Genomic DNA, 281,828 nt, shown 5'->3' with positions numbered 1-281,828 from the left:
CCTGCTCTTAAATGAATTTCTGTTTCTCAATTTCCTTTACTTTCTTGGCTCTTAACTCTTCTCAAGATGAATTTTAGTCATTGTCTTCCAATTTTTTTTTTCACCAAAGATCCCTTAAACTAAATTTTCATAAATTAAGCAAGTTATTCCAACTTGTCTTTTACACAAACTTCTCCTTCCCTTCTGTCTCATTATTAAGGTCAGAAAAGTAGGGAATGGGCCTGTGCTTTGAGAACTCTGCAAAGTTTTAAATATCAAGATTTGAGAAATCTCCACAAGCTATGCCAAATTCCTGTGACACCTGACTAAAAGCTCTTCAGGAGCAAAAGCTCAGGTATTTTGAAGTAGCCCATGATGGCAAGAATGCCAGGGTAATTGCTTTGGCTTCCCCCTAAATCAGGGTTGCTACAGAAGAAATGGGGTCTTTCTGCCAGCTGCCACTCCCTAATTTTTAGCCTCTGTTAATTCAATGCAATGGATTAACCCATTGCAATTAATTTAACACAGTGATTTAAAACACAAAGTGAGTCATTTGAACAGTCAAGAGTAAATTTCCCAAACCTTCTCCTCTACACTCCCTGCAGAAATTGATCCTTCAAGTCATTCTTACCAGGCAACACTGAGGCTGATAGGAAGCCTGGTGTGGTGGGAATTTATCTTATCTATCCCTGGATGCAACACAGGTCTAGCAGAGATAGCTTCTCTGGAGTTAGAAGAACATGCCTCAATGGTAAAAAGAGACTGAGGCTTAAACAGGGCTTACAAATCCTAGAAAACATTCAATGGAAATTTTGATGATGAAACCTATTACTGTAGGACTGGTTCCCATAGTTTTCCAGTTAGAGTTTCTTTGGGCATATAACCCATTTTCTTAAATTATTAATAATTTTATTACAGAGAAAAAGGAAAAAAAGAGAGTCACCCAAAATCTCATTACTTTAATATAACCATTAACATTTTGGTATATTTCCTTCTATTTTGTGCTATGAATATAAATGCAAGTATTAATAGCATTGGCTTTGGCTTCCTAGGTGGCATGGTGGTAAAGAATTCACCTGCCAGTGCAGGAGATGTAAGAGAAGGGGGTTTGATCCCTAGGTCAGGAAGATACCTTGGAGTAGGAAATGGCAACCCACTCCAGTATCCTTACCTGGAAAATTCCATGGACAGAGGAGTCTGGCGGGCTATGGTCCATCATGTCTCAAAGAGTCAGACACGACTGAGCACACACGCATGCATATTTGTCATGTTGAAATCACATAAAAGATATATTTTGATTCTGCCCTCCTTTTTCTTTCCTTTTGCATAACATTCTTATAAGCCCTTCCCCTCAGCCTTCAAATGTTTGTCTAAGTGTACATTTTAATGGCTATATGATATTCCAAACTACAAGTGTGTCAGAGTTTACCTACTCATTCACCCTTGTTATAAATTTGTTATTTATAATTTTTCAATATAAGATAATGCATTGAAATATAATGCTTTTTACTGAAAACTTTGTATATATTTCAGTTATTTTCTTTGGATAATTCTTAAATATGAAATTACTGAGTCAAAGGATGTTAGGTAGTATTGACCCAAAGGAAAATATACCATATTGGAATATATTCAATTAATTAATAATTATACAAAATATATTTGACCAGAAGGCTTGAAAAGTTATAATAATATGGTTGTATATGTTCTTGGAAACATACTGTATGACATGCAATGTCCTAAATTAGTGTATTTGGAAAATCATGTCTTAGATAAGACATATGAAACATAAGTAATATAAATGGTTAAAGTGTCTACATTCCTAAGGCTACACATGAGCCAAAAACATGGCTGAAGTTCAAGTCATTAGTGTAAGGGTTGCACTAGAACTAAATTGTGCTGTTACCACATCTGTTGCCTTAACTGGGGGATGCTCAACCCTCACTTCTCATGTTAATGAAATCATAATTTTAAAATATATATTCCAAATGAAGTAATCAAGGCTAAATCAACACAGTGTGACTCTGGAAAAGAGATTGGGGTGGACTTTGAGAGGGTTATGGACAATGGACAATGGACAAAAAGGAGAGGGATAGATTTGGATTCAAATAAAAGGCAGTGTATTGAGCTAAGGATCAGTCAGTGTGTCTACTGATTCACCTGGTCCACAGAATTCTACCTGGAGTGACCTGGGAGATTATAGTGCTCATTCTAGTGTTGACTTCTGTGACCTGATTTAGGTCACAGTACAAGACCAGGAGCTGACTGTGGCTCAGATGGAGATCAGTCCTGGGTGTTCATTGGAAGGAGTGATGCTAAAGCTGAAACTCCAGTACTTTGGCCACCTCATGAGAAGAGTTGACTCATTGGAAAAGACTCTGATGCTGGGAGGGATTGGGGGCAGGAGGAGAAGGGGACGACAGAGGATGAGATGGCTGAATGGCATCACCGACTCGATGGACATGAGTTTGAGTGAACTCCAGGAGTTGGTGATGGACAGGGAGGCCTGGTGTGCTGCAGTTCATGGGGTCACAAAGAGTTGGACACGACAGAGCGACTGAACTGAACTAAACTGAACTGAACCATATTCTTAGCAAACAGGTTACATTCATCCAAAGAACAGGAAGCCAATTAGGGGTATGAACATTTTAACACTTTTACTGCATTTGAATTAAATTAGTCAAAAAATAATACTCCTTGTTTTAATCATTGTTTCTTTGAGCTTCAACCTTTTCTTCTATTTATTAGCCTTCTGCAATTCTGTTTTGGTAAATTGTTTGTCTTCTTCACCCATATTCTATCAGGGTTTCAGAATTTTCCTTTTTATTGATTCTATGAACTATTTATATATCATTAAAGCTCTGTAATAGTTTTGTAGGAAATTTTCCAGTTTTTGCTATTTATCTTTGAATTTATTGAAAATATTTTTACATTGGGAAAATTTTTAATTGGGATGTGATGTACTCACTAACCTTTCCCTTTGTGATTTTTTTCCAGTGGTTTTTTTCTCTTCAAAAGATATTTTCCAGTGTTTTTTTTCTTACAAAGACATCCAGAGACAAAATAAATATTCACTAATTCTATGGTTTCTACAAATATTTAATCCTTTAATTCACTTTTGAGCTAATTTTGATTAGAGTATGAAGCAAAGATCTTTTCTTTTTTTGCAAAGAACCAGACAGTTTTCCAAACACCATTTAGCACCAAACTAAAAAAACTACATCAGACCCTTTGGCTTAAAGCAATATACACATCCCACGATATCCATTCATTCATTCAACTTTTATTGAATATGTATTATATTCCAGGCACTATACTTTGTTCTGAGAGTATAACAAAGAGCAAAATGTACTAATCCCTGCCCTTGGAGCTTACATTCTAGAGAAGCAGACAGACAATTGAAAAATAATAAACAAGTTAATATTTACTCTAATTTTAGGTAGGGATTGGGAGATCTGTGGAGAAAATAAGGAGATAGAAAATGTCTGAAATGTCACATTTTCCTTCACCTTTCATATTTTGCTCTCCCTTTTAAGTATAGATTGTATCTATTCTAGTTAATCTTTCCCTGTATCCCTCCTTCCTAGTCCTCTTCTTTATTTCTCTGCCTTCATCTTCTTTTGGTTAAATGTTGCTTGGAGTAAACAGACTGGGACTTGGGAGACATTCTTTTAAAGCAAGGACGGGGTTATAATCACAGCATCACAGAGGTCGCGTGGAGCAAGCTCACTTCCGCTGCTTCATTTGTTCGTCCGTGAACAGATGTACTTGGATGTATACAGTAAGAGAACGAGGCCATCCCCACTGCAGCTATATTTAGCCAACATTCAGGGAGTGACCTACATAAAATCTGTAATAGACTTTAAGTCATACCTGAGTTTAAAGAGATAGTCACACTCATTCAAATGCCATACACAGGTCAGGCGTTAACAGAGGGGAGGTGGCAGGGAGGTCTTGGACAGACAAGTGAAACATCAGATCAGCACCAGAAGGAAGATTCACTTCCTGTTTCCAGACCATTGTTCAGGCTAGTCCCTCTGCCTAAAATTACCCTTCCCCACATCCACTTACCAAATGATTAACTTGTTCTTACAGGCCTGATCCAAATCCTTCAGTTAAAATTAATTCATCCCTTCTTCATTTTCCACAGAATTTTATCAATACCTCTGTTGAAATTCTTCCAAACAGCCTACCTGGTATTTATTGTATGTTTTTCAGGACACTTAAAACTCAGTAGGAATATCTGTTTCGTCTTCCATTAGGCCAAACAGACTTTGCACATAGTAACTGCTCGATAAATATGCATTAGGTTGAAATGAGGCTCTTTTCTTCAACCTCTCTCTTTGCTGGTCTGGTTCTAAGAGCAACATGATTACAATGTTTTCATACTCTTGTGCTGGTTTCCTAATTGGGTCCTCAGCAGTGATCTCTTACATGATATTTTTGGGAGCTAGTTGTTATTTTCATTTTATTGTTACTCAAAGTAAATAAATTTAAATTACATTTCCCCAAACTACCTGCTCCTCTGGATTCCTGTATCTCTATTTGGGGACCACTCTTTTTCATAGTTGTTGTTTCATCCCTCAGTCATGTCCGACTCTTTTTCGACCCCATGGACAATAGCCCACCAGACTCCTCTGTCCGTGGGATTTCCCATGCAAGAATACTGGAGTGGGTTGCCATTTCTTTCTCCAGGGGATCTTCCTGACCCAGAGATAGAACCTGCGTCCTCTGCATTGGCAGGCAGATTCTTTACCACTGAGCCACCATGGAAGCCCCGTTTTCCTAGGTGTTGTTGTTGAGTCGCTAAGTCATGTCTGATTCTTTGCGACCCCATGGACTGCAGCACACCAGGCTTGTCCATCCTTCATCATTTCCTGGAGTTTGCTCAAACTCATGACCATTGAGTCATGATGCCATCCCCCTTCTCCTCCTGCCCTCAATCTTTCCCAGCATCAGAATCTTTTCCAATGAGTCAGCTGTTTGTAGCAGGTGGCCAAAGTATTACAGCTTCAGCATCAGTCCTTCTAGTGAATATTTAGGGTTGATTTCCTTTATATCTCCTTGCTGTCCAAAGGACTCTCAACAGTCTTCTCCAGCACCACAATTTGAAAGTATTGATTCATTGGTGCTCAACTTTCTTTATGGTCTAACTATCACATGTGTGCATGACTACGGGAAAAATCATAACTTTGACTATACAGACCTTTGTTGGCAAAGCCACGTCTCTGCTTTTTAATATGCTAAGTTTGTCATAGCTTCTCTTCCAAGGGGCAAGCATCTTTTAATTTCATGTTTACAGTCACCATCCTCAGTGATTTTGGAGCCAAGAAAATAAAATCTGTCTCTGTTTCCACTTTTCCCCCATCTATTTGCCATGAAATGACGGGACCAGATGCCATGATCTTTGTTTTTTTAATGTTGTGTTTTAAACCAGCTTTTTCATTCTCCTCTTTCACCTGCACCAAGAGGCTCTTTAGTTCCTCTTCGCTTTCTACCATTAGAGTGGTATCATCCACATATCTGAGGTTGTTGATATTTCTCCTGGCAATCTTGATTCCATCTGTGAGTCATCCAGACTAGCATTTTGCATGATGTACTCTATATATAAGTTAAATAAGCAGGGTGACAATAAACAGCCTTGATGTACTCCTTCCCCAATTTTGAACCAGTCCATTGTTCCATGTCTGATTCTAAATGTTGCTTCTTGCCCTGCATACAGATTTCTCAGGAGACAGGTAAGGTGGTCTGGTATACCAGGGCTTAAAACCTTAAGAGCCAACTTTGAAATCACCGTTTCTCCCAACCCCCACCTAACCCTGTCAGTTCTTTCTTCCTTCTCAAGTATTCCAAATAACAATGCCTTAAGTCTAGAGAGTAGCATGGGTTTCCCTAGCCCAAGCTATTTTCATGTTACATATTATGTCAGAATGAACTCTGTGATTTTTAAGGGAAGAAATTTACTTTAAATTACAGTTGGTAGATAGAAACCAAAGAAATACTATGTAGAGAGCCAAAGTGACTGTCATTGTAAACATATTACATAAAAGTTAGCAGAACATTTGTCTCCCTCATAAATCAAATTATTCCCATTGTTTGAAAAGAGCTTAACTTTTTTTCTGTTATCATATATGAACATTTGCAGTGTTAACCCCCTTCTATTCTCAATTCTCCCCACTAAAATAGAAGACTAAAAAAAGCAGATCTTGCTCTCTCCTTCTGATGGAAATGTTATTACACAGGATAATAACCAGGGTAATGGCCAGAATGATGGTGACAACAAAAAGAAAAGCATCATTGATGTGGGAGCGGTGGTGCTGTATTTTATAAACTGGGTAAGCTGTCCTTCAGTCATCAGTTTTCACCAAAGTACAACGTGAATGGTACTCTTGACCCTGCTTATCTCACAGTCTTAAGTGAACAAACCCAGTGATACATGTAGAAGCTTTTGTGAGTGCTAAAAACAATGGGTACATAAAGGACAGTCATCATTGTGATACATAAAAGAGTTTAAAACAATCTGTGTTTTTACCTGGTAAATCTGTGCGGAAGGATTATTCATTGGCTTATGTTCATTATCTCCTGTAGGGAAAAGAGCTCAGTTTAATCAACATAATTCATTCTCTCCCTATTCTCTTCAGACATGCAGGGAACGAGGGGACTTACAGGATACTAAATCTGTACTTACGTGGTAAGCCAATGATTCAACAGAAACAGAAGATCAATTGGCATAGGTTATTTTATATTACATTCTAATGATCAAACTATATCTACCTGATATATCTCTTGTAGTAGAAAATCATCTGCTACCAAGGAGGGGAAGTTTCTCGATCAAATTGAATGATAAATGATTATTCATTAGCCAGAAGGGAATACCCATGAAGGGTCTCTTTCAGACTTCCCTGGCAGTCCAGTGGTTAAGACTCTGAGCTTCCATTTCAGGGGACACAAGTTTGATCCCTGGTCAAGGAACTAAGATCCCACAAGCCACATGGCAAGGCCAAAAAAAAAGGGTCTGTCTTATTCTTGGGGCTGAGTGAAGTTTATCTGAGGAGCTAGTTCCAGTCAGGAAGTCATTTATCCAGTGGTCACCCTATTGTTCTCAGGAGGCCTGTGTAAAATATTCTTTACTTCTCCTGCTTCTGATCCTTGCTAAACTTCAGAGCTCTGCCCTCTGTCATGCCCAGATCAGCTAAAGGAATTTTGTTGTCCTCCTGGGCAAGAAGGTTGATGGAAGGAAATTTCAATACAAAGGGTCTCAGAAGGATGCAGACAGAAAGAAAACAGTATTGTCAACAGTAGAGACAGGTCAAACATAAAGAAAGTAGTAGGTTATGAAAACCATTTGCACTAGGGAGGAAAAAGATTAGCCTAGAATGTACCTGTCAGAACCTCAGCCCTGAGGACGAGGTAAATTGCATAAAATGTACACCTCATAAGCACCCCTTTGCTTATCCATTTTAGCCACATCTCCTTTGTTTCACATTGTATGAATCAAGCAGTTTATACATAAAATCCCCAGCTGCAAATATTTGGATGTATAGATGTGTACATTGTTCTCCTAGGACATTCAGGTACCGGAAACCCTTCCTTAGAGGAACCAGCCTCTATGTTAAGTTTATAAATAATATATAACCTCAGCTCAAAGCTTCTACACACCAAGGGCAGTCTCTATAAAATCCAGATGGTTTGAGATCACCAAAATCCCCCTCGTGAGCTTGAGTGGATTTACTTAACCTATTTCATGCTATGTCCCAACAGCCTGGTATAATGGCAAGAACCAGAACCTAGGGACAGAGATCAGATTCCCAGATCAAACTCTTGACATTTTGTAGCTATAGCCTCACTTCTCTATGACTGTTTCTTTACCTATCAATGGAAGATGATAACAGACCCTACCTTTATATGGTTGATTCTGTGTGGTAAAGTTTAAAAGAGAAAGCCCTCATGTTTCTAGGTCGCGTTGGCTGTCTGTTAGTTCCATATATATCTTGACCCTTTTCAGGAGGTCATTCTGAGGCAGTCCTAAAATTATTGCTAAGAAAAGTAAGAAACTACTCAAATTATAGATATACATGTAGCATTTCCCGTTTCCCCAGTACCACATCTGTGCTCTTCCTGGTCATTCTGTTATGATAATGAAATAAGAATAGTCAAGTTAACATCTTATTCATGTTGCGAGATAAGGGCAAGACAAGCGTACAACCTATATTTCTTAAATCCTGAGCCTTAAGCAAGACATAGGAAAAATCTAACCTTGCTTGGTTTTGGTCTTTTCCATGGTGCCTGTTGCTTCTCTCCTCCAGCTTATTCAACATTGCATCTTCATCGTCCCTGGATCAGGCCATCCCCTCGTCCCCAGACCTGTCAGTTGAAATCAAGAGTAAGGGAACAGGTGAAGTGACTGGACTTACTTTATGTGCTAACTTTAAAAAATTGAAACAAACACAGAAGCAACAGGTGTTATGTGCAGCTTCAGAAGAGGGAAAATATTAAGTTGAGCACATATTTAGCTTAAAACTCAAAGGTAAATATTTTGTCAGCAAGTATGAATTTCATTACTTAAAATTATGGTAGTTTTTAATATACTGAATTCTGTTGGGGATCAAACCATTAACTTAAACCCATTAATTTTATTAGCAGGGTATAGTTTGGGGAAATTAACTTGAGTAAGCATGAAGGCTGATATATCTGTTTCTATTTCATTAAACAGTAAGTTCTGTGATGGCCTTGTCCCCACTTGCACCATCTGTAGACTTCTTTATACCAGGAGATGCTACTCAAATGTGGCCTGGCTGGTGTGATGTTTTGACATGAAGCTGCTGGTTCAGAATGCAATCTAACAAGTAAAAATAGTATTGTGGACACTGGCACTCTTTTTATCCCATCTAGAATTTTAATCCTTTTCAGTGATGGGGGAATTCCCCAACCTTATGCAGCTTGATCAGAGGCCTCCCCTTATGTGAAGGCTGAAAGTGCCAGGTTCTCCTAGCCTCCCTTGCAGCTAAGGCATGATGGACATGTGGTAACATTTTGATACACTCACCTCAATTGGTGCTGACAGTTGCAGAAGGATTTTCTAGGGCAGATATACTTGATACACTTTCTACTTTCTTAGAAATAGAAATGATTCTTAAGACAAGCAGCAGCAGCATCAACAAGGGTGGTAGTGGTGACCATGATCTGGTATAGACAGTTTAGGTAACTCCAGCTGCTGCTTTCCTCACCAGAACAGCTCTGCTACATGATTTGGGGCATTGCTGCTGGATGTATAATCCCAAACCTGGTTCTCCAGTCTCCCAGAGATTTTTTGAGCTGTGCATATCCTTTTAACAATGTCCTTTGCTGCGTAAATCAGCCAGTTATTTCCTATTGCTTTGCAATTAAGAAACGTAATTGAAATACTAAAAATATATTAACACTATTCAAGATTGAGAAAGCATAAGTTACAACTTTGTTCCTTGCTGTAGAAAAGACACATCTAATTTCTGGTGATAAAATGCAGATCAGTGTTTACCGAGGGCAGGAGGTGGGAGTTGAACTGGGAAGAAGCACAGGGAACCTTTTAGGTTGATAAAAATATTCTATTGCTTAATTGTGGTCGTGTTTATCCAGATGCATAAATTTGTCAAAATTCATCAAAATGTGTACTTTGACTAGGTGCCTTTTATCCTATATAATTTATACCTCAAACTAGAAATTACTGTTTCATGCATATATTGAGGTCTGTGAACCAAAATGATAAATTGACAGACTCTGGAAGGCACACATGGATGAAAAAGCATTGGTCAATAGCTGCACAATTATAAATGGGGGATCTAAAGAGAGGCCCAAAGTGAAGGCTGTATGCTATTTGGAATCTTGTACATTTTTCATGTGAGCATGGAAATTATGTCAAGGTAAGGCATCTTCCCTAGCTATCTGAATCTCTTTCATAGCTGATATAAACATTACTAAGATGAAAAGTTTCTGCTCCTTAGCAAATAATCATTTGATATTTAATGAATTCCATGATGAATATAATTAAATCACAGAAAGTTAGAGCCAAAAGACACTGAGAAAATTACTTGATTTAACTTCCTCATTTATTGGAGAAGCAACCGAGGCGTGGAGAGGGGAAGATAAATCATCTGCTCAAAACCACACAGCTTTGAAAGTAATTGTTAGAAGTGATTTCTGTTACTATTTGGGGGAAAAAGTATTAAAATATGTGAAGCCACATTTTAATGGGATTTTTTATGGATAATTAATTCCAGAAGATTTATTGATCTAATCTGCAGCTAATTAAAAGCAAACCCCCAAACTGCCATCTGACATAGGTAAAATGTAAATTTATGCATTTTCAGAGGTAAGACATCAAGTTCACAAATGTACAAATAGTTACTGATTTCAAGAAGTAAGATAAGGTATATGGTCACTAGAAAATAAATTAGAAATTTTATTTATTTAATTATGAAAGCAACCAAACCACATTATAAAAAATTTAGTAAATATTGAGGGGAAAAAAAACAACTCTGATGCCTCTACTTTTTGATCACTTGATTTTATTGCTAGTCAATCACTTTTCCCTTGAATATTTTACCTGATTGTTAATGGAGCCTATAATTTTATATCTACTTTTTTACCTATATTAAGTATTTTTCTTTCTTTTACAAATTGGACCTTTATTATTCAAGTTGTTTTTATTGTGGTTTTTTGTGTAGAGGTACAAGTGTTCCTCCTAAGACTCAGTCAGTGTTAACAATCTGCTGAAATTCTTCATTCCTTTCTCCATCCTCATAGAGCCACATTCAAATGTATATACAGAATATACAGATAAGGCGGGGGTTGTCATTGTAGGTTCATACTCTTCCTCTCTGCATCATCCCCTCTCACTTCATATATCATGGCAATCTTTCCAAGTTAACTGGTGTAAATCTAACAAATCACTGTTAGTGACTGAGTAACATCCATGGTAGGAATAATCTGTTTTAATTGTTCCTTTATTGATGGGCGTTCCCTTTATTTCCATTATTTTGTCACTGTAAACAATGCTACAACAAACATGAGCTGTATATATTGGTGCTTTTATATACTTGGGGGTTTAATAAGTAAGACTCATTTATTCTTAAGTATTGTATAGTTTTTACTGCTACTGTGAATGGCATTTTTCAATTTCCAATTCTCTCTAGCTGGTGTTTGTATTCTCTCTCTTTTTTAAATATTTATTTTGTTCTCAGCCATCTTACTAAATTCCTTTATTAATTATAGAAGATTTTAAAATAAATACTTCTAGATGATTTTTATTCTTGTTTTCAAATTTTATACTGGTTATTTCACAGTTGATTGTATTTGCTACAGCCTCTAGAATAATGTTTACTAATAACAGTGACAGTGGATATTATTATCCATCTTCTTATTTCAATGTAAATGACTTTAAAGTCATTTAGAATCATATTTTCTACCTTTGGTAAATAATATATATCATATTTAAGTAACTTTAGCCTTGTTTTACCAAAATTTCTTAAAAGGAATGGCTACTGTATCTTATCCATCTTTTAGCAGCTACTGATAGACTTGCCTTTTTCTCCTTTGTCATAATAAATTATACTGATTCTCTGATGTTGAATCATCCTCACATTCCTGGAATATTTGCTTGGTCATAGGAGTTAGTTTTATTGACACCCTGCTGGATTCTATTTGTTAATATTTAGACATTTTTGCATCTATATTCAGAGAAGGCAATGGCAACCCATTCCAGTACTCCTGCCTGGACAATCCATGGATGGAGGAGCCTGGTGGGCTGCAGTCCATGGGGTCGCTGAGAGTTGGACTCGACTGAGCGACTTCACTTTCACTTTTCACTTTCATGCATTGGAGAAGGAAATGGCAACCCACTCCAGTGTTCTTGCCTGGAGAATCCCAGGGATGGGGGAGCCTGGTGGGCTGCCGTCTCTGGGGTCGCACAGAGTTGGACACGACTGAAGCGACCTAGCAGCAGCATCTATATTCATGAGTGATTTTGATCTGTGGAAGATTTATTGCTTTTTTATTTTTTATTCTACGGCAAAGGGACATTCACATTATCCTAGCTTCTTAAAATGAATTAGAGAGGTTTTTTATCTTGTCCTATAATCTAGAAATGTTTCAATTAAATTGGAATTGTCTGCTCGTCAAAAGATAGTATAGCATAGCTATGAAAACATTTGGTCTTAATGCCTTTAAAAAAATAGACACATCCTTAAACCCAATTCAATTTCTTAAAAGGTAATTGGTCTAGTTAACTTTTAAGCTTAATTTTATAATTTATATTTTCTTAGGACGTCATGTATTTCCTTAAGTTTATTAACAAATCTGTTGATAGAGGATAAGTATCTACATTTTTTGAACAGCTGCTGTGGTCATAGCACCGTCTTCATTTTATATTGTCACATCTAATTGAATCCTCACATTGATCAAGTATCTACATTTTTTGAACAGCTGCTGTGATTGTAGCACCGTCTTCATGTTTTCTTTATATTGTCACATCTAATTGAATCCTCACATTGATCCTGTTCAGTGTGGATCATTATCTTCATTTTACAGATGAGCATATTGAGGCTTGGGAAAATGAGGTAATGATGTACTGAGAATCATGGATAAGATATGGCAGAGGGAGCCAGAATTGGAATAGGTCTCCATGACTTCAGAACTGATGGATTCAATTCCTAGATTTCTCCAAATAGTTTTGCAGTCATTATATTTAATTACTGAAAAATAGTTGTTTGAGGAATTATGTCACTGTTGTCTTTTCCTTTTCAAATTATTGAATATTAGGATCATTTTCTATTTGTCAGTATAGTTAATGGAAAATTATAGTTAATATAAAAAAGAATATAGATTTTTTTCCCTCTTATTTAAGGCATTTTTAGGCTAGGTTTACAGAAGAAAATTGCTAGTTTGAAGAGTATGATCATATTAGTGAGTAACATATTTTGAAAGATACATCTTAAAAGGGAAAATAACAGTATTATGTGGGAAAGTAGTATGACTTTTTCTGGGAAGAGCTATACAACATTATGAAATTCCTTTGAGATCTTACCTGTAGTCTGCTTCATTGTCTGTGGGCATCCCTCACTCCCTGAGCCCAGTAATTCTGTACTTTGTCCTTCATAATCCTTGAATCACTGCCTGTGCTGTGCTGTGCTTAGTCGTGTCCGACTCTTTGCGACCTCATGGACTGTAGCCTGCCAGGCTCCTCTGTCCATGGGGATTCTCCAGTCAAGAATACTGGAGTGTGTTGCCATGCCCTCCTCCAGGGGACCTTCCCAACTCAGGGATCGAACCCAGGTCTCCTGCATTGCAGGCAGATTCTTTACTGTCTGAGCCACCAGGGAAGCCCAAGAATACTGGAGTGGATTCTCTAGGCAAGAATCCTGGAGTGGGTCGCCATGCCCTTCTCCAGAGGAACTTCTCAACCCAGGAATCAAAGCAGGTCTCCTGCATTGCAGACAGATTCTTTACCAACTGAGCTATCAGGGAAGCCACCCACTCCAGTGTTCTTGCCTGGAGAATCCCAAGGATGGGGGAGCCTGGTGGGCTGCCGTCTATGGGGTCGCACAGAGTCGGACACGACTAAAGTGACTTAGCAGCAGCAGCAGCAGCAGCCTCTAATAACATCCATCTGGGCCTCGGCAGACCCTTGAGAAAATACTGATAAGTTTTTAGAAAATGCCTGTTTGTCTCTAAACCATGTCTGATCATTACATAGAACAATAGTTTTTAGTCTCTACTTTGAAGCCCTTGGGCTTTTCTAAGCCTGCCTTGGGAGCAAAGAGAAAGCCACCAAGCTGGTGGAGTCCTGGGCCCCCCCTTCCCTTCCCCTGAAGCAGAGTCTCTCTGTTCTCATCTAATTTACATACTATAACTTTGGAGGAAGAAATTTCCTTTAAAATGGGTTTCTGCTGCTTTAAAAAAGGTTCTAAAATGATCACAATAGAGATATAGGAACATTGAAACATTCATCTAAAAAGTTATAGCCAGATTTTTATGACATTAACTCAAGTAATAAGATTAGCAGCATTAATAAAGTTAATAGAAGCAGAAAGAATACCAGAAAATCTTCTGACCCTCCCCCAGACTGACCTAGAATGTATACCCCACACACCAGTGCAGGCGTAAGACCACAAAAGCCTAGGATTGTCTATTACTTTCCAATTACTGCTGTGACAGAAAAGGAAAGTTTTGCACTTTGGGGAATTGAAATTAATTGAAAGCAGACTTGAGTTAATTTCCATTCCGATGTCCTTTATTGAATGGGTCTTTAGTGCACATTTCTAATTTAGTAGAATGAGAACTCTTTATGTTGGGGGGAGGGTGATGAGGAAATATTTTCCCCTGAAACTAAAGTAATTCATCAGGACAAATCTTGCTAATGTTTTCAAAGAGGAAAGTCCATATGAACTTTGTGATATAAAAAAGTACTTTAAAGAAAATTATGAAAGGTGTTGTTTGTTTTTTCCATACAGCCTAAAAGCAACATAAGTTTCATGAAATGACATATTTCATGACCTTTTTTGTACCTGCGTCTTAGTCTCCAAAACACTCACACCTACATTATCTCACCCGATGATTGTAGCCATGCTGTGCAGTGGGCAGCACACTTTACTATCCATTTTATGCAAAAGGAAACTGTTCCTCTGAACGATTAGGGAAGCAGTTCCAATAGGACCATTATTTTTTCTATTGCTTTCTATCTTTACATAAACTGCTCATGTGACAGGATTCCAAACCACTATTGTATCAAAAACCACTTTTACTGTCATTAAAAGTATATCAGTTCTTACATGGGGTCTGATATCTATTTGGAAAAAAAAAGATTGAATACATTGTAAAATGAGAAAAGTTTTGATAAGTCTAATGAGAGATATGGAGATTGAGAGAAAGAGAAAGAATACAAAGTAGAACAAAAAAATAGGACGTAACCACTGATTCAGAGGCTATAAAATATTATTAATAAAATTCTATGTTCATTTTATTATCAATAACTTTTAAAGCTAAATGAAATGGATAATTTTTAAGGAAAACATAGATCATTGAAATTTGCTTTATAAAATCTATTACAGCAACTATTTACAGAAGATATTGAAAGGGGGAGGTTGAATATCAACCCCCAAATAAGAAATCACCCAGGAAAATATAACAGGAAATGTCTATAAATAACAGTGACTGTGCCATTTAATCCATACCCCAAAATAAGATATGTACAAGTCACTAAATCCATTCTGTGAGGTTCTGATACCAAATCTACTCTAGGATAGCCTAGATACACAAATATTCTAAATAAAATATTAGAAAACAAAAATACAACAGTTTGATTAGTGGTATTAGGTTATAAAAATATCTTGATGCTTAGAAATCTATTGATGTAATTCATTATTCAATATAATGCAAAAAAAAAAAAAAATCCAACCAAAAAAACAAAGAGCACAGTGTGACCCTAAGAAGCAAAATAAAGAGATAAGACAAATTTCACAATGCATAAGTATATACGCATGTGTTTAAAATGAGGATGTTTTAGTGATAATGTAACTTTTTATACCCACTTCCCTCAAATATATATAATCAAATCATCCTTGAAAACATAGTAATTTATGGAAAGGCAATAAATTAAAGTAAAATAGGAATCTGTCAGCAGACAACTCAAACAATAAGTAGTCTTATTTTCAAAAAGTTCTTGGTCCTCAAGTCAGCTTCTTACTTGACCTTTTCTCAAATATAGGTGTTGCTAGAAACTGGATGACCCCTGCCACTGAAAAAAGGTCACAAGGCCATTGTCACATCCTTGGTTAACTGCCTGAATGCTAGTTCCCTCACCAGACCATAAGCAGAGAGTGTATTTTATTCATTTTTGTATCCCCAGCTCCTTTCCCCATTCTGAGCTTGTGGTCACCAAATATTTTGTGGAAGTGAGTTGAATTCGCATCTAATAGACTACCAGAGAAACATACTCTTTACCACATGTGCTTCACATGAGCAAAAAATAATCAGTGAAAAATATGGAAAGAGTTTAGCCTGGAGGTGATTTTTGTTAGAAAAAAAATCCAATTTTATTTTATTGAGCCAAGTTTCACTGTATCCACCATTGGGCTTGAGAAATCAAAAGAGAGTAGACAGAATTTCCTAACAAATGACCCTGCAACAAAACTAGTTATAACTGATACTCCATTGTTGCCAGCAACCGCAGAGTGCTCAGAACCAGTGGGAAGAGGGACAAAGCACAGAGAGTGGGCACTTCTGTAGCTCGTAAAGCACACAGAGGTTCTTTTTCCCTGAGTGTGGAAACCAGAAGTCCTCCCACCTCCACTCCACAGACACATTAATTTGTTTTTGTTCTATCTACAAATATTAGTCAAGATAATTTGCTTGAGTTGCTATTTGTCAACTCAGTCAGAAAAAGAAATATTATCAGCATGTCATTACACACGAAAATATCCAATGGCCAGAGATAATTATTTTAAGACTGCTTCGTTTAAGAGATCAAAACTTATCAAAAGCCCGTAATACTTCCAGAAGCTCTTCTGACTCATTGATTGGCAAAAATAAAAAGGTGTTAAAATCTGATTTTGCAAACCTGGATGCTTCAGGGGCTCTGGGTCTGGCGTGGAAGATGTTTTCTTTTCCACACAGATGTTTTCTTTTCTTCCATCTCTTTTCTTATCCTGGTTTGACTCACTTTAATTTCAACCTTTTAAACAGGTTCTCTCCCTGGATTCATCTGAGTGGAAGTTAAGAGCCTCCCAGAGACACTCTGCAAGAGGCAGAGGGCACGGTGTTACCTGAATACGAGGTAAATACTTCCTTCAAAAGAAAATTGACTCTTGCTATGTTTTTAGTAGGTCAGTCCTGATTGGAAGAGGGGAAAGGCAGTGGAGGGCAGGAGAGGCTCCTGGGAGACTTGTACAGGGAAGGAGCCCTGAGCTCCAGCGAGAGCTCCCTCCAGCCCTAGGGATGGCCCTAAATTACAGAGGGTAAATCCTTAACTAGTCCTCAGAAGTATTCTTCCTTCCAAAGCAGAGGCAGTGGCAGAACTCACTAGACCTGAATCACAAGCTGAGTTAGCAGTGCTTTGTAAAATAGAGCATCAGTTACCACTAACAACCTATTTTAGGTGAGAGTAGAAACCAGGTTACTGCTGATATTCCTGGGAGTATTCTTTTTCATAGTTCAGATGAAATGACATCTAATTTGGATCTGCCTTTGGCGCTTTCTGAACTGCTAAAAATGAGACTAGAGTAAAATCCAATCTTCAGAAAGACTAACCTCTCACCACCTCCCAGGGAACCCCAAGACTTGGAAATCATAGACGAATCCTGCACATCTATGACCTCAGTAGAAGAGTCACCCATAGCCCGAGCACCGTTGACAGAGGTCACCCTGCAGAGGGCAGAGCATGACTCATACTCTTTATAAGCCTGACTTGGCCATTCTCCTCAACTGTCATCTATCCTGCCTAGGGCAAGGATCATCCAATAATCTGTTCTTATTAGGGTTCAACAGCATAGTAACCTAGATATAATTGATAACAAATGCAATGCCATCATTAGTTCGATAATTTCTTTTTAAATTTTTGAAATGAATTTCTATTTCATACATGTCCTCCTCAGAGCTAAGGCATACTGAACCCAATCAATTGTAATTTCTTACCACATCTGGTAAGTTTGGCACAAGGATAAAAGCCCTGGGGAATTCCCTGTTTAGGACTCTGTGCTTTTACTGCTGAGGGCACAGGTTCAATCCTTGGTCAGGGAGCTAAGATCCTGAAAGCCACTCAGTGGTGCAACCAAAAAAAAAAGAAAAGAAAAATTAGGCCTAAAAGCATTCCATAAAGGGACCAGAATACATGAGGCACATTGGGGCTGGTTTTGCTGAGATGCTGTATTTTGATTCCTAAACTTCATACTGCACTATTTCAGTTTCCTTTTTGGAAAAAGTTAGGACAGGAATAAGTAAATAAAATATAGAAATGCTCCTGCCTCCCAACTGAATTACATACTTCTCACATCCCAGGTAGTTGGATAGCAATCCAGTTCTTCAGAGCCTTTAAAAATAAGTATGGAAAGATACTAAACAACCTCATTAGAATCTATCTAGGGCTCCTTAAATGTACGATGGGAAAAATCATTCCATGTGTAGATTATGTAGATTCATCTTGTTCTGATATCATTTGAAAATAATTCCCTGAACTGAAGGTGAGTTGATCTAACAGGGCACATGCATGTCCTCTCCTCGCCCCATCACTTCCTGCCTTCACTGCTATGTATTTAGCACTCTTCTTAAGGCATCCATTTTGCTATTTTTTAATTTGGTTGCACTGCACAGCCTGTGGGTTCTTAGTTCCCCAACCAGGGATTGAACCTGCACCCCACCCTACAACCCCTGCCCCACATTGGAAGTGCAAAGTCTTAACTGCTGGACCACCAGGGAGGTCCCCATTTTGCTTTTTGATGATATAATCTGTGAACATCTTCATCAGGCTTCCTACCATGCTGCTGCTGCTGCTAAGTCGCTTCAGTCGTGTCCGACTCTGTGCGACCCCAGAGACGGCAGCCCACCAGGCTTCCCTGTCCCTGGGATTCTCCAGGCAAGAACACTAGAGTGGGTTGCCATTTCCTTCTCCAATGCATGACAGTGAAAAGTGAAAGTGAAGTTGCTCAGTCGTGTCCAACTCTCAGCGACCCCATGGACTGCAGCCCACCAGGCTCCTCTGTCCATGGATTTTCCAGGCAAGAGTACTGGAGTGGAGTGCCATTGCCTTCTCCGCTTCCTACCATAGATCTGTGTAAAAATGTTAAAAAAGAGTCGGGAAGGTACACGCATTGACCAGCAGTGTTGGCGGAAGGAAGGAACCCTGGACTGAGATCTGATCCTGACTTCTCGTTCACTGTGTGACCATGAAAAAGCCAGGAACCCTCTCCAGGCTTCCATTTCCTCACCTCTATTATTCAGAAGCTCTCAAAATCCTTGCCGCTCTAAAATGCGAGGCTAAAATCTAGCAGGGCATCTCCAAATATTACTCAGCCATGTGATGATATGGCAACCAGGGGCCTTCCTTCCCAGCACCCAGTCCAGAGCCTTTCATAACTGTCCTTTTGTTCAATTTAAAAATCAAAAACCAAAAGATGCATTGTACCCAAACTAAAGTGATGCGAAACAGTTCACAATCTCATTTCTAGTTCTTCCACTATGCAGTTTCAGCTGTCTTTTCAGTATTCAGGTCTATATTTCGAGAGAAGGAAACAAAACTGTCTTTTTGATCTTTTTTTCTGCTAAATGAATGTCCTTTTTATATATCTTGAACTTCTTTTCAATGAAAATTTGCACTTGGCTGTTCCAAGGTTACCTCAAATTCAAGCTGGTTAAATCACACTGGTCATCTTCAGCCTATCCAGGTACCCCCTTCAGATTTCATTCCCAGGCTCTGTCACAATTGCCACTATTGACCCAGACTTAAGCCCTTGGAATGATTTTCCTCTCATCCTATGATCCACTGCAGTGAAATCTTTGAGTCTTCTTTTACATGGTTTCTTACATTTTCTCCTTTCTTTCTATGTCACTTCTTTAATTCAACCTGACTGCTTTGTTCCCAAACATCTATAGTAACATCCTCATTAGTTTATCAACACTCTATACTTGTACTAGATTATTTTTCTTTAAATATCTCTCTGATCATCTCTTGATCATGCTCTTGAATCACTCTCTCCTTGTTGAAATAGACAGTGAACCTCAAGGTCTTCCAATGTCCCAGACCTTCCTCTCCAACATTTTTTCTGATTCGTAGGAGGTATTCCAGCCTCCTAACGCTTACTCATCACTTGCATTCCTATCTTGTCTCTTTTCTTCCCTGTAGCCTGGTCTGCCCTCCTCACCCTACTCCAATTGTCAAATCCTTACTCATTCCCCAAAATCTAACTCAGGTCCAGTACCTTGCTGGGCTGTCAACTTCAGTCCAATAGGATATTATCCCTTTCTTGGAAAATTTGTAGAACTCAATTGGAACCAAAACCATGATTTTCTGCTGTATATAACTTATGTATATAATCTCATCTTATAAACAAACTTCTTGAGTAAAGAGGCTAGTTTTTCCATCTCTGTATTCTTGGTGCGTGTTTTATATTCTTACATAGAATAGCAGCTCAATAAAAGTTCATTGAGACGAAGATGATAAACCTGCTAAACATTGTCAATAATAAGTATTTAGCACACAATCCTCCTATAACTAATTAGGTGTTATTAATTATTAATAATTACTTGTTAAGTGTTCTCTTACCTAACATCTGGTAATCAATGGTCATGGACATAAAGACTAAGAGAGAAAGAATGTGGTCACAGGAAACCCAGGCTGAGAGAGTAGAACAAGGGGATTTAATATTCTATCTTAGTTTTAATGGGCATTTTCAGTGTGATGGAGTTAAAACAAGATGATCTGTAATGGCTTAGCCTTTGTTACATATATCAGATTCAAATGTTTGGGATTTAGAGAGCAAATTAATCCTTTTCTTCCTCTACTCATTTTGAGATGTACCTTAGAAACCTCACTTTCTGGGGCTTGTCTACCTCATTCCTCTTAAAACTCAAGGACCTGCTGTTGGTCTATTATGTCTACCTCTCCTCTTCTTGGGGATCTATGCTCCAGGTCTCCAAAACAAATATGAGATGGACAGTGAATGAGCCAGTAGGTAGAAAATGAATCCAGAAAAAAAAAAAAAAAAAAACTACACCCATCCCTTTGAAAGCAGTATTTCTAGCCTACTCGTTGAATTTTTAATTCCTCATACACCCTTAAGCTTAGGTTCTTTCTCTAAGCCTGTGGTTTATGAAGCTGAGAAAAGAAATACTCTAAATCTAGATGCAAAGTTTACATGCAATTCAAAGTCCTATTTCTTAAAAATCTTGTAAATTCAGTTTTAACAGCCTTTTGAACTTACTGCTAATACCGTAACCCTCATTGGCAAAAATTATATATATAAGTAGATGCAGTACTTTCGAAAAGTCATTAAAATGTTAATATAGAATATTTAGAATCACAGAAGCAAGAGAAGCTTATTTGTGAAAATCCAGGGGCCCACAGGATGTGAGTGTAGAGGTGAGGTTGAAACTCAAACTCACATACCTCCACCCAGGGCCATTTTGTTCCTATCAGAATTTTGACAACTTCAAGGTCTGGTCAAATTTACAATATCCCACAATCATCCATTAAGAATAAAAAAGTTCTAAGGCTTCTGGTCTCTGTTTAAATGTCAACTCCCTGACCACACGTGTAAGAACAGGTCACATTTTCAAAGCCTGTATCCTTTCCATTGCTTCCGTTTTCTCCACAGCATTTACCATCAAACAACAATGCTGTCTGTTTATTTGTTTGCTCTTTGATCTTCTTGGCCCATCACCTCCACTTCATGAGGGCTTGGACATTTTTATTCACTCTGCATTCCCCAGGGTCTGAAAGAGTCTAGCATAGCATAGACCCCCAAATACATAGGTGTGAAGTAAATAAATGAAGCAGTATCATGGTTTAGAAAAATCAAACCAAACCATACCCAACCAGAACAACTTGCAATATAAATTAAGGGTTCAGCATGTGTGGTAAAGAAGGTCAGAACTAAAAGATGGCCCAGAGACCATCCAGCCAAACCCTGTCATTTCACAAATAAAGTGAGGTCATGATAAAGTGACATGACTAAGTCATAAGCTCTTGTTTTGACAGAAATAATAAAATGGTTCACTATGGAGTTCCAATTTCTTATGCAAATATGGTAATTATGTCATTTGATAATTTTTATCTCAGTGAAGTGGGCCTCATAAATAAGTGGAATAAAAAGACTGTCAGGTCAGGCCCTTCACCCAAATATACTTAACCTTACTATCACCAACATTGTAACTTTATTCCTTTGGATCCTGAGAGATTTTTTTAAAAACATGCTTGGGGCTGGTGCACTGGGACGACCCAGAGGGATGGTATGGGGAGGGAGGAGGGAGGAGGGTTCAGGATGGGGAACACATGTATACCTGTGGTGGATTCATTTCGATATTTGGCAAAACCAATACAATATTGTAAAGTTTAAAAATAAAATTTAAAAAAAAGAAATAAATTGCTATTTTCAAAAGATATTTTTAATATCTTCTACTACATTTGGAGAAGGAAAAAAATATATATATATATATATATATCAGCAGCACTATCTTCTGTAAGTAACTTACTTACTTTGCAATTTCTGTATTTAAGTCTTTATGCTGAACCAGCCAGTGAAATACATTATTCCACTGGTAGAAGTTCTCTAGCAGAAACAAAACTAGAAATAGCACGTATTACTGAGAAGTCAGACACATTAATGCTAATCCAAAAAAAGGAAACAAAAAACAAACCAAGACTCTCAAGTTAGAGGTTAATAACACAACTCAATCAAAACCAGTGACATTTTTTATCAAACATTTGTGAAATTGCAGTTTTGAACTCTGACCTGCTACAAATTAAATTAAAAGGTGCTGTTCTAATTCCGTCTCCTGGTACAATGCAGCACCGATACAGAAAACAGGGAGCCTACACTGAACACACCCGGTTTACAATGGAAAAAGGAGGGTGATGCTTCCATTCTCCATAAGGAAGTTTTTAACACATGGTTCCTGAGTGGATTTGTCAATTAAAGGGTTACAGTAGCTGTCAATGCTGGTTTAACATTTCAATAAAGCAAATCATCAATTTAAACGCAAAAATAAATAAATAAATAATAAAAAATAAAAATAAATAAAAACATGCTTTATTTACTTTGTTGTCAGTTACCACTTTCACTAGCTGAGAGCAATACTGAGAGCCAAGCTAGGTGCCAGTAGGGAATGGAGATGGGGAATCTGAGCTCTGAAATATGGTGCCTCTGGACTCAAATCCTAGCTTGATGATTTAAATAGCTGATTGACCTTGAGAAAATCAGTTACCCTCTCTAAGAGTCTGATTAGTTCATCCTCTGGTATGATTGTTTCTAGTAGTGATTATCACTATCCTTTTCAGTTCTGCCTAGGACAAAGCTGGAGGCTCTCACCTAAAATTGATAGAGATGAAAGAAGCAGCAAACTTGGATCCTCCCTAGAAGTCTAGATTCATCGGTCTTTAAAGGTAGGGACTGTATGTTAAGCTTCTTCTGCAGTCTGGAGCACCTAACTCACACAGGTAAGCACTGTGCAGGCTCCGGTGACCACTTCATGAGCCACAGTTAAGAGCTTGATCCACGGCAGCAACCTGAGCCCAGCCGTGGAGAAGGAGGGAGTCTCCAGTGACCAATTGCTTGGCAATATTGGGCCTGAAAATGGGGTTAAAAGCTTTTAGATTCAGGAGCTATGCATGCAGTTATCTCTCAGAAGTGCTGAAAGAGCCTGGAAGTGTGAAAGGGAGAAAACCATATCTATCAGGAATTCTCTCAGGTAAAATATCTTGTGTGAGTGAAAGAAATGCTTCTGTCAGCACCCTGAGAAAGTGTATGTATGTGTCTATGTTTGGGGTGGGGGCAATGGCTTGATTAGCAACAAGTGGTTGCTGAAAAGCCTTCTTAGAAGGGTGAGTCTGGTTTTCCTGTAGGATTTTGATTTTGCTAAGTGGTGTAGCCAATATGTGGAGAAGACAATGGCACCCCACTCCAGTACTCTTGCCTGGAAAATCCCATGGACGGAAGAGCCTGGTGCGCTGCAGTCCATGGGGTCACTAAGAGTCAGACATGACTGAGCGACTTCACTTTCACTTTTCACTTTCATATATTGGAGAAGGAAATGGCAACGCACTCCATGTTCTTGCCTGGAGAATCCCAGGGATGGCGGAGCCTGGTGGGCTGCTGTCTATGGGGGTCACACAGAGTCGGACACGACTGAAGCGACTTAGCAGCAGCAGCAGCAGTAGCCAATATGAGGCCAGAGCTGAACTGCTCTTCATCTTGGACAGGAGGCTGAGTACTGCCATTGTACTCTACCTCCAGGGAGGAATCAGACTCTTTTCTGAAGTTGAATAATGAAAGAAAACCCGTTTGACTGTCAGATTTTAAGCTGGCCACATGTCTCTGGATCCAACTTTGCCTATGGGACCTTAATTTTATGCCTGAGGGTTATTCCCAATGTGTCTCTGTAGCCAGTTAGACATTAGTTGGTGTGATTTTGCTACTTGCAACAGTTAATGACTGGACTAGCTGAACTTACTTGATTCATTTCTCTATTTCATAGTATTTCAAATAAAACTTTGTAGTAGTTAGTATATGATGCAGATGTACAGATGATCACAGTTCATGCATTTTATCAAACACTTGCCTGTGTGTCTTTGTTCGTTCCATCTTCTATGCCTCAAATATCTTTCCTTACCTAATGAAATGCTTCTCATCCTTCAAGGCTCAGTTCAAGCCCCTCCTTCTCTGTGAGCCTGCCCTGGTCCTCCAAGCCATCATTAGTTATTCCCTTGTCTTCCCTGATGGTTCAGATGGTAAAGCATCTGCCTACAGTGAAGGAGACCTGGGTTTGATCCCTGGGTTGGGAAGATGCCCTGGAGAAGGAAATGGCAACCCACTTGAGTACTCTTGCCTGGAACATCCCATGGACAGAGGACTGTGGTAGCTTACAGTCCTTGGGGTCGCAAAGAGTTGGACACGACTTCACTTTTTTACTTTCTTTCTTTCTTTCACTGCATTCTCATACTATGTTATTAGTGTCTCTTCCTGTTGGGATTTATAGGCAGTAGTCTGTTTCCACATGATACTATAAGCTCCGCCAGTGCAGGGACTGTTTTTTATTCATAGCCATTGCACCTGGTGAGTATCCGGTTCCTACCAAAGTAGAATGCTAGACTGCAAGCCTCAGATAACATAGACGATCTCTTTATAGGAGCAATTTTCTCAATGGTAAGCAATTTTTAAAATTATTATATATTTTTAAGTTTTCAGATGTTGCACAGAGAGGCATGCAAAATTAGCTTGAGTTTTAAAGATACAACATTTATGTCATTTGTTCATATTCCTCTGATATGAAAATGTGAGAAGTTTTTGCAGTGGACACTCAAGTCAAATTTGAGTTTAATTTAATTATTAATTCCAGAAGATTTTTAGATAGTGATTGACTTCTGGTTGGTAAAAGGGTACAAACTCTCAGTTACAAGTAAAATAAGGTCTGAGGATTTAATGCATAACATGGTGACTATAGTTGATAAGGGGATTCCCAGGTGGCATTAGTGGTAAAGAACCTGCCTGCCAATATAGGAGACATAGGAGACATGGGTTCAATCCTTGGGTTGGGAAATTCCCCTGGAAGAAAGCATGGCAATCCACTCCAGTATTCTTGCTTGGAGAATCCCACGGACAGTGGAACCTAGCAGGCTATAGTCCATAGGGTTGCACAGCGTTGGACACGAATGAGGCGACTTAGCATACAGGCACGCCAGTGTAGGAGATGCAAGAAATATGGGTTCAACCCCTGGGTCAGGAAAATCCCCTGGAGTAGGGAATGGCTACCCACTCCAGTATTCTTGCCTGTAAAATTTCTCGGACAGAGGAACCTGGCAGGCTACCGTCCATGGGGCTGTAAAGAGTTGGACACGACTGAGCAACTAAGCACTCACACTCATAGTTGATAAGACTGGACTGTATAACTGAAATTTACTAAAAGAATACAACTTAAATGTCCCCACCAATAAAGGAGAGGCATCCTTTCCCAATGCACAAATATATCAGATCATCATATTGCACACTTTAAGTATCTTACTATTTTATTTATCAATTATACCTCAACACAGCTGGGGAAAAGGAAAACAACACAGTAACTTATTTATCTTTATTAATAGCAAGGAGACATTAAAAATAATGAGCTAGAAAGGCAGACTGGGAAAATCAATTTTATATCTATATACAGTATATACCTAAATTGTAAATTTTGTTTTAACAAAAGTTCACTATCTATACATGTAGACTGAGAAATCTCTCAGAGCACTACCCTTTGGCAAAGACCAAATATTTCTTGTATTTTAAAAAGTTCTTATGATACATCATATACACAAAATAGCATATATAATACATGTACAAGTCTAGTCTTCAAAGCCTTTACAACATCTGATAAGTAATATTTTTAATGAATAATAAATATTTATCAGGTGAAATATCTTTGAGACTTTCGATGCTTACTTCAATTATGAAGCCACTGCCAAAAAGCAGGAGGTGAGACTAATATTGGGTATTGAGGTAGGTACATCAGGTGAAGTACAACCAAACAGAGACAAACAGGCTATAACACTGTTTGTAAGCCTGGCTTTCTACCACATTACTTTAAAACAAAATTACAGGGACTTCCTGCGTGGTTAAGAATCTGCCTTGCAATGCAGCGGACACTGGTTCAATCCCTGGTCTGGGAAGATCTCACATGCCTCAGAGTAACTAAGCCTGCCCACCAGGAACTAGAGAGTTCCTGCAACACAACGAAGACCTGTGCAGCTAAATAAATAAATAACAAAATTTAAAAAAAACAACTGTAAAAGTGATACATACTCAGTGTTAAAAAAAAAATGGAAAACCTGACCGATTGTACCCTCTTTCTCTTTCCTCCTCTTGGCAGTCAATAGAAAACCAAATGGTCCATCAGGAGTCACTGGAGGACAGTGGAGGACAGGAGGGTGTGACAGACCAGGAGTGGCACAGAACCCTGAGGGACTGACGCTTGGCTTGACTATATGGGATTCACTGCAGTGAGGGGGTAGCTGGACTGCCCAAATCTTGAGTTTTGTCTCACAAATACAGTCTCAGAGCTGCAGTCTCCCAATCTCCTTTGTAAAAACAGTGACCTTCTACTCAATTCCATTTGATTTTTACAATGTATCTTTTCAATAGCATATTATTTCATCAACGATCCCTCAAAAAATCTGAATCAAGTGGTCTTATCTCTTTCTTATAGCTTATTCTATCATCCACATGAGTATTCCCAGGATCATTTATTTAGTCGTGCATTAATTGTAGGCTTCTAACCTACAGTGATGAAATTCTTGTTCAGAATCCTCCATTGACTCCTAATATTCAAACATCCTAATACAATAGACAAACCCTTTCATGATCTGACCTCTATCTAGCTCTTCAAACTCATCTTTCATCCCCTTCATATACAAACTGGGCTCCTGACACAAAACACTCTTGTGGTTCCCTGTCCTTTCTAGCTTGTAGGGTCTGTAAGTGGTGTTTCCTCAGTCGACATCCTTCCCCTACTCTGGGCGAGCTGTCAAACTCCTTGTGTTCTTTAAGATTCTGTACAAGTATCACTCTTCCCTTTCTTCACATGTCTCAGGAAAGGCCTTGCTTTTCTGTGCTGCCTTAGTGTCTTGTCCACACTTCTACTATAGTATTTATCTATGTTAAATGACTAATTTAAGAATCTTGCTTCTACAAGATCAGGGGTCTGCATACTCTTAGAGTATCCATGAATCACCTGAATTATAAGCAAAATTTTATGCAGATCTATTTTCTTCTCGGGAGAAGGTTCAGAGCTCACGTCAGACTTTCAAAAGAGTCCATATTTATTCTCTCAAAATCAAATTGAGAACACTGCTCTAGATGATGAGTCCCTAGAAAAGAGTAAGTTCTGTTCTTTGGGTCTGTTAGCTGAATGAGATTTTCAGTTATTTAAAGATAGATGTTCATACTAGTGAAGATGTATGGTAAATTCAGCTTCCTCTATTCTTTGATGTTTTAAAGTAGACCAGAAGTGTGATACAATGAAAAGCACATAGAATAAAAAGAAAGAGATGGAAGGGTTTATACCAAACTACTAACAGTGGTTACTCTTGAAAAGAGGGATGGGTTAGGGGTCAGATGGACTTACGCCTTTTACTTATACTCTTCTATCTTGAGTTCCCTGGTGGCTCAGAGGGTAAAGCGTCTGCCTGCTATGCAGAAGACCCAGGTTCGATTTGTGGGCCAGGAAGATCCCCTGGAGAAGGAAATGGCAACCCACTCCGGTATTCTTGCCTGTAAAATCCCATGGATGGAGAAGCCTGGTAGGCTTATAGTCCATGGGGTTGCAAAGAGTTGGACACAACTGAGTGACTTCACTTTCTTCTATCTTGAACAAGTGTTTGTTTTGTAATGTGCACTTTTTAGATTTTAAATTAAAAAATAATACTTTGAACTATGGGACTTTAAGTGCATTAAACATCTTTAAGTGCATTAAACATTCAAATTCTAGCTGTTTCTTATTTAGCTTTGTGACCCTGGAACCTTACTAATCTTTATAAACCTATGTTTCTTCAACTGTAAAATCAGGATAAGACTTACTAATCCCACATAGTTTTGCATCACAAAGCCTAGTAGAAAGTAGACAGTAAATTTAGCTGAATGTAAAGTTAAGGTTTTTTCGCACTCTTCAAAAACATCTAAAATAGAACTCAAAACATAGCCATTATTATCTCAATACTGTGAGTAAACATTACAGTATGCTTAGTCACTCAGTCATGTCCAACCCCTGTGACCCCATGGACTGTAGCCCGCCAGGCTCCTCTGTCCATGGGGATTCTCCAAGCAAGAGTCCTAGAGTGGGTTGCCATGGCCTCCTCCAGGGAATCTTCCCAACCCAGGGATCAAACCCAGGTCTCCCACATTGCAGGCAGGTTCTTTACCATCTGAGCCACCAGGGAAGCCCATATTATTATCTCAATACCGTGAGTAAACATTCATAAATGCAGTAAAAGTTTGATGTCATATGGCTGGTTTATGATGTGGCTATTAGCTGTGATTGCTAATTAATAAAGGAATCCCATAATACATTCATTTGTTTTTTAATAAAGCAGGGTTACAAAAATTTTCAAAACAATTTGTAATATTTGTACTTCAAGAATGAAGTACAAGCACTGGTTTAAACTAAGTAAAGTATGTTTAAACTGGGTTCTCAGTTTATCCATGTTCTTTCTAATTACAAATTCTTTGCAGTTTCACTCACCTTGTGGCCTGTCTCCACCTGTAGACATTACACCATATTTTGTGCAGCCTTCTTGATTTCTTTATAGGTTCTACAAAAAATAAAATGTCATTGATAATGACAGGTACCTTGTAATTTCTATCATCTTTTATCCTATAATTTCATAACTAAAAGTCTTATTATATATGCAATTGACTAAAATTTCTAATAGTTAAAAATACATAAATTAAATGCAGAAGTCCTTGTTCCTCTTAGTCTTAATTTTTAAGTCACTTGCTGTTAAGTAGGCACAATGACCTTGGTATTTGTCTCTGGAGTGACTAATAAAAATTAATTCTTATGTATTTGGAAATGTAGTTGGAATACTTTAACATGGGTTAGGGAGCTTCACTGAATCAAAAGAATTCAAAGCAGCTCATCTGACCTGAAAATAATGAAAGCCAAAAATCTAGAGATTTTCATGAAGTATCCCACATTAAATGAAATCACCTACATCAAGTGACAAGTGAAGTAGGTTTGTAATAGGTTTTTCTGTAGGGGCTAAGCCAGGTGATCTACAGTCAAAAGTAGGTATAAATCCTTTTGGAGAACACTCTATGAATTTTGTGAGTAGGACAGCAGATTCCAAGCCAGCTGTGTTTTATTTATTTTTCATTAGCTGAAGCCTCTTGGGCAGTTTGGCCAAGTCTCTGAATCTTTGGACCTTCAGTTTCTTAATTGGTATAATTGGCACAGTAGTAATAATAGTCACCTCACAGTTCAGAAGTGAAGATCAAGGTGAGTGAGGGCTGAGGGGCAGGGCCAGGATATAGGAGTGGGCTTGCTGAACCACCTTTGTCATTTTGTCAAGGTCCCTGTCCTTTATCCAAAGTGAATCTATGTTTATTCCCAGCTTGGCTTGCTCTTTCTTTCCCTTTAACTTCACAGAAAATTTTTCTTAAAAGATTCTTTTTTTTTGTACAAATGCTGTTCTTTGTCCTAAAGGAATATGAGAGGCAATGGATGGCCTTACCGACCCTGTCAGTCACTGCTAATTGCCACCCAGTAACCATGTTCCCTGTTTTCTAAGAAACCTGTTAAAACAAAACAAAACTGTATTCCCCATTCTCCTTCACAGGTAGTTGTAGCCATGGGGATAGATTCTACTCAAGAGTTACAAATAGAAATAGTGTGAGTGACTTCTGGGAAGTCTCCTTAAAAGAGACAGCAGATCTTTTTCTTTCCATTCCTCGTTCCTGCTGGCTGAACACACAAATGAGACAGGTGGACTCCTAGCAACCTTCTGTACCAAGAGGTGAGACACTGAGGATGGCAGAAGAGCAAGACGGAAGGGATCTTGGTCTCTCACACCAAGGAATTGATTGAAGAGCTCTGGATTGCCTATCTATGGACCTTCTTTTTTGAACGTAAGAGGGAAGTGAGCTTCTAGCTTATGTAAGCCACTATTATTTAGGTTTGAGCCCAACCTTACTTATATGCTGGTCCTTTAGGAAGTTGTCTTGAACCAAGAACCATTTTTAAATCTTAAAAGTGTCATTACATTTCCTCTGATCCTACGTGTGCTTTCCTCATATCAACAAATTGTCTACTATTAACAAGCCTCTAGGGTATCCCTCCAGTTGTTTTTACCCTTTCTTTCTTGCATCACCCATATCTTGGATATTGTACATTGATTTGAGCTCTTCAGATAGGAACTTGGAAAATGGGGCCACTCTCGTAGGGAAGGAAAAAGGAATTTTGGCTAAAATTAAATTTTAGCTTTTTTGCGTATTATAGGAAAAGCAGAGTTCATTTCAACTCAGAAAACATTTATTTAGCCCATACTATGTAAAAGGCATTGTGCCAGATCTTGGGAGGGAATATAAAAATGATATTTTTATATCATTTTTCCTCCTTCAGGGAGTTTACAGACTAGTGGGAAAGATGAGACATACATATAGCTATAGCATATGATGGATTGGGAAAATGCAGTAAGAAAAGTATAAAGTACCTAAAACTTGCAGAGAAAAAAAAAAATGAGTTCTGGTCATGGGGATTAAAGAAAGTGTCATAAAGAAGATAGGTTATGAGCTTGACTGTGAACAGTATGTAGATATGGCACAAAGGGGATCAGTGAAGTGGACAGTGATCAGAGGTGGACAGTTGCAATGCATCAGAGGATTTAGGGGTTCCAGGAAGTATCATTGGTAGAGTAGAGGGTAAGCCTGGATAGGTGGATTAGAGACAGATAAAGGGCAGTCAATATCTTCTTGGGAGTCTCATCTGATGTGGACAGAATAAGGAGTTACTGAAAGCCTCTGAGCAGGGGAATAACCAGATCACATGTTCTCAGTAAGAAGATGACAATTTTGACTGCAGAGGAAAGACCAGCTGCAGAGTGGCTAAGATGGGCACCTTTAATAATCCAAGTAAAAGGCAATGATGGCCTGAATTAGGGAAGTGACTATTAGAATGGAAAGGAGGGCACAGACAGAGCAATATTTCAAAGGTTACTGCATGAGCTAAATGTATGCTTTGCCCAGAAAAAAAAAAAAAGAGTTGGAAAAAGAGTAATTCCCTGATACAGAAGTGGAAAGAACTTTTAAAATTACTCTACACTCTCTTAAACTAGGAAACTAAAAGGAGGCTGAATATGCTATAATAATGAATTTATTGGTTCTACAATTTTGACAGAGACTTAACCTTTCTTTTTGCCCAGATGTCAACTGGGGGTACTCTGATTGACCCTGGAGGAGGTAAGGAAAGAATATTGAAGAGCATCTCAGGAAAGAATGCAACCAACCCTTCTATCCCATTGTTCATCCTTTGCCCAAGTGTTATAGTAAATAGCAGATGGAAGGTATTTTACAAGATAAGGTTCTTCCACTTCTCCTCCGTTTATCCCTTTGCCCATCCTTATGCACCATCTCCACCCAGCCCACCCATGCACACATTCCATAAGAAATCCAGAGAAAATTTAAGAGGAGGAGGAGGTTTTCTAAATAGCATTAAGAATTTCCTACTATTTGCCTCTTCATTGCTCACTAAAACCATGCCAGCATAGCTCCCCCGAAATGGAAAAGGCTAGCATAGACCCATATAAGGACATTGTATTCTCCAATAGCTTTCAGATAAAACACTCCCCTCCCCCAAATCCTAAATAGCTACTTCTTCATTATCAGGAGATACATTTTAGAGATCTCCTCAAATGGACACATTTGAGCATTTAATCAGCTGCCATTTTCTCTTTATATTTTCCTGATTATTGAGGAAGATTGAAATGCTTATTAAAACTTTGTAATCTCTCTTTTCTTGATAAGGGCAGGGACAGACAACAAAATAACCATGAACCTACGAATCAGAAACGTGTCTTGTGTAATCTTTTGCAATTTATGGTTTAGTTCATCTTATATGGGGCATTGAGAGCTATAAATGAAATAAAATAATGAGGGTTTTTTTCTTCCGTGATTCCCAAGGTGATTCCTAGCACTCTCGAAAGCAGAAGTGATTAATCAAGTCAGTGGGGACAAGCAGCAGTAATGTGACTGTCAAAACTATAGATATCCGTTAAACTGTGTTTCACTCTCATGTAAGGTGTTTGTGTATTTGCATGTGTGTGTGTGTGTGTGTGTGCTGGGAGCTAGTCAGTGGGAGAATCCGCATCTTCAACATTGTCTCTGAGAGAAGATTAGCAGGAATTATTAATTTAAAAGATTCTTACATTTTATAAAAACCCAGAAGCTAAGAAAAATGTTGAGCAACTCATACTCTAGTCTTAAATTTCAAAATCGAAGGTCTTTAACCCAGGGTGTCCACAGATTGTATTTCAAGCCATCTATAAGTCTTCTGAAATTATATGCAAAATTTGGTGTGATTTTACATATCTTTGCAGAGAGGGTGGGCTGGTTTCTAATAATTCTTAGAGTGATCCTTGACCCTCAAAAAGGTGAACTCCCTTCATTAAAGAAAAGAGGACAGAGGAGGAGAGAAGGAAAGAGAGAGAGGAAAGAGGGGAAATAAAGAGAATTCAGGAGTCTCATCAATTCTATCCCAAACCAAATCAATCAAATGTATGTAAAATTTGTACAAGGCACTTATCTATTAACCTTTATATTTGTATGAAAAGTTAGCAATAGTATGATCATCTTCCTTTCAGAAGCCTCTGAGGTTTCAGGCTGGTTTTGATTGCATTTTGGAGCCCATGGTATTAGCAAAAATTTAGATGTTAATTCAATTCTTGGAAACTATTTAAAAGAAAGTGTGTCTAAAAAGTTCTTTCATATAAATTCTGATTGTTTATGCTAAATCCTTCAGAAGTGCCTTTAAATGGCTACACCATTTGCAGCCAATAATTTTGTATTAAAAGGAGATTAAAAAAGACAAAATTTACACAAAGACAAATTTCTATATTTTTCAGAATATTATTGTTTCAGCATATAAAAACTAATTATAGTGGATTCCCATTCTCACTTAAGAAAAGAAAGCTTTCAAGTGAAACCTAATTCTTCTTATCATATTCCCCAAGCCCCTGCAAAGGCTTTAGAATTTTCACTAATGTTCCTAATTAATTAATACATATTTTTCTGCACATAGAGGAGTAAACACTTAAGAATCCTCTATCCCTTTTCTATGTTACAAAAGGCATGAATTAACCTCCCTCCATTTCTAATCTTTTTCATTTTTCATTCTTAATCCTAAAGAGGCATACACATATTGGATTTATCTGCTTTGTAAAATAGGCAGTCAGTCATCCTTTCTTTAAGATTGCTCTCAAATTTTAAGTCAGCTTCAACTAAATATGTAAATAAGCAAACTCTTCAGTCCAAACATTTTTTAGTTGACAACCTGCAAAGGCAGATTATGCATCATATAAAAATTAAGCAAGAAGATGAATATTTTCTTTGAATAAATAGTAATTTCTTTAAATGACTTCCTTAAATAAAAGTTAGCATATTTTGAACCCACATTAGTAAAGATTTATGAGATTTCTTCTCTTATGAAAATATTTGCCCTCTCAATGCCTCACAAAGCATACAAAAGCACTACTTACCCCATGTTGCTGGCCGTGGTTATATCATCATCAGATCAAGGCGTATCTGGATTCTGAATTAACTTAAAGGTTATAAAAAGAAGCAGCAGAGGTTTGACTTCCCCGGAAACGAGACTGTCATATGCTAACTAGGCTTTTAAATGAGGAAAACTAGTGTCTCTTCTAATTATATAAGCTCCAGGTCAAATTCTAGCATTAACTAATCAAATAACTGAACTGCATTTAGTTTCAAGGAGTAAAAAAAAGAAAACTGTTTAAGATGAATGATTTTAGTATCTTTGAAAACTGGAGACTTGGGCATTGAAAGTTATTCTTATACCATTAAAAGTTAAATATTTTAAAAGCAATGTATATATCTTGCTACCTTAAATAATTTGAAGAAAAGTATTAGGGAAATTTTAGTTTGCAGTAAAACAGGTATTTTTCTGTATTTTCCAGAAGTTCTGAATTTGCATTGTATGTCCTGGTCCCTGAAAACATCCTCTCAGCTTATCTTAACTTGTCCAGTATTCATCTCCTTACAAATTTCAATAAATAAAAATATTTAACTCTAAAATCATACCAAGTTAATGCTAAGCAACATATCCAAAATTGTCTAATTTTTAAACGTATCTTTTGAACACTTAGAGTCTTTTAAATTAAATACAAAGTTATTGTGATTTATATAAAAATGCCATTTAATTTCAACATTTTAAAAGACATTTCAACCCAAATTTATCATAGTACAACTAAAAATAGAATTTGGCAATGATTTATTGAGGAAATACAAATTTTCACAAGAAGTTGAGAAAAGAAGTATATTACAGAAGTTATCTATTCCATACACCATTTTGGAGGAGTTAGTTTTACAGAAATAGTTTCAGCAAAAATGCTAATCTTTTAAAAAATTTTTAGTGGAGTGTAGTTGCTTTTCAATGTTATGTTATTTCTGCTGTACAGCAAAGTGAATTAGCTATACTTATACATATAGCCCCTCTTCTTCAGATATCCTTCCCATTTAGGTCACCACAGAACACTGAGTAGAGTTCCTTGTGCTATACAGTAGTAAAGTCTTTATTGTAATTTTTAATAGGTAGCTGTCATGTACTGCTTTGGCAGTTTTAAAATTACTTTATCTAAAAGTAAAGGCGCTTCCTGGAGAAGGCAATGGCGCCCCACTCCAGTACTTTGCCTGGAAAATCCCATGGACGGAGGAGCCTGGTAGGCTGCAGTCCATGGGGTCGCTAAGAGTCGGACACGACTCAACGACTTCACTTTCACTTTTCACTTTCATGCATTGGAGAAGGAAATGGCAACCCACTCCAGTGTTCTTGCATGGAGAATCCCAGGGACAGGGGAGCCTGGTGGGCTGCTGTCTGTGGGATCACACAGAGTCGGACACGACTGAAGTGACTTAGCAGCAGCAGCAGCAAAGGTGCTTCCTAGGCAGAGAATATGTGAGCCCACACTGATCTACTTTTTAAAAAATTGAGATATAATTCACCTATGTCAAGGAGAAATACATTTTCCTCTACCTTCTAGATTCTTCTGGCTGGTCTAAGAATTACAGGAAATTTGACATGAGATAGATTAACAAGAGAAAATCAAAAGTTTAATAACATGGAAGAGAATCAGGAAAGCAAAATAGCTCACTAAAATGGTCAAAGCCCTGACCTTAAAAACCACTTTCAGCTAAAGACAAAGGCGGATATTGAGAGTAATGGTTTGGGACTTCAAAGGAAGGCAATTCAAGTAAGTAGGAAAAGCAGATGTTTGGTAAACAACAGTTTGTTGGGCCAGGGACAGACAATGAGGCAGAGTGGACTCTAAATGTCTGGGCCTTGCTGAGTTTCCCCCACCACATCTAGCCTAAATTCTTTGCAAGCATCTCTGGTGATACCTCTATGCTGGCAATAGATGCTTTATCTAAATTCTTTAGGCAGTTAAGGGGCAGGTGAAAAGAAAGACTTTAGGACTTAAAAGAGACTTTTAAGACTGTTTCTTAAAAATAAATCTCCCTAAATTAATACTCATGCCAAAGAGACACATTTTGGGGTGGTACATTTGGGGTGGCTTCCTTATGTACAACATACATAAAATTTGCCCTTTTAATATGAATATGAACAATTCAAGGGTTTTTTGCATTTGCAAGTTGTACAGCTACTAACTCTAGAACATTTGCATCACTCTAAAGAGAAACAACCAGTCCATTCCAAAGGAGATCAGTCCTGGGTGTTCATTGGAAGGACTGATGCTAAGCTGAAACTCCAATACTTTGGCCACCTCATGCGAAGAGTTGACTCATTGGAAAAGACTCTGATGCTGGGAGGGATTGGGGACAGGAGGAGAAGGGGACGACAGAGGATGAGATGGCTGGATGGCATCACTGACTCGATGGACATGAGTCTGGGTGAACTCTGGGAGTTGGTGATGGACAGGGAGGCCTGGCGTGCTACAATTCATGGGGTCGCAAAGAGTCGGACACGACTGAGCGACTGAACTGAACTGAAAGAGAAACCCAATGCCTCCCAACTCCTCCCTCCTTTGCAACTGTTAATTTACTTCCTGTCTCTATGAATTTGCCTGTTCTGGATACTTCACATAAAACAGTATTATATGTGGCCTTTTGCAACTGGCTTCTTTCACTCGTTGGCTTCCCTGGTGGCTCAGATGGTAAAGTGTCTGCCTACAATGCGGGAGACCCAGGTTCGATCCCTGGGTCGGGAAGATCCTCTGGAGAAGGCAATGGCACCCCTCTCCAGTACTCTTGCCTGGAAAATCCCATGGACGGAGGAGCCTGGTAGGCTACAGTCTACGGGGTTGCAAAGAGTCGGACACAACTGAGCGACTTCACTTTCACTTTCTTTCACTTGGTACGATGTTTTCAAGGCTGGTTTATGCTATATCATATGTCAGTACTTCACTCCTTTCTGTGGCTGAAAAATATTCCACTGTAGAGATAAATCACATTTACCCATTAGCAGTTGAGGGACATCTGGGTTTTCAGTATTGGGCTGATATGAATGATGCTGTTATAAACATTTGTATATAAGTCAATTCTCTTAACGTGCATGCTTAGGAATTGCTGGAACATATGATAATTATATTTCAACTTTTTGAGAAACTGTTTTCCACAGTGCTGTACCATTTATCATTCCCACCAGACCAATCTTTGTTATTATGTGTTTTTTAACATAGCCATCCTAGCGATTGAAATGGCATCTTATTTTGGGTTTGCTTTGTATTTCCCTAAAGAATAACGATGTTGAATATCTTTTTGTTTGTTTATCAGACATTTGTATATCTTCTTAGAAAAAATATCCATTCAAATCCTTTGTCCATATTTAAATTGGGCTGTCTTTTTATTTCTGTATATTTATATATGAATTCTGTATATATTCTGAAAACTAAACCTTTATCAGATATATGATTTTGCAAGTATTTTCTCCTATTCTGTGAAAGGTTTTTTCATTTCCTTGATAGTTTCCTTTAAGACATAGCCTTGGAAGGAAAGTTATGACCAACCTAGATAGCATATTCAAAAGCAGAGACATTACTTTGCCAACAAAGGTTCGTCTAGTCAAGGCTATGGTTTTTCCTGTGGTCATGTATGGATGTGAGAGTTGGACTGTGAAGAAGGCTGAGTGCTGAAGAATTGATACTTTTGAACTATGGTGTTGGAGAAGACTCTTGAGAGTCCCTTGGACTGCAAGGAGATCCAACCAGTCCATTCTGAAGGAGATGAGCCCTGGGATTTCTTTGGAAGGAATGATGCTAAAGCTGAAACTCCAGTACTTTGACCATCTCATGCGAAGAGTTGACTCATTGGAAAAGACTCTGATGCTGGGAGGGACTGGGGGCAGGAGGAGAAGGGGACGACAGAGGATGAAATGGCTGGATGGCATCACTGACTCGATGGACGTGAGTCTCAGTGAACTCTGGGAGTTGGTGATGGACAGGGAGGCCTGGCGTGCTGCGATTCATGGGGTCGCAAAGAGTCGGACACGACTGAGCGACTGATCTGATCTGATACTTTTTAAAGATGACAAAATTCAGGTACAGGATTGGAAACTGACTTTGTCAAGATCTGCATAGTTTATATTAAAATGAACACACAAACTCTCAGTTGAATCATATAATTTCTTTCTTTCTTTTTTTCTTTTCTTTTTTTTGGCATGTGCTATCTTAGTTCCCTGACCAGGGATCAAACCTGCGCCCCCTACAGTACCAGTACGGAGTTTTAACCACTGGACTACCAGGGAAGTACCACATAATTTATTTTAAATTAATTATAAGATGATCAAAAGAAAGTTCAAAAAGGTGTAAATGAGTGATGGTTTTATTGGCAAAAGTAAATAGATAGTGTATGAGTTATTTCAGATGACAGATTTAGTTGTTTTCCTTACAAGTAAAAGCTGCAATTGCCACATTAAAACTTTAATGTAGGCTATCTACATATGGAGCTTTAGCCTCAGGCCTGGAGCAGCTGTGAAATGAAAGTTACCACACCATTCTAGTCCTTGGATATCAGTATATTGTCCTTCACCTTCCACCCTGCAACAGTAAAAAATAAATGTGTTCATTAACAAGACTAGAAATTTACAGTCCAGGTATAAGACTGTTTAGTATATTATATACTATGTCTGAAGAATTATATCATTCTGCTTTCAAACTTTGATTTAAAATCTGACATCCTGTTTTTATATCCTACAAAAAAAAATACTACTATTCCAACAAACATTGTCACTATACAAATTTTTACGTCTAAGATTTTAGGATTACATATGCTTAGTTTAGACAAAACCAGAACAGTCACAAAATGAAAAGTTTATATTGGTTATCTGACTTAGTTCATTTATTCAACAGATGTTTATTGATTTTCAACTATGTTTGAGATACTATGCTCTATGCTGGTGTTTTCTGGACTATTTGGAGTGGTGAAAATACACTTCACAGAACCAAACAGACCTTTATCCCATGGGTTAGAGTTTTCTCCCTTTATTAATATCAGTGGGAAAAGTTTATATGCTGTCATCACAGACTTGGCAACAGAAGAGGTGAACACTTTTCTACCCTCCTCAATATGTATCAACCACTTCATAACAATTAGGTTGCATTTTTAATTCTGGAAATAATAAGGGGGTAGTTATAAATTAACACGAAACCTCTGGATGACATATCTGGTGTGAGGATTAAATTTATAAAGATGTGTGAGGGTGGGGGTGGAGATTTGGATGAAGGTGGTCAAAAGGTGCAAATTTCCAGTTACAAGATAAATAAAGTATTAGGAATGTAATGTACAAGATGATAAATATAATTAACACTTTTGTATGTTATTTATAAAAGTTAAGAGAGTAAATCCTTAGTTCTCATCACAAGAAAAAAATATTTTTCTTTTTTTATTACTTTATATCAATGTGAGATGATGAATGTTCACGAAATTTATTGTGGTAATCACTTGATGATATATGTAAATCAAATCATTATGCTATATACCTTGAATTTATACAGTGCTGTATATGAATGACATCTCAAACTGGAAGAAAATATAAAATAAAATTTAAAACTATAAAAAAACCTTATCAAGATATTTCAAGCAAAAATAATTTTTGGCCTAAATTTTCTCAATAATTGCAACAAACTTTCCCTCTCTAATATGACTGCAAAAAGTTCCATAGGAATAAAGAAGTCAAGAGAAAATAAATGAAAAAATCTAATAGATTATCACTAGGAATGATATCGGAGAAGGCAATGGCACCCCACTTCAGTACTCTTGCCTGGAAAATCCCATGGACGGAGGAGCCTGGTAGGCTGCAGTCCATGGGGTCACTGAGGGTCGGACACAACTGAGCAACTTCACTTTCACTTTTCACTTTCATGCATTGGAGAAGGAAATGGCAACCTACTCCAGTGTTCTTGCCTGGAGAATCCCAGGGACAGGGGAGCCTGGTGGGCTGCCGTCTATGGGGTCACACAGAGTCGGACATGACTGAAGAGACTTAGCAGCAGCAGCAGCAGGAATGATATGTTTTGGAGGCTCATGATGGCCTTAGCCTCTCTCATAACATTTTCCCCCAAAATGATAACCCAACAATTCTTCTAAAATGTAAGTATATTTTAACTAAATACATTACAAAAGAAATTTAGCATTAAATTTTTAGGCAAATATGCCTGAAAAATAACTTTTAGACTACAGTGACTTTTTATTTTAAACTCACCTGTTTTCATTGAAATTTCCAGTGTACTTTGCCCCATTTGGGAATGTATAAGTTCCCAGTCCATGAAACATATTGTCCTTAAAGTGTCCTTCATATATTGCTCCTGAAAAATGCTCAAGTCTTCCAAAACCATTCATCTGTTTGTAACAAAGGAAATGACCTCAGTAACTAATCTTCAGTTTCATTAGTGTATTTCTAAGAAGTATACACATATGTCTGTCATCCACTTAGTTATTATTTAATCTACCATTGCATCACCCTTTATTTCCACAATGATAAGACAATATTTTTATCATTGTCCTTTTTATGTCTGTCTCTGTGAAGCTGACAAAGTCAGTGTTTCTGATCTGGGGCACTTGAACATCTTGCAGGTCCATAATGATAATAACAGGGCTCCTCAAGATACCTTGAATATATCGAAAATCTTAAAGGCCAACCAGTTTAGTTAGCCCAGAAATGGCACAAAGAAGTTGTGAAGAACAGAAATTTGTATTCAAGCAGACCCAAGAACATATTTTTCTTTCATCACTTACTAGCTAGGCAAGAAATCTGAGCCTATGCTATGCTGTCACTTCAGTCGTGTCCGACTCTGTGCGACCCCATAGACGGCAGCCCACCAGGCTCCCCCGTCCCTGGGATTCTCTAGGCAAGAACACTGGAGTGGGTTGCCATTTCCTTCTCCAATGCATGAAAGTGAAAAGTGAAAGTGAAGTCGCTCAGTCGTGTCCGACTCTTAGCGACCCCATGGATTGCAGCCTAATAGGCTCCTCCGTCCGTGGGATTTTCCAAGCAAGAGGTACTGGAGTGGGGTGCCATTGCCTTCTCCGAATCTGAGCCTAATTTCCCTCAATTGTAAAATAGCAATATCAAGGATATTGAACTCATTAGGCTGCTATAAGGATTAATTGAGAAAATTCTGTAATGAGTTTAGTTTGTTTAACGAATAGGAAATGAGAAAGATGATGACAGCTCTCTGAATGAGTTTCATACTATTCCTTATATTCATATATATTAAATATAATAATTTGTTATTTTTATTGCATGGCTTACTCATACGTGTTTTTTGAAATGGTGAAATGCCAGGAATCATTTAACCAACAGAGTTACTTATCCACTGTCAATATTCAAAACAATAATAATACCTTGTCATCTTTCCAGCTTCCTGTGTAGACAATCCCATTAGGAGTGGTATGAATACCTATTCCATTTCTCTCAATGACTCCAGAAGATGTTCTTATACAGTCCCCATCTAAGTAAGAGAGAAATACTGAAGATTATAAACGAGAACCCTGTTTGGCTAAATAATAAAGTATGTTCAGGCTTAATCAAAACTGCATCACAGTGGGTCTCTCTGCTTTCCTATAACTAAAACTAATGAGACCAGAGATGAGGTGCTCCATGGACCTTTAAATCATTGACTCAAGGGCCTGGAAGACTGACATATGGCTATGGCCTTCCCATAGGTTTCCAAGGCACACTGTCTATACTTTAGAGTTAAAGATTTAAAATCTCTTCCTCCATTAGTATCTTTTTTTCTCTCCATCAGTATTTCTGTGTGATTTTATTTAATGGAGTTAATATCTCAAAAGTACTTTTATCAAGTGTGACAGTCTCAGTTTTGCACTCTTAAGCTATTTAATTTTAATCTATATAGGAAAAAGTAATTGAAATGTATGCTTACCATACTTGTCTCCATTTGGAAATATAAAGTTTATCTTAAATACTTCTGGAGCTGTTTTAAAAGATTTAAGAAAAATCACATAAACATATTTTTTAAAGTTTTTTATTCTTTGATATGAACAATTTTTAAAGTCTTTATTGAATTTGTTACAATATTGTTTCTGTTCTATGTTTTGGTTTTTTGGCTACGAGGCATGTGGGATCTTAGCTTCCCAACCAGGGATCAAACCCACATCCCCTGCATTGGAAGGTGAAGTCTTAATCAGTGGACCACAGGGAAATCTCAAACTTAAACATTTTTATATTATAAGACCTATAACAAATTTGCTTTAAGAGCCAACCAGATACTCACTTTATATTCATGTTTACTTGGCATTTTCATAGTCGAGTGTAGGGTTCTGGGGAAATAATTTTGTCTAGATGATCTATTTTTATTTGTTTATTTTAACAGCTGTATTAATATATAATTCACATACCACAAAAATTACTCTTTAAAAGTATACAAAATTCATTTGTTTTTGCATACTCAAGTTGTATAACTGTCACAATCTAATTTTAGGATATTTTAATCACCCTCAAAAGAAATCCTGTACATATTATCAGTTGCTCTCTATTACCCTAAAACCTATCCAACCCCATCCCCAGACCCTAGCAAACAATAATCTATCATCTGTCTCTATGAACTGGCATAATCCAGACAGTTCATAGAAATGGAATCATACGATATGTGGTCCTTTGTGAGTAGCTTCTTTCACTCAGCTTCAAGTTTGATCCATGTTGCAGCATGTATTAGTATTTTATCACTTTTTATTGCTGAATAGTCCATGGTACAAAAATAACACATTTTGTTTATTTATCCATTCATCAGTTGATGGTCAGTTGAGTTGTTTCCAGTTTTGGCTGTTATGAATAATGCTACTATAAACATTCATGTATAATTTTTTGTATGAGCATATGTTTTTATTTCTCTTGGGTATATGATCTATTGATTATTTCACAGAGGTAAGGTAGAGTGAGCAATCTCAGAATTGGCAGTAGAAAGAAATAGAAAAAAAAGATAGTAAGCGAGAAGAGGCGGGGGAAGGAGTAGGGTCTAAACAGAATGAGATTGGAATGAAGACCAGGTTAAAAATGAAAAAAGAAAACCACAGGCCTGGGGGGCAGGGGTGGAGTGGAATCTATGCCTCAGAGCTCTGGGACATTCAGTGGATTAAAACTTTAGAAACTAATTTTTTCCAATACTGAAGAAAACATATATTGGAGATGATAAGTAAACTATAACTTCTAGAACAACAGCCTATTAGAATGTTACTCAAAGTGTGGCCCATGCACTAGAATCATTTAGGATGCTTTACAAGTTCCTAGGCCCTACTCCACAATGCTGCTGCTGCATCGCTTCAGTCATGTCCGACTCTGTGCGACCCCATAGAGGGCAGCCCACCAGGCTCCCCTATCCCTGGGATTCTCCAGGCAAGAACACTAGAGTGGGTTGCCATTTCCTTCTCCAATGCATGAAAGTGAAAAGTGAAAGGGAAGTCACTCAGTCGTGTCTGACTCTTAGCGACCCCATGGACTGCATCCTACCAGGCTCCTCCGTCCATGGGGTTTTCCAGGCAAGAGTACTGGAGTGGGTTGCCAATGCCTTCTCCGATACTCCACACTACTGAGTCAGAATCTCTATGAGTGGGACAAGAGAACTGATCTTTTCAACTGGAATACTAACCTGAGTGCCAGTTATGAAAGGCTGGAAGCTCATCTCCTCTGAGGAAACAGAGTTAATAAACAAAATAGGCAGAAGACTTAAACATCATCAAAAAGGGAGAGTCCAGCAGCCTCGAGACAGGAGTAGAAACTTATGAAAAATAATTAACAATTTAGGAAATGAATAATTTAATTGTGAAAAGAAGAGAAGCAAAAAGCAAAGGCGAAAAGGAAAGATATACCCATTTGAATGCAGAGTTCCAAAGAATAGCAAGGAGAGATAAGAAAGCCTTCCTCAGTGATCAGTGCAAAGAAATAGAGGAAAACAATAGAACGGGGAAGACTAGAGACCTCTTCAAGAAAATCAGAGATACCAAGAGAACATTTCATGCAAAGATGGGATCAATAAAGGACAGAAATGGTATGGACCTAACAGAAGCAGAAGATATTAATAAGAGGTGGCAAGAATACACAGAAGAACTGTACAAAAAGATCTTCATGACCCAGATAATCACAGTGGTGTGATCACTCACCTAGAGCCAGACATCCTGGAATGCAAAGTCAAGTGGGCCTTAGGAAGCATCACTATGAACAAAGCTAGTGGAGGTGATGGAATTCCAGTTGAGCTATTCCAAATCCTAAAAGATGATGCTGTGAAAGTGCCGCACTCAATATGCCAGCAAATTGGGAAAACTCAGCAGTGACCACAGGACTGGAAAAGGTCAGTTTTCATTCCAATCCCAAAGAAAGGCAATGCCAAAGAATGCTCAAACTACCGCACAATTGCTCTCATCTCACATGCTAGTAAACTAATGCCCAAAGTTCTCCAAGCCAGGCTTCAACAGTACATGAACTTTGAACTTCCAGATGTTCAAGCTGGTTTTAGAAAAGGCAGAGGAACCAGAGATCAAATTGCCAACATCCACTGGATCATTGAAAAAGTAAGAGAGTTCCAAAAAAACATTTATTTCTGCTTTATTGACTATGCCAAAGCCTTTGACTGTGTGGATCACAATACACTATGGAAAATTCTTCAAGAGATGGGCATACCAGACCACCTGACCTGCCTCCTGAGAAATCTGTATGCAGGTCAGGAAGCAACAGTTAGAACTGGACACGGAACAACAGATTGGTTCCAAATAGGAAAAGGAGTATGTCAACGCTGCTTATTTAACTTATATGCAGAGTACATTATGAGAAACACTGGGCTGGATGAAACACAAGCTGGAATCAAGATTGCAGGGAGAAATATCAAAAACCTCAGCTATGCAGATGATACCACCCTTATGGCAGAAAGTGAAGAACCAAAGAGCCTCCTGATGAAAGTGAAAGAAGAGAGTGAAAAAGTTGGTTTAAAGCTCAACATTCAGAAAACTAAGATCATGACATCAGGTCCCATCACTTCATGGCAAATAAATGGGGAAACAGTGGCAACAGTGAGAAACTTTATTTTTTTGGGCTCCAAAATCACTGCAGATGGTGACTGCAGCCATGATATTAAAAGACGCTTACTCCTTGGAAGGGAAGTTATGACCAACCTAGATAGCATATTAAAAAGCAGAGACATTACTTTGCCAATAAAGATACATCTAGTCAAGGCTATGGTTTTTCCAGTGGTCATGTATGGATGTGAGAGCTGGACTATAAAGAAAGCTGAGCGCCGAAGAATTGATGCTTTTGAACTGTGGTGTTGGAGAAGACTCTTGAGAGTTCCTTGGAGTGCGAGGAGATCCAACCAATCCATCCTAAAGGAGATCAGTCCTGAGTGTTCATTGAAAGGACTGATGTTGAAGCTGAAACTCCAATACTTTGGCCATCTGATGGGAAGAGCTGATTCATTTGAAAAGACCCTGATGCTGGGAAAAATTGAAGGCAGGAGGAGAAGGGGACAGAAGATGAGATGGCTGGATGGCATCACTGACTCAATGGACATGAGTTTGCGTAAACTCTGGGAGTTGGTGATGGACAGGGAGGCCTGGCGTGCTGCAGTCCATGGGGTCACAAAGAGTCAGACACAATTGAGTGACTGAAATAAACTGAACTGTTGAAATATACCACCTTAGAAGGGCTGAAGAGCAGAATGAAAACTGTTGAAAAGTAAATTAGTGAACTGGAATACAAGGCTGAATATTTTTCCCAGAAAGAGGCATAAAGGAAAACAGAGGTATCACCTGACAAACCTTTCATATTTCCCCTCATCCCCAGACTCTTCTAGGACCCCCCACACCACTCTCGGTCTATCCCTACTGTAGTGTGTGTGTGTGTGTGTGTGTGTGTGTGTGTGTCTGTGTTGGTCTATCCTTACCATAGATTGTGAAAGTGTGTGTGGGGGTGGGGGGGGATGTTGGTCTATCCCTACTGTAGTGTGTCTGTGTGTCTGTGTGTGTGTTGGTCTATCCTTACTGTAGATTGAAAGTGTGTGTGTGTGTGTGTGTGTGTGTGTGTGTGTGTCTGTGTTGGTCTATCCTTACCATAGATTGTGAAAGTGTGTGTGTGTGTGGGTGGGTGGGTGTGTTGGTCTATCCCTAGAGCCCCCACAACGCTCTTGGTCTATCCCTACTGTAGTGTGTCTGTGTCAATTGCCCTTAAATGGTTCCACACCCGAAACTTCGGAATGTTAGAGCTAGAAGAAGGGAACCTAAGAGGTGCAGACTGGCAGTACGCTGGCACTGGCCTAATGTGTCACAACAGCGAATCGACGGCCAAATGACAGCTAGAACCCAGGTCTCCAGATTCCCGCTCCTGGGGCTCTCTGCAAGTTCTGCTTAAGAGACGTTGAGAGGATGGGGCACTCACTTGACACAGGGCTGCGGGAGAGATTTTCTGGACTCTGCGATTCTCCCTGGGCCGCCAGCTCCGTGGCCTGGAGGAAAGGAAGCCGTACTTCAGCGCCGGGTGCGACACGGTTGCTAGGCGACCAGGCACCTCTCACCCGGAAGCGAATATGGGGTGGGGGGGGCCGAGGTTGAGCCAATCAGAAGGCGCCAGGGCTGTACCGCTGTAGCTGGGCCGCTGCGGAGCCGCTCCAGGTAAGGTCCGGGTGGGAGGCAGCGCCCAGACAGGGCCCTTGGCCGCTGGGCGCCACGTCCGAACAGGTGGCCCGGGAAGCAGCGCCACAAACCCGGGACGGTCGCCCCTTCCGAGGACGAGGGATGTGTGTCCGTGTGCGTGGTCCGCGCGTCTCCCTGGTGGTCAGTGTGCGGACCTTTCCACCGTCAGCCTCTCCCGCAGTGGGCAGGGTCTGAGGAGCCTCCCGGCCCGGTGGGATCCAGCCTGTCTGGCAGGGGCCGGTGAGTCTGGAGCAGCAGGATCCTAGGCCTGTGACCAGGCCTGGCCTGGGTCGACAGCTGAGGGTTGTACAGCTGAGGCCGGGGAGCTGAATTCTGCGAGATAAAGGGTTGAATTGGAGGGCCTCGGGCTCGTTTCCTGTATCTTAGCTCCGTCTCCAGTTGGTGGCTGTTTGGGGAGAGAATTGGCTACAGTGTATGCTGGAAGAAAGATACCAGGTCTGGGTATCTGCAAGGAGCTGGATATATGGGGTCAGTCAGAGATTTGCCTGGGAGGGGAATGGTTTGTGGTCAGTTTTCAGCGCCCAGCTTGGTGATTCTGTTTCTGGGAGCCAAACTTAGGTTCTCGTGTCCACGGTGAATAAAGATAGTTGAGATCTTCCCAGGCTAAATGGATTTCTGATGTTTTGGCGTCTTATGGGGCCTGCCCGACCAGGGAAAAACTGCCATTCCCCGGGCTAGCAAATTAACGATTAATCTGACAGCATGCCTTTCATATGCAAACCAACCAATCCTGCCTGCCTTAGCTCCAACAACCTCCTTTGTCTAACTACCAAGCCTGTAGTTCACCTGCCCTAAATCAGTCCAGGGCCAAGTACCAGGCAACTAGGGACAAGCCCTAGACCTTAGAGCCTGCGGGAGTTACTCAAAGTAGCCAGTGGTAAGCTGGTTTCCCTGCCTGGCCTCTTCTTTCCCATGGGAAAACCAAGAAAGGATGCGGGGTGGCCTTCTCCTTACTCCTTTCTGCCTGCTCCTGACACAGGTGCTTCCCTGGCGTGGCCCACGGTAACAGACAGACCTCTCCTTTTTAGGAGAGCTGTAAGTAACGTTAAACTTTTTCTTTTGATGGTATTAATCTCTCTGTGTCAGCACTCAGTCACCTTTATAAATTAAGGCCCAGGCACAAATCAAAGCAGGGCTGGCTTAACATTAAATTTTGAATTGAAGATACAAAGTACATGTTTGTGGGGTAAAAGGTAAGTATGGGGGAGAGAATTTCAGCTTTGGAGTCAAATGGATTATTTCAGACCCTAGCTCCAGGGTTTGCTTCTATAGTAGTGACATTGGACAAGTTGTGTAATTTATCTGTACTCTAGTTTCCTCCTCTGTAAAATACAGAAAATAATATTTACCTTCTAGGAATTTTACAGAATTAACTGAAATAATCTTTCCCCTCCATGCCCACTTATATTTCCAACTGTGTTCTACACATTTCTATTTGAATGTCTAGAAGGCATCTCCAGTGTAACATCCATCCTGAACTTGTGACACTCCCTATCATTTCCTGTCCATTCCCTGGTGGCTCAGATGGTAAAGCGTTTGCCCGCCATGCGGGAGACCCAGGTTCGATCCCTGGGTCAGGAAGATCCCCTGGAGAAGGAAATGGCAACCCACTCCAGTACTCTTGCCTAGAACATTGCATGGACGGAGGAGCCTGGTAGGTTACAGTCCATGGGGTCGCAAAGAGTCAGACACGACTGAGCGACTTCACTTCACTTCACTTCACATTCCCATTCTTATCACATGGCTGAGCACAGAACCCCTATTCACCTAGTTAAGCTAGGACCTCAGATTTTACAGTAATTCTAGACACTTCTTATACCTTTCATCTAATTCATCTACCATTAAAATGCACTGAGACTCTATGGTTGCTTTTCAACTGTACTTGTTCCCTCCGCAGTCCAACTTGCTTAGTTTTGCATTTCATCTCCTACCTGCACAATTACAGTAGTCTCCTAACTGGCCTCCTGGTTCTCCTCACCTCCCTACAGTCATTTTATTCTTCACATAGCAGCTCGAGTAATTGTTAGAACCGAAGTCAGTCATACCAAGCTTTTGCCTTTGCCCTCTATTGACTTTCTATTATATTTAGAGTAAAATTCAAAGTTCTTCCTAGGGCTTATATGGCCATCTCTGCTCTCTGACCTCATCTCCTTTGCATACTACATTGCAGACCCACAAGACTCCTCACTGTTCAGCTCACTGCATTGAAGATGTTATTCTGGACTTGGACCCTTTTCACCTACTATTGCTTCTGCTTAGAATGTTCTTTTTACAAATATCTCATGACTCATTTTCTGCATGTTCACATGTCTGCTCAAATATGACCTCAGAAAGATGACCACTCTTACCTGACCACTCTATCTGCAAAAAGACTCAGTTTTTTTCCTTCATAGCACTTAATTAATATTGTATATTTGTTTATTGTCATCTTAATTTCTAGAGGATGAGCTTCATGAGGCAAGAGTTTTGTTGTCTTTGCTGTTGTATCCCTAGAATCTAGCACTTAATAAGTGTTCAATAAATATTTGTGGCATGAATAAATAAATGAATGGCTCTCCATTCTCATATCAGTAATTTATTCAACCCTCAGCTATTCCTCAAATACATATTGAATTCCTGTTATATGCCATACACTGTTAGAGGAACAGCAGTAATCAACATGAATATACTCCTTGCCTTCAGAGAGCTTTTGGGGGCTGGGGGAGGGTCGGGAGATAAACATCAAAGAAACAATAAATATGTATAATTATAAAGGATTTTGAAGAAAGGAATATCAAGAGACCTAGTCCAATTGCTGCATGTTTGTGAGTTTCCCAGTTATTTCCCTGCTTTTGATTTCAAATTTCATTTTAGTTTGGTTGCAAAACATACTTTTTAAATTTTTGTCTTTTTAAATTTATTAAAGTTTGTTTTATAGGCTAGTATATTGTCTATCCTGGAAAATTTTCCTTGTCCACATACGAAAAATGTATATTTTTTGTTGGGTAGAATTTTCTGTAGATGTCTCTTAGGTCCAGTTGGTTTTTACTGTGTTTCAAGTCTTCAACACCTTCTGTGTGGGTGTTTTTACCGTAGCTGAACGTGGGCATTGCAGTTTGCTGCTGTTGTATGTTGTGTATTTCTCTGTTCATTTCTGTCAGTTGTTGGTTGATGTGTTTGGTGCTCTGTTATTAGGTACAGTATATTTATAATTGTTGCATCTTTCTCATGGACTGACTCTCTTATCTTTATGAAATGTTCTTCTTTATCACTAACAAGATTTTTTTTTTTTGCTTTAAAGTCTATTTTGTTTGATATCAGCGTAGTTGCTGCAGCTTTCTTGTGGTTTGTTTGCATGATTTCTCTTTTTCCATCCTTTTACTTTTCATTTATTTGTATCTTTGAATGTAAAGTGATAGACAGCATATACTTGGATCTTGTTTTTATTCACTAATAATTTGTATTTTGATTGGATTGTTTAATCCATTCACATTTAATATTGTTCTTGGTATAGTGGGATTTATTTTTTCCATTCTACTTTTAGTTGTCAATATGTCTCATGTCTATTTTGTTTCACTGTTCCTACTTTACTGTTTTCTTTTGCATTAAATTATTCAATAAATATTTCCTAATGCAGTATTTTAATTTCTTTAGTGATTTTTTTTCACTACATTTTTTGAATTTTTGGTTTACTTTTTAGTGACTGCTCCAGGATTTGTCATATACCTCTTAACATATCAGAGTCAACTTCCCATTTATACTAACTCAATTTTGGTAATATATAGAAATGTTACTTTCGTATAGCTGTATGCCTTTCCCCTCCTTTTTGCAGTAAAGGTTCCACATGTAAGCAATAGCATATGGTATTTGTCTTTGAGTTACTTCATTTAGTATGATAATCTCTAGGTCCATCCATATTGTTGCTAATGGCATTATTTCATTCTTTCTTATGACTAATATTGGAGAAGGCAATGGCACCCCACTCCAGTACTCTTGCCTGGAAAATCCCATGGATGGAGGAGCCTGGTGGGCTGCAGTCCATGGGGTCGCGAAGAGTCGGGCACGACTGAGCGACTTTGCTTTCACTTTTCACTTTCATGCATTGGAGAAGGAAATGGCAACCCACTCCAGTGTTCTTGCCTGGAGAATCGCAGGGACGGGGGAGCCTGGTGGCTGCCCTCTATGGGGTCACACAGAGTCGGACACGACTGAAGCGACTTAGCATAGCATAGCATGACTAATATTCCATTGTGTATATATACCATGTTTTCTTTATCCATTCATCTGTCAATGAAACCTTAGGTTGCATCCCCAACTGTACATTGTTATAGTTATTACTTTACCATCTGTAGTCATTTTATTAACCCAGTCCATCTGTGCTCCCACCAACCTGCTTTGTTCTGTTATAGCAAATACATTACATTTTTGCATATCACAAACCCACTATTACATCATATACATATTATTTTATACGGTTTCTTTTTAAATCAGTTATGTGAAGAAAGAAGAAAATATGGATGTACACTGTTTGGTAGGTTTGGGGGGGGTTGATTTTATTTTATATTTACATAGTTAGCTTTACTGGTGCTCCTTTTTTTGTGTGTGTGAGTTCAGATTACCATCTAGGGTCACTTTCTTCAACTTAAACAAATTCCTATTAGTATTTTTTTGTAAAGCAGATCTTACTGGGTTTATATCTGTAAGTGACAAGTTGTTTTTCTCTAAATGCTTGCAAGACTTCTTGTCTTTAACTTTTAGCATTTTTATATTGTGTCTATTTATGGATCTCTGGGTTTATCCTATTTGAAGTCCTTAGAACTTCCTGTATGTGTAGGTTATTGTCTTTCAATAAATTTGATAAGTCTTCTATCATTATTTCTTTAAATATTTTTTTCTGTTCTTTTCTTTCTCTCTCTCCTATTCTTCTGGTGTTCCTGTTACGCATACTACTAACTTTGGACTTAGTTTGGGTGTAGTTAGTTGACTTAGTTTGAGCTTAGTTTGTTCTTTATTTCTGGTTCCTTAAGATGTAAATCTAGGTTGTTTATTTGAGATCATTTCTTTTTCTTAACATAGACATTTATTGTGATAAACTTCCCTCTTAGAGAACTCCTTTTGCTGCATCCCATAATTTTTGGTATGTTATGTTTTTATTTTCAGTTGTTTGAGGATATTTTAAAATTTCCTTTTGATTTTGTCTTTGACCCACTGGTTGTTCAGGAGCATGTTATTTAATTTCCATACATTTATGAATTTTCCAGTTTTCCTTCTTTTATTGATTTCTAGTTTCATACCGTTGTTATCAGAAAAGATGTTTGATTTGTTCACAGTCTTTTAAATTTGTCAAGACTTGTTTTGTGGCCTAACACATGATCTATCCTGAAAAATATTTCATGTGGCTTTGAATGGAATGTTCTGTGTATGTCTGTTATAGTTCAAGTTGAATTTTTCTTTTACTGGATGATTATCTTTCTGGATGATCAGACCATTGTTGAAAGTGTGATGTTAAAGTCTCCTATTCTTGTTGTATTGCTGGCTACTTCCTCTCAATTATGTTAATATTTGCTTTATATATTTAGATGCTCTGATATTGGGAGCATAAATATTTGTAATTGTTAGATTCTCTTGATGAATTGACCCCTTTATCATTGTATAATGATCTTCTTTGTCTATTGTTAGAGTGTTTGACTTAAAGGCTATTTTGTCTGAGTATAGCTACCCCTGCTCTCTTTTCGTTTCCTCGTGCATTTACTATCTTTTACAGCCCTTCACTTTCAGTCTGTGTGTCTTTGCAGCTGAAGCTATTCTCTTGCAGGCTGCATGTAGTTGAGTCTTATTTTTTTTATCCATTCAACTATTTTATGTATTTTGATGGGAGAATTTAGTCCATTTACATTTAAAGTAATTATTGATAAGTAAGGACTTACTGCCATATTGTTGTTTCCTGAGCATTTTTAAGATCTTTTGTTTCTTTCTTTCTCTCTTGCTGTCTTCCTTTATGATTTGATGATTTTCTATAGTGGTATGCTTTGATTTTTTTTTTTCCTCCTCATCTTTTGTATATCTACTATAGAATTTTTTTTTAAATTGTATTCTTTTATAGTTTCTGTCTTACTATAGATTTTTAATGTGTAATTTTTAGTTTGGTTGTTTTTGTTTGGTTGTTTTTTGGTTGTGAGGCTAATGTAAGACATAACATTTTACTTTAAGCTGATAGCATCTTAACTTTGATTGCATACAAGAGTTTTACACTTTTACTCCCCCCCAGGCACAATCTCTTAGCCAGAGCTATTTCTAAAAATATATATGTAAATATAAATTTTATTTATCAAATCATATATTAATACATAATATATTGAAATACATGAAACATCTCTTCTAGGGTTGTTTCTTTCTTCTTCTTCTAGGGTTTTTAAACCCTGTGCCAGACCTAACCAAATCAGAATGTAGCATGGGACCCCTACACACCCCATGTGTGATTTGAAAACTCCTCCATGTGTTTCTGATGCACCTCCTGGTTAAGAAACTGTGTCAAAGAAACTTATTAAATATTAGTCTGGGGAGATGTGCTTCTAAATCTTTTGTGAAGCAGTTTATTCATGCTTCTTCTAAACTGGCCCTTTGAGTGAGTTTTCCTTTTTTTTCTTTAAAATGGGCTATATCCTTAACTTTGACTAACAAAGGATTATTATACTTATCTGGTTTTATAATGTATGTATTACTTTTTTCTCTTGCAGGTGAAAATGAGTTCTTCAGTAAGAAGGAAAGGCAAGCCAGGGAAAGGAGGTGGAAAAGGGTCTTCCAGAGGAGGAAGAGGAGGCAGGAGCCATGCTAGTAAATCTCATGGGAGTGGCAGCAGTGGCGGTGGTGTTGGTGGCAACAGAAAGGCATCAAGTAGAATCTGGGATGATGGCGATGACTTTTGTATCTTCAGTGAATCAAGGCATTCATCCAGGTTATTATACTCATTGAATGTTCAAATATGAAAACAGTGTCAATTCCTGATGTATGGGACAAAAGATGGTTAAGACAAAGGGGGGAAATGCCAAGTAATTCTGGCTAAGTTACTCTTCCTATTATTTTAAAGCCTTGCAGTCCCCTGCTTTGTGAATTTTTTTAAAAGCATATGGTAAATAGCACCTTTGGGAGAGGGTGGGCATTGAAATCTGAACTTAACTTTAACTTCCATATGACACTGTAAATTGAGTGTAATGTTGTTATTGTAATCAGTATTACAGAAAAGTAAATATTGGAAATGGTAGGGTAATTGAAAATTATATTAAGTATTTTTAGGCATTGTAGTTTGAAGGTCCCCAAATGAGATCTGGCTATATGCCTTCCATTTAGTTGATGAATTATCTATTTTCCAACTGATCAACCAAATATTTACTGAAGCTTAATGTGATGACCAGAGATAGATATCATGCCCAGGCTTCTCTCATAGTCAACTTTTAATTAGTGAATGCTGTTTTGTTGTTGTTCAGTCACTTCAGTCACGTCCAACTCTTGGCAACCTCATGGACTGCAGCATGCCAGGCTCTTCGGTCCTCCACTGTCCCCCAGGGTTTGCTCAAATTCATGTCCTTTGAGTCAGTGATGCTACCTAACCATCTCATCCTTTGCTGCCCCCTTCTCCTTTTGCCTTCAGTCTTACCTAGCATTGGCGTCTTTTCCAATGAGTCAGCTCTTCACATCAGGTGGCCAAGTATTAGAGCTTCACCATCAGTTCTTCTAATGAATATTGAAAGTTGATTTCCTTTAGAATTGACTGATTTGGTCTCCTTACCGTCCAAGGGACTCTCAAGAGTTATCTCCAGCACCACATTTTGAAAGCATCAATTCTTTGGCACTCAGCCTTCTTTATGATCCAAAGCTCACATCTGTACATGACCACCTTCGTCAACAAAGTAACGTCTCTGCTTTTTAATACACTCTCTATGTTTGTCAGAGCTTTCCTTCCAAGGAACAAGTGTCTTTTACTTTCAGTCCTCAGTGATTTTGGAGCCCAAGAAAATAAAATCTATCACCGCTTCCACTATTTGCCCTTCTATTTGTCATGAAGTGATGGGACCAGATGCCATGATCTTAGCTTTTTTTATGTTGAGTTTCAAGCCAGCTTTTTCATTCTCCTCTTTCACCCTCATCCAAAGGCTCTTTAGTTCCTCTTCACTTTCTGCCATTAATAGTGATATCATCTGCCTATCTGAGGTTGTTGATATTTCTCCTGGCAATCTTGATTTCAGATTATGATTCATCCAGCCCAGCATTTCACATGATGCACTTTGCATAAATTCTGATAATTCTAATACATGTTTAATGAAAGTAAAGATTTTCTACTGCATGTTATGCAGTATAAATATAAAATTCTCATTGTTTTTCTAATTGCACTTTAAGCCATTTACTTAAATTTTTAGAGATAGAGAGACTTCTTTGGAGTTATGTATATATACACAGGCATACACACACTCTTGTGGGAATAATTACCAGCTAAATATTGGTTAGAAATATAGGTGAGTGCTGAAGTTTAACTGCATCAGACATGCTTTTAATTTAAATGAATTCAATTGTATGCGTTCAGGAAAAAAAGAAAAAGAAGAACAAATGGTATTTAAGTAGTTAAACTTGCCACTAAATGAATCTGAACTCCACCATGAACAGGATAATGAGAGAGGAAGGTGCTCATTCCTGTCAGTCTCATTGTCTAGGTGCTGTATATAGTTTAAGCTTCTTGATGCACTGAGTAGGTGATATTAATGTGTATTTCTTAAATATATATTTCTTATACATAGTCTCTACCATAACCAAATACTTTGCTTGGTATGCAACCGGAGAATCTACATTTTTTTCCATTCTAAACAAAATGGTCATTTTTGGACATACTTAGAGATTATATATCAATCTCAAACTTGATTCCTTTTTAAGAAATCTTCCAGAATAATTTAAAGCTACATTTTCACATTAGCTGCTGACCTAAGAACCTGACTGCTAAGTTAGATGCAGCTCCGTTCTTTCTGAAAACACTTAGTTTATAGGTTCTTAGGGTCTTAGATGTTCATTCACACAGGAAATATTGACTTAGTGCCTACTATGAGCCAGACTGTGTTTTAGTGACCAGAATTACAACAATGAATAAAATATTGCCCTGGTGTTCATAGAAGGAGGTTTGAGATATAAAAACTGTAGACAAAGGTGTAATAATATGTCAAGTGGTAAGTACTATGGAGGAAAATAAAGGACAAAGGGACAGAAAATGCCAAACTGGATTGCTGGTGTTTACTGTTATCTGTGGAGTGATCAGAGAAGACTTCTCTCTCGATGTGTCATTTGAGCCACGACAAGAAAAAAGTGAAGGAGTAAGCCATGACTCTATCTGAGGGAAGAACGTTTGAGACAGAACAGCGAGTGAACAGTTCCTGAGGCAGGAGTTTTAAGAAGATTTAGGGAATGACAAGGAAGCCATGTGGCTAGCATGGATGGGTAAGAAGTGTTAGGCAGTTAGATTCGACAGGCTATGCTGTATAGAATCTTATAGGCCAGTATAAGGATTTTGTTTTAAGTTTTAAAAATCATGTTTATTGAAGTGTAATTTACATTCAGTAAAACTCACCCTAAAATTTGACAAATGCAGTCATCTCTGTAACCAGCAGTTCTTCAAAACTCGCCCATGCCCTTTTGCAATGAACTCCTCCCTGATCCTTAGGAATGCATTCATCTGTTTTCTGTCAGCAGGATCAAATTTAGTTACTAAAATGATTTATTGTAGGAAAAATAAGCACATGAAACCAAGGGATTTTTTTCTTTGTGTGTGGCTGTTTGTTTAGTTGGTTTTTGGCCAAGCTGTGTGGCTTGCTGTATGGCTTAGTTCCCTTACCAGAGCTCAAACCTGGGCCTTCTGCAGTGAAAATGCAGAGTTCTAACCACTGGACAGCCAGAGAATTCCCAAAATTCAAGTTTTTAAAAGGATACTTTGGAATGTGTACTCTTCAGAGTAATCAAAAGAATTGGGATTTTAACATAACCTTTGAAAATTAAAGCACAGTTGTTGACAAAGTTGTCTTAAGATAGTTGCAGAATAGCTAGTCTAGTTACTATGTCAATCTTCAGCCTGGGGCTGTTTGGTAGAAAACTATTTTAGATAATGGAATTGAATTATACAGAAATTCTCTATGGGGCAGATATATATTCTCACAGATATCTGCTGCTGCTGCTAAGTCGCTTCAGTCGTGTCCGACCCTGTGCAACCCCATAGATGGCAGTCCAGGCTCCGCCATCCCTGGGATTCTCCAGGCAAGAACACTGGAGTGGATTGCCATTTCCTTCTCCAATGCATGAAAGTGAAAAGTTAAAGTGAAGTCAGATATCTGACACCTTCTCAAAAGATCACCCCTGCTGCCACCATGAAAGGGACAAGGAAAGCAGAAACATCTGTTCTGTTTATATCAGTCATCTCATGTTCAGATATACCTTGTTGTCCAGTCGCTAAGCGTGTTCAACTTTTTATGCCCCATGGACTGCAGCATGCCAGACTGCCCTGTCCTTCACTATCTCCTGGAGTTTGCTCAAACTCATGTCCATTGAGTCAGTGATGCCATTCAACCATCTCATCCTCTGTCATCCCCTTCTCCTCCTGCCTTCAGTCTTTCCCAGCATCAAGGTCTTTTCCAATGAGTCAGTTCTTCACATCAGGTGGCCAAAGTATTAGAGTTTCAACTTCAGCATCAGTCCTTCCAATGAATATTCAGGACTGATCTCCTTTAGGATGGACTGGGTGGATCTCCTTGCAGTTCAAGGGACTCTGAAGAGTCTTCCCCAACACCACAGTTCAAAAGCATCAATTCTTCAGTGTTCAGCTTTCTTTAGGGTCCAGCTCTCACATCCATGCCTGACTACTAGAAAAACCATAGCTTTAACTAGATGGACCTTTGTTGGCAAAGTAACATCTCTGCTTTTTAGTATTCCGTCTAGGTTGGCCATAGCTTTTCTTCCAAGGAGCAAGCGTCTTTTAATTTCGTGGCTGCAGTCACCATTTGCAGTGATTTTGGAACCCAAGAAAATAAAATCTGTCACTGTTTCCTTTGTTTCTCCATTTGTTTGCCGTGACATGATGATATCAATATAAAATTAAATGATATATTAGATGAGATCATTAGTATCTTGTGAGTGATAATAGTATTATGGTTATATAAAAGTTTGTCTCTATTCTTAGGAAATAACATGCAGAAGTATTTACGAGTGAATATGCTGTCAGCAGCTTACATGCAGATGGTTTAGAACATGCATGTGTATATATAGGGGAGCATATATATATATATATATATATGCATATGTGTGTGCATATAGAGAGGAAATAAGGGCATAAATGTGTGTGTGCATATAAGTATGGCAGGTGTTAACAGTTACTGGTGAATCTTAATAAATGCTATAGATTTTTATATATTAAAAATTTTTTGAAACAAAAAGGGGAAATGATGAATTTTGGATAACATTTCTTTCAGAAGTTGGAATTATGTGGTTAAAAACCCTAGTTTCTTCTATTTTCTCCTTTGGTACCCAGTTGAGAGAGTGTAAATGTGTGGTTCTTTTCAAAATCTCAGTAATATGTTGGATATTCAGTACAGAGAAGTTTCTACCATTTCCCTAGATTTGTGAAAATTTATAATGAAATATGCCAAGTGAAAAAAAGAAAAGAAACTTTGTGAGTAAAGGTAAACTTTAGAATTCATTGTTTTTTTAAATATTAAAAAGAGTCTCTAAAAAGTCTAAATTCCAAAAATGAGATTAGTGAAATAGTGAATAATGAAATAAATTCTAGTCCCTCTGTGTTTAAAATTTAAAAATTAAGTTGTAGGAAAATGTTTAATTTTGGGGAAATGCCAGTTTGATTTTAATAAGGAAATAAAGCAAATTATAAAAAATTACATATGCTGCATAATTTTATAAAAAATGTATGTGCAAAGGAATGATATTAGTTAAGATGTTTTCTGTTCTTTGTTCTCTATTTTTCTACAGTAAACATGTATTATTATATTTGTAATCAGGAAGTAAAAAAGTTAAATATTTCAAAAAATAGGGCCTAATAGTCATCTTAGTTGTTTTCAGATTAAATACCTCAGAGTGATATATATGTACTCTTTGTACATAGCATATTTCTCGTGAAAGAAATATGACTCCTCCACTAGTGCAGGAGTCATCATAGCATTGCTTTCCCCAGAAGATTCTTGAGTTAGTGAAGCAGGATTTAATGGTGAAGAATCTGATCAGATTTTTTCCCAGCATTTAGAATATAATGAAGTTGAGTAAATACCGTAGAAAATGGAGACTCTCTCCACATTGATGTCCCCTTTCGTAAGATACATGACAGTCCAGTCATATTGTGTATGTATGGAGACCCTGAGGAGAGAGTAAAAATTCTGATAACAAGTAAGTGTGTAATTTTGTTCTTGTGTCCTTTGCAGACCTAGTAACAGTAGCGTGAGAAAAGGGGATGGACGCCCCAAATGGAAACCCGAAGCCAAAGTGCCCCTGCAGACTCTACATATGACTTCTGAGAATCAGGAAAAAGTGAAAGCTCTTCTCCGAGACTTGCAGGAACAAGATGCGGATGCTGGATCTGAGTAAATTATTATATTTGAATAAATTATTATATTGAGGAAGATAAAATATGAGGGTCCTGTGTGTCTTTGGAATACTGTGTCAATACTAATTGTGTTGTGGCTGTGTAACTAGTTGAAAGTGAGCCAAGAGAAATAACAAGAATAATTATTCAGCAACTAACGGCACGCCACTCCAGTACTCTTGCCTGGAAAATCCCATGGACGGAGGAGCCTGGTAGGCTGCAGACCATGGGGTCATGAAGAGTTGGGCACGACTGAGCGATTTCACTTTCACTTTTCACTCTCATGCATTGGAGAAGGCAATGGCAACCCACTCCAGTGTTCTTGCCTGGAGAATCCCAGGGACGGGGGAGCCTGGTGGGCTGCCGTCTCTGGGGTCGCACAGAGTCGGACACGACTGAAGCGACGCAGCAGCAGCAGCAGTTGTCCTTTACAGTGTAATCTTTGGTTTTTAATTGTCTCTTCAAGTTTTAGTTGATCATCTGGGAAAGAAAAAAATGGAGATTCCAGTAGTATCTGACTGGGTTGTTGTGAAGATTTTTAAAGAGATAGTACATATAAAACATTTAACATAGTGCCTGGCAAGTAATACGTGCTATTAGTTGCCAATATATAAGTTATTAGGTCAGTAAATTAGTCACTCAATAGTGGTCAGGATCCTATGTCCTTTGGTTCTGTGAATTCTTAGACCCTTACCAAATTTTTCTTTGAAGCAAGTAGAAATTAATATATGATATATGAAAATGTTACTTTTGCCAGAAGAGGTGTTTCTGGGGAAGAAGAAGATGATGAGCCTGATTATGACGACGAGCAGTACTGGTCACCTGGACGAGAAGCTTCCCTTGTTCCTGACTCTGATCCTTTGGAATGCGCTGGCTCAGGCCTGGTGGAGCCTCATAACCCAGAATTTACAGTCTCAGCATTTGCAGTGCACAGACTTTCCAGGTTTGCTTTCTTCACTTACGGGAGGATTGAAGGAAACGAAGTCGTGTTGTAAACCCAACTACCTCTTCCTGAGTACTGCCCTGTGGTGTAGGCTCTAGCAGTAATACTTCCCTGTGGTGTGGGCTCTGGCAGTAATACTTCCCTGTGGTGTGGGTCATAAAAGTAATACTTCCCTGTAGTGTGGGTCATAAAAGTAATACTTCCCTGTAGTGTGGGTCATAGCAGTAATACTTCCCTGTGGAGTGGGTCATAAAAGTAATACTTCCCTGTAGTGTGGGTCATAGCAGTAATACTTCCCTGTGGTATGGGTCATAGCAGTAATACTTCCCTGTGGTGTGGGTTGTGGCAGTAATACTTCTCTGTAGTGTGGGTTCTAGCAGTAATACTTCCCTGTGGTGTGGGCTCTGGCAGTAATAACTTCCCTGTGGTGTGGGTTCTGGCAGTAATACTTCTCTGTGGTGTGGGTTCTGGCAGTAATACTTCCCTGTGGTGTGGGCTCTGGCAGTAATACTTCCCTGTGGTGTGGGTCATAAAAGTAATACTTCCCTGTAGTGTGGGTCATAGCAGTAATACTTCCCTGTGGTATGGGTCATAGCAGTAATACTTCCCTGTGGTGTGGGTTGTGGCAGTAATACTTCTCTGTAGTGTGGGTTCTAGCAGTAATACTTCCCTGTGGTGTGGGCTCTGGCATTAATAACTTCCCTGTGGTGTGGGTTCTGGCAGTAATACTTCTCTGTGGTGTGGGTTCTGGCAGTAATACTTCCCTGTGGTGTGGGCTCTGGCAGTAATAACTTCCCTGTGGTGTGGGTTCTGGCAGTAATACTTCCCTGTGGTGTGGGCTCTAACAGTAATACTTCCCTGTGGTGTGGGTTCTGGTAGTAATACTTCCCTGTGGTGTGGGTCATAGCAGTAATACTTCCCTGTACTGTGATTCTGGCAGTAATACTTCCCTGTGGTGTGGGTCATAGCAGTACTTGATAGTATCAGTGTCCTCTCTCTTAGGATAGGTAGATGAAGGGGGAGTTAGTATTATCAGGGAGACTTCTTCGGAATACAGACCATGCCTCTCTATACTTATATCATCACATGTATGGTTTTCTGGTTTTTTTTTAATGGTTTTATCTATTTATTTATTTTTGGCTGCACTGGGTCTTCATTGCTATGTGGGCTTTTCTCTAGTTGTGGCGAAGTGGAAGCTACTCTAGTTGCAGTGCATGGGCTTCTCACTGAAGTGGCTTCTCTCGTTGTGGAGCATGGGCTGTAGGGCTCATGGGCTCAGTAGTTGTGGCTCCTGGGCTCTAGAGCACAGGCTCGATAGTTGTGGCTCAATAGTTGTGGCACACCGGCTTAGTTGCTCCACAGCATGTGGGATCTAACTGGATCAGGGATCAAACTCGTGTCTCCTGCATTGGCAGGTGGATTCTTTACCACTGAGCCACCAGGGAAGCCCCACATACATGTATTTAAATGAATTTCTCCTCTGTGGTTTGATATTACTTTCTGATATTAGTCTTTTTTTGTCATGTTTCACACGTGGCAGGTATGGTTTCCACACTGAACACTGTCAGGCAGCGCTGAGGATTTGCGATGGAGACATGGGGGCATCACTGGAACGCCTGCTCACCCAGTGCTTTTCAGAGACATTTGGAGAGAGGATGAAGATATCTGAGGCAGTTGCACACATGAGCTTGGAAGAGTGTGTGGAACAGCGACAGGAAGAGGCATTTGCTCTCAAGTCAATCTGTGGAGAAAAATTTATAGAAAGAATTCAAAACAGAGTCTGGACCATTGGATTAGAACTGGAGTATTTGACAAGTAAATTCTGCAAATTCAAGCAAAAGGAAAGTACCAAAAATATACAGGAGGCTTCACTTGAAGTCTGCAAATTTTACCTCAAAGGAAATTGTAAATTTGGATCAAAGTGCAAATTTAAACATGAAGTGCCCCCAAATCAAATTGTCGGAAGAGTCGAAAGAAATGTAGATGATTCTCATCTAAATGCTAATGAAGATGCATCCTTTTTATATGAACTTGAAATTCGATTTTCTAAAGACCACAAATACCCCTACCAAGCTCCCCTTGTGGCATTTTATTCCACCAATGAGAATCTACCTCTGGCTTGTCGTTTACATATTTCTGAGTTCCTTTATGGCAAAGCCTTGACATTTGCAGAAACTTCAGAACCTGTTGTATATTCTTTGATAACCCTCTTAGAGGAAGAATCAGAAATAACCAAGTTACTAACAAATACCCATCACAAGTACAGTGTCCCTCCTGTGAACTTTCTGCCAGTATCACCTGGAACCAGACTAAATAATCCTGTCTGTCGTAAACCAGTGATTCCAAGTAATTCGTTTTTTTCGAATCAAATTCCAGAAGGTACGTAAGGCACTGACCTGGTGGAGGGTGTTGTGGAATGGGGCATTTGAAATGATGGATTAAATAAATCAGAAGTTTTGAGGGCTGATCTGGGATCTCCAGTGATCTTAGGCAAGTCATTCTCCTCAGTTTAAGGCCAAAAAAGAATGAGAATCCCCTGAACTGCGACCTGACTTTCATTGTAAGGCCAAGTTGTCACTGTATTCTGGCTCACTGAATCAGTCAAAAGTTTATAGTGATGTATATAAGCTCATTTTAGCAGGTAAGGGCTGGAAGAACCTTAAAGCATCCTTTCAGAAAATCTGCTTCATTTAATCCATTTGGTTTCATGTGATTACTTCTGGTACTGTCTATAGGATTACTTTCAAATGAGTTTTTAGAGATACTTGTCTTTCTGGACCACTGTCCATACTCTCCTGCTTTTAGCATGATAGACCCCCAGAATTCATCAGGGCAGGGCTCTCTTTATGAATCCCTAAATCCTCAAATAGAGAAATGTTTGTACAAGCCTGTGGCTTTCTCCAGATCCAGATGTGCTTTACAGAAGTTACCCCCTTTCAAAGTTCACCATAGGATTCAGAGAAACAAGTTTTTATTATTTCCCAAGAGTTCCTAGATAGACATCAACAGGTAAAGAACAATGAAACCACCAAGATGTGGATGCTAGACAGCTGGCTGGGTTCATTCACCTGCCGCTTGACTTACTGCCAGCTTGCAGCTAGTTCTGGCACATGGGACTCTGATATATTCCTCAAGAAATGACAAACTTTGTGTCATGGATTTTGGTGGGAGGATAACAGCTTTATTAATACATAATTTACATACCATGAAATTCACCCTTTTGAAGTGTACAATTCAGTGATTTTTAGTATATCACAGAATTGCACATCCATGACCACTGTTTAATTCTGGGACATTTTCATCACCCCATAAAGAAACGCCATACATGTTAGCAAGTCACTCCTCATTTCTCCCTTTCCACAAGCCCTAACAACCATGAGTCGACATTCTGTCCCTATGGATTTGCCTCTTCTGGACATTTCGTGGAAATGAAATCATACAGTAAATACGTGGCTTTTTGTAATTGGTGTCTTTCACTTAGCATACATAATGTTGTCCAGGTTCATCCATGTTGTAGCATGTATCAGTACTTCATTCCTTTTAATTACTGAATAATATTCCATTATATGGACATACCACATTTTATTTATTGATTAATCATTTGATAGTCATTTGGGTTATTTTGTGTCATGGAAATTTAGGGACACCTGCAAATATTTAATTCCTTAATTAACAAGGCATGCCATGATTTTCTTTTCTTTGTTCTTAATTTGGTTTAAGCAAAGCCATTTATACTTGATTATAAGTTTATTTGAAGATGCATTTTAAATTCTTCAGCAGTAGAAGTAGTAGTGTGGAAATGAATGAATTTGTTTTATTCAAGCTTTAACTTTTTCTCTATTTTATGATTGTTGTTGTTACTTTGTTAGATAGTGACTTTCCCCCTTTGCTAAAGAAAGGGCTCCATATCGAAAACGTTTCCTTTTATCCCCTTCAAGTTGAAAAAGAATCAGAGCCTGAGGAGGAGACAGATGAGGATGAAGGTCCAGCACCAGTTATGGTGGAGAATGAAAGCTATGTCAACCTTAAGAAAAAGATTTCCAAAAGATATGACTGGCAGGCAAAATCAGTACATGCTGAAAATGTCAAAATCTGCAAGCAGTTCCGAATAAAACAGGTAGGGTATTCTAAGAGAATGGCTAGTATTGCCTCCCTAATGTATGGATGAAGGGATTAGGAATTAGGAAGCTTTGGCTACTCTCCATAGTATACTTTCAGTCTTTTACTCTGATTGGTCAAAGTTTCTGCATGCCACCACAAACTTGGATGCATGTTCTAACTAATTTTGGAAAATCTGATGCCTGATGAAAATGCAACATGTGTATACCAAATATTCTGAGAATCATGTGGCTTTGGTACTGTGATAGAAATCTGATAAGTGAAAGAAAAATTAGTTCTGTGACTTACATTAGAAATACCAGTATAGAAAAGGATAAGGAGGGACTCTTAACCCTATTTCAAGGCCTCACAGGATAAATCATTTACCCAGGGTCACATAGCTGCTAAGAGGCAACACAAGGTTTCACGCTAATTCTGTTTCCAAAGTTCAATAGTTTTACCTCATTACCTCAAAAAAACAATAGTTTTACCTCATTCACATGAAGATTATTTTAAAAGAATTCATTAAGTGAACTGTTAGGGTAGAGTTGGATGTAGGATAAAGACGAGTTACTTAAATCAGTTTGGGGATTGGATTAGATGCTGTCTAAGAGCTCTTCGAACTTTACAGTTCTGTGATTCTGATTTTTGACACTGTATTAACACAAGGACATAAATGCTGCAACACCCGTAGAGTGTCGGATTAAAAATCATACCATAAATAATAGGATGGTAGAAATTAAAATTACACATTCAGTTTGAGTGTGTGTTTACAGTGGTAAATTTATATGATTAAATTATATATAGATAATGTATATGTTAATATAAATCCCTTACATTAGTCAAAAATACATCCACGGTTTTGACCTATAGTACAACATTTATAGCATTGGCCATTAGATGTCAAAGGGAGTTATATAGATGTGGTGATTGACTGAAAACCCTTTAGTGAGAGCTCTTAACTGTTGGTGATTTGGATAAAAATCTGATGCTGTGTAGAGCTGCACTGTTCTATATGGTAGCCTCTAGCCATGTGTAGCTATTTAAAGTTTAACTAAAATTAAGTATAATAAAAATTTCAGTTCCTTGATGTTATTTAAATGCTCAATAGCCACATGTAGCCACATTTTGCTATATTGGACAATGCAAATATTACCACCAGCACAGAAAGTTCTGTTGAATAGTGCTGGTATAGAGATTGTTACAGAAAGAGCTGGATAGGTGCTAGGCAAGAGGGGTTTTTCCTAAGATCCTTCAGTTTATTCAGACGTAGGAAAGCCACACAGATTCCACAGCTTATTCTGGCAGATTCTCTGAACAGTCTTCTGACCAGCATCCCACCCCCAACAAATCCTCACTTTCTATCCCTAAGCAAACTGATGAAGAAAGGACAGAAAAGGTATGTCTAACTTTGGGATTCCACGTTCAGAGCTTCGTGAAAGGTTATTCAGAGCAACCAAACTGATGTCTTATTTTTGTTTTATTAGGCCTCCAGACAGTTCCAGTCAGTTCTACAAGAAAGACAGTCGCTCCCTGCTTGGGAAGAAAGAGAAAACATTCTCAAATTGTTGAGCAAGCACCAGGTGCTTGTTGTAAGTGGTATGACTGGGTAAGAATGTAATCTGTTTGTAATGCAGCTTTCGTCTGTGAATATGGTGTGTGCCCTGGCTACCACCACTCGTTCTTCTTTTAAAAAGGAAAAAACAGTAGCTGGTGTTACTTGTGCTTTTTCCTGTCAAATATTAAATAATATCTCACAGAGGCAAACATGGTGGCAACTGTAACCAATTCAAAACAAACAAAACTCAGAAATTTGGGAATTGATAGACCTTGTACACCGCTGCCTTGAGTCAATTTAAGGCAAAATGCCTAGCAGAAGGCTTTTGACAAGGCCTATTTAAAAATGTGAAGAATAATTCCAAACCATTTAGCTTGAAACTCTTCATCTAAATTTATTCTGAATTCCTTAAAGCTTTTGTTTAAGAACAGCTTAGGGTATCTTACTGTTTCTTTTTCACACTCTCCATGTGTTATCCAAACCTATTTATCAGGGACAAGCTGCAGGCTTAATTTAATTCTGTATTTGGTGGTTTAGTCATTAAGTCGTGTCCGACTCTTGCGACCCCATGGACTATATATAACCTGCCGGGCTCCTCTGTCCATGGGATTCTCCAGGGGAGAATACTGGAGTGGGTTGCCCTTTCTGTGTTTAAGGGTTTTCGATTTAATTTGTGCCCAGACTCACAGATATAGTAGTAACTTTGTATCTTCCGGTTTCTTGTCTTTTTAACTTCAGTCTATTTATAGTCAAGCAGTGCCACACCAACAGGGAAAAACAAAGTATTTTAATAATCATAAGATAATACTCCTGTTTCTCTGGGATTCATATGTAGAGTTCACATTCCTAGAGGCATTTATAGACCTTAAGCTACTGTTTAGTCAATAGTCCCAGTTTTACAAATAATAATAAACTGTTATTTGATTGCTTTGTTATTCTCAGTGCAAATTCCTAGGAGTTATCAGCTGTAGGTAATAAGTCAGTAGGTAGGTTTGAAAGATAAATGAAGCTGAATTTTTATTCTAATTAGCTTTCTTAACTTTCCTCATTGCGTGTGATTGCTTCTTCAGTTAAGTAGCACTTGAAAACCCTCATTTTAGGACTTATTTGTCCTACATCTTGTTGACATACAGATGTGGGAAAACCACACAGATTCCACAGTTTATTCTGGATGATTCTCTGAATGGACCCCCTGAGAAGGTGGCTAACATCATCTGTACCCAACCCCGACGAATCTCTGCCATCTCTGTTGCTGAGCGCGTTGCTAAAGAAAGGGCAGAAAGAGTGGGTCTGACTGTGGGATACCAGATCCGGTTAGAAAGTGTCAAGGTTTGTATGCTCTTCTTATTTCCTGATGACAGAAGTTCAAATTTTTAAAGTACAAAGAGCCATTGGTGTCTGGATATTCACGGGCAAGATGATATATATACTTCAACAGGGCTGAAGTCCTTTTAGACATATTTTGGTTTAAACTGTTATTGGGCTATACTTAATTTCCTCTATAAAGACCGTCTTTTCTTTGTTGGCAGAAGTGATCTACTAAGTGCTGCTTTACTCCTAAGACTGGGGCTTAATCCATTTAATCAAATATAGAATGAATAAATTCAGAATTTGTTTCATCATTCACTGTTATCTTTATGTTTTATAATAATTTTTAAATGCTTTCTATGAGTCCTAAAATTTTCATCTGAAGTGGGAAGGCTTTTATTGTTATTGCCAGCAAGAAACTATGCATTTAGTCTCTTGGTTCATATTAAATGGAACTGCTGGTGTGTTCAATATTCTTTATACCTATTAAAAATGGCTTTGCCGGGAAAGTGTTTCCTTTTCTCAAAAATTTCATTAACGTTTTTGTGCCCTTTTACGTGTAAGTCCTCAGCCACCAGGTTGTTATACTGCACCACGGGAGTGCTGCTAAGAAGGCTGGAGGGAGACACAGCTCTGCAGGGAGTCACCCATATCATTGTTGATGAAGTTCACGAGAGGACAGAAGAAAGGTAAAACAAAGATTTTCCAAATGAGCACCCACATACATAGAATGGAGACAAGGCTGAAAGAATTTTGTTCTGCTTCCAGTTCAGTTCCTTAGGGCTAGTAATGGTGGTTACCATAGAAAAGGCCTAAGTTAAAGAAGAGGAACTGCTTTCCTGGTCTTCAGGGTCTAACACAGAAAATGCTAGGCAGCACATGTTTATCACTGGAAGAGTCATCCTGTTAGATGGACATCATCTAGTAAGAGGTACCTTGCTGAGCTGGGCACTGTGCTTAGCAGGAGTGTCGTGTGTAATGTATGTCACAGCTGATGGATTAGTCAGTATGTGCTTCCTTCTTTATTCATTTGGTCAGTCATTCAGTCCTGATGTGCTAAGTGCTAAGTTGCTTCAGTCATTTCCGACCCTTTGCAACCCCATGCACTGAGCCTGGCAGTCTCCTCTGTCCATGGAATTCTCCAGGCAAGAATACTGGAGTGGGTTGCCATGCCCTTTTCCAAGGGGAACTTCCCAACCCAGGGATCGAACCCATGTCTCTTGGATCTCCTGCATCGGCAGCCAGATTCTTTACCACTAGCACCACCTGGGAAGCCCATTCAGTTCTGATATTCATTCACATATTTATTCAGCCTGTATTAACTGCCAGGTGGCGTATTAATTGCTGGGGATACTATAGTGAACAAACTCATGGTTCCCCTTCATCTCTTATGGTCTGCTAGGAAAAACAAATAATGAGCAGGTAAATAACTACAAATTGGAATAAGTACCATAAAGGAATAAACAGGAAGCTGTGTTTAGGGGGAGAGAGCCTTGAGATAGTAGAGATTATATCTCTGAAGCAATTACATTTAAATTAAAAACAGAAGTATGGAAAGGAGTCTCATGAGACATAAGAGGGCAAGACAGGCATTTGCAAAGACTCTGCAGTAGTAAAGGGCTTCATGAGTTTAAAAACTGGGAGAAAGCCAGTGAAGCTGAAAACATTTCAGTAGTGAAATGAGAGGAAAGGTGACAGCTAAAAAAAGCAGGAAACTATGCACTGTGAATAATAAAGCATTTGGATTTTACTTTAATGGAATTAAGTCATTAAAGGCTTGAAATATAAAACAAAAATTCTCAATATTTTTAAAGGAAGGACCATTCAATAGATGGCAATCATAGTTTGTCATGTAGTTATTGTTTTTCGGTTGTTAACTTGTGTCCAACTCACCGCGACCCCATGGACTGCAGCATGCCAGGCTCCCCTGTCCCTCAGTGTCTCCTGGAGTTTGCTTAGATTCTTGTCCATTGAGTCAATGATGCTCTCCAGCCATCTCATCCTCCGCCACCCTTTTCTTTTGCCTTCAATCTTTCCCAGCATCAGGGTCTTTTCCAGTGAGTCAGCTGTTCTCATCAGGTGGCCAAAGTATTGGAATTTCAGCTTCAGAATCAGTCCTTCCAATGAATTTTCAGGGTTGATTTCCTTTAGGATTGACTGCTTTGATCTCCTTGCAGTCCAAGGGACTCTCAAGAATCTTCTCCAGCAACACAATTCAAAGGCATCAATTCTTCAATGCTCAGCCTTTTTTATGGTCCAATGGTCAAATCCTTACATGACTTCTGGAAAAACCAAAACTAAATGGACCTTTGTTGGCAAAGTGATGTCTTTGTTTTTTTACATGCTGTCTAGGTTTGTCATAGCTTTTCTTCCAAGGAGCAGGCGTCTTTTAATTTCATGGTTGCAGTCACCATCTGCAGTGATTTTAGAGCCCAAGAAGAGGAAATTTGTCACTGCTTCCAATTTTCCCCATCTATTTTCCATGAAGTGATGCGACCAGATGCCATGATCTTAGTTTTTTGAATGTTGAGTTTTAAGCCAGCTTTTTTATTCTCTTCTTTCAACCTTATTCAGACTTAAATTGAAGTAAGTAGGGAAAACCACAAGACCATTCAGGTATGACCTAAATCAAATCCTTTACAATTATACTGGAAGTGGCAAATAGATTCAAGGGATTAGACCTGATAGAATGCCTGAAGAACTATGCATGGAGGTTCTTGACATTGTACAGGAGGCAGTGATCAAGGCCATCCCCAAGAAAAACAAATGCAAAAAGGTAAAATGGTTGTCTGAGGAGGCCTTACAAATAGCTGAGAAAAGAAGAGAAGTGAAAGGCAAAGGGGGAAAGGAAAGATATACCCATTTGAGTGCAGAGTGCCAAAAAATAGCGAGGAGAGATAGGAAAGACTTCCTCAGTGATCAGTGCAAAGAAATAGAGGAAAACAATGAATGGGAAAGACTAGAGATCTCTTCAAGAAAATTAGAGATACCAAGGGAACATTTCATGCAAAGATTGGCTTAATAAAGGACAGAAATGGTATGAACCTAACAGAAGCAGAAGATATTAAGAAGAGGTGGCAAGAATACACAGAACTATACAAAAAAGATCTTCATGACCCAGATAACCATGATGGTGTGATCACACACCTAGAGCCAGACATCCTGGAATGTGACGTCAACTGGACCTTAGGAAGCGTCACTATGAACAAAGCTAGGTGGTGATGGAATTCCAGTTGAGCTATTTCAAATCCTAAAAGATGATGCTGTGAAAGTGCTGCACTCAATATGCCAGCAAATTTGGAAAACTCAGCAGTGGCCACAGGACTGGAAAAGGTCTGTTTTCATTCCAATCCCTAAGAAAGGCAATGCCAAAGAATGTTCCACACAATTGCACTCATCTCACACACTAGTAAAGTAATGCTCAAAATTCTCCAAGCCAGGCTTCAACAATACATGAACCATCAACTTCTAGATGTTCACGCTGGATTTAGAAAAGGCAGAAAAACCAGAGATCAAATTGCCAACATCCATTGGGTCATTGAAAAAGCAAGAGGATCCCAGAAAAACATCTGCTTTATTGGCTATGCCAAACCCTTTGTGTGGATCACAACAAACTGTGGAAAATTCTTCAAGAGATGGGAATACCAGACCACCTTACCTGCCTCCTGAGAAATCTCTATGCAGGTCAAGAAGCAACAATTAGAACTAGACATGGAACATCAGACTGGTTCCAAATTGGGAAAGGAGTATGTCAAGGCTGTATATTGTCACCCTGCTTATTTAACTTTTATGCAGAAACGCATCATGAGAAACGCTGGGCTGGATTAAGCACAAGCTGGAATCAAGATTGCTGGGAGAAATTTCAATAACAGATACGCAGGTGACACCACCTTTATGGCAGAAAGCAAAGAACTAAAGAGCCTCTTGATAAAGAGTGAAAAAGTTGGCTTAAAACTCAACATTGAGAAAACTAAGATCATGGCACCTGGTCCCATCACTTCATGGCAAATAGATGGGGAAACAGTGAGAGACTTTATTTTTTGGGGCTCCAACATCACTGCAGATGCTGACTGCAGCCATGAAATTAAGAGATGCTTGCTCCTTGGAAGAAAAGCTATGACAAACCTAAACAGCATATTAAAAAGCAGAGACATTACTTTACCAACAGAGGTCCATCTAGTCAAAGCTATGGTTTTTCCAGTAGTCATGTATGGATGTGAGAGTTGGGCCATAAGAAAAGCTGAGCTCCAAAGAATTGATGCTTTTGAACTGTAGTGTTGGGGAAGACTCTTGAGAGTCCCTGGTACTGCAAGGAGATCCAACCAGTCCATCCTAAAGGAAATCAGTCCTGAATATTCATTGGAAGGACTGATGGTGAAGCTGAAACTCCAAAACTTTGGCCACCTGATGCGAAGAACTGACTCACTGGAAAAGACCCTGTGCTAGGAAAGATTAAAGGCAGGAGGAGAAGGGGACGACAGAGGATGAGAGGGTTGGATGGCATCACCAACTTGATGGAAATGAGTTTGAGCAAGCTCTGGGATTGGTGATGGACAGGGAGGCCTGGCGTGCTACAGTCCATGGGATTGCAAAGGGTCAGACACAACTGAGCAACTGAACTGAGCTGAAGAGGCTCTTCAGCTCCTCTTCACTTTCTGTCATTAGAGTGGTATCATCGCCATGTCTGAGGGTGATATTTCTCCTGGCAGTCTTGTCACGTGGATCATGCTCTAAAGCAGTAAAGTAGTGGTAAAAAGAGATGATCCTGTGAAAGTAATGAGGCTTTTGCCAAAAGGACTGTACTATTATAAGTATCTTGAGAAGAAGAAAAATCTAAGTTAAGTTGAAGGGTTGACAGAGAAGCCAGAATAGATCATAGTAAAACTAAAAAGGAGAAAGAAACACATGTGAAAAGAGGTCCCAGCTACTGCTGAGAAATAGTTTTCAGGAACTGAACAGGGAAGACAAAAAACCAGAAGACTGTTAGAAAATAACACTGATCTAGTTATAAATAGGAAATATAAAGAAATTTAGAACTAAAGAAAAGGATTTTTATATAAAAAGAATAGATCAGGGAATTCCCTGGTGGTGCAGTGGTCAGTACTCAGCACTTTCACTGCTGGGTCCCCAGTTTTGATCCCTGGTCAGCAGTCCACGTAGGTCACAGAGTCAGACACGACTGAACACACACATACACGCAGTCCACGGGGGTCACAGAGTCAGACACGACCGAACACAGACATACACGCAGTCCACGGGGGTCACAGAGTCAGACACGACTGAACACAGACATACACGCAGTCCACGGGGGTCACAGAGTCAGACACGACTGAACATACACATGCACACACACGAGGCACTGAGATCCTGCAAGCCGCATGGTGTAGCCAAAACATTGTTTTAAGAATAATAAATAAAAAGAATTCCTATAACAAAACAGGAATAAATTTTACGTAGCTGTGTAGAAAGCACTGAAAATCTGCGTCTGACGGGCAAATCATCTTTTTGTAGAGACTCGGGGAACAGTGGGGAGAGTAAATGGTAAGTAGTGTCAGTTTGCCACTAAATGGTAAAATGAACATTTGAAAAAAGAACTAAGAATCACTGAACAACTCTGAAGAAGAAATCAAAGCATTCTACCAAAAGAATAATATTTAAATGATTGTATTCTGAAAATTAATTTTTAAATTTTAGGGGAAGTTATTTTGAACATAAAAAATAGCTCTGGGTTTTATAACATTTATGCTTCCACAAACTCAAAGAAACTGGAGGGTAGCACTGGGTCTGGTTCCTGGCTGCAATGGTGTTCTCAGAAAAAGATTCTTATAAAAACTTTGTGACAAAAAAAAAAAAAAAACACTTAGTGACATACAGGGGTTTCCCTAGTGGCTCAGCAGTAGAGAATCTGCCTGCAGTGCAGGAGTCGGGGTTCAGTCCCTGTTCAGGAAGACCCCCTGGAGGAGGGCATGGCAGCCCACTCCAGTATTCTTGCCTGGAGAATCCCATGGACCAGGGAGCCTGGCGGGGCTACAGCTCTTAGGGTTGCAAAGAGTTGGACACAGTTGAAGTGACTTAGCACACACAGTGACATATAGAATATTAGCAGTTTCTGAATAAAGATAAATAACACACTGGAGAAGGGAGATTTGAGAATTTACAAATACCAATCTATGGGAATGGACTGTTGAAATTATAAGAAAAAGTAGGGGAATTATAACAAAAAGTAGGGAATAAGTGACTGAAAAAGGCAGAAAATAGCAAATTCTAGGAACTAAGATCAGTTAAGAAATAAAAGGTTGAATAGAGAAAAATTATATTTAAATTTTTTAATAAATTTTTTGATCGGAGAGACATTATTTTAACACATTTAGGCAATGTCAAGAAAATCTTCCCTTATAGAATGGCTAATTACATGTTAGAATTTGTTCTGTTTTCTTCTGGGAGTATAGTGGGAGTTAGGAAAGAGATGTGTGTCCATAAACACTATTGGGATTATATAGTGTGTGCTGTTTTTGATCTAATATTTAATAGCATGAACTGTCTTTGAAATTATTATTAATAATTGCATGAGGAAATTCTAATGTATGGGTATATCATAAATATTGGGTTGGCCAGAAACCCAAATTAAGTTTTTGGCCAACTGAATGAATACCTAACCACTTGCCTATTGTTATATTATTTTCCTATTCCCTAAAATAGAAACAGAAAAATCATAAATGTAATTAAATTAGCTCATTAAAGAAAACTAAGTAGTATAAGAATATACTCTTATGAAAAATGGAAACAATGTAGATAAAGCCAAAGTCCCCTGTAACAGTCTCAAACCATTCCTGATCCCCCCCAGAGATAACGGCAACAGTCAGATTGGTAATAAATATTAACATATATGCTTGCTTTGTGAGAAATAGGTACTTTTGTTTCATGACCTTTTTTTCTTTGACTAATTATATATTCATTTAGTAAATCAACAAGCATTTATTGAGCACCTGCTATGTCCCAGGCATTGGTCTCGGTACTAAAGTAGTATCTTATAGAACAAAATAACCAAAATCCCTGTCCTCACAGAGCTTGCATTCTAGTGAGAGAGCCCAACATTGAGCAACATAAAGAAGTAAAATATAAGGTATGTTTGTTAAGTGCTAAGAAGAGAAAGGGTAATATGAAATGCAAGGGATGAGAGCATTTGCAATTTTAAACATGGTGGCCAGGGAAGGCCTCGCTGAAAAGGCACATTTTGAGTCAAGATTTGAAGAAAGTGACTGAGTGAGCTTACCTCTGTGAGTATCTGGGAGAAGCCCTTTCTAGGCACATTAATAACACATGCAGGGGACCAGAGGTCCATGTCTCAAAGACATCAGGGAGAACGTTGTGGCTGAAGCCAAGTGAACAAGAGGAAGAGTGACAGGAAATGAGTAGTGGGGCTGCAGATTCTGGGGCCTCATTAGTAAGAACTTTGGTAAGTCATTTGAAGGATGTTGAGCAGAAGAGTGGAACAGTCAGGTTTACATTTGAACAGAATTATTGGTCTGCCATGTTGAGAATAGATTTCAAGGGGTCAAGGGCCGGGGAAACCAGTTAGGCCATTGCTGTTCTGTGGTACATAGCGTTCTACAGCGTGGGTTCTTTTTCCACTAACAGTATGGCTTAGACATGTTTTCATGTCTGTAGCTAGAGTTCCACTCCATTCTTTTTATCTGCCTCATGTTTTTCCTTAGAATGGATGATACTGTCTTAATTAACCATTTTTTGATTGATAGACATTTCAGTAGTTTCCACTGATTTACTATTATAAACTACGCTATAATGAAAATCATTGTGTATGCCTCTTTATGTACGTATAGATATCAAGAGGTAGAATTATCAAATGTAATGATAAATCCTGTTGGTATTTTGATTGGTACTACACATATTTTAGTTTATTTGATGGGAAATTGATAGCATTAAGTCTTTACATCTAGAAACATGATACATCTTTCTCAGAGTGTTGTAAGTTTTTTTCACATAGGTATTATACTTACTTGAAATATGTCAAAGTTTATTAATTTTCATATGTTAAATTTGTTTGATCCTCAGGTGTTTCTTTTATTTCCTCTAGTGACTTCTTACTACTAGTTTTGAAAGACATTGTGTTGCAGAGACCAACTCTTCAAGTTATTCTGATGAGTGCAACCTTAAACGCTGAGCTCTTTTCAGAATATTTTAATTCCTGCCCAGTTATCACTATACCAGGTGATTAAAATGCATCATTAAATAAGTATTGTCCTAATAAGCAAATACAATTATTTTAAAGTTCATTTGAGATATAAATGAATAAGTATTTATACCTCCTTCTAGAGAAGAATGATTTGTTTATAACAAAATCATAACCATATAATGAAATTAATAAAGAGGTAATGTTATATTCATTTGCTGGGAGATTTTAATTTATATGTGCTTTAAAAAAAGTCTAGGTAATTGGATTTCTAGCATTCTGTTGTGTTTAATATCAAAATGTGAATTTATAATGGTAATCTGTCATAAAGAGGAAAGTTGTATCTATGTATAGCATATTTGTTCATTGATGAATTCTGCTAAATTTCTGGATATTGACCCCCTCTGGGAGTAAGTGAAATTGGGTAGTCTGTGTCTTCTTTTGGTGCTTTCAGTCTCATTGTGGGATTGATTTACCACCTTGGGCTTTTGGCTTATCCTTCTGCAGTGGATTGCTAAAGGAACAGTTTGGAAACACTGATAATACTACTACTTATTCTAGTTATAGAGGATATCAACAGTAGACTTAAAGATGAAATTATATTCTTGATCTAGAATACAATTTTTGACTGTTACAAGGTCCCCTGTGAGAAAGGAGGTAGAGGGTGAAAGGGTATAACAGATTTTTTAAAAGAGGTAAAGGTCTTATTAGCAAATGATCATTTCTCCAACTATACACTTGTTTTATTTATTAATGGGAATCTACTCCTTCCAATTTTTATCATCAAAAGCGTTTTTTGGATACTTTTAAGACCACAGAGCAAATAGCACCTTATTGTGCCAAGCTTCATTTTAAGAAAATTTTACATATACAAATAATTTCAAGATAGTTGAACAGGTAGTCTGAGACTTACTTGTTCTGTCTTCTTGTTTTTCTAGGTCGTACATTTCCTGTTGATCAGTTTTTTCTGGAAGATGCAATTGCTGTGACACGGTAAGGAAGATATTATTTATTATAAGGTTTGATGAAAGTCCTTGAAAACAAAAAAACTATTTTACCTCATTGTGCCCAGATGCTGATAAATGTGTTATTTTTTCTTCTAATTTTTCAGTTTTAGCATTTTGCTTTCCCCTTTCAGCAAATATTTACTATTCAAATTGTTTGAATTCACAGGCAATATATTATGTATTCAGTTCAGTTCAGTTCAGTCGCTCAGTCATGTCTGACTCTTTGTGACCCCATGAATTGCAGCACGCCTGGCCTCCCTGTCCATCACCAATCCCGGAGTTCATTCAAACTCATGTCCATCGAGTCAGTGATGCCATCCAGCCATCTCATCCTCTGTTGTCCCCTTCTCTTCCTGCTCCCAATCCCTCCCAGCATCAGAGTCTTTTCCAATGAGTCAACTCTTCGCATGAGGTGGCCAAAGTACTGGAGTTTCAGCTTCAGCATCAGTCCTTCCAATGAACACCCAGGACTGATCTCCTTTAGGATGTTGGATCTCCTTGCAGTCCAAGAGACTCTCAAGAGTCTTCTCCAACACCACAGTTCAAAAGCATCAATTCTTCGGCGCTCAGCTTTCTTCACAGTTCAACTCTCACATCCATACATGACCACAGGAAAAACCATAGCCTTGACTAGACGGACCTTTGTTGGCAAAGTAATGTCTCTGCTTTTCAATATGCTGTCTAGGTTGGTCATAACTTTCCTTCCAAGGAGTAAGCGTCTTTTAATTTCATGGCTGCAGTCACCATCTGCAGTGATTTTGGAGCCCAAAAAAATAAAATCTGACACTGCTTCCACTGTTTCCCCATCTCTTTCCCATAAAGTGATGGGACCGGATGCCATGATCTTCGTTTTCTGAATGTTGAGCTTTAAGCCAACTTTTTCACTCTCGTCTTTCACTTTCATCAACAGGCTTTTTAGTTCCTCTTCACTTTCTGCCATAAGGGTTGTATCATCTGCATATCTGAGGTTATTGATATTTCTCCCAGCAATCTTGATTCCAGCTTGTGTTTCTTCCAGCCCAGCGTTTCTCATGATGTACTCTGCGTATAAGTTAAATAAGTAGGGTGACAATATACAGCCTTGACGTACTCCTTTTCCTATTTGGAACCAGTCTGTTGTTCCATGTCCAGTTCTAACTGTTGCTTCCTGACCTGCATATAGGTTTCTCAAGAGGCAGATCAGGTAGTCTGGTATTCCCATCTCTTGAAGAATTTTCCACAGTTTATTGTGATCCACACAGTCAAAGGCTTTGGCATAGTCAATAAAGCAGAAATAGATGTTTTTCTGGAACTCTCTTGCTTTTTCAATGATCCAACGGATGTTGGCAATTTGATCTCTGGTTCCTCTGCCTTTTCTAAAACCAGCTTGAACATCTGGAAGTTCACAGTTCACGTATTGCTAAAGCCTGGCTTGGAGAATTTTGAGCATTACTTTCCTAGCGTGTGAGAGGAGTGCAATTGTGCAGTAGTTTGAGCATTCTTTGGCATTGCCTTTCTTTGGGATTGGAATGAAAACGGACCTTTTCCAGTCCTGTGGCCATTGCTGAGTTTTCCCAATTTGCTGGCATATTGAGTGCGGCACTTTCACAGCATCATCTTTCAGGATTTGAAATAGCTCAAAGAATATATAATTATATATTTGTGTTAGCTGTTATTATTATTCTGCCTTCAAGGAGTTTGCAGTGGATGTGGATGTTAAGATGTGTGTTTAAGTTTGGTACTGTATAGAGGATGATCATGTCTCTTGGATGCCAGCAGATTTCTGCTTTTTGGAAAACCTTGCATCTCTTTCCTATTCCTTGACCTTCAGATTCCCAGAGTTTTGTCCTTGCACTGTTTCTTCTCAGGCTTATTTCATTTGTTGCTGCTGTGATTTCAGCTGTTGCTGCTGTGCCAAAAGCTCCCAGATCAGTATCTTCATTCCTAACCTCTGAACTCCAGAAGGAAAACACCTGTCACACCTGACACCTTAAATTTTTTTTCCTTCTCTCTGCTCTTTCTGTTTCTAATAAGCCCCCTCCTAATTCTTTGTTTATTTAATGATGCAATATTCTCAGGCTAACAACCCTAGCTAGATCAGTGGTTTTCAAACTTCATGGTGCAATAATCATACTTAGGGAGCTCATTAAAGTTGTGTTGTGGGCTGTATCCCATTTCCACTGAATGTGAACCTCTGGGGAAATTATCCTTCATTTAGTTTCCCTGTCTTTTTTCTCTTTTCCAAACTCACTACCCCCAAAATTATCTTAAAGCAGATCCAAAAGCATTTCAATGTGTTCTCCACCAGAAGTAGGGCATGACGGAATCCTAGACTGGTGGAAGAATAGCCCGTGAATTGGGCAGAAGTAGAGCAACATTCGGAGAAGGCAATGGCACCCCACTCCAGTACTCTTGCCTGGAAAATCCCATGTACGGAGGAGCCTGGTGGGCTATAGTCCATGGGGTCGCTAAGAGTCAGACACGACTGAGCGACTTCACTTTCACTTTTCACTTTCATGCATTGGAGAAGGAAATGGCAACCCGCTCCAGTGTTCTTGCCTGGAGAATCCCAGGGACGGCGGAGCCTGGTGGGCTGCCGTCTATGGGGTCCCACAGAGTCGGACACGACTGAAGCGACTTAGCAGTAGCAGCAGCAGAGCAACATTGTGCTGAATGAGATGTGAAACAGGTGAATGTTGTCATTCCTCACCAACAGACCCACATCCATATCCGCACGTTCCTTTGTCGTCCCTGCTCAGGTATGTGTTGCAGGATGGGAGCCCATACGCCCGCTCCATGAAACAGATGTCAAAGGAGAAGCTCAAGGCCAGGCGCAGCAGAACCGCATTTGAGGAGGTGGAGGAGGACCTGCGTCTCTCCCTGCACCTCCAGGATCAGGATTCTGTCAAAGATGCGGTACCAGATCAACAATTAGATTTTAAACAGCTCCTTGCCCGCTATCAAGGTAATGTGCTTCCTAGGGGAATTTTACAGTTATGCCAAAGGTAACCAGAAAAAGAAAAGTATAGCTCTTGTTTCATAGTTATCTTGTCTTTAGTTCATCACAATAATAGAAAAATAACAGTTCCAATACATATTAAAGTCATTATTATTTATATTTACTGGTGGGTTTTTTTCTGATTATAAAAGAAATGTGTTCATTACAGAAAAATGAGATGGTAAAATATAAATTATATTCTTGAGTATTTTGTAACTTTGTATTTTGATGTGATTTTAAATTTAGAATTAAAAGTCTGCTGGACTGCAGTGAACTCTCCTATATCCTTTACCCTGATTCACCAGTTATTAACATTTTGCTTCATTTGCCCTGTGTTCATGTATATATATTTTTCCTGAATGTTTTGAGGGTAAATTGCAGATATGATGTTCTTTAACCCCTAATATTTCAGTATATATTTTCTAGGAACAAGGACATCCTCTTACATAACAATAGGATATGGGAATTCCCTGGCAGTCCAGTGGTTAGGACTTAGCAGAACCGCTTCTAGGGCAGGATTTGATCCTTCCCTGGTCCCATGGTTCCATGCCTGGTCAGGGAACTAAGATCCTGCAAGCCATGTGGTACGGCCAAAAGAAAAACCCCACGACAATAGGCATGATCAAAATGAAGACATTTAACACAATACAGTACTTCTGTTTAATCCATAGTCCATATTCTCACTTTGTCAATTATTTCAATAATGTCCTTTATTGCTATTTTTTAAATGGTACAGTATCCAACCCAGGATTACATACTGCATTCAGTCATCATGTGTCTTTAGTTTCTTTTGATCTGGAAAAATTTGCCAGCCTTTATTTTTCTTTTATGATTTACATTTTTCAAGAGTTTTGGGCCAAGTATTTTGTAGAATGTCCCTTCATTTGGATTTGTCCAGTGTTGCCTGATGGATAATTTTAGGTTATGTGTTTTTGGTTAGAAAACCACAGAAATAATGTTGAGCCTTGTTCTCAGTGCATCCTATCAGGAGGATAGGATGTTGGCTTGTCCCATTACTGGCAGTGTTAGCTTTGACCAACTGGTGAAGATGATGCCTGTGTTTCTTCTCTGTGTGGTTGTTATTTATTCCCTTGGTAGTTGATGAGTCAGTTGTAGAGAGAGATTTGAAACTATGTAAATATCCTCAAAATTTCACCTACTAGTTTTAACATTATTCAGTGGGCCTGGAAAATGACCTAAAATGGGCCTGAAAAATCTTTTTTTAGGGTCCACCTGGTGCTGAGTGCTTTTACCTGTGTTGTGAGGTACTCTCTCCTCCCACGCTAGATCCCACCCAACTTTGTTCCTAGGTAGCCTTCCGTATGTCAGCTGGGCTGAATCCATAGCAATCCTAAGATAACTACTTTTGCCTTCTTTTTAAAGCCTAGACAGGTCTCAGCTGCTTTTCCTGTTCTCTTTTCCCTGGATTGCCACCACAACTCCTCTTGGTCCTTCCAAAAAAAACCCAAAAAACTGTTTACCTTTCAAGGTGTAAGGGCCTCAGATCCTTGCTACTTCTGTAGCAGAAAAGGCAAGTGAGCTTTCCTTTTCCTCCTTCCACCAGAGACTCAGTCCTGCGTGGGAAATGGTGATCATAAAGGAGCTAGGGCATTAGCCATTTGTTCTGCTGTTCAGGAAGATTCACATAGCTCCCAAACATTTGACTTCATCTTCCCGACATCCTGGGAAGCGAGGTTAAGAGCACAGACTTGTGTCTTACAGACCTGGACTTAACTCCCCAGGCTGTCATAAAACCAGTTGGGTGCAAGTTCTTCATCCTCTCTATTGCTAGTGTCCGTATCTATCAAATGTGGTTGTTTAGGAGATTAAATAAGACAATACAAATCAACAGCATAGGGCCAGTCAGTTAGTGCGGGCAGATGAGAATGTCTGACTCAAATGTTTCTGTTCTTTCTGTACTTCATACCAGCTGACAGTTCCCATTTCCTTATTCTGTTACATTAGTTAACAGGACTCTCTTTGGTTTCTCTTTTGAAATTCCAGAGTTTTCTTTAAGAATTTTGACTGGATCTAAGTCACAGTCCTTCTAATGTCCAGCGCAAGGACACAGAAGTTCCGAAAGTGCCTCTGAGAAATCTTTTCTAAGGATTTGAGGTCGGGAGCCTGGCTCTGCTGCTGTTTTCTGTGTGATGCTGGGCCGGTCTCTTAGGTTCTCTTGGTCTCCCTCTCCCTCTGAAACGAAGACTTCTATCTAGCTGATCTCAGTGCTTCCTTTCACCTTTCAGAAAATTAAATGTTGTTCCCTAGCTCAATTTTTAAAACTTTTTCTAGTTGAAAGAGAATAATAAGTCTTTTAAAATATATAATTGATTAGTAAGCCCTGCTGAACTTTTTTTTAATTAAAAAAATATTTTTCGTTTCCCTTTTTTTCCAGTTAACTGGTTCTCCTTTTGGAAAAGTCTGGCTATTTGGAATCTTGGCAAATAAAAATGATTCCTGCTCTACCTTCCATACCATCCACATCTTTGCTTGCGTACCCTGTTTCTTCCTTTGTTTGATTTTTTACCGACATACGGTTCACTGTTAGAACAGCGTTGTTTAAAAATGGCTTTTGCCTCTCTTCAAGCTTTTCAGCAAAATGTAGGAAGCTTCCCTTCCTTGATACCAACTACAGTTAGTTATTTAGCTGTGGTTAGATTCTGTTTCAGGTGATGGGTCATTAGAAAGACCTAAAGGAAAGGGCAGCTATCTCTGGAGAGTTAGTCTCCCCGTTTATGCTGCTCGTTTGTTTGGTTTGGGACTTTGTTTTGTGGTAGTTGTTGCATGTAGACTCTTGGTTATGGCATGTGGGGTGCAGTTCCCTGACCAGGGATGGAACCCAGGCTCCGTGCATTGGGAGCGCAGAGTCTTAGCCACTGGGCCACAAGGGAAGTCCCTGCTGTTTGTTTTTAAAAAAGAGCTTATAGTTTCAAAAAGAGGCTTATAGTACAACATAAGGAACTATGTCTTTTACTAGGACTCATATGAATTAGAAGGAGATTGTAGACCCTTAACCTGAGGTCTGTGGGTAGACTTCAGCGGTGTTGGTGAAGCCATTAAAATCACATGTATTTTTCAGGGAAGATTTGTAACTTTTACGATTTTCTCAAAGGAATCTAAAAGTTAAAAGTCACTGTTGTAAAAATGATGCTGAAAGCTGTGGTCTGTGTGCTTTGATTTTTACAATTACTGTTAGCTGGACTTTGTCTGATACGACTCACAACTTGATTAAATCTGGAAGGGTTTTCTGAAATACATTTGACTTTAAATCTTGTTTCTAGAACTTAAACTGTCAATAGATGCATGATAGATAAAAGGGGAAGGAAGGAAGACAGTAAAAAGTTGCCTCTCTGGCCCTTTGAAGCAGGGCCAGGAGCCTGCTCTTCAGGTAACAAAGTGCTTCTAGTGAGCCTGTACTTTCTGAGAGACTGAAGGAAAAAAGTTCATTTCAGTGCATCATCTGTGTTATTAAATCAAGATACACCTAGTTCCCAGGCATGTTTTCTTCAATAAGGCATGAAACTATTAATATCTTTATTATTTTTACCTTTCTTGCAGGAGTTAGCAAATCAGTCATCAAAACAATGTCCGTTATGGATTTTGAAAAGGTTAATCTTGAATTAATCGAGGCCTTGTTAGAGTGGATTGTGGACGGAAAGCACTCCTACCCTCCAGGTAACTGTTGTTTGTCTTAAGCGTGAGCCGGCCAAGGGCAGGGACCCTCCTTCCTGACATGGGGGTTTGTGGGGACAACCTGTCTTCCTGGAGCCCTCACCCCAGTTTTCTTCACCTTTCCATCCCCAGTTGTTGTAAAGTTCCTTATTAGATTTTTCAGGGGGAAATTTTACCTTTTACCCACTTGAGTAAAAGGACATTAACAATATGAAATCCAAAAGGAAGAAGGCTAAAAAGAAGCCTAGGTGTCTGCGTATTCAACACTCATTTGCCTCTGTGCGTGCCTGCTCAGTCGCTCAGTCATGTCTAACTCTTTGCAACCCCTGAACTGAAGCCCACCAGGCTCCTCTGTCTGTGGAATTTTCCCGGCAAGAATACTGGAGTGGGTTGCCATTTCCTCCTCCAGGGGGTCTTCCCAACCAAGGGATCAAACCCACATCTCTTGCGTCTCCTTCATTGGCAGGAAGATTCTTTACCACTGCACCATCTGGGAGTCCCTGGCTAAATGGGAATCTGGTAATGAGTGTTTGAGTCACATGAAGACTCGACAGTTGGAGACCACAGGACCATGGGGTCAAGAGAACAGACTTTGGAGAATTTGTTAAACTTCCTGTTGTCTACTCTGTAACCTTGGATGATAAAGCCCCTATCTTTTCTATGCCTCAGGCTCCTTGTGGTAAAGAAAAGTAAGTGAAAGTGAAAGTAAAGTCGCTCAGTCGTGTCCAACTCTTTGCGACCCATGGACTTTAGCCCATCAAACTCTTCTGTCCATGGGATTCTCCAGGCAAGAATACTGGAGTGGGTTGCCATTTCCTTCTCCAGGGTATCTTCCTGACCCAGGGATAGAACCCAGGTCTCCCACATTGCAGGCAGATGCTTTAACCTCTGCGCCACCAGGGAAGCCCCATGGTAAAACAAAGACAATAATAAATCCTCTATTTTGAGGATTAAAAGAAACCATATATAAAACACTTAGCACAGTGCCTGGTATATAATTAATGCCCAGTAGCTACTGCCCCTAACAGTATTAAAATTATGCTAGTCTATTTATCATCATTATTATTATGACTGTTATTACTCCTCCTCCTCCTGTTAATAACACAGGGCAATCCCTACTGTTGCCTTGCTCACTGTCTTCTTAGTGGCCCTCTTACCTCATCTGTAGCCCCTTACCCCCAGGATGAATGAATCCCCAGATCTCATAACTGGATCTTTCACATCAGTCAGGTTTCCATCAAATGTCTTCTCTTCAGAGAAGTCTTCTCTGACCACCCTATCTGTTGTCTCTCCCCTCGCTCTATCATAATACCCAAAAATGGGTTTCATTTTTATTATAGTACTTTTAACACTATCCAAAATTGTAGTTCTGCTTACTAATGGTCTCCTTTAGTAGAATATAAACTCTTTAAGAATGAATCAGTTCAGTTCAGTCGCTCAGTCCTGTCCAACTCTTTGCGACCCCATGAATCGCAGCACGCCAGGCCTCCCTGTCCATCACCAACTCCTGGAGCTCACCCAGACTCACGTCCATCGAGTCAGTGATGCCATCCAGCTATCTCATCCTCTGTCATCCCCTTCTCCTCCTGCCCCCAATCCCTCCCAGCATCAGAGTCTTTTCCAATGAGTCAACTTTTCACATGAGGTGGCCAGAGTACTGGAATTTCAGCTTCAGCATCATTCCCTCCAAAGAAATCCCAGGGCTGATCTCCTTTAGAATGGACTGGTTGGATCTCCTGCAGTCCAAGGGATTCTCAAGAGTCTTCTCTAACACCACAGTTCAAAAGCATCAATTCTTTGGTGCTCAGCTTTCTTCACAGTCCAACCCTCACATCCATACATGACCACTGGAAAAACCATAGCCTTGCCTAAATGGACCTTTGCTGGCAAAGTAATGTCTCTGCTTTTGAATATGCTATCTAGGTTGGTCATAACTTTTCTTCCAAGGAGTAAGCGTCTTTTAATTTCATGGCTGCAGTCACCATCTGCAGTGATTTTGGAGCCCCCCAAAATAAAGTCTGACACTGTTTCCACTGTTTCCCCATCTATTTCCCATGAAGTGATGGGACCAGATGCCATGATCTTCATTTTCTGAATGTTGAGCTTTAAGCCAACTTTTTCATTTACACAGTGTTTAGTGACTGCCCTCTTCTGCCTGGATTTTAATCATTAATGGTATTTTCTAAAGAAACATGTGAAACACACAGAATTATTGAAGTGCCTTGTTTCTCACTTCTTGGCAAATAGCCAGTGTTGGTTAATGCATTATCACTGGATTAAATATCTTATTTCATCCCAAAGGAAAAGACTATTATTGAAAAAAGTAAAGTATAGCAATCAAAAATAAATGTTGGAAAGTTATCTGAATTCAAAGTAAAGTTGATGTAGTGATTAGGCAGTTGGTGACATATTGTGAATATTAAAGATAACCTTGATACTGATGGCCAAGCCATGAGTGCAGAGCAGATCAAAGGCACATAGAAATATACAGTTTTTTCCCATTACATATAGATTATTTTACCACTCTTAAATTTTGTGTTACTTTAATAGAGTGAAGCATGGTGTATGTAATGGAAAGAGCATAGATCTGGTACCAGAAACCCCATATTTGTGTTCGCACACCCTTCCTATTAAGCTCTGTTACCTGACTGTGTGACTTGGTCACCTTAAGGGTACTAATACTCTTCTTAACAGGTGGTTATGAGGATCAAATGGAGATAATCCGTATGAACATTCTTTGTAAACTATGAAGTATTAGAATGAACACTGAAAGATGTCTTTTGTCCTTCTCACTTCAATTTTTGTAATAATTTAGTTTCCTTATTTATTTTGTGGGGAGAATAAGCATGATAAATAATTGGTCATGAGTTCGTTGTAGGTAGATCTTTGTTTTACCTTCCATTATACCTAGCACAGAGCTGACAAAGGTACCCAATAAGTATTTGTGAGATTAAAGGAGGGGCTATTGAAGAGTGTCAGTTTCCTCTCTGAATGAAGCACAAAACATGTCTATTGCTGAGTGACTGTTCTTAACACAGAAATACACTATAATCAGTTATCACTGTTTATTATCTTCAATGTAAAATTTTAAAACCCATAAGACATATTTATGGCATGGTTAATTTCTGTATGGCCTCTTCAACATGTATCTGAATTTAGATTACCAGATTGGTTGGCCAGTTATAGCTCCTTTTTCTCATTTCCAGTGAAATGTTTATGGATTTTACTTAGTAATGTAGAGAAGAGTCTTCCTGTCTTATAAGATTAGAAGGATGACTCTTTCTATAGAAAGAGAATGTCAGAGCCAGTACATTGAAGAAGTATGTTTAAAAAGCTTTGCTAATGATTCTTATGTAATGTAAGGCATTATTTTTTCTACACGTATTTTTTTCTGTTTTAGAAAGATAAATACCTCATTCATTTTTTAGTTATTAAGTCAGAAAATATATTTTACAAGTTCGTTTTCCACTTAATTCCCCAGGGACTTTACAAAGACATGGAGTAGGAAATAGCAACCCACTCCATTATTCTTGCCTGGAAAATTCCATGGACAGGGGAGCCTGGCTGGCTACAGTCCAAGGTGTCACAAGAGTCGGACATGACTGAGTGACTTTCACTTTACAAAGAAGAGAAAATTGATGGTGAAAAAGTCTCAGATTACATTTTCATTTAAAATTATAATCCATAATAGTTTTTCTTTTTCGCATCTATCAGGTTGATTCTTTTTATACGTTGTTGTTCAGTCACTAAGTCGTGTCTGGCTCTTTGCAACCCCATGGACTGCAGCAAGCCAGGCTTCCCTGTCCTTCACTGTCTTCTGGAGTTTGCTCAAGTTCATGTCCATTGAGTCTGTGATGCTATCTAATCACCTAACCATCTCATGCTCTATTGTTCCCGTCTCCTTTTGCCTTCAAAATTTCCCAGCATCAGGTTCTTTTCCAATGAGTCGGCTCTTCTCATCAGGTGGCCAAATTATTGGAGTTTCAGTTTTAGCATCAGTCCTTCAGTGAATGTTCAGGGTTGATTTCGTTTAGGATTGACTGGTTTGATCTCCTTGCATTCCAAAGGACTCTGAAGAGCCTTCCCCAGCACCACAGTTCAGAAGTGTCGATTCTTCAGGGCTTAGCCTTTTTATGGTCCAACTCTTTTTATATACCCAGGTGCTATACTTGTATTTTTACCGGGACTAGCAGAAATCAAAATGCTGTATGAACAGCTCCAGTCTAATTCTCTTTTCAACAATAGACGTAGTAATCGGTAAGTAATTGTTTTTTATATTCTTAATCATCTACTGCAGTTATATGTGAAAAGGAATTACCAGAAAGATCTCTTTGACTGTCATCACCCTCTTTAGATCCTGGTGTCACTCCTCAAGAATATGTTTGTTTATGCCAGCTGGGAATACACAAAGCAGTTTGTTTCAGGAAGTCAACTCATATCTCTATTCCATTATATAAAAATGTTTCTCTTCACTTAGCATAGTATCTCAGCAAAATTGCATGTACAGTTAACCCTGGAACAGTATGGGTTTCAACTGCACAGATCCATTTATACATGGATTTTTTTGTCAATGGTAGATACTGTAGTACTGCATGATCTGTAGTTGGTTAAATCCATGGATGCAGAACCACAGGTACAGAGGAACTGCGTAATAAAGGACTGATTATAAATTATATGTGGGTTTTTGACTGCACAGAGGATTGGCTTTCCCTAATCCCTGGATTGTTCAGTGGTCAACTGCTATTTCAGTTGCCAAATACCAGGGATTAAAGAAGCCAGTGTTAATAACAACAAAGAAATACTACCATTTTGAGAAAAAATGATTTTCAGTGGTTCCTCTTCCAATAGCAGAAAACTCTGGGTATATCTTCGTAACTAAGGGGACAGCTATTTGACAGATGAACACCCCCTAGAAATAGAAGAATGAAGTTTCTTAGCATACACAACTGTCTCGCTCTCTCTCTGGAATTAAGCATAGGGAAAAAAAATTCTTGTTTGGTTAGTGTGTGCTGGGCTTGGGTTACTTGTAGAATATCAACTATTTATTCTTATTAATTATTTACTACTGAATTACACTCCAGTTTTTCCCAAGTTGATGCAAGGTTTTTAGTTCATAGAACTCAGTAAGTACTTTGTAAGGGTCAGGAAAAGCCTTTTCACTTAGAAGACTTGGATCTTGAGGACAGGTTGTAGAGAAGCTGCTCGTTTTGGGAGTCATATTGCTTTCATAGAAATCCACCCGTTATAACCTGATTTCAGTGTTTTGTGCTAGAACACTCAATATGTTTTTGTTTTTTTGTTTTTTTAGATGTGTTATTCACCCACTTCATTCGTCTTTATCCAGTGAAGAGCAGCAGGCTGTGTTTGTAAAACCTCCTATGGGTGTAACTAAGATTATAATTTCCACCAATATTGCTGAGACATCCATAACCATCGATGATGTTGTCTATGTCATTGATTCTGGGAAAATGAAAGAAAAGAGGTATTCTCTTTTGGTGATGTAAAAGAGGGGCTAAAGATGCCGCAATTGGAGCAGCACAGGTGTTAAAGGCTAATGCTATTAAGCTACGTAGATTACTGTTTGAAAAATCTTTATGCAAACTCTGTAGATATATGAGTGTTTCTATAGCTAGGGCCATGAATCTTACATTCCCTCCCAAACAGAGGTGAAAGTTTAAAATTTTACCTTAGAAGTAATTATTTTTCTTTTTTCATTCATATGCTTTACATGTACTTGTAAAAAGAATTGGTATGGGAGGTGATGGATATGTTAATTACCAAAAGATTGGTAATCATTTCACGAAGTGTGCATATATCAAAACGTCCCATTTAAAAAAATTAAATGGGGCGTTATTTTTTTTAAGTTGAATAAAAAACCTGAATGTGGTATATACTAAAGAAGCCATTTAAATGAACACTTAGCACTCAACTATCCCAGAACACGCGGGGACGCTGTCCTTCAACAGAAGTAGAGCAGTTCATCTGATCTGTCCATACCAAATAAAATCTTGGCCACATTTTTATAAAGTAACTCCTTTTTACCTTTTCTTTTACTTTATAGATATGATGCCAGCAAAGGGATGGAAAGTTTAGAGGATACTTTTGTCTCTCAAGCCAATGCCCTGCAAAGAAAAGGTCGAGCAGGTCGTGTAGCGTCTGGGGTCTGCTTCCATTTATTCACCAGCCATCACTTTAATCACCAACTTCTAAAGCAGCAGCTACCAGAAATACAAAGAGTGCCATTGGAACAGCTCTGTCTGAGGTACACGTTGGTCCTCGCTCGTGTCCTGCTTCTGAAAGGTCCCAGTGTTTCTCACCCTACGTTCCATGTTTTCTTTTTTTAGTACAAGATGTTTTGCCAAGCGTGCACTTGGACGAACTCATTCATTTGCAAAGAGCTCTTCAGTGTTGCCTTTACCATATTGCTTCACATCAAGATTTCTTGCATTGCAGAGGATGGCCTTAAAATAGAGCTTAAGAATAACACTTATAAATCAAGAAAGTAATCTAACTTACCAAGAAATTTCTGCTAGGGCAGCACCAATATTAAATCATCACAGGGGAAAATCTGCACCCTCATTATCAGTTAGAACAAAGTGAACAAAAGCAACTTGAAACACCATTATTTACCTGGTGAACAAACAAGAACAAATATCATAAAATAGAATGTAGCGAATGAATGAATAATTGAGGTTACTGAAGCTGGAAAAGCTTTGGTTCAGCCTTTCTGAAAATTTGCATAGCATTATATAAGAACTCTAAAGCTATCCATGCCCTTTGACCAAGTCATTATTTTGAGAGAGAATGCCCATAAAATGTTACCCCAAAGGGAAAAAAGTTGCTTATACAAAGATATTATGCTCTTCTTTTATCCAATTGGTATATTTTGAGGTCCTTCTATTACATTAGTATAAATGTAAAGGAATTGTAAGTAAAATAAGCTTTTTACATATTAAATTTTTCTCTTTCGAAAATTACCTAAATTCATAATTTAAAAACAGCTTTTCAAGAGCTGCCACAGGCAGGACACAATGCACGTTAATTTCATAAACAATTGCTATGCAGTTTCAGATGTGGGAAGGAGAGTAGGTGGATCTTTCAGTGTTATTTTGTGATTTGAATCCACTGTTACAGAGAAAAGTATTTTGGAAGTTTATAGAGAGAAATATATTCTGAATCTCAGTAAATTTCAGAATCTGAAAGTGTTTCTGCAATTTATTGGTAGGAGAAGTACAGGACATAAGAGGTTTTTTTTTTTTTTTAATTTATTTAAATTGACATTGTTTGGTTTATAAAAGCATATATTTGGGAAATTATAAATTATTATTCATTCATGGCAGAAGCTTACTTCTTTGTGTCATCCCACCAGAAATAAACTTGACAATTGTTTTGTTTTCTTGTTTCAGAATTAAAATTTTAGAGATGTTTAGCACTCACAATCTCCAGTCTGTGTTCGCTCGGCTCATTGAACCCCCACACGCTGATTCTCTCCGTGCCTCAAAAATACGATTACGAGACTTGGGAGCATTAACTCCAGACGAAACACTGACCCCTCTAGGGTATCACTTGGCCTCTTTGCCTGTAGATGTGAGAATCGGCAAACTAATGCTCTTTGGATCTATCTTCCGCTGTTTGGATCCTGCTCTCACCATTGCTGCCAGTTTAGCTTTTAAGTCTCCTTTTGTAAGTAAACAGCATTCATCTCAGCTTGAGTCCATAAGTGTCTAAGGGAACCATGGGGGTGCTTCATGGTTATGTGAGCCCCTTAAAATTTTTCCTCTGAGTGTATTATATGTGACTCTTTCAAGGCACAATGTCTAAAACTTTTATCAGATCTTCAAAGAAATCCATGCCCCAAGTAGATTAAGAACTAGAGATCCAGCTTATTTATAAATATGCTTTTTCTGTATCTCCTTTACTTGCCCATTATAGTAAAATAAAAAAATAAGTGTCCCTGCATGATTTTAAAAAACAATAATACATTGGACTACATTTTTATCAGCTTTATTGAAATATAATTCACCCATTTAAAGTGCACTGTAGTTTTTAGTATCGTGCAGTCATCACCCTAGTCAGTTTTAGAATGTTTTTGTCACTTCATAAAAAACTTATTTATCACTCTCCTATTTCCCTCCAATCTCCCCATCTCCTCCATCCCCAGGCAACCACCAGCTGGCTTTCTGTGTTCATAGATTTGCCTCTTCTGGACATTTCATATTAATGAAATAATATATAGTGTTTTGTGATCAACTTCTTCACTTAGCATAATGCATTTAAGATTCATCTATGTTACAGTATGTATCAGTACTTCATTCCTTTTATGGCCAAATAATATTCCTTTGTGTGGGTGTACCACATTTTGTTTATCCGTGCAGCACTTGAAGGACATTTGGGATTGTTTCCACCTTTGGCTATAAACTTCCATGTACGTGTTTTTATGTGAACATATGTTTTCATTTGTCTTAGGTGTAAGACCTAGGAGTGAAATAATTTGGTCAAATACTAGCTGTTTATTTAACTTTCTGAGGAACTTCCAGACTCTTCTAGAGTAGCTGCGTTTTACACTTGACCAGCATTTTATCAGGATTGTAATTTCTCCATATCCTTACTAACACTTACTATTATCTGACAGTTTTCTTTTAACTATCCTACATGCTGTGAATTTGTGGTCTTTGATCTTTTCTCTAATGGCCAATGATATTAAACATCTTTTCATTTTCTTCTTGTCCATTTGTATATCTGATAAGAAATGTCTTCAGATAGTTTGCCCATTTTTAAATTGGGTTATTTGTCCTTTTATTATTGAGGTAAGCATTCTTTATACATTCTGGATATAAGTTCCTTAACAGATATATGATGTGCAAATGTTTTCTCCTGTACTGTGGTTTGCCTTTTTCACTTTCTTGATCTGTTCTTTGAAATACAAGTTTTTATTTTTATGAATTCCAGTTTATTTAGTTTTTTGTTGCTCAAACTGTTGCTGTAATGGTTAAGAATTCATTGCCAAATCCAAAGTAATGAAAATTTATCTGTATATTTTTTCCTAAAAGTTTTTATAGTTTTAGCTCTTACATTATGGTTTTCACTCCATTTTGAGCTAGCTTTTGTATGTAATGTGAAGAGTCCAACTTCATTCTTCTGCATGTGACTATCCAGCTGTCCCGTCACCATTTGTTGAAAAGGCTATTCTTTCCCCATTGGATGGTCTTTGCATCTTATAAAAAATCAATTAACCATAAATATATGGTTTTATTTCTGGATTCTCAATTCTGTTCCATTGAATTATATGTTTACTTATGCCAGTTTCACACTGTCTTAATTCAAAATACAAAACTCGAATAGTTTTGTAGTAAGTTTGGAAATCAGGAAGTGTGAGTCCTCCAATTTTGTTCTTTTTGTTAGTGTTTTGAGGATTTTTATATCATTTATGAGAGATGCTGGTCTGTAGTATTCCTTCCTTGTGATGTCTTTATCTGGCTTTGGTATCAGAGTAATACTGGCCACGTAATAATTTGGAAAGTGTTCTTGCCACCTTTTTTTTTTTTTTTTTTTTGAAGATTTTGTGAGGAATTAATTCTTTAAATGCTTGATATAATTCAGTGGTGAAGTCACTTGGGCTTTTCTTTGTGGTTAGTTTTTTTAATAATTAATTCAACCTCTTTACTTGTTATAGGTATATTCAGATTATCTGTTTCTTTTTGAGTTATTTGCATTTTTCTAGGAATTTGTCCATTTCAGCTAAATTACCTAACTTATTAACATACAAACATTCATAGTATTTTATAGTCCTTTTTATTTCTGAGAGCCTGGTAGTAATGTCCCTCTTCATTTCTGATTCTAGTAATTTGAGCCTTCTCTCTTTTTTTCTTGATCAGCTTGCCTAAAGGTTTTTCAATTTTGTTGATCTTTTCCGAGAACCGGCTTTTGATTTCATTGATTTTCCCTACCGTTTTTCTGTTCTCTATTTTACTAATTTCTGTGATTTATTTTCTTCCATTTGTTTCAGTTTTAGTTCATTTCCCAGTGTCTTAAAGTGAAAGGTTAGGTTATTGATTTGAGATCTTTCTTCTTTTTTAATATAGAAATATACAGCTATAAATTTTCTTCTACGGACGGCTTTAGCTGCATCCCATAAGTTTTGGTATGTTGTGTCTTCATTTTCATTCATTTCAAGTATTTTCTAATTTCCCTTTTCAGTTCTTCTATGACTCATTGGTTATTTAGGCATGTGTTGTTTAATGTCCATGCATCTATGAGTTTCCCAATTTTTTCCTATTACTGACTTCTAATTTCATTCTGTTGTGGTCAGAGAATATACTTCGTATTATTTTAGTCCTTTAAAACATATTATGATCTTTGTTTTATGGCTAAGCATATGCTCTGTCCTGAGAAGTATTCCATGTAGACCTGAGAATGAACTATTGTTATTGTTATTGGATAGAGTGTCACTCTGCCTTTATTTTCACCAGGGCTTATCTCAGATAGATAGGGGAATAGATAGATGTAATAATTTTCTTCAATTTTAATGTTATACATCATGGAATTGTAAATTCACAGATCTACAAAAAGATGTTAGTTCAGCCCCTTCATTTAACAGCAGATAACAAAACCAAGGACCAGACTAGGTGATGTAGCTTACTCAGCAGCAGTCAGTATTGATGTGAGCAAGACCTCCACTGCCTATTCTCACATAATTAAATAACCTCTCATTGGCTGTTTTCTTTTACTGGGATATAGAAATTGTTCATTAGAAATACTGGTGTCACCCTTAGCCAAAACTGAACACCTGTCCTTTGCTGGGTTCTGTAAGCATAATATTAATTCCCAACTGTAATCCTTTCCCCACTAGCCTTCCTAAAACAGAAGAAATTTTATTTTCAAGTAGAAATAAATAAAATTTTAATATTACTGTGTTAGCTATAAAGGTGTGCAGGTATACAAATTTAGAAAGAAGCACCATAGTTGGTTTAGATCGACTGTCAGTGTGATACTAGGGCCTCAGTGCAACATGCTAGTGCCTTTAGTATTGATGCATGTGTACCTTGTATCGATACATGTGTACCTTTAGTATCGATACATGTGTACCTTTAGTATCGATACATGTGTACCTTTAGTATCGATACATGAGTACCTTTAGTATTGATGCATGTGTACCTTGTATCGATACATGTATACCTTTAGTATCGATACATGTGTACCTTTAGTATCGATACATGTGTACCTTTAGTATCGATACATGAGTACCTTTAGTATTGATGCATGTGTACCTTGTATTGATGCGTGTGTATATTACAGTGAAAGAAGGCAGTGAAAATTAAGTTCTCAGCTAATGTCACTAACTTCTAGGGAAAAGGAGAACCTGTATTTTTAAGAGGAAAAAGCATGAATTATGGGTATAGAAACAGGGGAGACTTAAGTATAAAAGATGAAAAAGAGTCTGTAAAATGAAGGTATCACAGAGTTAACAGAATCTTGGATTTTAGATGTAGCTTTTAGAATGAGTGGCTCTTTGACATCTTGCCACTAGAAAGTAAAAGACCCAAGAGAGGTCATTTTGAGTGGGCAGACGGACTCACACAGACAATTAGGACTGTTGGCTTGGCACTTAACCACCATAATTACTTTTAACCAGTCACCCACTTTGTACTCTGACCCACACAACACACTTCCCAAGCATCTGACTTCAGCAGTAGCAAAATGCCACTTGAAACCTTGGATAAAATGTGTCCTTCAAACCTGGCTTTCTTCCTTTAGGTATCTCCCTGGGATAAAAAAGAGGAAGCTAACCAGAAAAAGCTAGAATTTGCATTTGCAAACAGTGATTATCTGGCCCTTCTACGAGCATATAAGGTAAGTATATAATCTAATAGCTGAGGTTTATTACCAGAGTTGGCACTAAAGACAGAATAACATTTTGGTTTTCTCCAAAATTTAGGGATGGCAGCTAAGTATGAAAGAAGGTATGCGTGCAAGTTATAATTACTGCAGACAAAACTTCTTGTCAGGAAGAGTTCTTCAGGTGAGCTGTTTCTGTGGAGATTTGTGTCCATTCATTTAGTAGTGCACCAGAGGGTGCTGCAGCTTTATCTTGCTTGTCCTACCTTGACATTGAAAATACTACTTTTGGAATATGCTTGGCTTCACCAGCTGTGTAAAACAGACTCCTGAACTATGACATCAGGCCTTCTGTGCTGAACCTTTCAATTCACCCATTTTTCCTCTTCTCAGTGAATCTGTGTTTAACTTACGTGGAGGCTACAGGCATGTAGCCATTCTGAAGATTACTGCTTACTAGAAGTCACTCTTTTCAGTGATTATACCAAACATCCTTAACCTGGATCCATAACCCCCTGAAATTGTTTGCAAAGTCACGCCCTTATACATACGTGCACTATTCTGGAGAAAGAGAACAAAGCTTTCATTGAGTCTCAAAGGGATCAATGACCATCCCCAAACCCCTTACTTTCTCCCTAAAACCAAAGAACAAATGGTGAACCATATTTTCTTTATTAATTCTTCTGTCCATCAGAGGCTACTCTGTCAATGAGTACACAAGAAAGGTTTATTATCTTTTGTGTAATAATAGACAGGGCTCTGTCTTCTGTTGTGACAATATTTTAGGCCCCTTTCCATAGTAGCATGAAATATAACCAGAGTAATAACGGTGTATATACTTATAGAGCCTCCATGTCACTCAAATTTTGAGGCTAGGGAGGTGGAAGGACTTTCTTTCCATATTAGATGATGTTTTGGAATAGAACACAAAACTAATGTTCATACCTGACAGCTAGTTACCTCTCTGCCATAAGGACCGTCAGAGCAGAGATTTTATGTTTTCTTCAGTTCTATATCTCCACTGCCTAGAAGAGTTACTTAGAACATAGTTGATGCCCAGTAAAATTCATTGAATGCATGAATGAATGAGTTTGTTTATTGACAGTGAAGTAAGAGACCTCAAAAACATCCCAGTATTTGCCTTCCTTCTTCTCTGCCTTTGCTGCTGCTGCTAAGTCACTTCAGTCATGTCCGACTCTGTGCAACCCCATAGACAGCAGCCCACCAGGCTCCCCCATCCCTGGGATTCTCCAGGCAAGAACACTGGAGTGGGTTGCCATTTCCTTCTCCAATGCATGAAAGTGAAAAGTGAAAGTGAAGTCGCTCAGTCGTGTCTGACTCTTCCTTTAGGTGTACTACAAAGAGACATTTGGAGAAGATAGAGGCTCTGGCTTTAATCTAAGAATAACAAAAGTAGTGATTTTCGATCACGGCCACACATTAGATTCACCTGAGGAAGCTTAAAAAAAATGCAAAATGCCCAAATTCCACCCCAGGCCAGTTACATTTGGATCTCTAGGGGTAGGGCCTGAGCATCTGTTTATTCTCCTTGTTGTGAATTCAACAAGTCATTTTCATATGTTGCAAGGGTTGAGAACCACTGGTCTAAAGGTATTTTATATGTAAAGCACAATAATAAATATTTCCTTGAGTCCTTAAGACTTTTAAATGTAAAACATATATTTTAAATTATATTTATGTATATTTACTAGATTTAATCTTTTCTTTAGGCTGTATTTAGATTTTTCAGTGATCTATGAGGTTCATCCATTACTTCTTTTCACTAAATTCCAGCTTAGAGTGTAGAATTAGTTCTAATAAGATATCAATAAAAGCTTGTCGTGAAATAGAACTCTTGGATATTTGAATCCCATTGTATTTTTGCCATGTTATCCATCTGTACTTGAGACAGTCCAAGAAAACACTTAAATTGTCATCAGAGACAGAGTACCATTGCTTAGCTTTCCATTCCTTTGATTGGCGTCATCTGCTTCTGTGTTGTCTGATAGACAGCCAATATTTGAACAGAAGCCAAAAACAGGTTTGTGCTTTTCATTCTCACACTTGTGCTCAGCTACAGAAAGAGTGTGTAAATCTAAACCACTTAATAGTATTCCTATTCCCAGGGGAAAATGTGAGCCAGCAAGTCCACAGGATAAGAGAAAGGGAACGTTTCTGAAGTGGGTATTCTGCATCCATTGAGAGAGGACACCAACCACTTTAAGCTCAGAGAAGGCACTATAAGGACCCCAGCAGAAAGGAAGTAGGAAAAATGAACAGGGTCACAGCACCTTGAGTTAGGGTTCCAAACACAGTAAGCTACATTTCTGGCTGTAAGTGTTGCCAGAAAAAATCAGACCTGTGCAAAATCTGGTCAATTTTTTTTTAAACATCATTAACAATTAAATACTCTTTGGGTTTTCTGAAATTTGTGAATTTCTATGTAACAGTTTTACTCTGTCTGCTGGTTTGTATAAGTGAAAACTGCCCTCTGGGAATGAACAGACAAGATATTCTTCATACTTGTCTGGTAAACCCATGAGTCCACTGTCCACTGAAGTAATTCATTTTTGTAGTCATTCTTGCCTTTGATGTGTCAGTGTCTCTGCTTCAAGACTTTCCCCACTTTTTTCAGGAAATGGCAAGCCTGAAACGACAGTTCACTGAACTGTTATCGGACATAGGCTTTGTTAAGGAGGGACTCCGAGCAAGGGAAATTGAGAAAAGAGCCCAAGGAGGAGGAGATGGTATATTGGATGCCACAGGAGAAGAGGTAAAGTGTGTGCAGTTAGCTCTTATTTCTCTTTAATGACCATATACTTAGTCTATTACCTGAGGAATATCTGTAGGCCTTCTTCACTTAAGCCCTAGGAACAATAGGTTAGTGGCATTCTTGATTTCCTTCTTTCCACAAATGTCAACTAACACTCATAAAAACAAGGGTTTTTCTGTTTCTTGTTGCTTTTGCTATGTTTGTTTTATTTACATTGATTTTTGGTGAGTCCATCAGAGATAGAACAGACTTTCCAATAAAGTCTTATTAATCAGACCAGCCTTTTTCCAAACCAAGGATAGTTTTATATTTAACTATAGGAAGAACAATTCAAAATGAACCTGATGTCACTCTCAGTGCAGTTACTTTCTGGAAATTGGGAACATCTCACAAACCAGAATCTTTCTCTCCACTGATCCTTAGGAACTCTGGCTTTATAACTGCTTTGCAGAGATCTTGAAAGTAATTATGGGCTTCTTGGAATGGGTCCTGTGTGAATGTAGTCTAGTAGATTGCTTTCTTAGAAATAATTTTTCAGATTATTTTAAGATAGAAGTCAAAAGAAATATAATAGTAAATTCCAAGGCACGGATGGAAATAGCCACATTATTTATAAGATTAATGCTGTATTTCTCTCACAGGCAAACTCAAATGCTGAGAACCCCAAGTTGATATCAGCAATGCTGTGTGCTGCTCTGTATCCAAATGTAGTGCAGGTAACAGAATGTTTTCCTGGGCCTCCCACTTCTTGTTTGTTTGATTTGTAGCCGAGAGATGTAAGTTAAGACACTCACATTAATCATCTAAAGACACACACACACACACACACAGCCTTTTAAACTTAGTTTATATTTCCAATCCTTCAGTTCCCCAAATGTGTTTAGATATAGAATCTTCAAAACACATTCATTATATAAAATAAGGTGCCTTTTTAATCCTTATGACATGACACTCCAGAACTCAAAATGGGCATAAATGTCACTGTCAGCCCGTCTGTGCATAACTAATCTAGGGTTAGGTCGAAATCTGATTCTACTACAACTCCCATTATGCCCTCTACTCTGGACTAAAATTAGATAAGAACAAAATCAAGTCAGTGCTTTGCCATGGGACATCTGTGATCTCTTCTGGAAACCATACCTGAATGGACTTGTTGGACTTTTACTTGCGGTTTGATCATCTCGTCCCTGTCAAACTTAGAATGTGAATTTGTCAGAGTACTGAAGCACTTCTCATTAACTTTTTGTTATATACTCAGTTGACATCTGTGGATTCATTTATGGCTTAGTTTTGCTTAGTGCTTGCATGCTTTTGAAACCATTTGCAACTTCTCCAAATGATTTTTTAAAATAAAAGCAATGGAGACAATTAAAAAATCAGGGGTGGATAGGATGAATAAGCCTAACACAGAAGATTTTTAGGGCAGTAAAAATACTGTGCATGATACCATAATGATAGATACGTGTCACACTTGTCCAAACCCTTGGAATACACAACAACAAAAGTGAGCCCTAACGTAAACTGTGGACTTTGGGTGATTGTGATTTGATGATTTTTTTTAATGAATGTTTCTACTCTTGGTAAGAGTGTAAGTTGATACACCCTTTCTAGATAGCAGTTTCATTTCTGAGGATTTATTATGAGAAAATAATTGCATATTTATGTAAAGATACAGCTAGGAGAACGTTTGCAATTATCAACAGCACTAGAATGAATGGTCTAAACTCCAATAATAGGGAATTTATTGATTAAATTATTATATGTCATTATAGTGAGGTGCTAATTTAGAATTATGTTTTAGGAAAATACAGAAAATGATCCTATATTAGTTTTGGTATACATTTTATATCATTTGTTTGTCTCCATTTCTATATTATGAAAATCTAATAGAAAACTACAGTGTTTCTCAAATATTGTTATTTCTTAATCATGAGATTACAAGAGATTTTTCCTAGTATATGTATATTTTTTACTGAAGTATAGTTGATTAAGAGTATTGTGTTAGTTTTAGGTGTAGAACAGTGATTCAGTTACATATATTTTTCAGACTATTTTCCATTATAGGTTATTAGAAGATACTGAATACTGTCCCCTGTGTTACACAGTCCTGTTACTTTCTACAGTGAATATGGGGGTGTGCACATAAGCTTTTCAGTTGTTCCAAGTGAAACAATCTATTCATTCATAGAATTTTTTTTTTTTTTTACTGTTTTGAAAAATTCATTTGGAAGTATTGGACTGGCATTGGAAGTGTCAGCGGATTGCTGGCCAGTGTTGCCAGCAGGATCTCTGTCCCCCATGCTCAGTGCACAGCTGAAACATCAGCATGGTTTCTCCCCAACGTGGCTGGTGTGTGTAGTCACCCAGGACTACCGCACTTATATCCACACTTCTTCATGGGTAGAAAAAGAAAGCAAGCATGCTTATACTGCTTTCAAAAGGAAACTAAGAGAGAGGGAAGACACAGCAAAGGCATTCAAGCAAGATTGGTTTTGTGTCGGGATATACCCTACAATGGAAGTACATATATATATTTTTTTCTCATAACTATGTATTATTTAGGTGAAAAGCCCAGAGGGGAAATTTCAGAAGACCAGTACCGGAGCTGTCAGAATGCAGCCAAAATCAGATGAGTTGAAGTTTGTCACCAAGAACGATGGATACGTACACATTCACCCTTCATCGGTGAACTATCAGGTCAGGATGGCTGGGTAAACTTACAGTCAGGTTCCACACCCACAGATTCAACCAACACAGATGGTGTAGTTCTGTAGTATTAGCTACTGAAAAGACCCAAATCTGAGTGGACCCACATGCTTCAAAGCCTTTTTGTTCAAGGGTCAGCTGTTTTTACATGTGGCAGGTCCTGGGGGAGAAACAGCCCCTTAATTCACCCAAACCTTGTTCTGTCACTTGCTGTCCTTAGGTGCTGACTTGGGGAAGGTTGAATAAGCACAGATGTGCTGGAAATTGAACTATTAAGCCTGCTTTCAGATACAAAATTGTTTCTTGGCAGAAGTGACTTAAAATGTCGGGATGTAATCCTTTGCCTCTGTCTGTGCCTTAAGAGGCCTTGACCTATTCTCTGATCCAGGCTTCTCAGCTCTCACTCTTCCTTCAGCCTCTTGCTGGGTGCCTTCTGCTCGCATCACTCCACTAAATTCATCAGAAGTCGTGAATAACTTGCAAGTTGTCAAATCTTGGGAACAAATTTCCAGCTTCTCATCATTCTTCACTCATGTAGTATATGACACTGCTGACCTCCCTACCTCTTGAGACTATCTTTAATGTTTTTTGCTTCTGAAATATCACTTCTGTCTCCCTGATCATCCCCTTCTAGCTCCTTTACTAGATTCTCCTCCCTTGCTCCGAAATCATGGTTCTGTCCCTGTCCTTATGTTCTTACTGCAGGGCACATAATCTTCCTGAACCACCAGAGCACACCAACTGCCACCTACATGTTGACACAGACTCCAGATCTCTCTCGTGCTTGGTTTCTTCTCTGAGTTCTTGCTAGAAATCACCATCTGGGTGCCTTCTTGTCGCCTCAAACTCAAAAGCTGAAAAACCAAACTCATTATCTCTGAATTCACTGCTCTGTGTTCCCTGTCTTGGTGAAATGGAACCAAATCAGAACCCTGGAGTCACAGAAACCCTGCTTCTTTTCTCCTGATGCTAATCTGATTGGTCACCAGGTCCCAGTAATTCCACCTTTTTGACATATCTCAGATTTGCCCACTTCTCTTGTCCCTGCTGCCATTTCCTCAGTTCAGACCCCAGACATCTGTCTCGTGCCTGAAGTACTAATCTTACGTCCCGTGCTCACTCTCTAGTCCTTTATACTACTGCTTCCAGAGTCACCTTTTCAAAGCACATCTCTGATCATGTCATGAGTGTTAGTCGCTCAGTCATGTCCACCTCTTTGTGGCCTCTTGGACCACAGGCTCTTAGCCCACCAGGCTCCTCTGTCCATGGAATTCTCCAGGCAAGAATACTGGAGAGGGCTACCATTCCCTTCCCCAGGGGTCTTTTGAACCCCAGGTCTGCTGCATTGCAGGCAGATTCTTTACCGTCTGAGTCACCAGGAAAGCCCACCTTTACAAAACACACCTTTGTTCATGTCATCAGATCAGATCAGATCAGATCAGTCGCTCAGTCATGTCCGACTCTTTGCGACCCCATGAACCGCAGCACGCCAGGCCTCCCTGTCCATCACCAGCTCCCGGAGTTCACCCAGACTCACGTCCATCGAGTCAGTGATGCCATCCAGCCATCTCATCCTCTGTTGTCCCCTTCTCCTCCTGCCCCCAGTCCCTCCCAGCATCAGAGTCTTTTCCAATGAGTCAACTCTTCGCATGAGATGGCCAAAGTACTGGAGTTTCAGCTTTAGCATCATTCCTTCCAAAGAAATCCCAGGGCTGATGTCCTTCAGAATAGACTGGTTGGATCTCCTTGGAGTCCAAGGGACTCTCAAGAGTCTTCTCCAACACCACAGTTCAAAAGCATCAATTCTTCGGCGCTCAGCCTTCTTCACAGTCCAACTCTCACATCCATACATGACCACTGGAAAAACCATAGCCTTGACTAGACGAACCTTTGTTGGCAAAGTAATGTCTCTGCTTTTGAATGTGCTATCTAGGTTGGTCATAACTTTCCTTCCAAGGAGTAAGCATCTTTAATTTCATGGCTGCAGTCACCATCTGAAGTGATTTTGGAGCCCAGAAAAATAAAGTCTGACACTGTTTCCCCATCTATTTCCCATGAAGTGATGGGACCGGATGCCATGATCTTCGTTTTCTGAATGTTGGGCTTTAAGCCAACTTTTTCACTCTCCACTTTCACTTTCATCAAGAGGCTTTTGAGTTCCTCTTCACTTTCTGGCATAAGGGTGGTGTCATCTGCATATCTGAGGTTATTGATATTTCTCCCAGCAATCTTGATTCCAGCTTGTGTTTCTCCCAGTCCAGCGTTTCTCATGATGTACTCTGCATGTAAGTTAAATAAGGAGGGTGACAATATACAGCCGTTGTTTAAAACTCTTCGTCTGTGGAGTCTCTTTGTACATGGAGTCTACTGTAAACTCTCCTATAACCTTTCACATCTATCCCCTTCTTAGACCATGTCCCCCCACCCCAGCTGTCATTCTTTATGCTCCAGGCCACACCAGACTACCGACAGTATCTCCCAGTGCCATGACACAGGACGCACTGTTCTCTGTGCCTGGAGTGGCATTCTCATTCCCCGGCAGGCTCCTACTTATCCTTCAAGCCCAGTGCTCCTCTCCAAGTTGCTTCTTACTCCTGTTCCACCACTGTATAGTATGCGTTTTTCTACTGTTGCATTTATCACATTCTTTTATGGTTTATGGTATGTCTCATTCATAGACTTTTGAAATTCCTGAAGACAGGAATTGAATTTTATTCATTTCCACATTCTCCACGTCTAGCACAGTGCGTCGCCAGCATGAAGGCAGATGTTCAACAAAGCTTCATCTTGATAAAGAGATGGAGGAAAAGAGAATGAAGAGAGTTTGAAGTGTGAGGGCTGGTCAACCCCTGGAACTACTGAATGGAGTGTCAACAAAGCATGAAAAATATCTCCTTAAGCACAGAAGGGCCTGAGGACTAGGAGATCATCTGCCCTCTCCACTGCATGTGTACTTAGAAACCAGGGGCCCAAGTTATCTCCACTCCTCTCCTGAGTTTACCATGGCATTTCTGCAGTAAATCTAAGTCATCCATGCATCCAGTCAGTACCTGCCACCCAGTCTGTGCCAGGCACCATTGTAGGCCATGGAGGACAGCTGATGAGCTAGGGAGACACAGTCTCTGCCCTCAGGGAGCTTACATTCTAGAGGGGAAGACAGGCAAGAAATAAGTAAACAATCTCAGGTGAACAACAGATGTTAGAAAGTAAAACCATAAGAGATTGAGAGTGACAGGAGAGGGTTTTTAACTATAGTTGAAATTAACACAATGTTGTAAATCAGGTATATAGCTTCAGATGCATTTCTGTTACAGGTTACTACATATATTGACTATAGTTCCCTGTGCTATACAGTAAATCCTTGTTGTCTTTTATATACAGTGGTATCTATTAATCTCACATTCCTGATTTACCCCTCCCCCCTCAAGAGGGGCTGTTTTACATAGTGTGGTAAGGGAAGAGCCCTGAGGAGAAACAACTGGACAGGTCCTAAATGAAGTAAAGGGCGAGTCATGCAGGTATCTAAGAAGAAAACCTTCCAAGCCGGGGAAATAAGTGCAAAGACCATGAGATGAAAGCACATTTGGTGTGTTCCAGCAAACGCAAGAAGGAGAAGGCAGCCAGTGCAAATGAGGGGGAAGGTCAGGGGCGGCGGTGACAGAAGAGTTGGGACAAGCAGGCAAGGATCAGGACATGTGGGACCTTGTAATCCACAGTAAGGATCTGAGATTTTATCCTTGGAAAATCTCTGGAGGGTTTTGAGCCCTAACTGGTTTTTAAAAGATCACTGTGGCCACTGTATGGAAAAGAAACTGAGGATGCAAAGGGGCAAGTACACAGCAAGCCACTGCAGTGGTCTGTATGAGAGGATGGTTTGCACGAGGTGGTGGCTGTAGAAGTGGAGAGTTCATTGTGTATTTTGAAAATAGAACCATCAGGACTTAGTGATGATAGAGTGAGGGAGAGAAAGCAATCAAGGATGCTTCTAAATTTGGGGCTTGAGCAGCTAGGTGAATGGGAGTCTCACTTACTGAGATAGTGAACCCGACAAGCATAGGAAAACAGAGAGTTCCCTTGAACATAAGTCCAAGATACTTCTTAGCTGTCCAGGTGCAGACATCCAATAGGCAGCTGCAAGTACAAGGCTAGTGCTCAGGGGAAGGTACAGGCTGAAGGTCATCTGGGGAGTCACTGGACAGGTAACAGGTAAGTCCCTGGGACTGGTGGGATTCTGTGTATGTCACCAGTGACATCACTGTCATGTTCCAGGTCAGACACTTTGACAGTCCCTACCTGGTATACCACGAGAAGATCAAAACTAGTCGCGTGTTCATCCGAGACTGCAGCATGGTGTCTGTGTACCCACTGGTCTTATTTGGAGGAGGCCAAGTGAATGTGCAGCTCCAAAAGGGAGAGTTTGTTGTTTCCTTGGATGATGGTTGGATCCGCTTTGCAGCTGCTTCCCATCAGGTAAGGGATAGGGGCTCTGATAATATGAAATACAGGGCATTCCTTCAGGGAACAAGGACAGCAGAGCTGCGTTAGAGTGAATGATGCGTGTGCCGGGGACACTGAGCAAGACCGAGGCTGAAGTAAGGCCAGGGGTGGAGCTGTAGTAAGAGCTGAAGAAGTGCGCTGTGAGGGAAAGCCCGGGACAGTTGTGTGAAAGGACAGAAGCTGTGAGTGAGGTATTAGAGCTTTCTGTTATAGAAATATAGATTCAAAGAAAACATGGGTGAGCAGAAGTAAAAATTACCCTGATTCTACAGCCACCTTTAAAAAAAGATAATGGGTCTAAATGTTTTTATTCTCAGGTCTCAAATTATTCAGAGTCTCTAGAAAACATTTAAGGGAGCGTATATTCAAGAAAAAATTTTAATATTTGCATCTGTTGGAAATCTTCTAATCTCCTATTTCAGGGGGCAGAAACACCAATTCAAACATTACAGTAAAATACACCAGTGAATTCCCTTTTAAAGTCTAAAGCAGCACTGCTAGGAAAAATATATGTGACACATACCTAAGAATTTTTCTAGTAGCCACATTTAAAAAAAGTAAATAGGTGAAATTAATTTTAATGTATTTTATATAGCACAATTTTAATATATTTTATATAGCATAAAACATTTAAAAGTTTTAATTATATCATGTAATCAGTGTAAAAAATTGAGATTTTTATATTCTTTTTCATACTAAGTCTTCAAAATCTGGTGTGTATTTTATAGTCACAGTATATCTCAGTTAAGACCAGGCACATTTCATGTGTCATGAGATTAGCCACATGGAACAGTACAGGTCAGGAGGGCCAGGCAGGGTTGGTTTGATTCACCTGCTTAACGACAAAAGCCCGGCTGGCCCCTGGTATAGGATGGCTGTAGCTCCTGCACGTCCATGCAGCACACATGGCCCACGAGTGGAGACAGAACGCTGCTTTCCTGAAAGCACACCTCTTCTTCTAAACCGGTTCCTGTCACTGCAGAATGTCATGGCCTCTAAGGCCTGGATCCCCTGAACCATTCACTCTGGTGCACGGCATGAGCCGATTAGATCAGAGTGTCTACTCCAAGGTTGCCACACAGTGGAGGAAGAGCCAGACAGGTGTTGGCCAGATGTCCACAGTGCCACTACATCAGCACGAGCAATGTGGTGCTGTCTCCCACCCCACCTCCTCACCAACCAAAGCATAAAAATTCCAAAGTTAGATTGGTTTAATGTCCGTCATTTTTAATTCTCAATTTTCCTGCTTCTCCTCTCAGAGCTAATTGTAAAAGTTGGCCAAGCTTTAAAATGCAGAACATTGCATAAAAGCTGTTTCTGGATTTAATCTTGGTCCCCAGTGTACACTTCAGAGCTGTATGTTCCTATAATTGCATCAAGAAACTTTAGAAGCACTTTGAGGGGGAAGAAAAAAAAAAAGTGTTTCATTCTCCCCCCATGGAATTAATAGCAGAGACCTAGAACAATGGTCATCACAACTGGAGAATTTCCTTTAACCACCTTTTCTCCCCTGGTGGTCCAAGCACTGCTTACATCGCAACTTTCATTTTAGGTGGCAGAATTAGTAAAGGAACTTCGTTGTGAACTTGACCAGCTCCTCCAGGATAAGATAAAAAACCCAAGCATAGATCTGTGCACCTGTCCTCGAGGGTCACGGATCATCAGCATGATTGTGAAACTTGTCACCACACAGTGAAGACTGTCGCGGAGAGTGCTCACTCCTCCCCTGCTTGCTCAGCTGGGAACCAATAGCGGCACTTCGACACCCAGCTGCGGTGTGGGGGCCGCTGGGGAAGGAGCCCGGGCAGGCTCTGCTGAGTCAGCTGCAGCCACACACGCCTTTAGGGACGTTTTCCAGACTGAGTGTTGCTAACCAAGCAGTGGGCACTCCTGCCTGGCACAGTTTGGAGTGTCAGTGTGAGACAGCTTAAAAACCAACCTGCCTGTTTTTTTTCCTCTCTGACTGCCCTGGAATGAATGAAATTCATCTGATAACACAAAAGTGAACGTTTAATACAGTGGTTTTAATCTCTGTTTTTCTCCTGCTTTTTATTAGAGTGAGATGAGGGGCATGAGGAGAAATACCAGTTGTTTTTTTCTGTCATAAAAGCTCAACTGAGAGAAATCAGAACAGAAGGGAAAAAATCATGTGAGCAAGAAAAATTAAAACTTCATTTTCAGCCATAGGTCATTATGTAAACTTTCATTTGTGAGGGGTTTATTTTTACTCATTAAAATTCAGCTTAAAAAAAGTTGAGTTCTTATTTGTTATTAAAATGTGAGCTGGTTTTATCAGTAACACTCTTATTCTTAAAAGCAGAACAACCTGGGTGTTTTCATTCTCTTTTGGGTTTTCCATTTATGAGTCTGACTGTGTCTTTTGAACTCGCCCGGATCTAAGGGCCACATTTCACATTACCTGAAGGGGAATTTTAATGGTATTCTCAGAACATAGTTGGCATGGTTCAGGTTCATGGAGAAAGTTGCCATGCTAGTGTCAGATTTATAGCCATAAAAATACCTTCTATGAGAGTGCTTATTTTCAGTCACCACTTAGGTTAATATGGCACTCACATTTTAAAAAAAAAAATATGAATACATTTACCTTGGCTAGATAGTTTTCAGTGTCCAAGAAGAATTCCAGAAAAATGAGTGGAAGACGTACTCTTGTATGTATAGCCCTCAGGTAGAGAGTTACTACAGGTTTCCCACTACAGACAGAATTCACACTAACTCAACAAAAGCACCTCAGTGAAGGATGTTCACCTTTCAAGCTATTAAGTTTCCAGGAAACCTCCTAGACTGTCCAAATGGTCACATATATCCGTGGTCCCCGACCTTTTTGGCATTAGAGACTAGTTTGATGGAAGACAGTTTTTCCATGGACTCGAGTAGGGGAGAATGGTTTGGGGATGATTCAAGCGTATCAGCCCCACCTTAGATCATCAGGCATTAAATCCCGAAGGTTAGGGGCCCCTGGCATATATGATATCACTTATGTATAATCTAAAAAAAAATAGGTGATTCAGACAAACTTACTTACAAAACAGATTCACAGGCATAGAAAACTTACGGTTATCAAAGGGTATGGCAGGGTGGGAGGTAGAGAGATGGGAAAGAAATTAAAAGTTTGGGATTAACATGTAAATACTACTATGTATAAAATAGGTTAACAAGGAACTGCTGTATGGCACAGGGAACTATATTCAATATCTTGTAAGAAAAAGAATGAAGAAGTATATTCAATATATGTGTGACTGAAGCACTTTGCTGTACCTTTGAAATATTTTAAATTAACTATATCAATTAAAAAAAAAACATAAATCCTATCAATCTCTAGATGTGCCAGACTGAAAACGTTTGGAAAGCCTTGACTGAAGGCATTATAAGAAAATCCTCACCCCAAACTAAATTTCTTAAGCTCATCATTGTAATTTTGAAATAAATGAAATTGGATTCTTTATTTGTGATTCAAGTCAGAAAGCAGTAGTATTTCAAGGTGAAACTGGATTTCCAAGCACCAGTAAGATGGTCAGCTTTTAACGTTAATTTTATGGAGAAGTCTGTAAATGATTTCCCAAATACTCATTTTACAGGAATCTAGTTAGGGAACAATATTAAATGAAGTTCTCGCTACAGAATTAGCCCACACTGCTGTTTTGTCCAATATGTAACTGGGAAGTTCTCAGGAAATGAAAATAGCTCAACACTTAGGGAGGTGGTCAGGTTGATAAAACATTAGCTTTGTCTTCTTCCTTCTGCAGTTCCATATCTAAATGTTACAACTCAAACTCCCTGAGAAGTAATGAACTTTAGTCTTTATCCTCCCCATTCTGTTATCTGAGCAGTTTACTATATCAAAGCATGCAGACTGTGGATCTGTAGGCATGAAAATTTTTTCTATTTCTAGGCAATGGTGTGAATGTGTCCCTGAGAGGTTGTCATAAAATAATGCCTATGAAAGTGAGATAGGCTGGGGTCTGGGGCTCTTTGCTGCAGTGCTTGTACCTGGGCAAACGTCTCCTGGAGCAACAAAGTAACAAAAAAATATATATGTAAGGGACTAAAAACTGCCTAAATGGGCAGTGGGGCAACTTATGAACAAGATGCAAAAAGAGCAAAAACCCACACAGCACTGCCAAGGGTGTGGGCAGACCACCTTCGCCATCCCTCTGGCCTAACCCCTGCATCCACCCCTGCCCTCGCCCTGTTTAAGGAACCAGTGCTCCCCTCCTCAGGGAGTGACCAAGGGAGCCCACTTGTTTCTGTTACCGCCTGCTGCAGTAGGAGCCCTGCAAAGCCTCGCCCAAGTCTGGCCTTTTGTCAACTTCTACTGATTAAGGAGGCCAAGAACCCTAGTCAGGAACAAAAGTACTTTGTAAAATTAAAATACAGCAAATGTAAGCAAATTGGGACTGAGGGGTGGTTTTCAGATGCAGCCCAGGCTGGCTCTCAGGGGACAGCACTCTGTTGTGGTCTCAGTTGCTGGACTGAGAGCTGGTGAGCTTGGGCTTCACACTCTGAGGGTGTCTTGTGGGGGTCACTCACTTGCTACATAAATAATGGATTCCTGGGGGTTCCCAGGGACAGGAGAGTATGGTCACACAGCCATATTATGCCTGAACAAGCCTAGGCAGAGGCTGCCTCTTTCCTCCTAAATCATGCTAGAAATAAGCATAATTCCTAGGGTTTATTTTCCCCCAAATGCAGGGAGAAATCTGCTTAATATGTACAAAGTGAGCTATATTGTTTTCAGAAATTAGAGCTTGATTGTGAATCTGTGTCAGTCAATATTTGAGTTCCATGGTACAGAGTGCCTTAAACAACGAGTACAATTCTTTATCACTGCAGTAGGTTCAGATCCTTCTAGAGTGATAGGCTTCTTCCATGTCTAAAACTGCAGTGACAGTGAACAGTTAACCACCGTGGGTCATTAACATGGAGAAGCTTTTTCTTGCCATTTCTAAGTTACCACGCAAAAGGTATATCAAAGACTGGTCTTAAATATGACTTGCAGCCAATCACTGATCCTTAAGGTGCTTTAAAATCTGTTTTCATAATTTGTTGCATCAAAGAGCAGAAAAAGAGTTCTTTTGGGGAACTGAAGCTCTGTGTGTGAATCACTAGGAAAGAGTACAATCAATGTTTCATAAATACACAGGACAGCAGCCCAAATTTGAACTTTTTCCCACAGTTTGGCCTCTTTGCCCCATCCATGCCCGACTTGAGCCACTCAGCTCTACTCCCAAATCAGTTCTAACCAGCTGCCTGGTAAACAAGCCAGAAAACAGCACCCCAGTGAGATAGCTGGGAAGAGGATGCCTTGGAATCAATGGACTGGGTTTTTTCAACTCTTATTTCAGTGTTTTAGGAAAGAAACAAATGGCAGCAAAAGCCAGCATAAGAGGGGTTTGTTTGGAAAAGCAAACACTCAGGGGTGGCTTTGGAAATTCAGCCCAATCCCATAACTACCAAACAATGAGAAGCGGTATTTAGGATGATGACCCTGACATGTTACAAATACAATATTGCTTAAAATGGTAAAGTATATAATAATTAACATTTCAACAGAAGCATTTCAAAACAGTGAAGTTTTTAAAAATTATTCCTTATGTATAGAAAATGAAGTTCCTGCTGCCTCCGTCCAACCTAGCTGTTACCAAAAATGATCTGAAGGAGTTAATTTTCCTTTTATGTTCAATGATTTTAATCAAGAAACTATCCTTGCCTGGTTTTTCTACAACAATTAAAAGACAAGCTAACTTAACCAAAAAGACTCATTTACTTCATGAGTAAATGAGTAAATTACTCATTTAATTCATTTACTTCTGCTTTTAATAAGTTTTGTCTCATTCCATTCTTGGGTTTCAAATGTGTAGTTTGAAAGGTTAACAGGGAAAAAAAAAAAGAAAGGTTAACAGATACTTTTGTTGTAAGACTTTATTTGTCCAGAGAGATTGATTAATTATAACAAATATATGTACAAAAACGAAAGAAGTTTCCTCATGGAAGAAAATGTAGTTTTTATTTTAAAATCTCTGGTTCTCAACTTAGGGCAGTTTTGCTCCCCAGGGGACACCTGGCAATATTTGGAGATGTCACATATGAAGGGGGAAGAGTATCCCTGGCAACTAGTGGTTAGAAGCTAAGGATGCTGCTAAATATCTTACATGCACAGGACACCTGAACAAAAAAAAAAAAAAAAATCACCCATTCAAATTGCCAGTGCCAAGGTAAAGAAAACCATTCTAAACAACATGAGATAGGTAACTGCTTATAAAGTCTATTAGTTATTAGTCAGATGTCAAGTATGCCCATACTACTACTACTAAGTCGCTTCAGTCGTGTCCGACTCTGTGCGACCCCATGGACTGCAACCTACCAGGCTTCTCCATCCATGGGATTCTCCAGGCAAGAACACTGGAGTGGGTTGCCATTTCCTTCTCCAAAAGTATGCCCATAGTCGTCTTTAAAAATATAAGTATACTTGGACTAACCGAAAGCAAAATCTCTGCCAAATCAACTCTAATAAACATGCACTGTGTGACTAGGAGCTTAAGAGTATATCATTTTATTAAAAACACACAGTACTTGAGAAATTGAGGTAAATGTATGTAAGAATGGCAAAGTCACGCACAGATAGGTAGGGATACTTTTCCTTTAAAAAGATGTTCTACCGTAAAAAAATTTTTAAGTCATTTATTTTGAAAATGTGAAAAGTCAAGACATGCTTTTTGAAAATGTTATAGTTAATATAATTATATGTGATACTAACACTGCTAACACTCTCCACTGCAAAATTAAGTTTTCGTACTTAGGTCCATATTAAGGTGTTTAAAACATGAACACATGTACCCTTATCTTTCTATTATTTGAACAGAGTCCAATCTAGTAGACTTTGGCCAATACAGTAAAACACAAATTGGGTTAATAAAAGGGGGGATGGGAGTATACAGCACTACAGGTCTATGATTGTAAAATGTTTAAGTCTAACATGAAGCCTAACCAGAACTATAATTTCTATGTTCAGTAATCCACCTCCCATAGTTTGAGCCAGAAAAAAAAAATCAGTTTTGTTTTAGGACTTGATTATTAGTAAGATGACCAGACTGAATGTCAAAAATGTGTTGTGTACTTTAAAAGACAGATGTACAGTCAGAGGCCATGCTACACCATGGGCACCAAGGGACTACCCATGTGAGGGAACTAATCCACTAATTACAGACCCAGCATAAAACAACTTGTAATTAGACATTTCTCTTAATGCCACTCTTCTGTCTCTGAAATTCACCTGTGCTCTTTCCCATTTAAACTTCAGCTGTCCCCATTATTTCTAGCCCATAAATCTTTATACCATCTTTTTCTACAGTAAGCATGGCTAAGACTGGATTAATCGAAGCATGCAATCTGATTAGTTAACAAGAAGGCCGATTGTCCATTTTATAACTAACATGTGCTACATGGCTAATTTGAAACCCATACTGGGGTTACAGAAATTCCTCTCACATTTATACTCATAATTTCAATATAACCATTTTATTTTAATCAGGTACTATAGAATGTAAAATGGTGCAGCCATGTTGGAAAATAGTGTGACAGTTTCCTAAAATGTTAGTTGGCACGTAACCTAGCAACTCCACTCCTAGGTATTTCACCCAAGAAATACGAAAATATATGCCCAAAGACTTGCCCCAAATGTTCACAGCAACATTATTCATAATTGCCCCAAACTGGAAACAATCCAGATGTCCATTAAGCAAAATGTAAGTATATTCACAATGGAATATTATTCAGTAATAAAAAGAAGCCACTGATATATGCTACAACATGGAGATCAAATTCAGGATTTAGGGGAATATTTTAATAAGTTGTGGTTCATCAACACAATAGATATAGTCTTAAATATTATACAAGTGAGTAAAGTTATTTTTAAAAAATGTTTTATTTGGCTACTTCAGGTCTTAGTTTTGGAATGCAGGATCTAGTTCTCTAACCAGAGTAAATTTAAATGGAGCCAGTCGGACACAGACTATACATTGTATGATTCCATTTAAAGGAAATATACCCCCCAAAATCAAATCTATAGATACAGAAAGTAGTGACTGCCTGGGGTGGAGAGTGCGAATGGGAATCTACTGCAAATGAGACAGAGGGTCTTGTGGCGACAATGGAAATTTTTTAAAAAATTAGATTGTGATGATGGCTGCACAGCTAAATTTACCAAAATAAAAGAATCACTGAATTATGCCTTGAGGTGGATGAATTTTATGATAATATCTCAATGAAGCTTTTAGAAATATATATGAAGATGCCTTTGATTACAAAGGAGAAGAAGTGATTTTACAGTGGAAAAATATGACAGCACCACCTTAACCAAGTGATCATGGTTAACGTCACAAACATGGGCCAGATTAGCACAGGATGCCTCCTGATGCACTGAGAAGAATACACTATCATCTCCAGGGTCTTCCTTTCCCAAAAATGCACACCGATATGGATCACTGGGAAACAGAGAAACCCAAATTGAGGGATATTGCACAAAATAACTGGCCAATATTGAAAAATGTCGATGTCATGAAAGTCAAAGAAAGATTGAGGAATTACTCCAGAGTAAAGGAAACTAAAGGGACATGATCCAAGTACAAGTCATTTTTTGATATAGTGAACATTGAGCAATAGGCAAAAGCTAGATAATGTCTGTATTAAATTATACTACTGTATGAATATTAGTTTTGATAACTGTACCATGGTTAAGAAAATGTTCTCACATTTCCATTGTATCCACAGTTTATTCTCAAACAGTTCAGGAAGAAACATGAACACACATGCACAGAAAATGCAAATGTGGCAAGATGTTAACATTTGCTGGATAAAGGATACAGGACAGTTCTTTGTCCTGTTCTCGCGTATTTTCTGTAACTCTAAAATTATGTCCAAATAAGTTAAAGTGATGCATGTACAATTAACAGTTGCTTATTAACATATTAATATATAGCCATGTGAATAAAAATAAACACAAAGAAACAGTTATAATAAGATGAGGATATGGGGGGAAATAACTTTCTGAAAATAAAGATTAAAAAAAAAATTAAGATATGATTCAAAGAGTACCCATACTGGAAACACATGGAGAAATGTCAATAAACACAAAGCAACTGTAAAACACCATCTTCTGTTCAGTCATAAAAATTAAGTAAAATACTAATACTCTAAGGGTGTAATGAAATTTGTATACACATTATTGTTGTTGATGTCAAGTAACACAAACTATTTAAAGAGTATTGTACTTTCATTTCTAAGCACTAGTTTTGGAGGGGTTTTTTTAGCATTTGGTTGCACCCGGTCTTGGTTATGGCACATGGGATCTAGTTCCCTAACCAGGGATCGAACCTGTGCCCCCTGCACTGGAAGCACAGACCAGCAGAGAAGCACTGGACCACCAGGAGGTTCCTTCTAAGCACTAGCTTTTGATAACAGCAGTAAAGACATATGAAGACATTCTTTGCACCATAAACTATGATAGCAAAAAGAACGTCAAAAGAAAATGTTTAATAAGTTTTAGTCCATCAACACAGTACAATGTTGTCCTTAAATCATGAAAACTACAAAAACAACTATATACATTGTATGCAAAAGTAAAAAAGCATGTCTGATAACGATATAATTTTTAATAAAGAAATCCTTTAATGACTGAAAAATGAAAACCAGTGGTGTAATAATGAAGGCAGGAAAAGCTGGAGGTGATAGATGTGTTTATGGCATAGACTGTGGTGATGGTTTCATGGGTGTATGCTTCTCTTCAACTCATCAGGCTGTATACACTATGTAGTTTTTTGTATGTTACTCCTTCGTCAAAGTAGTTTTTTTTTTTTTAAACCAATTGTATTTGGCAGTGGATGCAATTGCTAAGCTGCTAAGTCGCATCAGTCGTGTCCGACTCTGTGTGACCCCATAGACGGCAGCCCACCAGGCTCCCCCGTCCCTGGGATTCTCCAGGCAAGAACACTGGAGTGGGTTGCTATTTCCTTCTCCAGTGCATGAAAGTGAAAAGTGAAAAGTGAAGTCGCTCAGTCGAGTCCGACTCCTAGCGACCCCATGGACTGCAGCCTACCAGGCTCCTCTGTCCATGGGAGTTTCCAGGCAAGAGTACTGGAGTGGGGTGCCATTGCTGCTAAGTCACTTCTGTCGTGTCCGACTCTGTGCGACTCCATAGACGGCAGCCCACCTAAGTATGTGTAATTATAGTCCTTCACTGCTCTGATTTCTCCCCAAATTTATAGTAATCCTTAGCTTTGACTCTAGCATTCTAGAAGCTACTCCAAGAGGCATCATAAAAATTCTAGTTCTCAAAACAATTGTGAATGTTTCAAATTTCATTAATTTTATTGAAAACAATTCATGGGAGGTGTATTTCAGCTATAACATTTAGGAGGAGAGATTTAGGAAATCAAGTGCACAGTGGATAGCAAGATACAGGGCAGAGGTTGGAAAGTTTGCTCCAAGACTGAAAGATACTCAAAGTCCTGAAAACCTTTTGTTCTGAAAAATATTCTTGACACCAGTTGTGTTCAAAGACTGCCCTGGAGCTGGCTTTGGGGAGGATCTCCCCCTGGGAATCTGGAACCAGGAGAGGGATGAAAAACAGGCAGGTTAAACCCTCAGGGGGAATTTGAACTGAGGAACTGGCTGGCCCAACTCCCTAAGCAGAGAGGTTTCCGTGGCAGGGCCAAATCACATATCCTCAGGTTTGGCTCACAAGGCAAATTTTCAAACAAATCAGAGGACTCAGCTGCCAAGAAAGTCTGTCCCCAGCTCATTAGTCTGACAGCAGGTAAGTCTGCCAACACCAGTGCACCTGTCCCTGGGCCAAGGTTCACTCCTGACCAACTGTGGATAATTTCCTATATGTCTTTTTTCAAGACCTCCCTCATTTTGTCAGAATCTTTTCCATTTAATTTGTTCTTATTCCCCTTCCCCTATCCAAAGACATCTGAGGGTTTGAAGGGGAAAGGCTATGTGATAAATTTCACTTTTAGGATTCTGGAACTCTACAGTTGTGAGGGAAGGCCTTTCTGTTCCCCCAGGCTTCTAAACTGCTTTTGCAAGGGTAATCTGATGGAACTCTACAGTTGTGAGGGAAGGCCTTTCTGTTCCCCCAGGCTTCTAAACTGCTTTTGCAAGGGTAATCTGATCTGGGACAGGTAGCTACCATTATCTGGGAGTTTGTTACAAATGCAAGCTCCTGGACCCCTACTAGGTCAGACTGGACTGCTGGGCCCTACTCCCAACTGTGTTAGCAAGCCCTCCAGCTGATTCTGATGCTTGCAAAAGTACAAAAAGCACTTGGATACATCCTGTTAATATTAGACAACCATGCAGGAAAGGAATTTAGCTATGTTATCAAAGTGCTTCCAAAGACCCCCTAAAACCCAAGTATTTTAAAGCATTTCTTCCAAAAGGCACAAGATTCCTTTTGTATGGATGGGACATAAACCCTCCTTGACCCCTGGTGGACCATGCTAGTTCAAGGCTCTCCTAGGGTAAGCTTTTCTGTAAACAGCCATATTTTTCTGAAGATACAATCCATATCATTTCTGTCAATACTCAACTCTGCCACTGTGGTTCAACAACAGCCACAGACAATACACAAAGCAGTGGGTATGGCTGCGTTCCAATAAAACTTTAATAAACAGAGGCAGCAGGCTGGATTCTGCTAAGGGCCTGAAGTGTGCTAACCCATCCTCGGGTTCTAACCTGATGCGGGAACCCTGGGGTCACTGTAGACATTCCCCTGAAAAGTCCCAGTTGGGCTGTATCTACAGGCGTGCAAGCCTTGCAGTTGCCGAGTCAGTCCAAAGAAGGAGTCTGGAAACGGCGACACAGCTATCACTGGTTTAATAGATGGGGGAGTTTACACACCTGAAGAAAAGTCCTGGAGGAACAACCCATCACATGTGGCAGACAGACAAGGTGGCGAGCAGGACACAGTGATAGCGGCGGTCTTGGCTGGGGGCGGGGGGGCAAGACCACCTTTTAAAAGGTGGTTGGAGACTACCTTTTACAGGGGGAATTGACCTCACGTTGGCTCAGTTACCAGGGAAACCAGCAACTGAGACCCATCCCTTACAGCCCCTCAGGTTAACAACCATCATCAGGGCAAATGTTTCCCATTAATAAACTAGCAGGTGGAGCCATTCTGGCCCAAGGATTAGAACACTCACTGGCTGGGGCAAGGGCGAGCACATTTGTTCCAACACAGTGTAGGCGCAGCAGGGACTCATCAAGCAGATGTACAGACAGCAAAGAGCAGCCGTCTTGAGTGACCTGACCATACACTCCACAACCCTTACCCCCTTAAGTCTGCCTCTCTTATGTGATATTCCTGGGGTCAGGTATGTAGTGGAGGTGCACCTCCACCCAATAAAACAAGTGCAATACAGACAACAGCAGCTGAAGAGTATCAAAAGTGTAAGACGTGGGTAAATTTGGAGCCAGGCACTTACTGGGTCCATTTTTCACGGAAGTCCCAGGGAGGACATCTTGCTGTAGACCCAGCAAAGAGGTCACTGATACCTCCCAATCTGTGAGCAGCTCCCTCTGCTCAGACAGGTGAAACGCCAAGATGTTTAACAGGCACGATACAGGGGAGATCATGACCATTAGCCAAATCTACCCTCATCCTGCTCAGCTACCCTCAGTCCCCACAGACTGTGCCAAATACAGGCAAGGTGGCAGAAGATTGTAAGGTTAATATAATAAATGGTGCCTTCCTCCAGTAAATGCCTGCCTTCCTCTCAGGTGGGGCAGGTGTAAGACAGGTGAAATCTGTCCCGTTCTAATCCTATTCCCCACAGGGGACTTACCCAAACCACCGGGGACTTACCTGCCAATTCCAGAGCCATTTCTTTTATAATACGTTCCCGAAGGCAGAAATTGTGGCAAGGGCAAAAGTGAGTTATTGTCCTGACCAGTAGTAGACAATGGTTCCTTTGGGGGTAAACAGTTGAACTCAGATGGTGTTGACTAGTTGCCTGTGGGTTAACACGCCATAAGCACTGGGACAACTGTTCTGGGATGTTCAGTTATAGTTCCTAGGCTGGAGTTAGCCTCCTGGGCCCACAAGTACAGAAATTTCCTATCTTGGTTATTGAAGCAATCCACTCATCCTTTCAACTAACCTGGCAGCAGGGGGGTCATAGGGTGGGTAGAAATGCCAGTGTGTCATCTTCACTGGCCCATATCTCAACTTTATGGCCAATGAAGTGGATTTCTTGGCCACTATTATGTCCACGGCGGTGCTGTATGTCATGCACGGCTCTTCTAGATCCTAAATAGTGGTTTTTGCATTACTCGACAACTTGAGTAGGCATTTTATAATGTCTCTCATCTGTTATACTACTTTGTAGACTACATATAGCTGCTCTTCCAGCACACTGCATCACTGCTCTGTCCCTTTCCATAGCTGGGAACAGAAGCTCAAGGGGACTCCGATTATTTTGCCATTGCACAGACCTGTACCAAACTCTTCCAGGTAACTGGCCATGTCCAATTCCAATTCATGTCCTAAGTTAATATCCCTGCTGCTGCTGCTGCTGCTAAGTCGCTTCAGTAGTGTCCGACTCTGTGCGACCTCACAGACAGCAGTCCACCAGGCTCTGCCATCCCTGGGATTCTCCAGGCAAGAACACTGGAGTGGGTTGCCATTTCCTTCTCCAATGCATGAAAGTGAAAAGTGAAAGTGAAGTAGCTCAGTCGTGTCCGACTTTGAGACATGGACTGCAGTCTACCAGACTCCTCCTCCATCCATGAGATTTTTCAGGCAAGAGTGCTGGAGTGGGTTGCCATTGCCTTCTCCGTAAGTTAATATCCCTAAAGCCTGTAATTGCTTAGAGGTGGTGGGTCAGGGGTATGCTGTCCTTTGTAGGTAGTTCAGATCCCTTGTGTTGTGTCTATGTTCACCAGCCATCCCCCTGCAGTCAGTCAGATGAGCCACAGGCATGGGGCTGCTCTATAAACTGCTAAGAGACTGAGTTTAACAGGATATCATCAATGCAATAAAAGACAGAAACCATCTTTCATGGCTAGTCAACTGCCACAGGGCTCCACACACTAGTGGATGGCCACCCTGAGATTCCTCCCAACCCCCCACAACTTTTCATTCCCCGTCCTTACATCTCAGTGGTCACAGGAGTACCCTTAGCCTCCTGGCTACTTTGTGAATTGTTGGGCTACAAGCCTTGTGGATGCCCAGCCTTGGGACCAGAAAGAGCCCAGAGACAGCAACAAAGACATTAAAAGTTATTGGACACAGGGATCTTACATGCCCGAAGCAAGGTCCTAGAGCAACACCTCCAGTGTGTGTGGTGGATAGCAGGCATAACCTGGCGGCAGCCCTCACTCACCCGGCAGGGAGGAGGCTCCTATTTATTCAAGATTTAATGTCAGGTTGCCTCATCAGTTACCAGGGAAACCAGCAGCTAGACCGGTCCCTTACAGCCCCTCAGCAGCCAGAATACTTGTCACACTTACCTTTTCCCTCAGATATATTAGCCAGTGTTCATTTTTAAGGCTTTGAGAGTTATAAGGCTTATGTGTTAAGATTTTACCAAAACTTTCAAGTTTCAACCAAAAAGGAATACATTCTGATTCAAAAGCTATTTCATCATTACACTAAAAAAAATTTTTTTAATAGACATTTTAAAAAAAGAGACATCTAGGGACTTCCCTAGTGGCCCAGTGGTTAAGATTCCACACTTCCAATGCAGGGGGTGAGAGTTCAATCCCCGGTCGGGGAACTAAGATCCCACACGTCATGCAACCACCAAAAAAAAAAACAAAACAAAACTCTATGCCTGTGGTGATAGTTGCACAACACGGTAAATACATCAAAAGTCACTGAACTGTGCAAGGAAAGCTAGTGAATTGTATGGTATGTTAACTATAACTCAATTAAAAAAAAAAAAAAAAAAAAGACACATCTAGTTAGAATAAGCAGTGTTAACAAGACTGTGATTTTACCTTAGCATTTTATATCGAATCTAACATGTTGCATCTTTTTCCAAATACATTTCTTGCCTAATAGAAATGGAGGTGTATTCCCATCAAAAGAAGAGATTCTTGTAATTCTGTTGTCCCCAAGTTAATTTTGTTTGAGATGTCATCCTTGCCCAGTTCACTTATTAGTACCAATAATCCCCATCTTTGATTTTACCTAAAACAACAAAGAACTTTCAAAAATATGAAATCTTATTTCAATCAGTACATCCATAGTTCTTAGCCTCTCATTGGGAAGCTTCAAGATGTCCTTGAATAAGATCCTGAACACGGGACAAAATAATCTCATTAGAACTGTTGCAATTTTCTGGACCATACGGTGGGTCTATAGTCAAGACCCCAGCCACACAGAGAGTCTTTCGTGAATCTCTCTGTTCGGTGATGGGGATGTGATTCTTCTCCAGCCATTTCTTCAGGCTGTTCTTCCTCTTTTCCAGATCCTCAGGGCTGTATGCTTTGCAGTCTCCAGACATGAACAAATGCATCAGCTTCTCTCGCACGCTATGGTCCCCTTCATTCACAATTTCAACAGTCTGTACAGCATGTCCCATAATTCCAGTCACAGACATGCTGCCATCTTCAAGGAAGTTCACGAGGACAATACTTTGGAGGAAAAATAAGTTCAGACCACAGTTGCAAAAGAAAAACCTAAAGGCCCATAAAACTAAGGAAGCAATGAAATGAGCGCATCAACCCCAACAGGTCACTAGAACAATAGGGAATGTTCTCTCCACTTTAAATTAATACTCTCACCACCAAATATTTTCACTTGTTTAATATGAATTCTCTGAAGGTCCTAAACATCTAAACCTTTTGTCCAGCTAATCATTGTGGGATGTAGTTAAAGCATTACTTTAAAAGTTATGAATGTTTTAATATGTATTAGGAAAGAAGAGAGTACAGATTTAACTTTTAGAGTTAGGAAACAAATGAATAACTCCCCTTCAGAGCAGACCAAAGAAATAACACAGCACAAAATTAATGAAACAGAAAACAGAAGAGTCAAGTCAGTAAGAGGATCATCAAAGCCAAAAGCTGGTTCTTTGAAAAGGGTATATAAATTTCACAAAACTCAGGCAAGATTAATAAAAAGAGAAAGAAGGCACACATAAATAGTATTAGGAATAAGGCAGCAAAAAATAATAGTATACAATATTAAAAACATTTAAACCAGTAATTTTGACACTTAGAAAACTTCCTAGAAAATATGAATTTCTACTACTGACTCAAAAAGAAAGAGAGAGAATGTAAATAGTCCTATAACCTTAAAAAAAAAACAAAAAACCTGAAATAACCAGTTTAAAATCATCCCATGGCGGGGGTGAGGGGCGGGGGGGTGTGGGGCTGGCAGGGGTTGAGAGGGGGAAAGGCCCAATTTTACCACAAAATTCTATAAAATTGTAAAGAATCAAACATTTCCAATCCAACCAATCCAATTCTCCTAAGGACTGTAAAAGGGAGATTATGCCATAACTCATTTAATGAGGTTAATATAACCCTGATACCAAAAGCAGAGGACAGGATTAAAAAATAAAATTATAAGCTAATCTCACTTATGAATATAAATGCAAAAATCCTAACTAAAATACAATATATATGATATGATATGATGCAATGTGACATGATAGAATTTCATTTCTGTGGTACTGTCCCCCAAAACCTATAATCCCAGTCTATGAGAAAACATCATACAAACCCAAATTGAGAGATATTCTGTTAAATACCTCACCAAAACTCTTTAAAAGTGTCAGGGTCATGAAAAACAAGTAAATTAAAAAAGGACTGAGAAACTGCCACATATCAGAGGAGACTAAGGAGACACGGTGATTAAATGTAATGTGGGACCTTGGACTGAATTCTAGAACAGAAAATCCTTGGCTTGGAATCCATAAAAAGGCCATCAGTGGAAAAACTGATAAAATCCAAATGATTGTAGTTTACTTAGTGAAAACCTTTAGTTCTGACAAATGTTTGATGGTTGTGAAAACTGCTAATATTAGGGGAAGTTAGATACACAGGTACTCTCTGTACTTTCCTTGCAATTTTTCTGTAAATCTAAAATCATCCCAAAATAAAGTGTGAGTGTATCACTACCTTTAAAGTAGCCTTGCAAAAAATAATTCTGATCCTAATCACACCTCTAGATATGAATACCAGTTTATAAGAAATACAAACGGTAAAAGAACATGTTAAACTACACCATGATAATGCAATGAGCTAAATTCACAGTGTGTTCAATTTGAAGACAAATGACTCCATTTCTTCAACAAAATATAACATGGAAAACCAAAGAGAAAGTACAGTCACAGATTAAGATTCTTAAAGAGACATATCAACAAGTTGATAGGCCAACATTAAAGAGATACTTTGGAAACAATCAGGAAAACCTGAACTCAAACTAGGAATTAGCTAATATTAAAGTTACTATTACTTTTGTTAGGTGGTTATAATGGTATGTGGTTACATTTATTAAAGAGTCCTAATCTGCTAAGAGATATATTTAAGAATTTATGAACAAACTTTAGTCAGTAATAGGCTTTAAAATATTTGGAAGGCGGAATAAGATTAGTGTTTATTATATTACTCTCTTCACAATTGTGTATATGTGAAATTCTCCAACAAAATGTAATTAAAAGGAGTGTCTCATTTCTACAAACTTGGCTGGTCTGACGGAAATCTACAGTTTGACAGTATTTAGGTTCAAAGGAAATTAAGTACTTATATGAGAATAATCAGTCTTTCATTTATTTATCTGCTTTCTTAGTATGGATATGGCTTCCTTGGTGGCTCAGACGGTAAAGCGTCTGCCTGCAATGCGGGAGACCTGGGTTCCATTCCTGGGTCGGGAAGATCCCCTGGAGAAGGAAATGGCAACCCACTCCAGTACTCTTGCCTGGAGAAGTGCATGCACTGAGGAGCCTGGTAGGCTACAGAGAGTCAGACATGACTGAGTGACTTCACTTTTCTTCGGTATGGATATAACATATAGGCAGTGCAGGGGGGTGGTTTCAGGGAAGCAGGACTCGTACTCACTTGGCAGAGACTGGGTCTGTGGTTAAAACCCATCCTTTATACTCCTTGTCACTGGCTGTTACGCTGACCGCTTTGTAAGTGTAATCTTGCCATTCTAAGGGGCCTTTCTTCATCCATTCATTCATGGCTGCCAGCTGGCTAGATCTAAAACAACCACCAGTTAGGATTAATATATATGTTCCCCCCAATGAAATGTCTCACCCCTAATTTCCATTCTAGAGGTAGAGAACACCAGCGATTTGCATCATCTTCCATACCAGAAAAAGTTAAATTTTACTATTCAGTCTGAAAGCCACGGGACCACGAGCTGCTGCGGGGACGCGTCTGGAGTAATTTATCTGGCACGCTTGTATCTCACCTTCCCAATCTCAATTCCAGACCGCCTTGACGTTGGCTTCGACCTCCGCAGATGCTCAAACCCACTCAGCTCTCCTTCCAACAAATGAGCTCACTCCACACCACTATTAACAAAAACTGAAAAAAGAAAACTCCTCTGATATCCACCCAGTCCCTCTAAGTTTTCGCTGGATACCGCCAGGGAGAGGGCCCCGGATCTGTGACAATTTCATCTAAAAACTTGTTCAGAGATGCGTAAACGAAGCGACAGCAGCCGAGACCCACAGCCGCATGATACTAAGGACTGTACTCAAACCAGGTAATAATTAACGTGTAATCCTGACAAATGAGAAAAATACCAGTTAAAACTCCTAGCAGCGCCCGATTCTCTTCAACCACGCTGGGAGGAAGGAATCGCTAGGGCTAAAACCGCCGGAGCCCAGCGTGCTTTGCTCCATGTCGTCACTTCCTTCCCCCAGAATTCTCTGTTTTGTAGTCCGTGGCCTTGTCACACCTCTGAGAGTCCGGAGACCTGGGATGATAAAAGTAGGGTGCAGGGTGTGGGCAGGGGATAAGATTTTTTTTCTGTAATAATAATAAGCTTCTTTGTTCGCGAGGGTCTCCCCATTCACTGCCATTACTGATGGACATTTTAAAATAAAAATTTTAAGAAGAAAGACTTGTACCACTTCCTCCTCTGGAGTAGAAATGGAATTCCAATTTTGCCATAAATCAATCTTTCATGTAAATCCTAAAACTCTATAAGTGTGAGGTGACGTTGCCTTGGGGAAGAGATATAGAACCAATGTATTTCCTGTTTGCCCTGTGGTAAGGCAGTTAAGATGCCTACTCTTGAGATGTGTCTTTGCTACAGTCCTGATGCCAAAGCCTTTGACTGTGTGGATCACAATAAACAATGGAAAATTCTTCAAGAGATGGGAATACCAAACCACCTGACCTGCTTCTTGAGAAACCTGTATACAGGTCAGGAAGCAACAGTTAGAACTGGACATGAAACAACAGACTGGTTCTAAATAGGAAAATGAGTACGTCAAGGCTGTATATTGTCACCCTGCTTATTTAACTTATATGCAGAGTACATCATGAGAAACACTAGGCTGGAGGAAGCACAAGTTGGAATCAAGATTGCTGGGAGAAATATCAATAACCTCAGATATGCAGATGACACCACCCTTATGGCAGAAAGTGAGGAACTTAAGAGCCTATTGATGAAAGTGAAAGAGGAGAGTGGAAAAAGTTGGCTTAAAGCTCAACATTTAGAAAACTAAGACCGTGGCATCTGGTCCCATCACTTCATGGGGAAACAGTGGAAACAGTGGCTGACTTTATTTTTCTGGGCTCCAAAATAACTGCAGATGGTGACTGCAGCCATGAAATTAAAACGCTTGCTCCTTGGAAGGAAAGGTATGACCAACCTAGAAAGAAAGAAGAAAGAAAGAAAGTGAAGTCGCTCAGTTGTGCCTGATTCTTTGTGACCCCATGGACAGTAGCCTGCACCAAGCTCCTCCATCCATGGGATTTTCTAGGCAAGAGTACTGGAGTGGGTTGCCATTTATGACCAACCTAGACAACATATTAAAAAGCAGAGATATTACTTTGCCAACAAAGGTCCATCTAGTCCAGGCTATGGTTTTTCCAGTGGTCATGTATGGATGTGAGAGTTGGACTATAAAGAAAGCTAAGTGCTGAAGAATTGATGCTTTTGAACTGTGGTGTTGGAGAAGACTCTTAAGAGTCCCCTGGACTCTCAAGGGACTGTCAAGGAGATCCAACCAGTCCATCCTAAAGGAGATCAGTCCTCGGTGTTCATTGGAGGGACTGATGTTGAAGCTGAAACTTAGAGCTTCCCCAGTGGCTCAGATGGTAAAGCGTCTGCCTGCAATATGGGAGACCCAGGTTTGATCCCTGGGTTGGGAAGATCTCCTGGAGAAGGAAATTGCAACCCACTCCAATATTCCTGCCTGGAGAATCCCAGGGACGGAGGAACCTGGAAGGCTACAGTCCATGGGGTCGCAAAGAGTCAGACATGACTGAGCAACCTCACTTCACTTCACCTGATGTGAAGAGCTGACTCATTGGAAAAGACCCTGATGCTGGGAAAGACTGAGGGCAGGAGAAGGGGACGACAGAGGATGAGATGGTTGGATGCCATCACCGACACAATGGACATGGGTTTGGGTGGACTCCAGGAGTTGCTGATGGACCGGGAGGCCCTGGGGTGCTGCAGTTCATGGGGTTGCAAAGAGTTGGACATGACTGACCGATTGAACTGAACTGAGGAGGGTACAGAAGCTGGAAAGAAAAGCCTAGGATAGGGCTGAATTAACGCCCACATAGAAAAGTACAAGGGACTTGCTTCCATCACAAATCTGTGGTCATGTACTTAGTTGACTTCTGGACTGGTCCAGAATTTTTCCAGACTATGATCCTGAAAAATGGTGCAAGGTGGTAAATTTGAGTTCCTGCAAATCTGCAAATGTAGATTTAAAAAAACTGAGTTAGAGGACTGTCAAACAATACAGGAAACACCAACAGTTAACCAGTTTTTCCCTCACAACTTGGGATTTGGGTTCCATATAATCCTTGAAGTGTATTGTTTCTAATATTATCATTTCAAATAGTCCTTACCCAAACCTTCACTCAGGCTTCCCTGGTGGCTCAGAGGGTAAGCGTCTGCCTGCAATGCAGGAGACCTGGGTTCGATCCCTGGGTCAGGAAGATCCCCTGGAGAAGGAAGTGGAAACCCACTCCAGTACTCTTGCCTGGAAAATCCCATGGACAGAGAACCCTGGAAGACTACAGTCCATGGGACTGCAAAGAGTTGGACACACTGAGCAACTTCACTTCACTTCAAACCTTCACTCACTGAATGATTGGCTTATGATATTAAGGTGGCTTTTGTAGATAATATTTTGCCATCTAATCTACAAAATCTAATCTAACCTCTAAGTCCTCTATAAATCTACAAAGAACTAATACAAATAGTAATTATTGTTATTGTGCTGCTGCTGCTGCTAAGTCACTTCAGTCGTGTCCGACTCTGTGTGACCCCAGAGACGGCAGCCCACCAGGCTCCCCCATCCCTGGGATTCTCCAGGCAAGAACACTGGAGTGGGTTGCCATTTCCTTCTCCAATGCATGAAAGTGAAAAGGGAAAGGAAGTCGCTCAGTCGTGTCTGACTCTTAGCGACCCCATGGACTGCAGCTCGCCAGGCTCCTCCATCCATGGGATTTTTCAGGCAAGAGTACTGGAGTGGGGTGCCATTGCCTTCTCCGATTGTTATTGTAATGTGAAGGAAAATATTTGAATTCCTAAAAACTCAGCCCCAAAGAGATATTTGTGACAATGGGTCATGTGCATTTTAAGCCTAGTGTCTATATTGCAGAATGAAAGACTTTGGCCTCTATCTTCTATACATAAAATTCTACAGGTAGTTGCTAGCCTCAAGCTTACCCCTCAAGTTAGCCCCTTTAAAGCCATGAGTGAAAAATAAAATAAAATAAAGCCATGAGTGAGACAGGGCCACTTCCCTCCCTTCTCTCCCCTCTCCCTTTAGTCTTCTAACTAAAGGCTCATTACCAGATTTGCTGATACAAATCACTGACTTCTAGCAAACTGAACCAAGCCCATTACCTAAACAAGTTCTCAGACAGGCCCTCTCCTGTATCTTGTCCTCAGTGAGTTCAGAGGGTGTGGCTTTTCCTTTCCCTGGTCAACTCTTATCCTTGTTCCCCCTGGAGCTTCTCATCTCCAGTTGACATCCTTTCTCTCACATTCTCTGCTCCTTTGGCTGTGCCATGTGGCACATGGGATCTTACTTCCTTGGCCAGGGATTAAACCCATGCCCTCTGCACTGGAAACATGGCAGTCTTAACCACTGGACCACCAGGGAGGTCCCTAAATTTTGTCTTTTAATTTGAAAGCCTTCAGATAGGTTTTCTCTCTTCTTTACAACTAGTTTCCACCACTTTTACTATTTTACACACTTGACTGATTCATGTGTTTAACATTTCCTGCCTAATTCTTATAGGAAATTTGAGGTTTTGACTCTGGAATAGTCCCTACTGATAAATGAATAAATTAGCAGAGTAAATTATACCTTAATCTCTTTCGAGTTTGGTGAGAATCAGTCTCAATGTGTCTAGTCAACTGTTGGGCCAGTTAAAGGCCAGAAACAGGACTGTGAGTAGCAATGTCAAGGAAATGCCAGTTGCAGGATTTCTAGTTGGATCTCCATACAGACTTCTCCAGGTGATTTCAAGAGCTCATTGTCACCTTGCCCCCTTTTCAACTGTGCCCTCTGATACCATTTTATAGCTTGTTGTTACTCATATTTATATTTTGGCAGTTACTGTAGGTTGGTTCATTTAACAATCCTTTCCCACAACCTCCTAATGAGGCTTGAAAGCTAAAAATCTTCAGCTTCCCTTGACAGTAAAAGTGACCACAGGAATACTTCTGGCCAGTGAGACATACACAGAAGTACCTAAGAAAGCTGTCCCTTCCAAAACAAAACAGAAAATTGTCCTAAGGAGGCGAAAACCTTTTTGATCCTTTGATCATTTCTCCTCCAGCCCGCCTGGATGTGCGGTGGCCACTTTGCACTGAGGAAATATACATAAGAGCTACATGCCACACAGAAAGATAAAAGAAAGAAAAAGATCCACAGCAGACCTGAACTACCTATTTTATTTGGGACAAATAAACTCCTTTCTGTTTAAACAACTATTTCAAGTGTTTCCACCCCAACAAAATCCTTTTCTAATTTATCTCCCTAATAAAATCCTCAAGAGAGAGAGCCTGTTTTGTCTTTATAGTCTCAGAACTTTGTTCAATGCCTGCATATAACAGGCATTCAGCATAGATTTGTTTAGCCAATTAATAAATTTGCTGTTCTTTGGGAAAATCTGGGACAAAACAGAAAACAATAATTTAAGCAAAGAGTTACTTACTTCATAAGGGACCAAGATAAACTAAGAACAGAAAAAGCAAATTGATAGGTCAAATTTTAAATTGGCAAAGCAGGTAACAAAGGGACCTTTGCTTTTTTCAAGAAAGTAATTTAAATCCACTGCACTGAAGACTACAGTGTATTACTATCCTTACTAATAGTAGCAGTAGTAATAATAAAAATGCTATTAACTCAATCTTAATGAACATATAAACCACTATCCTTATTTTACAGCTAACGAAACTGAGGCACAAAAGCCCAAGGCCACCTAGCTAGTTAGTGACAGAGCTAGAATACAAACCCAGGCAGGCAGGTCGAAGCCTGCCCTCTTAACCACTGTATCATACTAATTAAATAATAGGGAATAACTCAAGTATAATTTGTCACCTAAAAGCCTATTTTCAGTTAGTGAGGAACATGCTTTTCAAAGTAAGTGTTCTAAAATACCAGCTTCCCATTGTGCTCCAGTTGGTTGTCTGGACACCCAAAGTACTAAGTTAATGTGTTTCACCCACGTGTTCTAGCAAACTAAACTCTCCCAGCAAATTCTGTCTCCAAGGGTAACTGTAAGAAGGATATACCCAGTCAGATATAATATTTTGGAAGTTAGGATTTTATCCTTAAAGCAGGTAAAACCAGAAGAAGCCCCATTCCTACAGGTGCTGTCTACTCTCAGTGTGGCTCATGAACAGTGGCAACAGCATAGATGCAAGTGGCTTAATGGTGTGGAAAAGCTGGTCTTCAGAGGAATTATACCTTATGGAGGGCAACTAAAGGGAAGCTATGCAGTAACTAAACTCTCCAACAAACAACCTAGTCTTTTCTTTTTTTCTATCCAGTGAATTTATCCTCTTGTCCTCCTTCAATTATTTTCAGAAGGTTTATGTGTGTGTGGAAAGGAGGCCTCTTTCTTCCCTCTTTTGTGGCAAATCATAAGCCCATATTTGAGCTTCCTAATGAAAAAGGATAAAATAAAGCACTGATTACACAGGGGAAGATGTAGTCTCTGGTATAAAAAACCAACAAAAAGAATTGTGTACAAGGGGAAACCATTCAAGAGTCTATGCTATTCAGTACATCATTGTTTTGAAATGTCAAGATCTTAAAGTCTTTTTTCTTTCTTTAATAATTAAATAAAAACATTTACAGGGCACTGGGATTCCTAGTATAGCTACTTCCCCTATTTTATTTGTGAGCTGTCTACATTATTCAGTGAGATACTTAAAAAATACTTTTTTCTTTTCAAAAATGTTGCCTAACTGGTAAATTTATTACTTATAAGAGAGCCAGTATGTTTTAAAATGTACATCATGGAGTTAGAAGATGGTGGAGGAATAGGACAGGGAGACTACTTTCTCCCCTACAAATTCATCAAAAGATCATTTGAAAGCTGAGCAAATACCACAAAACAACTTCTGAATGCTGGCGGAGGACACCAGGCACCCAGAAAGGCAGCCCATTGTCTTCAAAAGGAGGTAGGACAAAATATAAAAGATAAAAAATCAGGTAAAACAGTTAGGGATGGATACCCATCCTGGGGAGGGAAACTTAAAAGAGGAGAAGTTTCCAAATACCAGGAAACTCTCTCAAGGGCAGGTCTGTGGGGAGTTTTGGAATCTTAGAGGGCAACATAACGGGAGGAAAAAAATAAATAAATAAAACCCACAGATTACACGCCTAACTGCAACTCCCAGCGGAGAAACAGCCCAGACGCTCACGTCCCACCACCAGCAAGCAGGGGCTGAACAGGGAGGCACGGGCGGCACTGCTAACGCCTGGGCCTGAATGCCTTGAGGGCAATCTGAGGGAGCTAATGTGAGATAGCAACCCAAACTGTGGGATAGCCAGAGAGAGAGAGGAAAAAAAAAAAAAAAAAGAGGAAAGAGAGAGAGAATTTTCCCATGAAAAGCTCTAACCTAAGACACTGCCGGCCCCGCTCACTGAACAAAGGACTGAGCAAATACCAGAGGAGAGCTAGTTGGCAGCGGACCGGCCCATCCCCCGCCGGAGGCAGGGAGGCAGGCGGGTCACAGCCAGAGCCAGAAGACAAGGGGCAAACTTGGCCCCAGAGACAGGCATCCCCTACCAAACTTCGAGCAGGCTCCCAGATGCTAACCAAGTCTTCCTGGGATCCTGGATGGCTGACGTCCACCAGGAAGGTCGCAGCCAGAGATCAGCTCTCCAGAGGAGACATATAGCACACTTGAGACAGCGCTCCTGCTGCACACCCAGGAAACCAAGCAGCTGGGACCAGGGAGGTGATAAGACACACCACCCCACCTGGGGAGAGTGCACTCACCAAACACCTGGTTGCCTGAGCTGCTAGGACCTGGGAAGGACACAAAACGCAGGCCCAACCAAGTCTGTGCCTTTGTGGAGTACCTGAGAACCTGAACCTGAGCAGCGTAGATCTGGGAAGTGCACACAACCCAGGGCCCTCTTTAGACAGTTCCTGCAGAGCACCCTGGAGCCTGAGCAGTGTAGACTGAGAAAGCACACATGCCGTGAGCGGGGGCAAAACCAGTGTGCCCCAGACACTGCAAGCACTCCCCACACATGCCAGTGATACTTGTTTGCCCTGTTCCTCCCTCTCCGCAGCACAATCGAACAAGTGTGCCTAAATAAATGACCACTTTGTTGCCCTCTTGGGTCAGAGCAAAAGCTAGACACTGAAGAGACTTGCAAACAGAGGAAGCCAAAACAAACAAAGAAGAGAGAACAGCTTTGGAAGGGACAGGTGCAACAGATTAAAACCCTACATTAAACCCAGGATTTTAATGTAGCCTTCCACTGGCTACATTGGAAGGGACCTATAGACCTTGACAAGAAGTATAAGGTGGAACAAGGAACTATCTGAAACCGAATTGACCACACTGCCCTCAACAGCTCCAGAGAAATGCCTAGATATATTTTACTATTATAATTTTTTGATTCTTAAGTGCTTTATTACTCCTTTTTCATTTTTAAAACCTACTATTACTTTGAAAAAAAAAGACCCTATTTTTAAAGCAAATTTCATATTTTTTTATATAACTTTTGTGATTGTTTTGTTTTGTTAATATTGTATTTTTGAGAGTCTAACCTCTATTCTAGATTTTTAATCTTTACTTTTTGGTATTTGTTATCAATTCTATACCTTTAAGAATCCAATCTTCAGTACCGATTTTTACTTAGGAGTGTGATTACTGGGTTGATTGCTCTCTCCCTTTTTGACTCTCCTTTTTCTCCCCCAAATCACCTCTATCTCCTCCCTCCCCCTTCTCTTCTCTGCTTAACTCTGTGAATCTCTTTGGGTGTTCCAGGCTGTGGAGAAAACTTAGGGAACTGATCACAGGCTAATTGGTTTCTCTCCTTTTGACTCCTCCTCCTCTCCTCCTGGTCACCTCTATCGCCTTCCTTCCTCTTCTCTTCTCTATGGAACCCCATGAACCTCTCTGAGTGTTCCAGACTGTGGAGAGCAAATAGGGAATTGATTACTGGCTAGACTGCTTCCCCTTTTGATTCCCCCTCTTTTCCTCGTGGTCACCTCTATCTCCCATCTCCCTCTTCTCTTCTTCATGTAACTCTGTGAACCTCTCTGGGAGTCCCTCACTGAGAATCTTTTCACCATTAAGCTAGATGTTTACCATCAGTGCTGTATGAATGGAGAAGTCTTAGGCTATTCTTATAAGAATAAGACTGAAAGCCAGAGGCAGGAGGCCTAAATCCAAAACTTGAGAACACCAGAAAACTCCTGACTCCAGGGACCAACAATCAACAAGAGCTCATCCAAAAGCCTTCATACCTACAATGAAACCAAGCTCCACCCAAGAGTCAACAAGTTTAAGAGCAAGACATACCAAGCTAATTCTCCAACAACGCAGGAACATAACCTGAGCACAAAAATACAGGTGGCCAAAAGTCACACCAAACCCACAGACATCTCAAAACTCACTACTGGACACTTCATTGCACGCCAGAGAGAAGAGATCCAGCTCCACCCACCAGAACACTGACACAAGCTTCCCTAACCATGAAACCTTGAAAGCCAGTCGGCCAACCCCACCCACAAGGAGGAATGTGCACAATAAAGAGGAACCACAAACTTCCAGCATGCAGAAAAGCCACCCCAAACACAGCAACCTAAATAAGATGAAAAGGCAGAGAAGTATTCAGCAGGTAAAGGAACATGATAAAAGCACACTAAACCAAACAAAAGAGGAGAAGATAGGGAGTCTACCTGACAAAGAATTCAGAATAATGATAGTAAAAATGATCCAAAAATTTGAAAACAAAATGGAGTTATAGGTAAATAGTCTGGAGACAAGGATTGAGAAGATGCAATAAAAGTTTAACAAGGACCTAGAAAAAATAAAAAAGAGTCAGTCAATAATGAATAATGCAATAACTGAGATCAAAAGCACTCTGGAGGGAACCAACGGTAGAATAACTGAGGCAGAAGATAGGATAAGTGAGGTGGAAGATAGAATAGTAGAAATAAATGAAGCAGAGAGGAAAAAAGAAATGAGGACAACCTCAGAGACCTCTGGGACAATGGTAAACACCCCAACATTCGAAAGTCCCAGAAGAAGAAGACAAAAAGAAAGGCCATGAGAAAATACTTGAGGGGATAATAGTTGAAAACGTCCCTAAAATGGGGAAGGAAATAGCCACAGAGATCCAAGAAACCCAGAGAGTCCCAAATAGGATAAACCCAAGGCAAAACACCCCAAGACATATATTAATCAAATTAACAAAGATCAAACACAAAGAACAAATATTAAAAGCAGCAAGGGAAAGACAACAAATAAACCACAAGGGGATCCCCACAAGGATAACAGCTTATCTTTCAATAGTAACTCTTCACGCCAGAAGGGAATGGCAGGACATCCTTAAAGTGATGAAAGAGAAAAACCTACAATCCAGATTACTGTACCCAGCAAGGATCTCATTCAAATATGATGGAAAAATCAAAAGCTTTACAGACAAGCAAAAGCTGAGAGAATTCAGGACCACCAAATCAGCTCTTCAACAAATGCTAAAGGATCTTCTCTAGACAGGAAACACAGAAAAGGTTTATAAACTCAAACCCAAAACAACAAAGTAAATGGCAATGGGATCATACTTATCAATAATTACCTTTAAATGTAAATGGGTTGAATGCCCCAATCAAAAGACAAAGACTGGGTGAATGGATACAAAAACAAGACCCCTATATATGCTGTCTACAAGAGACCCACCTCAAACCTAGGGACATATACAGACTGAAAGTGAAAGGCTGGAAAAAGATATTTCACTCAAATGGAGACCAAAAGAAAGCAGGCGTAGCAATACTGATGTCAGATAAAATAGACTTTGAAATAAAGGCTGTGAAAAGAAACAAAGAAGGACACTACATAATGATCAAAGCATCCACACAAAAAGAAGATATAACAATTATAAATATATATGCACCCAACATAGGAACACCACAATATGTAAGGCAAATGCTAACAAATATGAAAGGGGAAATTAACAGTAACACAATAATAGTGGGAGACTTTAATACCCCACTCACATCTATGGATAGATCAACTAAACAGAAAATTAGCAAGGAAACACAAACTTTAAATGATACAATGGACCAGTTAGACCTAATTGATATCTATAGGACATTTCACCCTAAAACAATGAAGTTCACCTTTTTCTCAAGTGCACACGGAACGTTCTCCAGGATAGATCACATCCTGGGCCATAAATCTAGCCTTGGTAAATTAAAAAAAAAAAAAAAATTGAAATCATCTCAAGCATCTTTTCTGATCACAATGCGATAAGATTAGATGTCAACTACAGGAAAAAAACTATTAAAAATACAAACATACGGAGGCTAAACAACACACTTCTGAATAACCAACAAATCACAGAATAAATAAAAATACACATAGGGCTGGACCAGCGGTTGCCTGGGTTGCGGAGATGGGCTCTGCGGGCGGTGGCAAATCTGGCCTAGTATGTGAAGTTGGCGGTGCCTGATGGCGCCTCTGACACGAAGCTGGGTGGGGTAGAGTAGAGGGTGGTAGTTGCGGCAGGTGGGAGAAGGAGGGAGGCGGCGGTGAATCACTTATAAATGACTCCGAAGCAGGACCTGGAGACTAAATTCCAGGAGGATAATGGTTATTCATGACCAAGAAGGAAAGACCTGAGACATGGAATGAGCGATTGCAGCCCTTCAGTATGACACAGATTCACATCAAGATAAAGATGATGTGCAAAGAAAACCCATGCCCCCAAAGAGATTACAGCCACTCCTCCAGACAGATCCAGCAGGAATAACCACAAAAGTCACCTTGGGGCCACTTAATAGAACAGGGTGAGAGCTCCATGACCCCAACAGCATTAAAGAAGTTACAGAAGACTGCCGTCTGTCCCTTATCACCCAATAAAGGTTTCTTGGGATTCACGTCTCAAGGAAAATTTGAAGTAGGAGATAGATGGTTCCTGGGCTGAACAGCTGGTGATTTTCAAATGGAGCAAAACTGAAGTTTGTCCTCAGCCAGACAAGAATGACGTATTTCCCTTCCTCCATTGTTAGGAGGGAATAAACTGATGGGGGAATTGTGCAGTGAAAAGGAAAAAAGAGGAATGAGTTTTTCTTTTTCACTGCTCTGAGAGCAAAGAAGATAAAGAACAGTGAGCAGGCCTGAACATTCCTAGTTTGTTTTACTTTAACTGCTCCTGGTTCTGAATGTCTGTAACTAAGTTTGCTTTTCTGCACCCTAACTCTGCAGGAGCCACACTTCACTTGACTCTGTGCTAAATACATCCTCTATCTGATGTTTACAACAGCCTTCCCCTTGTAGTTACATGTCAGAAAGAAGGCCTCAGAGCCACCAGACTGCCCAATGCAGTTAGGGGTTACTGATGCCAGTTTATGACTGCCTTTGAAATGATGCAAGAGGAAGAAATCATGGTCCTGTCACCTTTGTTTCCTCATCACCGGCTCCTGACTCCTCCTGACTGTGAGCACCTGCCTTAGGGACACAGTTGTTGAGGCAGGAGCATGCTGTGTTCCCCTCTCCACTACCTGAGAATAAAAGCCACTATTCTGTTTCTTCCAAAAAAAAAAAAAAAAATACACATAGAAATGAATGAAAATGAAAACACAACAACCCAAAACCTATAGGATTCAGTAAAAGCAGTGCTAAGGGGAAGGTTCATAGCAATATAAACCTACCTCAAGAAATAGGAGAGAAATCAAATAAATAACCTAACTCTACACCTAAAGCAACTAGAAAAGGAAGAAATGAAGAACCCAAAATCACTGCAGATGGTGACTGCAGCCATGAAATTAAAAGACGCTTACTCTTTGGAAGGAAAGTTATGACCAACCTAGTTATGGATATTGAAAAGCAGAGACATTACTTTGCCAACAAAGGTCCATCTAGTCAAGGCTATGGTTCTTCCAGTGGTCATGTATGGATGTGAGAATTGGACTGTGAAGAAAGCTGAGCACCAAAGAATTGATGCTTTTGAACTGTGGTGTTGGAGAAGACACTTGAGAGGCCCTTGGACTGCAAGGAGATCCAACCAGTCCATTCTGAAGGACATCAACCCTGGGATTTCTTTGGAAGGAATGATGCTAAAGCTCAAATTCCAGTACTTTGGCCACCTCATGCAAAGAGTTGACTCATTGGAAAAGACTCTGATGCTAGGAGGGATTGGGGGCAGGAGGAGAAGGGGACGACAGAGGATGAGATGGCTGGATGGCATCACTGACTCCATGGACGTGAGTTTGAGTGAACTCCGGGAGCTGGTGATGGACAGGGAGGCCTGGCATGCTCGATTCATGGGGTTGCAAAGAGTTGGACACGACTGAGCGACTGAACTGAACTGAACTGAAGGGTTAGTAGAAGGAAAGAAATCACAAAAATTAGGGCAGAAATAAATGCAAAAGAAACAAAGGAGACTGTAGCAAAAATCAACAAAGCTAAAAGCTGGTTCTTTGAGAAGATAAAATAGACAAACCATTAGCCAGACTCATCAAGAAACAAAGGGATAAGAATCAAATCAACAAAATTAGAAATGAAAATGGAGAAATCACAACAGACAACACAGAAATACAAAGGATCATAAGGACTACTATCAGCAACTATATACCAATAAAATGGACAACTTGGAAGAAATGGACAAATTCTTAGAACTTTCCAAAACTGAACCAGGAAGAAATAGAAAATCTTAACAGATACATCACAAGCACAGAAATTGAAACCATAATCAGAAATCTTCCAACAAACAAGAGCCCAGGACCAGACAGCTTCACAGCTGAATTCTACCAAAAATTTAGAGAAGAGCTAACACCTATCCTGCTCAAACTCTTCCAGAAAATTGCAGAGGAAGGTAAACTTCCAAACTCACTTTATGAGGCCACCATCACCCTAATACCAAAACCAGACAAAGATGCCACAAAAAAAGAAAACTACAGGCCAATATCACTGATGAACATAGATGCAACAATCCTCAAAAAAAAATCTAGCAAACAGGATCCAACAACATATTAAAAAGATCATACATCATGAACAAGTGGGCTTTATCCCAGGGATGCAAGGATTCTTCAATATTTGCAAATCAATCAATGTGACACACCACATTAACAAATTACAAGATTAAAATCACATGGTTATTTCACTAGATGCAGAGAAAGCCTTTAACAAAATTCAACATCCATTTATGATAAAAACCCTCCAGAAATCAGGCATAGAAGGAACATACCTCAACATAATAAAAGCCATATATGATAAACCCACAGCAAACATTATCCTCAATGGTGAAAAATTGAAAGCATTTCCCCTAAAGTCAGGAACAAAACAAGGATGCCCACTCTCACCACTGCTATTCAACATAGTTTTGGAAGTTTTGGCCACAGCAGTCAGAGCAGAAAAAGAAATAAAAGGAATCCAGATTGGAAAAGAAGAAGTAAAACTCTTACTGTTTGCAGATGACATGATCCTCTACATAGAAAACCCTAAAGACTCCACCAGAAAATTACTAGAGCTAATCAATGAATACAGTAAAGTTTCAGGATATAAAATTAACACACAGAAATCCCTTGCATTCCTATACACTAACAATGAGGAAACAGAGAAATTAAGGAAACAATTCCATTCACCATTGCAAAGAAAAGAATAAAATACTTAGGAATAAATCTACTTAAAGAAACAAAAGACCTATATATAGAAAACTATAAAACACTGATGAAAGAAATCAAAGATAACACAAATAGATGGAGAAATATACCATGTTCATGGATTGGAAGAATCAATATAGTGAAAATGAGTATACTACCCAAAGCAATCTATAGATTCAATGCAATCCGTATCAAGCTACCAACGTATTTTTCAGAGAATTAGAACAAATAATTTCACAATTTGTATGGAATTACAAAAAACCTCGAATAGCCAAAGCAATCTTGAGAAAGAATGGAACTGGAGGAATCAACCTGCCTGACTTCAGGCTATGCTACAAAGCAACAGTCATCAAGACAGTATGGTACTGGCACAAAGACAGAAATACAGATCAATGGAACAAAATAGAAAGCCTAGAGATAAACCTACGCACCTATGGACACCTTATCCTTGACAAAGGAGGCAAGAATATACAATGGAGAAAAGACAATCTCTTTAACAAGTGGTGCCGGGAAAACCAGTCAACCATTTGTAAAACTAGTCAACCACTTTAATCCATTTTGAGTTTATTTTTGTGTATGAAACTAGAACACTTTCTAATACCGTACACAAAAATAAACTCAAAATGGATTAAAAATATAAATGTAATACCAGAAACTATAAAACTCGTAGAGGAAAATATTGGCAAAACACTCTCTGACGTAAATCATAGCAGGATTCTCTATGACCCACCTCCCAGAGTAATGGAAATAAAAGCAAAAATAAACAAATGGGAGCTAATTAAACTTAAAAGCTTTTGCACAACAAAGGAAACTCTAAGCAAGGTGAAAAGACAGCCTTCAGAATGGGAGAAAATTACAGCAAACAAAACAACTGACAAAGAATTAATCTCAAAAAAAATCTCAAAAATTAAGCAGCTCATGTATCTGAATTCCAGAAAAATAATCAACCCAATCAAAAAATGGGCCAAAGAACTAAATAGACATTTCTCCAAAGAAGACATACAGATGGCTAACAAACACCTGAAAAGATGCTCAACATCACTCATTATCAGAGAAAGGCAAATCAAAACCACAATGATGTAACATTCATGCCGGTCAGAATGGCTGCTATCAAAAAGTCTACAAACAATAAATGCTGGAGAAGGTGTGGAGAAAGGGGGACCCTCTTACACTGTTGGTGGGAATGCAAACTAATATAGCCACTATGGAGAACAGTGTGGAGATTCCTTAAAAAACTGGAAATAGAACTGCCATGTGACCCAGCAATCCCACTGCTGGGCATACACACTGAGGAAACTAGAATTGAAAGAGACACATGTACCCCAGTGTTAATCGCAGCACTGTTTACAATAGCTAGAACATGAAAGCAACCTAGATGTCCTCTGGCAGACGAATGGATAAGAAAGCTGTGGTAAATATATATAATGGAATATTACTCAGCTGTTAAAAAGAACACATTTGGATCAGTTCTAATGAGATTGATGAAACTGGAGCCTATTATACAGAGTGAAGTAAGTCAAAAAGAAAAACACCAGTACAGTATATTAATGCATATATGTGGAATTTAGAAAGATGATAATGATGACCCTATATGCGATACAGCAAAAGAGACAAAGATGTAAAGAACAGACTTTTGGACTCTAGGGGGAACGTGAGGGAGAGATGATTTGAGAGAATAGCATTGAAACATGTATATTACATATGTGAAACAGATTGCCAGTCTAGGTTCAATACATGAGACAGGACACTCAGGGCTGGTGCACTGGGATGACCCTGAGGGATGGGATGGGGAGGGAGGTGGGAGGGGGCTTCAGGATGGGGGACACATATACACCCATAGCTGATTCATGTCAGTGTATGGCAAAAACCACTACAATATTGTAATTAGCCTCCAATTAAAATTAAAAAAAAATAAAATGTACATCATTTACCTTTCCTTTTTCAAGAATATGCATCACTCCATTTGCCAGTCTAAAACATTCCATTTTATAGGTATGGAGGAGGGAAGAGGAAAAAGTAATGGCCAGTTCCTTTCTTCCTTGTTACTGGTCAGATTCTTAGCAGTTGCCTCTTCTTGGATTTCTTCCACAAAGAAATTATTTTTCTACTTGTTAATTACCAAGCTGATAGTAGACATTTCACTCATAAAAAAACCACCACACTTGTGTTTAAATAACTTTTTCTTTAGCTATTTGTTCAAGGGCTATGTGAGCTCTAAACTGTAATCGGGCTTCCATGGAATAGTCTTTGTAATTTTTTATGTTTTCTAGGGTTTTTGTTGCACTGGCATAATCTCCTTTTAGATAGTATAGAATTCCCAGTTCATAGTAAGAATACGGCACCAAATAGTGGTCATATTTTAACAATTTCTCCTTTTGAATGACATGACTAAAGTAGTACTCAGCCATTGAATATTTCCCTAAGTATTTCAGACACAGACCTTTCAGTAAATTTAATAAACTTATGTCATCTATGACATACTCTTTATTTGGAGTTTCTTGTAAAAGTTCTTCTCCTTTGTCAATGATTGATAGCCAGGTTGAAATAAGCTCTAGCTTTTTGCTTATGACTCGGAAACCACTCCAGGCATACATAAGTTCCAGAATGGGCTGTGCTGTAAACCAGCCTGCAGTTGTCCCATAGCGCTGACCCTTCTCAGCAACAAACTTTTCTATCGGCACAGAAGTTCCTAAAATTCTGATTCTCAGGCTATCCACGCTTAGGAAGAGAGAGCTCATGTCCTCACTTACTGATTTCGCAAAATCAGGAGGAAGCACGGCTAGTAGAGAAGCTTTCGTGAAAGAATATACTGACTTGGACCACCTGCTGTTTTGAACCAGCACATGGGCATAGTGGTAAGCCTGCTTCCATTCCAGCAGAAAAATGTGGCACCACATGAGTTCCCAGTAACAGAGGTGATGAAGCTGATTCCATTCATTCTGAATAAAAATGCACTCTTCTAATGTTAACTGGGCATGTTTAAAATATCCTTTCAGCATACTAAAACGTGCATGAAAAAATTTAAGTATGACACAGTTTGGAAATTTCTGAAGGGAGATTAGGAAGAGATTCTCCACAGCAGAATTATGGTTCCTTTCAACACTAAAAGCTATGGAGAGATAATTGTAATAGAACAGTAGAATCAAAACACTAAAGATATTATTTATATGGGATTCAGATGCACTCTCATTAAGCAAAGTCAAGCCTACCTCTCTATCGCCAGAATATCCAACAACATTGAGCAGTTTAAGTGTCCTTGGTGGCACAAGTGATAATAACAAGTTGAATACTCCAAGTCCAAATTTTATGCCTCCAACCAGGTGTCTGTAGGTTTTGCTTTGGTAATCAGGTATCTGTGTTAACACTTGCTGACAGTCTTTATATATTTGGTAACTTAACCCAATGTTGATCCCGCTTTTAAGAAAACTAAGCATACTGTCATCTTGTATAAACATTACAGTGGATTTCAAGATCAAACACTCAGCATAGCAGACTTCTGCATGCAATTCCTCTTCTTTAATAGCCTTTATTCCCTGCCTGCTAACTAGACGAGAAAAATTTATCATCCTAGATTTTCTTCGGAAATTGTTACAGACTCTCAAAGCTTCCTTTGTGGCAGTCATCCCAATCTCTATATCCTGTGGATCAAAAGTCAAGAAGGCCTTGACAACCATAAGGATGCTATAGATTACAGCATGGTATATGCTGTTTTTTGACCATGGATAAATGAGATGTATGGCATCAGAGAATCTGTTATTTAGAAATAAATACAATCCCGTTGTGCATTCTTCCAAGGAAGATACTAAATCCATTGTTGCTGCTGCAGGGATAATTTCATAGGCATCTTCAAACTTGTCCTCCTCCTTATTTACTACCTTACTAAATGATGTAAACCCGTGCTCCATATCGTCTCTCTTATTCAGAGTAAGCGACATATTCGTTTCCCTACTTTAGAGATGTGAAGTATCTGAAGTAGAGAGGTGTGGCCTCAGTGAGGGTAGTTCCTGATCTCCTAATGGGGTCACTTCTTCCACGGCCTGAAGTCTTGCTGTTATAATGGAGGCAGACTTAGAGCTGTGAGGTTCAGTATCAAGATATTCTCACCTATGTCAGACAAAGGGGGGAAAAAAAGATAATTTTATTTACCTAGAAGATGAATTTCTGAAAAGTTAAAATCATGTGGAACATACTAAAGAAAATACGCTCTTTTAGAACACTGTGAAGCAAATCCTTTGTAAACCAAAGAGGTCCTTTGGGAACCATCCCTCCAATCTATCATTTTCATAAGATCATTCTTTTGTTTATTTGTGTTGCAGAAATGTACAATGATTGCTGAACAAAGATAATGAATTCTCTGTAGGAAGACCTTGGGGGCAAGAATCTGGCTGGAAAGAGAAATATATTTGAATATGTTTCTAGTTAAGACTAGAGGAAAGGGTAAGTTGTCCAGACCAAAGAATACAGATTATGAGAATTAAAAACCCAACACCTGTTATTCTTAGTACCACTGCTGTACTTGCATATATTTTCACAGAAAACTAGGTCTTGATAAAATATTATGGTTAGTTATAGAAGGTTTTGGAATGGAAAGTGCTGTGTAAATTAGAAAGATTTCCTTGCATTGTTGCAATTAGGAAAAAAACTCAAATGCAACAGTTTTTATCACAACATTATTATAAAATCTTGGTAGGAAGGTGGGGTGGATGTGGGCACAATGGAAAACCAATTCCAAACAACAAGTTATTTAATATATTCATAATAATACAATAGGTCCAATTAATCTATTCTTAAAAATAGAAACTGCCAAAAAAAAAGAAACTGCAAGCAAAATGCTTCAATAGTAATTTTCACAATGTTTTACAACAATTAGAAACATAGGTTAAAATGTACTTCAATTTTGTGTTTTTATATGTTAAATGACAGGAGGGGAAAATGAAACAGAGGAGAATAATCAAAGGAAAAGAAAGAGAAAAGCAGAAGGGATACAGATTTTTATAAAGTGGGAAGAGAAAATAGGGAAAATATGTTATATATTAAAAAAATAAATAAAGGGAGATAACAGCCTCAAAGATACTATTCTACTTAAATTGCTTGTTTTTAAACCTTAAGGTTTAGTTATGCTTCAGTATTAGCAACTATTATCATAATTCATTGTAAAGCTAAGTTAATTACACATTTATCTAAAAGGCTCAGCTCTGAACACATCTTTCATGTCTGTCTTCATCACAGAGTACAGTGCCTGCCTCTTACTCATTAAACTAAATGAATATCATATGACTATGACAGTTTCTGATTTACTAAGATAAATTCAGAATGAAATAATCAATTGCTGTTAAAACTCTAAGAGTCTTCACAGACATAGAGAAGAGACTGTGGTTGCCAAGGAGAAGATGGGAAGTTGGGGGAATGGACTGGAAGTCTGGGGTCTGCACATGTATAGGCTTCCCAAGTGGTACTACTGGTAAAGAAACCAGCTGCCAATGCAGGAGACATAAGAGACTTGGGTTCAATCTCTGGGTCGGGAAGACCCCCTGGAGGAGAGCACAGCAATCCACTCCAGTATTCTTGCCTGGAGAATACCATGGACAGAAGAGACTGATGGGCTACAAGCCATATATACATACATATATATAAACACACACACACACATATATGCTGTGTGCATGCATGCTAAATTGCTTCAGTTGCGTCTGACTCTGTGTGACCCTATGGACAGAATTCCTTTGGTGCATAACAGAAATTAATACAACATTGTAAATACTTCGTTTAAAAACTTTTTTATAAAAAGAAAAAGCTAAACTTGCAGCAACAGAGAGTAGAATGGTGGTTATCAGAGGCTGGGAGATAGGGAAACTGGAGAAATGTATAAACTTGTAACTAGTAGATAAATAAATCCTGGAAATCTACTGCACAGCATAGTGATTATAGTCAACAATATTGTATTATAAACTTCTAAGTGTCTGAGAGACTAGATTTTAATTGTTCTCACCACAAAATAGAAATGATAATTATGTAACATGATAGATGTGTTAGCTAACTCTACAGTGGTAACCATACTGCAATATCCAAATATATCAGATCAACTTACTGTAAACCATAAACTTACACAATGTTTTATGTCAAGAATATATCAATTAAAAATGTATGGTTCTGAAAAAAATCTATAAGAGTCTGAAAATTTTAACAGTGAATACAAATCACTAAAGTTCTTAATATAGTAAGAATTGCCATGAATCAATTAGATAGAAGAAACACTCCAACAGAAAAATCAGCAAAGGACAGAAACAAATTGCCAGTGAGCATAATGTTCAATTTCACTGTAAATCAACAAAATACAAATGAAAAGAAATCCATTAAAAAAACAAACTTTGCAGGTTAAAAATATGATAACATCCAATATTAATGAAAGTAGAGAATCAAATACCCTTGTAGGTTAATTAGGGAGGTGTATAAATGGCTATAACCCTTTTGGAGAGTTATTTGGCAACATGCTTTAAAACTTTTATATTTTTTAATACTCTGACTCTCATTTCATTTATGGAATTATTCTAAAGAAATAGTCAGGGATGTGCATCTATACAAGTTGTATACACTTCAGCATTATTTATAATATGAAAATGAAAATAATCTAAATTTCTTACAACAGAGGATACCCATATAATCAAAATCTATGCAAATAGATTCTATAAGATCTATAAGATTATAGAATATTTAATGACTTGGAAAATTGTTTATGGTGTAATACACTATATTAGTTCTCCAGAGAAACAAATCCAATACCAGATACCTGGCAATAGCATAAACATATAAAGGCCATTATGACAAATCTACAGCTAACATCATACTCCATGGTGACAAGCTGAAAGCATTTACTCAGGAACAAGACAAGGATGCCCAGTCTCACCACTTTTATTCAACATAGTTTTGGAAATCCTAGCCATAGCAATCAGAGAAGAAAAAGAAATAAAAGGAATTCAAATTGGAAAGGAAGAAGTAAAACTGTCACTGTTTACAGATGACATAATACTAGACATAGAAAATCTTAAAGATGCCACCAGAAAATTACCAAAGATCATCAATGAATTCAGTAGAGCTGAAGGATACAAAATTAATATATAGAAATCTGCTGCTTTTCTAAGTAATAATGAACTATCATAAAGAGAAATTTAAAAAAATTCCCATTTACCACTGTACTAAAAAGAACAAAATACCTAGGAATAAATCTACCTAAGAAGGGTATATTTATATCTCTATACTCAGAAACACTGATGAAAGAAATTGAAGACAACACAAACTGATGGAAAGATATACTGTGTTCTTGGATTGGAAGAATTAATACTGCTAAAATGACCACACTACCCAAGGCAATCTATAGATTCAAGTACTATCCCTATCAAAATACTTACGGCATTTTTCACAGAAATAGAACAAAAAAAATTTTTAGAACAAATAATTTTAAAATTTGAATGGAGACACAAAAGACCCCAAATAGCCAAAACAATCTTAAGAAGAACAAACCTGGAAGAATCCACACCCCCAACTTCAGACTATACTACAAAGATACAGTCATCAAAACAGTATAGTACTGTACCTCCCTTGCAGTCCAGTGGTTAAGAATCTGCCTGCCAATACAGGGGACATGCATTTGATCCCTGGTCCAGGAAAACTCCACCAGCTGTGGGGCAACTAAGCCCTTGCACCACAACTACTAAGCCCACACTCTAAAGCCCATGCTCTGCAACAAGAGAAGCCACCGCAATGAAAAGCCCATGCACCACAAACTAGAGAGCAGCCTCTGCTTGCCACAACTACAAAAAGTCCATGTGCTGCAATGAGTGCAGCCAAAAATAAATAAATAAACAAACAATAAAATTTAAAAAGAAAACAGTATGGCACTGTCTCAAAAACAGATACATAGATCAATGGAGAACAGAATAGAGAACACAGAAATAAACCTGTGGGCTTACTGTCAATTAATCTATGACAAAGGAGGAAGAATATACAAAGAAGAAAAAGGCAGTCTCTTCAATAACTGGTGCTGGAAAAACTAGACAGCCACATGTAAAAGAATGAAATTAAAATATTCTCTTACATCATATATAAAAATAAATTGAAAATGGATTAAATACCTAAATATAAGACCAGATACCATAAAACTCCTAGAAGAAAACATAGGCAGAACACTCTTTGACATAAATTGTAGCAGTATTTTTTTTGAGCTATCTCCAAGAGCAAAGGAAATAAAACCAAAAATAAACAAACGGAACCTAATTAAATGTAAAAGCTTTTGCACAGCATAGGAAATCACTGACAATACTAAAAGACAACTTACTGAATGGCAGAAAATATTTGCAAGTGGTATGACTGATAAGGGGTTAATATCCCACAAATATAAACAGTTCATACAACTCAACATCAAAAACACAACAACAAACAAACTCGAACAACCTAATTTTAAAAATGGACAGAAGATATGAATAGACATTTTTCCAGAGAGGAAATGCGGATGGCCAACACGCACACATGAAAAGATGCTCAACATCATTAGCCATCAGGGAAATGCAAATCAAAACCACATTTGATTTGTCAGAATGGCTATCATCAAAAAGTACATAAATGATAAATGTTGCCGAGGATGTAAAGAAAAGGGAACCCTGTTCAAGTTGGTTGAGTAGAAGGATGTGCACTCATCTTCTCCTCCAAGAGCACCAAAATCACAACTAGCTATTGAACTAGACAGGAGGGTGCTGGAACCCACCAAAAAAAGATACCCTATGTCCAAAGACAAAGAAGAAGCCTCAGTGAGATGATAGGAGGGACACAATCACCACAAAATCAAATTTCAAACCCACCCGGTGAGTGACCCACAAACCAGAGAACAATAGTGCCAAAGAAATTCTCCAACTGTTGTGAAGGTTCTGAACGCCACATCAGCCTTCCCAGCCAAGGGATCCAAAAACGGGACTGGGAATTCCCAAGGAATCTGACCTTGAAGGCCAACAGGATTTGATTATAGGACTTGCACAGGACTGGGGGAAACAGAGACTCCAGGCTTGGAAGCCACAAACAAAATCTTGCCCACACCAAGACCCAGAGGAAAGGAGCAGTGACCTCACAGGAGACTGAACCAAAACTACCTGATAGTGTTGGAGGGTCTCCTGTGGAGCCATGAATTGGCAGGGGCTCATCACAGGGAGGGGGCACTGGTAGCAGCAGTCTGGGAAGGTTCCCCTTGGCGTAAGCCCTCTTGGAGGTGGCCACTAACCCTACCATAGAGCTCCTACACCCCAGGGCTGGGTAGCCTCAGGCCAAACAACTAACAGGGAGGGAGTGCAACCTAACCCATCAGCAGATAATTTGATTAAAGCTATGTTCAAGCTGGTTTTAGAAAAGGCAGAGGAACCAGAGATCAAATTGCCAACATCCACTAGATCATCAAAAAAGCAAGAGTTCCAGAAAAACATCTATTTCTGCTTTATTGACTATGCCAAAGCCTTTGCCTGTGTGGATCACAATCAACTGTGGAAAATTCTGAAAGAGATAGGAATACCAGACCACCTGGCATCTTGAGAAACCTTTATGCAGGTCAGGAAGCAACAGTTAGAACTGGACATGGAACAACAGACTGGTTCCAAATAGGAAAAGGAGTACATCAAGGCTGTATATTGTCACCCTGCTTATTTAACTTATATGCAGAGTACATCATGAGAAACGCTGGGCTGGACGAAGCACAAGCTGGAATCAAGATTGCCGGGAGAAATATCAATAACCTCAGATATGCAGATGACACCACCCTTATGCCAGAAAGCAAATAAGAACTAAAGAGCCTCTTGATAAAAGTGAAAGTGGAGAGTGAAAAAGTTGGCTTAAAGCTCAACATTCAGAAAACTAAGATCATGGCATCTGGTCCCATCACTTCATGGCAAATACATGGGGAAACAGTGGCTGACTTTATTTTTCTGGGCTCCAAAATCATTGCAGATGGTGACTGCACCCATTAAATTAAATGATGCTTACTCCTTGGAAGGAAAGTTATGACCACCTAGACAGCATATTCAAAAGCAGAGACATTACTTTGTCAACAAAGGTCCGTCTAGCCAAGGCTGTGGTTTTTCCAGTGGTCATGTATGGATGTGAGAGTTGGACTATAAAGAAAGCTGAGCGCCGAAGAATTGATGCTTTTGAACTGTGGTGTTGGAGAAGACTCTTGAGAGTCCCTTGGACTGCAAGGAGATCCAACCAATCTATCCTAAAGCAGATCAGTCCTGGGTGTTCATTGGAAGGATGGATGTTGAAACTGAAACGCTCAATACTTAGGCCACCTGATGCGAAGAGCTGACTCACTGGAAAAAACCCTGATGCTGGGAAAGATTGAGGACAGAAGGAAAAGGGGGCAACAGAGGATGTGATGGTTGGATGGCATCACTGACTCAATGGACATGGGTTTGGGTGGACTCTGGGAGTTGGTGATGGACAGGGAGGCCTGGCATGCTGCAGTTCATGGGGTCGCAAAGAGTTGGACATGACTGAGCGACTGAACTGAACTGAACTGAGGAAGGCCCTGTCCACCACAGCAAGACTCAGTTTTCCCATCAGACCCTACCATCAGGAAGCTTACTCAAGTCTCTTAGCCTCCTCCATCAGAGGGCAGATAAAAAAAGCAAGAAGAACCACAATGCCAAAGTGGCTAGAACAAAAACCACATTACAGGAAGGTAATTGAGATGAAAAAGCAGAAAGTTATGTCCCCCATGAAGGGACAAGACAAAACCCCAGAAAAACAACTAAATGAAGTGGAGATAAGCAACCCTCCAGAAAAAGAATTCAGAATAATGATAGTGAAGATGATCCAGGATTTTGGGAAAACAACAGAGAAGATACAAGAAATGCTTATAAAAGACCTAGAATAACTAAAGACTAAATAAACAGAGATGAATACTATACTAGGAGGAATCAATAGCAGAATAACTGAGGCAGAAGAATGGATAAATGACCTGGAGAACAGAATGGTGGAAATCACTGCCACAGAACCAAACATAGGAAAAAGAATAACAAAAAAAAAAAAATGAAGACAGCCTAAGAGACTTCTGGGACAACATTAAGCACACCAACATTCGCATTATAGGAGTTCCAGAAGGAGAAGAGAGTGAAAAAGGACCTGAGAAAATATTTTTATAATAGCTGAAAACTTCCCTCACATGGCAAAGGAAATAGTCAACTAAGTCCAAGAAGCACAGAGAGTCCCAAGCAGGATAAACCCAAGGAGGAACACACTGAAACACATATTAATCAAACTGACAAAAATTAAAGATAAAGATAAAACATTAAAAGCAACAAGGGAAAAACGACAAATAACATACAAGAGAACTCCCATCAGGTTATCAGCTAATTTCTCAACAAACTCTACAAACCAGAAGGGAATGGCACAATGTATTTAAAGTGATGAAAGGGAAGAACCTACAGCCGAGAATACTCTACCCAGCAAGACTTGGCTGGGTAGAGTCTGGCTCTACTCTTTTTGTCTGACTATTCTCCATTCAGATTTGATGGAGAAATCAAAAGCTTTCCAGACAAGCAAAAATTAAGAGAATTCAGCACCACCAAACCAGCTGTATGACAAATGCTAAAGCAGGAAGCACAAGAGAAGAAAAAGACCTACATAAAATAAACCCAATTAAAAGAGTAATAGGATCGTATATATCGATAATTACCTTAAATGTAAATGGATTAAATGCACCAACCAAAAGACATAGACTGGCTGGGTAGATGAAAACATGTGCATGTATGCACTTCCACTTACCATCACTCTGCTTGATGCCCCCCCTCCAAATTGTATATAATTACTTTATATTGTTAGGTTAACCATGCCCCCATTATGGCTTGAAATTATAATCATCCTTTTTGATTGTGAAAGCTGGTAAACATCATTCTATATCACCAAAACTACCATTTAACAGAAAAACCAGTAATCAGTTTTTTAAATCCAGATGCATATCAGAATTATCTTCGAATTTTTTGAAAAATACAAATGCCCACATATTGTTTTTTTTTTCCTCCAAAGCTCCAGATATATTTCTAAAGAGCAGCCATATTTAAAAGCAACTGGACTATATGATGATATTTTACTTTTATCTAGCTTCACTTTTTCTATTACATATTCAGTGCTCCCATTTCATTTAGTTTAAGTTTTCCAATTTCTCCATCTCTTCTTTTCTTTGATGTTATTTCTCAAGCCTTTATCAAGCATAGTAGAAAAATATTTGTATACATATATATATATATAAGTATGTATAACATATATATTTTAGAAAACTTATGAGTTTTTGCCTAAAAAATTTATGACATCTTGATTCCACTTGTTTGACTTAGTATGAATAGAATGATAAATTCTAATTTAAAAAATGGATATGCAACAAGCAACAAAAGTTTAGTGTATAGCACAGGAAACTATAGTCAATATCTTATAATAACCTATAATGGAAAATAATTTGAAAAATATTGTATGTGTATATGTACAACTGAATCATCTCGCTGTGCACCTGAAACATTGTAAGTTAACTATATTCAATAAAATATATATATTAAGAAAAAAAAAGAAAAGGGAACCCGGGTGGGAATGTAAATTAGTGCAGCCACTATGGAAAACAGCCTGGAGGTTTCCCAAAAAAAATAAAAATAGAACTACCATATGATCCAGCAATTCCACTCCTGGGTATACACTAGAAAAAACCAAAAGTACTAATTCAAAAAGATATATGCACCCCGATTTTCAAAGCAGCATTATTTACAACTGCCAAGATATAGAAGCAATGTAACTGTCCATCAATAGATGAATGGATAAAGAAGATGTGATATATATGTATGTATATATAGGCTTCCTTGATGGCTCAGATGGTAAAGAATCTGCCTACAATGTAGGAGACCTGGGTTTGATCCCTGGGTAGGAAAGATTCCTTGGAGTAGGAAATGGCAACCCACTCCAGTATTCTTGCCTAGAAAATTCCATGGACAGAGAAACCTGGTGGGCTACACTCCATGGGGTCACAAAAAGTTGAACACAAATGAGCAAATGAGTATGCACACATATGTATATACATATATTTATACACACTGGAATACTGCTGCTGCTGCTGCTAAGTCGCTTCAGTCGTGTCCGACTCTGTGTGACCCCATAGACAGCGGCCCACCAGGCTCCCCCGTCCCTGGGATTCTCCAGGCAAGAACACTGGAGTGGGTTGCTATTTCCTTCTCCAATGCATGAAAGTGAAAAGTGAAAGTGAAGTCGCTCAGTCGTGTCCGACTCTTCGAGACCCCATGGTCTGCAGCCTACCAGGCTCTCCGTCCATGGGATATTCCAGGCAAGAGTACTGGAGTGGGGTGCCACTGCCTTCTCCAGTTGGAATACTACTAGCCATAAAAAGAATGAAATTTTGCATCTGCAGCAACATGGATGGACTTGGAGGGCATAATGCCAAGTGAAACGTCAGATATGGCAAGACAAATACTGTATGTTATCACTTAAATGTGGACTCTAAAAAATATAACAAACTAGTGAATATAACAAACAAGAAGCAGATTCATAGATAGTGAGAACAAACTAGTGGTTACCAGTGAAGAGAGAAAAGGCAGGGGGGCATTATAGGAGTAGGAGATTAAGAGGTATAAACTATAGGGTATAAAATAAACTACAAGGATGTTCTGTACAACATGGGAAATATACAATACAGTTTTACAATAACTATAAATGAAGCTTAACCTTTAAAAATTGTGAATCACTACATTGTATACCTTTTCCCTATATAATATTGTATATCAATTATACTTCAATTTAAAAATGGATTTAAAAAAAGAGCTATTCTAGAATATAGTAGTTTTTATTGTTGTTGTTGCTTTAAATACCAACAGTGTCCCACAGTAAAATGGTAGTAATCTGCAGGTTTCACAAGCAGATTTTTATAACGTAAAATAAATGTTTCACTACAACTCTCAAAGAGTTGAGAAAAAGCCAAAACAAGTTACTTCTAGGAAGGCAGTGCGGTGCAAAAGAAATCTCTATGGACTGAGAATCAGAGGTTCAGATTTGGAACCTAAATATCTATCTATGCAATGTTAGATAATGCAATGTGAAAGTCTCTCAGTCGTGTCCAACTCTTTGCGACCCCGTGGAATATACAGTCCATGGAATTCTCCAGGCCAGAATACTGGAATGGGTAAGCCTTTCCCTTCTCCAGGGAATCTTCCCAACCCAGGGATCAAACCCAGGTCTCCCACATTGCAGGAGGATTCTTTACCAGCTGAGCCACAGGGGAAATGCTTTGTAAATATTAAATGAGCAACAAACATGTGAAATAGTTTCTTAGTAGAATTAATTAATTCCAGAAATACTGAGAATGTAGTGCTGTACAGGCCAGGCACAATGCCAGACAATAGGAATGCATCAGAGAGTAAAACAAAGTCCCTGCCCTTGAGGATCTCACACTGTGATAAACTCACATAGAGTAAATCAAGAGGTTAGAGGCGAGAGGGAAGATAAAGTTGAGTAAATTCAGCAGAGATTGTGGGAGAAGGGCACATTATAACGTTGAAGCACTATTACAAAAGTATTATATTTGTTTATAAAAACACAAAACCTGCAAACAATACAGAAGACCTCACTGTACAGTTAAATGATGAAGGCCCTTTTCTATCTTCAACCAAATTTCACTTCCCAGAGGCAACCACAGTTAACAGTGTGGGAGGTTACATACTAACACAAGATTCTCCCTAGATTAACTATCCTGTTTAATTCCTCCATTACGACTTCCACTTAAAATATTTATATTTATTTGTATTTAGATTACATTCAATTTTTTACTAGAAGCAATTCAGTCGTAACAGAAAAAAAATTTAAATAACCAAAACCATGGAAACTACATTCATGATACCACGCACCCACAGACAGCATCATTAAAACCCATGTTTTCTTTTGCAAAATCTTAAACCTAGAATGACAAGTAGAGCCACATGTTCCAATTAACACAACTACTAAACAGTGATTCTCAGATCAAACTTGGAACTCCTTTGTCTCCAAGCCTCTTAATTTAAAAAGAAAAATTATAGGACATTGTAAAATGCAGAAAAATAAAACAAGAAAACTTAAATTACTTTATTAATATAATTTATTTTTACAAAACCAGAATTATTCTGTGCATGCATATCATTTTGAAATCTGCTTTCTTACTTAATTACATAATATTAACATTTTTCTGACATTGAAGAATTCTACAATGTGGTTCTTAATGGTCATAATTCAGTTCATTTCAGTTCAGTCGCTCAGTCGTGTCCGACTCTTTGCGACCCCATGAATCGCAGCACGCCAGGCCTCCCTGTCCATGATCATAATATATGTAACCAATTTATGTGCCATAGCATTTAATCACCCCTTCATGATTACAGCCTTGTTGTGGTGAACTGGTTAGCATAACTCAATGAAGTTATGAGCCATGGCATACAGGGCCACCCAAGATGGACACGTCACAGTAGAGAGTTCTGACAAAACGTGGCCCACTGGAGGAGGGAATGGCAAACCACTCCAGTATTCTTGCCACTAAAACCCCATGAACAGTATGATAAGGTAGAAAGATATGACACCAAAAGATGAGCCCCCAGATTGGAAGGTGTTCCATACGCTACTAGGGAAGAGCGGAGGGCAATTACTAATAGCTTCAGAAAGAATGAAGCAACTGGGCCAAAGTGGATATGCTGCTCAGTTGTGGATGTGTCTGGTAGTGAAAGTAAAGTACAATGCTGTCAAGAACAATACCGCACACGAACCTGGAATGTTAGGTCTATGAATCAAGGTATATTGGACATGGTCAAGCAGGAGATGGCAAGAGTGAAATATTGACATCTTAGGAATCAGTGACCTAAAATGGATGGGAATGGGAGAATTTAATACAGATGACCATTGTATCCATTACTGTGAGCAAGAATCCCTTAGAAGAAATGGAGTAGCCCTCGTAGTCAACAAGAGTCTGAAATGCAGTACCTAGGTGCAATCTCAAAAATGACAGAATGATCTCTGTTCATTTCCAAGGCAAACCATCAATATCACAGTAATCCAAGTCTATGCCCCAACCACTAACGACGAAAAAACTGAAGTTGAACAGAGAAGCTGTTGCAATGAGAAGCCCGCACACTCAAACTAGAGAGTAGACCTCACTCATGGCAACTAGAGAAAGTCCTTGCACAGTGACAAAGACCTAGCACAGCCAATAAAAACAAAACAAAACAAAACAAAAAACCCAGAAAGATTGCCAGGAGAAATATCAACAACCTCAGATATACAAATGACACCACTCTAATGGCAGCAGGTGAAAAGGAACTAAAGAATATCTTGATGAAGATGATAGAGGAGAGTGAAAAAGCTGACCTAAAACTCAACATTAAGAAAATTAAGATCATGGAATCCACTCATATCAACTTCATAACAAACAGATGGGGGAAAAGTGGAAGCAGTGACAGATTTTATTTTCTTGGGCTCCAAAATCACTGCAGACAGTGATGGTGGCCATGAAATTAAGACACTTGCTCCTTGGAAGAAAAGCCATGATAAATCTAGACAGTGTATTAAAAAATCAAAGACATCACTTTGCTGACAAAGGTGCATCTAGTCAAAGTTATGGTTTTTCCAGCAGTCATGTACGGATGTGAGATCTGGACCATAAAGACGGATGAGCGCTGAAGAATTGATGCTTTCAAACTGTGGTACTGGAGAAGACCCTTGAGAGTCCCTTGGACTGCAAGATTAAAGCAGTCAATCCTAAAGGAAATCAATCCTGAATATTCACTAGAAAGACTGATGCTAAAGCTGAAGCTCCAATATTTTGGCCATGTGATGCAAAGAGCTGACACACTGGCAGAGATCCAGATGCTGGGAAAGAACTGAAGGCAAAAGAAGTGGGCAACAAAGGATGAGATGGTTAGACAGCATCACCAACTCAATGAACACGAATCTGAGCACACTCTGGGAGATGGTGAAGGACAGGGAAGCCTGCTGTCCTTGGGGTCACAAAGAGTCAGACAAGACTTAGCAACTGAACAACAACATTTAACCAATGCTTTATGTTTGATTTTCAAATTACTTGCAACTTTTGAAAAGATAATATCTTACCAACATTTTTCCAGATAAATCTTTATGTGCATCTATGGTTAATTCCAGGAAGTAAGATTACTAGTCCAAAATATACATGTAACTTAATTATTTTAAAACATATTGCCAAATTGACCTCCTCAAATGTATTATTTCGCATTCCCATTAGTGTGTTTAAGTGGCAATTTCGCTGCACTCCTTATAGAAATAGCATGCTGTTTTAAATTGCATTTTTATTAAGGACAGACATTTTCCCTGCTTTTACTTTGATTTCTTACTGTCTGATTTTTTCTCTATTTTTTATTGGGTCAAGTCATGCTTTGTTCTTTACTAGAGATTCTGGATCCTTGAATTTGGAGAACTAGATAGGTCTGAAAAAATTGGGGGACAGAGAGGACACACTTTTTCTATCAAGAAAACACATGAGATTTTTTTTTTAAGTTCTTAGCATTCTTTCACTTTAAAAAATGATGGGAGGAATATTTCAACAGAAAAAAATAGACATAATAAATAAAGGATGGTTTTCCCCAAGAAAGAGTGGTTGGCAATAATTTATATTTTTCTGAGACTGAAGACATTCTCATTCAAGCTCAGACAGACGGACCGTCTTTGTAGTAGGATTTGGGAACCACTGCACTCATCACGCTGCAATTCTAGGTTTAGTCTCATTTGAAAAATGAGGTGGTTAGACTAGTGATCTGGTAGAGAAGTCCTCTTACCTCTGAATTTCAAGGCATTTCTTTCATATACAATCTTACTTTAATTATCTATTTGAGAGTTATACCATATGCATCCATTTGCCATTAGCTTTGAAATAGATTTTATCCATTTTTAAAAGTTTTTAAAAATTTATTTCACTGCACCAAATACAGCATGCAGGATCTTTTAGTTGTGGCATTCGAACACTAAACTGAGGCAAGTGGGATCTAGTTCCCTGACCAGGGATCCAACTGGGCCCCCTGCAATGGGAACGAGGAGTCTTAGCCACTGGAACAACAGGGAAGTCCCTAAAATCTTTTTTTTAATGTTTCATTTTATGTTTTTGACTGTGCTGCTTGCAGGATCTTGGTCCCCCAATCAGAGATCGAACCCAGCAGTGGAAGAGAAAGTTCTAACCACAGGACCACCAGATAACTCCCTGCTGCTGCTGCTGCTGCTAAGTCACTTCAGTCGTGTCCAACTCTGTGCGACCCCATAGACGGCAGCCCACCAGGCTTCTCCGTCCATGGGATTCTTCAGGCAAGAACACTGGAGTGGGTTGCCATTTCCTTCTCCAATTCATGAAAGTGGAAAGTGAAAGTGAAGTCACTCAGTCGTGTCCGACTCTTAGCAACCCCATGGACTGCAGCCCACCAGGCTCCTCCATCCATGGGATTTTCCAGGCAACAGTACTGGAGTGGGGTGCCCTTGCCTTCTCCCGATAACTCCCTAATCTCATAGAAATTAGCCTCCAAGGCTACATTTGGTAATAAAAGTGACAATTTCCACATTGCTCACAAACACCTATCTCCCCATTCCACAGGCAAATACCTTTGTATAGAACCTTTAAGAATGTTTCAGGGTGTGATTTTGGGATTCCTGGGGATTTACTTTTCATGAAAAACCTTTCGAATTTTTGCATGTTATATGTGTCAGATGATTTTTCTCTATGTGCATTCAGTCAAAGAAGAAAAGTGACAACTGCTCTTCCTGCAGTCATTGGGTGAAGAAAGACAACTTAGGAGTGGCCACTGAAGGATGGTCACCACATGTTTCAGAGTTTTGTCCCTGGCTTTGTGGAAATTTCAATTTTGTCCAAGTGCCCAGATCATATTAAATTTTTAGATAGTGCTAAGTGTTAAACTCTAAGTTGCTGCTGCTGCTAAGTCACTTCAGTCGTGTCCAACTCTGTGCGACCCCATAGACGGAAGCCCACCAGGCTCCCCCGTCCCTAGAATTCTCCAGGCAAGAACACTGGAGTGGGTTGCCATTTCCTTCTCCAATGCATGAAAGTGAAAAGTGAAACTGAAGTCGCTCAGTCGTGTCCAAGTCTAAGCTAGTCTAGCTCTAATTACGACATTAAGCTGATCGAGTCACTTTCATTAATAGTCTTTCTTAAAGAAGGAACAACACAAGTGATTGGTTTAGGGCTTGATGACAGTTAATAGTTTCACACTTTTTAACACAAGAGGCATTCCTCAGAAAGCCTCATTCTTCCTGGATTGCTCCAAATGCCTAAACCATCCATTTAGGTAGTATTTGTATCAGTGGGGCACTCTTGAATCACAACTTCCCTGTTCCGGATTTATTCCTTCAGTTCAGTTCAGTCAGTCAGTCGTGTCTGACTCTTTGCGACCCCATGAATTGCAGCACACCAGGCCTCCCTGTCCATCACCAACTCCCGGAGTTCACTCAAACTCATGTCCATCGAGTTGGTGATGCCATCCAGCCATCTCATCCTCTGTTGTCCCCTTCTCCTCCTGCCCCCAATCCCTCCCAGCATCAGAGTCTTTTCCAATGAGTCAACTCTTCGCATGAGGTGGCCAAAGTATTAGAGTTTCAGCTTTAGCATCAGTCCTTCCAAAGAAATCCCAGGGCTGATCTCCTTCAGAATGGACTGGTTGGATCTCCTTGCAGTCCAAGGGACTCTCAAGAGTCTTCTCCAACACCACAGTTCAAAAGCATCAATTCTTTGGCACTCAGCCTTCTTCACAGTCCATGTCTCACACCCATACATGACCACTGGAAAAACCATAGCCTTGACTAGATGGACCTTTGTTGGCAAAGTGATATCTCTGCTTTTGAATATGCTATCTAGGTTGGTCATAACTTTCCTTCCAAAGAGTGTCTTTTAATTTCATGGGTGCAATCACCATCTGCAGTGATTTTGGAGCCCAGAAAAATAAAGTCAGACACTGTTTCCACTGTTTCCCCATCTATTTCCCATGAAGTAATAGGACCAGATGCCATGATCTTAGTTTTCTGAACGTTGAGCTTTAAGCCAACTTTTTCACTCTCCTCTTCCACTTTCATCAAGAGGCTCTTTAGTTCTTTGCTTTCTGCCATAAGGGTGGTGTCATCTGCATATTTGAGGTTATTGATATTTCTCCCGGCAATCTTGATTCCAGCTTGTGCTTCCTCCAGCCCAGCGTTTCTCATGATGTACTCTGCATATAAGTTAAATAAACAGGGTGACAATATACAGCCTTGACGTACTCCTTTCCCTATTTGGAACCAGTCTGTTGTCCCATGTCCAGTTCTAACTGTTGCTTCCTGATCTGCATACAGATTTCTCAAGAGGCAGGTCAGGTGGTCTGGTATTCCCATCTCTTTCAGAATTTTCCACAGTTGATTGTGATCCACACAGTCAAAGGCTTTGGCATAGTCAATAAAGCAGAAATAGATGTTTTTCTGGAACTCTCTTCCTTTTTCGATGATCCAGTGGATGTTGGCAATTTGATCTCTGGTTCCTCTGCCTTTTCTAAAACCAGCTTGAACATCAGGAAGTTCACGGTTCACGTATTGCTGAAGCCTGGCTGTTCTGTTGTTCTCCTCTCCCTCCTATGTACTTCAGTACTAACTGCAGTCTAGTACTTAGCTAATGTACAGTATGAAAGACTTATAAATCTGCCTCTAATAATTGTTTCTTCCCAGAATTTTAAGATATTCCAGAAGGAATAGCCGAGTATGAAATGTTGAGAAAAGGAAGTTGTGATTGAACACAGTTGTTTGGATTCATCTCAGGACAGATATACACAGAACATACATAAATATATTGGAGGTCCAGTGGTTAGGACTTTGCATTTTCACTGTTGAGGGCCCAGGTTCAATCCCTGGTGGGGGAACTAACATCCTGAAAGCCTTGGCAGGGGGTGGGGGGGGTGGGCGGAACCACTGTTGGTAACACTATTCTAAAATAAAGATTATCTCTTACTAAAAAGTAATACATGTAGCAAAAGGTCTAAAATTGTTTTTCTTGTTTTAAAGTTTTCACATTCAAGTAAAATGATGACAATGACTTAAAAGTGAAACTAAACATAAAGTTAGATAAAAGGTGAATACTTCTTTTTTTCTGGTTAATTCCTTTGTTTTGCTTCATTTTATTATAGGCAGTCAACATTAAATCCTCTTTTCGTATTTCCTTCCATTAGAAAAGGTGAATATTTCTCTAATGTTTCTCTGGAAACACTGAATCTAAGGAATGTAGATATATTTTGAAAGCTGCAGCTTTCAAAAGAATTACCCCTCCCTTCATAAACTAATAATATTAATACTTAACAACAGAAACTTAAGATTTTAAAAAGTCATATAGGAAATATTAGAATATTTGTTGAATTGAATTAACGTTTACATTCAAATTGAAACTGGGAATTTGACCTTAAATTAATACAGAATTCTAGAGGGAAGAAATTTATGTGAAACTGATTTAAAAACAATCAGTAGAAATAAAAGAACTGTACAAAAAAATCTCCCTGATTGGACTGACATTTAGTTGAAAAGAATTGTTTTTAAAGAAGAAAGTTTTCAATATAACAGGGTACAAAAGTAGTACTCAGGACTGTTATTTTTTCATGGCCATGAGGTTAGCAAAGCCTAGCCTAGAATTGTCCCTCCTCTAATGAGAGACTTAGTTACAGAATCAGACAAGCCAGTCCAGGTTTACCCCTTTCCCTTTAATGTGCTTGAAATCAGTTTGTTGTAAGTTGGGCAGTTGCTTCTTTTCATACTGTTTACACTGTTATTTGCTCAAAAATTCTTTTGTACAGTAGACTTTGTATTCAAAGCCCCCAAAATATTTATTGAAGTCTATGAGAAACTATGCAGTAGAATAAGCACTATCTTTTTAAAATTACCTATGCTTTGTACCTATGCTCTTTCTATTTAAAGTATATATAAATGAGTATGTAAAGGATCGGTATTGTTAATACTTTTAAGAAGAACTCTGTTAAGCAGATAACAACAAAAAAATAAGGGCGAACAAACATAACAAACGATGAAACTTCTATTTTCTCACTAAAGATTTTCTTGAGGTAGACCAATTCCTTCCATAATTTGAAAAGTTATGGAAATAATGTAAATTCTTAGCATTACTGTGAGAGAATTCATTTTTTATTTACCTGAATACATGTTAATTTAACTAAGTCCCCTTTCTCCTGTACTGTGTATCCCACATCTATACATACCAAGTGAAGTTACAGCAGATGAAAAAAAAAAAAATAGAAATACCTAAGAATTTCCTCTTTTTTCGTGGAACATTTCCAACTCATGTATTCCAAGTATTCACAGTGCAATGCCTTTTTTTAAATATATGGTAAAAAAGTGAAATTTGTATTTATAGAGCTGGTGTCTGGCAAATACACTGTATAAAATTGAAACTGCATTTTTAAGCGATTCTAATAAAGAAAAGATTTTCATTTATTTGATATATAGAATGACTGAGCAGCAAGGCTGCTTACTCAGAGACGACTTAAGGAACTCCCCATCCTCAGGATACAGTATTAGTGGATGAGATGTGGTACTACAGTGCAAAGCAGAAAGCACTAGAAAGGAGGCACAGATATCACTTTGTGCGTCAAATGCAAATGATTTCAGAATCGCCACTACCACAAATGATTTAAGGATTTAGGGTTATGTCGCGATTTCAGTAAAAGGAGGTGGGTGGGGGGACCCTCTACTTCTTTGTCCCCTGACTCCGAGAACTCGGACCGTGTTGGGGAAAACTGGTGGCCGGTTCGAAAGAGGCAGAAGGGTCGGTTCAGGGCTGGCGGTCCCTTGGGGGGCGTCACCCCTTTTGAGGCCCATGGTGGTTTTGAGGACCACTACTCAGAATGTCGGGATTTAGGGGGTTCTCACCCTGGCCCAAGCTTTCGATTACCTCTGACGAGCCCCAGAGATCAATTAGTAGCAGTCGAGGTCAGGTCCCCCAGCAGAAAGGAGGCGACAGCAGCAACATCAGCGGTTAAATCTTAAAGCCTTTCATGAGGCCTGCCGAGTGCACCTGAAGGAAGATTACCACAGCTAAGGGTCCCTAGATGCGAGGGTGGGTAACTGAAGGCCGGGGGCGGGGAGGAGACCGAGGGAAGGAAAATTAGGAGGACACAGGGAAAGGGGGGAGGGGAGGGGGCGGGACAACGTGGGGAAGGGCCAAGGGTTTACAGACTGGGTCGCCGCGTTGCCATGGAAACGTATCCCTCCGCCCTGGATTCGCGTTTCCACCCCATCAGTTCCCTCCGCACCGCTTCTCTGCTGTTTCCGCCCAGCTCCTTTGTGCCGCGCAGAACGTCGTGATGACGCATGCGCAACGAAACCCAGCCGCCGCATATATAAGCGCGAACCCAGGCGCTTCCTCGTAGTGCCGCTGGGACCGTTGGCGAGTGAGGCGGTTTGGTTGGTTTTGTGTTGATCGTTCTCTGGGCGCTGCGAGCTGAAAGAGCCCAGCTCGCAGGCCAGTCATCATGTCGCGCTACGGGCGGTACGGAGGAGGTAAGAGGCTGGGGGCCAGTAAGGGAGGTTGCTGTAGGTGTAGTGAGTATTTAGAGGTCGTGAGGTTGGCTCGGCGGTTGGGAGACGGTTATTCCGCGTGCGTAATGGCGGCTTCGGCGCACACCATACGAAGCTGGAGGCGGCGGCGGCGGGGTATCGCGGGAGGACAGCGGGTGGCTGAGGTAGGCCTCTGGCGGGTATCTTTCAGTTCTTGGGCATCTTAGTCTCCCGCCCTGCTCGAGCCAGGCCCTCGATTACTGTTTTGTTGTTGCCCTTCTTCGAGCCGCCCGCCTGCCCGCCCGTCCCCCCCCCCACCCCCCGCCCTCGGCTGCCATTTTGCGCACATTGACGACCATGGTGGCGCATTTCTTTGGCGCTTTCCCGCCACTTTAGCTGACAGATGTGGTCGCAGCCGTAAAAGAAAGGATGAATTTAAGACTTAGAAAACTGGCAGTTTCGAGCTGCGCATTCTTGTCAAACGGTCTGATTGCTGAGTGGGAATGGAAGCGTGATTTTTAAGTCTGGCGGCTGGTTTTCCTCTTTTGGCTTTTTTGAGCACGGTTTATCGTTTCTGAGGCGGGGAGCTGGAGTCACGGGCGAGCTTGCGCTTGGGGCGCTTGCTGCAGAGTACTGGAGTCGGCGCAGCCCCGCTCCCGGTCCGCCTTCCGCTGGGGCCCGCTCACCGAGGACGCCGCTGCCGCCGCCGGCCCGCGCGTTCTCGGTGTGCCTGGGGCTGCCGGGACTCGGGGGCGGGACCGGGGCGGAGTCCGCCCCATGCCTCGGAGTATCCTACCACGCTGCTGTGCTCGTATTTGGAGGTTTCCCGCGGGCCCCCCGCCTCCATTGAATGTTAAGAACTTGGTCGTACGCTTTAGCTTTTCAGAAATGTACGAACTTCATTGGTTTTAAGACTAAAATTAGCCCTTGAGAGAGTATTAAATATGTTTTGCACTGTTAAAGATGAATTTAAGCAAAGAATTCAAACTTGGGCCAGATTATTTGCATAACGTGCGCTCTTTTCTTTGCGTTTTTTAAACAGAAACCAAGGTGTATGTTGGTAACCTGGGAACTGGTGCTGGCAAAGGAGAGTTAGAAAGGGCTTTCAGTTATTATGGGCCTTTGAGAACTGTGTGGATTGCCAGAAATCCTCCAGGATTTGCCTTTGTGGAATTTGAAGACCCTAGAGATGCAGAAGATGCAGTTCGAGGCCTGGATGGAAAGTAAGTGAGAACTTGGTGAGAATGTTCCTGTGCCAGGCTTGAATTCTGTAGTCTGGAGGAGTTTTTAAACAATTAGCTGATCACTTTATGAAGACAGGAACTGAAAGCAAAAGTGACGTTTGAAGGACTTATAAAGATATAGCTGGAGCTTCTGAGGGCAAAGAGAGTGAAAGGTTCTAAATATAGAGCTCACTTTTTTTTTTTTTTCAGCGTTACAGTTTTTTTGTTGTTTTTTGTAGGGTTATTTGTGGTTCCCGAGTGAGAGTTGAACTATCAACAGGCATGCCTCGGAGATCTCGATTTGATAGACCACCTGCCCGACGTCCCTTTGATCCCAATGATAGATGCTATGAGTGTGGCGAAAAGGGACATTATGCTTATGATTGTCATCGCTATAGCCGCCGAAGAAGAAGCAGGTATTTATTTTAATAAAGGAATGGTTAGTGTACTAGTTAATCAAGTAACTTTTTTATTAGCAAGGCACAAAAGTATTTTTCTGTAAACTTGAATGTTAATTGTTACAGGTGTATTTTACAATTTTTGTTTAATTAAAGAAATGTTAATGTATTAATAATCAACCTGGTCAAAACCTTTCAGGTTTCTTCGTTTGAGTCAGTCGCCTTGATTCAGAATGTCACGAGCCTTATGATATCATGCTGAGGCGCCTTGCAAATCCGACAATTAAGATCCTCCTAGACCTTGAGGTGATCAGCATAAGAGGCCAGATCCCCTCGAGTCATCTACACCTAGCTTCACCTTATTCTTTAAAGGGCAGAAAATTTGAGACGGTGATCGCCGTAACAGTAAATTTGGCTTACAATTGGGGGCCCCTCCGGTTTAGAAAGAGGAACACCAGATTGACCACATTCCCAACTAGAAAAATCTTCTTGCGTCAATCAAGCCTCACCTGGCTCATTTGGCTGTCAGTTTGATCGTCGTGTAGATTGAAGAAAACATCTAGATGCAGCGATCGGCTATAGATACTTCTAGATCGTCTAGATCTACTAGACCATGGGCCAAAGAGGGTCGACCTGCAAACTTGCAAGGTTTATTTTAAATACACATTATAGTGTTTTATATTATGTTAATCTAAAATGTAATTGAGCTTTTAACAAATCTTTTTTTAGGTAGTTTAAAAAAAAAAAAAAACGACAACTAATAGGCCCAGAGTTTATTTCCAAATGAGACACTAAATTTAAATAGTTTTGAGATTTGGTTTCAGCAGAGGCACACAGACTCTAAAAGGAGTTGCCATCTAATATTATGTTTTTTTCTGACTTGAAAAATAGGTCACGGTCTAGATCACATTCGAGATCCAGAGGTAGACGATACTCTCGCTCACGCAGCAGGAGCAGGGGAAGGAGGTGAGAGATCTTGTTTAACTTCAGCTTGTAAGAAGTGGTGAAGTTTAATTGGAATCAAATTGAAATTACTTTGATTTAATGTTTAGGTCAAGGTCAGCATCTCCTCGGCGATCAAGATCTGTGTCTCTTCGTAGATCAAGATCAGCTTCACTCAGACGATCTAGGTCTGGTTCTATAAAAGGATCGAGGTATTTCCAGTATGTAGCACCTTTTTTCCCCCTTATTTGTATTTGGATTGTCCCGTCTTAATGACAGCGGTGGAGTATCTTACGGACCTAATTGAAATGGAATGCTTCAGAAGATATTTGGGAAAAAAGTTGACTGTGAACATGTCCAAATGAAGAAAAGCCCAACTAAAGATTTTAAGGGTGTTACAGAGGTGATAGAGGGAGGTCTAAGGCATAAATCCTCAAATCATTCCAGTGAACACTCTGGGTAAACATGTTGAAAACTTCTGATGTCAGCTTATATCTGTTTAGATCTACTCTCATTTACCCATAAGTCAGTTTATAGACAAATGATAATAGCACTAAAAGATGATAGTTACTTGGTCCCTGATAAAAAGGCCCATTAGAACCAGAAAGAAATTTAGAAGCAAGTTAAAGTTTTTCTTTTTTTGAAGGTTGAGACCATGGAAAATTTAGGGTAATACACACATAGATTGTGGAGAAGGAAATGGCAACCCACTCCAGTACTCGTGCCTGGAAGATCCCATGGAGGAGCCTGGTAGGCTATAGTCTATGGGGTCGAAAAGAGTCGGACACGACTGAGCGACTTCACTCACTCACTCAATCACTCACACATAGATTGAATGTGGCTTGTTTGACCAGATATTTGGTTTAGACCCTGAAACTTGAGAAGTTAAAAATCAAATTAGACCCCTCAGCATTTTTTTGTTTTCAAAGGTTATGGAAATGGATAACATTCTAGATAATGAAAGGAATTGATAATGCTACTCGTGTCAGTGGTAGGGAATGCTACTGAGAATTATTGCTACTCAGTAATAGCATAGTCTTTATAAATTCCAGGTTTGAGAAACTTGGACTCCAGATAAATGCATTTAACTTGGTTACAGGACCTCAAGATGTGTATGTCAGCCTCATTTTTTACAGATTGATGGTCCTGAACCATGATAGTTTGTTGATCCATGAACACAGCTTTACCCAGTCATAGGAGTTTTCACTGAACTTAAAGAAACAAAGTTTCCATTCAGGAGGTTGATATTTTTCTTTTAACACCAGTTTTCTCAAATACCACAAATTTCTCTTGGATACTACACTCTGTTTAAGAATATTGTACATCTGTACAGAAACTCATGATAGATTTTTGAAATGGTAGTTCCAAGTATTTGTCCAGTCTTAGACTGATAGGGCATTTTGGACAGTTTTAGCCCCTTCCTAGCCTACCTTCAAAGGTGCTCAGAAGGTATTTAAGGAAATTATTCCCGTGGACTAATTGGTGTAAATGTGTTTGCTTTTATTAAGATCCCGGTCCAGGTCGAGATCAAGATCCAGGTCTCTTTCACGGCCTAGAAGCAGGTAGAGTAAAAATCTCATTGATGCTCTTTTAGTTACATGGCACCAATATCCAGAGTTCAAAGTGTTTTTGAATTATTGCAATTTGTTAGCTGTGAGCTTAGAAGTAAGCTGAGGAGGAACACAGTTACCTTATTAGTAAACCAAACTTTATAACTTGCTTTGTACGTGGCCTGTTCTGGCTGACTTTCTAGGCAAGGGCATATGAAGCTGTAGTGAAAAGCTGGTGAATTTGGGGTTATGTCATGTCCAAGCTATAATGAAAAGTTGGTGAATTTGGGGTTATATTAAGAGGCCTGTGTTGGATTTGATAGATGTATGGAGAAGCATTCTGGGATCATTGTGCTTAGAGTATGAAAGATTATTTTATGAAGAACAAGTGTTAGAAGATTAACTTTTAGCCAAAAAATTGGTAGGGTTTTTCTTTTCCAGTTTAACTGCAGTGTAGTTTAAGCTCGGGACATTTTGGGGGTTCATTGTATTGTAACTGAAGGGGTTGGATAGTACTTTTCACATAAAAGTAAAACACAACCTTTTCATGTTTTGACAGCCGATCAAAGTCCAGATCTCCATCTCCAAAAAGAAGGTAAGCTAAATAATTTGTTGCCATATCTTAACTGTCAAGTGTGGCCTCTGCAGAATTTTGCTTACTGCCTACTTCCCTGAGCTCTTTGGAGAATTGGTGCTATATGTTAAAATACTAAATAGAGTTTCTTAGATGACCTCCCCCCAAAATCTCCAAAAAGCAAATAGTTATCTTTACCTAAGTTTTGTAAGATTAATTAGTGAAGAGGCTGTTAAACCTAACAGGTTTTTTTTTTTTTTAGTTTTACCCTGACATATATGCGAGAAGAGTTTTGTTAGACACTAATTGGTTCCAAACTTAAATATTTTTTTCTTTTTAGTCGTTCCCCATCAGGAAGTCCGAGAAGAAGTGCAAGTCCTGAAAGAGTGGACTGAAGTGCCCAAGTTCACCTTTTAGGGAAAAGTTATTTTGTTTACATTATTATAAGGGATTCGTGATGTCTGTAAAGTGTAACTTAGGGAGGGTATTTCAACCATCTAATCAAAATGGATCTGGACTATTACTCTGTAAATTTACAGCAGTAAGATAATACAAATTTTTGTTGAATGTATTAACATCCTATGGTCTGAAAATGTGGATTTTTATTTGGCACATTTAAAATAAAATGTTTCTAATTAGATTCTTGATTTGTGTTCAATATTAATACTCCTTAATTTGGTATGCTTCAGGAGTCAACCTTGGTATTAACCATATTCATGCAGACCTACATTTAAAGTTAATGATGTTAAGTCTTAACCATAATTAATAAATATATATATATATACACACACATTTGGAAAATTACTTTTTACCCTTAGAGCTTTGGGTCAGATGGTAAGAATTCAAGTTGGGTCTCCCTAAACAGCATGGATGATGCATCAAGACAAGTCCCTAAGTTCTCTTAGAGCTGATATTCTTAGATGTTATCAATAAGACTAACTTCTTATGTCAGGCCGTAGGGACCACTGACTTGTTAAAAGTGAGCATACCAGGAACTAAGTAAGAAGTAGTTGGACTTGATGCTGGAGAAGCTGGATTTTACAAAAGCCTACTAGAGGTTATCAGGCTGTTAGATGGGGTGGTATCAAATTAGAGCTCTCCATTCTAGAAAGTTATACTCAATGTTCTTTTGTTTTCAAACATTAACCAGTTTTATATCAAAACTTTTGCATGTTAGAGGAATTGTCTCAATTTGGAACAAAACACCTTTATGTAAACCAGCTTTGCAAAATTTTCCAGCCTAGATAATCTCCTCTATCTCTTCAAATGAATTGCCTTATTCTGAGCAGAGATATTAATTCCCAAGTTAGGTTTCTGATTTTAATTCCCAGATATTAATTCCCAAGTTAGGTTTCTTCAGTTCCTGAAAACCAACATACTTCCATCTTATTTTGCCAGGCTGGTGCAAAGTAAAGATGTCAGAAATGTTAATGAGACTAAAGCAGTTCTGTAAATTCAACCTGTATTTAGCAACCCCTCGCTGTAGTCACTTTTTGGCAGCATCTGATAGACTTCAGAATATTAGCACCAGTAGACATGTTTATTTGGACTTTAAGCATCATAGGGTAGTGACAGTTAATTTTGAGTTTTCTGGTCAAGCTTTTACCAGGTATTTATTCTCTAGCCTTGATGCAAAAAATTCTTTTTAGTGCTGATGGCACCGCTATCTGTCCTTGTTTCTGACACTTTCCAACTATTACTGGATAACAGTACAGTTGGGAATACTGATCTGCCTCATATTTACTGGTTTGAATGATCATTAGTATGTTCAAAGTTTGGACGTTTTTGTTCTTGGAATTTTGACAACTGGCTGCATTACATGGTTGCCGTAAAGCTATGTGTAATCAGCAGGCTTGTTTGTTGCACTTGGTCAGCTTTACTTGTTCTGTATTACATAAAGATAAGTTAACTCAACAATAAATCTGCAGAGAATAAACAGTCCTGATACTCAGTTTGTGGAAGTGGGAGTTCTGAGCCAAGAGTAGGAGTCATTAATTCTGTAGCTTTGGGATGGATTAGTTGTGAGAGGATAAAAATATGGAAGAGGGGTTAGGGGCAAAAAATGAATTTAATAAGCACAGAAAATTCTGTTTACCCTTACAAGAAACGGAGTATAGGGTATGTAGGTCAACACCTTTTTTGTAGCCATGACAACTCTGTACCCACATTTGTTATTCATCTTAATGATGAACTGGCTGGCGCAGTGCACCTTTAAAAAAAAAAACACTTCAAGGTTGAGACTGCTAAGTGGATTGTGTGATTGATTTGAAAAATGCTGGTTTATATTTAACTCTAAATTATTAACCTGGTAGCTAATTGAACATGTCAGACACAGTGCTTTGGACATAGAACCTACTTGGTTGGCACTCCTGGTGTAAAAGTAAGTAAAGCATGACTTAGGACCTCACTTTTGTAGTTCTCCTTCAGGCTTTGAACTCAGCTAAGTATCAAGACACAGTGCAATGCTGTGTTTTGCCATGTCCCCTCCATTGAGAAGAAAATTTGAGGGGTTCTTGAAATAATAGCGGTTTGTGACTAGGTTAAATGAATGATAGTGTGGTATTGTGATTTTCATCATTGTGTAGCCTATCTTGAAGTCGAGTGTTTTCCAGGATATAGTAAGCTAAGTAGGAATTGAAAGCTGTAAAGCTGACATGTTGGCAGTGAGTTTTCAATGAAGGACAGTAGCAAAGAATTCACTAGATCTGGCTCTGAGCAATTAATTGCTTGGAGACCTTTACAGGGCATGGTTGTATAGCCTAGAAGATGTGTATATAATTTTATAGCTGGGAAGTTGTGATGAAGGCATGGTTAAAGTAGAAAGAAATAATGGGGGCTTGGCTGGTGTTGGTGTTAATAACTTGGTTATTTTCTTTCCAGACTTAACGGGGAAAAGATGCTGGATAGAAGGGTAATTGTAGAACACAGAATGTAGTAGCCAAATAACTCTTCAACCCTCAAGGCCAGTTGCCAAAGCTAATACTTTTCCCATTTCCCACAGGCTGCTAGCCTAACCTATTTTCCATTTCATTTCACTTTGATTTGGTGTATATAGCAAGAAGGCTCTGAGCCACCCAGTTACCTCCCCAAAAGCAACCATTGTCGTCATTTGTACATGAGATACTTTTTCCTTCTTTTGGCTGCACTGTGTGGCTTCTGGAATCTTTTTTGCCTAATCACTGATTGAACCTGGTACCCAGCCGTGAAAGCTCTGAGTCCTAACCATTGGACCGCCAGGGAAGTCCCACTCTCCTTTTTTCTTTTTAAAAAGAATTATTTATTTATGGCTGTGCTAGGTCTTGGTTGGGAGAAGGCAATGGTACCCCACTCCAGTACTCTTGCTTGGAAAATCCCATGGACGGAGGAACCTGTTAGGCTACAGTCCACAGGGTCGCTAAGAGTCAGGCATGACTGAGCGACTTCACTTTCACTTTCCACTTTCATGCTTTGGAGAAGGAAATGGCAGCCCACTCCAGTGTTCTTGCCTGGAGAATCCCAGGGACGGAGGAGCCTGGTGGGCTGCCGTCTATGGGGTCGCACAGAGTCGGACGCGAGTGAAGCGACGCAGCAGCAGCAGCAGGTCTTGGTTGCTGCAGTCCGGCCTTCTCTGGTTGCGGGAAGTTGGAGCTCCTCTAGTTGTGGTACATGTGCTTCTCGTTGCAGTGGCTTCTCATGGCGCCTCAAGAGTGCAGGCTTAGTAGTTGTAGCAATGGGCTTGCCCCGCTGCATTTGGGATCTTCCTGGACCAGGGATCGAACTCATGTCCCCTGCATTGGCAGGCGGGTTCTTTACTAATGAGCCATCAAGGAGACCCTCCTTTTTTCTCTTAACACAAATACATAAGCCTTGTTTTTCTCATTAAATATCTTTAGAGATCTTTTACATAAGTAAAAATGGCACTTTTTTAAAGTTGCATACTATTAAGTTGCTTGGATGTTGCATAATTTATGCATTAAACTTGTGTGCTCCTTCAGTGTGCCAGGTACTGTTAGGTTTGGAATATAGAAGTGAACAGTCTATCTTCATTGAGCTAAAGTTCTGGAAAGGAAAGGAGCAAACACCAGGTGGGTAATAAATGATACAGAGAATAATGATACAGAAGGATAGGGGATTGGTTGCTTTTGTGTAAGGACTGGTCTAAGGCCTCATGGTGACACTGGAGCAAGTGAGAGCCACACCAACTTCTGAGGCACAGTACAGCAAAGGCCTAAAGTAGTTCGAGTTGAAGGCTAGGAGGCCAATAGGCAGTGAATAGAGGGAAGAGATGGTTTAGGAAGGAGGATGAAGGATTATAGATCGTGTAGGACTTTGTATGCCTTGGAAGGGACTCCCTGTTTTCCTTGGAGAGTTTTTGAGCTACAAGTAATAGCAATTTAATCAGTTTTCTATTCATGGATGTGAGTTGTTTCTGATTACTGTTACAGTGCTGCAGTGAATAACTTTACTCAGTATGTCACACGTGTAACCCTGTGTATGTATCTAGGGTAATTCCTAGAAGTTGAATTGCTGGGTCAGAGGGTCTGTGCATTTATATTTTTGCTGGTACTGTTTGCCCTGGTGGAAATGTATAGGAGAGCCTATTTCTCTCTAACATTGCCCATTTGGTACACATGGTGTAGCAACATGATGGGCCGTCAACGTTGATTTTTACCAATCTTGTGTTGAAACATGGTATCTCAACATAGTTTAATTTTGCGGTAAAATACATGTTTTTCCCCCAACTTCTGTAAATTGTCATGTATTCAAGTCTGGTTTAGGTTCCCTTGCTCTCAACACACTGACCTCTATAGTAGAACACTGGAATTGCCTGTTTACTTCTCTGCACGTATGCTATTGCAAGGCACTTTGTGACAGCAGGTAGCTTGTTCTGTTTCTTCACTGCCTAGTGCTTATTAACACTTAAATATCTGATGAATGAATTCATGGATGAGTGAATGAATTGTAATCTGTTAAACAAAATTAGAACTGTCTTTATAATTAATCACCATTTCAATTAAAAGCCCATACTTTCAGTTTAGTAGCCTATCAGACTTCGGTGTGCATCTGCTTGCAGGGGATGTATATCCTTAGGCTGCTGTTTACAATGCCCAGCTCTACTCTGCAATTCTAATGCAAGGTTTGTGCCTCAAACCTGGATTAACACTGAGAGGCTAAGAGTTCTGGTCAGAAAGAGAAATTTTTTCTCTGCTAGGAAAGGTTCAAATTTATTTCCTCTCCTCTTCAAGAACTGGTGAGCCCAGGTGAGTCAGCCTAACCTGCATAAGGAAGGTCAAATCATCCATTTCTTATGACAGTCAGATGCCTAAGTTTATGTCTTATCCACCTCTAGATTCCCTGGGATCTATGACTGAAGCTTGAAGAAGGCTGGATGTGATCCTATTAAAAGACTTTTTATCTTGGTTAATAACATACCTTCAAGAAATCTGGGTTCTAGAAAGTGAATCCTTTTCACTGCCAAGGATCAAAAAATCTAGCTGTAAAGAAACATAATTGATGTGGCAGAGGTAAAGGGAGATAGGTCTGTTTGTCTTGGTCATTGTCCAGAGGACCATCACCAGAGTACCTGGGCCCCTACAACAAGTTAGGAGTTCTTTGCCTAAGAATGGATACCCTGTGACATTTTGTGTTACAGTGGCTGAGCTGAGTAATTGCAACAGATTAAGTGCCACAAAGCTTAATTTCATCTCTTGCCCTTTACAAAAATACTTGCAAATCCCTGATTTACACTTACCTCTTGGTTTTTTTTGGCCATGATGCAAGGCCTGCGAGATCTTACCCCAACATCTCTCTTAACTATTTAGTCTTCAACATAATGGTGCCAGGATTGTCAGTCTGGTTTCTGGGGTCTTAAGACATACTTTTGGTCTGGGAAGATTGTTTTCTCTGACTCAATCTTGAAGTGCTTCCTGAAGCTAGAGAGTAAATTCTAGCTAAACACACTAATGCACTTAAAATATTAGCAAATGTGGAGACTCGTTACTAAGGAAAGCTTTTACTTTATGCTAGAGCCAGTGGTTCTCATCCCTAGTTACAAATCAGGATCACCCAGGGAGCTTTAAAAACAGTGTAATGAAATCAAAATTGCTGAGGGTAGCTTGAGCACTAATATTCTAAAAAATCTCCTTTGTATGCCACAATTGAAAACTACTGCTGAAGGGGTTAGTTTTAGCCAGCTCCTACTTCACTATAACATTATTAGACAGACTGGCCTGGCTTACTGCTATTATCATAAGAAAGTTAGCAGCACACGTGATTCAAAGGAGGATTCTACAATACATCCTCTAGGATCCTTTACTGGAGAAGGAAATGGCAACCCACTCCAGTGTTCTTGCCTGGAGAATCCCAGGGACAGAGGAGCCTGGTGGGCTGCCGTCTATGGAGTCCCACAGAGTTGGACACGACTGAAGCGACTTAGCAGCAGCAGGATCCTTTAACCAACTGACCCTATGGAATGGAACCTTTCTATGAAAAAGGAGTTTATATTAGTACCACTAGAGGTCACTGTGCTCAAGAGAAATACTCATTTTTTTAAAATGTAACATTCTGTTCAAGAAATTTGAAGGGCTATTTATCAGAAGTGTTTGGGTTTTGTCCAACACTAACTGAACTCCAAACATGGCCCCTGGTCACAATAATTCCTTCAAAGCATCTAAGGCTCTAATGCATATACATTTATAATTGTTATAGCTTCATGATGTGTTAATTGTTTTATTGTTAAATATCTCTAGAAATATTGCTTGTTTAAAAATCAGTTTTTTTCTGATATTAATATAGCCACTCTACCTATTTTATGGTTACTGTTTTTATGGTATATCTTTTTCATCTATTTACTTTGAGCTTATTGGTGCATATACAGTTGACCCTTAAATAGCACAGGTTTCACCAGCATGGTCTTCCCTGATGGCTCAGTCAGTAAAGAATCTGCCTGCAATGCGGGAGACCCAGGTTCAGTCCCTGGGTCAGGAAGATCCCTTGGAGAAGGAAATGGCAACCCACTCCAGTATTTTTGCCTGGAGAATTCCATGGACAGAGGAGCCTGGTGGGCCTACAGTGCATGGAGTCACAAAGACTCGGACACGACTGAGTGACTAACGTTTGACCAGCATGGCCCACTTACACAAATCATGTAGGTATACAGAATCTATTGAAAAAATAGATTTTTTTCAATAGATTCTGTATACCTACACGATTTGCAGATGTAGAACCACAGATGCAGATGGCTGGAGTTACATGTGGATTTTTGACTTGGTGGTCATGGTGGTGGGGTACTTCAAAGGTCAACTGTAGTTAGTTTCTAGATCTTGTTACTAAGTATGGTTGGGTTTATGTTTGGGGTTTGTTGTTTGCTGTATGTCTCCTGTCTTTTTACCATTTTGTATTAAATATTTTTTTAGCGTATTATTCAAATTCCTCTTGATTTTTTAAAACTGCATTTTTTAGTTATCTTCTACGTGGTTATATCTTGTTACTGTTCAGTCACACAGTTGTGTCCGACTCTTTGTGACCCCATGAACTGCAGCACACCAGGCTTCCCTGTCCTTCACCATCTCCTGGATCTTGCTCAAACTCAGGTCCATCAAGTTAGTGATGCCGTCTAACCATCTCATCCTCTGTTGTTCCCTTCTCTTCCCGCCTTCAATCTTTCCCAGCATCAGGGTCTTTTCCAGTGAGTCAGTTCTTCAAATCAGGTGGCCGAAGTATTGGAGTTTCAGCTTTAGCATGAGTCCTTCTAAGGAATATTCAAGACTGATTTCCTTTAGGATGGACTGGTTGCATCTCCTTGCAGTCCAAGGGACTCTCTAGAGTCTTCTCCAACACCATAGTTCAAAAGCATCAATTCTTCAGCGCTCAGCTTTCTTTATGGTCCAACTCACACCCATACATGACTACTGGAAAAACCATAGCTTTGACTATACAGCTGGATCTTAATTTATCACAATCTCCTTCAGATTAATAGTCAGCAAATAGTCAGAAATTTGCTGCAGTATATTTTCTTTTCCCAAACTTCCCTCCTTGTGCTATATTATGTGTTACAAACTCAGAAGCATGGTGTTTAAGTATTGCCTCATACAACCTTCTGTCTTTTAAAGAAAAGATGAGAAAAATTACCGTTTCTGGTATTTTTCCTTTTTTTCCATGGAATTGAGTTACTGTCTTAATTCCCTTGCAGCATTAAAGGAAGACTTCCTCTAGTATTTCTTGTAAGTAGTTTTGCTAGAAGTGAGTTTTCTGATTTTTTATCTGGAAATGTTTTTAACCCACTTTTGCATTTGAAGGGTAATTTGGGGGTTTAAGCACATTGACTGTGCCCTTTACTGCCTCCTGCCCTCTGTTGCAGGCAAAAAGTCTGATGTTAATTGTATTGGTGGTCTCCTGTAGTGACGAGATGTTTTTCCTCTTGCTTTCAAATTTTTTCTGTCTTCAGGTTCATTTATCTTTGTTCCCTGCCGTTTTTAATCTGCTTCTGAGCCTCTGTAGTTGGAACTGTCATTGGTTATTGTACCTTTCAACCTCAGAATTTTGCTTGGTTCTTTTTTTATAATCTCTATTCTGCATTTTGGCTATTTCTAAAAGAACACTCTTGTGTGTATTTTGAAGCTCAGCTTTGTAGGGTTGCCCTGCGTCTGCATAGCTGGCTCAGTGGTCAGCAACCGGGCAGTAGTGCTCACACGTTTCAGCCCAGGTTACTGTGCTCTGCTGATGGGTCTGTGTGAAGGCAGGGAGTGGATTCAGTGTTTAGACATTTTTTCAACTCTTTTGTTTTTGCTTTTTGCTAAGTCCTTTTAATTTCCTTTGCATGTACCTGCTGCATCAGAGTTGGCCAGGAGTGTGTGTGTGAATAGCTTGACCCCCTCTGGTCTTTGCTATGCACATGTAGCCTCTGATCACCCAGAAGTGTGCTTGTTCCAACCACAGTTGCAACCTCAGGCTAGTAGAGCCATCAGCCTCCCTGCTTATAGAGCACCAAGATCACTATTTTTATTAACAAAGCAGTTGGGTGTGGATATCACCTACCACTCCAAACTGAGAGAACCCTCCCATCCCCAAAACCATAGCAGTAGCAGTCTCCTGGTCTTCATGCTCTGTTTCGTCCTGGCAGAAGCTCCGCTGCAAGTGAGCTGGGGAAGTAAAGGGAATGGGAGCAGCCCCAGGCAAGAATGCCACAATCTTACAGTTTCTACTCAAAGTTCAGCAGTTTTTCAAACAAACATGCCTTGTATGTTTTGGGTTAGTTGCCAGAGTGACAAACTTGTTTTGTCTCAGTTTTTTTCTACATTATAGTTGCTTTTTTTGAGGAGAGAGTTTGCTGACTTCACTTAGCCACAGCTGGCAGTGCTACCCAGATCATCTGAGACATTATGATTTGAGTAATTGAATTCAAGAAGCTGGAACTTAAAAGAAGATAAAAATTCCTTGATTGGAAAAGGATTGCAGTCCTGTCCAAACTCTCCAAATAGCCCAGGGAGCTGGATCCCACATGCCACAACTAGGAGTTCACATGCCACAACAAAGATCAAAGATCCCACATGCCACATGCAACCAAGACCTGGAGCAACCAAATAAATAGTTTTTAAAAAGCCCATTGCAAACTTCTGATTCCATTGTTTCATTTTAAACAGCTATCAGTTGTAACTGGTGATGGGAACTGGCTAGGGAACAGGGTATATGCTGTGCTTTCTGTTTTCTGCGGTAGTTTTTCATGTTCTACTTTTTGCAAATGATCCATTTATTCATTGATGCTAGCTACTTTCCTTTAGTCTTTGGAGATTGAACTTGTCATTGGTCACCTAACAGTCACAACAGTTCAACGTCCATAGCGTGCATCTTAGACTATAGCAATGATCGTGCAAATTATTTAATGTTAAATCTTACCTTGTTAGGCAAAATGGGTGGGAACTGGAAAAATGAAAATCTCAGTCAGCGATAAGAACTTGTGTCATGAATTTGAAACAAAGGAATCCATAGATCACTGAACTGAAGTCAATACTATGCTCACCTATGAAAGACCAGAACTCAGAATAATACAGCACTAGTTTGGTCGTGGGTGGGTGCGGGGGGGGCTGTATGGTAAAGAAGGCATGGACTTGTGGGGACCTGGAGACTTACTCTTGGTGGGGGTTGCATCTGAGTAGATACTTACATTTTCAACAAGTTTTTAATAATTCTATAATATATGGTATTTTCCATACCAAATAATACCATGGTTTGTTTTCACCACCTCACATTAATTGTACTAGTGGCCAGCTTTAGTTTCTGCCTGCAGACTTACACTCATCCTCCAGATAATTACAGTCTATTCTCTTTGCCTCAGAGGTGAGAAAACAGGCCTAGTGAAATTAGACTGCCCATGTAGTAAAAGCAGGAGCAAAGTCAGTGGTCAGGGCTCCCAGCTCTGTCATGGTGCAATTCTACATCATCTAGTTGTTCCTGTTAGTCTTGTTTTCCCCAAAGAGATTTGTGATGTTCCTAAGGAACATACTACATCTTGGACATCACCTCTTGAACTGCTTAAAAGACCCAGGAGAGAACTGTAAAGTGCTCAGAAAATTCATGTCAAAGTGAATTAAAAAATAAACCGTATTTTCAAGGGGTGGCAGAGAATGAGATGATTAGATAGCATCACCGACTCAATGGACATGAATTTGAGCAAACTCCAGGAGATAGTAGAGGATACTGTACTCTTAGAGAGGATACTGTAGCTTGGTGTGCTACAGTCCATGGGCCCAGAGAGTCAAACTCAGCTTAGCAACTGAACAACAAAGAGAAAGGGAAGTATAGAGGAAGCTCCACAGGCTGCTGGTTAGATGGTATTCCCAGCTAGGGCTGGGACTGGAGAGCATAGTAGAGTCCAGAACACACGGTTTATATTTGATCCATTTCCCAAAGGTTCACACCTGACAGAATGAAGAAACGGAGTTTTTTTGAAGGTGCAGATTTTGATTTTATTTAAACTGATTATTAGTGTATAATAGTATAAGATACATTTCTTTAAAAGCCACCAACCCAAACCCATCACTGACGATTCAATTAGGAAAGGTGGGAAGCCCAGGCTGGTCTACGTAACACATGTGCTCTCCAGTGCAATTTGTAGTTCTCTCAGTTAAGGCCCTCTCCTCACACTAACATAGCTCCTGTCTCCAGTGACTTCCTTCCTATGCCTTGGCTGAACTGGCCTTCTCAGTTAACTGTGAAGGCAGAGAATCAAATTTACAGATTCTTTCTGGACATTTTGATCTTGCACCTTAAATCACATTACCTGTAAAGCTCAAACAGACTCGCGCTTCTTTTTATAAAAGTGAATTTGGGAAGAAAGGCTAGCTAACAGTAAGGGTTAGACTCCTCTGTGCCCATCAGTTGATGCTAGGGATGCTCCTGAAGACTGGAGTGGAGGCAAAGAAGGGGACTTGAATTTGCACGTTTTTCATGCAAATAACCCGACTTAGAGTCTTGGTTAAAATTTTTCCTAGTTCAGTGTCTTTAGGTGAGTCATTTATCCCCTGTAAGCTTCAGCTGACTCATGTCTCCGTCATCTGTTGCCTTATTGAGGCAGACAGGCTCCCTCTGCCAGCAGGCTGAATGAGCTAAGCGACCTGAAAACTCCATAGGATGCATAGGGCAAGGTGATGTGAGCTAGAGAAGGAGGGGGAAAAAAAGGATTGAGTAGGATTAAAGAAAGAAAGGGTGGAAAGTAGAAAAGAAAGGGGCAGAATGGACAGATGGAGCCAACACATGGAGCCCAGGTGCCACTTCTGGGCTAGGATCAAGGCTGAGATGATGGGTGACATTGGTGGTTGAGTCCCCTTCACTTCACAGAGAGGAGAGCTGGTCATTAGACCTGGCCTGGAGCCAGTCTTTGGGAAGGAAATCAATATTCAGACCTGACTACCCTGACTGCTACCATTTGTATGATTTTAAATCACAGGATCACTTTGAAAGCCTCTAAATCTTCAACTCATCTCTTTATAGGAGAGTCAGGCTGCTAAAGGGGCTCCCAGCCTGACCTTGGAGCAGGACATATCTTTACATTTCCTTAGGCCACAGAAAACTTGAACCAAGTGGTGTGGTCATACTCCTCACCAGGCTTCAGCAACACAGGCGGAAAGTGAGGCTGTGAAGAGGAAAACAATACAGGTTACACCTTGCCAACCCAGGTTGCACCCTTAACCACTCAGGATGGCTTCTGGACTGGTCTCCAGACCAGTTCTAATGTGAACCAGTTGCCAGGGTAAGAACCATTTATTATTGGTTTGCAATTAGATGAACTCGAACCAGGATAAAAATAACCACATCACGAAACACACTTTGTCACAGCAAGACTTTCTTAATGAAAGAAGAGGGGTTGATTTACATTCTGGTGCAGGCTGCAAGTGTCTTATTATGGGCTTGAACTTTGAGGAGCATTACTCTAGGCAATAGCTGGAAAAGAAAGGAGGAAGCGAAAGGATGAAAAGATTTGGAGGATCATCTTAACAGTGTGGTTGTATAAAATGAGTAAATATTCATAAGGAGAAAGCTTAAACTGAATAAAGGCTTTGAAGGTACAAAATACAGTTTTTTTTTAACATATGAATGCCATGTTAGTAACATGGCTAAGAATTTCCTATGTTTACCTTGACTTGGAGAAGAGAACACACAGACTTTTGAATCATTCAGATCTGATTTGAGTGTTGTGATCTCTGTCATCTGGTATGACCTCGGACATACCACCACTCTAACAAGCTGGCTTGTGGACTTACCTGATTGACTGCATCAGGCCAGCTCTGAGTCTCAAGGCAGAATCCGGAGTGCTTGGGGTAGCCTGCTCCACTCTTGCCCTTCAGCGTGCCATCCAGGAAGTTGCCCGTGTAAAACTGGACCCCAGGTTGGGTGGTGTACACTTCCAGTACCCGCCCGCTTCCAGCATGATGGACCCTAGAGATAAAGCCAGAGCACGTATACGGAGGTCCAGGGTGAAAAAGCAGACAGGGAGAAGCTGGGAAGCAGCTTTGAGATAGGAGTCAGACCCAGCCACACAGCCAGGCAGGATATGGAAGAGACAAAGATGAGAACAGCATGGTAGGAGATTCTCGCAGCCTCTCAGGGGAGGTGTAAGTAGGTGGTTTTGAGGATTCGCCATAGCACCTTCTCACTCTGAGCTTGGCTTCCCTGGGGAAGGCAAAAGGGACTCACCCTAGTCAGATATGTTTGTGTGTGTCAGGGGAGCCAGGCTGGACAGAGGCAGTTTTAGGGCTCTGGGGGGAGACTGGAATAATTTCCCATAAGGAGTTGGAGCTCTCTGCTTGGTCTGACAAGACAACCAATTATGTCTTTTGAAAGAGAAGAGATGCTTTTCTAAGTTAAACTACCTGCCGCCCTGGGGCTAGAGCAGGCAGGGGGCTCCTTAGTCAGCTATTCCCCCCAGAATAGGCTGCTAGACTGTTCCCTTTTTTTAAAAAAAGAAAAGCCTCTACAGAGGAGAGAGTACCTACTTGGTCTTATATTTGGGGTCAAAGGGATATACATAAGGCTAGGTCTCTCATAGCCTTACCAAGGTAAAACATCCCACAATGAGGTTCAGGGAAAGATGTTTAGAAAGAGAAAGGCCAGGGACTGAACAGCCAGAGAATGCAGGAGTGGCGAGAGGTCTCCTCAGGTAGAGGCCGTCTGGAGAGGGATGTGAATAGGAGGCACAGAGGAGAGTGGGCAGGAGCTAGAGGAACACGCCTGGGGTTGGTGCTGGGGCTGTGAGGGAGAGAAGGCTTTAGAAGTTCTTTCTGCTGCTATTAGAGCTTCAGTCATTTTCTCTGCTTTACTTAAGGTCCGTCCGTTCTACAAACATATTGATTATGTGCTAGTGCCAAGCATGGTGTTAGGTGTCAAGGTAGAGGGAGGGATTCACAAGGATGAGATGATGTGAAGTACTCGGAATTTAGTGAGAAGGAGAGTGTGGACACAGATGCCTATCAGACAGGCTGGAGGTGGTGAGCGCTATAGGGGAAACGTAACCTCCAGCCTTCCATGCAAGGAAGCAGAGCATACATCATGAGTCAAGAAAGGACAAAGGACTCTGGAAGTTCAAGGAAAGCAGAGGTGACTTTAGTCAGGAGAAACTGGCACTTCTAGTGGGAAAAAAAAGGCCTGAGAGATGGGGCAGAGATGGGGAGAGAAGAGACAAAGAGACAGAATGCCAGGCAGGGATAAAGGCAGATGAAGGGTGGGGATGAAGTCACCCGTGGAACAGGAGCTTTGAAAAGACACTTGAGTTGTGGGAGACAGTCCCCTGCAGCATAGTAACTGGCATTAATAGGGCCAGAGGAAAAGCTCCTCGAATAGGAGTTGGGATCTCTTCCCAACAGAGGCAGCAAATGAAAAGTACCTACCGTGCACAGAAACGCTTTTCTTTAGATCCCTTCAGACAGAAATTGTGGTCAAAGCCATTCACGTGGAACTCCTGCAGGTGTTTTCCAAGCTCCACTGGCTTCCTCAGGTCAAATGCCGTTCCTTGCACTGAAGCAATTTCTCCTGGTGGGAAGAAGCAGAAAAAAAGAGTGATAAATGCCTGAATAAAATCTTTATACCCTGAACACCCTACTGGTTCTACCCTCCCAGCCTTAATTTCAATTTGTAAAGGAGGTGGGAGTCAGATCTTAAGAAGAATAAATTATTAGATTTCCTTAATTGTAAGGTGTTACTGACTGCAAGACGATAAAATTCAGAATCATTCAAGTGTGGAAAAAAGTACAAAAATCAAGGAAGCACTTAATTTTCACTAAAGGATAAGGTGGATAAAGGCTGTCCTAACTGTTGAGTCAGTTACCTTGTTGACATTTCTTGCTTTAGTTCTGAGATACCCCAGGGCTCATATCTTCTGCTCTACTAAAACCACTAAGGAGAAGTCTGGGCTTCAAGGGTAGAAAAGAGGAATCAGAATTATCTTGTGGGTGAATTTTCTAGAGATCCAAGGGAAAGAGTGAAGTTCTCAATAGACAGTCCTCTAGACAGGGTTTGCCAAAAGACTGTAACATGGATTTTACATTCTTCTGAATATTGTGCCATTTTGCTTTATTACTTTCATTCTTTCCCCAACTTCCAGGTCTGTTCTTTAGATGTTAGGCCAAGCCATCAAACAAGGTACACAAATATTTTGAAGTTAGCTCCATTAAGAAAGCTCAGGGAGTGTGCGGGAAACTTCCCCCCATAGGCATGTTCCTGGAATGTGTCAAAGCCAAAGCAGTGGACTAGGTGCCATTCACTCAGTCACTCTTTTGATTGATCAACACTTATTCAACACCTACTGTATGCCAGGCACTCTAATGGGCAGAGATGCCACGTAGATGAGACATGGAACATATTTTTTAAGCTGCTTGCAGCCTGAAGGAGGAAATGGACATATAAGCAGTTCATAACCATAGTGTGTAGAGTGTTCCAGCAGAGGCACAGCTATAAGAAGGAAGACAGGCGGTGTGAATGGGTTGGCTTAGATGTGGCAGACTGGGGAGATTTCATGGATAAAAGTTTAGCAGTTGAGCTGAGACTTTAGGTGAGGTCATAGTAGGCTGAATGGGTGAAGAAGTTTGAAGAATAACTGATATGGAGAAAAACGGCTTAAGTACAAGGTGATTTGTGTGTGTTTATCATATCAGTAATAGCAGCAAAAGCAGTAGTAGTAATAGTAGTAGTAGTAGGGTAGAACCTGCCTCAGATAAGGAAAGAGATTAAGCCAAATTAGCTGAAATCACTTCTCTGGGCCTGGGGTTTTTCATCAGTGCAATGAATAAATTGGACTAAATCACTGACTTTCAACCCCTACCCCATTCCTGCAGAATTTATTGTTAATATTCAGAGGGGAGTTCAATAAACACACACACATGTAAAATAAATATATAGTTGACCCTTGAAAAACATGGGTTTGAAATGTTTTTTGTTGACTTATATGTGGATTTTTTTCAGTAATATTACAGTACCACACTGTCCTTGACTGGTCGAATACTTGGATTTGGAAGGCCAACTGTTAAGTGATAGGTGGATTTTCGACTGCATGGAGGGTTAGTGCCCCTAACCTCTTCATTGTTCAAAGGTCAACTGTACACAACATAAAATACATACATATATATATATATATATATATATAGGGATTTCCCTGGTGGTCCAGTGGTTAAGAATCCACCTGCCAATGCAAGGCCACAACTAGAGAAAGCCTGTGTGCAGCAACGAAGACCCAGCACAACCAAAAATAAGTAAATAAAAATTTACAAATACAAATATATATAAGCTAGAGTGAAGCCAGTACAGGCTCTGAGCAGCTCAGCTAGAAAACCCTGGGAACAGATAACAGCAGAGGTCTTTGCCGTCTTACCCTAGAAGTATGGCTCAGCAGTGAGAAGCCCCTGGCCCTAGGCTCTTTCCCCAAATACAAGGAATCCTAGGTTCCTCTGCAGCAGGCCAAGCAATCTGGCCAATCTTTCTTGAGAGGGAAAGCGGAAAGGGATAGAGCCTTACACAATGATACAGTTTAGTCCTTTTAAAAGTTTTGTATTGTCCCAGAACTTTATAATATATTTTATAGGTAAGTACAGACTTTAGATGTCTAACATATTCTTTCAGGATGTGAGTCATTTTTCTTTTCATGTGGTCAGATGGAGATGTTTTAGGAACTTGGTTTCGTCTGTTTTTTGAGAGACATACCATGCAAAGTGGAGCTAGAATCTTAGAGGCTAAGAAAAATTAGGAACTTGTATCTTACCATTAAAAAAAATGAAATAGGTAAAAAGAGAACTGACTTTTAGCCATTTAAAGCATTTGGTTCCGCTTTTGTGAGTTCCTAAATACCAAGTAACAGGGATGTCCTGCCTTTGGGTGAAAAGAGGGTTTTCTTTTTTTAACTCAGAGCTTCTGCTCAGAAATGTATTCTTCCTGATGTGTGAGGAATAGGGTCTTTGAGTTCACACAGAGCTGCAAGGGGGCCTGGCGTCCAAAGCACCTGAGAGAGACAGGGAGGCCTGGCCAAGACCATTCCGGAGTCTCGGGTCCATGTTCAACCAAGAGAATCTTTCTCTTACCAGAGTCAGCTTTAGGAAAAGTTAAGCAGTATTCTTGAAAACAGCCTTTAAAAGCATTTATTTCCTTTGTCTTGGTTCTACTTTTCCAAAAAAAATTCTTGAGTAGGTAATATTTACACATGTAATCAGTTTAAAAGATGACAGATGTAAAAAGTACAAAGTAATACCCTGTAGTGCAAAGAAGTTCCCTATTTTCCGTTCCCCACAGACCCAGCTTCTTTCAACAGAAGCAACCACTGTCACTTGTTTCTCACGTACCTTCTAGAGATGCTACAAGAATACCCAAGCATCTAAGTGCATATCCATAAAACACAGCCTGTTTCCACCCCGAACTTTTCACTCAATTTATCTTGGAGGTTGTTGCTGAACGTACGTCCGTATTTCATTAGACAACTCCACTGCACTTGTAGTTTTCTCCATCTTTCTCTGATAATCGATTTAAAATTTCTTTTGGGGCTCACAATCACAAATTTATATATTTTCCTAGAAAATTATCCATTTCATCTATATTACTCTCATGTTGACTTGTGAAGAGTTGAGGAAAGAAATAATTTATGATCCTTTCGGTTCCATCCATCTGTCATTATTTGCCTCTGCTCATATCTAATTCTGTGGACTGAATAGGTTATCTACTGTTATATTTATTTTGGGGGTTATTTTCCCCCTCAGTGAAGTGGCTCTTGGATTTATGTACTACCTTTTCTGATTCTTTTCAAAATTATAATTTCTTTTATTTTTGTTAATTTTTCTTTTGCTCTCTTGGATTTATTTTTTAATTGTTTTCAAATATCTTGTATTAGATGCATAATTCATTTAATTTCACAAGTTTTAATTAACATATAAGTAGTGCTAAAATTTTCTATTACTTTAATTATAGCACATGTAGGCATTTTCATTATAGATAATTTTATATTATACTATTTATTTACTATATAGTCCTATATATTATGTATACATTTCCATTATACATAATTATTTTTCTGATATCCCTAGTTCTGGGGTTTGGCTTCCTTAAAAAAAATTTTTTTTTTTATTTCCTTTCTTTTTTTTCGCCACACCACTTGGCACATGGGATCTTAGTTACCTGACCAGGGATCTAACCCGCAGCTCTTGAATTTGAAGTGTGGAGAAGTCCCTTGACTTCTCTTTTGATCCAAGAATTATTAAGAGTTAAAACATTTCTAAGCCAATATTGGCTGCATTGTATTTTGTGAAACTGCTAGAGGTTTTCTTCATGATCTTAGATACAGTCATTTTGGGGTGAACTTTCATTGTGAACTGCATCCTTTATCATTTCCAAGTGTCTTCCTTCATGTAATCGAATGCTTTCTGTCCTGAAATCAGTCTTTTCTGATATTCAGATTGAGACCCTCTGCTACTTGGGCTTTCACTTGCTTGGTTTGCTTTCGAGTGCTCATATTTTGAACCTTTCAAACCAAGTTAATCACTTGGTTTGTACATGGCATTCTGTTGGGTTTTTTTGTGTGATTTAATCTGAGACTGTTTAATAGGGGCTATTAAGACAGCACGGACTTCCTGGATGGCACTGGTGGTAGAGAAGCTGTCTGACAATGCAGGAGACATAAGAGACATAAGCGACTTGGATTGGACGTAAGATCCCCTGGAGGAAGGCATGGCAACTTACTCCAATATTCTTGCCTGGAGAATTCCATGGACTGAGGAGCCTGGTAGGGCTACAGTCCATAGGGTCACAAAGACCTGGACACGACTAAAGCAACTTAGCACGCATGCATTAAGAAGACATATGTATATTATAAGTGTTCTTTGTTTGTCACTGTATTTTATGGTGCGTGTTTATGAATTCTAGTTGCTTTTTAAAAAAAAAAAATCTTTTACAATATGGTCTGTGTTTGTGTGTTCCTAATAATTTAGAAACTTTGTATTTTTGTTTTAGTGGTTACATCTGTATACAAGAAACTTCAATATAATATATTCAATTCTCCGTTTCTTAGAATCTTCTGAACTCCTTCCTCCCCTTTTCTCCTCTGCTTCCTGAGTTGGGTTTCTGACACTTTCTAATGTAATTCTAATAATGGCACTTCTTTTCCCAGTAGATGGTGCTAGAGACACAATATAAAGAGCTTACTGTACAGACATCCACACGGAGTTCAGTCAAGTCCTCTAAACCCTGAGCAGTTCTGAGGGCTGAACTTGTCGGATCTCTAACATCAAATCCTGGGTGGTAGTGACCCCACCGGGCTGTAACGACTGTCCTCTGAAGTCTGGGTGACCAACCATCTCCCGCACAAACTTTAAAAAAGACAACAGTTAGACTGGAAAAAAGCAGCTGTTTTCATGGGTTCAACAAGATTTTAATCTTACCAACACATATTCCAAGTGATCATTTATGTTTTGCTTTCTTTCCTAACTTTAAATGGTGCTCACAATATTTAGTGCTTTCTTAAAGCCGTATTTGACTCAAAATCTAACCCTTTTAAGATAGTCCTAATACGATTGCCTGGGTCAGTCAAGATTATTTACTTTTCTTGAGTTTAAAGAAAAAAGAAAGTCATGGAATTTTCATGAAGGAAGCACCCCAGGGCACCTTTCATGTCTATTAACCTGATGTTGTGCAATCTACAAATCAGTGTTTACTTTAGTTTTTCTCTCTGTAAAACAAAGCTGCTATTATTTGTTGCCCTCCACATTACATGGAAATATTTGATAAATGATATGCCTGAACATTTTCAGGAAGATGGCATAAATAAATGGGCCAAATTTCAGGAAATACATATATATATAACACAAGCAGAGCTTAGAGAGGGTAAGAATTCAAGAACAGCAGAGAAGTCCTGACTCAAAAATCAGACAATGGGGATAATCCTAAAATGAGATTTTTGCTAAATAAGAAGAAAAAGAGAAGGTTCTAATCGAATCTTTCCCAGCCTTATGCCCTGACACACTCCCTCATGTGCTTGGTGGTCAGGCATATGAAAACTTTTGTATTTGTCTCCCAGACTCACTATGTCTTTGGACTCTTTCTTATAACTGGAATGAGCTTTCTGGCCCCCCACACCATTCTGGCAAAGTCCACTAGGGTATTTAAGAATGCTTATTCTCCAATGCTATTTCCTCTGTGAGGGAATATATCATCCACAGCTAGAACTAACCCCCTTTTTGACTTTGTTCATCCTACTTTGAACATACTTTCCCCCAAACATTCATCACATTAAGGCATAACTCTAGGATTATATCAAGCTATATATCTATAGGGAATGTGAGCCCCTAAAGAGCAGGGACTGTATGTGTCCTACTGATTTTTGTATCTTCTGAGCATTAAGCAGAGTCTTTACTTGATTGAAAACCTGATGAATGAATCAAGTAAACAGATAAAAAAACGGGCAACTGTGAATGTTGTAGCATCCTGTGACAAAGTCAGAATGAAAGATTTAGAAAGAACCTTAGGAATTACCTCATCTAGTCCCCTCGCTTTGCAGATGAGGTTGGGACCCAGACAGCTAAAGGGACCTGCCCAAGGTGATGCGTCTCCATCGTGTCAGAGTCTCCAGGCCGCTACTCAGGCACTTTTCACCTCCCCTTGGATGGACTTGGCTGCAGCCCCTCCCACCCTTAATCCCCAAATACTCTTGCTTTTTCTAAGAATTTGGAAAATGAACGTGCAGTTGTTTTAATTTCTGTTTATCCGCATACATGAGTTCCTGCTCTGGTGCTAAGAGTAGAAGGAGATATGAAAATAGCTCTCTCAGCAACGCTGAGTGTACATAAAATGAAGCGGAAATGAAAAGGGTGCCTTCAGAGAGGATGTCACATCACCAGACTTCGGTTTTGAAGCCACCAGAAAGCTATGGTGTCAGCAGAGAAGCTGTTTTCTTTTTCTTTGGGCCACACTCCAAAGGCATGTCGGATCTTAGGGCCCCAACCAGGGACTGCACCTGCGTGCCCTGCATTTGAAGCATGAAATCTTAACCACTGGACCACCAGCAAAGTCCCCAAGAAGCTGCTTTCTGATAAGGATTTCTTACCATCCTGAATAAGGCTGGATGTGTGCTAAGGTCTGAGCAGCAATGCCTGGCAGATGCCGGGCTCTGACCCAAAGATATGGCCTTATAGCTCTGGGACAGGGGAGTGGCCTGAGGCAGTACTTCTGTTTCCCCATTTCAGGGAAAGTCTGACTGCAAGCCCAACTAAGGACCCACTTGAGGTTGCTGTCATGAATTCTGAGTGAGACAGTAGCTTTTTGGTGGCAACGGTAGAGAGTATGGAGGGATAGGACTAGTCAGGGTTGGGCTTTGTTAGGAGAACACAAGAACACAAAGAGAGGGGAAGGGCATTGAGAGCATATGAAAAGGGGTGATCCGAATAATGGACTTTTGATCTTAGTAGGGAAGGAGGTGAGGAACAGTGACAGGGTGGTGGGATCAGTGCTACAGGTTCTTGTAGCACTGAAGAATTATTGAAGCTGAAACAGACATCTTACATTATGATAATAGAAGGCAGCGATAAGAGGTAGTAACAAAGTCGGGGGTATGACCCACAGACCACAGGAGTGAGTAGCTGCAAAGCTTGGAGGACAAGATCATTGCAAGAGGATGTCAAGAAGCTGAAAGGTCATGGTATCATCAATACGGATAATAAAATAATTAAGAATTATGACAAGAGTGTTGTTGGAGTGACAGTGAGCCAGGAATAAGGTCGAGTCTATGGAGTAGCTCAACAAAGAGAGCTCATGGGGGTGTCACTGTAGCAGCTACAGCTGCCTTATTCTTGCAAGAAGATAATGTGGACCTGAGCAGTGGAAACAGGACTCTCTAACATTCCAGATCTCTGTCACAAGGCCTTAAATCTTCCTCTATCTGCATTCCTGATAGAGTTATAATTGCCGGCTCTCTGGAAGTAAAGGAAAAAGTCACCCTTCATGAAACTCATCTGCCTTGATTCGTATCTCTTCTCTCAAATGAGGGATTCTTAGAGGAACTTGGCCTTTTCCCCATGACTGCCTGTGGCATACTGCATTTTTCAAAGATGGCCACTCCAGGATAGATCCATCCCACAGGCTCTACTTACAATGTGATGCTGACACTCCTTCACCGAGAGGTGGAGTCTTGTTTCCTCCCTTAAGCCTGGACGGACCTTTGTAACTGCCTTAACCAATAGAACGTGGCACAAGTGGTGCTATGTGATTTCTAAGGCCAGGTTCTAAATACAGAGTGGCTTTGGCTTGGTCCTGTCTGCCTCAGAACATCTGCTCTTGAGCCTGGCTGCCAAGTTTTAAGAAACTCAAGTTGCATCGAAAAGCCATGTCAAAAGGGGTATTTTGGCTGACAGCCTCCAACCAACAGTCAGCATCAACTGCCAGACAGGCAAGTGAATGAGCCTTCTGATGATTCCCATCCTGGCTCTCTCATCTTCCAACAGAGGTCCTAGACATCAATATGCAGAGACAAGATATGCCCTGTCTAAATTCCTGACCGCAGTGAGAGATCATAAAGTGTTATAGAGCAATAGATAACTAGTGTACCGCCTTGGGATGTTTTCACCTCTTGGCACTTGACAAGTCCTGACAGGAAGTGAATTTATCCCTCCTTGCTATTTTTACATAGTCAGAAGTCCCTTTAGATGATTCTGCCTTAAGAACACTAACCCTTGCAATTACTTTTGCATAGGGAAGAAACAAATATAAATTTGTTAGCTCACTCTTTTTTGAGTATCTTTTATGTACCAGGCATTAATCTGACCTCAGGGGGTCTTCCCTGGTGGTCCAGTGGTTAAGAATCTACCTCATAATGTGTGGGTTCGATCCCTGGTTAGGGAACTAAGATCCCAGATGCTGCGGAGCAACTAAGTCTGCACGCTGAAACCACTGAACCCACATGCCACAGCCAGAGTCTGAGAGCCACAGAAGATCTCGCGTGACCCAATGAACATCTCGAGTGCTTCAACTAAGACCCAAGGCAGCCAAATTAATGAATTAATTAAACTAAAACAAAACCACAACTGACCTCATGGGACTTAGAATCTGGTGAAAGAGATGGATGATAAAATAAAAACTCACAGGAGAGTATGACAGATGCAGTGAGTATGGTGTTCAGAGGACCCTGATGGAGCAGGAAGCGGCAGCAGCTAGTGCAGCCAGCGAGGTCAGGAGAGGTTTTCCAAAGATGTGTCCCAAGGCTGATCCTGAAAGGTAAGTTGGAACTGGCTAACTTGACAAAGGCATAGGACTACCATCACCTGTGAAGGACAAGAGTGGTCACGCGAGTGTCACTCTGGCAACTACTGCTCCTCAATCTTGCAAGAAGATGATGTATATCTGATTACTGGAAACAAGATTCTCTAACATTGCAGATCTCTGTCACAAGGCATTAAATCTGTCACAGGAATGGACTCTTGTTGTCCATATTTGGGGTGAAGGCAAGACAGTTATGTTATACATATCCTATGGGCTCCTGGCTCTGACAATTTTTTGGGCAAAAGTCTTAAGAAACAGAGCAGAAGGTAAATTAGTCCTCATGAGCTCCTGGCTGAACGCTGACTACTGAAATGATGTTCTGCGTAACATCTGGACGCTCTTCTCAGTACCTGACTGAGAAAATTCACCTGGGGTGAATTTTAATTCCATGCTTTTAACTTCCCATTATCTGAAATAACTCTTTTTGCTACCTGGTGGCCCTAGTGCCTGACTCTGAGAAGATAAACAGATGGTCACTGCAGGAGTCACTGGGTCTTCATGTTTATTCATTTTTTAGCTCTCTCCTTTTTGGCAGGTCCCCTTTCTAGCTTATCTCACACAACCCAGTGACATAAGTGCACAATGAAAACCAGAATCCCTCCAGACAGTCCTCAGCACAAGGAACTCCTGTTTATAATAACAATTAAAAACCATTTTGAGAAGACAGAAAAGAAAATCTGGCATAGACATTCTAGAAAAATTTGCGGGGGGAAGTTAGGTGGGAAGAAATTTTCTCTAATAATTTTTTCTCCTTTGAAAAATAAAGAGTAAAAAAAAATTAAGTATGTTATTCAAAAATTATTTTCTATGATTTGTCCTATACATTGACTTATGAATCAATCTATCTATGTAAGATGTCTTAGGATTTAGACAGACTTACCAACTGACCTTCATAAATTTCTTTGCCTCTGTAAAATTCAATTTTCCCACTTATAAAATTGGAGCTAATAGTGTTATCTACCAAATACAGATACTGTGATTTTTTTGTTCTTCTTTTTGTTTGTTTTTGTCTGAACCATGCAGATTGCAGGATCTCAGTTCCCCAGTCAGGGATCAAACCCACGCCCTCGGCAGTGAAAGCACTAACACTGGCTGGCAGGGAAGTCCCTGGCACTGTGTCGTTTAACTGAGGGAATGCTATGAAGGGGTTTGTGCCTCTTGGCCAGCACCTGGCATATAGTCAGTGCTCTCTCTGTCTGTCACACATACACACTCCAGAAATACAGAGAACAGAACAATTATTCATTATGGTCTTTAAGTTATTAATACTACAGGAAAAGTACACTACTTCCTCCAAAGAGCACTGACATTTTCATTAAAAAAGATTTCTCTTTTTTGAAACTTTCTCTCTTAGTGATTTTTTAGTCTGAAACAATGGTTTTTTAAATGTCTCTGAATCATGGACTCCTTTGAGAATATTCTAAAAGTTATGGGCTCTCTCTGCAAGAAAATGCACACACACACACACACACACAATGTTCCTAAAACTTCCAAAGTCCAGTGATACATGCCTGGGTTAAGAATCTCTGATCTATATAGCCTGGTGAGTATTTTCTGCCTATCCCACTACTTGTCACAAAACAAGCTGCCCTCTGACGCTAAAATGCACCTTTGGAATGTTGCAGTCCCATAACCTGAGGTGTTTAGTCAAGAAACGCAGCCTGAGTGTCTCCTGGCAGATTCCTGTAGCAGCGTCGTAAAGGCCTTGTGCAATACACCAGGCCTCCTTCCAGACTGCTTATGACTCCTCCATATTCTTGCAGCGTGGACAGCTAGTATGTGAAAGGACACAGAAGCTAGCCTTAATCTGAGCGAGTCAACAGCACAGAGAAACTGCAGGAAAATAATGTATCTGAGAAAGTGCAAATTGCCCCCATGACAGCTGATTAAGCAAACTGTCCTCTTGGTCACAGGATATATCAGAAGTCATCATCACCAATTATTATTACCGGCTTCAGGAGCATCCTGTTCACTTGCTGGGAAAACTCAATAGATGTCAGAATGGATTTTAGAGTCAGAAAGTCCTGGATTTAAATCCCAGCTTTCTTTGCTATAAAAAATGGTGGAATAGTAATATAGTTGCTATCAGGGACCGTAGCCAAGGGTAATAACAGCATAGACTTTGGAGTTAGGGAAACTTGCTAGAAACGTTGACTCCACCAATGACTTACCTGTTTAACTTTGTGCAGGTTACCTGACCTCTCCAAATGCCCATTTTTTCCAAATGAGGCTTAACTGAAGCATAACGCCTATTTCAAAGGGTAATTCAATGAGCTAAGGTATGTATATATGCTTAGCTCAGTGTCTGGTACATATTAAACACACAGTAAATGGTGACAATGATGATGATGGTGGTGGTCATGCTGCTGCTGCTGCTAAGTCACGCCAGTCATGTCGGACTCTGTGCGACCCCATAGACGGCAGCCCACCAGGCTCCCATCCCTGGGATTCTCCAGGCAAGAATACTGGAGTGGGTTGTCATTTCCTTCTCCAGTGCATGAAAATGAAAACTGAAAGTGAAGTCGCTCAGTCGTGTCCGACTCTTCACGACCCCATGGACTGTAGCGTACCAGGCTCCTCCGTCCATGGGATTTCCTAGGCAAGAGTACTGGAGTGGGGTGCCATTGCCTTCTCTGGATGGTGGTCATAATAATAGCTAATACTTACTAAGCTCTTAACTAAATTCCAGGAACTGTTCTATGCACTTCACACATATTACCTCATTAAATCTTCACAACCAATGAGGTAGGTCCAGTTATTACCTCCACTTTACACATAAGGCCCGCAGAGGTAAAATACATTGTTCAGCATCACAGAGCTGGTGAGAATTGAAGCCTAAGCAGTCAAGGTTTGAGTCTGTGTTAACTACTGTGTTTTTCTGATTGTGATGAGTCAAAATCAGCCCTTTTAAATAGCCATTCATGGTCATACCAAGGACTCAATTCAGTAAGGCCAGTGAATTGAGTCCATTTCTTTGGCTGGGGCTCCTTTGCCTGCCCCGTACGTTTCAGCCCCATGGTGGGGGACCTACTGCCCAGGAGCAGGTGCATTTCCAGGGTCAGAGGACATTGATCCAGGAGGGTTTGGGAAGGTGGTCTTGAAAGGAAGGTCAAGACTACCTTCCCAAACCCTCCTGCATCCACTGGACTTTGGCACATAACTACTCTGGCATGAGAGGGACAGCCCTTCTACCTGACCACACAGAGATACAGTGTTTGGGGTTTGCTTGAGGATTTCAAAAGGTGAACACATTGGGGCAGAAGAATTTTCCTGCATGTTTGTTTTGCTGCTTCAGAAGCTCCAACTACAAAGGGGGACCAGGAAGCCCAGGCTCACAGGAAAACCCTGGCCTTCTGCTCTCCCCCAAGAGTCACAAGGCTTCCACAGTCATGGTTCACAGGAACCCAAAAAGATCAGCAGGGACAGGTGGGCTGATGTCCTTGCAACATGGAAAACATAGTCACTAAACACAGAGAGCCAAATTATGTTAACAGCCTAGGTCAGAGAACAGAACCTGTGAAGGAGAGGGGAGAAACCAGTCCAGTCTTTCTGGTCAGGTGACCCAGTGGCTGTGACAAGAAATGGCTTTATGTGGGGGATTTAGCCCCTCTGATCTCCATCAGTGCTTCACCTTCTCACAAATCACCCCACACAAATATACCATCTAAGCTTCAAGGCACACGCCTGTCTCCCTCATCCTGAATCTGCTGCCCCAAGCTCCCCTGACACAGAAATGTTGGTTCCATTATAGCTGCTCAGCCTCCTTTGGCTTAGTTTGAACACAGTTCTGTGTTTGTACTAGTGGAGCGAGGCAGGCAGCCTTGAAACACAGGGCCAGCCGCTCCAGTCTCACTACCTGCAAGAGGTGGTCATTATCTTCTCTGCAACAGAGTGCCCTACATACCCGGAGTTCTACTTGTCTTTGCACCTGTCCCTGCCCACAAGGATAACCTCACATGCTACAAATGTGGGAGCAGTTCTCTGTCCTGGGAAGAATTCTAGAATGGAGACATAAAAGGAAAGAGGAAGCACGCTCCCCAGGAACCAAATGCAGTTGCATTCAAATATAAACCACTGGCTTCTCAAATTGGGTCACATGGACTGTGGCTCAGGGAGCTTGGAGGGATGAAGCATCCGGGCTTCAGTGAGCAGAATCTGCAGGGAGTCATCAAAGAGCCTCTGATCTGTGGCTAATCTAGATGAAGATACAGGAGGTTTTTCTCAAACGATGACAGAGAGCATGAAGCTGGAAGGCAGATATGCTTGGGATAACAGAACCAGGAATCCAAAAGAAAGTATAAAGTGGGGGGTAAAGCACTGATGACATGATGAAATTTATGGACAAGAACAGATGTGTGAGTCCTGCATGTGTCTGAAAAATAAAAACCCAAACCAAAGGACACCACCTAGATTTAGATTACAACTCTTAATCCTAGGTACAAAACAATCTGAAGTTCTATTTCCTCACTAGTGAAACTGGGACACTGTGGCCCCTCCCTCATGAAGTTGTCATGAGGATTAAGAACAGTTAATACAGGGAAAGTGCTCAGCACAGTGATGTGATGATGGTTGTGATGGTAACAGGTAACATGTAGATGGTTCTTTGTACAGTGCTTCATAGCCAGGCAGTACGGTTCCAGAGCAGGTGGTTCTTAACCATCATATTATAGTAACTCTCATAAAGCTTAAATCTAGTTAGTACAATTATTACCAACTAAGGGAGAGATGTGGGCTGCCCTGGTAGCTCAGCAGTAAAGAATCTGCTTGTGATGCAGGAGACATGGGTTTGATCCCTGGGTTGTGAAGATCCCCTGGAGAAGGAAACAGCAACCCACTCCAGTATTCTTGCCTGGGGAATCCCATTGACAGAGAAGCCTGGCGGGCTACAGTCCATTGGGTTGCAAAGAGTCGGACACGACTTAGCGACTGAACTATCAACCAAGAAGAGATGTAGCTAAGCCACAGTAGGTGTGAAAATGACTTTAAGGATGTGGTTGGCAGTCAGTTCAATGGAAGTTACGTAAAGACTGTAATGAGGTTGTTGACAGTTCTTGTTACTATTTGCAGCAGAGGCATCACAGGATGACCTGAGGATGTTCTGCCTCAAGAAGAAATGACTTTGAGGTGACAGGACAGCTGCCTGCTAAAGTTACAAGGCTGCTCTTTAGGGACCCAAGGCCCAGGACTAAGCCAGGTGGGGGTCAGCGCTAGGTAGACAGATTTCAGCTCAATATCAGGAAGGCCTTTCTGACATGCTGGTCCAGGATGGGCAGTGAGCATCCTGCCCAGTGTCAGCAAAACCTATGGTTCTGAGATTCAAATACTTGACAGGTGAGTGGTGGTTGGAGAAGATAAGGTCCTGTCCAGCTGAGACATTCCAGGGCTATAGGTACAATGGCCCATGAGACAAACACAATGCAGAAAGTTGTTCCCTTCGGGGGCTCCCTGTGATTTCTGGTTAACTCTTTCCTCTTTTTTTAAATAAAAATCTCAGCTTGTCTTACCTAAGGAAGCCGTTGACGGAGAGCAGTTCTTTCCAGAATGAGCTACAAAGAAAAGATTTTTGTAAGAGAGGCCCAGGGTCTTCCCTGGTGGTCCAGTGGTTGAGAATTCACCCTGCAATGCGGGACCCCTGGTCCAGGAAGATTCCACATGCTGCAGGGCAGCAAAGCCCACACAGCAGAACTACTGAAGCCTGCGTGCTCTAGAGCCCATGCCCCTCAACAGAAGAAGGCACCATGCATCGCAACTAGAGGTAGGCCCTGCTCACCACAACTAGAGAGAGCCTTCGGGCAGCAATGAAGACCCAGCGCAGCCAAAAATAAATTAAAAAAAAAAAAAGCATTGACGTGGGAAGTCCTGGAGCAGAGTGGGGTATAGAGGTAGCTAAGGGGTAGCAGGAGGACTCAGGATTGTTAAGGAGAGGAGTCAATGGGCAGAAATAGGTGCCCAAAGTGAGGAAAGCAACAAAAGTTACAGGAGGTTACACAGAGTGGTGTAGAGCCTTTTCAACAACTACTCAAAGCATGGACCAGGGAGCATCCGCGCAGGCATCGCCTGGTGCTTGTTAGAAACAGGCTCCACCCACACCAAGTCAGAGTCATTGCCAAGTCCACCAGGCGACTCGTGTGCACTTTAAGGGTGAAAGACAGTGATGTGGAAACCATCTAAGACAGACCCGGGCTCACGTGTGCTGTGCTTTCGTCTCCAAAAGAAAAAGAAAAAAAAGGTGGGGCCGGAGGAAGACCTGGAGTCTGATCTCCATGGGGATGGCCCAGCTGTGCCTTCCAGCCCAAGCTGCTCCAGTGATGTCTGTGTCTTCCGTCGGGTTCAGAACAGTCAGTCAAATCTGCATAAGGAAGCCAGCTGTAATGGGGCCTGTGGGCACAGTTACTCATCTGACACCTAATTAAGCCATCTTGACAAAATCATCTCTAGAATGCCCGTTATTATTTTAGGAAATGACACAAAGAGAATGATAATTAAAAGTAACAGCCTCGGAGTGAATTTGGACTTCATTCCAGTGGTTGGCAAGTCAAAGCACCTTGGGATTTTTTTTTTAAGGTAACATTTCTATAAATTTTCATAGATCACACAACCTCAAAGCTTGTCTCTGCTGCAGGTTTTTTCCTCTTTCCTTTGCCATTGCTTTGAGTTTACAGCTTTATTCTACTGCTGTTTTTTTCTTTTTTCCCCACTGAGAACTTTTTGATCTTGACTTACAGTGGAGGAGGGCACTACTTCTGGATATTCCATGCCATCTGAAGCAGAAAATGCCGAACACCATCACATGACGTTTTTCAGGTGAGAAGGCAATTTTACACTCCACAGATGGGCCCATGCGAGGCCTGTTCATGCAGAGGATTTTTCCACCCCAGACTTCCATCCAGATGGTACCCGGGATTTGCGCTGAAGTTCACCCACTGTCTTCCTGCTAGACCCGCTCTCCTGAGCACCGCCATGTTCCCCTGGTCTTCAGGGTGTCCGTCAGGGCGCTCACATCCTTTGTCACCTGCCCGGGCCCACTGTCTATGACCTGAGCCACTTGGTCAGTAACACCCTTGCTGTCCAGCCTTATGCCCTGTCCCCTCCTCCTGCTCCTCCTTCCTGACAAAATGCACCGAGGGATCATCCCACAGTCCACTTTCTCTGCTTCTGACTCCAGCTACCGAGAGAAATGGAGAGAACCCCCAGAACCAACTGCGGCCACCACAATTTCACAGTCTCTGTCCTCTCCTGGATTCTCAGCAGCACTTGCAAACATTTCACTTCTCTTCAGTCAGCTCTGCTCCTCTCCCACCAAAACCCTCCTCTTCCTTGATCCTGCATTTCCATCTTAGGGAAGCACCCTCTTCCCTCTTTTCAAGTTGTTTGAACGCAGATTCAACACCAGGGGCTTCCTGAGCTCACTTAGGCAGCATTTACAGCTCTACATTCGAGCAAATGAATGAGAATCTCTAGGGCGGTCCCGAGATGCCGTATCTAGACATTGCCTTAGCTGGGAACCACTCGCTGGCCTACATTCCCTGACCCTCTCATCTCATTCCCAGTTACTCACCAGTTGTCAGTCTGGCTTCTCTCCTCACATCTGAGAAAGGGGCAGCAGTGACAGCCACTACAGCCCAGGCATGCTGCCCAGGTTCCCAGTTCTCTGGAAACTGATGTGGCTGGTCAGTCCAAGACAGATGGATACCTTTTCTCTTTTTTTCGCCTTCTTCCTCTGACCATCTTCTCAGTGCCATTAGTGTGAGTCTTTCTTGCACTTTAAATAAGTTTGGTGGTGGCCTCCAGTTCCCCTGGGTTCAGCCCTCAGACCCCTTGACCATCTCAGTCTATGGTTCCTCCCTGGGAAATCCATATGGCTTAATCTACAAAACACATGCTGAATTACATTCCTGCTCTCATTTCTCTCGTAATGTATCCATTCGTCCAACTCCTTGCTGGACATCCCCACCTGGTTGCCCCCCAGGCATCTTAACCTCAAATATCCCTGAGACCAAATCCACAGTTCCCCCAGCCCTTCCCCTTCTTCATTCCAGCCCTGTGCCAGCTCCTCCTCCTCTATCCTGTGCTACTTAATATCTCTTAATATCTCCATTTCTGCTGCCCGGGAGCTGCCCTAGAAACCCAGACGCCATCCTATAGCCTTCCTGCTTCCTCATTTACTACATGTCATTCAGGCTTCCTAAGTTTTACCTCTTAAATATTGTAAGACTACACTTCTTCCATCTGACTTCTTGTTGCGGTCATCCTTATTTCTTGCTTGGTCTACTGAAATAGACTCTTCATCAGCCTCTGTCTCTAGTCAAGCTCCACCCCTGACAGTGGCTGGGGTGATATTTGTAAAATGCCAGTCTTGCTAGGTCCATCCCCTGACTTAAATGCTTCAAAGTCTTCCAGGATTGAAAGATAAAATCCTAGCTCCTTAGGATGGCACAGAATGCCCATGGTGACTATATTCAAATACCAGGCTGGGACCAGGGTGATGCAATCAGGGACCCAGGGTTCAAAACTTAAGGAGACACTCATTCTTGGGTGCTGACCCTGCACCTTCATGGCCCTGAGAATGAGTGCTGCCTTACATTTTGCACCATAAAATTGCCTCACCCTAGCCTCCACCCTGCCCAACTGTCTCTGTAGCTTTTGACTTAACAGTCCACCCCCACTCCCACCTTTTGTGCTTAGTACTCTTACTCTCCTTGTTGCCAGACCCTCACAGACACACCTCTCAAAGCTCAGAGTGATATCAAGAACGCCTCTTCCAATCCTGCCTCTATGGTCCCTTCGTTCCATGGGCATCACCGCTGCCACTGCCCTGACTACATCAGTCTCCACTCCCTGTGAGCTTCTCAAGAGCACACATAGTGTTTCTCTGGCTAGCTGAGAATCAGCTGGTGCTGATCAGCAGCAATCAGCAGGTGTTCTACCAATGTTGCTGCTAAGTCGCTTCAGTTGTGTCCAACTCTGTGTGACCCCACAGACGGCGGCCCACCAGGCTCCCCTGTCCCTGGGATTCTCCAGGCAAGAACACGGGAGTGGGTTGCCATTTCCTTCTCCAATGCATGAAAGTGAAAAGTGAAAGTGAAGTCGCTCAGTCGTGTCTGACTCTTAGCGACCCCATGGACTGTAGCCCACCAGGCTCCCCCATCCCTGGGATTCTCCAGGCAAGAACACTGGAGTGGGTTGCCATTTCCTTCTCCAATGCATGAAAGTGAAAAGTGAAAGTGAAGTCGCTCAGTCGTGTCTGACTCTTAGTGACCCCATGGACTGTAGCCCACCAGACTCCTCTGTCCATGGGATTTTCTAGGCAAAAGTACTGGAGTGGGGTGCCATTGCCTTCTCCGTCTACCAATGTTAGCTGAACTGAATACAAGCCTGCTCTCAGAACTCGCTTGAGTTAGCCTCAGACCCACAGCTACCTCTCATCCGCTTCAGAATGACCTCTAAGGACTGCTATGTGCCAGGTATAAACTCGAGCCAGGCCTCTGTCCAGACCTCTGAGGGCAGAGGGGTGGCTGTTAAACCATCAGCTTTCAAAGGGTGGTAGTCAGAGTTTTAGCAAACGACTCCCCTTCTGACAAATTAACTTGATGTTAGTCTGAACTTTCCAGAGGAGTTATACAATGTCTGGCCAAGCACTATTTCTGAGCTTTCTTCCTGCCAAATTTTCAGCATGCTGGCTCATGCTTGCCAATCTTATAGCAGTGATATTTTCTAGTAGGGAACACGAGTAGCTTTGGGAGTTATTCTGGATCTCATAAAGTTGTTCCCGGGGCCATTTTATAGAGTGGGTTTCAGTAACACATCCCCTCGGGGGTATTGTTGCTGCCAGGAGAGGTCCTTGGAGTTTCTGTTGTTGAACTTCATTGAGTACCATCTAGGAGGGATCTGTCATAGACAAAACAGCTCTAGGGTAAATAAAACTGTAGCCTTATTTAGGGGCTTCCCTGGTGACTCTGACAGTAAAGCGTCTGCCTGAAATGCCGGAAACCCGAATTCGATCCCTGGGTGGGGAAGATAGTCTGGAGAAAGAAATGGCAACCCACTCCAGTACTCTTGCCTGGAAAATTCCATAGACAGAGGAGCCTGGTAGGCTACAGTCCATGGGATCGCAAAGAACTGACCATGACTGAGTGACTTCACTTTCACTTGACTTCTTTGGGGATGCGCCCTGTGCTATGTCCATGGCTGTATGTTCTCCATACAGCCTGGGTATACCTAATTTGCTCAGCCTTCTACCTTCCCCGGGGCTGTATTGTACCTGGCACCTAGTATGTGATATCATCTGGTGACAGGGCATGGGAGGAGAAACTTGGGGGCCAGACTTGGACCTGGAGGGGCTAGTCTCCAGAATTGCATAGCTGAGGGTAACAAGCAGAACACCATGCTCTGGCTTTCCGCTTACAGGGAGGCCCAAGAATACTGGAGTGGGTAGTCTATCCCTTCTCCAGGCGATCTTCCTGACCCAAGGATCGAACCCAGGTCCACCGCATTGCAGGCAGATTCTTTACCATCTGAGCCTCAGGGATGGGGAAGGGAAGGAGTAATTGATAGCATGTGCAGGGTGGCTACTTCTTGGTTTCACTTTTCTGTTTAGCATAGATAAGTTTTCTAGCTTCAGGCCAAAGAAACCCAGCCTGAAACTCCCTTCTAGCTCCCTACTTTGGATCTATTACTAAATCCTGATAGAACATCTGAGGTAGACGCAGGCTTAACGGAGAGGAAGATAAGGGAGCCTGGGCACACAAACTCTGAAACAGATTATGTCATTACAAAACCCCCAGAGCAACAAAGAATCCTCTGTTTCCAGGAAATAGGGGAAATATTTCTAAGGAGGAAGTGTGGGGCTCTGTGCAGCAAGGAGGGGTTATAAGGTGGTCCCTGTGGTTGGGGGGGAGGTTCTGAAATAGGGGCATGAGTGAGGCACAGTGGGTGATGCGCCGGGGAAGCAGCTGGTGTCTGGCCTGAGAGCCACGTAAAACTTTTTTTTAAACTGAAAAGTATTATAAAGTAAGATTTGCATTTTTGTTAGATAACTTTAGCAACAAGATGGAGGACAAATCTAGAGAGATTTTTCACCCCCTGGTTAGAGAACTGTTGTCCGCATTCATTTGGTCTTTCGCTGATCCCAATTTATGAAGTTTGTAATACAAGCCAGGCACTGATCTAGAGAAGAAAAGATAGCCTACACCAGGACTCAACAATACATATTGAGGAGACAGATTGAAGAAATACTTTGTTGTTAAAAATCATCAAGACCTTGGAACTTCCCTGGTGGGCCAATGCAGGGGAAATGGGTTCGATCCCTGGTCCAGGAAGATCCCACATGCAGCAAGGCAACTAAGCCCATGTCCTACAAATACTGAGCCCGTGAGCCACAACCACCAAAGCCCTCATGCCCTAGCCCACACTCCACAGCAAGAGAAGCCACTGTAACGAGAGGCCTGCACACTGCAGCGAGAGAGTAGCCCCCTCTCGGCAACTAGAGAAAGCCAGTGTGGAGCAATGAAAACTCAGCACAACCATAAATGAATACAATTTTTAAAAAATCATTAGGACCTAGTGACTAACAATATGGGGGTAGGTGGGAGGAGGGACTGAAAAGGAAAGAGGAAGCATACTGATGAATGGTTGGAACTAATACTATGTCCAGAGGATTTTTAGAGTATACCCTGTATGATACCATAATGAGGGATACGTGTCATTATACATTTGTCCAAACCCACTGAATACACCACACGAAGAGTGAACCCTAGGGAATTCCCTGGTGGTTCAGTGGTTAGGACTCTGCTTCCACTGCAGGAACTAAGATCTTGCAAGATGCATGGCATAGCCAAAAAAAAAAAAAAAGAACCCTGATGTAAATTGTGAACGTTGGGTGATAAAGATGTGTCAATTTAGGTTTATCAATTATAATAAATGCACCATCCTGGTGGAGGATGTTGATAACGGGGAGGCTATGCCTATGTGGGGCTTCTCTGGTGGCTCAGTGGTAAAGAATCCACCTACCAATGTAGGAGACACAGGTTTGACCCCTGGGTCAGGGAGACTCCCTGAAGAAGGAAATGGCAACCTGCTCCAGTATTCTTGCCTGGGAAATCCTATGGACAGGGGAACCTGGCAGATTACAGTCCATGGGGTCAAAAGAGAGTCAGACATAGTTCAGTTACTCAGTCGTGTCTCACTCTTTGTGACCCCAAGGACTGCAGCATGCCAGCCTTCCCTGTCCATCACCAACTCCCAGAGCTTGCTCAAACTCATGTCCATCAAGTCAGTGATGCCATTCAACCATCTCATCCTCTGTCGTCCCCTTCTCCTCCTGCCTTCAATCTTTCCCAGCATCAGGGTCTTTTCCAAGGAGTCAGTTCTTCACATCAGGTGGCCAAAGCATTGGAGTTTCAGCCTCAGCATCAATCCTTTCAATGAATATTCAGGACTGAATAAGTTGGACACAACTTAGCGACTAAACAACAGCAACATGCATATATGGGAGTAGAGGGTATGGAAAATATCTGTACTTTCTGTTCAATTTTGCTGTGAACATAAAACTTCTCTAAAAAAGATTAAGCTTATTAAAAAAAAAAAATCAGTAGGACCTGACAATGATATTGAGTGGGGTAGGGAGGTGGGATGAAAAAGTAAGAGGAAACCTATTGATGGAGGGTTGAAACTAATACTATACCCATTACTTTAGAATTATATAAAGTCCAAAGGATTTTTCTGTAAGAAGCTCTGCAAAGATTAAAACACGTAGATCAAAACAGTCTTCATTTGCACTATCTTTGAACCAGGAGACTACTTTGGGATTTGTTATTTCTCCAGGTCAGAGACTTAGACCTGCCCTAGGGAAGTAATTATAAAATCAACTGAATTGTAGGTTGAACCCAGAGAGGTTGAAATAAAATACAAACGTCTTGCTGAGCTTCTCTCCGCAGCCTCGTGGTAAGCCTTTCCTACCAGTTCTAATTTTGTCAAAATGGGGTTGCTTTCATGTAATTTTAGAAGGAGCTTTCAAAAATGGAGAGCAGTGAGAACCGCAAGTGAACGCAGATGGGCTGGGGGACAGGGTGGATTTCATTTTATAAAAATGAAAAGTATCCATCTCAAGGAAGAGAATAAGATGAGACTTTACTAATGTTACTTTAAGAGGCAAATCAAATCATTCACTTTGTTAATTTAATTCCTTATCTACAACTACGAGTAAAGAATAGCAAAACTAGAAGAAGAAGAAAAAAAAAAAAAAAAAAGCTGTGTGTTTTAAATGCCTGTAAAGACACATGCTTAGTTCTGCACTGGGTTGTATGCATCATAAAGTCATGCTGGGCAAGTGGCCCAGATCGCCTCCAAGTCTCACAGTTCTGTAAGGCAAAAGGATGAAATATAATATTTACAACCCTGGGAATGAATTAATCCCTGAAGAAAAGAAGGACTGAATTTTCTCACCTGCTCACATTCAGCTGGCTCAGAACCTAAGCAGGGCACCAAGGACCGGTTTCTTCCTGTTGCCACAGGGCAGGACACCAGATTCAAGCCTTGAAGCTAAATATCTGACCTGTCAGTGCTGGGTCTTTGTGGACTTCCACCTGTTCTTCCTGGTAAATAGCTTCTAGGAGTTTCACCTCTGGGAAACTGCAGGGACAGCCCTGACAACAACATCAAAAACATTCTCAAGAATAGCTGAAGATGCCTCAGGTAACAGAGTATGCACCCATCCTAAGCAGTAGCAAATGCTATATGGGCTGCACTTTTTTTTTTTTTTGAAGTGGAGAAAAGCAGTTGATCAGAAGAAGCTAAGCTCCACTTACTGCTGACATGCAAACCCAGCTTTGACAGCTGAGCTGCAGCTTTGCTCCTGGTCTACAGGTGAAATGAGCTCTCAGCCTTGCAGAAACGTATTGGTGCAGGAGAGAGGTGCCTATGAGCAAGGACCAGGCCTCACACTTGCTGGGGCATTTCTGGTGGGCTTTGAGGAAAAGAACAGCCTTCTACCAGAGCAGAGAAAGGGGAAGAATGAAGAGGCCACATAGGGCAGGCTCTTGTCTTCCATGCTTTACTGACAGAAAGGGCTGAAGACATTTTATATGTCCTCAGCTGTCAACAGGAAGAAAGGCAGGAGTAAAACAGGTACCCAAGGCTGCTGGAGGTCCTCATGCCCTGCCTGTAGTAGAGATCTAAAGGCAGCTATAGGACTTCCCTGGTGGTCCAGTGGTTAAGAATCCACCTGCCAATGCAAGGGACACGGGTTTGATCTCTGGTCTAGGAAGATTCCACATGTCGTGGGGCAGCTAAGCCTGTGCGCAACAACTACTGAAGCCCTCGTGCCCTAGAGCTCTTGCTCTGCAACGAGAGAAGCCATTGCAATGAGACGCACACGCTCTGCAGCTAGAATAAAGCCCTCATGCAGCAATGAAACCCAGTGGAGCCAAAAATAAAATTAGAGAAAAATAATAAACGTGGCTATAAGTTTAAGATGAGGGGATCTCATCATATTATGCTTGCTTTGGTTCCCTGAAATTCTCTGTCAGGGTATTCCTTTCCTCTCTCTGTAATAACACCCAATCAGTAAGACTGCTGCTACTGCTGCTGCTAAGTCGCTTCAGTCGTGTCCAACTCTGTGCGACCCCATGGACTGCAGCCTACCAAGCTCCTCCATCCATGGGATTTTCCAGGCAACAGTCCTAGACTGGGGTGCCATTGCCTTCTCCCATCAGTAGGACTGAGAAGAACAAAATGGAGGACAGGACTTTACTTCTACCCCAAACATACACGGGGGGAAGGTTCCTTTTTGCTGAGTAGCTCAGCCATAGTATTACGACTTCCGTACAGTAAGAGGTGTTACTTTCTATACAATGGGTTTTCCTACTACCTGAGAAGTTACTTACTGAGGGTCTATAACCAAGGTAAAACACCCTCAAAGTCTAGATCTGCATCAGCATTTCCCTTAAGAGCTCAGGTTACAGCCTTTATGAAGGAGTTGAAAAACAAATATAAATTAACAGCCACAAAAGATGGAGACTTGGCCTCTATCTTTGTCTCTCTCCTTTTTTTTCTTTGTAAATATTTTGTGCAAATACTTGTCTTTGGTTTTCTTTGCAGAAAAGCAGAATAAACTGAGAAAAAGGAGAAATGGGAAGGAAAATGGTGAGAGAAGCGGGGAGGCCACCTGTATAAAAGGTGGCAGAAGAATGAGAACTGACAACCATCCAAAGCTTTATTTATTTAGTTCCTAGCTTTCTGTTTCTTGGCTATATGGTGATCCTGGCTATCTATATAGTCAATAAATTAATTTACTTTTCTTTTTTTCCCCCTCTCTTGTCTTTCTTTCCAATCTCCCAGAATGTTTTTTGACATCTGACCATTTGTAGGATACAGGTCGAGTTAAGAGCCTGCCTCAGTTTTAACACCAGACTGCCTGGGTTTGAACCCCAGCTTTCCACTGCTCTTTAAGTGAGTGCTCCTCGGTACATGACTCAAACTCCTTGTGTTACAGTTCCCACCTCCATTAAATAAGAAAAATGAGCAGAACCTGGTTATAGGGTCGTGGTATGGATTCTTTATTTATAAAGTGCTCTCTGAAATGGCAGCCATGATTATTATAAACCCTCACCTCATCTCTCAGGTAAACAGTATCTTCCTTTGCCTCAATTCAACACGACTGCAGTCTCTAGTTACTGTATATCAGTTCCCAGAACTCTTAATGAGTGCAGCTGGTCTCACAGGTTTCTTGTAGTATGTCTCAAGGAAGTGGGCTTGGGGTTCAGTGCAGCCCAGTTCTGGCTGAATACCTGGTACACCTGTGAGTCTGTCCTGGGTGGATTGGCCTTGAACCCCAGGCAAGCCTAGGGTCATCCAAGGCCAACCCAGGACTGCAGCCATAGCAGAGCCTGGTGCAGATCTGACCTGGCCCCCACAAACCTCTATTGATCCATCCATAATTTTCTGCCACCAAAAGCATGTGCTGAATGCTTCAGAAGCCCAGCACTGCCCCGGGGACAGTCTTGCTGTTTCCTGCACTGCCCATTCTTGTCCATCTCCATCCAAAACATCTTTCTCCTTCTCACTACCTGGCAAAATTCTACTTGCCTTTCCAAGATTTATTTCATTCTCATCTCTTCTATCATAGGGATTATATCTATCTTGACATTATTTTCCAGGTTAGTGGATAATATTCTGGCTTGACTCCTCCACCAGTCAATTCCTGGTGAGCCCAGCTACACTGGGGAGGCATTTTTTTTTTTTTTTTCATGTTGCAATAAAAGCACATATTGGGCAAGAAAAATTTATTTCTAAGAAGAAACATATTTCAGTGAATGTTTAAACCATATAACACTCCCAGAACAGAAACAAAAACTATCATGAAATTTTTAATCTTCATCCTTAGAAGTCCGTCATCTTCAGAGCCAGGTAAACAGAGCCTCAAAATCCACCATCATTACTAAAATTGGGGAGGCATTTCTGAATGACCAAATGACTTTGGACTGGCCTCAGTTAAGCCACTTGCCTGTGGGCTTTTGGTCAATATTAAGAGTCAGATAAGGGAGAATGGATACATTTATATGTATTCTGAGTTACTTTGCTGTCCACCTGAAACTATCACAACATTGTTAATTGGATATACTCTAATATAAAATAAAAAGTTTAAAAAAGAAATGTAATCTGAGCTCCTACAGATTTCTTCTTGGCTGAAAGTGGGCCAGACATGTGAAATCTTACATCACTGAAGGGGAGAATAGAAGTTACCACCCTTTTTGGAGGAAGTTCCAAAGGAACAATAGTTGTTTCTTAAGCATTTCTGAGAAAGAAGGAAGAAAACATCCCTTAATTTCAGTTTAAGTGCCACTGGGCAAACAGATATAATCTATGAGGGACCAGCTAAAGTATGATTATGTAAAAGAAAATTACAAATTTTTCATGAGCTCTGAAGTTGTTGCAACTTATTTACGTAATAGAGTTCTAATGAATTTGACGGTGAAGATGGTAGTAAAATGTTATACTAAGAGCCTTATAGAATTACAGAATGTAAGAGTTACAAGTGACTTTATAGACCAATTGTTGGTTCTTAATCATGAGTATGGTGCTTCCTTGGTGGCTCAGCAGTAAAGAATCTGGCTGCCAATGCAGGAGACACAAGTTTGATCCCTGGGTAGGAAAGATCCCCTGGAGGAAGGCATGGCAACCCACTCCAGTATTCTTGCTAGGAAATTCCCATGGACAGAGGAGCCTGGTGGGCTACAGTCCATGGGGTTGCAAAGAGTTAGACACACTGAAGCAACTGAGTACACAGGCAATCACGAATACATGGTACAATTTCCAATGTTCCACAGAAAACTAAGATAGATTTGGATAATCAGTTGTCACATTCTTTTACAAAGTAAGACAAATTCAATTTAAAAGGTCCTTCTTTATTCCAAGATTAAATTTTTCCCATTTTTGTAGTGTTAATATATTCTTTCTTTTATGAAAAATGGTGACTATGAATGGTAGTTTTTTTTTTTAATGTAGCCTATTTAACTCTGCTTCTTATTATCCCAATCAGTTAAATTTTTTAAATCAAAATATAATATGCATATATTCCCAATTAATTTTAATAGCTCTGTATTTGTAATAGCTTTCTAGCTTGGCAAAATGAAAAGCTGAGCAACCTGAGATAAATTTCCCTAATTTTTTAAAATAAAATTTATGGGTATGATTTATAAAAATTTATGAACCCTGATTGAGTTCAACATCCTATTTGCAAAAAAAAAAAAAAAAAAAAGGAGTCTGGAGAGGTTAAATATTAAAGCATTATACACGCACTGAAGGTCCCGTAGCCAGTCAATAGCCAAGCCAAGACTGGAACCTGGGCTCTTGCCTCCTGAAAGTTCAGAGCTCTTACAGCCTACTCAGCTTCACAGGCGTCCAGGATTAGTATAGAGGGGAGAATTTGACCTAAAGCTACTTACAGTGCAGAACTGTGATGAACATGAGTTTTACGTGGTCAATTAGATTACATGTTAAGTTGTATTGTGCTTTGCCACAATTATCTCTTACAATCATGACAAATAATCTTTACCTGGCATGAATTATGCATTTTTGTGTGTGATTTTCGTCTGATCAAAACTCAGTAGGATAACATAAAATTTTACAAATATACAGAAAGAAATATGCCCTTATTTCATCACCTCGCTCATAAGCTACTTAGCTCATTTTCTTACTTATCAGTCACAAAACAGTAGCTGCCACTATTTTTCCCTTGCAGCTCACAATATAAGAGCTCCAATGCAATAATTCTGCCTCTAGGACAAGACGAGCCAGCTTCCTCAAGCCTACCTGTTAAGCCACGTCCTTATCAGATAACACACGTGATCAGACCAAGGTAAATATAAAAAAACCCTGGAGCCAGGAAAACATTCAACTCTGTGATGCCAAAAAATTGTAATCAGAGGAGCTGATGAAGAAAGCATTTGTCTTTCTAGACTTCTGCTCTGCCTTCCCTTCATCCTCTACTTTTGTTTATTTTAGCTTTCTTTGATGATGCTTTTAACAAAATCCCAGTAAGAATATGTACCTATCGCTTTGGGGGTGATTACTCCAAGTTAATTTCTATAACCTGCCACAGATAATAGTACCCCTGCAGGTCATCTTGTTGTCATCCATCTGTCCCCTGGAGCCAGATGGGGGTACACATATGATCCAGTACAAAATTACACTCATCAATCCTGGAGATAACACACGAACCAAGGTTTCTTCTTTCTTTTTTTACACTGAGGTAACTCATATATCATTTCTAAGTGCACAGTTCAGCAATGATCAGTATATTTACAAGGTTGTGCAACCATCACCACTATCCAATTCCAGAATCTTTCACCCCCAAAGAAATCTCATACTCATTATCACTCCCCATTCTCCTCTGTCCCCAGCCCCTGGGAAACCACTAATTGACTTTCTATCTCTATGGATTTGCCTATTGAACGAAGGTACTTTTGATCCCAAATAATAATAATAACCAAAGTGACCTCAATTCAGTTAACCCAGGACACACACAAACACACAGATACACACACACACACACACCCATGAAATACCTCTCTGGCAACACCTCACCTTCCCTTCTAGTATGCAGGACTCCTTCCATGCCATTCCCCTGTATTTCAGAGGTGATATACCTGCATTTGTCTTACTCAAGATGCAAGCCATCCCACCTTTTTCCTCTTCTGTCAAAAACCATGACATGTTCTATCAGGGTTCTGCATTTGTAGGGTAATGCTTAGGTAAATTCCCCTCTGCTAAGATGCTAAGAAATAACAGATTAACAGTTTAGTGGGGACCTTCTGAAGTCTAAAGCTCAGCTGGAATGACCATCTGACCCAGTTGTTTGGGACTATCTCAGCGTATGCCTGTTGCCTGGCTTAATTATTAACAGCATTCCCTTTCCCTCTCAATATTGTCATGGTTTGAGCGTCTAACTACATGGTCTCCCAACCTTACCCAAAATAAATGACTAATTATGGTAACTATGAGCACTGTGTCAGGCCAACAGGGGAAATATATTTAGGGAAATGAAGTTTTAATGTTTCTCACACTGCACCCCAGTTCTGCATTCCTATAAAAGGTTTAAATTCACCAACCTGTAGGAATCAGGACTTCATCCACAGGCAAAAAAGCATCAGCTTCTATAGTGACTTCATGGTCATATATATTTGGGGAACCCTGGGAGAGAAAAAGTAGAGAAAGAAATGAAGATTTAATGCTCAGTCTTATATATTTGCTTTACAACTTCTCTTGCAGAAATGATTTCAAGTATTGATGAAAACTTCAGAAATCTCATTTGACTGATGAGGATGACTAATGTGTTCATTTAAGTTAGGTAGGTAGGGGCTCAGAATAGTAGCCGGTACATCTGAAAGAAGATTCCAAGGATGATCCCAGCATGACTTTTCTGAATGGAATGATGAAAGTGAAAAGTCAGAGAGACAATGGTGGTTTGAAAGCCTTTAGGGTTTACACTTATTAGCAGAGGGGTTTCTTCTACTCTTCACATGCCAGGCAAAGAGAAGAGCAAGGGTCAGCAACCTGTAACACACAGGTGCTGGGTGTTCAAAGCATCGCCTGTAGGCTCGCTAGGGGTGGGCCATGTCACCACTTCTCTGGCCTAGTTCCCACCCAGAAGTCCCCCACTCCCTGCCACATAGCAGAAGACTGGGAGTCAGAACTGGGGTCCCAGCTCCTCCATAAAGACAGCCTGCCCTCCTGGCAGAGTCCAAGTCTGGTACATTAAGTGTTAGTTGGTGGTCAGAAAGGCCTGGGGTCTAATCCTGGCTCCCAGTGAGTGGCCCAGGGAAGTCACTAAACCTCCTGGAATCTCACTTCCTTCAGCATAAGACTGGGCTGATGCACCCATTCTCTCCAGGGTTCTCATGGGGAACAGTTTAGTCAAATGTGCTTGCAAACTGGAAAATACACATATGTGCTTCTAACAAGAAGGGTTATATTTTAACAGCAGTATTTTTAGTTAATTAAAAATTTTTATTTATTTATTTATTTATGGCTGTGCTGGGTCTTTACTGCTGCACGGGCTTTTCTCTAGTTTCACAGAGTTGGGGCTACTCTTTAGTTGCAGTACGAGGGCTTCTCACTGCTGTGGCTTCTCTTGTTGCAGAGTACAGGCTCTAGGGTGCACGGGCTTCAGTAGTTGTGGCCCACAAGCTCAGTACTGTGGTTCCGAGGCTCTAAAGTACAAGCTCAATAGCTGTGGTGCACAGGCTCAGTTCCTCTGCACCATGTGGGATCTTTCCGGATCAGGGATCTAACCTGTGTCTGACGCACTGGCAGGCGGATTCTTGACCACTGAGCACCAGGGAAGCCCTAATAGCAGTGTTTTAGAGCTTCCCAGCAAAAGATGTCGGAGAAGGCAATGGCATCCCACTCCAGTACTCTTGCCTGGAAAATCCCATGGACGGAGGAGCCTGGTAGGCTGCAGTCCATGGGGTCACTAGAAGTCGGACACGACTGAGTGACTTCACTTTCACTTTTCACTTTCATGCATTGGAGAAGGAAACTGCAAGCCACTCCAGTGTTCTTGCCTGGAGAAGCCCAGGGACGGGGGAGCCTGGTGGGCTGCCGTCTATGGGGTTGCAAAGAGTTGGACATGACTGAAGCAACTTAGCTAGCGGCAGCAGCAGCAGCAAAAGATGTGGGATGGAAAGCAGCTGAGGGCTTTGCTGAGTGAATGCTCAAAATAAACTACACCGGTAGTTTCCAACTGGGGATGATTTTGCCCCACAGCTGTCCTGAGACATGTTCAATTGTCACGACCAGGGACAGTCATGCTCCTGGGGAAGCAGTTCTTGGAAGAGGCCATGGATTCTGTCAAACAGCCGACCGCACCCAGGACAGCCTCCTCACCCCCACAACGAGGAATTATCTGGCCCAAAATGTCAACAGTGTTGAGGCCGAGAAACCCTGAGCTGAGGTAAATTGAAGGCTCTGCAGTTTCCTGAGACGTAGGCAGAGAGAGGTGTGCGCTCTGGGTACAAACTGAAAACAGACTATAGTGAGATGGCCTCAGCCGCACAATCAAATGGAGTCATCCTGAGGAGAAAGGCCAAGATTTTAGAGGCCATGAGAATTGATGTCTACACATGACAGAGACCAGTTTATTTACACTACCAAGAGGTTCTGTTTCTGAGGAACTAGGATCCACTTGGCTTGTCCCAGCGGTCGGGGGTAGGAGTGGGTGGGAGACAAGGCTGGAGCAGAGGCCTCTGCCCACACCGTCTTAGCCACATCTTTCGACCCTGATCTGACCTGGGAAGGCAGGTCCAAGATGGCAGTGGCCTGCATGGCTGCCTACAGCTGTTACAGCCTAGAAGCGTCTCTCTCCCATGTGACTCTCCCTGTGGCATCGTCTCATGCCTCAGGCTACTGAGAGCACCGAAGAGGCGCCTGGGACTGAGGAAGAGAATTTGGGACTCTTTCTTTGGCTCGAATTATTTGTCTGATGCTCACCTCAAGGTTGAGTAGTATTCCACTGTATGAATATATCACTTGTTTATCTGTTCTCCTGTTAACAGACTTTTGGGTTGCTTCAGAATTTTTTTTTTTACTATTCTGAATAGAGTGTCTTGGGAATTTCCTTTTACTTTTTTTTTTTTAAACACTAGGGCAGGAAGAAAATGATTCTATATGAAAATCACAAACCAATAAACTGAGTCCAAGATGTTAAGAAGAAGTCTGGGAGGAGAAAGAAAGGAACACTGACTAAGCACCCACTCTCTTAATTGTTGAGTCACTAAACAGCAGTAACATTCCTTCAGTAAAGAAAGCATGCTTTTCAGTTTATGGCTCTCTTACTTGGAATAATGCAATGTCTCCTCTCGTGGATTATTACTGTTGGATTATTTTCTTTTCCAGGCTGATGAAAACTTGGCAAGGAATGCTGATTCACAAACAGAACTGAGGCCCATCTCTGAGTTCAGTGTTTGCTTTCATTAACTTTGGTTGCTACTATTTGTATTACTAATGTTAATCATTGAGAGCTGACTATGGCTTGGATGGGGCATTAAAGACCTTTATGTGCATTGCCATGACCACCACCTTAATTCAGCTCTAATCACCTCTAGCAAAATAGACACTGTTGGTTCCTACCCAAAAGCCGTCTCAACTCCATTATTAGCAAACACCCTCCTTTCCCCCTGGCAGAACACTGACTAGTTGATTCATCCTATATGAGGATATATTCAGGGATAGGACCCCCACCTGGGCCCCAGAGAGCAAACTGTCTAATTCCCTCACTGGTGATTAGGTTAAGCAGAGCATAGGACACACTCTGGTCAACAAAATGTGAGCAAAGTCTGTTGAGGAGCTTCTGGAAAAAGTTTTGCTTCTTCTTAAAAATGGAACATTAGAGATGGAAAAAAAAGAGGAGGTCCAGTTTTTAAAATCTCTGGATGTGACTATATGAAAAGGTGACTCATGGAGCTGTGGCAACCATTTTGTAATTATGAGGGGATAAGCCTGAAGACAAAAACCGTAACACTGAAAAAGCAGAATGGAATGACGGAAGAATTTGGGTCCTTGACCACATACCTACACAGACATACCAGAACCATAACTATTGCTTTTCATCTCAAATTGCCCCAGGCCTGCTTTCATAGCTCTTAAGGCAAAGTTTCAGTTTTGTTTTGTTTTTTTAAAGTTCACCCACTTTTGCATTAGATAAGAAAGGAACGGCCAAAAGAAAAAAAAAAAAACCTCAACTAATCTACAACCTACATACCTTTTCCATTCTTTGAAAAACACCCTGCTTTCCTGTCTCTAGGCCTTCAACACTCAAACTTAGAAGTGATGAGTCAAAGCTTGACCCCCCCAAGTAGGACAAAAGTTTGCTAATTAAATTTAAAAGACAAACAAAAAGAAAATATATATGATGAGTTGATTACTTTAAATATTAAGCTTTGAGCTATTTTTCCTGGGGAGGGTTTAAAACACACAATAATGCTTTTCTGGTGGGGCAAGAGATGTTCTGAAAATTCAGAGACCCCTTGACCCCAGGCTGATTAACTGCCCAGCAACTCTTACGTGTCTGCTCCAACGGCTGGTGGCCCCCACCCCTGGAGCTACTGGCTGTGGATCTGAGCTGTACTTACTAAGACAGCACACACAAGGGAGTTCGCCCTGACCACTTTTCTGTGTGGGATCTGTGATCTGGGAAACAATCCAGCCTCTGGAAAAAAAAAAATTTAGAAATACCTGTCCCTCCAAGTCCTTGTAGGAAAATTCTGGTCAGGAGGGTCCTCCTCTCGGGTAAACAGAAAGAGCCTTAGTGAACCTTACACCCCCATTTTGTGTCCTTCATTGGAACACACAGGCAGATGTAATACTTCACACCGAATTTCTCTATTTCTGAATCTATTCCTTTAGACCACCCCCTTGGTTAAAAAAATGTGGAAAATAGTGAAAAATCACCATGATCTGCCACCCACATAATACCATTAATATTTTGTGTTATTTCTGTGAAGTTTCCTTCTGAACTTATTTTTGAAAGTGGGGTTTTATGCTTATGACTGCAGAGTCTTTTATGGCTTGTGCATGTTTGTCTTTTTTTTTTTTTTGGTTTGTCTTTAAGATCTCAAGAAGGATGCTTCTTCAACATAAGGAATGAGCAAGTGAAGAACCACCTTTCTTATTTTCAAAGGAAGAGCTTTGGAAATTATGTAAGAACAAAGTAGCTCATGCTATTTGAAAAGATTCTAGAAAAAAATCAGCAGGACCATCAGCAAACTCCTAAAAAGTATAAAAATGCAAGGTATTACTAGCTGGCTGTGAACATCATTTTGTGGTAGGAAATCATGCCAAAGTGATTCAAGTATAGTGAACAATGATGAGCTTCTCAGATGAAGAGAAAGTCATAGACGGAATCTAGAGTTTAGCTAAGTCTTTTATTCTGTGTCATGTAATAACTTCCTCAATAAGCTAAAATATTACCAGTAGGGGGGAATGAGGTAGTTTAGAAGGATAATTACCTAAGAGGGGCTCTCAGTGTCTTCCCACCACTCTTAGGTGGTTTGTACAGTGGGAGCACCCCAATACTGGCAGCATTTCCTAAAAGGGGCTGGGCTAAGTACATTTCCAAGGATCCAATATAGAAAATGCCTTACTTAGAAGTAATTTTTAGGGGAGGGGGAGGAGTGGAATAGGGGAAGCAAATGTAAGCCCTTGTCACAGTTAGAGGAGAGGGAGTATTTTTTTTTTTTAATATTTTTATTTATTTATTTGGCTGAGCCTGGAGGATCTTCAGTTGTGGCATGCAAACTCTTAGTTGCAGCATGTGAACTCTTAGTTTTGGCATGTGGGATCTAATTCCCTGACCAGGGATCGAACCTGGGACCCCTGCTTTGGGAGTTCAAGAGTCTTAGCCACTGGACCACCTGGGAAGTCCCAGATGAGAGGGAGTTCTTGAAATAGCTAGTTTCACCTGTCTGAGCATGTGGGCAGCCAAGATATTTAATGTACTCCCTTCCCTATAATTTCCATTTGTTGAGCAGCTACTACGAGTCAGATGCTTTGCTGGGTGCTGGTCCTCACTCCAAGGGCGACCCCATCTCCAGAGTAATTCCCTAGTGGGTTAGTCTCTTCAGTCACAGCCCCACCACCCCCAGGTCAATCCACAAAGCTCATTGCAAGAGAGAAGAGGCAAGTGACACTTTACACTACAGCAGGTAAGCAGAGGCAAGTTCACTTACCTGGCCTGCCAGGTTGAAGTAAGAATGATTGGTCAGATTGACTGGGGTGGTCTGACTGGCCTGTGCTCGATAGTTGACCACAAGCTCACCGCCATCCAGTGTGTACGTCACCCAGACTTTTAACTCTCCAGGGTAGCCTTCCTCACCGTCTGGACTGACCCGTGAGAACTCGACACCATTTGACAGCACCCGAGGGGTCCAGAGGACCTGGAAGAAAGTATTTTCAAAGCTATTTAGTCACTCTAGTGCCGAGCTAAATGCCACATTGCAATATTTAAGGACAGCTTGGAACCTTAAAAATAAAACTAGTGAGGATAACAAAACAGAAGCAGACTCAGATAGAAAAAACTAGTGTTACCAATGGGGTTTCTGTAAGGATAGAGGATTAAACATACAAACATCTATGTATAAAATAAATAAACTACAAGGATATATTATACAGCACGGGGAATATAGCCAACAGCTTCCCTTGTGGCTCAGCTGGTAAAGAATCCGCCTGCAATGTGGGAGACCTGGGTTTGATCCCCAAATTGGGAAGATCCCCTGGAGAAAGGGAAGGCTCCCTACTCCAGTATTCTGGCCTGGAGAATTCCATGGACTGTATAGTCCATGGGGTCACAAAGAGTTGGACATGACTGAGTGACTTTCACTTTCACTTATAGTAACTTTATTTATTTAGAGAAGAGGTTAATTTTTTTTTGGCTGCACTGGGTCTTCATTGTTGCATGGGCTTTTCTATAGTTGCAGCGAGTAGGGGCTACTCTCTAGTTGCACAGTGTAGGCTTCTCACTGTGGTGGCTTCTCTTGCCGCAGAGCATGGGCTCTAGGCATGCGGGCTTCAGTAGCTGTGGTTCCCAGGCTCTAGAGCACAAGCTCAGTAGCTGTGGCACATGGGCTTAGTAGCTCTGCAGCATGTGGGATATTTCAGCACCAGGGATTGAACCTGGGTCTCCTGCATTGGCAGGCGGATTCTTTACTACTGAACCATCAGGGAAGACCCTATAATAACTTTAAATGGAATACAATCTTTAAAACTTGTGAACCACGATGTTATACACCTGAAATGTGTACATAATCTTCTATGCCTTATCAAGTGCCCATTATGAGCCCAGGGACTTGCTAGAAACGTCACACAATCTTTTCTGTCTCAGGACTGACTTAAAGTGGGTACCATTATCCTCATTTAAAGATGAGAGAGCAGAGGCTCAGAAAGGATAAACTGCTTGTTCCAGGCCACACAGCTAGTAAAACGCTGGAATTGAATCAAGTGATCTAATCCTAGAGCCTGCCTCCTTATCATACACCATCAGAGGATGAGGTAGCCAGAGACCTCCAGTCCCTTTGGGGAGCCCTGGGATCACTAGTAAAGGGAATCTTTGCTGACATGAGACCTTCATTTGTTGGGTGCTCATTAGCCACTGGCCTGGTGCTTTACATAAACCATTTGAAAAGGATTTGGCTGAACCAACTAAAATTACCATTTTTGTAGGTCAAAACAGTTGTGCACTGGCAATTTCTTTTTTTTTTTTCCCCACTGGCAATTTCATATGGGTACAACTAATATTATTACCCACATTTTACAGATAAACAAACTGAGTACAGTGGTGTTAACTTGGCCTTAATGTGGGAGGTGTTAACTCTACCTCCCACATTCTATAGGATGGAGTAGAACACTTTCACACTTAATGCAGTTACTTAAAGGGAAAAAAATCTTGTTTAAAGTCATACATGTAATGAGTGACAGAGCTAGGATTCAAACTTAGCCTGAGAGTTATAGTGGAATAGTTTACACTATTCCACAGCCTTACTTTCAGTGAATGTTTTATTCCAATCTTCGTTTTCAATGGCGGAGTTGAGACCAAACACTGTCATTCCAAACAGACTTGGAAGACAGCAACCTGTGTGGGCCATAAGAGTGGCCCATGCGCCCAGGCTCTGCCTACCGACTCCTGACATGGCCTGCATCTCTCACTGACACTACATTTGCCAGGAAGTGGAGCCCGGTAGGAAGGGAGGTCTCTGCCTTCACCTACAGTGAAAGCAGCTGGTATTTGAAACAAATTCAGTGACCTTGGTAAAAAATTAATTTTACACCCTAATTATCTCCTGGAAATGGTGAACTTTTGAGACACTTGAAATATAAAACCCAGTATATGTGTGATTAAAGAAAAAGGTCAATTAAAGTCAATCCTAAAGGAAATCAGTCCTGAATATTTATTGGAAGGACTGATGCTGAAATTGAAACTCCAATACTTTGGGAACCTGATGTGAAGAACTGACACATTGGAAAAGACTCTAATGCTGGGAAAGATTCAAGGCAGGAGAAGGGGACAACAGAGGATGAGATGTTTGGATGGCATCACAGACTCGATGGACATGAGTTTGAGCAAGCTCCGGGAGTTGGTGATGGACAGGGAAGCCTGGCGTGCTGCAGTCCATTGGGTCGCAAAATGTCAGATACTACTGAGCGACTGAACTGAACTGAACTGAACTGAAAGAAAAAGGAATCCCCCAAATGGGAAATTTTATAAATAAAATATTTGAAATAAAATGGTCTTAACTTGCTACCTTGTTTTTCTCCTTTAGAGAAAGGACACGATGGAAAGATTTTCGTGTAAGTCAATATCATCAGATAAAGTGGAAAGTCTTATTCACAGGAGAATTTCCCTGACTCAGTAGTTTCCAAATTTTCCTGAAAACTTCCAAATTTGTTTCTCTAGGCCTACTTACACCATTTCTAATCCTGTCAGGTTATTCAAATTTCATCTTTAAAAAAATGTGTTGGTATAAATAAGAAAACAATTACCCGCAAACCGACAATTATGCAGTAATTGTTGAGATCAAACACAACTGAAAGCAAAGTTCATGTGATACTGCTCATGTTGCTCCATGAAAACCTCATGTCCTAAAATTTCAATGGCTTCATGATTATATTCCGAGTCTTTCCCCACCCTCTGTGGGCTGTTGCACAGCCACTCTCTCAAATATCCACTTATTAAATGACATGCTATATTTTCTTGAAGAACAGTTCAACTCCAACCTCCCTAGCTGCCATTAATACCAGTTCCTGTAGCACACCTCTGGCATCTATACTATGTGGCTCGTTGCCTATAACTGTTATTCTTGTAACTTACTACATGATGCTCACTATACTGGAGTATCAGGAATCCCCATCCTATTATGCTCCCTGGTTCACAGAAGAGGCTCAGTAAACACACGGCAGAGAAGGATATAAACACTCACTATCTTTCTGTGTTTGTTCCTACACGGAGTACCCTGTAAGTAACACCTCTGTGGCAGCAGGAAGAAGCTAGAACAAGGTGCTGAGGCTCCTCTGAAGACTCCTGGCCAAACAGAGCTGAACCTAACTTCCTCTGGTTGGGGTTTGCCCATGGACCTGGCGTATTCCAGAGACCCTCTGCCCTAACACTGCCAGGACAGAAGCCATCCTCTGCCTTCAGCCATCTCTGGCATGAGGAGTTTCATCATGGAGGAAAGGGGAAGTAATGGGGCTGTCTGGCTCTAAGCCACAGACAGGATGCTGATAGAACAGGGCAAACAGAGTGACCAACTTCCTTCGGCAGGATACGTGGCGATTAGGAGGTAGAAAAGAAGAAATTGTGATTCTTAACATGCCATAAATGTTCCTGTCTTCTCTGGCTTTTCTCTAGGAAATAACCTGGGTGGTACAATTTAAAGGAAAGCTAACTACCAAAATTACCTCTCTAAAATTAGACTAGTAAGACAATCGCTGAGGTTAACCTGCAGACTCCCACACAGCTAGGAAAGAACAGGAAGCCAGGCATTCCCACCTCAGGGAGAAGCTGTCTGATCAGTTTATTTTCCTAACCTGGTTTTCCAGGGGTTCACTTACAGGATGGAAGTTAACGTGGAAAGGGGGAACTGGAGAGAACCTGACGTCATTTTGAGGTGTGAGCCCCTTCACTGGAAGGGTAGCCTGGATGGGGCAGCACGATACCTGCCTGTCGGGGTCGGGGGGAAGAGCTCATAGACCAATACTAGCGGGGTGTTGGGTTGGGGGTACGCAGGTGGCTGTGGCAGACACCAGCAATTGTAGTATATATAGGAATGAGGGCTTTGGGTCAGGCAGCCCAACTTAGGAGTTGTGTGGCCTTTCAGGGCCTCAGATTTCTCATCTGGTGATAATATGGGGTTCTAATAAGGGTGGGAGGTAATATATGCAAATGCTTTGTGCAGGAAGTGGTACATATTGTCTTTAATCCACTTTTCTGTTCTGCCTAAAGTCAACTCTCTGATCCCAAAACTGTGAGACAGGCGTTCATTCCCTGTCTTTCCTAAGTCAAAGGTTGTCATCCTTTCACTCAGGGGCTCCCCTGCCTACTATAGTCAGATGGTCTAGAGAAAGGTGGGTCCTGGAACACAGCCAGCAATCTCCTTCATGAGAGCAGCCTCTTTCCTGGATCACCTTACCATGCATTGACTCTAGGGCCTAGGGCTGTGCCTTGCAAAGGCATGCTTGAAGGGACTTAGTGAGGTGTGCCAGGTGAGGACACTGTGCAATGACTTCAACTCACCTTGTCAAACCCTTTGACTCCTCCATGCAGGCTGTTGGGCCCGTTGTTAATGGCTAGTTTATACTCCTTCCCATCCAACGTGAACGTTCCTTTGGCAATTCGGTTGGCCACCCTGCCAACCACAGCTCCAAAGTAGGGCTGCTTTTGGAGGTACCCTGCAAGGATATGGGATGACAGCGATTTTAAAACCTTCAAGCCAAAGATGAGGCTCACACTGCTGCCCACCACTTCCTTCTAAGGGCAGCTGTAAGTATTAACAACATGGGCATACCACATGTGCATGGAAGCAGGGAAAATTGGTGTTCTTTACACACCACCCTTCCCCTTTCCAAAAGTAATTCATATTCTTTACAAACATTTTAAAAAACTAAAGCACAAAGAAGAAACTTATATCATCCTGATCTTATCACTAGAGAGAACCACTGACTGTTAATATTGGGTTTTTTTTTGGCTGCACTGGGTCTTTGTTGCTGCACATGAGCTACTCTCTGGTTGCTGTGCACAAGCTTCTCATGGCAGTGGCCTCCCTTGCTGAGGAGCATGGGTGCTGGGCTCTAGGGCATGCAGGCTTCAGCAGCTGTGGTGCTCTGATTTAGTTGTCCCACAGCATGTGGAACCTTCCCAGATGAAGAACTCAACCTATGTCCCCTTCACTGGCAGGCAGATTCTTAACCACTGGACCACCAGAAAGTGCATCATTTATATTCTTATGTATATCTATATTGTTTATTTCTTTTGCTTGTTGTTTTGGCCACGTAACACGGCTTGCAGGATCCCAGCTCCCTGGTGGTGGTGGTGGTGGTGGTGGTTTAGTCACTAAGTTGTGTCCGACTCTTGAGACCCCATGAACTGTAGCCTGCCAAGCTCCTCTGTCCATGGGATTCTCCAGGCAAGAATACTGGAGTGGGTTGCCATTTCCTTCTCCAGGGGATTTTTCCCAACCGAGGAACTGAACTCGGGTCTCTTGCATTGCAGGCAGATTCTTTACCAACTGAGCTACAAGGGAAGCCCCACCAGTTCCTTGACCTAGGATCAACTGAGTGCCTCCTGCAGTGGAAACTCACAGTCCTAACCACTGGAATGCCAGGGCATTCCCTCCTATGTAGATCTGCGTATTCCCTTTAATATTTGAGTATACATGTGCATATGCTTTTCAAATGGGTTTCTTTCACTTAGAAACATGCATTTAAGGTTGCTCCATATATTTTTGTGGACTGATTTTTTCTAGCACAGCATAATATTCTGTTGTCTGGATGTACCACAGTTTACTTATCCATTCACCTATTGAAGGGCATCTTGGTTGCTTCCAAGTTTGGGCAATTATGGATAAAACTACTACAAATATTCATATGGAGGTTTTTGTATGGAGATATATTTTTAACTCCCTTGAGTAAAATACCAAGGAATGTGACTGCTGGATCATATGATAAGAGTATGTTTAATCTTGCAAGAAACTGCCAACTATCTCCCAAAGTAGCTATACCATTTTGTATTCCCAGCAACGAATGAGAGTTCCTGTTGCTCCATGTGCTTGCCAGCATCTGGTGCTGTCACTGTTCTGGACTTTGGCCATTCTAATAGGTCTCAACGTTGTTTAAATTTCCCTTTCCCTGATGACATATAACGTGGAACAAATTTCATTTGCTTTCCAGGATCTCGAAAATGTGAAAAGCAGGACTTCTGTTCAAAAACCATTTAGCTACATCTCCTTTTGACTCCTACCTTGATTCATTCAACTGGTGTACACCAAGCCCCTACTCGTTGCCAGCCACATGCTTGGCATTGGAGACAAGGATAAATTCAACAGTAAGCTGCATCATGGACTTGCAAGAATTCTCTCAGAAGGGACCACTTTCTGGCAACAATGAATAAGCCCACCAGTAAGAAGCACTGTTCAACCCTTGGTTTAGATGAAAAGTTTTTAAGGATTAAATGGTAAGGATAGCAGAAATGACTGCTCCTAACTGTCTCTGAGAAACTCTTCAGAACAACTGGATTTTATATTATTTTCTTATGTTACTAAGTTGTTTTTGTTTTTTTTTTTTTTTCCCAGCTGCATTGTGTCTTCGTTGTGGCATGGCAGCTTTTTGTTGGAGCACACAGGCTTTCTCTAGTTGCGGCACAAGAGCCTCTCCTTGAGGTGCTCGGGTTTAGTTGCCCCGTGGCATGTGGGATCTTAGCTCCCTGACCACGTATGGAACCGGAGTCTCATGCATTGGAAGGTGGATTCTTAACCACTGGACCACCACGTAAGTCCTTATTACTAAGCTTTTAAATAAATCAAAATGACAGAAAGTGGCAGTCCCCCAAAGTCTGAATAGGGCTAAGAAGATTGTTTTTGAAATGCAGAAAATACTATTTTCCATGAAAAAGGGTAGTTTCTAGGTCAAGCCAAGAATGCTGGTTTAATCTAGTCAGTAACTTATGTAGTTTGGCCCCAGGAAAACAGCAGGGAGGGAACACAGCTGCACCCATCAACGGAAAATTGGATTAAAGATTTACTGAGCGTGGCCCCGCCCATCAGAACAAGACCCAGTTTCCTCAGTCAGTCTCTCCCATCAGGAAGCTTCCATAAGCCTCTTATCCTTCTCCATCAGAGGGCTGCTGCTGCTAAGTCACTTCAGTCGTGTCCGACTCTGTGCGACCCCACAGACGGCAGCCCACCAGGCTCCCCCATCAGAGGGCAGACAGACTGAAAACTACAGTCACAGAAAACTAACCAATCTAATGACATGGACCACAGCCTTGTCTAACTCGATGAAACTATAAGCCATGCCACGTAGGGTCCCCCAAGATGGATCGGTCATAGTGGAGAGTTCTGACAAAATGTGGTTCACTGGAGAAGGGAATGGCAAACCACTTCAGTATTCTTGCTTTGAGAACCCCATGAACAGTATGAAAAGGCAAAAACATAGAACAGTGAAAGATGAACTCCCCAGATCAGTAGGTGCCCAACATGCTACTGGAGATCAGTGGAGAAATAACTCCAGAAAGAATGAAGACATGGAGCCAAAGCAAAACCAACACCCAGTTGTGGATGTGACTGGTGATGGAAGCAAGGTCCGATGCTGTAAAGAGCAATATTGCATAGGAACCCGGAATGTTAGGTCCATGAATCAAGGCAAATTGGAAGTGGTCAAACACCATCTTCAAACAATACAAGAGAAGACTCTACACATGGACATCACCAGATGGCCAACACCGAAATCAGATTCATTATATTCTTTGCACCCAAAATGGAGAAGCTCTATACAATCAGCAAAAACAAGACCCGGAGCTGACTGTGTTCAGATCATGAACTGCTTATTGCCAAATTCAGACTTAAATTGAAGAAAGTAGGGAAAACCACTAGACCATTCAGGTATGACCTAAATCAAATCCCTTATGATTATACAGTGGAAGTGAGAAATAGATTTAAGGAATTAGATCTGTTAGAGTGCCTGATGAACTATGGACGGAGGTTCGTGACACTGCACAGGAGTAGGGACCAAGATCGTCCCCAAGAAAAAGAAATGCAAAAAAGCAAAATAGCTGTCTGAGGAGGCCTTACAAATAGCTGCAAAAAGAAGAGATGCCAAAAGCAAAGGAGAAAAGCAAAGATATACGCATTTGAAAGCAAAGTTCCAAAGAATACCATGGAGAGATAAGAAAGCCTTCCTCAGTGATCAGTGCAAAGAAATAGGGGGAAACAAAAGAATGGGAAAGACTAGAGATCTCTTCAAGAAAATGAGAGATACCAAGGGAATATTTCATGCAAAGATGGGATCAATAAAGGACAGAATGGTATGAACCTAACAGAAGCAGAAGATATTAAGAAGAGGTGGCAAGAATACACAGAACTGTACAAAAGAGATCTTCATGACCCAGATAATTATGATGATGTGATCACTTACCTAGAGCCAGACATCCTGGAATGTCAAGTCAAGTGGGCCTTAGAAACCATCACTATGAAAAAAGTTAGTGGAGGTGATGGAATTCCAGTTGAGCTCTTTCAAATCCCAAAAGATGATGCTGGGAAAGTACTGCACTCAGTATGCCAGCAAATTTGGAAAACTCAGCAGTGGCCACAGGACTGGAAAAGGTCAGTTTTCATTCCAATCCCAAAGAAAGGCAATGCCAAAGAATGTTCAAACTACTGCACAATTGCACTCATCTCACATGCTAGCAAAGTAATGCTCAAAATTCTCCAGGCCAGGCTTCAACAATATGTGAACCGTGAACTTCCAGATGTTCAATCTGGTTTTAGAAAAGGCAGAGGAACCAGAGATCAAATTGCCAACATCTGCTGGATCATTGAAAAAGCAAGAGAGTTCCAGAAGAACATCTATTTTGCTTTAGTGACTATGCCAAAGCCTTTGACTGTGTGGATCACAATAAACTGTGATTCTTCAAGAGATGGGAATATCAGACCACCTGACCTGCCTCTTGAGAAACGTGTATACAGGTCAGGAAGCAACAGTTAGAACTGGACATGGAACAACAGACTGGTTCCAAATAGGAAAAGGAGTACATCAAGGCTGTATATTGTCACCCTGCTTATTTAACTTATATGCAGAGAACATCATGAGAAATGCTGGGCTGGATGAAGAACAAGCTGGAATCAAGATTGCCGGGAGAAATATCAATAACCTCAGATATGCAGATGACACCACTCTTATGGCAGAAAGTGAAGAACTCAAAAGCCTGTTGATGAAAGTGAAAGAGGAGAGTGAAAAAGTTGGCTTAAAGCTCAACATTCAGAAAATTAAGATCATGGCATTCGGTCCCATCATTTCATGGCAAATAGATGAAGAAACTGTTGAAACAGTGGCAGACTTTATTTTTCTGGGCTCCAAAATCACTGCAGATGGTGACTGCAGCCATGACATTAAAAGATGCTTACTCCTTGGAAGAAAAGTTATGACCAACCTAGACGGCATATTAAGAGGCAGAGACATTACTTTCCCAACAAAGGTCCATCTAGTCAAGGCTATGGTTTTTCCAGTAATCATGAATTGATGTGAGAGTTAGACTATAAAGAAAGCTGAGCATTGATGAATTGACGCTTTTGAACTGTGGTGTTAGAGAAGACTCTTGAGAGTCCCTTGAACTGCAAGGACATCCAACCAGTCCATCCTAAAGGAAATCAGTCCTGAGTGTTCATTGGAAGGACTGATGTTGAAGCTGAAACTCCAATACTTGGCCACCTGATGCACAGAGCTGACTCATTTGAAAAGACCCTGATGCTGGGAAAGTTTGAGGGCAAGAGGAGAAGGCGACAATAGAGGATGAGATGGTTTGATGCCATTACCAATTCAATGCGCATGAGTTTGAGTAAACTCCAGGAGTTGGTGATGGACAGGGAGGCCTGGCATGCCGCAGTCCATGGGGTTGCAAAGAGTTGGACACAACTGAACGACTGAACTGAACTGATGTATGGTAAAGGGTAGAGAAAACATTTGTCCCTTTTATCTGGGCAAGGGATTGGCCAGAATACATTAATAAACGGGGTACGGTTTTCTGCATTCCTCAAACATCCCAAGGATTCTAGCTATGACATCAACCTCAGACAGCCCAAACCTTAACAAGAGTGCCCTAAAAGTCTCAAATAAAATTGCTCAGGATTCTCAGACAAACCCTCCACACCCTGAATGACTTTCTTTTGGCCTTCTGAGGAAAATCAACACTAGTTTAATTGACAAGCACTTTAAACATCCCAAATCTTTTATATGTTTTACAGTCGCTGCTGGTTGTCCCAAATGAATCTCCATGCCATTTTGTGCAGTGTTAACAAAGTGAAATAGGACGTTCGAGGAGTGTGAGGAAGATATTTGGGGGCAAAGGAAGGAAAGACAATTAAAATTATTAATTGTTCAATACAGTCAGACAAAATCACAGCCAATAGCACATTTAATCATTATCTATTTGTTTCGGGTGAGGAAATAGTTCTAGAGAGGTTAAATAATTTGCCCAAGGTCACAGAGCTATAAGGGACAAAGCAGAGATTTTAAACTAGGGATCCTTAATGCTTCTAAAAGGACACTCTCGTGCATCTGTAATATGAAACTGCAGTCTCTAAACTGGTCCCTTTTCCTCCCACCACCTCTTATAAACTCAGGTTTTCTAAGAGCACTAAGTTGATTTTTTTCCTAATCTTTTCATAATGCCTCTCATGGCAGTAATAGCTGGGTGTTGGTGGCAACTAGGGTGAAGATGAAAGGAAAGAAATCATGTTGATTATCTGGGTAGATTATTTATACCTGTAGCTCATATGCAAATATTCTCACCAAGGTTTTGAAAGAAGTCATAATGACTGCAAGCGGGACACGCAGATGAAAAAACATTAAAAAATATTTTGAAGGGACTTTCCTGGTGGCCCAGTGGTAAAGAATCAGCCTTCTAATCCAGGGGACATAGGTTTGATCCCTGGTCAGGGAACTAAGGTCCCGTATGCCTAGGGGCAACTGAGCCTGCACGGCACAACTAGAAAAGCCTGCACACTACAGCCTAGACCCAGCAAGTCAAAAAAGAAGAAAAAACATTTTCAATACAAAAAATGGCAGAAGAAAAACCTCACAGGAGGCATTACTGATTTTTCTAGCATATAACTAGAAGATCATATTATTTACCTCTTTAGAATTCTACAGAACAAAGATCTCATTTCCTAGGGAGTATGTGAACTGTTCTGACCTCCATTCATGGCCATCATCCACATAGTTTATATAATCTATCTGGGAAATCAGAGAGTTCACATCTAACCTGGCAATTACAAAAGGGCCATGTCTCATGGAATTATCCATGCTTTGCTCTTCCCTGTGGCTCAAAACATTTTGGGGACATAGTAATGTGATGATAAACCCTGACTCGGTCACATCTTATTGCTTTAAATTATTTGCCTCAGTTTGTTTATATAATACTTACTCAGACATTCGAAGACTATACAGTGAAAATCCAGCCTTCTTCCTATCCCTGTACCACAGCTACCCAGAGTTCCTTCTGAAATACAACCTCTGTCGCCAATTTCTTAGCATGGGTTTTAATACCTAGAATTGATCAAAATACTAATATACTGCCATTCACACTATTATGATTGAGACAATTATGCTTGCCATAATGACATATACAAAGTTCAACCCTGAAGATGGCTGAACATATCAGAAAGCCTTCCCATAATAAGAAAAAAAGAGAAGCTAAAGGCAAAGGAGAAAAGGAAAGATATACCCATTTGAATGCAGAGTTCCAAAGAATAGCAAGGAGAGATAAGAAAGCCTTCCTCAGTGATGAATGCAAAGTAATACAGGAAACAAAAAAGAATGGGAAAGACCAGAGATCTCTTCAAGAAGGTTAGAGATACCAAGGGAATATTTCATGCAAAGATGAGCACAATAAAGACAGAAATAGTATGGACCTAACAGAAGCAGAAGATATTAAGAAGAGGTGGCAAGAATACACAGAAGAACTATACAAAAAAGATTTTTATGACCCAGATAACCACGATGGTGTAATCATTCACCAAGAGCCACATATCCTGGAATTTCAAGTCAACTGGGCCTTAGGAAGCATCACTATGAAAAAAGTTAGTGGAGGTGATGGAATTCCAGTTGAGCTATTTCAAATTCTAAAAGATGATGCTGTGAAAGTGCTGCACTCAATATGCCAGCAAATCTGGAAAACTCAGCAGTGGCCACAGGACTGGAAAAGGTCAGTTTTCATTCCAATCCCAAAGAAAGGCAATGCCAAAGAATGCTCAAACTACCGCACAATTGCACTCATCTCACACGCTAGCAAAGTAATGCTCAAAATTCTCCAAGCCAGGCTTCAACAACACATGAACCGTGAACTTGCAGATGTTCAAGCTGGATTGAGAAAAGGCAGAGGAACCAGAGATCAAATTGCCAACATCTGCTGGATCATCGAAAAAGGAAGAGTTCCAGAAAAACATCTACTTTTGCTTTATTGACTACACCAAAGCCTTTGACTGTGTGGATCACCACAAACTGTGGAAAATTCTTAGAGATATGGGAATACCAGACCACCTGACCTGCCCTCTTAGAAATCTGTATGCAGATCAAGAAGCAACAGTTAGAACTGGACATGGAACAACAGAATGGTTCCAAATAGGAAAAGGAGTACGTCAAGGATGTACATTGTCACCCTGCTTATTTAACTTATATGCAGAGTACATCATGCGAAATGCCAGGCTGGATGAAGCACAGGCTGGATGAAGCACAGGCTGGAATCAAGATTACCAGGAGAAATATCAATAATGTCAGATATGCAGATGACACCACCCTTATGGCAGAAAGTGAAGAAGAACTAAAGAGCCTCTTGATGAAAGTGAAAGAGGAGAATGAAAAAGTTGGCTTAAACCTCAAGATTCAGAAAACTAAGATCATGGCATTTGGTCCCATCACTTCATGGAAACAGTGAGAGACTTTTTTTTGTCGGGGGCAGTGGTGGGCGGGGGTGCTCCAAAATCACTGCAGATGGTGACTGCAGCCATGAAATTAAAAGACGCTTGCTCCTTGGAAGAAAAGCTATGACCAAAACAGCATATTAAAAAGCAGAAAAAAAAAAAGCAGAGACATTACTTTTCCAACAAAGGTCCATCTAGTCAAAGCTATGGTTTTTCCAGTAGTCATGTATGGATGTGAGAGTTGGACCATAAAGAAAGCTGAGCGCCGAAGAATTAATGCTTTAGAACTGCAGCATTGGGGAAGACTCTTGAGAGTCCCTTGGACTACAAGGAGATCCAACCAGTCCATCCTAAAGGAGATCAGTCCTGAATATTCATTGGAAGGACTGATGCTGGAACTGAAACTCCAATACTTTGGCCACCTGATGAGAAGACCGACTCACTGGAAAAGACTCTGATGCTGGGAAAGATTGAAGGCGAGAGAAGGGGACGACAGAGGATGAGATGGTTGGATGGCATCACCGACTCAATGGACATGAGTTTGAGTAGGTTCTGGGAGTTGGTGATGGACAGGGAAGCCTGGTGTGCTGCAGTCCCGGGGCCGCAGAGTTGGATACGACTGAGTGACTGAACTGAACTGAACTCTCATAACGACATATATGAAGTTCAACCCTGAAGATGGCTAAACATATCAGAAACCTTCCTGTAATGACATATATGAAGTTCATCCCTGAAGATGGCTGAACATAACAGAATGTCTTACTTGATATTCTAAACACTTCTTTGTCTTTTGAAAATAGCTTGCTTTCCTTTTTAAATAAACCATTAAATTATCTAAATTATAGCATAAGGTTGAAAATGTCTCTCTCAATCCAGCACCTGGAATACTTCACTATTTTTTTTGATGTGCCACACAGCTTGCAGGATCTTAGTTCCCCGACCAGGGATGGAATCTGTGCCCCTTCAAGTGGAACAGAAGCTCGGAGTCCTAACTACTGGACCACCAGGGAATTCTCAGTATCTAGAATATACTTTCGGAGAAGGCAATGGCACCCCACTCCAGTACTCTTGCCTGGAAAATCCCATGGACGGAGGAGCCTGGTAGGCTGCAGTCCATGGGGTTGTGAAGAGTCGGACACAACTGAGAGACTTCACTTTCACTTTTCACTTTCACGCACTGGAGAAGGAAATGGCAACCCACTCCAGTGTTCTTGCCTGGAGAATCCCAGGGATGGGGGATCCTGGTGGGCTGCCGTCTATGGGGTCGCAGAGAGTTGGACACAACTAAAGCAACTTAGCAGCAGCAGCAGCAGCAGCAGAATATACCTTAGATGCTTTAATTCGACCTGGCATTTTGTGGCCCCAGTCATGGATGCCGACAAAAGAATGCCATTTAACTTTCTCAAGATATGTTAATAACATGGGGTGGGGGGCAATACAGTCAATAAAAGCTAGATCACTGTAATCCAAGGGGATCTATTTTTTTTCTCCCTTTTAAGAACATTTGGGGATAATACTTTATTTCACCTCCTGCTGCTGCTGCTGCTAAGTCGCTTCAGTCATGTGCGACTCTGTGCGACCCCATAGATGGCAGCCCACCAGGCTCCCCCATCCTTGGGATTCTCCAGGCAAGAACACTGGAGTGGGTTGCCATTTACTTCTCCAATGCATGAAAGTGAAAAGTCAGAGTGAAGTCACTCTGTCGTGTCCAACTCTTAGTGACTCCATGGACTGCAGCCTACCAGGCTCCTCCGTCCACGGGATTTTCCAGGCAAGAGTACTGGGGTGGATTTCTTTCACCTAGACTCCCACAAAACTCAGACTCACAGAGATAACGTATTCAACATTACTGCACTCACAAAATTCATCTGCCTACAATGCGGGAGACCCAGGTTCGATCCCTGGGTCGGGAAGATCCCCTGGAGAAGGAAATGGGAACCCACTCCAGTATTCTTGCCTGGAAAACGCCATGGACGGAGGAGCTTGGTTGGCTACTGTCCATGGGGTCGCAAAGAGCTGGACACGACTGAGCGACTTCACTATCACTATCACTATCACTATGCCTACTAAGAATCTGGTGCTTCCCAGGTGCCATATCATCATCATGGCACACTTTTCGTATGAACTGTGCAAAGATGCCTTTTGTTTTCAGATCCATGTGACTCTTATATCAGAACTAAAATTAGGAACTTTCCTGGTGGTCCAGTGGCTAAGACACCACGCTCCCAATACAGGGGGCCCAGGTTTGATCCCTGGTCGGGAAATACACCCCACATGACGCAACTAAGAGTTTGCATGCTGCAACAGAGATCGAAGATCCTGAGTGCCACAACTAGGACCCAGTAAAACAAGCAAATAAATACTATTAATTAAAAAAATAATTAAAACTAGTAAGAAATGAGTGTGTGTATCCAATTCTCCTTGGACTCCACGGGCAATTTTGCACCAGTTAAGTAATCTCTGTGATTCTGTTTCCTCTGAGCAAATGGTTATGCTAACAGAGAGATGACTCAGCAAAAGTGAGTCTAAAGCATTCTCTTTTGCCACTTGTCAACTCTCTTGCCTTCTGACTCTGAAGACAGGAGATAGGAACATCCAGAAACTGAAAGGGATGTAGAGAGTAAGGGGAAAGTGGAGCTGATTATCCCAGTCCCTGTACCTTCCTACCAGAGTCTCCTATAATAGGCTTGCTGAAATTACCAAAGAAATTCTGCTGAATGTTACCTACAGCTTCTCCAAGCCAAGCTGTGGAGGCTCCAAGGTAGTTAAAGACAACCAACCAGAGGGCAAGGAATAGAATCCTCAGGAATATTTAGAAAACATTTTTGTTAAGGAAATGAAGAGCCAATTTCAGTCTGCTAAGGGAAAACCAATTCTGTTTTCTGTTGACCTCCCATCCTGGGCTATGTTGCTAAAGAAGCAAACAGACAGAAAGACACACACCTAAAGGAAAACCTCAAACCTCCTCTCTAACAGATTTTGTCCACACGTTTACCACCGAGCAGAGAATTAATTCTCAAGCAGTTGCCCTTTGCTAACTTTATTTTGATCTCTTTTTCTCTCTAGCTATTCAGTGTGCCAAGAGACAGCAAGCACTATGTACATTTTCCTTTGCCCCAGTGAAATTGCAGTTTTAATTATTTGTTTATGCCATTATTTGACTAAGGTATATCTCCACATCTAAACTGCAGGCTGCATGAGGGCAGGGACCTGTCTCCTGGAATGAGATAACTGAATCAACAATGAGTGAATGCATGAATTAATACACGTTCTTAGCTGTCATGGATTCCTGCAAAATAAAATCCATCCCAGTTATAAGGAGACTCATTTCTTGACAGTAAGTTGGTCTTCCATGTTCTTTCAGTACATAGTTAAAGCAGATAAGCTTCTGCACCCGCTGAGCTTACCTTACTGAGCATTTCTGAAACAACCAGACCTCAAAGAGAATCTGATCAAGCAGAAAGGAAGTAGAAGACGCACGTCTTTGATTTTTTTTCCCCTTCTTCAGAAATGGCAAGAGAAAGAGCTGGGAGCCACACCCCCTCCAGCCTGTAGGTCTCCTCTCCCGCCCTCTGAGATCACGCAGTTCAAAGATCGCTCCAGGGTTGCTGAAGTTTTATCTTTCCCTCAACTGACTTTTTAATTAGGGCAAAGCCTGAATGTATAACCGGAAGCTAAGTTCTACGCAGTTTCTATTCACTTTGTCTTTTCCCAAACACTGGATCACAACACACTGAGTCAGCCGGATCCAAGCGGTCACAAGCTCGGTACTTCCTCTCGGTCCCCGCATCCCTGGCTGCTGGTGTGGGGCAGTGTGCGCGGCGGGCCTGGGGCCCGTCGGCAGCCCGGGGCGGAATTCAACCCACCTTCCAACTCGTCAAAGCCGAGCACCACATCTGAGGCTCTGCCCTGCCTGTCTTTGACCTCCAGGGCTGTGATGGTGCAGCCCCAGGAGATGATGTCCACTCTCAGCTGGTCTGACTGCAGCTGGAACTTCTCCACTGTCCCTGCTCCCAGGGGCAGGTCTCCAAACACGGCTCTGGTCACCGAAACCATGCTAAGCTCAGGGTGTGCAGCTGCTCCAAGTCCTTCGAACTCTCCCGCCGCTAAACCTGTAGCCGCTGAAATTTACTGGAGAAGGGGCGGGACGCGGCCCACACTCCTCCCCTTTCTTGCCTGGATTTAGGGAGTGACCACTCCTGCAAAAAATATCCTCTGGGACTTCTCTAAATCATTCCTCTGCCTGAGGGAAGGCAAAGTTTCCAGCTAGGCTGGCAACTTCCAGTCAGTTCTTTTCTTTTGGAACCCTGACTGCACTGCATGTTGGGAATGGTAGTTTTTGGAATGTGAAATTGCATTTTGGGGCCTGTAGTCTTTCTAAACCGAAATCCTGAATCTGCAGTGTTCTACCGTTTTTCCGGCACGAGGTTCTCAACAAGCAAAGACATCCGTTAATGGTGGCTGACTTTCAGATAAGACGCTGAAAAATGAAGAGATGAGAATTAGGAATAGTGAAGGGAGGAGATCTTGGGGGGAAATTTTGATTTTTAACTCTTTGACCCAGTGGGAAAGAAGTACAAAGCTAATTTAGAAAAGGGGTAAATAACGGCAGGTTTCTCTGGACACTGACTGAGGATCCATTCTGTTTGTCCCACACAAACAGCTCTGAGGTGTTTCTGCTGGAGCCACTGCGGAGAGGCTCTCCAGACTACCAGCCTGGAGTAGCAGCCTGCACGGGGTCCCATGTAGAGATGAGGACATAGTTTATATAGAGGCAGTCTCTGACTTTCTTTTCCTCAGGGAACTGGGCAAGGACCTTGGGTATATACCCACTCTTATTCCTAAAATCCAAAGTTCCTTTAAAAAGGGATTAAGGATGAATATTTATTAAGGTCCTAATAAATGTCAGATACTGTACTTTGATTGCTTCCCAGGTGACTCAGTGGTAAAGAATCTGCCTGCCAATGAAGGAGAGGCAGGTTCCTTGGGTCAGAAAGATGCCTTGGAAAAGGAAATGGCAACCTACTCCAGTATTGTTGCCTGGAAAATTCCATGGACAGAGGAGCCTGGTGGACTACAGTCCATAGGGTCGAAAAAAATCAGACCCAATTGAGTGAGTGAACACGCAGTACTTTTATTATCTCCTTTCCGTAAGCAGAAAAATGTTTTAAGTATATACTGCTTGAAAAGAGACAGAGGTCATGGATAATTGTTAGGCTTTGATGTGCCTCAGAATTATCTATAGAGATTTAAAAAAAAATACATATCCCCAGGCCCATACCTGGAGTTTCTGATTCTGTGAGTCTAGGGTGAAACTCAGGAATCTCCTTTTCTCACAGATTCCTCATGGTATTTTAATGCAGTCTATCTGGAACCAGACCTTGAGAAATATTGCTCCAGGTTTTGATGACTAATCTCAGATGGTTTTGGTTTTTCTTCCCCCACTGATGGCAGAGGACTAGAATAGAGATATGAAAGGCCTTATTAGGATTGTCAGATAAAATACAGGGGCCTGGTATTTCTTTGCTAAATCTGTCCAGACAGTACTGGGCCTAGGAAGGGGAAGGATTCTGGAATCCTAACAACATGTTTTACTTGACTGTCTATATACTCATCTCATCTTTGCTTGATACTGCTTTTGTTTTGGTTTCTAGATACTTCAGAGGGGATCCAGCTAGACAATGTGTGATCAGTTGTTTAATCATGTCCAGCTCTTTGTGGCCCCATGGACTGTAGCTGCCAGGACCTGCCAGGCTCCTCTGTCCATGTGATTCTTCAGGCAAGAATACTGGAGCGGGTTGCCATTTCCTTCTCCCGGGTATCTTCCCAAAACTGGGTCTCCTGCTTGGCAGGCAGATTCTTTACTACTGAGTTCGGAGAAGGCAATGGCAACCCACTCCAGTACTCTTGCCTGGAAAATCCCATGGACGGAGGAGCCTGGTAGGCTGCAGTCCATGGGGTTGCGAAGAGTCGGACACAACTGAGAGACTTCACTTTCACTTTTCACTTTCATGCATTGGAGAAGGAAATGGCAACCCACTCCAGTGTTCTTGCCTGGAGAATCCCACGAACGGGGGAGCCTCGTGGACTGCCATCTATGGGGTCACACAGAGTCGGACACGACTGAAGCGACTTAGCAGCAGCAGCAGCAGCCTAGGAGGCCAGCTAGACTATGGTGAAGGCCAAAATACACCTATGTCTAGGGAATTGGGAGAATTGGGATCACACTCTGGGAATCAAGTGCTAATAAAACAAAACTGTCTCTCAGTCATGTCTGTGTAGTTTGAAGGAATATTTAACATTCTTGTCACAAAGCCTCAATTCTCATTCATGAATCAAGGGAGTTCTGATAGAAAAGGGAAAAAGAGAACTTGCAACAAGCTTCAGTGAAGCATAACATATAATAACAAAAAGACCCAAACAAGTCAAATTATAGACTGTACTGCACTTACACAATAATGGCTAGGCACTCTTAGTGCTGCTCCATCAGAAATTCTCATAAACTCTGCCACCCTCATCAGCCCACTTAACATTTTTGTCTGATTCATACATAAGCCCTTTTGGCAATGCTGTATTAGCAAGGATGACTTAGAATCTCTTCTGTGAGCAAGAAGACCAAATTTTCTTTTCTCAGCCACCGGTTCTCAATGTTCTGCCAAGCTCATGTTGTCACAGAAATAAACAAATGCATTTGGATGGCCAAAGCCAAGTATCACTGTGGGTGTCTTGTAACTTGGCTTGGTAGAAAATGAAACATACCATGATGCCTCTCTAACAGCCTCAATTTTCCTTTAGGTTTGAACGGTTTAACATAGTGTCCCACTTTGTGCTAAGTCAGCTGTCAGGCACAAATCTTGATTTTTTCTTACCAAAGTGTCTTATTTTCCTAGTCCTACAGTAATACTTTATAGGAATATCTGTGAACTTAAAAAAAGAGGAAGCCATTTAAATCTAAAGAAATATTCTCCATCCCAAATGCTGCTGCTGCTGCTGCTGCTAAGTCACTTCAGTCGTGTCCGACTCTGTGCGACCCCATAGACGGCAGCCCACCAGGCTCCCCCGTCCCTGGAATTCTCCAGGCAAGAACACTGGAGCGGGTTGCCATTTCCTTCTCCAATGCATGAAAGTGAAAAGTGAAAGTGAAGTCGCTCAGTCGTGTCCGACTCTCAGCGACCTCATGGACTGCAGCCTACCAGGCTCCTCCGTCCATGGGATTTTCCAGGCAAGAGTACTGGAGTGGGTTGCCATTGCCTTCTCTGTCCCAAATGTTGGATTGGGTTAAAAACAAAGTAGTAATTTTGAGAGTGAAGCACTGTCAAGTTTTAGGGGATATTTATTTTTACTTGGAGGGTAGAGGCTAAGGGTTTGGTTATGAGACAAAGAGTGTAAGAATTGTGATAGTTATGTCAAAGAGGAGTTACAGAGAATACCTTTTCTTTCCACCAGAGAGTGAGGTATAGGGAGAATAGGTCAAGTATAAGGTCTGTTTTTCTTCACAGATGGAGGTTAGTCCCCAAAGCTGAGTGCTAGGAGGTCAGGAATGAGGAATCTTGGTCTCTGGGCCCCACCTCCTCCTTCTACACAGAAGTGTAGAAGTGGTGGTCTGAAGTGGGCCCATCAGACCCTAAGCCCATGAAGATCAAGGCTCCAAAACCTTAAGCTGTTGACTGGCTGCTACGCAGAGCAAACTCCCCAAAGTCCTGGTGATCCAGTGGTTAAGATTCTGCACTTTCATTCACACAGCCTGGGTTCGATCCCTGGCAAGGAGCCAAGATCCCACAAGTTGGGCAGCATGGCCAATAAGAAAAAAAAAAAATATGATAGTAAACTCTCTGAGATGTAGTAATAAAACCAACTCACAATACCTCACAGTTTGTCAATAAGGAGACCTAAAATAGCTTTTCAGTCAGACTGATACATTACCACCCTCCTATTTCCTTTCTCCTTGCTCAGAATTCCAATAATGTTTATTATCATTTCTTTTCATCAGACACTCAGTATGTACTATCTTCGATCATTCCTTATCTCTCCATGAATACATTTTGTTGTTGTTACTTTTTACTCAACTATTAGCTCCCTGAGTCAATTTTTTGGGACTTCCCTGGTAAATCAGATGGTAAAGCATCTGCCTACATTGCAGGAGACGTGAGTTCGATCCCTGGGTCAGGAAGATTTCCTGGAGAAGGAAATGGCAACCCACTCCAGTATTCTTTCCTGGAAAACTCCATGGACAAAGGAACCTGGTAGGCTACATACAGTCCATGGAGTTGCAAAGAGTCGGACACGACTGAGCAACTTTTTTTTCAATTTTTGACTTATATATATATATTTGTAACCCAAACAACACTATATTTGGTTTCAGATGAAAACTACTTGAGTCTGCAAGCCACACATACCTGGGAGAATGGCATCAAGCTCAAGAGAGGTAGGCTTCTTCACAGTTCAATTCCTCTCCATTTCATCAACGATTTTGAAATAGCTGCTGGGGAATGTATTATGGAGACTGGTAAGTTGTTGAGGAAGATAGATTAAACTTTGCTGTATGACATGTTCATTTATCAAATAGTCAATGAATATATACCAGGCACTGTGCTAAGTGCTGATTGTACATTGGTAGGTAAAATATGACCCTTGCTTTCAAGATATTTACAATCTAAAGTCAGGTGATGTTCATCTCTATCCTCCATAAAAACGTAAGTAAAAATCTTCAAAATTCAGTTCATGAATTTAGTCAATGCCAGATGAAACAAAGTCCTGAGACTGGCCTCAGATAGCTGTGATCAGGCCTGCCCAAAGATGATCCACCATAGTGGGAATATTTTAGAATTTCCTGCCTCCAAGCACAATGACAGGCAATTTTAGCTGCTCAATAAATAACTATTGAATGAATACCTGATATACATACATATATGCTATGCTTTGTCACTCAGTCGTGTCTGACTCTTTGCTACCACATGGACTGTAGCCTGCCAGGCTCCTCTGTCCATGGGGATTCTCCAGGCAAGAATACTGGAGTGGGTTGCCATGCCCTCTTCCAGGGGATCTTCCCAACCCAGGGATCCAACCCAGGTCTCACGCATTGCAGGTGCATTCTTTATCATGCTGGTGCCAGAGAACCTGAGTTCATGAGGCACCAGCACTTACTGTCTGGGCAGTTTATTCAGCCACTCTGGGCCTCAGTTTTCTCATCTATAAAATGGGAATATCACATGATTGACCCATCCAATTATTAATCGATCACTAGTAAATAAAGTCAGAGAAGGCAATGGCACCCCACTCCAGTACTCTTGCCTGGAAAATCCCATGGATGGAGGAGCCTGGTAAGCTGCAGTCCATGGGGTCTCTAAGAGTCGGACACGACTGAGCAACTTCGCTTTCACTTTTCACTTTCATGCATTGGAGAAGTAAATGGCAACCCACTCCAGTGTTCTTGCCTGGAGAATCCCAGGGATGGGGGAGCCTGGTGGGCTGCCGTCTATGGGGTCACACAGAGTCAGACACGACTGAAGTGACTTAGCATAGCATAGCATAGTAAATAAAGTGTTAAAAATTTACTGAGCACCACATTAAGCACCCCTATGAGTCAACACTATCATCTCAAACAGAAATTGAGGCTTAGAGAGATAAAGTAACTTGTGCAAGATCATGTGATTATAAGCCAGGAAACCAAGATTTGATCCTGGGCAGCTTGACTACAGAGATAGGGGCATTTGGCCACTTCCTTATATGCTGCTAGTATTATGGTTAACTGATAACATGGATTCCAAAGCACTAACTGAACTCTAAAACATTACATCAATGTAAACTAGTCATCTTCTAATTTTATGGTAATTACAAGTTTTAAAAAATCAGTTTCTGAAAGTAGGTTCAAGATGGCATTGTATTCACTTACTGTAGTTAAAGAAGGGCCCAAGGAGAAGAACTAGTCCTTGGCACCCAAAGACCTTGGAAACAAGACACTCATCACTTCTGGACCCTTTATATATTCATTTTTTATTTGTTATTATGTCTCCTGCCAAGAAAATGAAGCTCCAAGAGAGCAGGAAATCCCAGTACCTAGGACAGATTAGCAGATAACTAAAAAATATTTGCTGAGTGAATGTTTGAGTGCCAGAAAGGATGAGAAACATCTCTTATATCAATACAAAGCTGGTGAAAGTCTCAATTCATATAACCACTCTTGAGGACAACTCATCAATATCTAGTAAAATCAAATTGCATATAACTCATCAATGGTCCATAACCCAACAATTATATTCCTTGTAATATACCATAGATGATCTTTTGCATATAGGCACAAAAATATTTATGGCCGTAGTATGCATAAAAGTGAAAATTTGCTAAAAAAGTGAAAATTTATTTTTGTTGTTTTTTTAAAGATTTTTTTTTAATGTGGACAATTTATAAAGTCTTTATTGAATTTGTTACAATATTGCTTCTGTTTTATGTTTTGTTTTTTTTGGCCATTCGGTATGTGGGATCTTAGCAGGAATAGAACCTGCACCCACTGCATTGAAAGGCAAAGTCTTAACCACTATACCGCCAGGGAAGCCCCAAAAGAATGAGAATTTGGAAACAACGTAAGGTCTGTCAATTGAAAAAGGAATAAAAATATTGTGGTAGATCCATATTCCATAATGGAATATAGCATAAAAGGAAATGAAGCATAACAGGCTCCGCAGGACCTCAAGCATGTATTTCATAATTATGATACTTAAGGGAGAAAAAGATCAGTGGCAGAAGGATACAGATACATCATTTATTGTTGTTGTTTAGTTGCTAAATCATGTCTGACTCTTTGCAATCCCGTAGATTGTGTAGCCTGCCAGGTTCCTCTATCCATGGGATTTCCCAGGCAAGAACACTCGAGTAGGTTGCCATTTCCTTCTCTAGAGGATCTTTCTGATCCAGGGATTGAACTGGCTTTTACTGCATTGGCAGGTGAATTCATTACCACTGAGCTACCAGGGAAGCCCATATCATTTATGTCAAATGCAAAATTTTATAAAGCACACTAGATATCCCAGCATTCAAGACATTAGTCTAGAGTCATTTAGGTTGGTAAATTGTACAGCTAGGATTTGAATCCAGAGCACTCTATCAAAATGCCCCTGGTAAACACTGATAGTCAGATATGGATTAAACCCTATAGTGCTCTGTAAACTTTGGTGATTGATCTTTACTCGGAAAATCCCATGGACGGAGGAGCCTGTTAGGCTACAGTCCGTGGGGTTGCAAAGAGTTGGACACGACTGAGCAACTTCACTTTCACTTTAGTTTGAGTCAGTGGTGGTGCCAAGGGACTGGCCTGGAGGGTTGGTTGGGTCTTTTCTTCCTCCCATTCTTTGATATGACTAATAGAAGTTTAAGCAAATTATGTAAAGCAGCTTTAAAACAAGTCCCTCATCCATTCCCTCTGATTTAACTATAACACCTATTTATATAAATTCTGGGGCCACAGCTAGCCTGAACACATTATTTTCTTTTATACAGACTAAGTAGCTACTTCTAGGAATCTTTTGTGATAGCAATACTCTCAAAAGTCAGAATGTTTTTTATTTCTGAAAAGTATAAACCAACTCAAGCTTGGCTTAGGCAAAAAAGGGAATTTATTGACTAACAGCGAAAACTCTAAAGATGTTCAGGCATGTTCAGGCATGGCTGGATCTGGACTAAAACTATGTCATTAGGACCTGGTATTTCTCTTCCTCTTGTTTCTGTTTTCCACAATGTTGGCCCTTGTCTCAGCATTCCTTTTCTATCTATGATTTCTAGTATCCCCAGGCTTATATCATCCTGTATTCCAATCTTGCGTGTGTGCAAAGTTGATTCAGTCATGTCTGACTCTTTTCAACCCTATGAGCTGTAGCCCATCTGTCTGTGGGATTCTCCAAGCAAGAATACTGGAGTGGGTTGCCATGCCCTCCTCCAGGGGATCTTCCTGACCCAGGGATCGAACCCGCATCTCTTCCATCTCCTGCATTGGCAGACAGGTTCTTTACCACTAGTGTGACCTGGGAAGCCCACACAACAATCTTAGAATAAAGCAAACTTCACATTCCCAATAATATCAACAAAAGTCCCAGTATTGAATCGCACTCAGTCACGTGCTCTTCTGAACTGATTAACTGGTAGTTGGTAGGTGGAGTCAGGCTCACCCAAGAATATGGACTGTGAGAGTGGGGAGGGGTGATTCCCTAAGGGAAAATCTGGATGTTATTTCCAAAGAGAAAATGGATACTGATCAGGCAAAAACAACATGTCCTCACCAAAAAGAGTGATGTCATTAGGGTATTAGAAATTAGAAATAAAAAATAGCTACATAGGGAGTCCTTGTAGAGAGTTCAAGCATTTAGAATATTTTGACACACCAAAATACGTGTCTCCTATGGAAAACAGTGTGGATATTCCTTAAAAAACTGGAAATAGAACTGCCTTATGATCCAGCAATCCCACTGCTGGGCATACACACTGAGGAAACCAGAAGGGAAAGAGACACGTGTACCCCAATGTTCATTGCAGCACTGTTTATAATAGCCAGGACATGGAAACAACCTAGATGTCCATCACAGATGAATGGATAAGAAAGCTGTGGTACATATACACAATGGAGTATTACTCAGCCATTAAAAAGAATACATTTGAATCAGTTCTAATGAGGTGGATGAAACTGGAGCCTATTATACAGAGTGAAGTAAGCCAGAAAGAAAAACACCAATACAGTATACTAACGCATATATATGGAATTTAGAAAGATGGTAACAAGAACCCTGTGTATGAGACAGCAAAAGAGACACTGATGTATAGAACAGTCTTTTGGACTCTGTGGGAGAGGGAGAGGGTGAGATGATTTGGGAGAATGGCATTGAAATATGTATAATATCATATATGAAACGAGTCGCCAGTCCAGGTTCGATGCATGATACTGGATGCTTGGGGCTGGTGCACTGGGATGACCCAGAGGGATGGTGGGAGGAGGGAGGTGGGTTCAGGATGGGGAACACGTGTGTGCCTGTGGCGGATTCATTTCAATATATGGCAGAACCAATACAATATTGTAAAGTTTAAAAATAAAATAAAATTTTAAAAAAAAAAGGAAAAGTAAAAAAAAAAAAAAGAATACATGTCTCTCATGAAGAACTTTCAACATTTTGCTCTTTCCCGGCTGGAACCATGGAGGGTGCAGAAGAGAAGAAAAAGAAGGTTCCTGCTGTGCCAGAAACCCTTAAGAAAAAGCGGAAGAATTTCGCAGAGCTTAAGATCAAGCGACTGAGAAAGAAGTTTGCCCAAAAGATGCTTCGAAAGGCAAGGAGGAAGCTTATCTATGAAAAAGCTAAGCATTACCACAAGGAATACAGGCAGATGTACAGAACTGAAATTCGAATGGCTAGGATGGCACGAAAAGCCGGTAACTTCTATGTACCCGCGGAACCCAAATTGGCGTTTGTCATCAGGATCAGAGGTATCAATGGTGTGAGCCCAAAGTTTCGAAAGGTGCTGCAGCTCCTTCGCCTCCGGCAGATCTTCAACGGCACCTTTGTGAAGCTCAACAAGGTATCAATTAACATGCTGAGAATTGTGGAGCCATACATTGCATGGGGGTACCCAAATCTGAAGTCTGTAAATGAATTGATTTACAAGCGTGGTTACGGCAAAATCAACAAAAAGCGAATTGCCCTGACAACGCATTGATTGCTCAATCTCTTGGGAAATATGGAATCATCTGCATGGAGGATCTGATTCATGAGATCTATACCGTTGGAAAACGTTTCAAAGAAGCAAACAACTTCCTGTGGCCCTTTAAATTGTCTTCTCCACGAGGTGGAATGAAGAAAAAGACCACCCATTTTGTAGAAGGTGGAGATGCTGGCAATAGGGAAGACCAGATCAACAGGCTTATTAGAAGGATGAACTAAGGTATCTACCAGGATTATTATTGTAATCTGGTTAATAAACAATCGAAACAAATTGAAATGTACTGTCTTGGTTGACTTTTATCTTTCCTTTGCAAATCTTGGTGCGAGAAGATTAAGTCAAATCAACAGCCTAGCCTCTTGGATGCAAAACTTACGGTCCAGCCTGTGTCTTGTGAAAAACATTCCTTGGGTTTATTGAAAATTTTCCTGTACAAAAAACAATCCTGATTTTCCATTTTCAGTTGGCCAAACTGGGTCTAATCTAAGAAAGCCTATGTCACAGACTTTTGTGCATGATAAAAAGTTCAGTTTACAGATTAAAAATGTTGCAGAAAAAAAAAAAAAAAAAAAAGAACTTTCAACATTTTGTCAGTGGTTTCAGTAGCAGGTGTTGCCACATCCTCACATCTATTCTTGTTTCATCTTTGCCTTTTCTCTTGACTAATGTGGTATTGATACAACCCTGCTTGAACCTTTCTCAACATTGTCAATTACTCTGCTGCTATTCAAAGGACAAGAGCTATCAACATTTTAAAGCACCAGGGACTGGTGGAAGACAATTTTCTGGAAGATAATTTTTTCACAGTCCAATGGGGTGCAGTGGAAAATGGTTTACAGATTATTTGAGAGCTTTACATTTATTGTGCTCTTTATTTCTGTTATTATGTTATAATATATAATGAAATAATTATGCAACTCACCATATTGCAGAATCAGTGGGAGCCCTGAGTTTCTTTTCCTGCAACTAGACGGTCCCATCTGGGGGCGATGGGGAACGACTGTAAATACAGACGAAACTTAGCTTGCTACTGACCTCCTGCTGTATGGCCTGGTTCCTAACAGGTTGAGAACCCCTGAACATCCTAGAGAGAATGCTAGCTCAGATTCAGTCTAGCCTGATGGATATTAATCCTTGCCTTGTCAGATAGGGAATTGCTCTCCAAGTTTATCTGAACTCCGTTTCTCATGACATGGAATCTTATGTCAAAACTCACAGGTGTATATAATTCTTGGCATAAAATAGCTTTCAAAAAACATTTTAAGGGATTTCTCTGGTGGTCCCGTGGTTAAGACTCCACCCTCCCACTGCAGGAGGTGCAGGCCTCATTCCTGATGGTGGGGAGGGGACTATGATGCTGTGCGGCACAGCCAAAAAAAAAAAAATTTTTTTTAAGATTATCTTACTCAAAAAAATGTGGAAAATCCACTCTCATGATTTTGCCAGGCTGATTCAGTAAGCTTGGATTCAGTCCCTTTCATATCTTCTCATCACGGGAAACATAGTGTCATTTTCTTAATTCCTATCTGCTATACCACTTGTTCAAGAGGTCCCAACACTATTACAGTTTCTTGCTTTTGGATAGATCATGTTTGGCTCAGCTTAAATAATAAATTTCTGACAAGATGTAACAATAGTGGCTTAAAAGAGATACAAATTGACTTCTTTCCTAAAAACAGTCCTGAGGGAGGTAAGTGAGATTCTAGGATTTTACTTTGTTTGCAAGTTAATGAATTACTGTTTCACAGATGCTGGTTGAAGATACAAGATTCCTAGGTCTGAGACAAAAGATTTAGCTACTTACTGCATTCAAGCAGAATGGGCATTATGTTGGTATTGGTTCCTCATGCCCTTCAAAACCCATGGAGGCAGCATGAAAGGACCAGTGGGTTTGAGAGTCAACTGGAATCTACCACTTTTACAGTGAGGGAGAGCAAGCCTGCTTTTTGTTTGAGAGAAGATAATACCTTATCTCTTGAGCCTGCTCATTGCAAATTCAACTCAGAAAATGGTTGGCTAAAGAGCAGTCAAGTCTTGCACTGCTGGCATACCCAAAAGGGGTGTTCAGGAATGCTCAGGCTCACAATTGCTTGTCTCAACAGGTCATCCAAGGTTAGGATGGCAGTTCTGCTTGATGTGGTCATCTGGGACCTAGGTTCCCTCTAACCTGTTGCTTCATCTGTAGGGTGTGGCCTAACGTCCACTTAGCTAATGAGGTATGCTGCCTTGTCCCCATATAGAGGACTGGGGTAGAGAAGAGGAGATAGGGACTGCTGGAGAAAAGGGAGCCACCTCCCTTTAAGGACACATACTAAATGTTGTATACTTCACTTCCCTTCATCTCCCATTGGCCAGAATGCATTCATATAATCATATCAAACTTTAGGATATGTTGGGAAATGTATAGACTTTATTCTAGATATTCTATTGTGGTGTATGTGGTTTAGTCCCTAAGTTGTATCTGACTCTTCGCGACCCCGTGGACTGTAGCCTGCCAGGCTCCTCTGTCTATGGAATTTCTCAGGCAAGAATACTGGAGTGAACCCAGAGATGGAACCCAGATCTCCTGCTTGGCCAATTCTTTACCACTAAGATACCTGGGAAGTCCTCCCACTGTTTCTTCATAATAATAACCTGAGCCTGTGGCTTGGGTGTGTACTGGTCACAGCCAGAAATCTATGAGTACAAACTACAAGTCCCATACTTTGAAGGCATTGCCCAAAGTGAGAAGACAAAGGAATCATATGACTTTCAGGGGTCTGGAAGAAGATAGAGAATTTACTCTAGATAATGGTGTGTTTGTGATTAAGGTTCTGGAGGCTCCAAGGATAGGATCAGTGTGGCAAGGTCTGAAGTTCTAGCTGGAGAAGTTTATTATGCCCAGAGGTGGGTGGTACAGGTTTGGGAACCATTTTGATGGTGATGTGTTCATTGATTGAGGAAGAGCCCAAACCACACAGAATTTCCCCCCAACCCTCATATAAGTGTCTCCCATAAAAGACATTGAAAACTCCAAGTCAGTTGGCCCAGACAAGGGCTATTTCTGTCATGGAAGAGGAGACAGAACCAAGTTGGAGGGAAAGATTTGCAAGAGTCAGTGTTGACCCAATATAGTTACAATAAAGAATTTCCTAAGGCTGACTAGGAGTTGCCTGGCACTCTCCTTAGTAACACTCAGTTGAGGTTCCTGGGATGACTGTGCATTTGGCAGGTGTTTTTCTCTAGATAATGGTGACTCTGGAGTATAATCTTCTAGTCCCAGGGAAGCTTCTCCTTCATGGAAGACTTGAGCCTCTGCTCAAAGTAGAAGCACTTGGCCAGTTCATACGACTTGGACTTCAGCACATTAGGCCTCCATCAGCTCCCTTACAAAATTGACTGTGCCCCTCTCCCTACAGGTGGGTAAGACAATTATTGACCAGGTTAATTTTGTCCTGAGCAGGGTTATAGCAGAAGAAATCCTTGTCAAAAATTATCACATATTAAAAAAAAAAAAAAAAAAAACCAACTAGGAATGAGCCCCCTTTGAATGATTTCAGGTATGCCACCAGGTGTACCAAGAGGTGTAGCATCGATTGATAAAACTATGTGGATTCTCCAGGAAGAGGAAGAGAGAAGAGAAGGCAAGGAAGTGAGGGGACAGCATTCTAACATCAAACTCTGGGAGCACAGGAGGCCTTTCAGAGGTGAGGCCAAGATAGGAAGGCTTATCAGAAAAGACTTTACCTGGTCTCCTGGGGCACATTCTAGTGGACATAGCTGAGTAAGTTTATTGCAGCAACTTTGAGGCCTGAGGAAAGGCTTGACCACTGAAAAATAGCCAGAAGGAACAGCGGCAGAGAATCTAGTTAGAGGGAAGAGGTCTGGCAGACACAAATGACCAGGTTCAAAAGGTTTTGAAGCAGCTCAGGTGGGGTCCAGCCAGAGTTAAGGCAGTCAGCTAGTCCATGGATGATTCCAGTAAATGAGCTTGTACCCTGTTGTAGAGTAGGCCCTTTGCTCCCTGGCTTGTTGGAGACTGTCTTCTGGGTGTGCTACTGATTACAGTCTACGTCAGAAGCTGATAGGCAAATTCTGCCCTCCTTTTGGGTAGGCTTGAACAGAGAAAATTTTAGCCCCGCTTCTTTCCCTCTTCAAAAGGTTAACACTGAATTTAGGTCAGAGAATTGCAGCGGAATTGACTGTTTCTTCTGGGCTCAAGCACATTCTGTAAAGAAGTGTGGTTAAGCAAGGGCCAGGTGAAGTCAGGAGGAGACAGAATGTATGTAGTGGTTTTTTCTGACACCCCTTTTGGCACTAAATGTATGTTGTTTTTCCACATGCCAACCAATTCTATGACACTAATTGGGTCCTCAGCAATTCAATTCCCACCCTATCTACCAAGAATTAGGGTCAGATCCCATGAGTTAAGGGGCTCAGTCTCATGTGACTGCCCTTACTTCAAACCAGCTACAAATGGGATACCTGAGAAACCCACTCTTCTGGCTGGCTAACTACAAATCTGGGAGTCCCCATGGGCTCCCCTCAGCATTGTTAATATTCTAGAATGACATAAAACTCCTCAACTTATGCCTACCAGTTCCTTACAGAGAATATAAATGAGGGACCGCCAAAAAGATGTGTCAGAGAAGGAAAAAAATTTCCTTTACCTTTCTAGGTTCTTCTGATTAGTCTAAGAATTAAATTGACTTGAGACAGATTAACAGAACAAAATGAAACAAAAAGTAATAACATGTATACCTGGAAGAGACCCAGGAAAGCTGAGTAACTCACCAAAATGGCCAGAGTCCTCAGCTTACACACCATCTTCAGTTCAAGACAAAAGAGGATGTTGGGGCTAGTGGGTTGGGACTTCAAAAGGGAGGAAGACAACTGACAGGAGGTGGACAAGCAATGTTTGTTAGTAAACAAATGTTTGCTGGGCCAGGCAGAGGCACTAGGACCCAGGGAGGAGTTTTGACAGACTTTGCTATTGTCAACCAAACCTAGTTTTATACTATAGGTGTCTGTGGTGATAGTGCCCTTCAGGGAGCAAGTCCTCTATATATATTCTTAGGCAGTTAGGGGGAAGGTCAAAAGTTCTTCCTGGGTCTCTTGGACCTTGATAGTTTTCAGTTCAATATACTCTGCATGCCAAAGAGACAACTGGGTTCCCCTACAGATGCACAGGGCAAGTTATAGGGGATAGGGCTGAGGAGTGGGGATTGGTGCAGAGCTTTCACGCTCTCTCCTGTTATGCTGTCTTCCCACCACATGAGTGTGTTCACCAACCTGGAAGCTCACGGAACTTATTTTTTAGGTTTTTAATCAAGGTTATATTAGCTAGGCATGATTACTGGCCATTGGTGACTGAACTCAGTCTCCACCCCTTTTGCCTCCCAGAGGAAGTCAGGGGCTGAGGTGGAAAGTCTAGCCCTTTTAATCACTTGGTTGATTTTTCTTGTGACCAGTTCCCATCCTGAAGCTGTCTAGCCCCCCACCAAACCCCTCCAAGGGTTATCTTATTAGCATAAGACTAATCACTATTAGCATAAGACCTTTATCAGTCAAGACACTCCTTACTCAAGAAACTCATCACTCAAATTCCAAGGATTTGGGAGCTTTGTGCCAGGAACTGGAGATAAAGACCAATTTTTTTTTTTTTAAATACCATGGCCCTCAACTGGACCCCAGCACCCACTCTGTCTATCAGAATAACTAGGTCAAGAAGGAGACAAGAGAAATTTCCAGACAGGGCAGTGATTCTCATACTTTGGTGCATGTTAGAATATTCTGGGAAACGTATTAAAAATGTAGATTCCTGGATCTGACTCTCAGTGACTCTCAGTCACTGAGGGAGGGACCAGAGTATCTGTATTTTTATTTATTCTTTTTTTTTTTTGGTGCATGCAGGACCTTAGTTCCCCAATCAGGGGTCAAACTTGTGCCCCCTGAGGTGGAGGCTCAGAATCTTAGCCATTGACCTAACCAGGGAAGTCCCTGTATTTTAATAAACTCCCTAAATGATTCCCACGCTCACTGAAGTTTGAAAGCCAGGGAGTAAGCATTTCCTTTAGTCTTACCCCCAACCCCAACACTACTCCTTTCTAGAAGCCTGTCCAGTCAGAGCCCCAAGTCTGACTGTAGGTTACCACCTTCCCCTGACTTAAAGACAAGGAAGAATTACAACTGAGTACAAAGGACTCTCAGGTGAAGCTGATCTTTAGGATCCTGGAGATTCTGCCTCAGACTAGAATCAGAATCTCAGAAAAAGGAATCAGAATTAACATCGGTCAGTGTCTGCTGTGTCAGGTATGTGCATGCTAGGCATTCTCAGGTGGTTTACCTGTGAGGGAAGTGTAATGTAATTTCATGGCTGAGAAAACCAAGACTTGAGAAGATGCAGCCAAGTATGTATGGCTAGTACTCAAACTCAGCCTTGCCTGGCCCCACTTTCTACCTCAGACTTTGTTGTTCTTCAGTTGCTAAGTCGTGTCTCTTTGAGACCCCACGGCCTGCAGCACACCAGGCTTCCCTGTCCTTCATCATCTCCCAGAGTTTGCTCAGATTCATGTCCATTGAGCCGGTGATGCCATCCAACCATCTCATCTTCTGTTGTCCTCTTCTCCTCCTGCCTTCCACCTTCCTCAGAATCAAGGTCTTTTCCAGTGAGTCAGCTCTTTGCAACAGTCGGCCAAAGCATTGAGCTTCAGCTTCAGCATCAGTCCTTCCAATAAATATGCAGGGCTGATTTCCTTTGCTGCTGCTGCTGCTGCTAAGTCGCTTCAGTCGTGTCCAACTCTGTGCGACCCCATAGACGGCAGCCCACCAGGCTTCCCCGTCCCTGGGATTCTCCAGGCAAGAACACTGGAGTGGGTTGCCATTTCCTTCTCCAATGCATGAAAGTGAAAAGTGAAAGTGAGGTTGCTCAGTCGTGTCCGACTCTTCACAACCCCATGGACTGCAGCCTACCAGGCTCCTCCGTCCATGGGATTTTCTAGGCAAAAGTACTGGAGTGGGGTGCCATTGATTTCCTTTAGGATTGATTTTACTGGCTGAGCCACCAAGAAAGTCCTACCTCAGAATAGTAAGTAATTAAAAGGGAACATGCTGAGCCGGTGTGACTTAGTTGTGAGCTGGAGTTGCCGCTACAGTACCGAGTGTCAGTCACTCCATAATCATTGCTATGGAAGCGGCAACGCTGACACAGCAGCCCTGGACTGCCAAGTAGGAAACGCTTTTGCCTACAAATGTTACTAACTGAATAGCTACCTTCTCAGAACCTCTCTGGGAAATCACCAGTCCTGATGAGTGTTTCCCTGTCTTTTTGCTGAACTCAAATCCCTGAGGTAGAAGAGCCCAGCCAAGGGTTCTGGAAATTGCTGGGATTGTTACATCTCTTGCTGCATCTAGCGTGGTTGAGTCCAAGTTGTTCCAGGAGTGTGTCCTGGAGAGTTCTGTGCATCTAAGTCCTGTCAGCAAAGCCAGAATAGGCCTGGTGGGAGAGTAGCCCTTCAGTTCATGGTTGAGGTAGAGGGAGACAGGCTAGGGAGTCACCCAAGGCTTTTCGAGTCAGCCAAGTTCAAATCCAAGGGGAGCAATTGGGGACATAAGCAGGAGAAGGAGTTTAAATGTCAGCAGCCAGAACTTTTAAGAGTTGGTCAGAAGGAAGTAGACTGGGGATGAGAGACTGGGTGGCCAGCTTGGCCACCACTCCTGGAGTGTGTTGTGGGACAGGTGCAAGACCTTAGAGGAAATGTGCATCTGGCCAGACTCTGTTCTACTTCCGTGTAGGTCCTTCTCCATCTCAAGTGGGAGTCCCCACTGTGACATGACATTGATGAAGGGGCAAGGCAGGGAAACAGTGGTGTCACCAGGAGAAACTGGACAAGTGGTTACCAGAGTGTGGATTCACCCATGAGTCCAAGGTCTGGTCCTCAGCCTTTCAGGCAAGAGACTCAGTCTTTTTTTTCCTAATTAAAGTATAGGTTTTTTGTTGTTGTTGTTTGTTTACTTTGCCACACAGCTTGTGGGATCTCAGTTTCCTGACCAGATATTGAACCTGGCGTTGTCAGTTGAAAGCCCTGAATCCTAACCTCTAGGCCACCAGGGAACTCTCTATTGAAGGACAGTTGAATGACAATGTTGTGTTAAGGAAAATCCATCTCGTTAGAGCCCCAGGCAAATCCTGAAAGATGATGCTATGGAAGTGTGAATCACAATAAACTGTGGAAAATTCTGAAAGAGATGGGAATACCAGACCATCTGACCTGCCTCTTGAGAAACCTGTATGGAGGTCAGGAAGCAACAGTTAGAACTGGACATGGAACAACAGACTGGTTCCAAATAGGAAAAGGAGTACGTCAAGGCTGTATATTGTCACCCTGCTTATTTAACTTATATGCAGAGTACATCATGAGAAACGCTGGGCTGGAGGAAGCACAAGCTGGAATCAAAATTGCTGGGAGAAATATCAATAATCTCAGATATGCAGATGACATCACCCTTATGGCAGAAAGTGAAGAAGAACTAAAGAGCCTTTTGATGAAAGTGAAAGAGGAGAGTGAAAAAGTTGGCTTAAAGCTCAACATTCAGAAAACTAAGATCATGGCATTCGGTCCCATCACTTCATGACAAATGGATGGGGAAACAGTGGAAACAGTGGCTGACTATTTTTCTAGGCTCCAAAATCACTGCAGATGGTGATTGCAGCCATAAAATTAAAAGACACTTATTCCTTGGAAGGAAAGTCATGACCAACCTAGACAGCATATTGAAAAGCAGAAACATTACTATGTCAACAAAGGTCTGTCTAGTCAAGGCTATGGTTTTTCCAGTGGTCATGTATGGATGTGAGAGTTAGACTGTGAAGAAAGCTGAGCGCCGAAGAATTGATGCTTTTGAACTGTGGTGTTGGAGAGGACTCTTGAGAGTCCCTTGGACTGCAAGGAGATCCAACCAGTCCATCCTAAAGATCAGTCCTGGGTGTTCATTGGAAGGACTGATGTTGATGCTGAAACTCCACTACTTTGGCCACCTGATGCGAAGAGTTGAGTCATTTGAAAAGACCCTGATGCTGGGAAAGATTGAGGGCAAGAGGAGAAGGGAACGACAGAGGATGAGATGGTTGGATGGCATCACTGACTCAACGGACATGGGTTTGTGCAGACTCCGGGAGTTGGTGATGGACAGGGAGGCCTGGCGTGCTGTGGTTCGTGGGGTCACAAAGAGTCAGACATGACTGAGCGAATGAACTGAACTGAACTGAGAGCCCCAGGATGAATCCTGCTTAGGGTGACTAATACCAGCTACACTGTTAAGACACTGATGTGTAAAACAAAAGCCCATTCTGTTTCCTCAAAAGGAGGTTATGCTTTTCCGCTGCCAGTCTCTAGAATGGACTAACTTTATGATGGATTAATAATCAAGGACCATTTGATAAGCATGGATTGGAGCAGAAAGCTGGAGAGTTTGGGCCAGGGCTAGCCCTCCCAAAATGTACTTGCTTCGTAAGTGGGAGTTTCCTCTGATGACCGAATTGCTGATGTCCCACAGATTCAGGGTGGTGTAGCACATAAACAGCAAATATTTGTAGTTTTGACTTGACTTTTTTTGTGGGCTTCTGATTCAGAGTTGTATAATTCAACTTTGTCACGCAGATAAAATGGATTTTTCCTACTATTCTGTCCATAACTGATGCGGTCTTCTCTAGAGCTCCCACCTACTGGTTAGTTATTGGTAGTGGTGATGATAAATTAAATATCCCATCTGGTTTAAAGCACAACAATGCCAATAATTTAATAAACCTTTCAGGTATGTTAAAATAGAAACTGAAGCATTTAAAACTTTTTAAGAGTTTGTTAGAGCAAAAATGGATTGCCATTAAGGTAAAGTCGCTCAGTCGTGTCCAACTCTTTATGACCCCATGGACTGTAGCCCACCAGGCTCCTCCATACATGGGATTCTCCAGGCAAGAATACTGGAGTGGGTTGCCATTTCCTTCTCCAGGGGATCTTCCCAACCCAGGGATCAAACCCAGGTCTCCCGCATTGCAGGTAGACACTTTAACCTCTGAGCCACCAGGATTGCCATTGGGCAGCACCAAATCAGAAACAGTCAGGAACACTCCACCAATAGGAGCCTGAAGAGATACTTTTATAGAAAAAAGTGGAAGCAAAGTAAGGAAATTATTGATTGGATATATACACACATGCACACACATATTTTGGCTGTGTCATGAAGCTTTTGAGACCTTGATTCCCTGACCTGGGATCAAACCCAAGCCCTGCACAGTGAAGGCGTGGAGCCTTAACCACCAGTCCGCCAGGTTCCTGATAGGCTATATCTCAAAAACTAGTTGGCTATTTGTGATTGGTTGCCTGTAGGTTTCAATTTCCTAACACTGAGGCATTGACAGGCTTAGATTTCAGTTTGCTTACATAGGGCCCCATGGCATTAGAGCCACCTCAGTGTAATGGCCTCATTGAATTAATTTAACAGGTATGTTCAGTTTCTCTTTATTAAAACAAACCAAAAACAAAAACCAAACTCTCAGATAGTTAAAACGTGGCTCATAACAGACCAGGCAATGCTCCCTAGGAATGCTGACCCTCTCCCTTGCAGACCTGGCCTCCTCTCAGTTCCTCCCGACTGAGCCTCTGCTTCATCCTCCCATTGGCCTCCTGCCCTGGGATCTCCTGCAGGATCTGCACAGGGTTTTTGTTGTTGTTGTTTTTAATCACCTTTATCCTCTCTCATTTGTTATAGTGCAATAGTCTTCAACTAGCCTTCTATGGCCTTCTATGGCCTTCTCCAAGCTTTTTCTCTTTCTGAAATACACACATAATCACATCACTCCCTTCAAAACTTCTAAGAGCTTCCGGTTTGCTGCAGGATAAAGTTTAAACTTTAGTGTGCTTCATCTGATACATAAAAGTGAACAATTTGACTTCAGTTAGCTTTTTAGCCTCATCTTTGCTCTGGCTTCCCACGCCCATCTAACGCATCATACGCTTTCATGCCTCTGAGTTTATGTATTCTTCTGTATAGAATTTTACTTTCTCTTCTTTCATTAAGACCTAGCTCAAATGTGTCTCTGTAAAACAACTTTTCTTTTTCTTTATTTTTGCATAGATCTGTAGTATGGCATGTAATAGCTTTTTAAGGAAGATAAAATATTTTAATTAAACTTAAATGCTTAAGGAAAATTGTGCAGTTTTGTGTAATTCAATGAAGTATATACCAATTTGTATAATCCATTAAAGTGCATAAGAATTTAAACCCAGATTAACTATAAATGGACTTCTTTGCGTACAAGAAGCAGCCCCTGGACATTAAAATAAACTCACTTTGAGACTGAAATATTTAGATAATTTTTAAATATGAAAAGTCTAATAATTGACTTGTTTAAAGTGATTTTGGGACTTCTCTGGTGGTACAGTGGATAAGAATCCACCTGCCAATGCAGGGGACACGGATTTGATCCCTGGTCCAAGAAGATCCCACATGCCCCAGGGCAACCAAGGCTCGTGTGCCACAATGACTGAAGCTTGTGTGCCCTAGAGCCCATGCCCCGCGACAAGAGAAGCCACCTCAACAAGAAGCTCATGCACTGCAACTAGACAGGAGCTCCCGCTTACCACAGCCAGAGAAGAGCCCACACAGCAGAGAAGACCCAGCACAGCCAAAAATAAATAAATGAAAACTATACTTTTAAAAGTGCCTTTAAAAAGCGACTGAACAGCAACAGCAACAAACTACTTGTTTGCAACAACAAGTAATAGTAGGTGAACAAAAAACAGGTTTTTTTTTTCTTACATAAGGAGAAATCCAGAGCTGAGCAGTCCTGCACTGGTACAGCGGCTGACAAATGTTGACAAGGACCAAATGTTTCTGCTCTACCTTCCTTAGCTTATGGGTTTTTTTTCTCATGCTTGTCCCCTCATGTCCCCAACTGGCTGTTGCATCCCCAGGTCTCATGCCTGCTTTCTAGGTAGGAAGAAGAAGGAAGAGAAAAAAGGGCTCTGCCAGTTGTAATTATCCCTTTTCATGTGGAACTAAAACTTCCCCGGAAATCTCAAATGAGAGAGTTCTGCTTACACTGTATTGACTGGATCAAAGTCACGTAGTTGCTTCTAGCAGCAAAAATGGAAAAAGAAACATAGTCATTGGGGGATTAGTTCCAGGACTTCTTTGGATACCAAAATCTGTGGATGCTTGAATCCCTTATACAAAATGGTGTAGTACTGGCACGTAATCTACTCACATCCTCCCTGATACTTTAAATCATCTCTAGATGACTCATAATACCTAATACATGTAAATGCTATGTTAACAGTTGTCCATACAATGTAAATGCTATGTAAGTAGTTGCCAACATGTGCCAAATTCAAGTTTTGCTTTCTGGGACTTTCTAGAATCTTTTTCAGTTTTGAATATTTCCAATCTGAGGTTGGTTGAATCCATGGATGCTGAATCCACAGATACAGAACCCATAATACAGAAAGTCAATTTTATTTTGCTGTCTAGCCCCTATATTGGAAAAGGGCAGGAGGAGAGGACATTCTGACTGGCTGATGGGCTGTCAGTCCCCAAAGTCTATCACAGGGCTCCATTGGGTTAGATTATTCATATGATAAATTATGAAGAAGGATCTTGCTGAAAAATGGGGAAAGAAAATGGTGAAATATTAGGATATATTGGATCAAAAACCTCAGGTCTGGCCTTTGTTTCCTGGCCTTAAAGCTTTAGCAAAGAGATTACTCATATCCAAGCAACTTCTTTTTATGGCACTCTTCTCTCTTCCAGATTCTTCCTCAAGAACAGATTAAAAAAAAAATCTTTATTGAGATAATTCAAAACCATAAAGTTCATCCATTTAAAGTGTACAATTCGATGGTGCTGTATATTCACAGAGTTGTGCAACCACCACCCAAATCTAAGCTCAGAACATTTTTACTATCAAAGAAAGTACCCCCTACCCAGCAGCAGTTACTCTTATTTCCACCCCCAGGCCTAGGCAACCACTAATTTTCTTAGAGCAAAAAATTTTTAAAGAGTGATTTTCTGCTGTAAAGTCAGTAGGAACACTGTAAAAATGAGCTTTGGGGTAGGTAATTTGATTTAAATATGTCACAAGCCAATTCATCTGCTACAGTAGAGTTGTGTGTGTGTGTGTGAACTGATGCGGTATTGCACTCAGTTGAAGCAGAACTTTTAAGCACCTCATCTCTTTTCTCATTTTGTCCTAAAGAATCATACTGTTTTCTAAATCTTATCTTTGTTATATTTCAGCCTTTTTTAAAAATAGAGATGAGATTTAGAAAGATATAAATTAGATATAAAGTTATAAAACTCATAATGCAAATGCAAAATCTCAGTAGTGGGAAGAGTTTAATTAGAAAAACAAAACAAAACCAAACCCTAAGGCTTTGGGGGGCCAAACGTTTGCTGGCTGGAAGTACTAACTGAGCCAGGTGCCTTTTCTTGTCCCCTGGCATGGTACAGCCCATGTCCCTGTTTTTGTTATTTGCAAGAGATAATATCATTTACCTGCTGAAATGAAAATGAGCAAATGGGCCTAAGACTCGGAGTAACTGCTTTCATTATTGTTTGTAGCATTCCCTCTAACTGTCATATCCTGCTCTGCTTAGTACCTGGTGTATCTAGATGAGAGAAAAAAACAGGAAATGAAGCAGGTACCGAGCAAACAACTATCACCTAAATGTTCTAGGCCAGGGCTTTCTGATCAGAGGTTTGAGGAACCATGGAGAGAAACAGAAAATTTGTGACAGTTAGTACTGAGAAATGAAAACCTGTGCCTGAACAAAAGTGAGGAAACATTTCAATGAGACAGCTTTTGATATTGGGTTATGTTACACTGAAAGTAGAGATCTTACCCCTGACACAATCAAGCTATCAAGTTTCTCTTCTTCTTAGCCTCTTTTTTCCTTTAGGCATTACCGTCCTTATAGCAGAAAGGCATTTTGTACCAGTTTGCTATTAAAAAAGTTAGCTTTCTGTTTATTTTTGTCTTATTTTTTTGAGACTTAAATAAATTAACAGCTAAGTGGATGCTTTAATAACTAATAATTTCATCTCTGAAGGAAAGTTAAATACCAATTTAAAAACCTTTTTCCAGTTTGAAAAGTTCATAGGACTTCTCTGCTGGTCCAGTTGTTAAGATTCTGCACTTCCACTGCAGGGGGCAAGGGCTCAGATCCCTGATGGGGGAGCTAAGCATGGGGGAGCCTGCATGCCACATGGCAAAGCCAGAAAAAAAGTTCATAAGTAGGAAAATAATATTTCTGGTTTCTAGAACTGTACGTGAAAAAGTGAAAGTGTTAGTCGTTCAGTCGTGTCTGACTCTTTGTGATCCCATATACTAAAGGCCACCAGGCTCCTCTATTCATGGAATTCTCCATCCAGGCAAGAATACTGAAGTGGGTGGCCATTCCCTTCTCCAGAGGACCTTCAACCCAGTGATTGAAACTCCCACATTGCAGGCAGATTCTCGACCATCTGAGCCACTTTCTAGAATTGTACGTGGGCTTCTTGATAAGCACACTTTTTAATTCTCTACTTTTTTCTTTTGTTTATTAATATTAAATTTTTGAGGCATGCCAAAAGTAGAGAAAAATATAATAAAAAATCAAGTTTCAAATCTTGTTTAAGAAATGAAATATTACAAATATGACTGGTGCTTCTGTGTATCTTTCACCTACTGCTTTCCTCACTTTTCCCACAAAAGAACCAAATTCATACTTGAACTTGGTTTTTACTCTCAGACATGCCTTTGTAATTGTGATACATATTCATGTAATTCCCCTTAAAAACAAGACAACAGGCCCAAAGTGGAGTCATTAAGCTAAGGCCTCAGTCTCTGAAATGAGACTTAGTTCCTCCTGAAATGAAATCTTAAATCAGTCAATTAAGAATCCCCTGATCAGCACTAGTTAGATAATCTGAGACCCCTGTCATCTCTGAAAAGAAAGTAACCTTTCAATAACCAATCTGCCTTTTTGCCAAGTACAACTTCCTTGTTCCTGCTTCCTTCTGCCTACAAAAATCATTTTGTGGAACATCTTGGAGCTGCTTTCTATCTGCTAGCATGGATACTGCCTGATTTGTGAATTATTGAATACAGCTGATAATATCTTTAAAATGTATTCAGTTGAATTTTGTTCTCAAATATCCCTAAACAAAATCAGGTTTTCTGCATATTTTAAACTTTTCAAAGTGAAAGAAGAGCTACAATACTGGCATAAGCTTTGTTTTGGGGAAGGCCAATGAGCTGAATCCTGCTTCCAGATCATTCCTGGCACCCAGTTCAGGGGTCAAGGAGTGATCAGTGCTCACATACTCTCGTAGTTAACTTTATAGTTAATCAGTGCAGCTATTCAAATTATTTGAACAAGACATGCAATTTGGATTTATTCTTAATATCTGGAAATTCCTTTTCAAATATAATTTAGCTTTGTGGATATAAGTTGGGGTGAAAAACCTCTTTGCGTGTTTTTGTACATTGGAATTCTATCAGTCTTTGAAATAAAAAAATGTATTTATTATTGCAAGAGGAATATGCCAGAATAATTCATGATGATTGTAAAAGATATTCATTTTCCATGAAAATTATTAAGAACTTTTCAGGAGTCAAATGAATAGGGAAACAGATGGACAGTTAACACAACTATTAAGGGTGCATTTGCTAGATACTTGTAGGAAGAACAATAGATTTTTGTTGAGTGAATAAATGTAAATCCTTATGAAAATAATAAAAGTCAGAATAAGAGAGATTATATTATAATTTTAATAATTGTGCAATTATTAAATAAAATAATTAAATAAATTAATTATTAAATGGATTAAATAGAATAATCTTTAAGAGCTATTTAAAATTCTGTTTATATCATGAATTATTCAAGAAAGTGCCATTTGGGAAATTTCTTCTTTTTGTGAAGATAAATTTAAAGTGGAATGTCAATTTTGCCAACTCAAAATTTTACCAAAAGGGGAAAGCTCCAAAATCATGTATAGCATCTATAATAAGTCATTTTTGATTCAGACATAGTAAAAATATAAAGTATATGAAGAAAAGAAAAAAGTATTAGAGAAAAATTAGATAATCCCCAAATACCCTGCTTTTCTACTGACCTTAGCTAAAAAGATCTTAGTATTACACATAGGTAGATCAGTGACTATAGGAGCAAAATAGCATCTGGAAGTGGTATCAGTTCATTTCAGTTCAGTCACTCAGTCGTGTCCGACTCTTTGCGACCCCATGGACTACAGCACACCAGGCTTCCCTGTCCATAACCAACTCCCAGAGCTTGCTCAAACTCATGTCCATTGCATTGGTGATGCCATCCAACCATCTTGTCCTCTGTCGTCCCCTTCTCCTCCTGCCTTCAATCTTTCCCAACATCAGGGCCTTTTCAAATGAGTCAGTTCTTCTCATCAGGTGGCCAAAGTATTGGAGTTTCAGCTTCATCATCAGTCCTTCCAATGGATATTCAGGACTGATTTCCTTTAGGATGGACTGGTCTGATTTCCTTGCAGTCCACGGGACTCTCAAGAGTCTTCTACAACACCACAGTTCAAAAGCATCAATTCTTCAGCATGCAGCTTTCTTTATAGTCCAACTCTCACATCCATACATGACTACTGGAAAAACCATAGCTTTGACTAGACAGACCGTTGTTGGTAAAGTAATGTTTCTGGTTTTTAATATGCTATCTAGGTTGGTCACAGCTTTTCTTTCAAGGAGCAAGCGTCTTTTAATTTCATGGCTGCAGTCACCATCTGCAGTGATTTTGGAGCCCCCTCCCAAAAAAGTCTCTCAGTGTTTCCATTGTTTCCCCATCTGTTTGCCATGAAGTGATGGGACCTGATGCCATGATCTTAGTTTTCTGAATGTTGAGTTTTAAGTCAACTTTTCACTCTCCTCTTTCACTTTCATCAAGAGGCTCTTTAGTTCTTCTTTGCTTTCTACCATAAGGGTGATGTCATCTGCATGTCTGAGGTTATTGATATTTCTCCCGGCAATCTTGATTCCAGCCTGTGCTTCTTCCAGCCCAGCATTTCACATGATGTACTCTGCATATAAGTTAAATAAGCAGTGTGACAGTATACAGCCTTGACGTACTCCTTTCCCAATTTGGAACCAGTCTGTTGTTCCATGTCCAGTTCTAATTTGCTTCTTGACCTGCATAGATTTCTCAGGAGGCAGGTCAGATATCTGGTATTCCTATTTCTTTAAGACTTTTCCACAGCTTGCTATGATCCACACAGTCAAAGGCTCTGGCGTAGTCAATAAAGTAGATGTTTTTCTGGAACCCTTTTGCTTTTTCGATGATCCAGTGGATGTTGGCAATTTGCTTTCTGGTTCCTCTGCCTTTTCTCAACCCAACCTGAACATCTGGAAGTTTACGGTTCATGTACTATTGACGCCTGGCTTGGAGAATTTTGAGCATTACTTTGCTAGCGTGTGAGATGAGTGCAATTGTGCGGTAGTTTGAAGTGGTATAGCCTGGATTTAAAACCAGGCAATTTGGCTCCAGAGTCCATGCCCTTACTCCTTTATTCTTATCTTGCCCTAATAAGAATAAAAGAGCCAGGGCCTGCTCTAATATCTAGGTTATTTTAGTGCTGCACTGTATATCTTTGTTCTGATATCTTTGTCCATACCTCAAATTATTTCCTTAAGAATATGTATATTTTCATTTATAATATGAAATCAAATTTGGAAGAAGCCATGTGGTTATGGAAGGGGCTTCAAGAATTTAACGTTTTCAGTAATCCTACGAGAGGAGGGACCCTTCCATTACCGTTTGCTAAAGACCTACTATTTCACAATTAAATAGTCAGGGAGTCCTTTCTGAAATGTCAGAAAGGAGATCAAGATAATTAAACTGATTGCACCATCATAAGCACATCTATAAAATGGTATATATGAGGTGTTGTTTAAAGAGGAAAGCATGGTGCACAAATAATATGCAGGTATTACCAGGTTACTGTAGGCTACCTGTCTCTAAACTGAACAAACATAGGTCTAGTAGACAAATTTTTTCCTGCTTCCTTTTTTATTGTGTACAGCTCAGGACTATTTAAGAACAATTCGATGCCATGGTTGCCATGGTAAATACTTTCCATAAGAACTAAGTAATTGGTGGAAGCTCTTACAACTTACCATTATTTAGTTTCAGAGTCAGGGTCCCCAGTTCCCTCTCTCCCTCTTCATGTAAACATTTTATCTGCATCAGCATTTCTTTTTAAATTTTCTCTGCAAAAGGCATATCTCATTAAGGACTAAGACACAGTAATTATAGTGAAAATATGCATATTTTTTTCCCCCAAAGAATATGGTCAGCTTGGTTTTATGCTTTTTGATCTGTAGGACTTAGAGCATTTGACACTGACCTCACATTAAGGTTGTTTTAAACCAGGTAACAGATCTCAGTCCTCAACAGTTCAGGGGGAAAAGAGGCCATCTTATCATAGAGGGAGTGTTTGGGAATACTTACCTTACAGATTTGCTTTTTACCATCATAATGGAATCATAGTTCATTCAAACTCGAAAAGACAAAATTTTAAATGCAGTTTTATAGCATAGATGAGTTCTGCAGCTATGGTAACAGAATTTATTGCCAGGTGTCTGTCATGCTGCTAATCGATAACATGGTTCCCAAAGATATCAAGATAATAAAGTATCCTTAAAAAGCAAAGGACTCGACACAAAAATGACATCAAGAACTTGAGCTGATACAAATAGGATTAAGGAACATGATGGGGAGGACTTTTGTTATAACTGTTGCTTATTCACTAAGTTATGTACCAACTCTTTGCGACCCTTTGGCCTGATCGTAGCCCACCATGTTCCTCTATCCATGGGATTTCCCAGGCACAAATATGAGAGTGGGTTGCCATTTCCCTCTCCAGGATCTTGGGTCTTCCTGACCCAAGGATTGAACCTCCCTCTCCTGTGTCTCCTGCATTGCAGGTAGATTCTTTACCCACTGAGCCATTGGGGGAGATCCCCTTTGTTGTAACTAGGTACTCATAAAAATAGACACTCCAAAGAGCCGGAAGTGTTCGGGTATATTTTAATTACAGGGTGAGAGACTTGCCATGTATCCTTCTAGGGCAACCGTTACGGGGCAGAAGTCCCTCAAAATACAAAACTTATTTTCAAAGATGATATTGGAAAGATGATATGTGGAACATCTGTTGTGGACTTGTTCTTTTTTCTTTCTGTTCTAGGATGAATAATAATCCTGCCCAGTAGTGAGTTACCTGGACAAATGTTGATCTCCCTTTTCTCTGCTCTCCAGTCTCCCTCTCTCCCTGCCTCCTTCTCCTCCCCCCTCTCTCTTCCTTCCTTTCTTCTTTTCTCCTTCCTTCCTCTTTCCTCTCTTCTTTTCTTTCTTTCTCTTCCATCCTCCCTTCCTCCCACCTTCTTTCCTTCTTTCTTTCTTCTTGCTTTCTTTTATTAGTAATAAGTGATATAATTTTAAGTCTGTGTGACTCTGTTTTGGTGTCTGGGTGTTTCACATAGATAATTCTTATGCCCCTAATTGGGCTTCCCTCATAGCTCAGTTGGTAAAGAATCTGCTTGCAATGCAGGAGACCCCAGTTCAATTCCTGGGTTGGGAAGATCCCCTGGAGAAGGGATAGACTACCACTCTAGTATTCTTGGGCTTCCTCTGTGGCTCAGCTGGTAAAGAATCCACCTGCAATGTGGGAGACCTGGGTTCTATCTCTGTGTTGGGAAGATCCCCGTAGAAGGGAAAGGCTACCCACTCCAGTATTCTGGCCTGGAAAATTCCATGGACTGAATAGTCCATGGGGTCCCGAAGAGTCGGACATGATTGAGTGACTTTCACCAAAACCACCCCCCCCAAACAACTCCCTAACTAGCTTCTCAAGAACAGGGACTATTTCCAAACAGAAAGCTCCTCAGTCTTCGACCCTGACAATTCTCCCTTGAGGCCTTCTAGAGTCCATTTTTTACAGTTTGCCTCAAAACATTTTATCCAAGAATTCTTTACCAATGTACCACTCTACTGCAATCTCTTCTATTAGAAAAAAAAAGAAAAAGAAAAACACAAAGCTGAGTTAAAAATACAGATGAATATAAAGTTTTCTCACCTCCCAGAATTGAGAGTGGTTGGCATTTTTTACATATTTGTTTTTAGTCTTTATGTATATTTTTGTGTAAATAATAAAATATTCCCCAATACATTTAGTACCTTGGATCCCCACCCATCATCACATTCCATCTCTGCCTCACCCTCTGTGCTTATCAACCATAAACTTGCTGTGAATCCTTTAAGTTCACTTTTCGTATTTTCCACTGTCTTCTTTATTCTGTATCGTAAATGTTTTCATTCATTTTTTTTTTTTTTTTTTTGTAAGGAACTCCTGGTATTGCCCTTGATCTTAGAACATCCAGTTTTTCCTGCTAGATGGGGATGAACCAGGACGCAACTGTATCTCCCAGAGGCCAGCCCTTGCTGACTATGGTCTGTGAATCTCCTCCAGCCACCAGATTTAGTTGAGGGCATGCTCTCTCCTAGGTATATCCTGAATTCTCCCTGCTACAATTCTACATCTTGGTCCTTGATAACAGATTCATAGAAGAGCTCAGATAAACATATGATGTTCTACCTGACCACATTTGTGTCCTGTTTTCTTGGGCTCTGTGACTAGAACTTTAACTTGGCTTTTGGTTTTCTAACTGATTTAAGTTTCCTCTTGTTTGGCTGCCAGAAGCTCAAATCCAACAATACAGTACACTCATATTAACAGGAAAGTTGGCTTTGTGGCATGGCTTTTATGTGTTAACCACATTATGGCTTTATTTTCTAATCTTCATTTATCTTCTGTCTTTTTCTAAAAATATCCTATTTACTTATTCAAGAGTTTATTGTGGACCATTTTTTAATAATTATTTATTAAATTCTTTATTAAATAATTCTTTATTATTGAATTTGTTACAATATTGTTTATGTTTCATGTTTTGATTTTTTGACCACAAAACATGTGGGATCTTAGTTCCTGACCAGGAATCAAACCTGTACCTGCTGCTTTGGAAGGTGAAGTCTTAACCACGGGACTCAAGCAGGAAAGTCCCACCTTTTGTCTTAATGTTCTTTATTTGTACATTTTTTACTCTGAGGAGTTTACAAAACTGTCCAAGATGCACCTCATTGTTTTAAATCGGGAGAATAAAACTCAAACAATCTGTTGTAGCAGGCAGAAGTTTTCATTATTTCTGATCCAGGAAAACTGAGTGATCTGACAGGTTGCCTCAAAAGAAAATTTATATTTAGAAAGATTAATTATTTCTTGTACTGAGATACACATTAGGTGTGGTAGATGTCCTTTTTTACTTTTATGAATAATTTATACATTTCCTTTAATAGTTAGATTTTTGAATGTATTACATGAAATTCTAAATGAAACATGATTTGGAGCCATGGTTTGAAAATATCTTTTTCTTTGAAGACCAAAAATAAAACCTTTATGCTATCCACTTAAATATTTTCCTTCTCCCTCTGTTTTGAGGTAGAAGTAATGAAGATTCTTTTCCTAGGGCATTTTGGGGATCTGGAACTAACCTTAAGTAGGTGGTGTATGTAACCAATCTGCATGTATGGCCAGGAATGCTATGGGCCTCTGCTGTTTCCACACCAGGCTCTTACAGTCTCTAAATCACCAGTATTAAGAGTTATGTTCCTTTTGGTCTTTACAAAGTTTTTTAAAATGTGAATATCCCTTGGAAAAGAAAACCATCTTATGAATTTATAAGCTTCCATGTTTGAAATTTGGCTAGGGAGAACAATATGAACAAGTATAAAACAAATTAAGTTTGGAGAGGATACAGAGAGTTATAAAGCAGGAGAGAAAACTGCTTTTAATTCTCCCTAGGATGAGCCCTAGCAAAATTGAGAATAGTCCTTTCTTATTTCTGCTAAAATTTTAAGACTTTTCTTTCTTTCTTCCCCAAATATAAAGTTCAAAAGGTTTTGGTCTTTAAAAAAAAAAAAGAGAGAGAGATCTTGTAAGAATAGACCAAAGGGAGTAAAATCATTTACACCACACAGGAAATTTCCCATAAAGGAAACTTTCAGCAAATTTTTTTCTTCAATGAGTTTCTATATTAGAATTTTTCTCTTCATAAATTGTTTAAACTGTTCCATAGAAAATTTAAAATATACATATCTAAACTGTGGTTTCCCAAGACCATAAAGCTTCCTAAAATGAGATTATGCATCAGTAGTGATGGTGCTTAAACAAATTCTTCTGTGGAATTGTCAGCACTGCTGATAGGTTTAGGGCCAAGCTTCTGCCACATTTTGTAAGATAACAACCAAGTATAGCATGACTTTGATAGATTCTGCTCTTATTTTAGCAAAACCACATTCTGCTTTGAGAAAGGTCAAGCTTAGAGCAAGGGTATAGCTTTTTCCTTACTTATCATTCATGACAAGTTATCGTTCATGAACTTGTCACCTATTTATTACACAGTAAGGACAAAGGGGAAATTTGCTTAATCTAGATACTCTACAATTTCATCTCCAAGTGCCTAATGTTCTGAGCCAATTATTCTTGGATTTATCATGCTTTTTCCTGAAGATTGATGCTAAATCTTATTATTTTGATAAGTTATTGACTACTCAGATTTTTTTAATTAAAAAAATTTAAAATAACTAAAAATTTGTGTTTCCTTTCTGGGCCTCTGGAAAACTATGTATCTTCTACTATGCCTCACCTTTTCTATCAAACAATGTCTAATGTATTTATTGGTCACAAAATTGAGCCAGATTTCACCAAGCAAAAGCCCTAAAAATTATTTCTTTTGGTAGTACAGATTAGATACTAATTTTGAAGATCCAAGTAGATGTTTGGGCAGTGAAGATGTAGGATAGAAGAGTGGGAGTTGGCCAGATTAAACTGCCTTCAGCTTAATCTTCAGGAATATTATGGTAATGAATAGGGCTTCTTGGGAGACATTTGTCCTTGGGATGTGGTGACCGCCTGTTTAAAATATTGCCTGAGGTTGTATAGAAATTCAGCACTAAGTCAAGCTTAAAAACAGTCCTTTATGGCTGAATTAAATGTATGAAACTCACTTTCCCAAACCTTGCTTGTGTTCAGTTGCTAAGTTCTGTCCAACTCTTTGGGACCTCATGGACCGTAGCCCGTCAGGCTCCTTTGCTCATGGGATTTCCCACACAAGAATACTGGAATGGGTTGCCATTTCCTTCTCCAGGAGAAATCTTCCCCCCCAGAGATCAAATTGGTGTCTCTTGTATTGTCAGGTGGATTATTTTACCACTAAGCCACCAGGGAAGCCCTTTCCCAAACTTTAGAAAGTAACTAAAAGCTTCATTGTTGCCAAATGAAGCAGCAAGATATGGAAACTGGCCGGGTGGGGGGTGGGGGGGAATCCCATACTAGGAAGCAGGATATTTGAACTTTCATCCAGCAAAGATGAATACTTTAATATGACCCCAGACTTGTCGTTTAAACTCTTTGCTTGACTTGTCTCATCTTGGCAGACTTAAGGTCAAAAGCTGGGCCAGATGATGGTTAATAAAACTTCTATTTTAAAAGTAATCATGAGTGGACTTTCCTGGTGGTCCAGTGGTTAAGACTCTGAACTGCTAATGCAGAGGCTGGAGGTTTGGTCCCTGAATGGAGAATTAAGATCCAACATGCTGTGTGACTCCACCAAAAGATTAAAACAAACAAACAAAAAGTAAGCATGGGAATTCCCTGGTGGCCCAGTAGTTAGGATTGGCACTTTCACTCCCAGGGCCCGGGTTTAATCCCTGGTTGTGAAACTAAGATCCCACAAGCTTCAGGGTACAGCCAGAAAAAAAAAAAAAAAAGTCACGCTCATTGTAACGAAACAAAATAAAGAACTGAAAAATGCAGAAAAGGATTAAGAAGAATATAGTGGTAACCCATATAAACCATAATCTCATCTGCATTGATAGATTAATCGATGTTGACATAAGCTTCTTTTTTTTTTGATAACTGAAATGTATACAGTTTTGTGTATATACTGCTTTTTGAGAGGTAAAGGGTTTGAGATTTGTTGTCCTTCATAAAAGAGGCCTGGGACAAATGGAAAGGTAGACTGTGTTCTTGGGTAGAAAGACTTACAGGCATGATGATGTTAGCCCATTAGGGACTGGCAGTATCCTTCAAAATTGTAAGTGGGTATACATTTGGATCCAGCATTCTATTTTTAATAATGATTCTAGAAATAGTGTCTAAGAAATAATATTCAATGCAACATTCTTTTTGGGCAATAGTGAAAAATTGGAAACAGCATAAATGTCAATTAGTATAAGCCTTGTTAAATAATAGATAATTACACTTTGGAATATTACACAGTTATTAAAAAGAATGAGTACATGCTTTTTGTATTGATTTAGAAAGATCTTCAAGATACATTAAATGAAAAAATCAAGTTGCTGGGAAAATGTGTATAGTATTTTATTATTCATGTAAACAATGTAAGAGGACAAAGAATACTCATTGTCTTCTACCCTAAACAATTCTTGGTAAGTCTAAACAAGAAACTTCCAAAATCAATGACTTGTGCTATGGTTAAGGATGGGAACCAAAGATCTGGGACTGAGTGGGAGTGAGACTTTCTACTGTGTACATTTTTATACTTGTTTGATGTTTGGACAATGTGAATATATTATTAACATTAAAATAGAAATAAGAATGTGCTATCCTTTGTTTGTTTATACATTATTGATTCACCATTAGTATGAATTCTAATTTTAGTTTAACAGTGATATAGTTAGCCTGAATCATGAGACCACATTTCTTCCATTCTAAGATGCATTTTTTCCATGTATGAAAATTTCTGAATTGAGTAATTCCCTTCTCCTATTGCATATAAATATACCATACTTTACTTTGCTATTTGACTTTCATTGGATTTTTTTTTTTTTGCTATTTAATTTTCACTAGACAGGTTGCTTTCAGTTTTTTCTTTCCTTTTTTTCCCCATGAATAATTGTCTCACTCTGTTATTGAATCATTAAAAATATTTTGTTTTGACAATTAGAAACAATACTATAGTATAACATGGCACTTAAAAATATGGGCCCTAAAAGCACACTGCCTGGGTTTGGATCCTGGCCCATGTACCTCTAGGCTGAGTAATCTGAGTAGTGATTTAGCCCAACTCAGCTGTTCGTGATGGGGATTATAACACTATCTGTTTCATATGGTTTAGCACCATACTTGGCACACGGCATAAATAGTCAGTAAATATTATTCATTTTGTAATGAAAATATTTGTGGATATATAATTACTTCTATAGAACAGCTTCCTGTAGATGGTATTATTTAACCAAAGAGTATAAACACTTTTAAACTGTTTTAATTTGAGAGATGATAGTATTTAAATATTCAATTTTAGGGTTTTTTTTTTTACTACTTAGTTTGATGGAAGTTGTTTTCTTTTTTTAACCCCATGTGTTTAACTGCTATTTATATCTCTTCTTTGAATTTGTCTATTCTTGACTTGTCCTTTTCCAACACAATATTTATCTGATTAATTTATATGAATTTTATATAATACTGATGCTTTAACCTTATTATTTATGCATTTTCAAATTTTAACCTAATGATTTTTAAAATGAACTCAGAAAAAAGGATCAGATGACCTTCTAAATTAAAAATATAAAGATACTCAAACAAAAGAATATATGTAGCACATTTTTATAATATAAAACTTTGTAATAAATTGAACACCTCTGTATCCTCATTCAATTTGAGAAACAGAATATTTTTGATGACACCTGTGTGAAACTCTCCAGTCTTATCCTTCCTAAGCCCTGGGGTTGTCAAAGTTTGAATCTTGGTTCTTACTTTTTAAAATTGTTTTACCAGGTAATCCCTAAATAATATACTGCTTGATTTTGTCTATTTTCAACTTCTTTTTATCAATGTAGTCATACTGTATGCATATTTCTATAACTTGTTACAATGTCAGTTCTATTATATATTAGATTTCCATGTGTAAATCTATTTCTGTGTTACCTAATCTATTCTGTTGGTCTATTTGTTCCTGAGTTAACACCATAAAACTTTACAGTAAATCTTTTCTTAAAACTTCTACTTATCTATTTTATTTCTGGCTGCTCTGGGTCATTTCTTCCTCCAGGAGATCTTTCCAATCCAGGGATTGAACCCAGGTCTCCTGCATTGAGGGCAGACACTTAACCATCTGAGCCACCAGCGAAGCCATGTCTCTGTTGCTGCTGGTAGGCCTTCTCTGACTGTGGAGAGTGGGGGCTGCCCTCTTATTATGGTGCACAGGCTTCTCATTGCAGTGGCTTCTGTTGCAGAGCACAGTCTACAAGGGTTCAAGGGTTTCAGTAGTTGTGGCACATGGGCCCAGTAGTTGCGGCTCCTGGGCTCTAGATCAGATCAGATCAGATCAGTCGCTCAGTCGTGTCCGACTCTTTGTGACCCCATGAATCGCAGCACGCCAGGCCTCCCTGTCCATCACCAACACCCGGAGTTCACTCAGATTCACGTCCATCGAGTCAGTGATGCCATCCAGCCATCTCATCCTCTGTCGTCCCCTTCTCCTCCTGCCCCCAATCCATCCCAGCATCAGAGTCTTTTCCAATGAGTCAACTCTTCACATGAGGTGGCCAAAGTACTGGAGTTTCAGCTTTAGCATCATTCCTTCCAAAGACATCCCAGGGCTGATCTCCTTCAGAATGGACTGGTTGGATCTCCTTGCAGTCCAAGGGACTCTCAAGAGTCTTCTCCAACACCACAGTTCAAAAGCATCAATTCTTCAGCGCTCAGCCTTCTTCACAGTCCAACTCTCACATCCATACATGACCACTGAAAAAACCATAGCCTTGACTAGACGAACCTCTGTTGACAGAGTAATGTCTCTGTTTTTTAATATGCTATCTAGGTTGGTCATAACTTTCCTTCCAAGGAGTAAGCGTCTTTTAATTTCATGGTTGCAGTCACCATCTGTAGTGATTTTGGAGCCCAGAAAAATAAAGTCTGACACTGTTTCCACTGTTTCCCCATCTATTTCCCATGAAGTGGTGGGACCAGATGCCATGATCTTCATTTTCTGAATGTTGAGCTTTAAGCCAACTTTTTCACTCTCCACTTTCACTTTCATCAAGAGGCTTTTGAGTTCCTCTTCACTTTCTGCCATAACTGCATATCTGAGGTTATTGATATTTCTCCCAGAAATCTTGATTCCAGCTTGTGTTTCTTCCAGTCCAGCGTTTCTCATGATGTACTCTGCATATAAGTTAAATAAGCAGGGTGACAATATACAGCCTTGACAAACTCCTTTTCCTATTTGGAACCAGTCTGTTGTTCCATGTCCAGTTCTAACTGTTGCTTCCTGACCTGCATGCAAATTTCTCAAGAGGCAGATCAGGTGGTCTAGTATTCCCATCTCTTTCAGAATTTCCACAGTTGATTGTGATCCACACAGTCAAAGGCTTTGGCATAGTCACTAAAGCAGAAATAGATGTTTTTCTGGAACTCTCTTGCTTTTTTCATGATCCAGCGGATGTTGGCAATTTGATCTCTGGTTCCTCTGCCTTTTCTAAAACCAGCTTGAACATCAGGAAGTTCACGGTTCACATATTGCTGAAGCCTGGCTTGGAGAATTTTGAGCATTACTTTACTAGTGTGTGAGATGAGTGCAATTGTGCGGTAGTTTGAGCATTCTTTGGCATTGCCTTTCTTTGGGATTGGAATGAAAACTGACCTTTTCCAGTCCTGTGGCCACTGCTGAGTTTTCCAAATTTGCTGGCATATTGAGTGCAGCACTTTCACAGCATCGTCTTTCAGGATTTGGAATAGCTCAACTGGAATTCCATCACCTCCACTAGCTTTGTTCGTAGTGATGCTTTCTAAGGCCCACTTGACTTCACATTCCAGGATGTCTGGCTCTAGGTCAGTGATCACACCATCGTGATTATCTGGGTCGTGAAGTTCTTTTTTGTACAGTTCTTCTGTGTATTCTTGCCACCTCTTCTTAATATCTTCTGCTTCTGTTAGGTCCATACCATTTCTGTCCTTTATCGAGCTCGTCTTTGCATGAAATGTTCCTTTGGTATCTCTGATTTTCTTGAAGAGATCCCTAGTCTTTCCCATTCTGTTGTTTTCCTCTATTTCTTTGCATTGATCGCTGAAGAAGACTTTCTTATATCTTCTTGCTATTTTTTGGAACTCTGCATTCAGATGTTTATATCTTTCCTTTTCTCCTTTGCTTTTCGCTTCTCTTCTTTTCACAGCTATTTGTAAGGCCTCCCCAGACAGTCATTTTGCTTTTTTGCATTTCTTTTCTATGGAAATGGTCTTGATCCCTGTCCCTTGTACAATGTCATGAACCTCATTCCATAGTTCATCAGGCACTCTATCAGATCTAGGCCCTTAAATCTATTTCTCACTTCCACTGTATAATCATAAGGGATTTGATTTAGGTCATACCTGAATGGTCTAGTGGTTTTCCCTACTTTCTTCAATTTAAGTCTGAATTTGGCAATAAGGAGTTCATGGTCTGAGCCACAGTCAGCTCCTGGTCTCTAGAGCACAGGTTTAATAGTTGTGGCACATGGGCTTAGCTGCTTTGAGGCATATGGGATTCCTCCTGGATCAAGGATCAAACCTGTGTTTCCTGCATTGGCAGGTGGATTCTTTAGCAGTGAGCCACAAGAGAAGCCCCTGCTGTGACTTTAACAATGTAGAAATCCAGTAGATATTGTTTCCTTCTTTCAGATTAACATGGTAGGTAATTCTCGCTCTAGAGTCAGAAAGACCATGGCTCTACTCTAACCTCAAGGGCTGGAGAATAAACCTTTTGGGAAGTCTGCCCAGACCACAAGCCTCCTTCTCTGAGAACTTCCCCTAGGAGTGTGCCCTGTACTCATGTTTGCATTACGTGACTGCCTGACGACATATTCTATTGGCTCAGAGGAGAAGAAGACAAGGTTAATTGGATTTCCTCTTCCAATGTTTAGAATTATGACCACTTGAATTTAGAACAAGTATACTTGCAGGCTGGGGGGCAACTATACTTGGCCATGCACACATGGAGAAGCAAAGCAAATGCCTGGGGCATACAAAAGAATGAGACAGAGGAAGAAGATATTCAGAGAAAGAAGCAAGAAACCTTGAGGAAGGAAGATGATATTAAGGAAGAGAGAGAGATGGGGATGCACTAACCATAAAAATACCCTCATATGAATTCCAGGCATTTGTACTGCCTCTAACAGATTTCCATTTCTTGATTCAAGTCCATCTTGGTGCCTGATGTTATTTCCTGACTCTTGGGTCCCTGTTAACAACCCTCTGTTCTTAAATTTCCTTTTTGTGTAGGAGGGGGAGTTTTATTTAGCTCAAATCTTACTGGTTTCCATAGTGGCTTTTTTTTTTTCCTTTCTTTCTTTTTTGGTTTACATTCCTACCAACAGTGCACAAGGATTCTCTTCTCCATATCCTTGTCCCTACTTGTAATCTCTTGTCATTTTGATAATCATTCTAATAGGTATGGTATCTCACTGTGGTTTTGATTTGCATTTCTCTGATGATGTTCAGCATCTTTTCATGTATCTGTTAGTTATTTGCATGTTTTTTTTTTTTAATGTCTATTCAGATCTCCTGCCCATTTAAAACAATTTTTGGATAGGCTATTGAGTTGTGTTAGTTCCTTTTATTTTTTGGATATTAACCCCTTATTAGATAGATGGTTTGCACATATTTTCTCTATAAATTGCCTTTTCATTTTGTTGATTGCTTCTTTTGCTGTGCAAAAACTTTTTAGTTTGATGTAGTACCACTTGTTTATTTTTGCTTCTGTTGCTTGTGCTTTTGGTGTCATACCTAAAAAATTGTTGCCAAGACCAATGTTAAAGAGCTTTGTCCTTATGTTTTCTTCTACAAGTTTTATGGTTTCAGGTCTTGTCTTTAAGTCTTTAATCTGCATAGCCATTCCTCTCTCCAGGAAGTCTTTAATTTATTTCAAGTTAATTTTGTGACTGGTGGAAGATACAAATCCAACTTCATTCTTTGGATGAGATTATCCAGTTTTCTGGGCTTCCCAGGGAGCAGTAGTGGTAAAGAACTGGCCTGCCAATGCAGGAGAGATAGAGATGCAGGTTTGATCCCTGGGTTTGGAAGATCCCCTGGAGGAGGGCATGGCAACCCACTCCAGTATTCTTGTCTGGAGAATCCCGTGGACAGAGGAGCCTGGCAGACTACAGTCCATAGGGTTACAGAGTCAGACACAACTGAAGTGACTTAGCACACATGCATCCAGTTTTCCAACATCATTTACTGAAGAGACTATCCTTTCCCCATTGAGTATTCTTGGCTCCCTTGTAAATTATTAGTTGCTGATGGGTATGTGCTTGCTAAGTCACCTCAGTCATATCTGACTCTTTGTGACCACATTAACTGCAGCCTGCCAGGCTCCTCTGTCCATGGGATTCTCCAGGCAAGAATACTGGAGTGGGTTGCCATGTCCACGTCCAGGGAATCTTCCCAACTCAGGGATCAAACCAGCATCTCTTATTTCTCCCTCATTGGCAGGCAGGTTCGTTACCACTAGCCCATGGGAAGCCCATTAGTTGACCATATATGTATGATTTTGTGGAGAAGGGGGCTCTTGATTCTGTTCCGTTGTCCATTTTTATGGTAGTACCACACTGTTTTGATTACTATAACTTTGTGATATCATTTGAAATTAGGATGTGTGATTTCTCCAGCTTTGTTCTTCTTTCCAGGATTGCTTTGGCTTTTGAAGATATTTTGTGGTTCATACAAATTTTCGATTATTTGTTCTATTTCTATGAAAAATGTCAATGAAATTTTGATGGAGATTGCATTGAAGCTATATATGGCTTTGGGTAGTACGGACATTTTAATAATATTAATTTTTTGATCCATGAACACAGATTATCTTTCCATTTAATTGTGTCTTTCAATTTCTTTCATCAAAGTCTTATAGTTTTCAGTGTACAGATCTTTCACCTCTTCAGTTAAAAGTATTATTAACTATTTTATTGTTTTTAATGCTTTTAGAAATGAGATTTCTTTCATTTCTTTTTCAGATATTCTGTTGTTGGTATATAGAAAGGCAACTGATTTTTGTATAATTTTGTAAGCTGAACACATCATTTTTCCAAAGGTGTAACAATGATTTTAAACAGTATTTCATGTTATATATAATACATAAAACACTCCCAAATTGTTTAAAAAAAAAAAAGTTCCTATGACCATGTAAAGCTGGCAGTGTTCTGTGGGACCTTACAGAATTCTCAGATTCTCAGGAGATTAATTCAGAGATTGTGTGGATCACAGTAAACCGTGGAAAATTCTGAAAGAGATGGGCATATCAGACCACCTGACCTGCCTCTTGAGAAACCTATATGCAGTTCAAGAAGCAACAGTTAGAACTGGACATGGAACAACAGACTGGTTCCAAATAGGAAAAGGAGTACGTCAAGGCTGTATATTGTCACCCTGCTTATTTAACTTATATGCAGAGTACATCATGAGAAACGCTGGACTGGAAGAAGCAAAAGCTGGAATCAAGATTGCTGGGAGAAATATCAATAACTTCAGATATGCAGATGACACAACCCTTTTGGCAGAAAGTAAAGAGGAACTCAAAAGCCTCTTGATGAAAATGAAAGTGGAGAGTGAAAAAGTTGGCTTAAGGCTCAACATTTAGAAAACGAAGATCATGGCATCTGGTCCCATCACTTCATGGGAAGTAGATGGGGAAACAGTGGAAACAGTGTCAGACTTTATTTTTCTGGGCTCCAAAATCACTGCAGATGGTGATTGCAGCCATGAAATTAAAAAACACTTACTCCTTGGAAGGAAAGTTATGACCAACCCAGATAGCATATTCAAAAGCAGAGACATAACTTTGTCAACAAAGGTCCGTCTAGTCAAGGCTCTATGCCCCAACCAGTAACACTGAAGAAGCTGAAGTTGAACGGTTCTATGAAGACCTACAAGACCTTTTAGAACTAACACCCAAAAAAGATGTCCTTTTCATTATAGGGGACTGGAATGCAAAAGTAGGAAGTCAAGAAACACCTGGAGTAACGCAAATTTGGCCTTGGAATATGGAATGAAGCAAGGCAAAGACTAATAGAGTTTTGCCAAGAAAATGCACTGGTCATAACAAACACCCTCTTCCAACAACACAAGAGAAGACTCGATACATGGACATCACCAGATGGTCAACACCAAAATCAGATTGATTATATTCTTTGCAGCCAAAGATGGAGAAGCTCTATACAGTCAGCAAAAACAAGACCAGGAGATGACTGTGGCTCAGACCATGAACTCCTTATTGCTAAATTCAGACTTAAATTGAAGAAAGTAGGGAAAACCACTAGACCATTCAGGTATGACCTAAATCAAATCCCTTATGATAATACAGTGGAAGTGAGAAATAGATTTAAGGGCCTAGATCTGATAGATAGAGTGCCTGATGAACTACGGAATGAGGTTCGTGACATTGTACAGGAGACAGGGATCAAGACCATTCCCATAGAAAAGAAATGCAAAAAAGCAAAATGGCTGTCTGGGGAGGCCTTACAAATAGCTGTGAAAAGAAGAGAAGTGAAAAGCAAAGGAGAAAAAGAAAGATATAAACATCTGAATACAGAGTTCCAAAAAATAGCAAGAAGAGATAAGAAAGCCTTCTTCAGCGATCAATGCAAAGAAATAGAGGAAAACAACAGAATGGGAAAGACTAGGGATCTCTTCAAGAAAATCAGAGATACCAGAGGAACATTTCATGCAAAGATGAGCTCGATAAAGGACAGAAATGGTATGGACCTAACAGAAGCAGAGATGGCAAGAATACACAGAAGAACTGTATGAAAAAGATCTTCATGACCCAGATAATCACTATGGTGTGATCACTGGCCTAGAGCCAGACATCCTGGAATGTGAAGTCAAGTGGGCCTTAGAAAGCATCACTACGAACAAAGCTAGTGGAGGTGATGGAATTCCAGTTGAGCTATTCCAAATCCTGAAAGACGATGCTGTGAAAGTGCTGCACTCAATATGCCAGCAAATTTGGAAAACTCAGCAGTGGCCACAGGACTGGAAAAGGTCAGTTTTCATCCCAATCCCAAAGAAAGGCAATGCCAAAGAATGCTTAAACTACCACACAATTGCACTCATCTCACATGCAAGTAAAGTAACACTCAAAATTCTCCAAGCCAGGCTTCAGCAATATGTGAACCGTGAACTTCCTGATGTTCAAGCTGGTTTTAGAAAAGGCAGAGGAACCAGAGATCAAATTGCCAACATCCGCTGGATCATGAAAAAAGCAAGAGAGTTCCAGAAAAACATCTATTTCTGCTTTAGTGACTATGCCAAAGCCTTTGACTGTGTGGATCACAATCAACTGTGGAAATTCTGAAAGAGATGGGAATACTAGACCACCTGATCTGCCTCTTGAGAAATTTGCATGCAGGTCAGGAAGCAACAGTTAGAACTGGACATGGAACAACAGACTGGTTCCAAATAGGAAAAGGAGTTTGTCAAGGCTGTATATTGTCACCCTGCTTATTTAACTTATATGCAGAGTACATCATGAGAAATGCTGGACTGGGAGAAACACAAGCTGGAATCAAGATTTCTGGGAGAAATATCAATAACCTCAGATATGCAGTTATGGCAGAAAGTGAAGAGGAACTCAAAAGCCTCTTGATGAAAGTGAAAGTGGAGAGTGAAAAAGTTGGCTTAAAGCTCAACATTCAGAAAATGAAGATCATGGCATCTGGTCCCACCACTTCATGGGAAATAGATGGGGAAACAGTGGAAACAGTGTCAGACTTTATTTTTCTGGGCTCCAAAATCACTACAGATGGTGACTGCAGCCATGAAATTAAAAGACGCTTACTCCTTGGAAGGAAAGTTATGACCAACCTAGAGACCATATTGAAAAGCAGAGACATTAGTATGCCAACAAATGTTCGTCTAGTCAAGGCTGTGGTTTTTCCAGTGGTCATGTATGGATGTGAGAGTTGGACTGTGAAGAAGGCTGAGCGCTGAAGAATTGATGCTTTTGAACTGTGGTGTTGGAGAAGACTCTTGAGAGTCCCTTGGACTGCAAGGAGATCCAACCAGTCCATTCTAAAGGAGATCAGCCCTGGGATTTCTTTGGAAGGAATGATGCTAAAGCTGAAACTCCAGTACTTTGGCCACCTCATGTGAAGAGTTGACTCATTGGAAAAGACCCTGATGCTGGGAGGGATTGGGGGCAGGAGGAGAAGGGGACGACAGAGGATGAGATGGCTGGATGGCATCACTGACTCGATGGATGTGAGTCTGAGTGAACTCCAGGAGTTGGTGATGGACAGGGAGGCCTGGCGTGCTGCAATTCATGGGTTCGAAAAGGGTCAGACATGACTGAGCGACTGAACTGAACTGAACTGAATTCAGAGATGAACTGGGCTACTTGGGAATCAGTCCCTGGAGTTAGGTTGTTGACAACAATTTTTAGCCTTTTTCCTTTAAACCTGGGGTTCTCAACCTCCAGGCCATGGACTGATACCTCCTGTCAGATAAGCAGTGGCATTAGATTAGAAATAAATATGCAATAAATATAATGCACTTGAATCATCCCCAAACCATCTCTTCCACCCTCCTTCTGTGGAAAAATTTTCTTCTATGAAACCAGTCCCTGGTGCCAAAAAGGTTGGGGACCACTGCTTTAAACATAAAAAAATTCATAAACCTCATGGTAATGCAAGTCAAAACGGTTGGGGAAAAGTCACTCATAATTTCATCACCCTAACAAATGAACTGGCAACCCACTCCAGTACTTTTGCCTGGACAACCCTATGGATGTAGGAGCATGATAGGTTACAGTCCATGGGGTCACAAAGAGTCAGACACGACGGAGCGACTTCACTCACTCACTCACTCAACAAATGAACCATATTCATTTTTACATGTTTAGTCCATATGTCTTTTAATGGTTTGACACATACCCTTGAGATTACAAATTGGCAACACAAATATAGATTGCTTTTGAGCTGTGAGAGATGCTTGCATAGCATTTGAGGAGTAACACCACACAAGCGGCTTCATTGTCTTTAAAAACTCTTCTGACACTTATAAAAACATTAAAAAAGACCATAATCTGGAGCTTCCCTGGTGGCTCAGTAGTAAAGACTCCACCTGCCAATGCAGAAAATGCAGGTTCCATCTCTGGTCCAGGAAGATTCCACATGCTGTGGGGCAAATAACCCCATGTGCCACAATTATTGAGCCTGTGCTCTAGAGCCTGAGAGCTGCAGCTACTGAGCCTATATGCCTCAACTCCTGAGGCCACACACCCTAGCGTCATTCTCTGCAACATGAAAAGCCACGCCAATGAGAAGTCCGTGCACTCATTGCACTTCAACTAGAGTATAGGTCCTGTTGCCCGCAACTAGAGAAAAGCCTGAACAGCAATGAAGACCCACCACAGCTAAAATGAATAAATAGTTTTTAAAATGTGCTTATTAAAAGAAACATAATCTGTATACACATCTCCTGTTGGAGATTACAGTCTCAGAGAACAAATGAAGATCATGGTTTGTTCACTACTGTATACCTTGTACATAAAGGACAATCTCTGTTGGAAAAGTGAATGAGATTGATAAAGATGGGCGTCTGACTACTGGAGACTGAGACCAAGAGGGAAAGGAAAGTAAACTATTCTCCAAGCTTCTCTCTGACTTGACTAGTGACAGTCTTGCATGAGAAGGGGTATAGAGGGGTAGATAGAGGACACCACCAGGAATTTACTCAGTGTAACTCTCTGGAGTCCTTGTCCACTTCTGGCCATCTAAGGCTCTCATCTCCACTTATCTAGAGACCAGAGGGGAAAAGCACTGTAAGAGTTTTGAGAAGCCCTATTCTTTCACAGTAGCCAGAGATTCAAGAAGGTCTATAGCAGACCACAGTAACAGGCAGGTCCACAAGAGGTGCCCTACGGAGCACCCCGTGCAGTTAGGGGTCTGAGGACATGAGGTAATTTGGAGACAGCCAGCTGTTAAATATTAGCAGCACACCACTGAATAGAGGCCTGTGCTGGGACAAAGAGCCCTGTGGAGACATCATGACTGAAAGCAAACGGACAAAACCATCAACTCCACCAGTGGTGACAGCGCAATACCTTAAATGGCCAGAGAGGAAGGAAACATGAGCTGAAGTTCATCATCAAGCAATAAGACCAAACTAGTCCTTCCAGAACAGTGACTAAGAAGGATCCTGGACACCCCCTAGACTTCAGGCTCTTCCCCTTACTGCCCCAGCATTCTACAGTTCCTATCACTGAGCCACTATCCTCCCGAAGTCACTGAGCATCTACCTACCCTCATTACTGAGTCATTCAAGAGACTTTAAAAGCCAGGACTGAGAGACTTTTGCTCATTTAATTCATTTTTCATACTATAATCAAAGAACATAGAGCTTGACAAAATCTCCTTGGAAAGTAGGAAAATGAATTTACTTATTTAGGCTTAGCTGCAGGGCATGTGGGGAAGAAAGGGGAGGGGTATCTTAATTCCTCTACCAGGGACTGAACCCATGTCCCCCTGTAGCGAAAGCGCTGAGTCTCAACCATCAGATGGCTAGGGAAATTCCAGGAAAATAAGTTTGTTAGAGCTGGCATTTTTGTATCAATATTTACCAAAAAAGGAGAAACGTTTTTTAAAAATGGTGAGAAACACTGTTTTACACTAGAGTATAGATACTTCTATTTTCTGTACACCTCATAATTATGCTATTCTTGATCTTGATCTGGTATATATTAGACTCTGATTGAGGTGGGATTATATAAATAAACAAATTAACAAAAAATAAATAAGCAGGATGTTATTCTCAGTTCCAAAAAAGTCATCATTAAATTTGGAAATGGTATCTTAGTAATAGTTCTGATAGGGGTGGGCCAAAGTTAAGTGTGTCTATTGTATCCATACTTGGAGTTTTTTAAAATAGTGATTTCACATTTATATAGGGCAATTCTGACCTGGTTACATCAAAGTGACTTTAAAATGTAGCGCTTCAGACCTGTGTCCTAAATGATCTTCTATCTTCACCATTCTACTCCCTCCTCCTTAAAACTTCAGCATAAAGAAGACAGGAGCTTTGCCAATGACAGTGGTCACTAATGTCATTCATAAACAACCATGACCACATGCTTTATACAGGTAGTAGGAGGTAAATAAAGTCTATGCAAATTCTTTTTTTTCATCATATTTTTGGGGGTATGGTAAAAAAAATTCTACCTCTTTATGGTTGAAAATACCCTTTTGCTGGCTGCACAATGTGAAAATACTATAGCATAGAATAGGAACCAGGCAGCAGTTCTACCTTTTGCAGTCAAGTTCCTCATATGCCTGACATGTGGTGGTTTTCTTCTGCAAAAGTAGTAGGTGGTAGAGTAGAAAAACAAGAAGAAAAGAGGGAAGTCAAGAGAGTCATTCATTCAGTTAATATTTATTGAGCCGTACTATATTCCAACTGTTGTTCTAGGCGCTGTTGATAGAAACAAAGCCAGGATCCTTGCAAAGATCCTGCTTTGAGCTTGAGTTCTAATGAGATAGAAATGAATTAAGTTTTATCACAGAGTATGTTGCACATGAGTATGGGAGCTATTGATGCACGATGACAGGCTCACATTGAAGCCTACTGTATGCATTTTATAGGCATGTTTGGAACTTATTGTAGATATTAATTACATGTACCCACCAATGAGAATTCTAATAGCAATTATGATGTTATGTTAAAATTATTTATTTATTTTTGGGTGTGCTGGGTCTTTGTTTCTGTTCAGGCTTTTCTCTAGCTGTGGTGAATTGAGGTGTGCACTCTCTAGTCGAGGTGTGCGGGCTTCTCGTTGTGGTGGCTTGTCTTGTTGCAGAGTACCAGCTACGTACTTGTGGCTCCCAGGAAACAGGCTCAGTAGTTGTAGTGCATGGGCTTAGTTGCTCTGCCGCATGTGGGATCTTTCTGGACCAGGGATGGAACCCATGTCTCCTGCATTGGTAGGCAGATTCTTTAGGTATATGTTTGGTTGCTGGCATTCTGGGAGCAGGAAAGGGACATGGCTAGGGCTTCTGTAGTTCAGCATATAGCTTCTTATACAATATACCAGTTTTCAACTCAATGACTTGTCCTTGCCCTGGGTGTGGCTTGGTCTCCAAGTTCAGAGCCTTTTGGGTTAATTTCTCCAGAGTACGAACTTCCATTCTCCTGTGCAGTAGTGAGTAGAGAGGGGAATATCTATCTGGCTGTTTAGAGTTGGAAGGGGACCTGGGACTAGGGATCCAACCATTTCCCACACTTGTCCACCAATCCCACTAATTTTAAAGTCACATCTTCACTTCTCCTTTTGTGGTACTTGCTACCTCCAAACACTGAGACTTTCAATTTTTAGCTCATTCATCGGAATTCCCCTCTGAAATGCTTAGATTTCAACTCCCTCTGCTCTATTAAGTTAGTTATTACTACATTCACTTTCCATCTTCTGTAAGTTTGTTGAATATTTCTGGTTTCTGTTTCCCCTCCAACTTGTTGTATTTCTTTACTGTTATATTATTGGTGCTTGAGAGGAGGAATAGACGTGTGGTCACTCTGCCATGTCTTTCTTCCTTTATCTAGTTAACTTGATCTTTAATCCCAGGCTTTATGACAGTTAGCATCCCAATAATTGGATGTAGGAATAAAAACTCCCAAGAAAGGTTTAACAGTTGAGCAGGTTGTTGAAGGAGCTTGAGTCATTTTTCAACTGTTTTAAATATTCATTTATTTGGCCGTGCCAAGTCTTAGTTGTGGCACGTAGGATCTCTGACCTTCACTGCTGCTTGTGAGATCCTTAGTTGCGGCATGTGAACTCTTAGTTGAAGGATGTGGGATCTATTTCCCTGACCAGGGATTGAACCCAGAACTCCTGCACCGGGAGCACGGAGTATAGACCCTGACCACCAGGGAAGTCCTTGAGTCACTTTTTTCTTCAGTCACTTTTTAGTGAAAGAAACCCTGTGCACACAGGTTCAAGCAAAAGAAGAACTGATTGGCTCATGCCAGTTGGGAGATTCAGGGGGCTGAAAGAACAATTTTGGTCTAAAAGAGAAATTCAGAGAAATAATGTATTATATAGAAGGAACGTAAGCTCTCTATATCAATTAGTATAAATAAAATAAGTTAATAAATTCAAGAAAAGCAAACATGTCAGCTAGAAGTTTTGGAAGGAGACAAACAAGAAGAGAAACAAGTAGGAACTGCAGAATGTCTATATTTTTGTGAACACAAAGCAAGGGCAGTGAAGAACACAGTGGAAATGTCTGGTGTATTTCAAGCTTCACTCAAATTGTGATATGTACGCTCTTTCCCCACAGTAGTTCTAGCAATAGAACGTCCTCTTTATCATAATGACAAAGACCACTTGCACATTAAATAACTAACTGTAGGGCAAAGTCATAGGCAGTCTTGCTAGCTGAACCTTGGGCAACTATCTAGAGAGGAGTTTGGGGAATGATTTGGAGAGAAGTTTCAGAAGTGTTTGACCACAGATACAAGAGTAGTATCATGAAGAAAATAATTTGCTTGTGAAAAGGATTATCTAGACGTGAGAGAGCTTTTGGTACTTCCAACCTGTTATCTTTCTCCCTGACTTTGGTCAAAGTTAATGAAGACAATACATCATGTGCTTGCATGTTCTAATTGTCTCAACAGTTGTTTCATTCACACAAATGAGCTTGAAGGAAATTCAAGGAATCCAGGATTGGGAAATAGTGAGACTTTTTACTCCTGGTGAGCTGGGCAAGGGCGTCCCTGGTGGCTCCGACAGTAAAGAATCTGCCTGCAATGCAGGTGACCCAGGTAAATAAGTCTGGGACTGGAGCAATTGAGCCTACTGCTTCAGAGCAGATGGTAGGACAAAAAAGGAGTTAACATGGAGTGGGCTTTAGATATTACTGGATCCAGGGGCTCAAATGATGTCATCAGGGCTGTTTCCCTACTTCCTAGTTCTGCTTATCTCTTGCAGTTTCATTCTGGGTTTCTCAAGTTCCAGATGTTTATGCTTCCAGCTTAGCAAATCCAGAAAAGAGAGAAGCCTTTCCCAATAGCTCTGATGAAAAATTCCTGAAGGTGATTCTGATGTTCTGCTGGGTTACCTGTACATCTCTGAAACAAGAAATGACACTCAGGAAATGGGGAACTCTGGTTGGCCTCATCTGGCCACTTGTGCTCTCTTGTGATGATGATCATGTGGCCCTGAAAGTTCAGCCCCAACTAAGATACCTGGATTGAGTTCCTAACAGGAAAGAAGAGCTCTAGTCTAAAGGGAAGGAATCAGACTATTAAAATAAATGACGTCCATTACAGATTCATTCAGTATTTATGGAGTAGAATCTTATCCTGTGTGCTAGCAAGCATGGTCCCCAACAGAGATTATATCATTTGATATAAAACATTCCAAGCTTTTAGAATAAACATGGAATTGACTTGTAAAGCAATGCTTAAAATTCTCCAAGCCAGGCTTCAGCAGTATGTGAACTGTGAACTTCCAGATGTTCAAGCTGGTTTTAGAAAAGGCAGAGGAACCAGAGATCAAATTGCCAACAACTGCTGGATCATGGAAAAAGCAAGAGAGTTTCAGAAAAACATCTCTTTCTGCTTTAGTGACTATGCCAAAGCCTCTGACTGTGTGGATCACAATAAACTGTGGAAAATTCTGAAAGAGATGGGAATACCAGACCACCTGACCTGCCTCTTGAGAAACGTGTATGCAGGTCAGGAAGCAACAGTTAGAACTGGACATGGAACAACAGACTGGTTCCAAATCGGGAAAGGAGTACATTAAGGCTGTATATTGTCACCCTGCTTATTTAACTTATATGCAGAGTACATCATGAGAAACGATGGGCTGGAGGAAGCACAAGCTGGAATCAAGATTGCTGGGAGAAATATCAATAACCTCAGATATGCAGATGACACCACCCTTATGGCAGAAAGTGAAGAGGAACTTAAAAGCCTCTTGATGAAAGTGAAAGTGGAGAGTGAAAAAGTTGGCTTAAAGCTCAACATTCAGAAAATGAAGATCATGGCATCTTGTCCC

The 281,828-nt window shown here is 40.4% G+C and overlaps 6 protein-coding genes, 1 long non-coding RNA gene and 1 pseudogene across 18 annotated transcripts; 4 read left to right on the top strand and 4 right to left on the bottom strand.

Annotated features, from left to right (window-relative positions):
- The first annotated feature begins 30,123 nt into the window (after positions 1-30,123).
- Positions 30,124-36,303, top strand: LOC139185748 (uncharacterized). Its single transcript, XR_011569222.1, has 3 exons — positions 30,124-30,199; positions 31,604-31,640; positions 36,108-36,303. It is a non-coding gene; the product is annotated as an uncharacterized lncRNA (long non-coding RNA).
- Positions 36,304-38,236: 1,933 nt separating this feature from the next.
- MORN2 (MORN repeat containing 2) lies at positions 38,237-49,672 on the bottom strand. Its single transcript, XM_019970031.2, has 7 exons — positions 49,545-49,672; positions 46,509-46,895; positions 46,309-46,439; positions 41,813-41,863; positions 41,274-41,380; positions 40,132-40,268; positions 38,237-38,467 (listed from the first exon to the last, which is right to left on the bottom strand). The coding sequence occupies exons 1-7, from the start codon at positions 49,670-49,672 to the stop codon at positions 38,365-38,367; spliced, it is 1,044 nt and encodes a 347-aa protein (XP_019825590.2). The 3' UTR covers positions 38,237-38,364.
- Positions 46,465-106,775, top strand: DHX57 (DExH-box helicase 57). Of its 5 annotated transcripts, none has more exons than XM_019970028.2 (24): positions 46,465-46,541; positions 53,300-53,517; positions 59,018-59,176; positions 59,936-60,121; positions 61,662-62,500; positions 64,060-64,238; positions 65,707-65,828; positions 66,911-67,106; positions 67,650-67,774; positions 75,181-75,314; positions 76,215-76,269; positions 79,022-79,227; positions 82,819-82,935; positions 87,093-87,189; positions 88,241-88,414; positions 88,994-89,194; positions 90,339-90,615; positions 94,687-94,782; positions 94,868-94,951; positions 97,403-97,540; positions 98,182-98,256; positions 100,103-100,237; positions 104,516-104,716; positions 106,296-106,775. In XM_019970028.2, exons 2-24 carry the CDS (start codon positions 53,306-53,308, stop codon positions 106,437-106,439), a joined length of 4,152 nt encoding a protein of 1,383 aa, XP_019825587.2. In that variant the 5' UTR covers positions 46,465-46,541; positions 53,300-53,305; the 3' UTR covers positions 106,440-106,775. The 5 variants fall into 5 exon arrangements, 3 of the variants coding, with proteins under 3 accessions (XP_019825587.2, XP_070654627.1, XP_019825588.2); XR_011569220.1 differs by lacking the exon at positions 46,465-46,541 and adding an exon at positions 46,548-46,802 and having other exon boundaries at positions 102,987-104,716; positions 106,296-106,414; XM_070798526.1 differs by lacking the exon at positions 46,465-46,541 and adding an exon at positions 46,548-46,802 and having other exon boundaries at positions 59,939-60,121.
- Positions 106,776-119,398: 12,623 nt separating this feature from the next.
- Positions 119,399-139,399, bottom strand: GEMIN6 (gem nuclear organelle associated protein 6). 2 transcript variants are annotated; one of them, XM_070798530.1, is made up of 3 exons: positions 139,213-139,399; positions 122,831-122,974; positions 119,399-120,400 (listed from the first exon to the last, which is right to left on the bottom strand). In XM_070798530.1, the coding sequence occupies exons 2-3, from the start codon at positions 122,953-122,955 to the stop codon at positions 120,025-120,027; spliced, it is 501 nt and encodes a 166-aa protein (XP_070654631.1). In that variant the 5' UTR covers positions 122,956-122,974; positions 139,213-139,399; the 3' UTR covers positions 119,399-120,024. The 2 variants fall into 2 exon arrangements, with proteins under 2 accessions (XP_070654631.1, XP_019825582.1); XM_019970023.2 differs by lacking the exon at positions 139,213-139,399 and adding an exon at positions 123,189-123,519.
- Positions 139,400-139,443: 44 nt separating this feature from the next.
- LOC139185747 (tetratricopeptide repeat protein 39B-like) lies at positions 139,444-160,664 on the bottom strand. 3 transcript variants are annotated; one of them, XM_070798528.1, is made up of 3 exons: positions 160,551-160,664; positions 160,266-160,388; positions 139,444-141,385 (listed from the first exon to the last, which is right to left on the bottom strand). In XM_070798528.1, exon 3 carries the CDS (start codon positions 141,214-141,216, stop codon positions 139,450-139,452), a length of 1,767 nt encoding a protein of 588 aa, XP_070654629.1. In that variant the 5' UTR covers positions 141,217-141,385; positions 160,266-160,388; positions 160,551-160,664; the 3' UTR covers positions 139,444-139,449. The 3 variants fall into 3 exon arrangements, with proteins under 3 accessions (XP_070654629.1, XP_070654630.1, XP_070654628.1); XM_070798529.1 differs by having other exon boundaries at positions 160,547-160,633; XM_070798527.1 differs by lacking the exon at positions 160,551-160,664 and having other exon boundaries at positions 160,266-160,531.
- Positions 160,665-160,722: 58 nt separating this feature from the next.
- Positions 160,723-166,197, top strand: SRSF7 (serine and arginine rich splicing factor 7). 3 transcript variants are annotated; one of them, XM_019970026.2, is made up of 8 exons: positions 160,723-160,873; positions 161,913-162,093; positions 162,333-162,509; positions 163,383-163,457; positions 163,544-163,621; positions 164,942-164,995; positions 165,543-165,578; positions 165,898-166,197. In XM_019970026.2, the coding sequence occupies exons 1-8, from the start codon at positions 160,846-160,848 to the stop codon at positions 165,950-165,952; spliced, it is 684 nt and encodes a 227-aa protein (XP_019825585.1). In that variant the 5' UTR covers positions 160,723-160,845; the 3' UTR covers positions 165,953-166,197. The 3 variants fall into 3 exon arrangements, with proteins under 3 accessions (XP_019825585.1, XP_019825584.1, XP_019825583.1); XM_019970025.2 differs by having other exon boundaries at positions 163,544-163,645; XM_019970024.2 differs by having other exon boundaries at positions 163,544-163,654.
- A 10,277-nt stretch (positions 166,198-176,474) lies between these two features.
- On the bottom strand, positions 176,475-231,256 carry GALM (galactose mutarotase). Of its 3 annotated transcripts, none has more exons than XM_019970018.2 (9): positions 230,848-231,256; positions 218,587-218,741; positions 214,031-214,237; positions 208,415-208,496; positions 194,986-195,156; positions 194,312-194,353; positions 179,918-180,059; positions 178,295-178,469; positions 176,475-177,666 (listed from the first exon to the last, which is right to left on the bottom strand). In XM_019970018.2, the coding sequence occupies exons 1-9, from the start codon at positions 231,035-231,037 to the stop codon at positions 177,589-177,591; spliced, it is 1,242 nt and encodes a 413-aa protein (XP_019825577.2). In that variant the 5' UTR covers positions 231,038-231,256; the 3' UTR covers positions 176,475-177,588. The 3 variants fall into 3 exon arrangements, with proteins under 3 accessions (XP_019825577.2, XP_019825578.2, XP_019825580.2); XM_019970019.2 differs by having other exon boundaries at positions 195,055-195,156; positions 230,848-231,254; XM_019970021.2 differs by lacking the exons at positions 194,312-194,353; positions 194,986-195,156 and having other exon boundaries at positions 230,848-231,244.
- An 8,860-nt stretch (positions 231,257-240,116) lies between these two features.
- Positions 240,117-240,959, top strand: LOC109565995 (large ribosomal subunit protein uL30 pseudogene; annotated as a pseudogene).
- Positions 240,960-281,828: the final 40,869 nt, after the last annotated feature.

This window comes from Bos indicus, chromosome 11 (assembly GCF_029378745.1).
Source record: "Bos indicus isolate NIAB-ARS_2022 breed Sahiwal x Tharparkar chromosome 11, NIAB-ARS_B.indTharparkar_mat_pri_1.0, whole genome shotgun sequence".
NCBI lineage: Eukaryota > Metazoa > Chordata > Mammalia > Artiodactyla > Bovidae > Bos > Bos indicus.
This window is presented reverse-complemented; position numbering and strand designations above follow the sequence as displayed.

Excerpts from the sequence above, each read along its gene's own strand:
- DHX57 (XM_019970028.2), top strand. The coding sequence starts at position 53,306 with ATGAGTTCTTCAGTAAGAAGGAAAGGCAAGCCAGGGAAAGGAGGTGGA. Across the intron at positions 67,107-67,649 it reads TCCGGTTAGAAAGTGTCAAG|TCCTCAGCCACCAGGTTGTT; the intron begins GTTTGTATGCTC and ends TTTACGTGTAAG. Across the intron at positions 82,936-87,092 it reads AAAGCACTCCTACCCTCCAG|GTGCTATACTTGTATTTTTA; the intron begins GTAACTGTTGTT and ends TTATATACCCAG.
- LOC139185747 (XM_070798528.1), bottom strand. The coding sequence starts at position 141,216 with ATGTCGCTTACTCTGAATAAGAGAGACGATATGGAGCACGGGTTTACA.
- GALM (XM_019970018.2), bottom strand. The coding sequence starts at position 231,037 with ATGGTTTCGGTGACCAGAGCCGTGTTTGGAGACCTGCCCCTGGGAGCA. Across the intron at positions 218,742-230,847 it reads CGGCTTTGACGAGTTGGAAG|GGTACCTCCAAAAGCAGCCC; the intron begins GTGGGTTGAATT and ends ATATCCTTGCAG. Across the intron at positions 177,667-178,294 it reads GGCCTGATGCAGTCAATCAG|CCTCACTTTCCGCCTGTGTT; the intron begins GTAAGTCCACAA and ends TCCTCTTCACAG.
- SRSF7 (XM_019970024.2), top strand. The coding sequence starts at position 160,846 with ATGTCGCGCTACGGGCGGTACGGAGGAG. Across the intron at positions 163,458-163,543 it reads AGCAGGAGCAGGGGAAGGAG|GTCAAGGTCAGCATCTCCTC; the intron begins GTGAGAGATCTT and ends TTTAATGTTTAG. Across the intron at positions 165,579-165,897 it reads TCTCCATCTCCAAAAAGAAG|TCGTTCCCCATCAGGAAGTC; the intron begins GTAAGCTAAATA and ends TTTTCTTTTTAG.
- MORN2 (XM_019970031.2), bottom strand. The coding sequence starts at position 49,672 with ATGCCCACGTTCAGCTACGGTAAAAACACCCACACAGAAGGTGTTGAA. Across the intron at positions 40,269-41,273 it reads GAAGCTGGAAAGATGACAAG|ATGAATGGTTTTGGAAGACT; the intron begins GTATTATTATTG and ends TGTTACAAACAG. Across the intron at positions 38,468-40,131 it reads GGAAATTTCAATGAAAACAG|GGTGGAAGGTGAAGGACAAT; the intron begins GTGAGTTTAAAA and ends TTACTGTTGCAG.
- GEMIN6 (XM_070798530.1), bottom strand. The coding sequence starts at position 122,955 with ATGAATGAATGGATGAAGAAAGGCCCCTTAGAATGGCAAGATTACACT. Across the intron at positions 120,401-122,830 it reads ACAGACCCAGTCTCTGCCAA|TATTGTCCTCGTGAACTTCC; the intron begins GTGAGTACGAGT and ends TTTCCTCCAAAG.